Genomic DNA, 288358 nt, shown 5'->3' on the forward strand with positions numbered 1-288358 from the left:
ATCTACCCCTAGGAAGGGAAATTCACTCCTCTAAGAGTTCTCATGGGGAAAAGGGGTTTTCACTGAAGCTTTATCACTAATCCTTGTTTCCACAACAACCCAAAATTTTCAAAATCCAGTTGTCACAGGGACAGAAAGTGAGGTGACATCTTCTGAACAGGAGCACAGACAGCAAAACAAATGGTACATCCAAAAAACATAAAAATAATTTTTGTGGCTGGAGCTAAACTTAAAAAATGTACCTGTTTCGACTTACAAACAAATTCGACTTAAGAACAAACCTACAGACCCTATCTAGTTTGTAACCTGGGGACCGCCTGTATGGCCAAAAAACATTTGACTATACTTCTATTTTAACACCTTCCTGCCTAGCGACGTACTGTTCCATCGCTGGATTGGTAGGTGACATCTCAGACATCACTGCATCAATGATCAAGATATCTTTTTTTTTTAAAGTAAAAGTAATCCTAGTAGCTACAGAGCCGCGGGATTACTTTTACAGATGGTGGAAGCCCCCTCCCGACCCCTCCTGCCTTTACTGGGCTCTGCCATGCAATCAGGGAGCCTGGTAAGGAAGGATTTGACTGGTGGTGGCATCCAGTTCCTGGGACACAGCGAGAGGAACTGGTGTTGTTCCTCCCAGTATATGATGTCAGAAACACGACACTGACAATGATTTTGTCACTTCTGGTTTCAGTCTCATGTAAACTATCTGTTACTGGTTTGAACAAGCATCTGATCAAACTGATCTTGGTTTGATCAGATGGTCTGGAGGGCAGAGGAAAGATCTGGGGTCTAATAGAGATACAGATCTCTCCAAAAAAGAGGACCTGTCATTACCCGTGCTATCACAAGGTGTGTTCTTTATCCCTTTTTATAACAATACGTGCATATGTAAATGGCGATCACACCACACATGTTCTACTGGTTGAATTAGATTGACTTGTGTCGTTTTTCAGCCAGACTAACTATGTAACTATGTAACCTATGTGGTATCAATGTTAACATCAGAGCGAGGGAAATAATTATAGCACCAGACCTCCTCTTTACTTCTAAACTTTTTGGGATCCTTGAGGGAATCTTGATTGGAGGAGTGCAGCCACCCTTATTTATTTGTGGGGCTGCTATATTCATCCTGTTCCCCACAACTTACTAACTTTTGGGGGTTCCTTTCCAAACTCAGAAACGTACAACTCTATAGACATCTATAGATCTGCGAAAGCAGATAACCAGAATTTGGTGCATAACTGAGGTGTCTGAGATGTCTGGACAGGACCAGACGTGTTTTAGTCAGTTTGCCTTTTTCAATAGTCCAACAAGAGAGGCCAGATCTCAGACTGGGAATGTAAAATGCAAAAATCAATACTTGGTAATGATAATATAAGACAGTCATACAAAAGAAAGTATAATGTGTAAGTCACAGAGTATCTGTTTTGCCAAAAGACATGAGGAGTATGAATAAGCAGTATGCTGTGTAAATACATACCAGATGAGAGAGTCCTCTGTGAGACGAAGGAAGAAAGGCCATGTGGGGAATTAAAATCTTAACGAGTTGAAGAACCTCAGGACGTGACGCCGCTTGGCGCCAAATGGCCTATTTAAACTCAGCAATGACAGCCACTAGTTGCTGGATGATCTTCAGCTCCCTGTGTCCCTTGTGCCTTGTTTTTGCCTTTATCTTGGATTTCCTGTTGCCGACCCGGATTGCTTGACCATCGACTCTTCTTGATACCTCTGGCTTCTGACCCTTTGGCTGGTCCTTGGACTTTCCCTGTTTTCTCCAGTGTCTGACCCGGCTTGGCTATTGACTCCGCATTACCAGTCTCCTGTGGGCTATCCAACTTACCTTGTTCCTGCAGCACACCTGCCTGTCTTGTCAAGTGTTCCAGATCCTCCTTGGTCCTATCACCCATTGGCCTCAGCCACCATCTGGCCATCCCAGCCAGCAACCCGTGCTACTTCGGGCACAGCACTCCCTGTCTCACATCCAGGGGTGTTCTGCACCTAGCCGCAAGGGGAGCCCTCTCTACACTCCGGCTTTGGATCAGGTACGTGACACGTATTCCCACTCACCAGAGTAAATGGATCCTCAGCTTTTCATTCTGGGGGTCAAACACGCTTGTATCTGGTATTGTGAGTACCAGGCCTCTTAGCCTCCTTAATGGGGTCTCCAAAATGTTACTCTTGGCCCGGCTAGGATATCCACCAAGCTCAATAAAACAGAATAGTGAAGTACTGTAAAAAAAAATTATTATTTGCGCAATAACACAAATTCACTTAACAAGATTCCAGGTAAAAATGGGCATGAAACAATCATGAGGCTCTTCCAGGTTCGCCGCAGCTCAGAATGCATTCCACAGAGGGTGGAAGTGACGTAGTTGGTTGTGGAAACTGAAATTTTGTCAATGCGTTTCGCCCCTTCTCCAGAGCATCATCAAGGACATAATTTCGGTTTCTCATTGGTCTGATTTATACATGAGGAGAGAAAACTCCCTCTCATGTTAGCCAATAAGATTACATCATTTGTACTGGGTGTACTAGCTTCACTTCCTCCACCCAAATGACATCACTTCCTGAAAGTGATACAATATCGCTTCTCTCATAATCTCTACTATTAATGCCCATTCACACTACCGCGACTTGTCAGGCGACTGGTAAGCCTGACAAGTCGCGGTCCATGCAGTGCTATGGAAACCGTTCTAATAGGAGCGACTCAAGTCACTCCGACTTAGAAAATAGTTCCGGGGCGACATCGGAGTGACTTGCATTGACATTCAATATATGAAGTCCGTTCAAGTCGCGCCGAAGTTGCGGTGCACGCGACTTCACAGGTCGCCCCCCAAGTCGTGCCACGGTAGTGTGAACCGACACTTACAATAACAATCTATAAAAACACTGTATTATGCAAATGGGCTTCAAAATATATAGGCAAACACCACTTCCACATACTATTGCCAGATGTAAGTAGAAAAATAGAAAAAAATATGTGAAAAATATAAAATAAAATAAAAATAAATATAAAAATAATATTCAAATTATAAACAAACAAAATTAGAACCCTATTGAATTTTTGTATATGTTATAGGAATATAAAAAATATGTTTTTAAAATAGAAAAAAGTTCTATATTCAAACCCAATGGGCTCATAATTCCCAGCTGATAAATCCATTGAGGACTATCACTGGTTTTGTCACTGATTTTTCAGTTCTTATATCAGCACACAGTATCATACTGTGTTTTCATTTAGAATTATCGTCATTTTTTGGACTATCACGGGTGGTGTGGTAATTGTACCCTTTTTTTTATGTTGTTAACATGTTCTCTTAACCTTACTTCTAGTCTCCTAGTGGTTCTGCCCACATATTGAAGTCCACAAGTACAATAACTTATAATAAGGCTTGCCTGCAGGTATAGTAAATATCTTCTAAACTTGCGGAGTTTGGGAGACATTTGGGATGTCACCCGCGCATGCGCTTTGAAGGGATAGCGTGTGCGGAAGTGACCTCATCACGTCAGGTGATTGGGGCAGCCAATCATACAGCCAGAACCAGCGAACCCGGAAGGAAGACTGGGTTAAAATGGAAGCTGTGACAGCGCTGCACTTGCGGGCTTTGTTCTAAGATATTTCATAATCCGCTTGCATACCAGTACATTATGCATTGCCTTACAGGGGATTTATTTTTGTTTTTTTTTTTTTAAAGTCCGCAGTTTACTGTCGCTTTAAATGGTAAAAATCAGACTGAAAAAGGTTCCTCTCAAAAGCAAGTTTTTAATAAAGTGACACCCCTCTATATTTCATTTTAATTTTCTGTAGTCACCATAATCTACCAGAAGTCTAACGAGATAAAGCACGGACTACACATTTTAGTCATCCATCCACAGTGCACGCCCACAGCCAGCAACAACCACTGCCTGTCAGGCATGCGCAGTCTGCGTCAATCTCCAGCGCTGACAGACGGAAGTCGCTTGCGTTCCACCTAGAGGAAGTGAGGTCAGATATCATGTTACACCGGAAGTGTGCAGCATGTGGAGTGTGGATACTCGCTTTGTAGGATTGGTGAGTAGAATTGCGTAGTTTAAATGAACCCGAATAACGGAGAAGTAACAGAGCTCTGAATGTTTGCATAATAAGAAGGGAAATGTGAAGAAGTATAATTCTGTCTGTGTATAGGGCTGGGCTCTGTATACATACAGTATTATTACTGCAGTCAGTGTGTGACAGCATTTACTCTCTGGGATTGTTATCTTTATCAGTTATATTTCATAAAATGCAGGTAGATGTGTCCCTCCTCAGTGTACCCCATAATAACAATCAGTCATAAACATCGTAATGTTGCTGAAGTGAGGGGGGGGGGGGGGTCAGAATGTTCTTCCATTATTACACATGTATGGGGGCTATGGTTTATGGCAGGGGTGTCCAGGCTCAATATCATTGTGGGCTGCATCAGCATTTTAGTTACCCTCAAAGGGCGGTTGTGTCTGTAAGACTAAATGTCCAGAGCTCCCCACCCCCTCCTTACATCAGATGTCTAGAGTCCCTACGCCATCAGAAGTCACAAGTCCCCCCACCCGCCCCTACAGTGTACCCCCATTACCTTGTGCTGCTTCCAGGAAAAAGCTGGGATGCATAAAGTGTAGGGTCTGGAGAAGGATCAGAGGAGGGCCGGAGTCTGCAGAATGCTTAGAGGCGGAGAGGGGAGCTTCTGCTGCACAGGATCTGTAGGAGGAGTTCTGTCCTCTCAGCTGCTGAGATGGGAGGGGGGGTTGAAATTAGTCTCTCTTGACAGCTGCACAGAGAAGCGCAAGATCTGGCGGAGGAGTTTTGTCCTCCTCTCTGCTGCCAACTGCTGAGACAAGGTGGGGGCACAGAAAAGGGAGGTGACACAGCTCAGGAGAGGTGTGAGGGCCACATGAAATGGGCTGACGGGCCAGATTCGACCCCCAGGCCTTGTGTTTGACACGTGGTTTATGGTGTCAGGGCTCAAAACTAATATGTGTAAAAATAACATGAAACCGCATAGAAACATAGTGACGTCTTATGTCTGGTATAGTAGAGGTAACTTCTAACTCAGCCTTGTTCAACCAGGGTGCCTTCAGGTTCCTTCAGGGGTGTCTTGGCAAATGATAAAAAAAATTGCTCATAAATTGTATGTAAATCAGCAGGTGGATGAAGCCTGACTTTTAGTTACAAAAAGTCATGGGTTTTCATTGTGCACCACAACCTTTCAGTTGCCGGCTTCCTAACAACCAGTGACATCATTGGTTGATATGGAGGATGTTAGGCACCTGCACAGCATCTTTGTTTGCTAATCCCTTGCCCCTCTCCATCAGCACTGGGGTCACAATGGCTGAGTGAGGGAGAGAAACCTAAAGGAGTTGTAACCCTAAAAAAAAGGATCCTGTTCCTTTAAAGCATGAATAGCAGCACAGTGCTGTGTAATTTGTCCCTTTGTATCATCTAAAATACATTGTTGATGCTACCTAGTGCTGTCCTCCCCTCAGTAAACTGACCACGTTTATCATGGCTTCTGATCCATGATACAGTGGTCAGTTTACGTGACACCATCATCCCGCTGTCTCTCCTTGCTCCCTCCCACTGCTATCATAACTGTGTGTTATTCCTACAATCCCTTGTTTTACATTATGTGCCTTTAAAAAAACATACATCTTTATACCTCATTTCATAGCGCTGCTCACCGCTCACGTGACCACCCGTTGCTTTCCTCCTGGCTGACGTCAGCGGGGGATTCTCATCCCCTCCCACTGTAGTTATCAGATCGGAGAGGAGAGCAGCAGGCGGTCATGTGAGCGCTGAGTGGCACTATGAAATAAGGTATAAAGCGGCATATTTTTTAAAAAGCACGTACACTGGGGCACATAATGTAATGTAACACACAGTGGCTTTACAACCGCTTTAAGGAAAAGGGAAATATTGGACTAGTCTGTACCAGTGTGTATTTGCTTTAGAAGAATAAATCATTTGTAACCTCGGGTGTCCTATGTGTGTGGAGGTTGCTTTGTTGTTTAAAACTATTAGTTCAATTTTTTACACTTTAGAATGGGGTGCCTTGAGATGCGCAGATGTGCAGAATTCTAAAGGGTACCTTGGTTGAAATAAGATTGGGGGGGGGATGTGACTATGAAATTGTCAGGCTCCTGCAGACAAGACCTCCAGCTTTCTGCTAATGCCTCTACAGGCTCTCAGTAAGAAAGCTGAAGGACTTGTGAATGAACTATGAGTGCATTGATTAGCGTGCTCGCAGCCCATTGAGAACTACAGGTCAGTCTGCCACAGATGGGACTTGTAGTTTACTCATTCGCAGATTTCTGCAGAGACCTGCACAGTAACGCCCAAAATATGGGTGTAATATGTTACAAAGGTGGACTTAGCATTAAATAAAATACTGTTTTCACCTTTTATTTCTGTATCCTTCTTTGTCGGATCTCAGTGCTGCTAATCTCATGCACTACAATAGTGACTGCATAGCATTTTTCAGGGCAGGTATCCTGATGGTTACAATAGTGGTCTGTGCCTATGTAATATGTATTGAAATGGGCACTTTTTTTGTTGTTTTTGGAAGGATTACAGCCCCTGTCAGGTATTTACAGCTATATGGCACTCCATTAGAGAGACTTAACCCCACTTCTTGTCCTGCTGACAGGAAGCAAGGGTAAATCTACTACAGCAGTTTTGGCTGGACATATAGTTTAAGGTCCCTTTCATATGGGCCAGTTGGGTCTGTCTTTTTGTTTTTCAGGCAGACCTCCTCTATGGAGTGGAAACTTGTGTCCATTTATACCCGACTACCTCCAATCTGATTCAGCAAAAACAAATGGAAGGGGATCTGTTTCCCTAAATCTGATCAAAGGGCAGTCGGATGTAAACGGACAGCCAGTCCATATACTTCCAACTGCCCATAGAGCACAGTGGATTGTATCCGTGTCTGCTCTGCATTAGCGGAGTGGACATGGATCTGTCCTTCCTGCTCAGCAGGGCATTAGCGGACAGATACCCGGCTGAGAAAAACAAATCCGTGTGAAAGGGGTCTAACTCCTGACATGGCCCATTTGTTCCAGGTTGCAGTGTTTACAATTTTTGGGTATGAATGACTGGAAATAGGATGGTTTCACGCAGGCTTTGTCCATAGTCTGCATCTGGCTGCTCAGCAGGGGATCTCTCCACTTAGCAGATGGATGACAGGTCTGTGTCTGCTCTGCTATACAGAACATACACAAACACAGCCCTGCTGTTCTCTATGGGGCTGTCTGATGGAAATGGACTGCCTGTCCTCCAATCTGATCCGCTGTTTTTGGCTGACAGTATCCGATGCCGACAGGTGCCAGCGGACACACATCTGCTGATATCCACCGCTCAATAGAGAGCTATGGATGATACAATCAGGTCCACTTCAAAAACTGACAGGTGGACCTGATCGGAAAGCCCATGTGAAATCAGTAATTTAGTAGACCTCCTGTCAATTTTTTTTTCTCGTTTGGCTAAAATGGTGAGGAGATAAAATCTGTTGGGCTTTATTGCTGTCTGTATCCTTGCGGGGGAGAATTTTCATTACTTTCTTTTGAAGTGACACATTAGAAAGTAAGGAAATATTCTCAGTGAGACCAGAAATCGCCAACTAAAAACCTGTCCAAGATTTTAACCCTTTTACTGAAAAGCTATTATTGTGTGTCTCCTTTATTTCCTAGTGACACATAAGGGTGTGAAGGGAAAAATTTAACTCTCAAAAAGGATACATTACACTAAGCATTTTTAGAAATGACTGAAAAGTGTTAGATCCTGATTTAGGTTATTACTGTCTGTGTCTTCCTGTCCAGGTGACAGCTGCACTTCTCATTTCTTGTCCTGCAGTCACAGGGACAGGAAGTGAGGTGAAATCTCCCCAATGGAGGTATTCAAAACTAAAAAGAGACGTTTTGGCTGAAGTTATATCTCCTAATGCTTTGCAAATAACAACCCAATACTAATTTTGAGTTCTAATGAACTTATTTTAATAGTTGTGATGATGTTCAGCCCACCTTTGTTTTGTTCCAGACATCCTGAAAGAAGATCAAGATGTTGTCGCGTCCTAAGCCTGGGGAGTCGGAAGATGATCTCTTAAAGTTCCAGAGTCAGTTTCTTGCTGCTGGTTGTTCTGCAGCTGCAAAAGTTGTGAGAAAAGCCGATAAGAGGAAAGGGTCTGAGGAAACAAGCAAAGAAGCTAGTGGGGGAACAGAGGAAAGAGATGTCGTGTCTATGGAAGGTAAAGATGTGTGTCCTGAAAATTCACAGTGCTTCCTGTTATTTTACTTGTTTGTCCACAAACTTGTCATAAGGGAAATATGTCTTTTTTTGCTTGCCTTTTTTTGAAAATGCTAGTCGCCTAGATTTGTCTGGTTTCAGAACTTTGAGTCCCTGACCTGGAACAATTATGCAAATCAGTCTGGTCACAGAAAATTAGGAAATCTTCATTTGCATACTTGTTCTATCAGTGACCACCAGAAGGTCAGCATAACAGCCAGGTAGTTTTGTGAGGAAAAAGGACAGCAATGGCAGGCTACACATTTCTGTCTGGACAGGTGTACCTAAAGCAACCATGTCACTACCCCAAAACTGTAAAGTGTGATGCAGTGACAGTCAGAGCTGTCTAATACCGGAGGGGGGGGGGGCATACGTCCACACGAGAATGAAGACTTATGTCACCGCCCGCTGGAGAAATTTGCTTTATTCATCATGCTTTTTTTTTGGCTGGCGATAGGGTTGCTTGAAAGCAGCCCTTCACCAAAAAACAAGGTCACTGTTTTGTCATGCCTGTCCACGGATGTGGACTAAAAAACAGACATGCAGTATTATTTCTGATGCAGTGTTACCATGTGTTGTGGTGTGGTGCAATTCAAACTGAATTCGAAACGAATGGCACCTCAACTTGCTAACACATGCAACACACGTTACAACACACTGCATTGCAAAAGTGTGTTTTAGCCCTCTGCTTTAGCACCCCCTCCATCTCCTTTTAAAAATTGCTGCATCCCATGAGAACAGGTTGCTGCAGTGTATTTTTGTAAGATTTGAAATACTCAGCATTCCCTGGGATCTAGCCAGAAGGATCATGAAATCACACTACCATGCCATGTGGAAATCAGGGTAAGTATGAATTTTATTAAGTTTTCATAATGTTTTCATATTGCTTTTGAATAAAATCCCTACTAAATTGTTTATTTTTTAAATAGGATTTTTTTTTATAGAATATGGATATTGCCCCTCAAAAAAAAATAGAGGTTCATTATTAACCTAATGTAATCTATTCCCATGATATGGTAACTAAGGCCTTTTTCACCTTTAAATATGGCCTTATATTTTATATGCATTAAAATTTTGTTTTACAAGTGTTGGTTTGCCATATTATGCTATTAAAGTGGAAAAAAGCACAAGTATAACTAGCTTTTGGATTAACCGAGTTACTAAAACGTAAACAATATTCTCTAATATTTGTTTTGTTTCAGAATTCCCCGATTTGCCTCCAATTCTAACACCAGGACCATCTAAAAAGTCAAAAGTTGCTGGAACACGAGTTCGTTTTTCTGAAGAAGATCCAGAAGATATATTTGAAAAACATGACCAGCATATCACTACAGTTATCTCAAAAATCATTGTGAGCTTTTTCGTTTGTTTTCTGTTTGTGTTAGAGTTTATTCTATTGAAATTAGTTTTTCAGATGGTTCCAGACTGAACCACAGGGTACAGTGTGTCTATGGATGGGTGAGTGTAAATGAATGATCATCCATTTACATCCGTCTATTTCTGTGTTTGTTAAGGGCTCTATTTATTCAACCAGAACAAGGCTGCGTTCTTTTCTGTTATGGCCTCATTTATATGGGCGCACTACAGCGTTTACCCATGCGAGGGCCGTGTTAGCTATGCTGGCAGTCTCATTCATGTAAGTTGGGAAGCAGCAGCTGCACAACCACAGCCACTGCTCCCAATTTGACAGCCGTGCGGGTGTCCGTTTCCACACTTAGACAGTGTGCGTTAAGGTCACGCATTTGAAATGGCTGTGCTTAAGCAGCCACTGGGTCCCAATTGTCTTGAATAGGACTGCCTACATGGGGATTCATGGAACACCTGTGCCCTCGCATGGGTGTACGCTGCAGTACACTTGTGCGAATGAGGCCTTGAACATATTTGAATGGATGTAAACGGACGTCTGTTTACGTCTGTTTTGCTTATGTCTATTTTTAGGTGGCTAGCAGACACAGCAAAACGCTAGGAGCTCAGTGCACCCAAAGGTGCAGGAGTTTCTTTGTCGTTTGTAGGTCAGCCCATTTAAATGAATGGCCTGCCCGATGGGTGTCACGCCAAAATGTGTAGTAAAAAAGAAAAAGCCTGAAAAACACGCAATTACGCAACGCTAATATGTGACTGCAGCCTTAAAGGCTAACTCCAGCCATATATTTGTGTGTTGTGTGTTTTTATATATATATATATATATATATATATATATATATATATACATATATATATACATACAGTGCCTTAAAGTATTCTTACCCCTTGAAATTTGTAACCCCTTGTTACAACCAACAATTTATTTTATTGGGATTTTATGTGACAGACCAACACAAAGTGGCACATAATTGTGAAGTGGAAGGAAAATGATAAATGGTTTTCAAAATTTTTTTACAAATATCTGAAAAGCATGGCGTGCATTTTTATTCAGCCCCCTTTACTCTGATACCCCTAACTAAAATCTAGTGGGACCAATTGCCTTCAGAAGTCACCTAATTAGTAAATAGAGTCCACAGCATGGTAAGGTTTTAAAAAATATCCCAACTTTGATCATCTCATGGTGCACCTTTAAATCCATCGTCCGAAAATGGAAAGAGTATAGCACAACTGCAAACCTACCAAGACATGGCCGTCCACTTAAACTGACAGACCGGGCAAGGAGAGCATTAATCAGAGAAGCAGCCAAGAGGCCCATGGTAACTCTGGAGGAGCTTCAGAGATCCACAGCTCAGGTAGGAGAATCTGTCCACAGGACAACTATTAGTCGGCACTCCACAAATCTGGCCTTTTTGAAAGAGTGGCAACAAGAAAGCCATTGTTGGGAGAAAGTCATAAGACGTCCCGTTTGCAGTTTTCAAGAAGCCATGTGGGGGACACAGCAAACGTGGAAGAAGGGGCTCTGGTCAGATGAAACCAAAATTGAACTTTTTGGCCTAAAAGCAAAATGCTATGTGTGTCAGAAAACTAATACTGCACATCACCGTGAACACACCATCCCTACCGTGAAACGTAGTGGCAGCCTCATATTGTGGGGATGCTTTTCTTCAGCAGGGACAGGGAAGCTGGTCAGAGTTGATGAGAAGATGGATGGAGCCAAATACAGGGCAATCTTAGAAGAAAACCTGTTAGAGTCTGCAAAAGACTTGAGACTGGAGTGGAGGTTCACCTTCCAGCAGGACATCGACCCTAAACATACAGCCAGAGCTACAGTGGAATGGTTTCGATCAAAGCATATTCATGTGTTAGAATGGCCCAGTCAAATTCCAGACCTAAATCCAATTAAGAATCTGTGGCAAGACTTGAAATTTGCTGTTCACAGACACTCTCCATCCAATCTGACAGAGCTTGATCTAATTTGCAAAGAAGAATGGGCAAAAACATTACTCTCTAGATGTGCAAAGCTGGTAGAGACCTATCCAAAAAGACTTGCAGCTGTAACTGCAGCAAAAGGTGGATCTACAAAGTATTGGCTTGGGGGCTGAATACAAATACACACCACACTTTTCACATATTTATTTGTAAAAAAATGTTTAAAACCATTTATCATTTTTACACACACACACACACATCCAAAAATGGAAAGTAAAGAGAAGTTCAAATCAATATGTCATTATTTAATATTTTGTTTTCCTTCTTAACGGCATTTATTAATAGCTTCCTGTATTTCTCAGCATTGAGGACACCATTGATCCTGACCAAATCTCCAACTCCATTTGCAGAAATGCATTACTGAGCCACTCTCCAGCCCTTTGAAGAACACACTGGCCCCTGCTACAGCCAGATATTTTAGATTTTGATTCATCCATCCAGATCACCTTCTGCTATTTTTTGCACCCCAGGTCTTGTGTTTTCAAGCATTGGATGTGGAAACAAGGCTAAACAACTATGCATTAAAACATAGGAACTCGGTTGCAGAAAAAAATGCAGCAGGTGCACTGAACTGATGAGTCAAAATCTGAAATATTTGGTTGTAGCAGGAGGCAGTTTGTTCACTGAAGGGCTGGAGAGCAGAACAATATTAAGTGCCTGCAGGCAACGGTGAAGGTGCAAGTTCAATGCAAGTTTGGAGCTGCTTTTCTGCAAATGGAGGTGGAGATTTGTCACGATCAATGTTGTCCTCAGTGGCTAGAAATACAGGCATATACTTATCCATCATGGCATGCCATCAGGGAGGAGTGTGATTGACCTCAAATGTATTCTGCAGCAGGGCAATGACTCCAAACATGCAGCCAATGTCATTAAGAACTATCTTCACATAAAGAACAAGGAGTCCTGGAAGTGATGGTTTGGCCCCCACAGAGCCCTGATCTCAACATCGAGTCTGTCTGAGAATTTGTGAGGAGAAAAAGGATTTGAGGCAACCTACTTTCAAAGTAGAGCTGTGGTTTGTTCTCCAAGATGTTTAGAACAACCTACCTGTTGAGTTTCTTCCACAACTGTGTGCAAGTGTAACAAGAAAAATATATGCCGGTCAAAGGGTGGTCACATCAAATATTGATTTGATTTGGATTTCTCTTCTGTTCATTTGCTTTTCATTTTTGGTAATTGCTAAACTATTTCTGAAAGCATTCTTAATTTACAGCATTTTTCCACTCATAACTAAAACTTTTGCACAGTGTGTGTGTGTGTGTATGTATATGTATATATATATATATATATATAAAATATAATATAAATTTTGGGTACTGTGGAATTTGACTGAGGGTATCCCTCCCCCATTCTACTTCAAAGGTGTTTTATGTTGTTTGTGTCCCTGAAAGAATTTACAACGCATCCAGTCTTAATAACACCTCTCACAGGGACAGAAGTGAATAGAAATTTCTCCAGCAGGGACACAACAATAAAAATCTTTCCTCATCCTATTCAGACAAAAATAGCTTTGTCTGGAGTTGGGCTTTGTTTTTCTGGCTCTTCGGATGTATACCAGTTCAAGGTCAGTGACATCATTTTCAGTAAAAAGGAATGGTCTCAGCTTGGGTCTGCACTAGCATACAGCCTGAGAGGTAAAGAATAGCTGCTTATATCAGTGGCCTCTGTGAGAGGTATTAAGCTTAACTTTACTATTAAACTGAACTCTACGCAGATGTAATATATATAATGCAGATATGCATTTATTATTACATCTAATGTAATTTGTTAAATATATGCAGTGTAAACACCTTAATTTGACTTTGAATAAGACTTTTACAATCCCCTGTACAGCAGAGCTCAGATTGTGGGAGGGAGAAGCAGAACAATGGGCCAGACAGTTGTGCTGCATTGTTCATGTGCTAACGAAACATGCTGATTGGTAGCAGGAGCATAGTGACAGAAGAGATGAGCTCATCAGTCTGCTGCTTTTCTTTTCTCTGTCCAGTCATGGGCTGGGGGAGAGACAAAACCTATAAATGTGCCTTAAAGTGAATGACCTCATCTCCTCATCCAGCGATATAAACTCCTTCACCAGTACTTCCACGTCACTGTTCTTCCAGGCTCTGCTTTATTGACCATCGTGATTGGCCTGGGGTGAAGTAACTCTTCATTTATTGCAGAATAGGCATACATAGTCTTTTCTGCAATACAGCCTTCCTGGTAGCTATTATTTGTTTCATTAAAGTTTCACCTAAATTGCAGCAGAGCAAAATAAGGTTTCTCTATCGCTCATTGACAGACGTAGTCTTCTTGATTCTCAAGAGCTGGGTTATGTTGTCTCCGCAGGAGTAGGACTAGGCAGAATGACAAAACGTTCTGGCTCCACCCTAGGGGGCAGTCCCTGAGGGTATATCCTCCCTCTCTCTGCTACAGGGAATCAGTTTTTTTCTGTCTAGTCAGGAGTAAGGACCTAAGTTCCTTGCTGGGATCTTTTGGTCCTGGCAAGACTTTTTTTCTTAAGAAAAAGACATTTTTTTAGGTAGTTTTCTCCAGTGTTTTTTTCCTGTGAGATCTTCAAGCAAAAATGCCGGACTGGGCGACACTTGTGGTCACCCCAGCCGGCCTACGAGCGCGTGCAGACCAGGCATTGCGCTTGGTCGGCCGCGACATATTCAAGTAAGTATGCGGGGCCGGGCGACGGGCTGGATGTGAGATCCAGTGGTCACCCCGGTTTCTGCCTAAAAGCGCGTGCAGACCAGTGCGCTGAGTCGGCCGCGACGGAGTCCCAGTAAAGGGACTGACTTTGCGAGTTAAAAGCTCGCTTGGACGCCAGGACCAGAGAGTCGAGGCGTCCACAAACCCCCACCTCGGTGGAGAGGGTATTATGAAGAGAGGGTGCCTGTCGGTTCGGTATGGTGAGTAAAACGCTCCCTTTTTTTCCTCATTTATGAGGCAGTATATATTATGGGCCCCTCCATATATGGTCAGTATATATCTGACACTTACAAGTCCCCCTTGTAATACAGCATGTGTTTGTGGGAAGTGGACTTGGTTCAAGAGCTAACACTCTACCCAGCAGACTGTAACATTACAGCAAACATAGGAGGTATAATCCTACCTTATGTGCAGTGTATCTCTGTAGATCCATATGTCACCTCTCAGCAGAGTGCAGGTGGATGTGCTGGGAAGACTATATCGGCGGTCCGCCGCCATTTTGCCGTAGACCGAATGCATGTATGTCCTCAGGTCACGCCGGCCGCCATGTTTTTGGAGTCTTATGTCTCTTCTATGGGGGCGGCCATGTTTTGTGAGCCCAGCTTCCTCGTGGAGGGCTGGGAACGCCGGAAGGCGTACACAGGGGGTGGAGCCACGCCTTCTGCCCGGGAAAAAGCAAACAGCTCCTTCCAGTCTGTGTAAGACAGACGCTGGCTGCAGTTTGTTGGAAACTGCACTGCATCGGTTGGTGAGCCTTGGGGGTCCCTCTCTCTCTCTCTGGGATCGAGAAGCAGGTACTCTGAGGGGCGCTATTGCGCTAGGGCGAGACACACAAAAAAAAAAAAAAAAAAAAAGTTTTTTTGTTTATTGCTGGCAAAAGTGTCCTGTTTTAACATGGACCCTGCCACTCATGTATCTCCTCCGGATCCCCTCGAGGGGTCTGCGGGATCCTCCAGCACCCCATTGACAATTGAATCTTTGTCAGCCATTATGGAAACTTTTGTGTCCCGGGTGGAAGTGGCTTGTCAGGGACAGGGCGCAAGAAAGCGACCCCCGCCTAACCCCTTATTATCTGAAACCTCGGATTCAGACTCTGAGCCTATTTCTGCAGTTGCAGGTACTTCATCTGGTATTGGTGTCTCGGGTCCTGTCTCTTCAGACAGTGAGGAGGATGTTTCGGCATCTGCCATAGCCCGAGAGGAAGCGTTGGTAAACGCACTCATTGTATCTGTTCAAGAGACTTTAAGGTTACAGGGTATTCCATCAGAAATAGCTGAAACTGAGATCCCTTTTGGGACTAAAAAGCGCATCAAAGTGGCAAAGGTTTTTCCATTGCCCAAATGTTTTGGCAATCCAATCGATGAAGAATGGCGTCTGCCAAAACGCACTTTTAATATTTCCAAACGCATTGACAGGCGTTATCCGTTTGAGGAAACCCTTATTAAGAAATGGACAGAACCACCTGTGGTGGATTCACCAATTGCTAGATTGAATAAAGCCACGGTTATTCCTTTAGAAGACGCTCCGTCTTTTAAAGATCCAGTGGATCGCAAGATAGAAGCTATGTCTCGCACCATGTTTTCCTTGATTGGATCAGCTTTCAGGCCAATAATTGCTATTGGTCTGGTTTCGCAGGCTGTAACTGAATGGACCAAGTGGTTACGCCGGGACTTAGAAGAAGTCCCTCAGGCGGTATCAGATTTGTTGGAACAAATGATACAGGGGTTACAGTTTGTATGTGATGCGGCGTTAGACGCCACTCCATTAATGGCGCGAGCATCAGTCTCAGCAGTGGTTCTCAGGCGTACACTGTGGCTAAAAGGTTGGATAGCCGACCAAGGTTCCAAAAAAGCATTGGCTAATATCCCCTTTTCAGGAGAACGTCTATTTGGAGCCAACTTAGATGAGATCATTAAGGATCTCACCGGTGGAAAAAGCACCTTTTTACCGCAAAATTTTAAAGGTAGAGGAACTCGTCAAAGACGAGGGCCTTCTTTTTCTACTCACAAGAGGTTTTTTCGTCCAGCGGGTGAAAAAACTAAGTCCTCCAAGGTTCCTACAGGAGGCGTCAGGGGTCGTTGGTCGGGCAAGCAAAAGCCCGCCCCCTCCAGACCTGAAGATAAACCATCCAAAGCCTGAAGGTGCGCCCCCACCCATAACTGGGGTGGGGGGACGTCTTCGCCGGTTCCCGTATCCATGGCTTTCCAGAATCCCGGACAAATGGGTTTGCGAAGTCATAAAGTCAGGGTACAAGATCGAGTTTCGATCTCTCCCACCGGCGCGATTCTTCCCTTCCAATATCCGACTATCTCCGGATCGTCTAGAAGATCTGCGGAGAGCAGTCACAGATCTACTACAACAAGGAGTGGTAGTCCACGTTCCTTGGACAGAACGGTTTCAAGGGTTTTATTCAAACCTGTTTACAATACCCAGGAAAGAGGGCAAAGTGCGTCCAATTCTGGACTTAAGAGCACTCAATTCTTTCGTCAACATAAGAAGATTCAGAATGGAGTCCATTCGCACGGTAGCAGCCTTCCTACATCCAGGGGATGTCCTAGCGTCCATAGACATCAAGGACGCCTATCTTCACATTCCCATTTTCGCAGGACATCAGCGTTTTCTACGCTTTTCCGTAGAGGAGTACCACTATCAGTTTGTGGCGTTACCTTTCGGTCTCGCCACAGCTCCGCGGGTCTTCACAAAGGTGTTGGCCCCAATGTTGGCACTTCTGCGCCAAAGAGGTATATCGATTCTAGGTTACCTAGACGATCTTCTGCTTCATGCAGAGTCTCCTCAGACCTTGCTACAAAACATAGAAATTACTATGATTTCTTTACAGGAATTCGGGTGGCTGGTGAACCAGCAAAAGTCTTTTCTGGTTCCCACCCAGAGGCTCGAATATCTGGGTCTAATTCTAGACACAGTCAGGACAAGAGTGTTTCTTCTGGTAGGGAAACTTCGAAAGATTCAATCAGCAGTCCAGTTGTTACTGTCCAACAGCTGGTCTTCCCTTCGGACTTGCATGAGGGTTCTGGGGTTGATGGTGGCTTCATTCGAAGCAGTCCCATTTGCCCAGTCCCATACCCGAATTCTTCAGCAAGAGATTCTCCTCAGATGGAATCGGAATCCGGAATCCCTGGACAATCAGATACGATTGAACAAACAGACCAGAGAGTCTCTGGTTTGGTGGCTTCGGTCTCCAATGCTCAGCCAGGGAAAGTAATTTCTGCCAATATATTGGACGATAGTGACCACGGATGCCAGTCTATCCGGATGGGGAGGAATTCTCGGTCAATTATCTGCCCAGGGACTTTGGTCCCCGGAAGAATCCAGATTACCGATAAATGTATTGGAACTGAGAGCGATCAGACTTTGTCTGATTCACTGGACCGAGCAGCTCCAGGGCAGCCCGGTTCGGATCCAGTCGGACAATGCCACGGCCGTGGCTTATGTCAATCACCAGGGGGGCACCAAGAGTGTCCGAGCGGCCAAAGAAGTGGCTTGCATTCTTCGCTGGGCAGAACGATATGTTCCAGCAATCTCTGCGGTGTTCATTCCGGGGGTGGAGAATTGGCAGGCAGATTATCTCAGCCGTCAGACCCTGGATCAGGGGGAATGGTCCCTCCATCCAGACGTTTTCCACCAGTTGTGCCTACGGTGGGGCACCCCGGATGTGGATCTGTTGGCATCACGATTCAACAGGAAAGTTCAGAGATTCGTGGCTCGCTCCCGCGATCCTCTAGCAGAAACCGCAGACGCACTGATCGCCCCGTGGGGGCAATACCAGCTAATGTATGCCTTCCCTCCTCTCGCGTTACTGCCAAGACTTCTTCGCAGGGTAGAGGAGGAAGGAATCCCAGTAATCCTGGTAGCTCCGGACTGGCCTCGTCGAGCTTGGTACGCCGACATGGTCAGACTGGTGGCGGACGTCCCATGGAGACTTCCTCTCAGGGAGGATCTACTGTCTCAGGGACCGATCTTCCATCCTGCTTTACGATCGCTGGCTTTAACGGCCTGGCTATTGAGACCCAGGTGCTGAAGGACAAAGGTTTGTCAACTTCAGTTATTCCTACTCTAGTTGAAGCAAGGAAAGCGACTTCCAGAAAGATTTATCATCGCACATGGAAGTCCTACATTGCATGGTGTGAACCTTTGGGGTTCCGTCCTCGGTCTTATTCGATTAGTCGAATATAGGCTTTTCTGCAACAAGGGGTTGAGCAGAAACTGGCCTTGAGTACTATCAAGGGTCAGGTCTCAGCATTAGCCATCTTCTTTCAGAAGCCTTTGGCTACTCATTCCTTGGTGCGGAATTTCATCCAGGGGCTGCGACATCTGGCTCCGCCAGTGCACGCGCCGTTACCCCCCTGGGATCTTAATTTAGTGTTGTCGGTTCTTCAGAAACCTCCCTTTGAAGATATTAGGGAGATTCCTCTACCCACGTTGTCCCAGAAGGTGGCCTTCTTGGTGGCTATTACTTCTGCACGCAGGGTGTCAGAACTGGCCGCATTATCTTGTCGTTCACCATATCTGGTGGTTCATAGAGATAAGGTGGTTCTTCGTCCGAATCCATCCTTCCTACCAAAAGTGGTTTCAGAATTTCATCTGAATGAAGAAATTGTATTACCTTCCCTGTGTCCTAAGCCCAGTCATCCTCGGGAATTTGCTTTGCACTCCTTGGATGTGGTCCGGGCGATCAGGGTATACTTGAAAACGACAGACTCGTTTCGCAAGACGGATTCACTTTTGTGATCCCAGATGGACCCAAAAAGGGGTTGCCTGCATCTGCCGCGACCATTTCCAGATGGATCAGACAGACGGTAGTACAGGCTTATTCTATTAAGGGTCGGGAGCCCCCGTTCCCTGTTAAGGCGCACTCCACTCGGGCACTTAGTGCGTCATGGGCCTTTCGCCATCAGGCGTCAGTGGTCCAGGTGTGCAAGGCGGCTACCTGGTCGTCGGTGCATACCTTCTCTAAACATTATAAAGTTGATGTAATGGCATCGTCTGATGCCTCATTTGGCCGCAAGGTTTTGCAGGCCGCAATTTGAGGAGACCAGTGGTCTACCTCGAGGGTTTTTTCCGTTGGAAAATTTTTCTTTAGTCTCATTCTTTGTTTATAATGAGCCTTTAAAACTTCTAGTTTGGCACCGGTTGGGCCTACTAGATTGGATTTGATTTTGTCAATCCCACCCCTCATTTGTGGCACTGCTTCTGGATGTCCCAGCTCTTGAGAATCAAGAAGACTACGTCTGTCAATGAGCGATAGAGAAAAATGGATTTTTGTAAGAACTTACCGTAAAATCCTTTTCTCTTAAGCTCATTGACAGACGTAGTACCCGCCCCTCTATCATTGAGTTGGGTTGGGTTAATTTCTCTGTACTGCTTTAAACAGAACTGATTCCCTGTAGCAGAGAGAGGGAGGATATACCCTCAGGGACTGCCCCCTAGGGTGGAGCCAGAATGTTTTGTCATTCTGCCTAGTCCTACTCCTGCGGAGACAACATAACCCAGCTCTTGAGAATCAAGAAGACTACGTCTGTCAATGAGCTTAAGAGAAAAGGATTTTACGGTAAGTTCTTACAAAAATCCATTTTTCCTGTCCTACCAGACAGGAACATGCTGTGTGGCAAAACTGTGAAAATCTCAGTACTGGATGGACAGACAAACAAATTAATGGCCAGGTAAAATTGCTCCAATGTATGTATTCTGTGTATTTAGCTGTTTTCTTGGATTTCTGATTGCTTGTTTTTGAGCTTACACAGCCACACTATATAATTTTTTTCCCCCTGTGTCTGCAGGAACGGGACACAAGTACTGCTATCATCACAGCACCGGTTCCTACAGGAGAGCCCTTTCCCCGGGTCTTTCACAGATCAGAGATACCTAGTGAGGTGAGAGAATGCTGTCTGTATTATTTCTTCCTGGAAAGCTAATCGGTACATCGTATTTGAACTGTATTTGGTATATGTTGATCTGAACGGAAACCTGTAATTGAGATAAAGAATGCCATATTTGAACTGCTTAAAATGCTGCTTGCCTGGCTGATCCTCCCATCTGTATTTTCACTGACCTGGAATACGCATCCAGGTAGTGAAGTTAAGAACTACTGATTTTCTCACTTTTGCCAGGTCATCAAACTAGAAAGTCCTGAAGACAATAGCTAAGCATAAAATGCGAAAAGCATTTTCAGAAGAGACTGACCAGTAGAGACCAACCTCAGTAGATTCCATATCTCTGTTCTCATTGGTTTACAATATAGTATTACTATCTCTTTTTAGGAAGCAAGCTAGCTTGCTGCTTCACACACCTCTTGGGCACAGAGACTTGTCATGCATAATGGACCAATAATTGGTTGTGGGAGGGAGCTGGTTCACCCATTGCTGTGTGCTTGTTAGAGATCCTGATACTCTTAGGAGGACATTGAAAGGTGCGCAAGTAATGGAAGAGTCCTGCTTTTCATTGAATTTGCACCTTTACAAATTATTTTCTATAAAGACTATTACTTTTCAGAGTTTAAGCCCAACTGAGATTTCAGAAAAAACACCTACATAACATTGAACAGTGAGCAGAAAGAGCAGAAAGCTTAAATGTAAGACTAACTGTTTGCCATTGGCTAGCACAATATCTCTGCTGCTCCCTACACTGGAAACAGGGGATGTTGGGTTGTGAAAGAACAACTAACTTAAAAAATATGCATATTGGTACTTTTTGGTACTTTTTATCCGTTTAATACATTTTTATCATTCTTTTGTTCTAACACCTAGTGCACTGCCCTTGGACACCTTTAAAACTTTTTATTAAAATGGCAAAAACATACTCGCAGACATAAAGGGCAAAAATTGCATTGAATGAGTCCACCACATGTGGAAGTGAACATATCCCTGTAATTGGACTTCTGACACGTTTCGGGAGACACGCTCCCTTCCTCAGTCTTTTTCATCTTTTCACACATCTTCAGTTCCATTTCCCTTCACTAATACATATAGTGCATGTTATCCATTAAAACTGATGGCAACTGAGGTTTGGTTCAAACAACTTTTAGCCTTGGTGTTTGCATTTGCTCCACATAGTTGTTTAATTTAGAAGGTAAGTTCACCTTTAGTAACATGTTACACCCTAAATATTGGTTTCTGTGCAACCCCTCCGCCGGGTGGTACAGCAGGTGGGGGTGCTAGTCCCCCACAGCCATTCTCCCATTTTAAAATCATCTTCGCCAACACAGCCAAATCATTCATTCACAGAGATCTGTAAATAGATAAACCACAAGTCTCATCTGCCACTGTGGCAGATGGACTTGTAGTTTCAATGGACTGTAAGCGTGCTGATTAGCATACTTGTAGTCCATTTACTCTTCCTGTAGCTCTGAAATTGACAGCCTGTTCAGAGCTGTAGGGAAGGTTCTGCAAGAGCTTTACATTGCATCTGCGATCTACAGATTCGCGTGTGCAATGTTCTTCTTGAGAAAAAAAATAATGCATTTTTTTTTAACCTCCAAAAACAAGTGCATTTATATATATATATATTTTTTTTTTTTTAAAAGGTCAACTTATCCTTCAATGACCGAATCTAAAATTGCTTATCGCTTGTGGTTCCAGATTGCGATTTGTGGGAAGTCTTCTATCTAATTATATGTTCTCCAGAAGGGATCCAAGCTTGTATTCATAACTTATGGCTCCTTGCAGTGTAAACATAAGATTATATAGGTATATGAAGCAGATCCATTCCTTGTTTTCACCATTTGTCTAGAGCAATGGGGGAACCCTTGAAATATTTTCAGTATATAAACAAACAAGCAAAGCGCCTCTAAGTGCAGTATTGATTTATTTCATGGGAAGCACACAATAATGTACAAACTCACATGGGATAAGAGATCTTAGGCTCAGTCTAATGCCGGTGAGCCGCGGGGATGATGGTGAAATCCAGCGTCCGGGAATGGAATGGTAACTGTAGCCAGTTAGATGAAGACGGAGAGGCCGGCTGTAAGTCTTCCGGGTTCGGCTAGTGTCCGTGTACCAGGCTGGAACGCAGCATATGCCACGTGAAGTCACCCGGATCAGGAGAATGACACGACGTGTTTCAGAGCATGCGCCAAGCTCACAATGGGCATGCATGCTCTTTTTTCAAGTGTAGGTACGGGTGAATCAAAAAGGAGCCTCATTTATATCAACAAGGTAAATAAAATGGGAATGCCCATCAGTATGACAACCAATTAAAAGGACAATGGGAGTGCTAAGAACAAAAGAGCTATGGAAAAAAAGCAACAATACCCTATATAATACAAATAAAATATTTGTACATCTAAAAGAGTAATGAGCAATCAATTAAAATGCATAGTATAACCAAATACAACAAAGGTAGAAAAGTTAGTGAAGTAATTAAAGATATATATATATAATAGAAAATTATATTTAGAAGATAGTGAATAGTAATAATAAATATAACTAAAAATTGAAATAATAATGATAGTGAAAATAAAGGAAAAATAAAAATAAAATAATAAATAAAATAAAAGTAAAAATAACAATAACTAAAAATAAAAATCGTCGGTCCATTCTCATCCGATCCGCTGAACGAATGGAAAATAGGGTTTCCATCCGTCCAGATTTGATGGATCGGATCTGATGTCAGTGGACATGTCTCCGCTGACATCCGATGCCCCACAGAGATGCATGGGGTGACCGTTCAGATCCGCCAAAAAAACTGACAGGCTGATCGGAAAGGTCCGCCTGTGTGAAAGGGGCCTAAAGTATTACTTCACGTTTGTTCCCTGTTAATAGGCAATGTTATATATGCAAAGTTGCTATCAAGTACACTAGTGGAGGTACAGAGAATCAAGAAAATTAAAGGCTTGCGGCCCCCCTTAGACACTCGTTGAAGGCCAGTGGAGCCATCTGTCCCAGATCTTATTGAATTTATTTGAGCAACCCCTATATATATACACAATTCTCTTATATGGCAATGTGTTATAGACCTCTATTATCCAAGTATTGAACTCAGGGGGTGTACTACACATCCATTGTCTAGCGATGCATTTCCTGGCAATATATAATGTTTTGTGGAGAAAATTTTTGGTAAATGTATCCATGTCTGTGTCAGGAAAAATTCCTAAAAGACATGGCTTAGGAAAAAGTGTTAACGGGGATCCCATCTCATCATGTAAGAACTGCATGACCTGTTTCCAGTATCCCTGTATCAGTGGGCATTGCCAAAGGAGGTGATAGAATGTTCCTTGCTCATGGGACATGGGACACATGGTACCTTGATACCTTTTATATCTGACCAATCTAATGGGAGTGAGGTAGGAGAGGTGAAGAATATATTGTTGTGTCAGACGGTCTGACAGCTTGGAGGACACCACCTTGCAGCCGGCAAGTGCCTCCCCCCCCCCCCCCCCCCCCCCCGTTCCTCATCATCCAGGGCACCAACATCCCCCATCCACCTCCCCTGGAGTTCACAGGCCAGCTTGGATTAGGAGGGAAGATGCAGTTCAGTGTAGAATTTTGCAATCAGTATCTGAAGAACATATGGTAAGGCAGTGCATACCTTCAGTTGGTCAAATGGTTTGAGGCATCCATCCACCACTATGAGAGTCAAAAAATATACACCCCCTAGAGCTCCACATATGTGTTATTATATAACATATATGATATTGAGGGAAGCTCAGCATAACCGTCACTATGTCTCAAATACATCTATATTGATAGAGTAGTGAAATTCTATCCCCTAGTATCTCTGCCCCTTCAAGTCCACTCACTATGGTGCATAACGGGTCAATTGAGGAGTGTGACCATGTGGGATATAGAAAGGATAGGAATCTGAATTTGTCCATCTTATCTATGTGAAAGAGATGGGACAACTGGGACGCCATATAGTATGTATCAAGATCCAGAAGTGCTGCACCCCCAAGATCTGTAGGGTTTTTAAATTTCCTCCAAGGCAGTTTGTGTCTGCTAGTGCCCCAGTCAAATGGTTTTAGAAGGGATTCCATTAACTGAAAGTGTTTCAGGGGTAGATATAATGGGGAATGCCATAAGATATATAATATTTTGGGTAGGAGTATCATTTTGATTATGTTTATGCGGCCCATTACCCCCAAGGGTAGTCGTGCCCATATCTGAGTTTTTGCTTTAATTAGGTCACAAAGGGGTTGTATATTGTTGGGGATATAATCTGCTTGCGTATTAGTGATCCGAACACCAAGATATTTGATACAACTTACCCTCTGCAGGGAGAGGTTAGTTTGGTTGTATGCACATAGGAAAGAGTCAATAGGGAGTATTTGGGACTTGCCCCATTTATTTTAAGGCCAGAGAAAGTACGAAATTGTTCTATGAGAGCAAGGGCTGTTGTTAGGGATGCATCGGGATCTGCCAAATATAGCAGTTTATCATCTGCATACATGCTAATTTTCTCTATTATGGAACCAACTCTAAGTCCAGCCACTTCAGGGTGCGATCTTATAGCAATCGCCAGCGGTTCTGCTACCAGTGCGTATAGCAAGGGAGATAGAGGGCATCCTTGCCTGGTCCCCCTAGTAAGCGGGGCTTGATAGAGCAGTTGTACCCACTTTATACATTTCGGCCCAAAAAACATATTTGTCCAAACATCTCCAGAGATAGCACCACTTGACTGAGTCAAACGCCTTAGCTGTGTCCAAGGCGACCACCTCTCTCATGCCTATATTGTCATGTTGTGTTTGTAGATACATAAAGAGCCTTCTCAAATTAAAAGCAGTATTTTTATCCAGCATAAAGCTAACTTCGTCTACATGTATAAGCGAGAGGATCACCTGATTAAGTCTGTTGGATAAGATTTTAGCGAGAATCTTGATGTCTACTTGTAGGAGCGAGATGGGATGGTCCAAATCTTTGCCTGGTTTAGGTAGTAATACTATGAGAGCTTCTCTCATAGAGGGGGTAGGGTAGAGGTTTCAAAGATATGATTAAATAGTGATAGCATTTTTGGTATAAGTAATTGCGAATAGTGGGAGTAAAATTCTATGGGTATGCCATCAAGCCCTGGTGACTTAGATCGGGGAAATTGAGCTAAAGCTTCGGCGATTCATCAGTCGTGAGTGGTGCCGGTATGGTTGTCAGTTATCGTGGATGTATAAAGGTTTTTTATAGAATTCCCTGAATTTACCTGCTACTTGTCTAGGTTCTGTTAAGGGGTCAACCATGGTGGGTGTGCAACGCAATGACTACAGGTGGTCTATCCTAAGTTTGCCAGCCATCTCCCCATGTTCAAACTGCTTTTGTTTGTGAAAAACCAACCCATGCCGTGCCCTCTCGTATTGTAACTGTTCAACAACTCTAGTTAGCTGTTTAAGGCTTGTAGCACGGGAGGCGGGGGGTTCCTCCACAAATGCCTGCTCGGCTGCAGAGAGATCCTATATAGCCTGAGTCAGAGTCTCGGCAGATGCTGATTTTAATTTAGCTATTTGTGAGATTAGGGAGGATCTACTGTGGAGTTTGAAGGTATCCCACACTGCAGATATGGAAGCAGTATCTTCATTGGCAAGGAAAAAATTGTTCCACTCCTTACTGAGGTCATCTCCCTCTGGGAAGAGTGTAAGCCAAAAGGGGTTTAATCACCAGATGACTGGAGGGGGGAGTTTCTGCCATTCTAAGTGTGACCCAATATAGGCTGTGATCAGATAGCGTTCTGGGTGAGAAACCCACCTCAGCCAGTCTGGGGAATCAAGGTATGAGAGAGAAATATATAATCAATCCGAGACATAGAGTGGTGTGAAGAAGAGAAACACAAAAAGGCCTGTGTTGTAGGGAATTCAATTCTCCATTTATCAACAAGTTTGAATTCGGCTATGAGTCTGGTAAATTGGGTCGTATGAGGAATGGACTGGGATAGCTGTGTCACCTGTAGTTTATCGAAGCTGGAATTTAGCAAAGCATTAAAGTCCCCCAACCATATCACTGGCGTTGTAGGGTAGCGTGCCATGTGTTAAATCCCTCAACTATAATTGAGGAGCTGAATGGGGGAGGGATATAGAATGCCAACAACAGTATCGGCTTCCCAAAAATTGTTGCATTAAGGAACCCAAATCTACCAGATGGATCTACAAGAGAGCCCCGGAGCACAAAGTGAACAGATTTAGCTATGAGAATTGACACCCCCCTTGAATGTGTAGTGCAGGTGGAGTGATAAACCCACCCAATCCAAGGATGTTTGAGCGCCATCTGGAGGCGACCCTCCACATGTGTGCCCACAAGTACTAGGATATCTGCATGTTGTTTTTTGAGAAGGGTTAAGACTGCAGATCTTTTAATTTTGTCCCTTAGACCACGGACATTCCACGTAACTAGTTTTAAGGTGGCCATCTTGTAAGTCGGCTGATGTGTTTTTAAAAGTATTGATAGGGCTGAGGGGAATTCGAAATAATCTTAAAGGGACGGGTCGACAATTTTACAGATAACTAGGTATCTTCTAGTCCAGGGGTATCCAAACTTCCTAAGCAAAAGGCCAGTTTATTGTCCTTCAGACTTTAGAGGGCAGGATTGTATCCAGCAGGAGTAGACTTATTCCTGTCATCAGCGGGAGTAAACATCATCACGTTTGGTATCGAGGGGAGGAATAGTGCTCCATTGTTGTTTACATAGGGATAAATAGTGCTCTATTAATAATGGGAGAAATTGTGCCCCATTATTGGTGTCAGTTGGCATGATAGCGCCTCATATTAGTGGCAGTAATAGTGCCCCAAGGGCCGGATAATGGCAAGCAAAGGGCCACATCCGTCCCCCGGGCCACAGTTTGGGAACCACTGTTCTAGTCAAACTTTGTCTCAAACGGATTGATTTGTAAATTGTGTCCCTTATAGCCAAAGCTATTTTTTTTACATGTGTTCTTGCCATTTTGCTAGAGGTGCACTTATTTCAGAGAGCCATGTTGCTGTAGATGTTAATTTGCATTCAGTTATTTGAAGAAAAGTGGTATGTTGTCAGAGATTCTTGGTTTCCCAGATGTCTTATTTCCTCTTAGAAAGAAATGTCATATTACAATTTTACAGTGTGTTCTAGGCTGTAATTTTTCTAGAGCTGCAATTTAGAGATATATTGCCTGCTGTAGATATAAAGGCCATGTTGAAAATGTGAATATGTGAGTCCAAAAACAGGTAGACGTGGGGCACTGGACCTAAATCTTTTTATCCGTAAATCAAGGGGTAATAATTAGGAAAATATTTGGCCCAAGAAGTCTATTTGCTACATTTTTACCTTCATGCGGTCTTATTTCTATTAACAGAAATTGATTATGGGCTCCCAAGATGATTTCTGGTGTTCTTGTTGATTTCATTTTGGAAATGTGGTCACTGTAATCCCCGGGACTCCATACCTTTTTGCCTTTCCAGCATTTTCTGATCTCACAAACCAAACTAAAGGCGGCCATAAATGGTGCGATTTTCTTTCCTGCAATCATGAGTTGCAGGAAAGAAAATTGCTTGATTTTCCTCATCAACACAGTTAATGTTAATGGGGGAATCCCTCTACGAGCTATTGTGTGCACCCCATGGAGGAAGGTGCACAGGGAGCTGTCCCTGCCGGGAGAACGCACAGTGATTATTGCTAGCAGCTATAGTCACTGGCAACAGTCGCATAAAAAATCTGACATGCTGGTTGTACCCAAGTTGATCGATGGATTGACTTGGGTACATTCAGCCTGCTCATACATCATTCAAATCTTGGCGGGTCCCTGCTGGACCAGCTGAGAGTAGGAGTGGTCAGGTGCTCAAGCCTTTACTCCAGTTTGTATTTTCACCTGCAGGGTGTCACTTTTATGTCTATATCACCTCTTAGTTCACAATGGGTTTTCTCCGGCTGCTTTCGGGGACATAGATCAGTAGAGATGGTCTGATAAACTGAGGTAAATCCACTGTGCGTTAAAGTAGCATGACAATAAAACACGACAACTTCCATAAAGATGAATACAATTTCATGGAACTGTGTGTGTGTGTGTGTGTCTATATAATATACTGTATATAATAACTGCACAGTATGTATAGCTTTTAAATCTTTGTTTTACAAATAAACATTTCATGTGGCAAGGGACTTCCAAAGCACTATGGGTTATCTCAACAGCACCACACAAATCTAAGCTTGCAAAGAAGCTTCTGCAAGCTTTTAGGCTAGGTTCACACTGGTCAATACTCTGAAAAGTCATCCATAGTGGATTTCTTTTCAGAGTACGGCTAAGAAGCCATGGTCAGGCATTTGGGAGGCCGTGTTTTTTTTTTTAAATTTATTTGTTGAACAGCATTTTAAAATGGGGCTAATGCCTCATTCCCGAGAGCCAAGCGTTTGGCTCACCGTTGAGGTGCAGCCCCATTTACTTGAATATCCAAGTTTGACAGGCAGTATTGCCTGTTAACTCTGCATGTTGTGCTAAATTTGCATTAAACTGCCTCTTCTGGCTGTTTTTTAGCCTTTGGGTGGGCTGCTGGGGGGCAGTAAAACCATGGCTCATCTTCCTGTTTTTGTCGCCCTAGGCTTTTTCAGTTCTTTTTGGTTTGATTTATTTTGAGACTTGGTCGTAGAAAGCTTTGTGTAGGGCACTGTCTTTGTATTTACTGATGCTGTTTTACCCATCTTAGTCCAGTGCAAGCTGCATAAACTATACACAATGTATTCTTTCCTACTGTCATTGCAATCTGGTCCATCTTTTACATCTCGCCATTGAAAGCCATTTTTAGACATTGGTGACATTGCCTGCGAATACATGATCCAATGACATAGTTTCCTTGGAAACCATAAAACATGATGGATTTCTCTGTGTGCCCAGTGAAGACAGCTCATTAGTGAGGAAAGCATTGGAAGGGAGCCTGCTGCAGACACTTTTAATTTCATCAAATGACACATGGCTTATAAAAAGCATCTTAGCACAGAAGTCACCTGCAGTAACAAATCACCCATCAGGCCTTCCAGGTTTAGATATTTTCTTTCCTTGCCTACAGGGTATATCTGGGTGTTTTTTTTTTTTTTTTTTTTCCATACCTTTTTATATTCTCCCTATATTATATGAATTCTTTTTCAAGGCACTTGCAACAGACCTTTGGTTGTTTGCTTGCTTAGTATATGAGCAGATTACTGAGAATGGGCTTTTGTACTAATGCCATACTAATTACAAGAAAATCATTTTGTTCTGTTCTCAAACAGAAACATTTTTCTCTCCTGTTCCTTTGCAAACTTTCATCTGAACTGTTGTGATCAGATGTTGTAAGCTGTGTATTAGCAATTAGATTATTGAACGAATACTCTTGACGATTATTTTCGTCATGTGTACTAGGCATTAGTGTGATAAAGAGGTCGATTTACCAAAAATGAACAGTGCAAAATCTGGTGCAGCTGTGCATGGTAGCCAATCCGCTTCTAACTTTAGCTTCTTCCATTAACCACTTTAAGACCAGAAGGATTTGCCCTATTTTGCGATTCGGCACTGCGTTTTTTTAACGGACAATTGTGCGGTCGTGCGTTGCTGTACCCATACGAAATGTATGTTTACGGCTGCCTGCTGCAGTACATCTGCATCGGGCGGTCGTCAACTGGTTAAGCTTTGACAAAAAACCTTGAAGCTGATTGGTTTCTGTGCAGAGCTGCACCAAATTGTGCACTCCTGTTTTAGTAAATCAACCCCTGTATGTCATAAAATTAACCACTTTCTGTCCAGCGATGTACCTGTACAATACTGGACTTTTGGTGGTTTTACCAGGATGATGCCTGCAGCTAAAGGCACACCCAGGTATTTTTTTTAGAGCAGGCGGTCGGCTCACTTATAATAGCAATCGGAGCGACACTTTCGCGTCTCTCCTATGCGCGACCAGCTGACACATCCAGTGGCTGGCCAGACAGCCAAGCAAAGCAAGAATCGGCTTTGATCGGCTGTTCGCTATAGCAAACTGGAAGCAATGACATGACATCACTTCCGGTTTACTCAGAAGCCGTCAGCGCCATTTTTTGAAAATTGAAATTCAGAAACAACCATCTTGGTGTTTTGAATGCTTTTAAAGGCACAGGAGGGATTCTGTCGCATGTCTATTGCTGTCACAAGGAGGTTTACATTCCTTTTTAACAGCAATAACAGTGATTTTAAAAAAATTAAAGCAACAGTGTAAAATAAAGAAAAAAAGACTTTACAATAACTTTACTTTATTTTTTTTTTATAAATATGTTTATTATTGTTTTTTTTTTAATAATAAACATGTTATACTTGTGTAATATAAATAGAAGAAAAATTTCCGCGCTAGATGTGACAGAAAACCAAATGATTAAGAACAATAGTGAGCAGCTGGCACAAAATCAACTAACAGTGATTCAAAAAATACAATAAAAACCAAAAAGTGCAGCGCTGAAATCAGTATACAATTATATAGCTGAAAAGCTCATATAAAGAAAACAAAAAAGGAGAGGGGATAATGTCCAAATGAATAGTCCCAATATTAAGTGCAGAGATGTGAATCCACGTGCAAAATAACTTTCTTCCAGTGACACCAGGGAAAAGTGTAGGAAGGGGACACCCTTGTGCTCAGGTATAACAAGCAGCTTACCGAAATTCCGTGGCTGCTCAATTTAATGAGACAGCCTCTCCCAGCTAGTAGTAAACCAGTAGGTCAACCGATATCAAGCTCAGGTGCTTCGAAAGACTCCAAAAGCCGAAAGCCGTTTCCGGTGTGTTGTTAAACCGATCACATTAATATGTGGCACACTTGGAACTTCTCATATACTCCATTGAACGTAAAGCCATATGTAGAAAGAAACAGAGGCCCATAGCGTAATCCCGTAAACCAATAGGTAAATTTATTAAAAAAACTACTTACAATTTAAAAGACAAAAACAGGCATGTAGTATGTGCCGGTCATGGATCTAACCGCGGCGTCCCGCAAGTCTCCAGATCAGCATATGGATAAACAGCCGGCTTCGTTGGGGGGCGTGTGGACGTTTATGTCTGGGATCGCCAACGTTTCGTCATAAGAAAGACTTCTTCTGGGCGTGACCCCAGACGCAACACACACGCCTATGTACCCCCACACCTATGTCACATGACGGTCACCTCTGCCAATGGGTGTTCAATCCCAGGGGGGCGGGAGTAATATGTTAATAACTCGATTCCAATAGGTTAAAAGACCAAAGGAAACCGTCTGGAGATAGGTGGTACAAAACGCTAATAGGAAGTGATGATCCGTCTTCCTTAATGCCCATTCGTTCAAAAGGCAAAGGGGCAGGGAGACGGTCGTCACGTGATGCACATCACATGATGAACAGGAAGTGATGGTCAGTATCCTCCGATGACTCATCGTCATCCGGGCGGAAGTGACACGCTCACGCCCATAGCTGACAGGGTAAGAGGGCGGAGGCGGAGGTGCGGTCGTCACTCCAGACACATCCCTTGTAACAGGAAGTGATGATCCTCACTGTTCAAGAGTGGTGTCAGCAGAGTATGTCAAACCCTTGTAACAGGAAGTGACGATCCTCACTGTTCAAGAATGGTGTCAGCAGAGTATGTCAAACCCTTGAAACAGGAAGTGATGATCCTCACTATTCAAGAGTGGTGTCAGCAGAGTATGTCAAACCCTTGAAACAGGAAGTGATGATCCTCACTATTCAAGAGTGGTGTCAGCAGAGTATGTCAAACCCTTGAAACAGGAAGTGACGATCCTCACTGTTCAAGAATGGTGTCAGCAGAGTGTGTCAAACCCTTGTAACAGGAAGTGATGATCCTCACTGTTCAAGAATGGTGTCAGCAGAGTATGTCAAACCCTTGAAACAGGAAGTGAAGATCCTCACTGTTCAAAAATGGTGTCAGCAGAGTTTGTCAAACAACACCGTCGGTATTCAGGCGCCCCTGTGTACAGAGTGCAACCTCCAACAACATAATATGGTTAAAACCAAAATACATATATACCAAGGTCTATAACGGAATTAAAAATTATTAAGGATGTGGTGGAATGCTAGATAATCGTTGAAACAGGCAAAGGAGTTGATGTCCAATTCCTTCTATGTAATGAAAAATTTCTTTTACATATTTAATAATTGGCCATTGTGATACTTCATTCCATTGATATAAAACGCCATCTAGTGGCCAAATAAGTGTGACACCACTGAAGGAGATAAAAATCAAAAAGGATAAAAATTAATTATGTGAAAAAACACTGTTGGTGAAAACAGTGAAAATGGGAGTGGGTTAAAATAAGTGATATTTAATCGAATAATATAAATTAACATGTGAATGAACACATATCATTTTGTGAAATAATTAACCCTTACTTACTCTCCCTATATCCAAAATTTCCATAAATTTTTTTTTTTTTTTTTTTTTTTTTTTAGTGAGTGAATAAAAATAGTGATAAATATGTATAAAATGAAAAATATGTGAAAAATGCAAAATATTAATAAATGGAATGTGTATCACACATAGCCTCACAATTTAGAACCAGCCTGTATAAATCAAGATATACATCAACTTATGAGAAAGATTAAAAGGATTAAAAAGGTTGAAATCAGCTATTATTAATAAAACAATTTACATCCCATTCCACATTTAACCCATAGGGAATATAGGATTTTAGGCAATAGATCCAGCGAGTTTCCATCCTGGAAATTTCTCGCCTTACGTTGGATCCTCGCCAGTGAGCTTTAAACCTATCTATCCCTATAAAGAGTGTGTTTTTTGGGTTCTTGTGGTGGCATTGGTCATAGTGTTTGGAGACACTATGACCGGGGAAGCCTTTCCTAATGTTGCCCACATGCTCTCCTAGCCTGATCTGTAATTTCCTCGTTGTGCGTCCAATGTATTGTTGACCACATTTACATTGCAACATATAAACGACGTTGGTGGACGAGCAAGTGATGAAAGAATCTATCTTGTATTCTCGTCCAGTCGTGGAGGATACAAATTTTTCGATTTTTCTCCCTTTGAATGAATTGAGGGAGCAGATCTGGCATCTGTGACAGGGGTAGAAGCCTCTAAAATCTCCAAAGAAAGTGGGCTGAATAGGCCTTTCAACAACGTTTTGAGCTATTTTATGTCTCAAAGATGGGACTCCCCTGAAAATAACTTTGGGATGTTCAGATAAAACAGGGCCCAGAACCCGGTCATTTTTAAGGACCGGCCAGTGTTTTTTAATAATATTTTTAATTAAAAAATGCTGGGTAGAATATGAAGTAATAAAAGAATTTTTAAAACTTTGGTTGTTATTACCCTTTAGACTTGGACGTAGCAACGAGGATCTGTCGACAGCCGCTACGTCTCTAATGGTAGTGTCTAATTGGGAAACGTTGTACCCTTTCTCTATAAATTTCATTTTAAGGGTGTTAGCCTGTTGAAAAAAGTCATTTAATTGGGTGCAGTTTCTGCGTAATCGCAGGAACTGTCCCTTTGGGACAGCATTGAGCCATGATTGGTGATGACAACTATCATGTGGAATGAAGCTGTTCCGGTCCGTTTTCTTAAAATGAGTGGTGGTAATGATTTTATCCTCCTGTACCACCAGATTCAGATCAAGAAACGTGATTTGTGTAGAGCTACTAGTGTGATCTAGTTTAATACCTCTATTGTTGATGTTTAAGTTCGAGATAAAGGAGTCAAGTGAGGGGGCATTGCCATCCCATAGGAGGAGGATGTCGTCAATGTAACGCCGCCACAGGATCAACTGCGGCGGTCGATTCGCAAAGACGACATCCTCCTCCCACTTGGCCATAAATAAGTTGGCCAAGCTGGGTGCAAATTTTGCCCCCATCGCGACCCCCCTGTTCTGCAGGTAATGAGTGTTGTTAAACCAGAAGAGGTTATGAGACATCGCAAATTTGATAATGTCTACTATAAACCTCTTCTGTTCGCTGGATAAAGAGCTCCACAGATCTAGATAATACTGTACAGCCTCTAATCCCTGCTCATGGTCAATTATGGTGTACAGGGACGCTACGTCCGCTGTAGCCATAATATACCCTTCTTTCCAGGAAATATCTTGGAGGATATTTAGGACATGGGTCGTGTCTTTGAGGTACGACGGAATTTGTTTAACAAGGGGTTGTAAAAATTCATCAGCATATTTGCCTATCCGGGAGCAAAGGGAATCTATCCCGCTGATTATGGGGCGTCCCGGAGGTTTAACGGGATTCTTGTGGACTTTAGGTAAAAAATAAATAATAGGCAAACGAGGTGCGGAAGGTATTAAAAACAATTTTTCTTTTTTGCTTAAAATCCCCTCTTCATGTGCCTTATCAACTAAGGATTGTAGCTCCTTTTTATACTTAGGAGTAGGATTGGAGGCTAAAACTTTATATGTCTCTCTATCGTTTAAGATACTATTCATTTCAGAAACATAGTCAGTTTTATCCAGAACTACTATGCCGCCCCCCTTGTCAGCGGGGCGGATCACTATGTCCTTATTATCACAGAGTTTTTGAAGCCCTGTATGGAATTTATCCTTAGTAGGAGGTTTTTTGATTCTGATGTTTTCTATGTCTTTCAAGACCAGATCTTTGAAAACCTGGACTGAGGGGGCGATTTTTCCAGGGGGGTTGAACAAGGAAGCGTTAGCCAGGGATGTGTGTACATACCTATGATCGGTATTAGCCAAAGTGCGAGTGGGATTAGAGATAATATATCTCTGAACGTTCAGTTTCCTGACGTACTTTTGCACGTCTATAAAGGCGCTGAATTTATTCAGCGCCTTAGGTGGTGCAAATTTTAATCCACGATCAAGAACGGCTTTTTCATCGTCAGAAAACTGAGCCTTTGACAAATTGAAGATGCCAGGATCTTTTACACTCTTCTTCTTTTCCTTCCTTGTCCGCCTCCCCCCTCTGGTCCCTCTCTGTGTTCTATATAGCGTTTGTTTCCTCCTCCCCTGTGAAAATCCCCTTGTTGATAATTATCTTCACGTGAATACTCGTAGGAAGGATAATTTGAACGGGGGGTATTCCTGGGTGGATAGTATTCATTTTGAGGTCTCCTGGTGGCTGACCATCCATTATTAGAGATATCACCCGGATGACGGGTGATTACTCGGTCTCCAGTGTCCAGGGGGGAATCCCATCCCCCATTTTCTAGGGGGGTGAACCTATTATAAAGGGGAACCTCAGACCGTCTTGGTGTTATAAAATTAGGGTTAGACCCTTGTTGATTGCCATTATTATTTCCCCTATTGTAGGGTGGATTTCTATAAGGCAATAGGGAATTATTTGAGTTGTTATTTCTCAAGGTCTGGGGTCCCTGTTTGTTTGGGGGGGGTTTTCGTCCTTTTCCCCTCCTTCCCACCTGTTGTGGTCTAGGGGGAAGGGGGGGGGGAGGAAGAGGTGTGTAGGACTGTGTCTGGATCTCCATTTCCTCATCACGAGGGTTAGAGGTCGCAGAACCTTCAGAATTCCTTACCATTTGCCATTTAAAAACAGTATCATTCTTATAGTCCTGTAAATCCCTATTGTATTTCCGTTTCTTTTTATTTTTTTGTTCAATTATTTCTTTTTCCAAATGTTTCTTGAGTGTGTCAGATCTCTTTTTGTATTCCTCATCATCTTTAAGATCAGCAAGGGACGTCTTGAGAGTCTCAATTTCCTCATTGATCTTAACCAGTTTACTTTTTTTCCTACTGATAAGGAATTGGATAAACCTGACACCTGCCTCATTAAAGTATTGAAACCAGCCTTCTATATCTGGTTCATCGCTTTGGGGGTTGACTTCCCACCTGAGGCTGCGGGGGACCATTTTATCAACTACGTATTTTTCTAAAAATGCAATATCCCAATTTGTATGGGTTTCAGATGTCATCAAATTTTTAAGGCGTAGAAAACGGCCAGCGATGTCATCTGAAACGACTCCGCTGCCATCAAAAACGTCCCCTACATCTAGAATATAGTTACTTCTATATTCAAAAATGTCTATATTGGTTGCCATGATAGACACAAAGTTATAAGTGATAAGCTGCAGAAATGGTGTTAGTAAAAACCAATGTAATATAAATAGAAGAAAAATTTCCGCGCTAGATGTGACAGAAAACCAAATGATTAAGAACAATAGTGAGCAGCTGGCACAAAATCAACTAACAGTGATTCAAAAAATACAATAAAAACCAAAAAGTGCAGCGCTGAAATCAGTATACAATTATATAGCTGAAAAGCTCATATAAAGAAAACAAAAAAGGAGAGGCGATCCCAGACATAAACGTCCACACGCCCCCCAACGAAGCCGGCTGTTTATCCATATGCTGATCTGGAGACTTGCGGGACGCCGCGGTTAGATCCATGACCGGCACATACTACATGCCTGTTTTTGTCTTTTAAATTGTAAGTAGTTTTTTTAATAAATTTACCTATTGGTTTACGGGATTACGCTATGGGCCTCTGTTTCTTTCTACATATGGCTTTACGTTCAATGGAGTATATGAGAAGTTCCAAGTGTGCCACATATTAATGTGATCGGTTTAACAACACACCGGAAACGGCTTTCGGCTTTTGGAGTCTTTCGAAGCACCTGAGCTTGATATCGGTTGACCTACTGGTTTACTACTAGCTGGGAGAGGCTGTCTCATTAAATTGAGCAGCCACGGAATTTCGGTAAGCTGCTTGTTATACCTGAGCACAAGGGTGTCCCCTTCCTACACTTTTCCCTGGTGTCACTGGAAGAAAGTTATTTTGCACGTGGATTCACATCTCTGCACTTAATATTGGGACTATTCATTTGGACATTATCCCCTCTCCTTTTTTGTTTTCTTTATATGAGCTTTTCAGCTATATAATTGTATACTGATTTCAGCGCTGCACTTTTTGGTTTTTATTGTATTTTTTGAATCACTGTTAGTTGATTTTGTGCCAGCTGCTCACTATTGTTCTTAATCATTTGGTTTTCTGTCACATCTAGCGCGGAAATTTTTCTTCTATTTATATTACATTGGTTTTTACTAACACCATTTCTGCAGCTTATCACTTATAACTTTGTGTCTATCATGGCAACCAATATAGACATTTTTGAATATAGAAGTAACTATATTCTAGATGTAGGGGACGTTTTTGATGGCAGCGGAGTCGTTTCAGATGACATCGCTGGCCGTTTTCTACGCCTTAAAAATTTGATGACATCTGAAACCCATACAAATTGGGATATTGCATTTTTAGAAAAATACGTAGTTGATAAAATGGTCCCCCGCAGCCTCAGGTGGGAAGTCAACCCCCAAAGCGATGAACCAGATATAGAAGGCTGGTTTCAATACTTTAATGAGGCAGGTGTCAGGTTTATCCAATTCCTTATCAGTAGGAAAAAAAGTAAACTGGTTAAGATCAATGAGGAAATTGAGACTCTCAAGACGTCCCTTGCTGATCTTAAAGATGATGAGGAATACAAAAAGAGATCTGACACACTCAAGAAACATTTGGAAAAAGAAATAATTGAACAAAAAAATAAAAAGAAACGGAAATACAATAGGGATTTACAGGACTATAAGAATGATACTGTTTTTAAATGGCAAATGGTAAGGAATTCTGAAGGTTCTGCGACCTCTAACCCTCGTGATGAGGAAATGGAGATCCAGACACAGTCCTACACACCTCTTCCTCCCCCCCCCCTTCCCCCTAGACCACAACAGGTGGGAAGGAGGGGAAAAGGACGAAAACCCCCCCCAAACAAACAGGGACCCCAGACCTTGAGAAATAACAACTCAAATAATTCCCTATTGCCTTATAGAAATCCACCCTACAATAGGGGAAATAATAATGGCAATCAACAAGGGTCTAACCCTAATTTTATAACACCAAGACGGTCTGAGGTTCCCCTTTATAATAGGTTCACCCCCCTAGAAAATGGGGGATGGGATTCCCCCCTGGACACTGGAGACCGAGTAATCACCCGTCATCCGGGTGATATCTCTAATAATGGATGGTCAGCCACCAGGAGACCTCAAAATGAATACTATCCACCCAGGAATACCCCCCGTTCAAATTATCCTTCCTACGAGTATTCACGTGAAGATAATTATCAACAAGGGGATTTTCACAGGGGAGGAGGAAACAAACGCTATATAGAACACAGAGAGGGACCAGAGGGGGGAGGCGGACAAGGAAGGAAAAGAAGAAGAGTGTAAAAGATCCTGGCATCTTCAATTTGTCAAAGGCTCAGTTTTCTGACGATGAAAAAGCCGTTCTTGATCGTGGATTAAAATTTGCACCACCTAAGGCGCTGAATAAATTCAGCGCCTTTATAGACGTGCAAAAGTACGTCAGGAAACTGAACGTTCAGAGATATATTATCTCTAATCCCACTCGCACTTTGGCTAATACCGATCATAGGTATGTACACACATCCCTGGCTAACGCTTCCTTGTTCAACCCCCCTGGAAAAATCGCCCCCTCAGTCCAGGTTTTCAAAGATCTGGTCTTGAAAGACATAGAAAACATCAGAATCAAAAAACCTCCTACTAAGGATAAATTCCATACAGGGCTTCAAAAACTCTGTGATAATAAGGACATAGTGATCCGCCCCGCTGACAAGGGGGGCGGCATAGTAGTTCTGGATAAAACTGACTATGTTTCTGAAATGAATAGTATCTTAAACGATAGAGAGACATATAAAGTTTTAGCCTCCAATCCTACTCCTAAGTATAAAAAGGAGCTACAATCCTTAGTTGATAAGGCACATGAAGAGGGGATTTTAAGCAAAAAAGAAAAATTGTTTTTAATACCTTCCGCACCTCGTTTGCCTATTATTTATTTTTTACCTAAAGTCCACAAGAATCCCGTTAAACCTCCGGGACGCCCCATAATCAGCGGGATAGATTCCCTTTGCTCCCGGATAGGCAAATATGCTGATGAATTTTTACAACCCCTTGTTAAACAAATTCCGTCGTACCTCAAAGACACGACCCATGTCCTAAATATCCTCCAAGATATTTCCTGGAAAGAAGGGTATATTATGGCTACAGCGGACGTAGCGTCCCTGTACACCATAATTGACCATGAGCAGGGATTAGAGGCTGTACAGTATTATCTAGATCTGTGGAGCTCTTTATCCAGCGAACAGAAGAGGTTTATAGTAGACATTATCAAATTTGCGATGTCTCATAACCTCTTCTGGTTTAACAACACTCATTACCTGCAGAACAGGGGGGTCGCGATGGGGGCAAAATTTGCACCCAGCTTGGCCAACTTATTTATGGCCAAGTGGGAGGAGGATGTCGTCTTTGCGAATCGACCGCCGCAGTTGATCCTGTGGCGGCGTTACATTGACGACATCCTCCTCCTATGGGATGGCAATGCCCCCTCACTTGACTCCTTTATCTCGAACTTAAACATCAACAATAGAGGTATTAAACTAGATCACACTAGTAGCTCTACACAAATCACGTTTCTTGATCTGAATCTGGTGGTACAGGAGGATAAAATCATTACCACCACTCATTTTAAGAAAACGGACCGGAACAGCTTCATTCCACATGATAGTTGTCATCACCAATCATGGCTCAATGCTGTCCCAAAGGGACAGTTCCTGCGATTACGCAGAAACTGCACCCAATTAAATGACTTTTTTCAACAGGCTAACACCCTTAAAATGAAATTTATAGAGAAAGGGTACAACGTTTCCCAATTAGACACTACCATTAGAGACGTAGCGGCTGTCGACAGATCCTCGTTGCTACGTCCAAGTCTAAAGGGTAATAACAACCAAAGTTTTAAAAATTCTTTTATTACTTCATATTCTACCCAGCATTTTTTAATTAAAAATATTATTAAAAAACACTGGCCGGTCCTTAAAAATGACCGGGTTCTGGGCCCTGTTTTATCTGAACATCCCAAAGTTATTTTCAGGGGAGTCCCATCTTTGAGACATAAAATAGCTCAAAACGTTGTTGAAAGGCCTATTCAGCCCACTTTCTTTGGAGATTTTAGAGGCTTCTACCCCTGTCACAGATGCCAGATCTGCTCCCTCAATTCATTCAAAGGGAGAAAAATCGAAAAATTTGTATCCTCCACGACTGGACGAGAATACAAGATAGATTCTTTCATCACTTGCTCGTCCACCAACGTCGTTTATATGTTGCAATGTAAATGTGGTCAACAATACATTGGACGCACAACGAGGAAATTACAGATCAGGCTAGGAGAGCATGTGGGCAACATTAGGAAAGGCTTCCCCGGTCATAGTGTCTCCAAACACTATGACCAATGCCACCACAAGAACCCAAAAAACACACTCTTTATAGGGATAGATAGGTTTAAAGCTCACTGGCGAGGATCCAACGTAAGGCGAGAAATTTCCAGGATGGAAACTCGCTGGATCTATTGCCTAAAATCCTATATTCCCTATGGGTTAAATGTGGAATGGGATGTAAATTGTTTTATTAATAATAGCTGATTTCAACCTTTTTAATCCTTTTAATCTTTCTCATAAGTTGATGTATATCTTGATTTATACAGGCTGGTTCTAAATTGTGAGGCTATGTGTGATACACATTCCATTTATTAATATTTTGCATTTTTCACATATTTTTCATTTTATACATATTTATCACTATTTTTATTCACTCACTAAAAAAAAAAAAAAAAAAAAAAAAAAATTTATGGAAATTTTGGATATAGGGAGAGTAAGTAAGGGTTAATTATTTCACAAAATGATATGTGTTCATTCACATGTTAATTTATATTATTCGATTAAATATCACTTATTTTAACCCACTCCCATTTTCACTGTTTTCACCAACAGTGTTTTTTCACATAATTAATTTTTATCCTTTTTGATTTTTATCTCCTTCAGTGGTGTCACACTTATTTGGCCACTAGATGGCGTTTTATATCAATGGAATGAAGTATCACAATGGCCAATTATTAAATATGTAAAAGAAATTTTTCATTACATAGAAGGAATTGGACATCAACTCCTTTGCCTGTTTCAACGATTATCTAGCATTCCACCACATCCTTAATAATTTTTAATTCCGTTATAGACCTTGGTATATATGTATTTTGGTTTTAACCATATTATGTTGTTGGAGGTTGCACTCTGTACACAGGGGCGCCTGAATACCGACGGTGTTGTTTGACAAACTCTGCTGACACCATTTTTGAACAGTGAGGATCTTCACTTCCTGTTTCAAGGGTTTGACATACTCTGCTGACACCATTCTTGAACAGTGAGGATCATCACTTCCTGTTACAAGGGTTTGACACACTCTGCTGACACCATTCTTGAACAGTGAGGATCGTCACTTCCTGTTTCAAGGGTTTGACATACTCTGCTGACACCACTCTTGAATAGTGAGGATCATCACTTCCTGTTTCAAGGGTTTGACATACTCTGCTGACACCACTCTTGAATAGTGAGGATCATCACTTCCTGTTTCAAGGGTTTGACATACTCTGCTGACACCATTCTTGAACAGTGAGGATCGTCACTTCCTGTTACAAGGGTTTGACATACTCTGCTGACACCACTCTTGAACAGTGAGGATCATCACTTCCTGTTACAAGGGATGTGTCTGGAGTGACGACCGCACCTCCGCCTCCGCCCTCTTACCCTGTCAGCTATGGGCGTGAGCGTGTCACTTCCGCCCGGATGACGATGAGTCATCGGAGGATACTGACCATCACTTCCTGTTCATCATGTGATGTGCATCACGTGACGACCGTCTCCCTGCCCCTTTGCCTTTTGAACGAATGGGCATTAAGGAAGACGGATCATCACTTCCTATTAGCGTTTTGTACCACCTATCTCCAGACGGTTTCCTTTGGTCTTTTAACCTATTGGAATCGAGTTATTAACATATTACTCCCGCCCCCCTGGGATTGAACACCCATTGGCAGAGGTGACCGTCATGTGACATAGGTGTGGGGGTACATAGGCGTGTGTGTTGCGTCTGGGGTCACGCCCAGAAGAAGTCTTTCTTATGACGAAACGTTGGCGATCCCAGACATAAACGTCCACACGCCCCCCAACGAAGCCGGCTGTTTATCCATATGCTGATCTGGAGACTTGCGGGACGCCGCGGTTAGATCCATGACCGGCACATACTACATGCCTGTTTTTGTCTTTTAAATTGTAAGTAGTTTTTTTAATAAATTTACCTATTGGTTTACGGGATTACGCTATGGGCCTCTGTTTCTTTCTACATATGGCTTTACGTTCAATGGAGTATATGAGAAGTTCCAAGTGTGCCACATATTAATGTGATCGGTTTAACAACACACCGGAAACGGCTTTCGGCTTTTGGAGTCTTTCGAAGCACCTGAGCTTGATATCGGTTGACCTACTGGTTTACTACTAGCTGGGAGAGGCTGTCTCATTAAATTGAGCAGCCACGGAATTTCGGTAAGCTGCTTGTTATACCTGAGCACAAGGGTGTCCCCTTCCTACACTTTTCCCTGGTGTCACTGGAAGAAAGTTATTTTGCACGTGGATTCACATCTCTGCACTTAATATTGGGACTATTCATTTGGACATTATCCCCTCTCCTTTTTTGTTTTCTTTATATGAGCTTTTCAGCTATATAATTGTATACTGATTTCAGCGCTGCACTTTTTGGTTTTTATTAAACATGTTATACTTACCTGCTCTATGCAGTTGATTTTGCACAGAGCAGCCTGGATCCTCCTCTTCTCTGGTCCCTCTATGGCTCTCCTTGCCCCTCCCTCCCGTTGAGTGCCCCCCACAGCTAACCGCTTGCTATGGGGGCACCTGGACCGAGTTACAGCTCCCTGTGTCCATTCAGAAACAGAGCCATAACCCGACCCTGCCCCTCTCTCTCCTGATTGGCTGAATGATTTTGTTTGACAGCAGCAGGAGCCAATCGCGCTGCACTGCTTTCTCAGCCAATGAGAAGGGGATTCCCAGGCAGCTTAGACACTCCTGCAACATTGCTGGGTAAAGACAGGCTCAGGTAAGTATTAGAGGGGGCTGAAGGGGGCTGCTGCACACAGGTTTTTTTTATCCTAATGCATAGAATGCATTAAGATAAAAAAAAAACCTTCTGCCTTTACAATTCCTTTACTTAAAATAAATAAATTATAGTGCCCCTGTCCTCCCGTTCTTGCACTCAAAGGTGAATGCGCACTTTGGTCTCGCACACACGCAAACTGCGACCGTCCCACACTTGAAGTATCACCGTGAACATCAGATGATGGGCAGTAATTCTAGCACCAGACCTCCTGTGTAAATCTAAAGTGGTAACCTGTAAAGGCTTTTAAGTGTCGCCTATGGATAGTAAAATTTACATCATTTGTTGCCCTTGCATGGGTGTGATATGTTTGGTATCTACTTGGTGTAACTTCATCTTTTATAAAAAAAAAAAAAAAAAAAATGAGTTGCATATTGTGTTTTTTTGCATTACAATTCAAAAAAGTGTATTTTTTCCTAAAAAACTATGTTTGAAAAAACACTGCGCAGATACCGTGTGACATACAAAATTGCAAATCCCATCAATTTATTCTCTAGGGTGTATGCTTTAAAAGTTATATAATGTTTGGAGGTTCTAAGTAATTTTCTAGCAAAAAATACTGATTGTTACATGTGAACAAAAAGTGCCAGAAAAGACCTGGAATGGAAAAAAAAAAAAAGTTCCTTTTGTTGCATTTTTGGGCTATTGATCCCCTGCAGCCCCTTTGTAGTTATTCCTGTCCACATGCACTCCAGCAATGGCAGCATGGCATTTATCAGGATGGGTCTCCTGGTGGTGACAGGATTAGACCACACCTATGCGATGTGTATGATACAGGTCACATGTAGACTCCATTGGAAGCCCGTGTGACAGTGACAATGCTGGAGCACAGTTATGAGACATGGACAAAGCATTGTCACCCTCTAATAGAAAGTGCCTTTTGTCTATTTCATTCGGTTAAACATTGATAATCCAAGTTGTCTTTTCTGTTTATCTGTCAGGGTATACAGACTACACCAGGACCTGGGAAAGTCAGCATCTTCGCTCAGAAAATGGCTGCTAAGAGGGCTGCTGAAGCTGCAAAAAAATCTGAATCTTCTTCAGTCCTCCCCCAGCAAGAACAATTTGTCAGTCCTACAATTGTCCTCCCCAATAAAAGCAAAGTTTCTAGTTTGAAAGGTATGTCATTGGCTTGTGGAAGAGGCCTTATCAATTTGTACAAGACATAAGTCGAAAATGGAAGAAAATTGGCGGGTGCTTGATCGATGTAAAAATGTCATTGCAGTACAATATGGAAGGGTTATTTACCAAGTGCACAAACCCAAATTTGCTCTGTGTGTCCAGAGACCAGAATATTGTTGAAAGTTGTACTTTGGGCTGTTTATTTGCCGATTTAACTTTATTACATACAATGTTTTATGAGACTTTTTTGGCAGAATCGTCTTGCAAAAATAATTTTCCTTTCCCTTTAGACAACAATACATAAATCATTTATTTCCTATTTTGACCAATGAATTTTCCTTTTTAAAATACTAAAAATCGTTCTGGTACAAAGCATTGCAAAGTTATTTGCAAATGGAGAAAACTTTTTTTTTTTTTTTTTTTGAAATTTTGCACATTTTCCTGTTAGGAGACACTGAAATAACTAACAAACAAAATTGCAGAAAAAGGACAGGCGCCAATGTAGTTAGCCAGAAAGGTTTATTGCACAATATACATAATAACTTACACATAGGTAAGCTCCAGTCCGTATGGCAGCGTCTCCAGCGCACGATCCGGCCGTCCACCGGCCCGGAGGTGACGTCACAGGAAGCTGGTCAAAGAACTTGGTTACACCGGAAGCCGCAAGTGGAACGCAGGCTCCCGGAAATGACGCAACGCGTTTCGGAGCATGCGCACTCGGCTCCTTCCTCAAGCGTAAGTGACTGCCACCTGGTGCCAGGTTTAAATACAGCAGTCTACAATCAGTTAACATGGAAATCAATACAAGGGGCGGCGCAATACTCTGCAGGACCAGCTACACCGCCAGCACTTCTGGAGAGTACGCACAATACTTTATGAATAATACAATGGATTTCGTACTGGGGCTTATTCATGTACAACAGCTTTAGACAAACAATATACACTAAAAATATTAAAACTATTGAAAAGTCCTCAACGATAGATATATTGAAACATGACTTACATGCCACAAAACTAGGAGAGAAAATAAAATAATAATATATACACATATATCTCTCTGTACCCAGGTACAGAGGAAAAACGGCTTACCTTATAATAAGGAAAACCGTAGGCTCCGAGGATCATGTACTCCCCAAAGGAATTCATTTTCCATGATCCATAATACATTATAAAAATATATAAATATATAAGCACCTAAATGTGCCGGATAGCTAAAAGACAAAAAACAAAGTTCTAAGAACTATAAAATTACTATAAAAATACTTTAAAATACATGCACACATGTATGCATGTGTGTACACACGCACACATATATACATGTATGTACCCATATGGTACCTACAAAAGGGAATGACTAGGAAAGGAAAAGGTGATAAGGAATGAGAAGGGAGGGAAGGGAAGAAAGGGGAGGGGGGGAAAAAAAGGGGAAAAAGAAGAAGGGAGGGAAGGAGAGTAAAGGGAAGGGGGGGGGGGAGGGAAAGAAAAAGAAAAAAAGGGAAAGGAGGGGGGGAGATGGAGGAAAAAGGAAAAATTAGAGTAATAACAATGCACTGACTCACAAAATAGTATTAATATCCAGCTCCTCGTTCAGTCCCCCGGGAGCTAGAACATTCAGAGCGTATATCCAGTAAGTTTCCCTACTGCACAGACGCCTGAACCTCTCGGCCTCAGAGGTGCCTTTAGGAATCCACTGAAGGATTATATGTCTGGGTAATTGAGGCAATTCCAAAAGGCACCTCTGAGGCCGAGAGGTTCAGGCGTCTGTGCAGTAGGGAAACTTACTGGATATACGCTCTGAATGTTCTAGCTCCCGGGGGACTGAACGAGGAGCTGGATATTAATACTATTTTGTGAGTCAGTGCATTGTTATTACTCTAATTTTTCCTTTTTCCTCCATCTCCCCCCCTCCTTTCCCTTTTTTTCTTTTTCTTTCCCTCCCCCCCCCCCCCTTCCCTTTACTCTCCTTCCCTCCCTTCTTCTTTTTCCCCTTTTTTTCCCCCCCTCCCCTTTCTTCCCTTCCCTCCCTTCTCATTCCTTATCACCTTTTCCTTTCCTAGTCATTCCCTTTTGTAGGTACCATATGGGTACATACATGTATATATGTGTGCGTGTGTACACACATGCATACATGTGTGCATGTATTTTAAAGTATTTTTATAGTAATTTTATAGTTCTTAGAACTTTGTTTTTTGTCTTTTAGCTATCCGGCACATTTAGGTGCTTATATATTTATATATTTTTATAATGTATTATGGATCATGGAAAATGAATTCCTTTTGGGAGTACATGATCCTCGGAGCCTACGGTTTTCCTTATTATAAGGTAAGCCGTTTTTCCTCTGTACCTGGGTACAGAGAGATATATGTGTATATATTATTATTTTATTTTCTCTCCTAGTTTTGTGGCATGTAAGTCATGTTTCAATATATCTATCGTTGAGGACTTTTCAATAGTTTTAATATTTTTAGTGTATATTGTTTGTCTAAAGCTGTTGTACATGAATAAGCCCCAGTACGAAATCCATTGTATTATTCATAAAGTATTGTGCGTACTCTCCAGAAGTGCTGGCGGTGTAGCTGGTCCTGCAGAGTATTGCGCCGCCCCTTGTATTGATTTCCATGTTAACTGATTGTAGACTGCTGTATTTAAACCTGGCACCAGGTGGCAGTCACTTACGCTTGAGGAAGGAGCCGAGTGCGCATGCTCCGAAACGCGTTGCGTCATTTCCGGGAGCCTGCGTTCCACTTGCGGCTTCCGGTGTAACCAAGTTCTTTGACCAGCTTCCTGTGACGTCACCTCCGGGCCGGTGGACGGCCGGATCGTGCGCTGGAGACGCTGCCATACGGACTGGAGCTTACCTATGTGTAAGTTATTATGTATATTGTGCAATAAACCTTTCTGGCTAACTACATTGGCGCCTGTCCTTTTTCTTCACTTCTGCCAGCGGATTCTTCGGAGTTTTCCTGTCAGTGCTGCCTTGTATCCAGCCATTTGGGACAGTCCCGAAATAAGAATCTGGAGCATCCCCCGCGCCCCTCCTACAGTGGTGGACTCCTTTCTTTCTTGCCTGGTAAGAAGCGCCCAACAAACTTTTTTTCTGAACAAACAAAATTGCGGATGTCAGCGGATGACACCGCTGACATCTGATTTTGCTTCCTTTCTGTTTTTTGAACGGAGGAAAAATAGGGTTCTGTTCCGTTCCAAAAAACGGAACAGAACTGAAAGGAAGAAAATCGGATGTCAGCGGATGGTCATCCGCTGACATCCGCAATCCCATTGACTTACATTATGTCCGTAAATCATCCGCAAAAAAATAGGATGATTTGCGGACATACGGAGCGCCCGTGTGAAAGGGCCCTTAAGCTTTACTATTTCATTAAAGTAGTTGTAAAGTCATTCTATGCATTAAGATAAAATAACCACCTTTGTGCAGCAGCCGGCCCCCAGCACCCCCTAGTACTTACCTGAGCCCCATTTCTATCCAGTGATGTCCACCAGTTCCTTGGCCTTCCAGGACTCTCCTCCTGATTAGCTGAGACACAGCAGTGGTGCCATTGGCTCCCACTGCTGTCAAAGTCAGTTAGCCAATCAGGAGAGAGAGTGGGAGTGGCAGAAACGGGGCTCTGTGTCTAAATAGACACAGGGACCTGTGACTCAGCTTGGGTGCCCCCACAGCCAGCTGCTTGCTGTGGGGGTACACGACAGGAGGGAGGGGCCAGGAGAGCTTTTTTTTTTTTTTTACTTTCTTTTTTTTTTATCTAACTGCTTATGCAGATCAGAGGTCACACAAAAACCAACAATACAATGATTCATTGTACTTACAAAGTGGACATAAGGGGTGTGTTCTAAAACGTTGTTGATATTTTCTAGGATATATCTCTTACGTTCAAAATCCTCAGGTGGTTAAAGAGATGCAGATAGTCAAAAGGGATGTTTTCTTGTAAAGCTAAAACTCACACCCACTCATCACCATCTTGGCAACTCTGTTCCTTCCTTGGATCCTGTCCTAACCCTGACTCCAAGGGAGATCCTTTTTCCTTTGTCCTCTTTATGTGACACTGTTTGGGCCTGGTGATTGGCTGTTCAGGCCCGAGCACAGCACTCTGGAAAGTCTTGTGGTCCACCATATCTAGAACCAGCTGGTATTTACAGAGAAGGTGAGTATCAGGGCAAGTGGAGTTTTGTTTTTACCAGAGACTGTCACTTTCCTTTAATGTTGGTATTGAGGGGGATAAACATGGAGATTGGTAATGGTGCACGGGATACATTAGCAAACCTCCCAACTTTTTTAGATTTAGAATTAGCAAAAGTATGCAGGCATAGGACACACCCCCTGCCTCGCCCCCTTACAGGAGAATTATGTAAAAAAAAAATAGTTAAACCCAAAAGTGCTTTTTGTAACCACTATTATTCCTTTATGTTGGCTTTTGACATTTTACAAATGCAGCAATTTAGAAACTGGATGAAAGGTTTAGCACTGGGAAACACTGATAGATAAAAAATGCATTTTTTTATACAACTATACAGATCAGACCAAAATGAGGGACAAATGAGGAGGAAAGATGGACTGAGGGACTTTGTTCCAAATCAGGGACAGTCCCTTGAAATCAGGGACAGTTGGGAGCTATGCATTAGCTGTACAGTCCACACACAGGGAGGAGGAGGTGAAGAGGTTAATGTACATGCCACATACAGTGGGAAGATAGAGATGAAGAGGTTAACATACAGATGTGCAGATAAAGGGTTAATATACAGGTCACGTCAGACAGGATGGAGCTGAGATATAGGAGAGAGGGGGTTTATAATGATCCCACAACCCCTCAACATAAATCTGTGTTGCATCACAAATGTTGGAGAACTAATGTGATGAACACACATCTCTTCCCTTTATTGCTACGCCTGCTTGTGTCTGTCAGATCGAACTACTGCACCCAGTCCACTGCTAGACCTAGAGACCCAGGAATTGTGGGATATGTAGTTTATTCACAGGCTGTGTTCATTCTGAGACTGCAGACACAGGTCATGAGTTAACCTGTGCAGTGCCATGCTGCATGCCTCATGTTTGAACAGAAACAGAAATTGCTGACACCAGGTTGTAAACATTGACTGTACTCTAGGCTGTGTACAGGGCAACAACTGACACCATGAAACGACATGATCAGTGTACATCTTATGAAGGTGAAAAACACAAGGTCAAATAGGAGAGTTTATAATGCCTTTAATTACCTGTTTGTCTGTTACCATCATACTTTTAGGTTGTTGGTTTCGGTACATGCTTTAATGTATGCACATATATGTTTTATGTCATTTTCTTCAGGCAGGGGATGTTTTACTGTTTAATCTGCTGTGTTACAGGTGAAGGAAGTGAAGAAAAGCCCCGTCTGATTACTGGTGAAGGTTTGCGGAGTTCAGAGAGTCATGAAGAGGCACAGAGGATCCATGAGGAGAATGTGAAAAAGCTGAAAGCTCTGTCTGAGGAGGAGATCCAGAGAGAACGCGAGCAGCTACTCTTACAGCTTGGTAAATATACAACTTTATCAGTCAGTGCATATAATCAGCTGGGGAATATGAAACTGATATACAGAAAACAAACTAGAACAGGGGTTTTTATCCCTTTAAGATTACAAATCCCTACTATGTTGCCCAGGATGTACCCATTCCCACTTCAACAGACTGTCCAAATCATCATCATCATCATTATCATCAATCATCATCACTCTGATTGAGTAACAGAATGACAAAAATGCCAACAGGCTTTTTTTTTTAGTTTACATATGGATAGCTGGGAATGGAACAACTGAAATGAAATCTAGTTTTATTACTTTGATCTTAGATTGAATAATGCATAGATCCCTGTGTGTGTGTGTGTGTATATATATATATATATATATATATATATATAATATGTGTGTGCGTATCACACACACACACACCCTGGCCATTTTATTTGGTAACACAAATAGCTAATCCCCCCAATCGCATGGCAGCAACTCAATGTATTTGGACATTTTAGACGTGGTGAAGACAACTTGCTGAAGTTCAAACCGAGCATCAGATTGGGGAAGAAAGGGGATTTAAAGCGGAGTTCCAGCCTCGGATACGTTTTTTCACTAAAAATACCCCTGGGACAGTCAGGGCTAGTACATTCCACAATGGCTAGCCTCTGAACTGTCCCAGGTCGCACTTACCTTTTAGAAGAAATACTTACCTTGAAAATTTCTTCTCCAGCGCTGCCATCTCAGGTGTGGGAAGCTGAAGCCAGCGCGTCCTCTTCTGTGTCCTCTTCAGTCCCACAATGTACTGCACCAGCCCTGCTCATCATTTCCGGGGCAGGCGCGTCATCCCTGCACAACTTCTGGGCATTCTGGGAACAAACGAGCGGGGCCGGTGCAGGCACATTGATTCCTGGGAGCGATGACGTTCAGCTCCCAGGAGTCAACGCAAGCAGGAAGTGATGGCGCAGGCCGCGGCCGCAGAGGGAGGAAGTGGAAGAAAGGTAAGTATATTTTCTTCAATATCAAGGTAAGTAATTAAAAAAAAAAAATCGGGTCTATCCATTTGTTTTTTAGGTGACACTGAGCAAGCGGATGGCCCGAAGTGGATTTTGAGGAACTCCGCTTTAAGTGACTTTGAATGTGGCATGCTTGTTGGTGCCAGACGGGCTGGTCTGAGTATTTTAAAAACTGCTGATCTACTGGGATTTTCACGCACAACCATCTATAGAATGGTCCAAAAAAGAGAAAATATCCAGTGAGTGGCAGTTGTGTGGACGAAAATGTCTTGTTGATGTCAGAGGAGAATGGGCAGACGGTTTGAGATGTGGCAGTTGTGTGGACGAAAATGTCTTGTTGATGTCAGAGGAGAATGGGCAGACGGTTTGAGATGTGGCAGTTGTGTGGACGAAAATGTCTTGTTGATGTCAGAGGAGAATGGACAGATGGTTTGAGATGATAGAAAGGCAACAGTAACTCAAATTTTTACTACAGAAATGTTGGCTTACTGAAAAATATGTCTATGTACAGTATACTATGCACTCAATACTTGGTCCGGGCTTCTTTTGCAGCATGGCATGGAGGCGATCAGCCTGTGGCACTGCTGAGGTGTTATGGAAGTCAAGGATGCTTTGATAGCGGCTTTCAGCTTGTCTGCATTGTGGGGTCTGGTGTGTCTCATATTCCTCTTGACAATACCCCACAGATTCTATGGGGTTTAGATCAGGCGAGTTTGCTGGCCAATCAAGCACAGTGATACCATGATCAATAAATCAGGTATTGGTACTTTTGGTAGTGTGGGCAGGTGCCAAGTCTTACTGGAAAATGAAATCAGCATCTCCATAAAGCTGGTCAGCAGAGGGAAGGAAGCATGAAGGGCTCTAGAATTTCCTGGTAGAGGGCTGCGCTGGCTTTGGACTTGATAAAACACAGTGGACCAACACCAGCAGATGACATGGCTCCCCAAATCATCACTGACTGTGGAAACTTCACACTGAACCTCGTGCAACTTGGATTCTGTGCCTCTCCTCTTTTCCTCCAGACTCTGGGACCTTGATTTCCAAATGAAATGCAAAATTTTCCACAGTCCATGATGATTGTCATCTGCTGGTGTTGGTCCATTGTTTCTAATTTTATGAGATGCACCTGTATATCCTTATGCTTTAAAACAATACGCTTGCTCAGTTGGTGATGATGAAGGCATTCCTCCCTTTGAAGTATTTGTGATTTATGCAATTTATACATTAAACCCAGAAAGGGTTATTTTGCTTGCACCTATTGTAAAACTCTACAAGCTTTTTATACTTTTGTGCGCAGATCATTAAGACTTTATTACAGCCTGTCTGAAGATTCAGGACAGGAATATAAAGCTGCCATTGTTCAAAAGGTGTATGCTCTTGTACTTTTATCTTTGTTACCATTGCTACTTTACATTCTTGTACTACAGACAAGTAGAACATTCTAGATGAATGTCCACTCATGTGGAATTTTAAATGCCCAAGTATAGCCTCTGGATCTAACTTAAAGTGGAGCTCCTGCCCCCCTACCAAAAAATGAAGGCAGCATCTACAAATACCGTAGCTGCTGAGTGTTAATATTAGGATATTTACCTGTCCAGGAATCCCACGTTGTCGGCACCCCAGCCAATTTTTCAATCGGCTCCCTGCTGATGCCACCGCCGTTACTTGTAGGGAAACCGGCAGTGAAGCCTTGCGGTTTCACACCAGGTTCCCTACTGTGCATGTGCAAAGCACACTGCACTTTGTGACTGGCTGGTGGCAGGGGAAGGAGGAGGGGGCCAAACTTCCTGGGGGCAAGGTCACCCTGAAGTGGGGATGGGTACCTGGCAAAAACAGGGAAGAAGCTAATAAAATGGAGCTTGCCCTTTTGGGTGGAGCTCTGCTTTTAAAGTGGTTGTAAACCCCATTCATGAAATTTGAACTAAGCACATGTATCTGTAATGTTTACTTGTCTCTTTCCAAAGCTCTAAGTGTAGTTTCTCTCTGGTGCTTCGTTCCTCTGTTATCAACAGTGTCACTTCTGACAAGTTCTCCGACACAAGATACAATTAGCTCAAAATTTGTGTGGTGGAGGGAGATAAGCAGAGAGCTTGTCTATTCAGAATACAGCTCTGCATGTTCTTTCGTTCCTCTGCCTATGTAGAGGGGGGTTGTGTCCCCACCTACCCCTATGTAATGCTGAAAGATAAAGTTTTTAACACTATCTGCACTTTTCAAAGGGTGTAGAAAGGAGAAGACAGCAGATATACAAGGAAAACTTATGTAGAAGGATTTGTTTAATCTCTGTGTATCATCTGAGGCTGTTTACTTTAAGTGCCGGTTCACACTAGGGCGACCTGTGAGGCGACCTGGTCGCCTCACAGGTCGCCTCCCATAGGGAAGCTGCGGACCCGTTCTAATAGGAGCGACACAAGTCGCTCCGACCTAGAAAAAGGGTCCGGAGCTTCTTTGGGGCGACCCGGAGGCGACCGCCATAGACTTCAATGTTATGAAGTCCGTGGCGGCCGCTCCGAGGTAGCGGCGCGCTGCTCGCACCTCTACCTCGGAGGTCTCGGTGCGAAGTAGCGTCGCTGCAGTGTGAACTGGCGCTAAATGTATTTGTATTTTCTCACACCTATGCTGATAACATCCAGGTTGATAACTTGATGGCACTGCATCTCTGTAGTTTTATCACGAAAGCCACATTCCATACGTTTTATACAAGCAGAATACATACACGAATTTGACCTGGTATCTGCCCCCTAAAGTCCTGGTGTGCTGCAGTGCAAATATCATGCTGATATCTCATCAGAAGGCTATTTTTCCTTTTGCTCGCCAGTCCCAGGGTGAGGATTGGGGAGGAGACTTGTATGTGAAAGTGAAACTACAGCCGAAAAGAAACCGGTCCCCTCCCAGCTTTGTTGCAGAGCTGTGCAAATCCCAGGACTGGATGAGCAGAAATGCAAATCCTTTGGCAGGCAAAACAGCCCATATATTATTATTATTATACAGGATTTATATAGCGCCAACAGTTTGCGCAGCGCTTTAGCGCTATATATACATATATATAGCGCTATATATATATATATATATATATATACTTGCATTAGTAGAAAAAAAACAAGACTTTACAATCACTTTAAGCATATTTGTTAAGCAAATTTACAGACTGAATAATTCATCCTAATGGTCTAATAGCTCATTAGAAAAAAAAAAGCCCACTGTGTGTCTAATAGATTATGGTTGTCAATATATTGGCAAAGTAATGCTTGAAGGCGTTGCATTCATAATTATTTCTTTTTTTTTCCATGTAATTTTCCTTTTAGATCCCAAAATGGTTGCATTCTTGAGATCAAAGAGTAAAGACCCAACCACCAAGGGGGATTCTATTGCCAGTGACACAGCAGGTGGTCCCCAAACTGTTGGCTATGAATCTTCTGGTTCTGCTGAAATGACACAAGAATCGGAGGAGATTCCTGAAGAGGAAGAAGAAAATCAAACTGCTTTGTCAGGTAATCATTCACCATCATGACAGGACCTCTGCAGAGCTGATCAATAGCACTAAGTAGCGGGTATGAATTCAGTATAAGAGGTGAACGCTTGAGTAATAGACTTTGTTTCCGGCATTCCTCTGTGCCCCCACTGTAATGGTCTTAATCCTTATTATACTCATAAAAATTGAACATCTATAATATATTGTTACTGAACTATATCATCATTCATCAATCATTGACAGAGGAGTTATTCCTTACTGCTGGTACATTACTTTGATCACAGAGTGTACAGTATACATTGAATAGATGGTTAGAGGGGTTAGTTTGTGCTCTTGTGTAGGTTTGATAGCAAGTGTTCGACTTCTTTTATAATTTTTTTTTTCCTAATTTTTTTAAATTTGTGTCAGTGTGTTTTAGGTAGGACAAAAAGAGGGGAAAAAAGCAAAATGCACACTAGTGCTTCTGGGCTGTACTACATGTACAAACGGCAAATGACATACACAAATGTGGTATCGCTGTGATTGTCAGGAGCAGGAGACTTTATTTAGGGTTGCTCTTAGCTTAAAGCGGATGTATAGGGATCAATGCTCACCTCTCCAATGGTCCCTCACTGGCACCAGCATCTTCTCCTATGTACAGGTTTTCAGTCATCTTCATTGGCCTCGCGGGATGATGTCACTTCTGTGTATGCGCAGGAGCCATTGTGATTCCGGCACACCGGAATCAGGCCAGCCACTGTAAGCTGAGTTGCACATGCATAGCCCAGATTACGTTCCGGGGATTGCTAGGAGCAGGCAGGTAGATGTAGTTTGTCACAGAATAGACATTGCGTGTCTCTTCTGCAGTAAAAAGCCTGCCTACCCACAGTATGCAACAGCGGAACTTTAGTTCCAATTTAAACAGTAACTCCACCTTTGTTGAGGAAAAAAAACATTCCCCTCCAGGTGATCTATGTACATTGCAGGGATTTTAAACTTTGTTGCAGATTCCAACCTGTTAAACAGGCAAAAAATTTGGGGGAGCATACCCATGTATTTCCAAAGCTGCTGCAGCTATGAACCAAAAGACATGTATATTAAAAAAGAATAGCGCGCAAATGCAAAAGAAATTACTACCAAATCTGAAGAGAGTCCATAAATAAAAATGGGGGTTTGGTCCCACCATATGGCCATATCGTGCTCAAGCCCACTACTGCGTCAAAGTACCCCATTATCAGTGGGTCCTACACTATCCATGAAAAAGAGATGAATCCAGCCCTTCTAACCCTTGGAGACAACACTCCTTGCTGGGAAAAATGTGCAAATGCACTACAGGGGACTCCTCCTATATCCATTTGATGGTGGACACTGATTGAGTACAGGTGTATGTGGGGGGTGGGGAGGGCTGCTCAACCTCGATAGTCTGGTCAGACCGAATACATAATAAACAGGCAAAAAATTTGGGGGAGCATACCCATGTATTTCCAAAGCTGCTGCAGCTATGAACCAAAAGACATGTATATTAAAAAAGAATAGCGCGCAAATGCAAAAGAAATTACTACCAAATCTGAATCTTTGACGCAGTAGTGGGCTTGAGCACGATATGGCCATATGGTGGGACCAAACCCCCATTTTTATTTATGGACTCTCTTCAGATTTGGTAGTAATTTCTTTTGCATTTGCGCGCTATTCTTTTTTAATATAGATTCCAACCTGTTGTTATAAAGAAATAGCTGTCCGTTTCTCTGTGGCTATGTGGAAAGTTAATCTAATGTGAGGAATTTTATAACTATCAATCAGCTGCTGCACCTGCAGGGTTTGTTTGGGGAAAGTGACAGGGTCTGCAGTTCTTTAGGCGTGATTTCATTTTGGGAGTATCCCTCCAAAAATTGCATTTTTTTATTTAGAGGATGCCCAAAATCTGGCTAGTATCTTGATACGGACTTTTGGGAAAATCAGAGAGCCAATCACCCAAGCAAGAAATTACATATGGGGGGAGGGGGGTGTGTTCTGTACACTTCCAGGTAGCCATATTGCATTGCATTTTACAAAAAATTACAGCGCTGCAGATTGAAAAGGAAAGGTAATTTAAAAAAAACATTTAATTCATTATGACTTGAGTAGCTGTTGTATATGCTATATTATTTTTTTTTTTTAATTGCTCATTTTTTAGAGGTTTTTGCATTTTTTATTCCCTTTTTTGGACCTCTGCTACCCGTCCTGGAATAAGTCAGATTTGTTCCTGGTGACACCGGAAGAGCAGTTTTAAGCGGACATATTTTTTTTTACCAGAGTCACTCAAAGGTCCACTGTGAACAAACACTACATGAGTAAAATTAACTTACAAGGCTTGTTTTTTAGATACCATCTATAACAACATCAGTACGAGGAGAAGTTCCCTGTACCAGCTGTCACTTTTTGAAAACAGCGCAGTTGTGCGGGGCTCCACCCACACGTTAACATCATTCAGAGAGTTCTATGAATGAATGGACTACAGGTACTAACAGACTTTGCAGCTGTTGGCTTATAGTTCTCAATGAACTACCACGGTGCTGTTGAGCTCAGACAGCTTACACTGACGGTCTGTAGGAGACCTGCATGCCACCCACAATCTGCTGATCTCTGGTGAAATGCTTTCCAGGCTCCTAAAAGGCATTTATTGTTTCCTTTTTTTGTAAAAAGTGAACTTGTCCTCATTGGTTCCCTTGGGTCACACAGCCTAACCAAATTTCTGCAAAAAGAATATTTATTATTTTTTTAATACTTTATTTACTCTGACCTGATACAGGGTTAATAAATAATACATGTTACGGCAATTGGATAATTAGTCCAGCTCCCCTTTAAGTCAACAGACAATTAGCCCCCGTTCACACTAAGGCGACCTGTGAGGCGAACTGGTCGCCTCACAGGTCGCCGCAGGTCGCCTCCCATAGGGAAGCTGCGGACCCGTTCTAATAGGAGCGACACAAGTCGCTCCGACATAGAAAAAGGGTCCGGAGCTTCTTTGGGGGCGACCAGGAGGCGACCGCCATAGACTTCAATGTTATGAAGTCCGTGGCGGCCGCTCCGAGGTCGCGGCGCGCTGCTCGCACCGCGATCTCGGAGGTCGCCCCGGGAAGTAGCGTCGCTCGTATGTGAACGGGCGCTCACTGTCACCGTAGGTTGAAACAAAAAAAAACATATTTGCAACCACCACAAAAAAGAAGAAAAAAATAAATAAATTATCGGGTATGTAATCATGTATACACTGACTATGGTATTATGGTCTTCGACCCACTGAGGTCAGTTTACCAATAGACCAATAAAGGGTAATCAAATTTGATTGATTTTTTGTTAACAAATTTCAGTTAAAGCGGAGTTCCGGCCTCAAAATCAACACAATCGATTTTGTGCCATCCGCTTGCCGAGTGTCACCTGAAAAACAATTGGATAGTCCGATTTTTTTTTTTTTTTTTATACTTACCTTGTTTCAGAAGAAAATATACTTACCTTCCTTCCACTTCCTCCCTCTGTGGCTGCGGCCCGCGCCGTCGCTTCCTGTCCTGCAATGCGTCCTGGGAGCTCTTACTCATCACTCCCAGGAGGCAATGGGCAGTGACGTAGGCGTCCGGCCGCTCCTCTCCTCGCCTTATTTGCAAACAGGAAATGACGCGATGATAGGCTTCCCTATGGAAACCCTTACTATGCCGATCGCATAGTACTGGGCATGCGTGAGATTTCGCGCTGCATTCATCTTGCACAATGAGCTAGAACCAGGAAGAAGGGAATACATTTACATACTGCGGCTTCGGATAACCACAACAAAGATGGCCGCGCTCAGCAAAAGATTTTAAAAGTAAGAATTTACGATTTAAACTAACTTATAAAACTATGTAAAACAGGATTAGTGGATGTATTAAGGGCGATGGATTACTATTTGGGCAGTATTTTTATTAAAAAAATGACTATGAGGCCGGAACGCTTTAAAGAGGTTAATGCTACTATTATCTTTTTTTTTTTTTTTTTTTTGTCTAAAGTTTAAACAAAAAGGCAGTCTTTGATGCCTAAATATGGTATAGAAAATACCTGATGTTCTAAGCTTTTATCTTAGAAGATATATACTGAAATTTCGTTTTTTTGTATATTTAGTGGTTGAAAGCTTTTTATCATCCCCTTTTGGAGGAAAGCTTTATTGAAAAAAGTACCGCAGTACAATGATTTGGTGGAAGTATTACAGAATAATAGGCCAGGCAGAGTTATAACCGGTGTCTGTACAATACAGAATCAGCCACAAAAATAACGTATAAATGCCTAAAAATAATAAAATTTATGTAAAATGATGTAACTGAGATATGAGTGACAGTATCCAAGATAGTTAAGTGTTTTACTGAGTCTATAGAGCCATTATACCCAAAAGTATTGAATAATGCAGCAGCCAAGGTACAGTTTCTTAACAATAAACTTCAATTTAAAACTAATCAAGCTGCTTTTTGTATGTATTGAAAGTAAAATGATAGGACATAAAATTACAGTGGTAGAGATGCCAAAAGAGGGCCTATCTGATAATTGTAAATGCACATCATGAGATTATCATAGCGGGTTACAGGTAGAGTAGGACAACCATCTGTCCCAGATTTTCTGATATTTATTGGGGTAGCCTTCTTAAAAGCTAGCGCATTTGTAGCCATTGCCATAACATAGGAGGTAAAGTTTGCATCCAAGTTCTAGCAATTCATATTTTGGCTATGTGTAGAGCTTTTGTTAGAAAAATGTATGTACATCTGTCTATGCGAAGATGTTCATTTTTCCTCTGTAGACAGACCTTTGGGTCTAAAGCCGACTGCAGGCACTGATGGTCAACATCTTTCCAGTATGTCCCTGCCACAGAAGTTGATCAAACATTCGACCTCTGTCAAGTACAGTTGGCAATGCAGTGAGCAGAATTGGGTCGGCCCCTACTAAACCAGATAAATGTCTATTATGTATAGCCAGCTTAAGCCCACTGGGGACCGCATAGGATTGTGAAGGAGTACCCTTGGATTTCTGTACAATGACAAAGTGTCAGTGGACATCTAACATTTGAGACAGAATGGGCTATGCTTAGGTTTACACCTCGAGATACCAACTGGAATAAGTTATGCCCTGTGCATGATATATAGCTGTGTAAGTTAGTCCTATGCTCGTATTGAAATCTATGTGTGTTGGCCGTACCTCCACCCACTTTTCATCTAATATGGGGCTGATGGCTTCCTCCCAAAAAGCTGCTACTCTTGACTGAGAGTCTTTTAAGTACTGGTATAACATTGAGATAACCTTGATATAGGCTTGTTCGGGAGCCGTAGCAACGTTATCTGTTGTCTGGTACACTATCAGGTCCCCAAACTGTGCCTATGATTTTCTGTTTTTTAATTTGTAATAATATTTATTAATATTTGGTGTATCAAAACATGGTGGATGCAGGGGGGCTGCTGGAGTATGTTACACATTAAGGCTCGGTTTACACTGGCGGGGCACGACTCTATACTACTTCGGGGGCGACTTGTGCATTCCCATGCACCACGACCTCGGAGCAACTTGCAGGGACTTCTTATAATGGAAGTCTATGCAAGTTGCTCCGAGGTCGCCCCGAAGTAGTACAGGACCCTTTTTCTAAGTCGGATCGACTTGTGTCGCTCCTATTAGAACAGGTCCTGTAGCAGTCAATGGACCGCGAGGGAGCGCGACTTGTCAGGCTGACAAGTCGCGCTGGTGTGAATGGAGCCTTAACCCTACTTATTGGTATAATGTGTAACATGCTCCAAAAGGTAATTTTAGCCTTTAACTTTATTTTGTGTTTTATTTAATTAGGTACATTATGTATACTTACAAAAAATTAATTTTCTTTCGAAAAAAAAAAAAAATATTACACACTGTACATTGCATTTAATGTGAGCCTCAAACCTGTAAACATAGTCACACCTTCATAATATGCTTCATCCGCTTTTTTTTTAAACTACCTCCTCCGGCCAAAACATGCAACATAAGCAGACTAAACAGTGCTGTCACTTATGTGAAAATGTAGCTTTTTTTAAAATTCAGTAGTTAAACCATCTTCTTCATGTTTAGCAACTGCCCCTGGATGGTGACATTTGCATAGAGCAGTGACACATGGCTGTCATAGACTTGGAGCACCAAACCAAAGTTTTAAAATCCAAAGTTCTTTTCCAAAACATATGGTCAACTCAATATCCAATGCATTTTGGGGTGTCTCAGCCTGCCCTCCTCATCGGGGCTTAAGTTGCTTTTGGAGGACTCGAGTTGGAAATGGGATCAGGATAATTGTGTACTAAAAGTCTCAATCTCTTTCAGCAGCTGATGAATGCAGCAAAAAAAAAAAAAAAAATAAAAAGGTTTTTGGTAACCTTTGTTTGGGTTTTAAAATTTTTGGTGTGGCGCTCCAAATTATTGATCCAACCATTATACTGATTGCTCAAGGTTTCCTGCGGAAATCCTTCGGTGTATGGGAGCAGCTACACAATACCCAGATGCCCCATGGGGATAGAAGTAGCAGAGTATTGTGACAATAATAATCATAGGGATGAAGTAGAATCAACTTCAAGGGTCCCAGTGCTATTCAACCCACCATTCCACATGACAGAAAAGGCGGAGATGTATTTGATATATAAACCGTAACATGTTTGGTATCCGTTTACTCGGCGTGACATCATCTTTAACAATACAGTATACAAAAAAGTTGGGCTAACTTTACTGTTTAGTTTTTTTTTTTTTTTAATGCAGTGAAATGTATTTCTTCCAAGAAAATTGAGTTTGAAAGACCGTTGCGCAAATACCGCATGACAAAAAATATGGCAACGGCCGCCATTTTATTCTCAAGAGTCTTTGCAAAAAAAAAAAAAAAAATATATATATATATATATATATAATATAATATAATGTAATATAATATAATGTTTGGCGGTTCTAAGTAATTTTCTAGCAAAAAAATACTGGTTTTAACTTGTAAACAACAAGTGTCAGAAATAGGCTTGGTCCTTAAGTGGTTAAAGGAAAGAAAATTGGTTAATCTATGGCCTACCTAAGTCTTAAGTTATTACTAAAACCAGTAATAAATGCAGCGACATTTATTTGATAAAGAGTACTGTATTTTCTGGCGTATAAGACTACTTTTAAACCTCAAAAAAATCCCCCAAAAATGGGAGGTCGTCTTATACGCCGAGTATAATATCTCCAAGGTAACCTAAGTATAAGTATTACAGGTAGATCATGTAATAGGGGGGTCGTCTTATACGCCCAGTCGTCTTATACGCCGGAAAATACGGTAGTTACATTTAAGTAGTCATACAGATACAGCGGCCCCTTTGAGGGCAACCATAATGCTGATGCAGCCCTTAATGAAATTGAGTTTGACACCCCTACTCTACAGGATAGTTAGTATCGGGCTTAGAATGGGGGTGAGAGCAGGTATAAGCTTAGTTAGTATAACCCAGTTTTCTCTAGCGCTCATCGACAGACGTAGTCCTCGGTGATACACCACCTTCGGGTTATGTTACCTCCGCAGGAGCAGGACTAGACAGGAAATTAAAAAGCTCTGGCCACACCCTAGGGGCAGTCCCAGAGGGTATATCCTCTCTCTCTCTGCCTCAGCAAATCAGTTATTTTCTGTCTAGTTAGGAGTAAGGACCTAGATACCTTGCTGGGATCTTAGGTCCTGGCAAGAATTTTTTTCTAAAAGGATTTTTAGACAGCTTTTTTTCTCCAGTGTTCCTGTGAGATCTTCAAGCAAGAAAGCTGAACTGGGCGACGGGCTGGATGTTGAGATCCGGTGGTCACCCCAGTTCAGCCTACGAGCGCGTGCAGGCCATAGCTCCGCGCTGGGTCGGCCGCGACAAAGTCCCATTAAAAGGACTGAACCCGCGAGTTAAACGTCTCGCTGAAACGCCAAAGACCATGAGTCACGGCGTCCGTATTGGTCGACAGCCCTCCCGCCCCGGTGGAGAGGGGTACTGTCAGGAGTTGGTGCCCGCCTGGTTCCGGTATGGTGAGTAGTATGTTCCCCCTTTTTCCCTGACGGGTTTTGTGGTGAACGCGGGCCCCTCTCTGTATGGTAAGAAAGAGTTCTTTCTATCCTATAAACATGTCACAAATCCTCCTACTTTGAGTGTGATTTTATGTGTGCAAAAAGCCAGGAGGCTTGGTTTGGGAGCTAACAATCTATTGTATACATGTTTTAAAGATGTAATCTGTGGCATTCTGGGAATCTTATGGGTTAAGTATAAGCTACCTACCAGTCAGAAGCCACGGACATGTAGACTGCCTTCCAAATCAGATCTCCAGCTATTAGCAGGCCTCCCGAACGGCCATGCGGTCCGCCAGGGCCGGTACCGCCAACCACGCCATATCCCCATGCAGAGAGAGTGTTGTGTGCCCTGCAGCACACCGCTAGTCAGCACAGGCCGCCGCCATTTTTTTTGCTGGATCGCACGAGCCGCCATTTTGGCGTAGCCTCGTGTCTCCAGCATGGGGGCGGCCATGTTTGAGGTGATCCTACACCTCGTGGAGCTTGGGGGAGGCGCCGGAAGGCGTGCAGAGGGGCGGAGCCGCCTCCCTTCTTCCTGGGCAGCCAGCCAAAAGACTTCCTGTTTGTCAAGACAGCGCTGTAAGCTGTTGCAGTTTAACTCTGAGCATCAAGTGGTGAGCCTGGGGGTCTATCTCTCTCTCTCTCGATCAATAGGGATCCCTAGCAGGTAACACTAAGGGGCTTTTTGTGGCGCTGGGGGTCAGAAAAAAAAAAAAAAAAAAAGGTTTTTTTCTTTTGAATTATATTATCCAGGAAGTAACTGGAGTTATCATGGACCCTGCCATACATATTCCCCCACCTGTTTCCCTCGAGGGGGCCTCGGGACCCGCCGGTGCACAGAGTATAGAATCATTTACAGCAATTTTGGAGTCTATGGTGGCTCGGGTGGAGGCGGCCTGTCAGGGACGGGGGTCAAGGAAGCGACCCCCGCCTACCCCTATACCATCTGACACCTCTGACTCAGATTCAGAGATGGTCACGGCAGTTGCAGGTTCCTCTGCAAGGGCTGTTATCCCAGGTAAAGCCCCCTCAGACAGTGAGGAGGACGCTTCTTCTGCTATAATTCAGGAAGAAGCATTGGTGGACGCACTAGTTGTGGCAGTGCAAGAAACCTTAAAACTTGAGGCTTTACCGGCAGAGGCAACTGAAACAGAGAGGCCTTTCGGTACGAATAAGCCCATCAAGATGGCGAAGGCTTTTCCGGTACCTAAATGTTTTGGTAATCAGATTAAAGGAGAATGGGAGCATTCTAAACGTACCTTTACTATTTCCAAGCGTATTGCTAGACGCTATCCGTTTGAGGAATCCATCATTAAGAAATGGACGGTACCACCAGTCGTGGATCCGCCTATTTCCAGGCTGAATAAAGCCACGGTTATTCCAGTGGAGGACACTTCGTCCTTTAAGGATCCGGTGGATCGAAAGATAGAAGCAGAGTCCCGCACTATCTTTTCTCTGATAGGGTCAGCATTTAGACCAGTAATTGTTATTGGTCTAGTTTCCCAGACACTTACGGAATGGGCGAAAATGGTACGCCAAGATCTTAGGGGAAAAGATATTCCCCAGGAGACATCTGATTTGATGGAACAGATCATACAAGGGCTACGGTTTATCTGTGACGCAGCCTTGGACACAACTCCCTTATTAGGGCATGCATCTATGTTAGCAGTGATCCTCAGACGTGTGCTGTGGTTAAAATGCTGGTCAGCTGACCTAGGTTCCAAAAAGACCTTGACCAATCTCCCTTTTCAGGGGAATCGTCTATTTGGGGCCAACCTAGATGAAATCATTAAGGATGCCACTGGGGGCAAGAGCACTTTCTTGCCACAGGCTGCAAAAGCTAAGGGACCTCGCAACAAGCGAGGACCTTTCTTTACCGCCCATAAAGGGCACCCGGCTGGTACTAGCGGGAAAGGCAAGACTCCTCCAGGAGGATTTAAGAAGGGCTGGTCGGACAAGCAGAGGACCAACCCAGCCAGACCCGAAGCAAAGGAGTACACAGCCTGAAGGTGCGCCCCCCACCCGGTTTCAGGGTGGGGGGACGTTTTCACCGGTATTCAGGACATCAGATCGAGCATCAACCACTACTACCGGTGCGATTCTTCCCTTCCAACATTTAAGTACCACAGGAAGCGGTAGTTACCGTTCCCTGAATAGATCTTTTCCTTTACCCTTTCCTAAGATTAGTCCCGATACCTCACAGGAATCGGATCTGGTTGACCAGATAGGCCAAGTAGCCTCTAGTCGGGTGACTTCGGTCCCTGAGGTTCAACCAGAAAAGATCACCCTTCCTGATAACTATCAGGTATCTGATAAATGTGTGGAAACAGAAAACGACCAGACTTTCTCGGATGGTCGGGGCCAGATAGCTCTAGGGACGCCTGGTTCAGATCCAATCAGCGCCAGTGGTCCTAGAAATTCTAGGCTGGCCTCCTCAAGCCGGCCTGGCCGACTTGGACATGCTAGTCGCAGACGTTCCGTGGGAACTTCGTCTCGGGGAGTGTCTGTGGTCTCTAGGACCAAGTTACCTTCGTGCTTTACAGTCGCTGGTTTTAATGGCCTGGCCATTGAGACCCAAGTACTGAAGGACAGAGGTTTGTCTACTTCTGTCATTCCTACCCTTATTAAAGCAAGGAAAGCGACTTCCAGCAAAGTCTATTATCACACATGGAAGACTTATATTGCGTGGTGCGAATCTTTAGGATTTCCTCCACGTACCTATTCGGTGTCTCGAATATTGGCCTTTTTGCAACAAGGGGTTGAGCAGAAGCTAGCCTTGAGCACCATCAAGGGTCAAGTTTCAGCATTAGCAATCTTCTTTCAGAAGCCGTTAGCTACCAAATCCTTGGTGCGGAATTTCATCCAGGGGGTGCGGCACCTGGCTCCTCCAGTCCGCGCGCCCTTACCGCCCTGGGATCTTAATTTGGTTTTGTCGGTTCTACAGAAACCTCCTTTTGAAAACATCAGGGAGATTCCCTTGCTTACTTTATCCCAGAAGGTGGCCTTCTTGGTGGCTATTACTTCTGCTCGCAGGGTGTCAGAACTGGCTGCATTATCATGCCAGTCCCCATACCTAGTGATTCATAGGGATAAGGTAGTACTTCATCCTAAGCCATCTTTTCTTCCTAAGGTGGTTTCAGATTTTCATCTGAATGAAGATATTGTACTACCTTCCTTGTGTCCTCAGCCCAAGCATCATCGGGAACATGCGTTGCATTCCTTAGATGTGGTTCGGGCAATCAGGGTATACCTGAAAGCTACGGAATCATTCCGTAAGACGGATTCACTTTTTGTGATCACGGATGGCCCCAGAAAGGGTTTGCCTGCATCTGCCGCAACCATTGCCAAATGGATTAGACAGACGGTGGTACAGGCTTATTCTATTAAGGGTCAGAGTCCTCCGTTCCCTGTTAGGGCGCACTCCACTCGAGCGCTCAGTACTTCCTGGGCCTTTCGCCATCAGGCGTCAGTGGTCCAGGTATGTAAGGTGGCCACTTGGTCGTCGGTACATACCTTTACAAAATTCTATAAAATTGATGTGACGGCATCGGCGGATGCCTCATTTGGCCGCAAGGTTTTGCAGGCCGCAATTTGAGGAGACCGGTGGTCTACCTCGAGGGTTTTTTTCTGTTTGAAAATTTTTTTTGTTGAGTCTCATCATTAAGGATGAGCATTGTAAACTTCTAGTTGGCACCGGTTGGGCCTTCTAGATTGGGATTTGATTTCCATTTTCCCACCCCTCTGTTGTGATACTGCTCTGGGACGTCCCGAAGGTGGTGTATCACCGAGGACTACGTCTGTCGATGAGCGCTAGAGAAAAATGGATTTTTGTAAAATCTTACCGTAAAATCCTTTTCTCTTAGCTCATCGACAGACGTAGTCCCCGCCCCTCTGTTTTGGAGTTGGGTTGGGTTAAATTCTCTAAGCACTGCTTTTTCACATAACTGATTTGCTGAGGCAGAGAGAGAGAGGATATACCCTCTGGGACTGCCCCTAGGGTGTGGCCAGAGCTTTTTAATTTCCTGTCTAGTCCTGCTCCTGCGGAGGTAACATAACCCGAAGGTGGTGTATCACCGAGGACTACGTCTGTCGATGAGCTAAGAGAAAAGGATTTTACGGTAAGATTTTACAAAAATCCATTTTTACTTTAAAATGGTACAAAAGTTTAAATGTTTTTTTACCTTTAATGCATTCTCTTGAACATGGACAGCTACCCTAACACTAGCTGTTTTTTGGACCTCTGCAGAGAGACCATTGCTTCCACACAGAGAGAGCAAGGGTCCTTATCTGCAGCATGAAGGCAGGAGCAGACTTTTCTACCCAGAAAGTGAGGACTTTGCGCACCTTTGTTATGAGGCACCTAGAATGTATTTAGCCGATTTATCCAGTTCTGGTCCGCCCCATAGCAGTTTTACTGCTACAGGGAGGCACCTGTGCGCCGGATCACGTATAAATACATGATCTGGCTCTTCTGGGTAGGGCGGTGCATGCACGCTGCCAGCGGCTTGCTCCCGCTGTGATCACACACAATGGGAGCCCAGTGGCAGGTACCGCAAACTCAGTGTCCGCCCCTGGGTGGTAGAGAAGGCAAAGCAGGGACAAGGATCCATGTCCTAATAAAAGCACCTCCCCCACAGTGCACAAACACTGGGAAGGAACACATTTAGCCCTTCGATCGCCCCTGATGTTAACCCCTTCCCAGCCAGTGTCAATAGTACAGTGACAGTGCATATGTTTTATTACTGTTCACTATAATGTCACTGGTCCCCAAAAAGTGTCAGTGTCCAAATTGTCTGCCGCAATATCGCAGTCCTGCTGTAAGTCGCTGATCGCCGCCATTACTGGTAAAATAAATAAGTAAAAATATCCCATAGTTTGTAGACGTTATAACCTTTGCACAAGCCAATCAATATACGCTTATTGGGATTTGGTTTACCAAAAATATGTAGCAGAATACATATTGGCCTAAATGTATTAAGACATTTTTTATTTTTTTCATTTTGTTATTGAATATAGTTTATAGCAAAAAGTAAAAAAATCTTGTGGTTTTTTTTTTTTTTTTTCTTTAATTTTTGGTCTTTTTAAAAAAAAAAAAAACAGATGATCAAGTACCACCAAAAGAAAGCTCTATTTGTGGGGGAAAAAAGGACATACATTTATTTGGGTACAGCATCCCATCACCACGCAATTGTCAGTTAAACTAACGCAAAAAATGACCTGGTCATGAAGGGGGGTAAATAGTCCGGAGGTCAAGTGGTTAAACTGAACATTCAGTTTGTAGTTAAAAATGAGTAGTAAACCAAGCAATTACTAATTAGGGTATACACTAATGAGCCATGGACTTGGCACGCCATGGTATTTTATTCAAATTCAGTATCGCTTTTTAATGGATGACCAACATTCTAAGTAAATCCTATACACTGTTTCTCTTATTACCATGTGCCGTTTATATTTTGCAGGTATTTTTTTTTTTATAGATAGTAAAGTCACATTGATGAGACAGTAAACTCGGCACCTGTGCTTTGAAAGTTAACGGCAAAAACTATGAACTGTTGGTGGGACTTCAGTACAGGTTAGAAAAAACTCTTTATAGCCCCAGTACACATTATTGGTACTGGTGGGCTCAGTGATCCCACCCCACCCTGGAACAGATGCCTCTAAATGGATGTCACTTTGCTGTTACAATCTGGTAGGAATATTTGTAATACTGCTGCTGATCCCTGTGTATAGTCACCTGTAGTCTGGTAGGAACTCGCCTTTGATATTGCAGGAAACCCTCACATACTTTTTTGGCCAATTTGTGAATGTTTGCCCATTCCTGTGTGCCCCTGCCTGAATTCATGCTGGAAGTTTTCTACTTCAAAAAACACATTATTCATTATGGACAGAATAGCACTTTATGTACAGCTATTTGAAGGCCTAAATTTGGTCTTATTTATGTTCGATTTGGCAGTAATACAAAAAAATAAAACAATAACTCTTATCCCATAACAAGAACATCAAGGACATATTTTTTTGCAGAACAGAGAAGACAAGTCAGGATTTACATCCAACTGATTTTGTTCTTAGGTCATCATAAATTGCTCCAAGAGGCTCCAAATGTTGACAACCTGTAGTGGCACAACGGTTTTCAGTTAGGACTAATCTGATAAAAATAAATCTATGTGCATACATCGCAACAAAACGCGTTTTATTGCTATCACACCCTGTAGCACTTCTTTTGTTATTTTGTTTTTAATCATTCAAAAAGGGAACCAGATTTTTCTAAAATCTGTAGCATTTTGAATAAGATTTATTTACATATTCCTTTAATGACTTTATAGTGGAATTAAATGTTCTGCTGTTTAACCACCTTAGCTCCGGATGGTTTTACCCCCTTAATGACCAGGCCATTTTTTGCAGTTCAGCACTGCGTTAATTTAACTAACAATTGCGCGGTCATGCCTCAAACACAATTGATGTCTTTTTTCCCCCCACAAATAGAGCTTTCTTTTGGTGGTATGTGATCACCTCTGCCGTCTTTAGATTTTGCGCCATAAGCAAAAAAAGAGCAACAGTTTTGGAAAAAAAAAAAAAAAAAAAATATTTTTTACTTACTGCTATAAAACATTCCCAATGAATACATTTGAAAAATCTATTTTTTTATCAGTTTAGGCCATTTTGTATTCTGCTACATATTTTTGGTAAAAAAAAAATCTCAAAAAGCGTATTTTAATTGGTTTGCGCAAAAGTTATAGCGTTTACAAACTATAGAATAGATTTTGGAACTTTTAATTTATTTTATTAGTAATGGTGGCGATCAGCGATTTTTTTTTAACGAGACTGCGACATTACGGTGGACAGATTGGACCCCTAACATTTTTTGACACTTTTTGGGGACCAGTGAAATTACTACAGTAATCAATGCTAAAAAAATATGCACTGTTAGTGTATAAATGACACTGGCAGGGAAGGGGTTTACACTGGGGGTTATCAAGAGGTTAAGTGTGCTCCTAAATGTGCTTGCTAACTGTGGGGGGGGGGGAGGACATCGGGTCCGCCGGGCACACGCGCAGGGGGGGGTCCATGACCGCGCGCTCCCTAGACCCTCACAGGCTAGCGACGTAGTACTATGTCGCTTTGCCTGTGAGTGGCTGACCGCCCCAGTAAATAGTCGGCGGCGGTCGGCAAGTGGTTAAAGTAAATCATCCTATTAAAGAATGTGAATGGTTTAAATATATTAGGTGAGGTTTACTAAAACTGGTGCACACAGAATCTGGTGCAGCTGTGCATGGTAACCCATCAGCTTCTAACTTCAACTTGTTCAGTTAAGGTTTCACAAATAAGCCCACGTTCGACATGTCAAATCAGAGGCGATTTACGGCAATGGCACAGTTTGAATCGGTGTGACGCTGACTTTGTGGCACTGCACGGATTCCCAAAAGTAGTTTCTGTACTACTTTTGCCGATTTGAGGGGGGGGGGGTGAATTCCATAGACATCTGTGCTGGAACCTGCACAGATGTCTCTGAGATCGCCCCCCGAAGTTGGACTGAAATGCCAGCTTGAGATCGCGGGAGTTCAAAACAGCCTCTGTGAGAAGCTGGGCTATAACCTGGAAGCTGATTGGTTTCTATACAGACCAGTATTAGTAAATCTCCACCCTTGTGTGTCCTGTGCTTTTTATATATGTGCAACAGGGCAGTAGTATTTTCTCATTACATGTGCAGGCTCTGCTTACTGCTTATGAATTCATGATACTAAAAGTCTACCAAACAGGGCCTGTCTGATTGAAAATAGTCTCTACTTATAAGGAACAGCCACTGTGTTCCTGTGGGTTCTTTCACTCTTCCGGTAATGTTTCCCCTCTACCTCTGGAAAAGTAGTCCGCACTGGATTGCTTTTTAGAGGGTGGTATAGCAGCAGCTGACGGGCGTTTAGGAGTTTCTACTGCTGCCTCCTGATGCCTGTGCTTATATATATATATATATATATATATATATAATTATATTTTTTGTTATTGCCATATGCCAGTGTTACATTGGAGGACCATGGCACAACTCAGAGCCCTACTGTTGTGGTGCAGCCCTATTGATCTCAATGGGTGAATTTGACAGGCGGAGCCACCTGTCAACTGCTGCAGCTGTGAAGCAAAACATCACTACTGTGGCATGTGTACAGCCCTGTCAGGGTGTAATGTTGGGGGATGGGCTGGTTAGCGTTAGAATTGTAGCTGTGCTGCCTGTTTTTACTGCCCCCCCCCCCCCCCCCCCCAGCTACATGCATGTGTGAAAGAGCCTTAACAGTCAGAAACCATGTTATCTACACTGCTTAGGTTTTTTTATCACCTGAAGTAGCTGTAGTGTGTTTTTTTTTTTTTAACTCAAAATGCTTACTTTACATTTTTGTCTGGGGTTGTCCTTCAATTCACTTGATTATTTTGTGTGTTAATTATTTTTTTTTTTTTTTTTACATATAAGCTTTGTATGGATTTTGTGTTATTTCATACATTTCGATTTTTCTTTAAAGTAATATTGATTTGGAATAGAGTGGTTTGCTGGGATCATAGTTATCGGTTTATTGTGCAATAAGTACCACTTTTGAGGTCTCAGGGGTTAGCTCTCATTGTAGTCTTTAAAAATGTGAATATTCATATCATATCCTGTGATACATTTGTACTTAACATATTTCATCTATTTTATTATAGTTGATGATCTTCCAGTAAAGCCTCAAAAGGAATGGGTACACATGGGCACAGTGGAGTTTGAGAAACTGGAGTGGATAAAGAATCTGCCACAATCTCGGCAAAAGAAAACAAAAAAGGTATTGTATGAAGATTTTGCATGTTTCACTCTCACAGCCCAGTCTATTCTCCAAATAAAACCAAAAAACCCCCATGCACTTTAAATACTACTGTATTACCGCAGAATGGAGCTGAGTCTTTTTCAACTTAGTGGACTCTGCTTATTCTTGCTGCAGTAGTAGTATTGTCAGCTTTCTGATCTGTAAAGTGGTTCTAAAGGTAATTTTTTCCCCCAAAAATAAAAAAGAAGTTTCTTTCCTGCTCTGTGCAGTGGTATTGCAAAGCGCGTCCCGTTACCTTCTTTTCTGGGGTCCTCCACCAGCGATCTCTGCTTCTCCGAGTGCCCCCCTAAAAAGCTGTGTTCTGAGGGGACACTAGTGAGGGAGCCCTTTTGAGTTGGGCTGCATGCATCCATAGAAACACACAACGTGGTTCGGCCCCACCCCCTGCTCTCTCCTCTGACTGTGACAGTAGCAGGAGCCAATGGCTCTTTTTGCTGCCTGTGTGTCCCTTGAGAAGAGGAAAAGAGTAGCGCTTCTGCAGACAGGCACAGTGCTGGATTGAGAGAGGACTTAGTATTTAGGGATGTGGAGAAGAACAAGTAGTGGGACATGTTTTACCTTAATGCAAGGAATGCATTAAGGTAAAAAAAAAGGTAGGTTCACAGCTATGCGTGTGGCTCCAGGTGTGATTCCCGCAACCATCTGCATTGAAAATGCGCTGCTGTGGGAGAACTTATTCTGAATGGCACCCACATGCATGTAAAATCGCTGTGTGGGTGCAGGAACCACAGGGGGTTGAATGGTCAAAATTACTTTTTTTGCGGGGAAACGCAGGCACAGCAGCCCATTGAAATGAATAGGCTGCCGAGTCGTTGCAAACGCGGCTCACAGAAACGCATAGATGCGAACCCAGGGTTGGGGAAAATATTGAGGATTTTCAGAAAACACATATTTTGGTTGTTTTTGTAGTTTTTACTTTATAGTAATACAAAGTCATACCCTTAATTTCCATTAATATTCCAATACACACCCTAATGGCCCTGTATTGTTTAATAAATAGTTTCTTACTGTGTTTTTCTGGCTCCTTGTAACATTGCTTTTACCCCTCACTTTTCATTTTTTTTTTGGGATGAGGAGTTGCAGTCATGTGCATTGCTCTATGCAGACTCCAAATCCCGTAGTCCTTAGTCCATCTCAGGAGCAACCAAGAGAAGGGTGACTACGTTCCGACATACAGAGAGACCATAGAGAATGAACATAGCCACCTTTTTAAAAGTCTGATCAAAGCTGCAAAAAAAAAAAATAATAATGGAAAACCTACTTAAATCAAATTCTTCTTTTAACCAGTTTTACCTTAAGTTAGTGTTACTTCAAAGAAACTTTTGTTATGCCTTATACATTTTTTTATTCAATGTAGAGATTTGTGGAATACTTATCGGAAGCATGGCAGATTACCTATTACAAGGATTCTGCCTAATAGTTTTCCAATTGCTAAGATAAAATATCAGCCATACAGGGATCAGTCAACCGACTCGTAGATTTACATTGCATGAAAGAGCCGCAAAACTCAGTTGTCTTGTAGTACTACAAAGCGGAATGCAGAACCTGCATATGTACTCTATAGTTTAAACTTGACTGTCCACATTTTAATAATTTAGTGCTATCTATATATAGAAAACAATGTTGTATAAAACATTAGCAGTCATTGGTAGCACTATACATTAAGTTAATTTCTTTACGGGTATATCTACAAATGATTTAAACGTTACACTGCCTATTAATTGTAGATCTGGAGGCAAAATTTAAATTACCACTGGTTTAGCTAGCGATCAGAACACACTGGAGAAAATGGAATACCCATGGCTTTTTGGAAGTTTAGTTGTGAAATATGATTTAAAATCAATCTACAGTGCTTACATTGTACAGTTCTAGGAGAGCAGGAAGGAAATGCGTTAAGGGCTGCTTCTAAATATTATATGCAGAGTAAGATCCTATATCATCCAGTACAATGACTCTGGTAAGACAGCTCTCAAACACAAAATAACTTTAAAGTGGTTGTAAACCTCAGACATGAAATGTGAACAAAGCATATCTCGCAATAGTGTATACTTGTCTATATTTAGAGCACTAAATTTCACTTTTGTCTGCTGCTTCCTTTGTTATCAGCATGAACCACTTCTGACAATTTTTCCTGACACTAAGGGAAAAACAGTGACAGGGGAGGGACCTTCCACTGATTGACAGCCTTAGCTCTCTTCATGTGTGTTGTGTTGAGAGGGATGTGTCCCTTCCCTCCAATCAGCTGTCCGACCTCTCCTCACTGAGCTCTGCATAGTGTAACCTCAGCTCTCTGCCCTCTTTTTTCTGAACTCTCCGACAAGCTTTAAAATTCTGCACTTTCAAATGGATGTAGAGAAGAAAGCGATGCAGATAAACAGGTACAACTTATACAGGAGGATTTGTTTAATCTCTGGATGTCACCAGAGGCCAGTCACTTCACTGGGTATTTATAAGGGTTTACAACCACTTTAAGGCATTTTGGGGAGAATCCAGAAGGTGTAAGTTAACAGGAGCTTCAATGGTTTTGGATTTTGAAAATATATGTATATTTTTTTAAATCATAATGATGAAAGTAAATTATTTGAAGGGCAGGGCTAACTACAGGTCCCTCTCAAAAAAATAGCATATTGTGATAAAGTTCATTATTTTCTGTAATGTACTGATAAACATTAGACTTTCATATATTTTAGATTCATTACACACAACTGAAGTAGTGCAAGCCTTTTATTGTTTTAATATTGATGATTTTGGCATACAGCTCATGAAAACCCAAAATTCCTATCTCAAAAAATTAGCATATCATGAAAAGGTTCTCTAAACGAGCTATTAACCTAATCATCTGAATCAACTAACTCTAAACACCTGCAAAAGATTCCTGAGGCTTTTAAAAACTCCCAGCCTGGTTCATTACTCAAAACCGCAATCATGGGTAAGACTGCCGACCTGACTGCTGTCCAGAAGGCCATCATTGACACCCTCAAGCAAGAAGGTAAGACAAATAGGCTGTCCCAGAGTGCTGTATCAAGGCACCTCAGTGGGAAGTCTGTGGGAAGGAAAAAGTGTGGCAGAAAACGCTGCACAACGAGAAGAGGTGACCGGACCCTGAGGAAGACTGGGGAGAGGGAAATGCCAAAATGCCTGAAGTCCAGTGTCAAGTACCCACAGTCAGTGATGGTCTGGGGTGCCATGTCAGCTGCTGGTGTTGGTCCACTGTGTTTTATCAAGGGCAGGGTCAATGCAGCTAGCTATCAGGAGATTTTGGAGCACTTCATGCTTCCGTCTGCTGAAAAGCTTTATGGAGATGAAGATTTCATTTTTCAGCACGACCTGGCACCTGCTCACAGTGCCAAAACCACTGGTAAATGGTTTACTGACCATGGTATTACTGTGCTCAATTGGCCTGCCAACTCTCCTGACCTGGACCCCATAGAGAATCTGTGGGATGTTGTGAAGAGAAAGTTGAGAGACACAAGACCCAACACTCTGAATGAGCTCAAGGCCGCTATCGAAGCATCCTGGGCCTCCACAACACCTCAGCAGTGCCACAGGCTGATTGCCTCCATGCCACGCCGCATTGAAGCAGTAATTTCTGCAAAAGGATTCCCGACCAAGTATTGAGTGCATAACTGAACATAATTTTTTGAAGGTTGACTTTTTTTTTGTATTAAAAACACTTTTCTTTTATTGGTCGCATGAAATATGCTAATTTTTTTGAGATAGGAATTTTGGGTTTTCATGAGCTGTATGCCAAAATCATCAATATTAAAACAATAAAAGGCTTGCACTACTTCAGTTGTGTGTAATGAATCTAAAATATATGAAAGTCTAATGTTTATCAGTACATTACAGAAAATAATGAACTTTATCACAATATGGCTGCTTTATTTGTGTGAGAATATTCATTGTATATTGCCTTATACTGAATTTTTTTTTCACTTTTCTCATATAACACTGGCCGGTTTTATTGTTATAGGGTATGCAAGCTCGATTCAGTCTTAAGGGAGATCTGATACCTCCAGATAAAGAGATTCCTACACATATGGGCCTACACCACCATGGGGAAGAGGCAGAGGTGAGCTGAAATTAAGTTGTGCACACTTTTATTACATATTTGACTTTACTAACATTTACTGAGCTATAGCTAGCCTTTGCTGTCACAAAAAAAGAAAATCAAATGGCATTTTTTGAGAAATTAAACATTTATAGACTTAAATTCAGGTCAGATGACCTGCTCCAAAAGCCAAAACTGTTTGGCTGGTTATTTGATGAATGTTGCCTGTAGGGATGGAACATCTTTTTGGGTGCAGCCACCTATTGGCTGAATACTTGTTCCAAGTTAGTGGCTTAGGCCCTGTTCAAACCTGATCGTTTTTCAGCTTGTAAAACACTCCTCTCTGAAGTTCCAAAATGCCCAACAAGCAAAACCTTATTCATTTCAATGGCCCCTGTTCACATATGAGCGTTTTGTCGCCTGAAGCAAAACGCTTGAAGCTCAAAAACGTACCTGAGCTTCTTTTGTGGAAGATCACCAGCGTTTTTCACCAGCGTTTTTGGTCAGATGGCATTTGGATTGGCTCGGCGGCGGGGCAAGGAGGAGGGGGAAATCTTCCAAGGGATGGCGCTGTCTCCTGGAAGTGGGGAAGGGTACCGGTCAAAAACAGGTACCCGTTCCCCCCTCCCCCCTGAAAGGTGCCAAATGTGGCACCGGAGGGGGGAGGAAGCAAATGAGCGGAAGTTCCACTTTTGGGTGGAACTACGCTTTAAAATGTAAGGACTCATTCTTGCTGGTAGTTGTGTGAAATTGTGTGAATGCATCAATGTAATGCATCTTATCCCAGCTTGCAGAGCTTGGATTAATGAGTTTACCAAAATGTAAGTATTGCAGAATATACATGCTGCTAACTAAGCTCCATTTTATGCTGAATAAACTAAATTATTAATGTATCTTAAGTAGAAATCTATCTTTTAGATACATTTTTACTCCAAAAGCAATTTATTAAAATAAATTTGATAAAAAAACAATAAAAAAGCAAAAACAAATTCACATTTTAATTAAAAAAAAAAAAAAAAAAAGATTTTTTTTTAATTTTGTACAAAAAAATAATCAATTTTTATCCACCCACCCTGCTGTAAAATACCAAACATGTTCTACTTACCTGCTCTATGCACTGCCATTGCACAGAGTTGCCCAAACCTCCTCTTCTGGGGTCCCCCGCCAGTGCTCTTGCTCTCTATTCTCCATATACTACCAAAGAAAGTGTAGAAGCATGTGTGGGCTCACTCCTGAGCAGGACTGTGTGCATCCATAGACACACACAGTGAGGCATGGCCCCGCCCCCAATCCTTTGAGTGACAGCAGAAGGTGCCTAGATAGAATCAAACCAACAAGTTCTATGTTTGATTGTATTTAGGAATAATATTTTGTGCCTAGCCTACTATTTTTAGTTTTTATTGTTATAACAGTTACACTAAAAAGCACTGTCCCTAATCAGATAGGTGAATATCAGGTAGGCACCAGAGTGTATAGGAAATGGTGAAAAAGAAAGTAAGCAGGGAAAAAAAACGTGTGTGCTATATGATGTGGAAGAAGGAGACGTGGTGAGGGGAAAGAGAAGGAACGTATAGAGAACTAGGGGAGGGGTAGTAAGAGTAAAATAAAGGAAAACAGAAAAGGGATGAATTGGGATTTGAAGAAAAGGTTAGGGAGGAGGGTGAAAAGGGAGGATATGGAAAAGGGGCATCTGTAGGTTGAGTGAGCCTCAAGTTTATGTTGTTAACCGGGATAGATTGAAGATTGCTGGGAAATCATATGCAATCCAAGGAGCCCAGATTTTGTTGAATTTAGAAAGATGATCATACAGGGTAGCTTGCATTTTGTTCAAATGTCATACATTGGTTGACTCGAGATTTAGGTTCCTTGACTAGAATGGTTGACTCCAGGCTATAGCGATGGTCTGTTCCGACGTGAATCTATGTGTGAAGAAACATAACTCAGTTTTTTTATTAAGCAGTGATTCCAAAGGGTCTTTACAGATAGATCTACCTAGTAACGTAAAGACAAACCGGTATGTTGGGATACAGGAACATCTACTCCTGGGGCAGGCCAACCAAATATGTTTGAAAGTCTCTTCAGTGTTGCATCTTTTAAAGCAAAGAGTTTTTCTTGCTTTTGTCCCTGCTATACCATTTTCACCAAGACAAAAAGTGATGGGAAACCCAAATATTTAGAGTTGTCACCAGAACTGGAAGTAGGGGGAAATTTTCAATGGGAGCATAGGAGGGAACATTGTAGAGATTTTCTCCCACTTTTTGCTGTATCTCTGCAATAGGAGGCACATGAGGGCATGCCCTCCTATTCATTATGAATGAGCTGCCAACACACCATATTGGATAAAAAAAAGTGTTCATGATCCACATTAAATGGTACTGCAACACACACAGCAGGTTGCCATGTGTTGTAGTACTAGACATTCATTCGTGCATTGCCACAAGGCACAAGTGTGAATGCTAATATTACCCACAGCGCATGTCCTGTAATAATTGATATGTGAAGACAAAATAATTAAATGCTATAGGGTAATTAAATTAATAAAATTCACCCCTGTGGGTTGATCGCAGCAGCAGTCCTTTGTTCACATATTTAGTTTTGCATATATATATATTTTTTTTTGGCACGAGTGTTATCTCACTATTCTACAAGTGTGAATGGGCTACAATTTTTTCCCATCAGCATCTTTTTCAGAACCTGTAGAGCAGTGGTCTCCAAACTGCGGCCCGGGGGCTGCATGCGGCATTTTGCTTGTCTTTATCTGGCCCCTGGGGCGCTATTCCTCCCACGGACAATCAATGACTGGCCACAATTCCTCCCACCGACACCAATAATGGGGCATTACCAACAATGAGGCACTATTTCTCCTACAGACACCAACGATGGGGCACTATTCCTCCTACTGATATCAATGATGGGGCACTATTCCTTCTACACTCACCAACGATGGGGCACTATTCCTCCCACTGACACCAGTGATGGGGCACTATTCCTTCTTCACTCGCCAACGATGGGGCACTATTCCTCCCACTGACACCAGTGATGGGGCACTATTCCTCCCACTGACACCAGTGATGGGGCACTGTTTCTTTTACTGACACAGACGACGAGGCACTATTCCTCCTAGTGACACTAAAGATGGGGCACTAGTCTTTCTACTGAAACCAATGATGGGGCACTATTCCTCCCACTGACATCAGTGATGGGGCACTGTTTCTTTTAATGACAGACGACGAGGCACTATTCCTCCTAGTGACACTAAAGATGGGGCACTAGTCCTTCTACTGACACCAATGATGGGGCATTGTTCCTTCTCCTGACTCCAATGATGAGGTACTATTCCTCCACTGACACTAACGAAGGAGCACTGTTCCTTCTGCTGATACCAACAATGGGGCTGTATTCCCCACCCAATAACAAAGATGGGACATTGTTTACTCCCACTGTTACCAGGACATTGTTTTCTACTCCCAAGGGACCACAATCTGGCCCCTCTGAAGTCTGAAGTATATTAAACTGACCCTTTGTTTAGAAAGTTTAGATACCCCTGCTAAAGAGAATGCACACAAGCATTACCCACTAACCTTCCCTTCTATAACAAGTCTGGTTTGTGATTTTTTATTTTTTTTTTTTCTTGAAGAGAGCTGGTTATTCCCTTCAGGAACTCTTCCATCTTTCTCGCAGCCAATTCATTCAGCAAAGGACTTTATCATTGCAAGTTCTGGGCTGTATTGTGAAGAAGGTAAGGGAAAAAGTTTTAATATTTTTATGAACTGACATATTACGATATTTATTATGTGTATAAAGTATATAACCTATAATTATTTCCTGTTGTTATTTTTCTTAGACCTGGGTTCTTCTTTACAAGTTTTACCATTTGATTGTAGTGACTTTTCACACAATAGGGCAAAGATAAAAATTTGATTCCTGCTTTGACTTCACTGGAATGAATAAGAATTGAATATTACTGATCAGTGTGTGTTCTCTGCTGTCTTCTAGGCTAAGCAAGGAGAGTTTGCCTCTGTCCTTAAGGGAAGTGTGCTTCGCCTGCTCCTGGATGCTGGATTCCTCTTCCTGCTGCGTTTCTCTATAGATGATAACATAGACAATGTCATTTCTGCAGCAGTTGGCGCTTTCCATGCTTTATTGGTGTCCCCAGATGATGAGGTAAATTTTTTTTTTTTTTTACATTTTTAGAATCCATTTTTTAACCACTTGCTGACCGCCGCAAGTACATATACTGCGGCGGTCAGCCCCTCACAGGCAAAGTAACGTATCGGTGCGTCACTAGCCTGTGAGGCTCTGGTGAGCGAGCGCGCTCCTGCTCGGTCACGGACCCCTCCGCGTGCGTGTGCCCAGGCGGACCTGATGGTCCGTTACCCCGGGAGAAAGGCAGGCGGCTAATGTAAACAAGCCGCCTGTCATTCTCCCCTGTGTAAGAATAGTGATCATATGGTTCTACTATGTAGGACCGTTGATCACTGTTCTTACACCTCAAGCCACAGCCAATCACAGAATCACGCCCCTAGGGACACACTTAACCCCTCCCTCTCAAAAAAAAAGTTAACCCCTTCACTGCCAGTGTCATTTTACAGTAACAGTGCATATGTATAGCACTGATTACTGCAGTAATGTCACTGGTAACCCCAAAAGTGTCAAAAATGTCAGTCAAGGGTCCAATCTGTCCGCCGCAATGTCGCAGTTCCACAAAAAAAATCGCAGATCGCCGCCATTACGCGTTAAAAAAAACAACAAAAATTACAAAAATCTTTCCCTTAGTAAGTAAACGCGATAACTTTTGCGCAAACCAATCAAAATACGCTTTTTGCGTTTTTTTTTTTTTTTTTTTTTACCAAACATATGTAGCATAAAACAAATTGGCCTAAAATGTTAAACAATTTAGATTTTTACATTTTTTGGGGGGGGGGGGGGAATTTCATATAAAAAAAAATGTGAAAAATATTTTTATTTTTGCAAAATTGACGCTATTTTTTTGTTTATAGCGCATGATCAAAAAATCACACAGGTGATCAAATACCACAAAAAAAAAAAGTTCTGTTTGTGGGAAAATAAGGATGTCAAATTAGTTTAGGTACAGCGTCACACGACTGCGCAATTGTCCGTTAAATTCACGCAGTGCCGAATCGCAAAATAGGCCCTGGTCAGGAAGGGGGTAAAATCTTCCAGGGCTTCAGTGGTTAAATGCATGTTTGCAAAAGCTAAAGAAGGAAACGGTGTAAATGTTTTATACTAAACAACCTAAATAGCGCAGTAATCCTAATACATGTAAGTCACCCTACTTCAAATATTCAAATAATGATATATGTAATCACATCATATAAATACAACAATTGTGCAATATTTGCAATAAATCTGCCGCTAGCCAGCGGTATTAATAAATTAAACTCCAATTAATGTATGTAAAGTGCATAAACTGTAAACAATATCAGTGTAAATTGCATATATTTATAACAAGTGCTCCAGTGCTCTGTGCAAATTGCAAATCAGTCCTTTAACGTTGCCTTGCATCAGTCCATATACATTCCTAGGCATGCAAAGTGATAATGATGGTGGGAACCTCTCAATAGTGGTGGGAGCCCCTTATCACCCAATGGTGGAATTCTCTCATCACCCAATACACCTCGTGGGTAAGGTGGGGGCTTACTGGAATAAGTTAAACTTATTCTTTTTTTCTTTTTTCCTTTATGGTGAAAGTGGAGCAGCTGCGTTCTCCTTCATAGTATTTATACACGGTTTTATTATATAGATTGGCGCAGGTGATTTTCACTTAATATACTTGTAAATGTTTTATGCTTTAATCCCCATTGGCTTTTTGAGGTCATCAAACAGGCATGCATCTGTGTTGGACTGCCAAAGAGTTAGGTCTAACGTATTACATTATACCAATATACATTTACCAGACCTACTTTTATTTTTTCTCTTTTTAATCCTGGCTTATTTGTAGTAGATAAAGACTTGAAAAAAGATAATAAGTGCAACGCTTAAGTATATATAGATTTTGGGTAAAACCTTGAATGGTGATTAAATTATTTTAAAATATTTTTATGGCACACCAAATCAGAAAAATGGCTTTTATAAAATAAAAAGGCAGCTTTTGACACAATACTAACCTTCAATCTGGAGATGTTCCCTGCAGTGCTTTTTCTGCCACTAGATGTCACATATCTTTCGGCTTGAATGATATGCAGCATCTTTTGAAAGAGAGGTATGGACAAAGCTATTTTTGGGCATACTTCTCTCCTGGGTGACAGGAGTGGACTTGTGCTCTCCTGTGACCATAAATCAGCTGTCAGCTGACATCACAAGGCTGCTACAGGCTCTGGAAGGATCCTGATCCTATTGTCAGGATCCACCTAGTTATCTCATTGACGGTTAGCTCTAGTTCTCAGTGCATAGCTGAGAGAAGAAAACAGCTGTGCCCACCCCCTCTACAGCCTGGCGCTCCAGTGAACACTGTGGGGGTGCAGAGTGGACTGTGAACTGAAAGATCAGTGGTCATGTGATCGCTCAGTTCTCAATCTTAGAGCTGGCAAGGAACAGCTGCAACATCACATCAATGCTGAAGCATAGAAATTAATTTTTTTTTTTTTTTTTTTTTACTTCCCATACTTCTCCTTTAATCCACTTTCCCTGAACACATCACTCTGTCACTTTGCCTTCTAAATGCACAAATTGAATGCATATATGGGAGCCGAGTTGCCTGCCAAAGGATTTGCATTTGTATCCATCCATTCATTCAATAGTTAACCTCTTAACACTGACTTAATTTACACCGACTTGTTACATAAAACGATGAGATCATAGTTAACTGCTTGCCGTCCGCCCACAGTACATTTACTGCGGACAGGGGACAACTGCAGGTTAGGCAATGTAACAGAAGGTCACAGCCAAACTTATGCATTTGTAGCGCATGCACACACCCCCAGCTGACCTGTGCTGTGATTGGCCACAGCACAAGTTTGTCAGCAGGTTGCAGCCAATGATTATGGCTGTACATCTGCTGATCAGCTGTGGCCAATCACAGCACCGAGTTCTGTGTTTACAAACACACAGAACTCTGTGCACAGATAATGATCTGCCTGTTCCTTCTCCCTAAAATCAAACCTGAGTTCATGGAGTAGCACATATTACTCTTGTTAGGCACACAGTTAACCCCTTGATTGCCCCTTGATCTTAACCCCTGGCCAGCCAGTGTCATTAGTAGAGTGTACTGTAGTCTCACTGATCACTGTAGTAGTGTTATTAACGACATCTGTGCCAGTGTCTGTTAGCACTAGATTGCCCAACCGCACTAGAACAATCTCACTATAAGTCGCTGATTACCACCACTACTAGTATAGCGTCTAAAACTGTGTGAATTCCAGTATATATACCATAGTTTGTAACTTTTGCACAAACCAATTAACATGTATTTATTGGGATTTTTTTTTCACCAAAAACATTTAGCTGAATACATTTTGCCCTAAACTTATGAAGAAATTTGATTTTATTGAATATGTTTTATAGTAGTAGAAAATATATATATTTTTTATTTTTGCTCTTTTTGGTTTATATAATAAAAACAAAACACCCCAGTGGTGATCAAACACCACAAAAAGAAAGCTCTATTTGTGTGAAGAAAAGTTATATACATTTTATTTGTGTACAGGGTTTAAAGCGGTTGTAAACCCTAAAAAAAAAAAAAAAAAAAAAAAAACCTGGAAGACAAAGGCATAATGAGCTAGTATGCATCGCATACTAGCCCATTATGTGTAACTTACCTTAGAACGAAGCCCCGACACGGACCCCCGGACATCGCTGCGGGCACTGCCATGATCCCTCGCCGTCTCTTCCGGGTTCGGCGGCTCCGTCGCGGTGATTGGCCGGAAGAGATGGCTCCGGCGCGATGATTGGCCGGCGCCGCGATGACGTCGCGCGCATGCGCGCGGGAGTGATTTTCCGGCAAGCTCCCGGCAAACTAATTGAAGGTCCCCCCGGACCTTTAGAGCGCTATTACACTGTAATATTATTTGTACCTACAGGTAAGCCTTATTATATGCTTACCTGTAGGTAAAAGTGTCAAAAAGCGGGATACTACCGCTTTAATGACAGAGCAATTGCTAGACAACATCGCAGTGCTGAATAGCTAAAAATGACCTGGTCATGAAGCGGATAAAACCTTCTGTGGCTAAATGAAAAGTAGTTGCTATGAAGGCAGTATCTTCTATAGGTAGTTATAAACTTTTGCTGTGTTTCTTGTGCAGGAATACTTGGATATTACTTTTTCATGGTACCAGGGAACAAAGTCCTTTCCTTTCTTGCCTAATCAAGAAGAAGAGGAGGAGGAGGAGGATGAAGATATTGATGATATAGTTGGGGACTCTAATAGGATGACTGAAGGAGAAAAGCAAAAAGCTAAAGAGGAAAAGAAGTCCGATTCAGAAGTGGCACGTTATGATGCTATAAAGGTAAGCGCTACAGGAATAAATTGATGGATTATCCCTTATAGAAGTTTGCACTTTAAACATGTAAGCACTACACCTTTTCATCATTTTCACCAGCAGGTGGCATTGTTTCTCTTTTGCATGATATTTCACACTGCCTTTAGAGTTCACACTACAAAAATGCACTCCGGATACATCACATTTTTTATATGTTTTGCTGTGTTCCAGTACAGTTGTGTGCAGAAAAAATGCAGCATGTTCTATTTTTTTTTTTCTGCACCTGGAACAGACTGCACCAGTGTGAACTAGGGCCATTGGAATACATAGAAAACACTGTGCATGCATTTTTCATGCAGAAAAAAAACGCACTGGACTTTATCTGGTTTGAACTAGAACTTAAAGTCTATACCTAAGAACAAAATGTATTGCAGGTTACCATTCCTATATAAGCGATGGCTGCATTCGTTTGTCTTTTTTCAGGCCTTTTTTTTTTCACTTTGAGATCCAACCAGTAACATACTTCCTATCCTTGGGTGGTGATGCTTACTCACTTCTGTATTTATGGAGGATCACTGTTCTCACCCTGTGATGGAACTTCAGAAACCTCACCCTCTCTTTTTCTTCATAAATTATTGACCAGATATAACAAAATGGTTTTAATACATTTGACGGAGCAAATAGGAGACGCTTATTGTTAGGGTTTACATGCGTTTTATTGCACAATGTTGGTGTTAATGGTTTTATTTTTTTCCCATATATTCTCATAATTTACTTTGTTCTAAAAAAAATGAAAAAATATTGTTCTAGTGTTAGTAGCCGCATTCATTTATCATAGTTCACTTGATAAAGGGGTTTAGAATTGTTTTGGGCAAATTTTATGTTTTGTTGAGGTTAAACATAAGCATTCCCCATTTCTGTACAGTTTTAAAAAATGTATCAAGCATAATTACCAATCCTTACCTGCCTCTGTTGTATAGCATTTGATAAAAACCATGCCATGGCATGCAAGTCTTAACCCTTTAGTAAGTGGGGTCCTTTATGTGGCTCAGTGTCTCTTGGTGTTTTATTTCAAACAAGTTTGTTTTTATGTAGGGTCTCCTAAAGACAAAATTTCTTCACCGGCTTAGATATATCTTGGAAGTTGTAAGACCGTCTCCTACTGTTGTTCTGAATATCCTGGAGATTCTTACAAGGGTGGCTCGTCACTCTGTAGCAGCCTGCAGCCAGGTAAGAACTATGGAAAATTAACTCCAAACCACCCCTCCCCCCACCCCAACAACATGTACATTTCATCACTACATTCTGGATCCAAGAGCAAAGAGATGAAGCTCTGGGCAACTGGTGTTATTCAAGCCTTAGGAGACTCTTCCCACCCACATATGACAGCAATACTCTATACCTTGAAGTGGCCGGTATATCTGTTAACACCTAGTGTGGTGGGGAAGAAGGGAGAGAAGGATGCATACTCCTGCAGGGTCCCTACTTGCATCCTCTGACTGTCTGCATGTACCTTCCCATTACCAACCCTTAGATGTTGGCAGGCCATACACTATACAATATTCTTGAACAATTTTCCTTTAGATTTACCAAAACCATATGAAATCTTAACACTTTCCATTTGTATGCAATCAGGCAGGCCCATGCACTACATAGTTGAAGGTAAATCTAGTTAAATAGGTTAAATAAGAAAATTGTATAGTGTATGACCAGCTTTAGAATAAGATGTTGCTCCTGCTGTACAGGCAAGCCATTTTAACTTCATGGGATTCAAGTGTGTAGGTATCTTAGCTTCAGACATCAGAGGAGGGTGAGAGGGGAACCTGCACAGGATTTGGGTACAGTTTACTGTATTGAGGGGGTAATGATAGGGGAGGTTTATTTGTCGGTTTAACCACTTGCCGACCGCCGCAAGTATATATACTGTGGCGGTCAGCCCCGGCCAGGCAAAGTGACGTACCGGTACGTCACTAGCCTGTCACTGGCTTGTAAGCCAATAGCGGACGAGCACGCGCCCACCCCGGCTCGTTCCCTAACAAGTCAGTGCGTGTGACCGGCGGACCCGATGTCTGCCGGTCACTCGCGATCGTTCGCCGGGAAGGGAGAAAGGCAGGCGGCTAATGTAAACAAGCTGCCTGTCATTCTCCCCTGTGTAAAAATGGAGATCAGACGGTTCTACTATGTAGGACCGTTGATCTCTGTTTTTACACTAATAGCCATGTCCCATCACAGTTAGAAACACGCCCCTAGGACACACTTAACCCCTCCCTCTCCAATACAGTTAACCCCTTCCCTGCCAGTGTCATTTTTACAGTAACAGTGCATATGTATAGCACTGATTACTGCAGTAATGTCACTGGTAACCCCAAAAGTGTAAAAAATGTCAGTCAAGGGTCCGATCTGTCCGCCGCAATGTCGCAGTCCCGCAAAAAAAATCGCAGATCGCCGCCATTACTCGTTAAAAAAAAAAAAAAAAGACCAAAAATTACAAAAATCAAACCAATCAAAATACGCTTTTTGCGTTTTTTTTTATTTTTTTTACCAAATATATGTAGCATAAAACAAATTGGCCGAAAATGTTAAAAAATTTTGATTTTTACATTTTTTTTTCTGGAATTTCATATAAAAAAAATTTGAAAAATATTGTTATTTTTGCAAAATCTACGCTCTTTTTTTGTTTATAACGCGTGATCAAAAAATCGCACAGGTGATCAAATGCCATCAAAAGAAAGCTCTGTTTGTGGGAAAAAAAGGACGTCAAATTCGTTTAGATACAGCGTCGCACGACCGTGCAATTGTCCGTTAAAGTCACGCAGTAAAAAAAAATCACAAAATAGGCCCTGGTCAGGAAGGGGGTAAAATCTTCCGGGGCTTAAGTGGTTAAGTGAACCTGTTGTTTTGCCATGTATAGGTAAAGCCTTAAGCCCCGTACACACGTACCGATGGTCGGCATACAAATGTTCCTCTTTTCTCCCCGGGATGTCGGTGTCTGCTGAAAAGTGCAAAGACAGCACAAGGACAGCACAAGAATTTTGTCCGCCGACTGCAGAAGTGATGTCATGTAATGGTTAACTTTCCCTGTGTTTTCTATTTTCTGAGCATGCCCAGTCTTGCAAATCTGCGGTCTGTCGGCCGAATTGTGTACTGACAGGCGAACAATCGTCCGTTCTGGTGTCGGCATACAAATATTTTCATGTTTGCACGAAAGACTTTTGTCCGCGGATTGTGCGCAGACATCTGTCGGAGGCACCATACTAACACGCGTACAATCGGCAGATCCTTCGTCCACCGACGTTTGTATGCCGACGATCGGTACGTGTGTACGGGCCTTTAGGCTCACATTGGGATGACCCCCCCACCATCTTTAAAACATTAGATAAAACTGTAACTTAAAAGGGAATATGTGGTGGTTTTGTACATATTTATCTTCTTTATTTATGGTATGGACTAGAAAAAAATGAAACAAATGTGTGTATTCTTGTTTCTGGCCAGCAAATAACGTTTTAGGCTCCTTTTCATGCTTTTATTATCTTCTGTAAAAAATAAAAAGCCCATTGTTCCATAGTTGTAAATTACACACAAAATGAATGAGTTACAGCAGTGAGTCCCTCGACTCTCTCCCTCGGTGTATTTTTATGGAAAGTTTTTTTTAAAGAAAATCTAATTTAAAACACAAAAAATGCATATACTTCTGCTTACCAAATCCTAAGACAAGGTACCTGTATTTGTTTCCCTTTTTAGTCTTTCCCCCCCTTTAATTTCTCAATGTAGTCCTGTGAGAAGCACATTTCCTTCCCCTGGGCACTGCTCTCACTTTCCCACTGTATCTACTATGACGATAGGAGTCATAGTGGTCACACAGGCTGGACTTAAAAAAAGTCTGCCATTTTTTCATCTCCATTACATGATTGGATGATGTTATTACTTAATTACAGACGCAAAATAGGATTGCTTTTGCTGTATGTTTAGCCCACAGGAACTGACAAGGTCACTGAATTTTTGACACGATTAACAGGTACAACTGCAAGAAAAAATATGTGAACCCTTTGGAATGATATGGATTTCTGCACAAATTGGTCATAAAATGTGATCTGATCATCATCTAAGTCACAATAGACAATCTCAGTCTGCTTAAACTAATAACACACAAAGAATGAAGTTTTGCCATGATTTTATTAATCACACCATGTAAACATTCACAGTGCAGGTGGAAAAAGTATGTGAACCCCTAGACTAATGACATCTCCAAGAGCTAATTGGAGTGAGATGTCAGCCAACTGAAGTCCATTCAGTGAGATGAGATTGGAGGAGTGGATTACAGCTGCCCTGCCCTATAAAAAAACACACACCAGTTCTGGGTTTGCTTTTCACAAGCATTGCCTGATGTGAATGATGCCTCGCACAAAAGAGCTCTCAGAAGACCTACGATTAAGAATTGTTGACTTGCATAAAGCTGGAAAGGGTTATAAAAGTATCTCCAAAAGCCTTGCTGTTCATCAGTCCACAGTAAGACAAATTGTCTATGAATGGAGAAAGTTCAGCACTGCTGCTACTCTCCCTAGGAGGGGCCGTCCTGTAAAGATGGCTGCAAGAGCACAGCGCAGACTGCTCAATGAGGTGAAGAAGAATCCTAGAGTGTCAGCTAAAGACTTACAAAAGTCACTGGCAAATGCTAACATCCCTGTTAGTGAATCTACAATACGTAAAACACTAAACAAGAATGTATTTCATGGGAGGATACCACAGAGGAAGCCACTGCTGTCCAAACACACATTGCTGCACATTTACAGTTCGCACAAGAGCACCTGGATGTTCCACAGCAGTACTGGCAAAATATTCTGTGGTCAGATGAAACCAAAGTTGGGTTGTTTGGAAGAAACACACAACACTATGTGTGGCGAAAAAGAGGCACAGCACACCAACATCAAAACATTGTCCCAACTGTGAAGCATGGTGGTGGGGGCATCATGGTTTGGGGCTGCTTTGCTGCATCAGGGCCTGGACGGATTGCTATCTTCGAAGGAAAAATTAATTCCCAAGTTTATCAAGACATTTTGTAGGAGAACGTAAGGCCATCTATCTACCAGCTGAAGCTCAACAGAAGATGGGTGTTGCAACAGGACAATGACCCAAAGCATAGAAGTAAATCAACAACAGAATGGCTTAAACAGAAGAAAATACGCCTTCTGAAGTGGCCCAGTCAGAGTCCTGACCTCAACCCGATTGAGATGCTGTGGCATGACCTCAAGAAAGCGATTCTCACCAGACATCCCAAGAATATTGCTGAACTGAAACAGTTCTGTAAAGAGGAATGGTCAAGAATTACTCCTGACCGTTGTGCACGTCTGATCTGCAACTACAGGAAACGTTTGATTGAAGTTATTGCTGCCAAAGGAGGTTCAACCAGTTATTAAATCCAAGGGTTCACATACTTTTTCCACCTGCGCTGTAAATGTTAACATGGTGTGTTCAATAAAAACATGGCAACATTTCATTCTTTGTGTGTTATTAGTTTAAGCAGACTGTGATTGTCTATTGTTGTGACTTAGATGATGATCAGATCACATTTTATGACCAATTTGTGCAGAAATCCATATCATTCCAAAGGGTTCACATACTTTTTCTTGCAGCTGTTTTTGTCATGCTTTTAAGAAGATAACTTATGCTGTGCTGTCTCCCTAGAAAACCCATGTGCCCTAGAATTTCTTTGTTGTGTGCATTGCAATAAAAGATGCAGCTGGTTGGAACATAGATCTTGGGTTAGGTTACTAAGTGGTTGTCACTCCTAACTTGTAGTTCTGGGGTCCTGCACTCAGTTGCACCAGGGACACAATCTATGTGGAGACTATGTTCCCCCTGTTTGTGTGTTTTACCCAGGGTGCTCAGGTTTCTTTCCACAGCCTAGAAAAATATTTATTGGTTCACTGGCTTTGGATGGAACTGACTATAGAGTGTTTATATAAATGGAGTAGGGTCATTCATTTCTAAGCTTTTCTCAACCACTGTTATCCGTGTGTTTTTCTATTATTTGTAGAGGTACCGAATATATTAAAGGTATACATCTTTAGTGATGATGATTTGTGTTATTACCTCTTATTTTGTTATATTCAGCTTCTGGATTGTCCACGGTTAATAGAGACAACGGTGCGTGAGTTTCTGCCTTTGCAGTGGAGTGTGCAAATGGAAACCGGAGACACAGCGCCTACCAGTCTTCACGGTGTGCCTTGTTCAGCTGCTATGAAATTTCTCAGAGTGCTGGCATCTTCTAGCCGCCACTCAGCTGCCAGACTAGTAAGTATTCAGAAATTATTAATATGAAAGTGTCTCTCTGATTTCTGTAAGCTAAGGTGGATGTGCTGTTGCAACAGTCACAGGTGGGCTAAGTCCCACTTCAGGGTGTTTGAAGATACAGTATATACCACTATAGCAACAGCACACAAAGCGTACACAGGCCAAATAATAGGCTTAGTTATATTTCTCTTTCAGAGGGGCTTCCGTTGTTTTTATTAGGAGAAAACATGCAGGACATGTGGAGTTAGAGGCTACTACTTATTAACTGTTGGAGAAGATAAGTAAGATTGCTGACAAAGAAATATGAGCTATCTTTTAAGTCTGAAAGAGACATTGGATGGGCAGAATTCTCCCTGAGAATGATGGGTAGGGATATATCCTTCTGTCTATGGACGGGTTGCCTGAGTTGCACAGTACTATGTACATTTTTTTTTGCTTTTTTGTAAAGAAAACCATCAGGTCTGTTTGGAAAAAAGATTACCACAAGGTGGAAAATCCCCTAAGATCTCTTATTAAAAGAGGGGGACATATTATTTGCTTTAGAATGATGATTTCCATAAATCCTAAACCCTGCAAATTTCACCAATTAATCTTAAATGCTTAATTTCTTCTTTCTTTTTCTTAGCTGCACAAATTCAACATGAAAAGCCACCTGAGCAGATTTGCTGTGCAGGAGCCACAAGACCTTCCTCTGCCGAAAGATGAGGCTGAAAAACTAAGTACAGAGACCTTCCGTCTCTGGGCTATTGCTGCCGGCTATGGACAAGCCTGTGATTTATACAGGTTGGTTGTTGTTTTTAAAGTACATAATATTATACTGGTAAATCATTTTAGTAGGTCCATTAGTGCAATACATACATGCATATATAACTTTACATCATCAGACCATGCTCCTGCCAACAATGTAGTAGCTGAGAAACTTTATTTGAAGGTGCAACAAATCCTTTATATCAGATCCCATTTACAGTGTTCTAAAGGATAGTGCAATACTTTATAGCTCCGGAAGCCAAATTATTAACGTGTATGTAATCCCTTTTTCTCTTTTGTTCATTGACGAACACAGCTCTTCATTTTCATGACCGTAGGGTTATGCTGCCCCCTACAGGAGTAGGACACTAGGCAGAGAAAAGCTTGAACACGCCTATGGGGCAGTCCCTGAGGGTATACTCCCGCTTCCTGCTATAGGTATTGAGTTTTTTTCTGCCTATTCAGGAGTAAGGACCTAGTTCTTTGCTAAGATCTCTGGTCCTAGCTATTTTTTTCTTTTAAATGGAATTTTTTCCTTTTATTATTTTGTTCCTGTGAGAACTATAATCAAGTGCCCGGACTGGGCGACAAGCTGGTTAATATAGATTCTTAGGTTCCCCCCAGTCTGGCCAGCGTGCCTGTGCAGACCGCGGCTCTGTGCTAGGCCAGCCACGACATAGCCCCATTGGGCAGGGGCTGGCCTGCAAGTTAAACGTCTTGTGACAGCGTATACGAAGTGGCTTCGGCCTGAGTCGCAGCGTTTCTTCCTGGCCGACAGCACCCACATTACTATGGAGCGGTGTCCTGTCCGGAGCGGTGCCCACCCTGTTCCTGGTGTGCTAAGTAGCTGTCCCCCCCCCTCTACCCCTGGCAGGTTTTGGGGCGGACGTGGGCCCCTCCCTGGGATGGTCGGACCCCGAGTTCCCCTACTTCCCAAGTGCGTCTCCCCTCTCCTAGCTTGGGGGTCTCTGTGGCCCCCATCTGCTCACACCCCCCCCCCCCCGGGGCGGTCATACCTTTCTTAAGCGAATTGGGGTGCGGCGGTGGGGGAGGGAGCGCGCTGCCGGCGCCCAAATTGATTGCTCCTTGAGGGGGATTGGGGCCATTTTTTTCTGGCCGTGGGACCCCCGGAGTCGCGTGGTGCTGCCATTTACTTGTAGACTGGTGTTCGGCCTCTTGTGCTAATAGCCAGACATGCCTTTTACTGATCGCCGCGTGCTTGCATAAGTCTACTGTGAGCTTCTCTGGTGGTGCTGGTGAGTGTCTGGGGCTTCCTCTCCCTCTTGCTGCTATACAGTGGTAGAAGCTGTGCTGGGCCTTGTGGTGCAGACAGCGCGCTGGGGTGTCCCTTACAATGTGTTTTTACACTTGTGGCGCAGATTCCCTCTCCATTCATGGAGTCACTGAAACACGTCTCACCACCTGATCCACTCTCAGTGGATACCGGGCCCTCCGGGGGCCCCACAACTGGCTGCACTGACGGCAGTCCTGGAGTCGTTGGTGTCCAAAGTGGATTTGGTCCTGGGCAAACGGGCTACCAAAAAGTGTGTCCCGCCTTCACCTGCTTCCTCTGTCTGTTCAGATCTAGGGCCTGAATCGGCCGCTGCGAATGCCAGTTACCCTTCATGGTCTGTGTCCACGCACCCCACGTGCTCAGATAGTGGGGATGATTCCTCTATTCCTCCAGCCGCACATGAAAAGGTGCTAGTGGATGCACTGATTGTATACCTCCTGTAGTGGACTCGCCGGTTTCCAGGTTGAATAAAGCCAGGGTAATTCAGGTAGAAGAGTCTCCGGTCTTCTCTGATCCGGCTGATAGGTCGGAGGCCTTGACCCACCATATGTATGCTGTGGCTGGTTCGGCACTTAAGCTGGTTTTTCACCATCACCCTGGTGTCACAAGCTATAATTGAATGGGCAAAAGTTTTACGTCGGGACCTGGAGGAAAAACGGCTCCCTCCTGAGTTTGTGGAGCTGGCGGATCAATTGGTCCAAACAGTTTGTTTGTGATGCCTTTTTGGAATGCCGCTCCCTTGCTTTCTAGACTGTCTGTCTCTGCAGTGGTCCTGCGGCGCATTATCTTGCTGAAATGCTGGTCTGTGGACCAGGCTTCTAAAAAAACCTTGTCCGATTTTCCATTTGTGGGAGATCGCCTGTTAGGAACTTCCTTGGATGACATCATCAAAGGCCTCACAGGGGGAAAGAGTACTCTTCTTCCTCAGGTTTCCAAGGGTAAGGAGGCTCCTTTTTATGCTCACAAGCAGCCTTTTCGTTCCTCAGAATCTCAGGACAAGGGATCAAAACACTTCAGGGCCTCCAATGGGGCTTCCAAGAAGTCTTTGTTGGACAAACCAAGAGCGGGATCTGCCAGGCTTGCGGACAAAAACTCCTCCGCATAAAGGAACGCCCTCGCCCGTATCAGGAGTGGGGGGGACGTTGTCGCTGTTTTCCGGATCGTCAAAGTTGTTCGATCCGGCTACAAGATCGAGTTTCGATCATATCCGCCTGGAAGGTTCTTTCCTTCCAACCTGCACTTATCCCCAGATCGCTTACAGGATCTCTATGGGGCAGTGCAAGACCTGTTGTCTCAAGGAGTGGTTGTCCCGGTTCTAATGTCAGAATGCTTTCAAGTTTTCTATTCAAAGCTGTTTACGGTTCCCAGGAAGGAGGGCAAGGTGCGTCCAATTCTGGACCTCAAGGCACTGAACTGCTTTGTGCGGGTACAGAAGTTTCGAATGGAGTCCATTCGCACGGTGGTAGCATGCCTACATCAGGGGGACTTTCTCGCATCCATCGACATCAAGGACGCTTACCTTCACATCCCCATTTGTATTGCCCATCAGCGTTTCCTCCGCTTTGCCGTGAGCGTGGAGCATTATTAATTTGTGGTCGTTGCCCTTTTGTCTCACCTCCGCTCCTCGGGTCTTCACAAAAGTGTTGGTTCCAGTTTTAGTATTACTGCTTCAGCGGGGGGGATTGAGATACTGGGGTACCGGGGCGATCTGCTTTTGCGAGCAGAGTCTTCGACTGCCCTGTTGGCCAACTTCTAGATCATTCTGCAAAAACGCTGAGGATGTTTAGTTGGATTCTGCATCTCCAGAAGTCTGCTCGTGTCCCGACCACGAGCCTGGAATATTTGGGACTTACTCTGGACTCGGCCAGAGTGTTTCTCCCTGTGGTAAAACTTCAGAAGTTGTAGGAGGCGATTTGGCTTCTGCTGGCCAGCAGACGGTCATCTCTTCTGACTTGCATGCTGGGCCTGATGATGTCTACCTTTGAGGCAGTTCCATTTGCACAGTTCCACATGAGATCTCTGCAAAAGGAGATTCTGGTGAAGCGGAGAACTAGAATCCTGTCTCTGGACAATCTGATCATGTTGAGCCAAAGAACAAGGGGGTCCCTGGTTTGGTGGCTTCGTTCTCCTGCACTTCTTTAGGGAAAATTTTCTTCCCCTTTACTGCATGGTTGTCACCACAGATATCCAGGTGGGGAGGCATTCTGGGCACGGATTGTGCTCAAGGGGTCTGGACTTTGTAGGAGTCCAGGCTACCAATCAATGTACTGAAACTCAGAGTGATCAGGCTTTGCCTGGATCATTGGACAGTTTGTCTCCAGGGATGTCCGGTATTGATTCAATCGGACAATGTCATGGCCGTGGCTTATGTCAATCACCAAGGGGGCACGAGAAGTGTGCTGGCGGCTCAGGAAGTAGCCAACATTCTAAGGTGAGCAGAACGGTTCATTCCAGCCCTCTCTGCTGTACACATTCCAGGGGTAGAAAATTGACAGGCGGACTATCTCAGTCGACAGGCGTTGGACTAAGGAGAATTGTCACTTCATTCGGAGTTGTTCAGTCAGTTGTGTCTCTGGTGGGGGACTCCCGTGGTTGACCTTTTGGCCTCCCTCAACAGGAAAGTTCAGATGTTTGTGGCATGGTCTCTGGACCCTCTAGCCAAAGCCACAGACGCCCTTAGTAGTGGCTTCCTGGAGTCATTATCTTCTAATATACGCCTTTCCTTCTCTCAAACTTCTGCCGCGACTCCTGCGCAGGATCAAGGCAGAAGGGATTCCAGTCATTCTAGTGGCTCCAGACTGGCCTCTGGTATGGCTGGTCGCCGATGTTACTTGGAGACTCCCTCTCCGGGAAGATCTGCTGTCTTAAGGACCAATCTTCCATCCTGCTTTACAGTTGCAGGCTTTGAAGGCCTGGCTGTTGAAAGCCAGGTGCTGAAGGATAGAAGGTTGTCTGATTTAGGGATTCCTACGCTTTTAAAAGCTAGAAAATCTACTTCCAGGAAGATTTACCATCGTACTTGAAAGACGTACATTGCGTAGTGCGAGTCTCTTGGGGTTCACCCTCGCTCCTTTTGGGTAACTCGGATCTTGGCTTTCCTCCAGCAAGGGGTCGAGCAACATTTGGCCATCAAGGGCCAGGTCTCGGCCTTGGCAATTTTCTTTCAATGTCCGTTGGCCTCACACTCCTTGGTGCGTACTTTCCTCCAGGGAGTGAGACACTAGGCTCCCCCGGTGCTGTCTCCAATGCTGCCATGGGACCTCAATTTGGTGTTGACAGTTATTCAGAAACCTCCCTTTGAAAATATTCGGGAGATTCCACTGCTTACATTGTCCCAGAAGGTGGCCTTTTTGCTGGCTATTACTTCGGCGTGCAGGGTGTCTGATCTGTCTTGCCATTCACCTCATCTAGTTGTTCACAGGGATAAGGTGGTTCTTCTACCATGTCCATTGATCCTTCCAATGGTCGTCTCAGATTTTCATATTTTCATCTGAATGAAGACACTGTGTTGCCTGCCCTGTGTCCTAAGCCTACGCATCCTAGGGAAGTTGCCTTGCATTCCCTGGATTTGGTTCGGGCAATCAGGGTGTACCTGGCATCTAAGGAGTAGTTTTGAAAGTCAGACTCACTTTTTGTCCTCACGGATGGACCTCACAAGGGGCTGGCTGCTTCTGCTGTGACCATTTCCAGATGGATCAGACAGACCGTGGTTCAGGTTTATTCTTATCTTATCTTATCTTTCAGGGCGCACTCTACTTGGGCGCTTAGTGCCACCTGGGCCTTCCGTCATCAGGCGTCAGTGGTGCAAGTTTGCAAAACGGCAACCTGGTTGTCTGTGTACACATTCACAAAGTTTTATAAAGTGGATGTGTTGGCATCTGTGGATGCTTCTTTTGGCTGCAAAGTTTTGCAGGCTGCTGTTTAGCAGATTTGTCCTCTTTGAGGATGTCGTTTTCAGGTGAGCTCCAGTTGTTCTCAGTTGAGCTCCATGTTACCTGGTTGGTTATGTTTAGCCTTTGGGAAGTTTGTTTTCTGCTGTTCCCACCCCTCATGTTTGACACTGGTTTGGGACATCCCTACGGTCATGAAGATGAGCTGTGTCTGCCAATGAACGAAAGAGAAAGTGGGATTTTTGACTTACCGTAAAATCCATTTCTCTGATTTTCATTGACAGACACAGCACCCTCCCCTCTTTGGAGTTAGTTTTTTACTTCTGATGCTGCTTGTTTCAAAACAGAATACCTATAGCAGGAAGTGGGAGTATACCCCCAGGGACTGCCCCATAGGCGTGCTCAAGCTTTTCTCTGCCTAGTGTCCTACTCCTGTAGGGGGCATAACCTTAGGGTCATGAAGATGAAGAGCTGTGTCTGTCATTGAACATCAGAGAAATGGATTTTACGGTCAGTCAAAAATCCCATGTTTTCCCCCCCAAAATGTTTGGTTATACTTCAAAGGTTACACTTTTCGTAAGAACGTAATTTTTTCTCAATATGCTGCAAAATTTTTTGCCTGGAATTTCTGCAGATAACAGCACTTCCAGTCGAGACCGACAATGGTTAGCCACTGCTTAACAAATAGCAGCAGCATTGTTGGTCGTCTTCAGAGCCCCTTAACCACTTAAGCCCCAGCCCTATTTCGGACACTTTTTGTTTACAAGTTTAAATCAGTATTTTTTCCTAGAAAACTACTTAGAACCCCCAAACATTATATATATTTTTTTAGCAAAGACTCTGGAGAATAAAATGTCGGTCATTGTAATATTTTTTATCACGCGGTATTTGCGCAGCGGTCTTTAAAGCGCCATTTTTTTGGAAAATTTTTGAAAAATCACATTTCACTAATTTTAAAAAATACTAAACAGTAAAGTTAGCCCATTTTTTTTGTATATTGTGAAAGAACATGTCACGCCGAGTAAATAGATACCCAACATGTTACGGTTTAAAATTGCGCCCCCCCGTGGGATCGCGACAAACTACGGTCAATAGAGATCTCAATCTGCGACGCTTTAAATTTATTTAACGGTTACCAGTTTTGAGTTACAGTGTAGCTCTTTTTTTTAAATTATTGCTCACGCTCTGGCGATCGCGGCGATACCTCACATGTGTGGTTTGAACAGCGATTTCATTTGCGGCTCGACTTCCGTATACGTTTTTTTTTGTGCGCGAGCTAACGGTGACGGGGGCGGCTAAATTTTTTTTTTTCCCATTTATTTTATTTATTTTTTTAACTTTATTAAAGTTTTAAAAAAAAAAAAAAATCTGATAACTTTTATTGCTGTCACAAGCAATGTAAACATCCCTTGTGACACCAATATGTAGTGACAGGTACACTTTATGGAGGGATCGAGGGTCTAAAAGACCCTAGACCCCTCCACTACACTTCACTGTATGCAAAACGCCGAAAACGGCATTTTTGCATACAGCCGTTTTTCAAATTTGCCGCCTTTTGCAGCACAGTAACCCGGAAGTGACGTCATGGACGCCGCCTCCGGGTTACGTCATCGGAGAACCGATCGATGCCGTTTCCGGCATTCATCGGGACTCCATCCAGCCGGCGGACGTGCCGGCTGGGTGCTCGGGGCTCCCGGTGGAACGGGAGCCCCGGGCAAAGCCGCGGGAGGGGGGGGGACGTCCCCTCCCGCCCCCCCGGGTACCGATCGATCGGCTCCCGAGCCGCATCGGTCGGTACCGACGGAAAGCCAACCGTCGGCTCTAAACCACGGTACCGGGATGGTGCCTCTAGCTAGAGGCATCATCCCGGTACACTACCGCAAAGTTTACCGACGTAGACCTACGTTAGTATGCGGTAAGTGGTTAAATTGGCTGTTGGGCTACTTATCAGATCTGTGCTTACAACCTGCTGACCTGAAAGGCAACCCAGTCAGCGACTGAAAGAGTGCACGTGGCAGGCTGACAACGCTGCTGCTAATTGTGAGGCAGTGGCTTAGCGCCGATACCTTAAATTGCATTCTCCTTCAGAAAATTGTCAGTGCCAGGTATATTGTATATTAGGAGTACCAAAAATGTGTTTGCTTGCTCTCTTTCTGCAGAGATGCTCTGGAAATATGAATTTGTTATAAAATATAATGAAATGGTTACTGAATATAATTACTTTTTTGCAAAAATAAAAGTAAAATGTATGTTTTGATGCTCCTTGTCTTTCAGAGAGCTGTACCCAGCTGTGATGAGAATTCTCCAGTCCCTGTCCAGCATAATTGCCTCCTGTAAAGGAAACAGTTCCTCTGCAGCCCTCTCCATTCAGCGGGCAGCTGCTGTAGTTACCCTGCTCAGTCATGTGACTCAGACAGCGGGCTGTACTGCAGAGCTTGAAGCAAAGCTGCACAGGTAAGAAAATGGTAGATTTTATTTTTATGTAGGGAACAATTGATCTTCCCATACAGTACAACCATTTTTTTTTTTTTTTTTTAAGGGGGGATGGAGCCTTTTTCTAACAGGAACTGAAATTTGCTATAGGAAATACCTCCATTTTTTTTTTTTGTATTTTCCCAATCTCTTGTAGAATACCCTTGTATGTCTACTTTTATATTTTAATATAAAGACCACAACCTTTGTCTGAATTCTTGCACATTAACTTATTTTTTTTTTTTTTTTTTTTTTAGTTTTTAAAGAAAACATATACTAAGGTATTATGAAGCCTACTATTGCCCATCTCTCTAAAAATGCTGCACACAACGTTTTGTTACTTTCATGCATATAATGCATGAAATAAAAAAAACCTTCAGCCTTTAAAACCATTTTAAGCCTGTGATCATGACCAACACAAATACTCTTGTAACAAAAACGTCCACTCTCTGACCACCTAAATGAATTATACTTTATATAAAATATATATATGAAGCAACTGCTAGCACATCTTTTTGCAAAAATTGCAATTTAAAGGATGTAAAACTGGTTCAGTGCTACTACATCTAGTGACTATATCACTACATCAACCCATGGCTATATCACTACATCAACCCATGACTATATCACTACATCAACCCATGGCTATATCACTACATCAACCCATGACTATATCACTACATCAACCCATGGCTATATCACTACATCAACCCATGGCTATATCACTACATCAACCCATGGCTATATCACTACATCAACCCATGGCTATATCACTACATCAACCCGTGACTATATCACTACATCAACCCGTGACTATATCACTACATCAACCCGTGACTATATCACTACATCAACCCATGACTATATCACTACATCAACCCATGACTAGATCACTACATCAACCCATGGCTATATCACTACATCAACCCATGACTATATCACTACATCAACCCATGACTATATCACTACATCAACCCATGACTATATCACTACATCAACCCATGACTATATCACTACATCAACCCATGACTAGATCACTACATCAACCCATGACTAGATCACTACATCAACCCATGGCTAGATCACTACATCAACCCATGGCTAGATCACTACATCAACCCATGGCTATATCACTACATCAACCCATGACTATATCACTACATCAACCCATGACTATATCACTACATCAACCCATGACTATATCACTACATCAACCCATGACTATATCACTACATCAACCCATGACTATATCACTACATCAACCCATGACTATATCACTACATCAACCCATGACTATATCACTACATCAACCCATGACTATAATGATATACTATAATTTTGTGTGTTCATAAAGGCAAAGAGTAATACAAATAAATGTGAAAAAACAAACATTCCTCTTGGTAACCTGGGCTTTAAAATCACACAGTCCTCTTTAGAAAACTGTATGCTACCTCCAAGTGCTTTTGTAAATATGTGTAAATGCCAAACTAATTATTTCTGAGTTTTCCCCTTTCCATAATGGCCTAACCCTTACTGCTTTTTATGAACCTGCTGACTTTCTCTTGGTTGAGAGGTCTATAAGTGGGGGTTTTAGCCCAACATGGGTAGAGGGCAGACTTACAAAGAATTGGTTTGGCATTTGCTGCTATTCACATTATATCACATACACCAAAAGGATTCTGTTGCTTCTGTAGGACTATTTTATAGCTCAGGTCGGGTTCACTGCAGGGAAAGATTGTTTTTTTTTTTTTTTTCAGCAACCAGTGATATTCATACTTTCAACTGTCAGGTTCCATTACAGGTTTGAACCTGACCTTAGGCTACATTCACACCTGAGTGTAGCGTTTTCATGCGTTTTTACAGCGATTTTACAGCGATTTTTACCGCGTTTTATAGGCGTTTTTACAGGCGTTTTTTGTGCAGGCGTTTTTAGATTGAATAGAGACCAATGGAAAACGCCTGTAATCTGCCCAAAAAGAAGCTCAAGTACTTTTTTGAGCGTTGGGCGTTTTGCTCACGGCGTCAAAACGCTCAGATGTGAACAGGGGCCATTGAAATGAATAGGATTTGTCTTGTTGGGCGTTTTGAGAGCTGATCCTAGAGCAGAAAAACTCCCCCAAAACGCCCCAAATGCCTACATGTGAACGGAGCCTTAGGAGCAACACAGACAGTCCATCTTACAGACACAGACCACTATAGCTTTTCTGTTTGTTGAGGAAAAGTATTTGCCATACTCTTTGCTACAGTCCACAGACTCCACACTAACACCTCCTACAATTTTTATGAAACTGTCATCTGTAGCCAATGTTGCCCCAAATTAAAACATGTGTAACTTGTGGACTTGCAGCACTCCTGTGGACTCCGAACCTCAGATTCCTCCACCTGGAGTATCATGGGATAATGTCGCTGGATTACGACCCATAGTGGAAGGATATTTGAGTACATGTCTGCAAGAAATTGGAAATGCCAGCACTTGGGACTTGCTTCAGCCACTTACCCTTTCATCCATCAACTTTCTTGCATCATACTATGAGGCTGCTAGCTGGCAGGTGAGAGCTAATAATCGCTTGCATTGATTTGTTTTTGGAAAGAAACTGATAAGACACATATGAACATTTTTTTTTAGTTTGGAAAAAGTGATTTTGAAGAGCATCCTGTTTAAGCATTTAAAATTTGTTAAAAAAAGTCTCTACTATAATATTTTATTCCCTGGAATTCATAAAGATTGATTCAGACAGATTTTGAAAAAGTGTCTCTCGTGCAATCTAAAAGTAGTGCAGAATGCTCAAAATCTGTGTACCTATCTAGAACTTGTACTTGGTACATGCTGCGTCACTTTTTAGAATGCATTGAGACACCTTTCGCAAAATCTGCCTAAGCCAGTTTCTCTCTCTATACTCCAAAAGAGAGTTGGTCCTCATTAGCTACACTTTAGTAAGATACAAAAATACATTAATTGCGCCACAATGTAAAAGTGTCACATCTTAGAACTACCTAAATTTTGTTGCACGAATCGATGGCAAAACCGAAAGTGTTGCATATGCTTCATCAATTTGCTATAGTACATTAACAAGAGCGATTACTGCCAGAAAAGGGGCACAACAGCACTACAGAATGTTTGAGATTTAACCTCCCCTTCTTTCCATGTGACACAGCAGCAGGAGTGTAAGGTAAACCACCATAATGGGGACACAGGAAGTAAGAAAAAAAACCTGGTAAGAGGATCTAACCCTTCAGCCCAACCCTAAACAGCGAGTTTTGGCTGGAGTTGGTCTTCAATAGAAAGTGCCAATATTGTCTATGCCAGAGACATCTTAGATGTTATTATTTTTGTGTAGAAAAAAAAACAAAATGAATGTTTCTTAGAATAATTGACAGTTGATGGGTCACACTGCATGTTCCTAGCTTCTCTACCTGTTCCAGTGGCTGTAAAGAGACAAATACATTTGGCTTGGTTACCATGATGCACATTTATTTCATTTTTTTAAAGCCCAGATATCCCATGTTTTGCAGTGTATAGTGCTACAATTTGCAGTTTTTTTTACAGCTTTTGTACATCAGTATAAATCTGTCCTGACAGTGACCTGTTTTTTCTTTGCAGCCCTCTCTGAATAGTGTTTTGTGCAATGAGGAAATAGAAAAGTTGACAGAAACTGTTCTGCTGCCTTTACTATATCAGCCATCTGTGGAGTCTATGTGGGACTTACTCAGGTAAAGTTTTCCTTAGGGTTTTTTGGATTCAAAGCCTAATGTGTGTGTGTGTGTGTGTGTGTGTGTGTGTGTGTGTATATATATATGTATATATATATATATATATATATATGCACTAGAGTGGGAAGAGTCCCTCAGACAAGGACGGCAAGAACACCTAACAGATTTTCGAAAAAAGTGTTTATACTTCTGTCTATGTCCCTATTTTGAGTCCACTCCCTTTCTATCCCCTCTGCATTGGGGACAAAAACCGTAATAAAATAAGGCAAGTACACATACATTTTAAGCTGGGTCAGACTGGTGTAAAATCAACACAAGAAAAAATATTTCTTGTTGGCAAGGAAATGTTATATATAAACATTTTTCATGTGACTTTAAATGCGGCAAAATATTTTAGTTGATGTGTGAGGTCAGGACTCTTTGCAGGCCAGTCAAGTTCCTCCACCCTAAACTCGCTCATGCACTGGTCCAAATCATATGGTGGAGGGAGGATTATGGTGTGGGGTTGTTTTTCAGGGGTTGGGCTTGGCCCCTTAGTTCCAGTGAAGGGAACTCTTAAGGCGTCAGCAAACCAAGACATTTTGGACAATTTCATGCTCCCAACTTTGTGGAAACAGTTTGGGGATGGCCCCTACCTGTTCCAACATGACTGTGCGTCAGTGCACAAAACAAGGTCCATAAAGGCATGGATGAGCAAGTTTGGGGTGGAGGAAGTTGACTGACCTGGACAGAGTCTTGACTTCAACCCAATAGAACACCTTTGGGATGAATTACAGTGGAGACTGTGAGCCAGGCCTTCTCGTCCACATTAGTGCCTCACCTCACAAATGCGCTTCTGGAAGAATGGTCAAACATTCCCATAGACACACTCCTAATCCTTGTGGACAGCCTTCCAAGAAGAGTTGAAGCTGTTGTAAGCTGCAAAGTTTGGGCAAACTCAATATTGAACCCTATGGGCTAAGAATGGGATGCCATTAAAGTTCATGTGCGTGGAAAGGCAGGCGTCCGAATGCTTTTGCTAATATTGTGTGTGTGATATATATATATATATATGCACTGCTCAAAAAAGTTAAAGGAACACTGGGAAAAATATGCTGGATATCCATACTGATATGGACTGGGTAATGTGTTAAAAAGGAAAGGATGCCACATCGTTTTATGAAAATATAAATAATCACCTTACAGAGGGCTGAATTCAAAGACACCCTGAAAATCAAAGTGCAAAAATGATGTGGCAGGCTAGTCCATTTTGCTGAAGTTTTATTGCAGCAACTCAAAATATTACTTAGTAATCTGTATGGCCCCCACGTGCTTGTATGCATGCCTGACAATGTTGGTGCATGCTCCTAATGAGAAGAGGGATGGTGTCCTGGGGTATTTCCTCCCAGATCTGGACCAGGGCATCACTGAGCTCCTGAACAGACTGAGGGTGCAACCTGGCGGTGTCGGATGGACCGAAACATAATGTCCCAGAGGTGTTCTAATGGATTTAGGCCAGGCGAACGTGGGGGCCATTCAATGGTATCAATTCCTTATTTCTCCAGGAACTGGCTGCATACTCTCGCCACATGAGGCCGAGCATTGTCGTGCACCAAGAGGAACCCAGGACACTGCACCAGTGTAGGGTCTGACAATGGTTCGAAGGATTTCACCCCAATATCTAATAGCAGTCAGGGTGCCATTGTCTAGCCTGTAGAGGTCTGTGCGTCCCTCCATAGATATGCCTCCCCAGACCATCATTGACCCAACACCAAACCAGTACTGCTGAATGATACAGGCAGCATAACATTCTCCACAGCTTCTCCAGACCCGTACATTTTGTACGGCTCTGGCAGTGCTCATCCTGTTCTTCCTTGATCAAAGGAGCAGATATTGGTCCTGCTAATGGGTTAAGGACATTTTATGGCCCTGTCCAGCTCTCCTAGAGTAACTGCCTGTCTCCTAGAATATCATCCATGCTCTTGAGACTGTGCTGGGAGACACAGCAAACCTTCTGGCAATGGCACGTATTGATGTGCCATCCTGGAGGAGTTGGACTGCCTTTGCACCCCCTATAGGGTCCAGGTATCGCCACATGCTACCAGTAGTGACACTGACCCTAGCCAAATGCAAAACAGTCAGAAAAGAAGAGTAGGGAAAAATGTCAGTGGCCTCTACCTGTAAAAGCATTCCTATTTTGGAGGTTGTCTCGTTGTTGCCCATCCAGTGCACCTGTTGTTAATTTCATAAACACCAAAGCAGCTGAAACTGATTAACAACCCCCTCTGCTACTTAACTGACCAGATTAATATCCCAGGAGGTTTATTGATATTTACTGATTACAAACTGTTCCTTTATTTTTATTTTGAGATATATATATATATATATATATATATATATATATTCAAATGATCCTTTATGTTCTTTGCATCACATTACTAGTCATGAAAATGTTCAAATAATTTGTTCCATATCTTGTTTGAATTGTGCCTAATATATATCTTTTTGTCTTTCACTATAAATCTTATGCTATCAGGTCTTGCTCTGCTGTGTGTAACCCTCTTACCTGCTCCCCTCTCCCGGAGTCTGTCAGCAGCATTGTGACCTTAAGTTGTGCTGGAGGGAAACCACCACTTAGCCTGCCTGGGAAAAAGTCCCCGTTCCCTATACTGACTGCTGTGCTGAACCTTGTCTGCAGTATCTGCAATATCCACAAGGGGCTGGTCAACAAGGTGAGCTCATCAGAATAAACCGACATTGGTGGTAAGGTGGATCAGTGAGTCTTGCCTCACACTGATGCGGTGCTGGATTTGTAGTGATTCCTATGCATTTCACCACAGCATAAATGCACTCCATTCATGTGAAACTCTGCGGGTGTCAATCAGCGGGTCCAGCGGCGGCAATGTCCCCAGGGCACCCATAATGGAGACGGAATGGCGGTCTGCCGATGTAAACATGGAAAACCGCTGTTCTGTCAGTAATTAACACAGGGATCCTGTGTTCCTCCTATTTAGGAACACCGGTCTCTGTGTTCATCCAGCAAGCCCATCCACCACACAGAAAGCACCCCCTATAGGCACAATTAACCCTTTGATTACGCCTGGTATTAACCCCTTTCCTGCCAGTGTCATTCATTAGTACAGTAATCGTGCATATTTTTAGCACTGATTTCTGTAGTAATGTCACTGGTTCCCCCTAAAAGTGTCAAAAATGTCAGATAGTGGTCCGGTTTGTCCGCCGTAATTTCGCAGTCCCACTAAAAATCGCTCATCGCCGCTATTAATAGTAAAAAAAAAAAAAATAAATAAATAAAAATTATATAAATCTTTCCCCTAGTTTGTAAACGCGATAACTTTTGCCCATACCCATTAACATACATTTATTGGGATTTGTTTTTACCAAAAATATGTGGCAGAATACATATTGGCCTAAAATGATGAATAAATTTGATTTTTTAATTTTTCCTATTGGGAATATTTTATAGCAGTAAGTAAAAAATGGTTTTTTTTTTTTCAGAATTGTCGCTCTTTTTTTGTTTATAGCGCAAAAAATAAAAATCGCAGAGGTGATCAAGTACCACCAAAAGAAAGCTCTATTTGTGGGGGAAAAAGGGACATCAATTTTATTTGGGTACAGCGTCGCATGACCGCTCAGTTGTCAGTTAAAGTAACGCAGTGCCGTATCGCAAAGAATGGCCTGGTCATTAAGGGGGTAAATCCTTTCAGTCCAGAAGTGGTTAAGTAATAACACCCCAAAAACAGGTTCCTGAATCAGATCACATGGGTGTGAACACATCCCAGTTTGACAAAAAAGATGCCTGAACTTTTTTTGCGCGTGTGCTGTGCGATTTGAGCCATACAAAATAAATGGGCTTTATCGCACTGCAAGAAAAATCGCATGTGATTTTGAAATGGAATGCTTTTCAATTCCTGTCACATGCAGTTTTCCGCACCGCATCGGTGTGAACAAGCACAGAGACTTTTGCAGAGGGAAGGTTTTAAAACCATTCTTCAGGTGTGTTTCACATAAAACAATGAACATTCATGTAAATGCAAAACAGTTACTCTTCACAATAGAATATTTGGACAAAGGTAATATCTTATTGAAGAAATATTTAACATGTATGGTTAATGAGTATGTGAACTATTTACTTAGTTTTGGATAAAATGGGGAAGTTTTAGAACATGTTCGGTATTTTTTATTGCTGTCTTTGTGTTCGCTTCGAGGATTCACTTTCTCGGTTTGTCCTGGTGACAGTTTTCTTTGGTATAGAAAGTTATGGGAAATCCATAATTTTGAGTTGCTGCAGGAAAAAGGTGAGAGGAAATCTTCCAGTGGGAAAACCTAATCTGGAAATCTCCTCTACCTCCTGCTCGGTCACTTGGACAGAAAGTGAAGGGTAATTTCCCCAAAAAGAAATAGAAAAAACTGTGTTCTTAACCATTGCCCACTCAATCTAAAGCTAAAATTGATTTGGCTTTACAATACTTTGTTAGAACATAAAACATTGTATGCTATTATTGTGGGTATGCTGAAATATTGCTCCGTTATATAAACTTGAAGAACACCTGTCATGAAAGAAATAATATGTCTGCAACTGATGACCTTTGGAAAATGCTAGTAGTCGGTCTTTATGCTGACCCCCTGCCTTCAGTTCTTTGTGGTTGGCTGACCCAGAACAAGCATGTCATTCAGGAAAGTCAGATGTCCTTTTCTGGGGTCATCATAACATGCAGATAATTTTTTTTTGAGAGGTCAACACTCACTGTCAGTCTCTATGGTTCTCTTATGACACGTTTTAAAGGGAATTTATCAGAACAGAAATATGTAATTGCTGAGCGGTCCTTGTTATCCTTTCTTGACTGCTTTGTGAGAAGCTGACCTGAAACAAACTTGTAGATATCAAGTGTCCTGACCCCAGATATACACATACTTGTTCAAGGCCAGTGCCTGACCTAGTGGTGAAGGAAGGATGAAGATAACAGCCCTGCCGCTTGTACTATTTAAATGGCAGCTATTCTATATTTTGATCTGACTGCTTTAAGGACCTATTTGTTGTGTTAATGTGCAAGGTACCACAGTGCACCATGCATGCATTAGTGCGTTGCAGTGCCATTCGTTTTCAATGACACTTCTGTGCACAAAGCAACACACAGTAACACTCTAAAACATTGTATATGTCTAATTTTTAGTCAGTTGTGGTGTGTTTACAGCCCACTCAAATGATTAGGCTGCAAAGGCTCTATGCATGAAGGTTAAAAAAAAAAAAAACCTTCTGTGTGCAGAGCCCCCCCCTTAGACTTACCTGAGCCCTATCGCTATCCAGCGATGTGCATGAGAGCTTCGCTCACTGGGGACTCATGAGCCAATGAAGAGAGAGAGGGGATGGAGCAGAGCTGCAGCTCTGTGAATGGACACACAGAGCAGCGGCTCGGGAGCCAGCCTGCTTAGGTGCCCCCAAAGCATGCTGCTTGCTCTAGTGGCACTCGGCAACAGGGAAGGACAGGGAATGTCAACAGGAGGCCCAAGAATAGGAGGATTGGGGCTGCTCTGTGCAAAACCACTTTAAAGTGAATGTAAAGTCTTGTTTTATTTATTTATTTATTTTTAATAAACATGTTATACTTACCTGCCCTGTGCAGTGGTTTTGCACAGAGCGGCCCATATCCTCCTCTTCTAGGGTCCCAGTACTCCTGGCTCCTCTCTCCTGTTGGACGCCCCCACTGCAAGCACTTCACAATGGGGGCACCCAAGCAGGCACGCTCCCGATCAGTGGCTCTGTGTCTATTCACACACGGAGCTTTGGTGCTGCCCTGCCCCCCCCGTCTCCTGATATGCTCACTGGCTGTGATTGACAGCAGTGGGAGCCAATGGCTCTCGCTGCTGCCAAAAGCCAGCCAGGAGTGCGAGTCTTGGGAGAGGCAAGGCTCTCGTGAACATCACTGGATCGATAGGCGGCTCAGGAAAGTATAAGGGGCGCTGACGGGGCTGCTGCACACACAAGGTTTTTTACCTTCATGCATAAAAAAAAAATTAAGTAAAATAATGTGATTCTTTTAAGGTAGTGATGCATTTCTACTTTTTTTTTTCCTGTTGTGTAGTTCTTCTTCATTTTTAAATACAAAAGTCTACAAAATTATTTGCTTAAGACAACTGAATCTTCAACACCAGCAGTGACTTCTTCATCCAACTGGCTCCTGCGTCATGAATATCACTTCCAGTATTGCATGTTATCGCTGCTGTACAAAGCGGTAAATTGTGTGTTTTTTTTTTTTTTAGTTTAGTGTTTTCCAATCACTTGTTTGGTATATGTCTGTTTTACTAATTTCTGGTCTTGTCATAACTGTTTTCAAGTGACAGCTTTATATTTCTAGTGGACCTTGGTCTAAATCCAGTAGAAATTATTAAAACATGCAGTTCCTTGTATGGCTCATGTTGGACTGTTTCTAAATGTGGACTGTGAGGAGACAAAAGAGAGAGTGCACCAGGAGGGAGAGTGGGATGCCTTTTTCTCTTAAATTTTTATGATGACATAAAGTTTTTGTTGTCTCAAAGTCTAACTAAAGGCAAAACAGTTTTTTTCATAGTTACATAGTTAGTGAGGTTGAAAAAAGACAACAGTCCATCCAGTTCAACCTATGATGTGTGTGTGTGTGTTTGCTTTTAACCGTACATTGTATACCCCTGTATGTTGTGGTCTCTTTTCATTTTGGATAGTGTAAGGGAGGGTTTTTACCCCTGTCAGTTTTTTTGCCATCTGTGTCTCCCTTCACTTCCTGTCCCATAGCCAAAACTGTTGAGAGGAGGGAATCCCTGGTTGTCTCCCACTTTGGAAATTCCCCAAATTTTCCAGGGTTACCAGAAAGCATCCCAATTGGAAGATTTCCCCTCTTAAGCTGCCCATGCATTATACAATTTTCTTATTCAATTTCCTTTAGATTTACCCTTAACTGTGTATAGTGCAAGTGCCTGCCTGACTGCAGTCAAATTAAAAGTGTGTAGCACCCTCCTAGTCAGGTGCTAGGTAAGAGAGTGTAGTTTTTGTCTCTCTCTGCTTACCAGAAGAGCAGCAGGTAAAACATATGTGCACTCTGCTTATCAGAGAGCAGGATTGATAGTCAGGTCTGCTCAGTGTGCCCAGTGTGTGATTCACCTGGTCTCAGGGAGTCTCCCCAGCTTATCCAATGGGGAGGCATGTTGGAGGCTGGAGGAAAACCGACCAGTGACACACAGGCTTTTAGTACTGTCCCAGGGGTTGGCACAAATAGTGGTGCATTATGAGACAGGGTATAAAAAGCCAGGGGCACATGAGGTAGAGGTCTTGGGGCGGGAAGCTAGGTCCCAGAAGGAGGTTGGTGGCTGCCTCCTCTTCTGCAGCAGTTGGTGGTGGTCACAGGCAGTTGGCCTAATGTACCAGGGGCGTGAGACTGAACCCAGAGGTCCAGGAGAAGCGAACTACAGGAGTTGGGGCACAGCTGAATCTGGAAAACAGTGTCCATGAGTACAGAGGAACTTGCCCAGGGGTCTGCCCGGGAAAGGGGACCACTCCGGACTCCGGAGTGTAGAGTCAGTGGACGGGTGTCAGCCAACACAGAGAGAAAGGGGGTACTAGGGGAGTGCCCTGAAGAGAAATGTAATGGAAACACTTAGTTTATCTTCATTCAAGTGGCAGGATGAAACAGCGGCCTTGCCGCATTCTCAAGTTCAGAGTCCCCAGCATTGTGAATAGTTGGAGTATCCCACTCATCCCTTCTCTCATCCCAATTACAATAAAACCACAAAACCAACATCCCCTGGACTGATCTTTGACTGAGCCAAGAACTTGGAGCGATAAGTTTCTGAAACCAGTTGCTATGGGTAACCCAGGGGAATACTTAAAGTGTAATCTTCAGCGGCTCCCTAGGGGGCAGTGCTACAAGTGTTTAGGTATGGCCTTATATTATATGGATTTGGTAAATCTAAAGGAAAATTGTACAAGAGAATTGTATAATGTATGGCCAGCCTTACTATTCTGTGTGAACCCAAAATTTGGGATTTGCTTTTACTTTATAGAGTTCTCTACAGCCCTCAGAAAGAAAGTGATTCTGGGAAAGGATGGGAAAGATCGTCAAATGATTTGAAATCAGTCATTCCACTGTACAGAAAATAACCTACATTGGGGTAGATTTTAAACAAATGACTATTAGTCCAGGACTGGCCAACCCAGCACATTCATATTAGGAGCTGACCGTTTGAGACTAAAAAGTGTCAAAAAACCCAAAATGTCATTTTTGGGTGTTCGGGAAACTCTTTCAACAGCTGGGGTCATACATCTTCAATCAGAGAGAGATTCAATTCCCATGATATGTGTGCTAAGAAAAGATCTTTTCAGTACAGAAAGAACATTTGTTCTAGATCATTGAAACAAAGACCAGGCCTTCTAAAACAGTGTGCTGAAGACGGATTAATCAAAGACAGAGTTGTTGGTTGGTCACTATAACATTAGACACTTTTGCCACAGAAAACAGAATTTCTTGTACAAATATTTTATTGAAGTGTAACAGACTATATGTTAATACACGTGTCAAAAAAAAACCCAAAACAAAGAGGCTCTAAGTATATGTCCTCAACAAATGACACAGCAAGAAAGGCGATGTGTCCAGATATGCAGAGCCAAACGTTGTGTGGGAAAAGAGGGCACGCCCCCTAGTGAGGAAAGGTTAGGTTACAAATTAGGATCAGTATAGGGAGTAGCAACAAATCCGGTTAAAAAGACTATTGTATAGAGGTATGACTAGGAGGATCGGAGGGAGGTGGTGGGAGTAGGGTATTAAATGCTACACCAGGGGTCCCCCAAGAAAGCCTATGGGGGAAATTTGAGGGTAGTTGTCAATATCAGTCTGTATACATATTCCCTAAAAAGGTAGGAGGGTGGTTTGTTCTCCCATGATATCAAGGATTGGCATAGGAGAGCAGTCTAGAGGACAGAAAACAGAATTTCAAAAGGAGAATCTCATTACAAATGTAAAGCATGGTGGTGGAAATGTTAGTTTGGGGTTGCTTTGTTGTTTTATGGCCTGGGCAGCTTGCAGTCATCAAATCATCTGTTCATTCTGCTCATATCAAAGTATGTTGAAAAAGTTAATTTCCATGAGGTGTACTTAATTTTTTTTACAAGGCTATATATCTTGACTGTAAAAGTGATCTACATTAGGATGCAGTTCTCCTACCTCCATTTTATTTGTCATTATGGCTGTGGTAGAGATATTCAGTGGTATGTTCTTTTGGTGTGGAGCTAATGTTGTTTCTGTAGATAAAAGGGAAACAACATTTATGGAAAATTGGTTATCTTTTGAGAATGAAAGCTATATTATTCTGTTACATTTATTCAAAATACGTTTCCTTCATAGGCATCTATGTCTCCAGAGCAATCCCATTATGCTTTGATTTTCCACACCGTCTCACTGAACTTGCTGAGTCGACTCTTACCAGGCAGTGAGCACTTGGCTCATAGGATCCTTACTACTTTTGCATTCAATCCTGTTTTTATGCCGTAAGTACTTTCTATCCAATGTGCATTTTATATTTTTTCATTTTGAAAAGGGTAAGCGGGGGTTTTAACCCCTATTCGTTTTTTTTGCCATCTGTGTCCCATTCTGGAGATTTTCTAATCACTTCCTGTCCCATAGCCAAACGGAGTGAGAGTAATGCCCCGTACACACACGTTCAGATAATCGGACGACTTATCCTTCGCATTTTGTTGCATGATGATAACATTGAATTCAACAATGCGTACAAACCGTATGATTTTTGTCGTACGATTCTGGAAAAGCTTCCTGGTTGCTTAGTTACATATCAGATGGTGCAAAACAAAAACAATGGCAGCCAGGCTTTTTCCATGCTATTTTAGTGTTTCTGAGCATGCGCGGTCTTTGTCGATCGATTTTTAGCGGACGCATAGTGTACTGATGAAACGATTGTCGTTCACGAGGCTGTCGTACGACAGAAGTTTTCCTGTTTGTCCCTTCGGATTTTGTTGGATGAACTGTCGTGATCGGCTGTCGAAAGCTGTGTACTAACGATCAGATTATCGTGCGAACAGGTCGAAAGTGAGTTTTGTCGTACGATTATAGGAACGTGTGTACGGGGCATAACACCTCCAAAGTGAGGTACCACCTTGTTGTCACCAGGGTCGCCAGAACTATTTTCCCTGTTGGAACATTTTCCCTCCTTTAAAGTTCTGGGGACAACCTAAAATTTGGCATTTTCTTTCACGTTCAGTGATAACAGTAAACCTGACAAATAGAGAGGATGAATCTCCCTAAAGGGGGGTGCACACTGCAATTAAAAAAGCGGTATTCTAATCCCACTCCACTCTATCCAAAACTAAAAAAAATAGTTTTGTTATACCTTAGTCTAAAATGTGTTCCATGCATCAGATCCCATTGTGTAGGTACACTAAGGCCCCTTTCACACCGCTTCGTTCCTGCTCAGCGGAGGATCGATCCGCCGATGCCCCGCTGAGCAGGCGGATGACAGCTCCGTCTCTGCTCTGTGTGCAGAGACGGAAATGTCTGATCCCCACTCTCCTCTATGGGGGAATCGGATGAGAACGGACCGCCTGTACATTCTCATCCGATCCGCCAGACGGATGGAAAATAGGGTTTCCATCCGTCCGGATTTGACGGACAGGATCGGATGTCAGCGAACATGTCTCCGCTGACATCCGCTGCCCCATAGGGATGCATGGGTCATCTGTTCAGATCCGCCTGAAAAACTGACAGGCAAATCTGAACATTCCGCATGTGTGAAAGGGGCCTAAGCCAGTTCTGCCCGGCTCACAGCGCTTCACTTCTTCCACATTTTGTTATGTTACAGCCTTATTCCAAAATGGATTAAACTCATTATTTTCCTCAAAATACTACAAACAATAGCCCATAATGACAATGTGAAAGACATTTTGTTTGATATCTTTGCAAATTTATTAAAACAAAAAACTAAAAAAAAAAAAAAAAATCACATTTACAGCCTTTGCCATGACACTCAAAATTCAGCACAGGTGCATCTTGTTTCCACTGATCATCCTTCAGATGTTTTATTCAACTTGATTGGAGCCCTCCGGTGGTAAATTCAATTGATTGGACATGATTTGGAAAGGCAAACACCGGTCTATATAAGGTCGCACAGTTAACAGTGCATGTCAGAGCACAAACCAAGCTATGAAGTCCAAGGAATTGTCTGTAGACCTCCAAGACAGGATTGTATTGAGGCACAGATCTTGGAAAGGGTACAGAAAACTTTCTGCAGCATTGAAGGTCCCAAACGAGCCCAGTGGCCTCCATCATCCGTAAATGGAAGAAGTTTGGAACCACCAGGACTCTTTCTGGAGCAGGCCACCCTGCCAAACTGAGCAATCGGAGGAGAATGGCCTTAGTCTGGGAGGTGATCAAGAACCAGATGGTCACTCTGACAGAGCTCAAGCATTTCTCTGTGGAAAGAGGAGAACCTACCAGAAAAATAACCATCTCTGCAGCACTCTACCAATCAGGCCTGTATGGTAGAGTGGCCAGACGGAAGCCACTCCTCAGTAAAACAGCCCGCCTGGAGTTTGCCAAAAGGCTCCTGAAGGACTCTCAGACCATGAGAAACAACATTTTCTGGTCTGATGAAACAAAGATTGAACTCTTTGGCCTGAATGGCAAGCATCATGTCTGGAGGAAACCAGGCACCACTCATCACCTGGCCAATACCATTCCTACATTGAAGCATAAAAGGGAATGTACTCTGCGCTAGGAAAGTGAAGGTAAGGTGAGTAGACTGCGGCCTCCCAAATCTATAGCCCCAAAGCTATGTGTAAATGGTAAAAGGGAAGGGGGATGGCGCTGTCTACTAATAAACTAAAGATGGGTAAGCAAATAATGGTGTAGTGAAAGCTATGATAAAATACCAATATAAATTAATAAATGAATAAAATAGTTGGAAAATATTGTGGGTGGCAATGGATGTATAACAAATGTACGAATAAATGGATGCAGATAAATGTAAGAAAATATACACAATCTAAAAAACCTGAGTGATCACACAGTGATGTAAAAATATTAAATACTATAAAGTGCTAAGTGACAACAAGTATCCTTGAAAAAATATTAAGGTGCTCACATAGGTATCCAAAAATAGTAAGATAGATAAGGTGCAACGTGACAGTAGAGGATTTAAAATGTGCTAAAAATGACAGTAAAACGGTCCTAAGGATGGTGGTAATATACTAAGGTGACACAGTGCACATGTAAGTATCCAATAGATGGTATATATCAATACATATACAACAAAGTGACCGGTGCACAAATGCTAATCAAAAACATTGGCTCGGTGTCAGCAAATGAGAACAGTCCATATATGTGACAACTCTTCATGCAGCAATGGTAAAGGTGACCCCGTGGTGGGTAATGGGGTGAGGTGCTTGGTGGCCCCTATGGTAGGTAGCAAACTCACCAGAGATACCCACCCCACACAGGGGTATAAAGCGGGTATAGAAGTAATTCCAGGGGAGATCCCTCAGGTAGGTCCTATTTCCCTCAGGTATCCTGAAGTAAGGATGTGCTGGGAGATCCCTGTAGGGCTCCGGAGGGGTCAAGGGGTTCCTCTAAAGGATGTCCAGGGGTCTTGTAGGATATAACCTCAGATAATCCAGGGGTATCAGCCAGTAATTATTTATAATATTTTTTCAAGGATACTTGTTGTCACTGAGCACTTTATAGTATTTAATATTTTGTATTTACATCACTGCGTGATCACTCATGATTTTTTAGATTGTGTATATTTTCTTACATTTATCCGCATCCATTTATTCGTACATTTGTTATACATCCATTGCCACCCACAATATTTTCCCACTATTTTATTAATTTATTCATTTATATTGGTATTTTATCATAGCTTTCACTACACCATTATTTGCCTACATTGAAGTATGCCTGGTGGCAGCATCATGCTATGGGGATGTTTTTCAGCGGCAGGAAATGGGAGATTAGTCAGGAATGAGTTAAAGATGAATGCAGCAATGTACAGAGACATCCTTGATAAAAACCTACTCCTGAGCAATTTGGACCTCCAACTGGGGCTAAGGTTCATCTCCCACCAGGACCCTAAGCACACAGCCAAGATTACAAACAAGTGGCTACGGGACAACTCTGAATGTCCTTGAGTGGCCCAGCCAGAGCCCATACTTGGACCCGATTAAACATCTCTGGAAAGATCTGAAAATGACTGTGCACCAATGCTCCCTATCCAATCTGATGGAACTTGAGAGGTCCTGCAAAGAAGAGTGGGAGAAACTGCCCAAAAATAGATGTGCCAAGCTTGTAACATCATACTTACAAAGGCTTGAGGCTGTAATTGGTGCCAAAGGTGCTTCAACAAAGTATTGATCAAAGGCTGTGAATACTTATGTACATGGGATTTTTTTCGTTTTTATTTTTAATGCATTTGCAAAGATTTTCAACAAGCTTCTTTCACATTGTCATTATGGGGGATTGTCTGTAGAATTTTGAGGAAAATAATGAATTTAATCCATTTTGGAATAAGGTTGCTACATAACAAAATGTGGAAAAAGTAAAGTGCTGTGAATACTTTCAGGATGCCCTGTATACCTAGTGAATGGATTGGCCTCTGGTGATACACAGAGATTAAACAAATCCTCTACGTAAGTTGTACCTTTCTTCTCTACACTCGTTAAAAATGCTGATTTTTTTTTCGTTAAAGCTTGCAGAGCTGCCAAAAAAAGGGGGGGGGGGCAAAGCGCTGAAGTTACACTCTGAAGAGCGCAGTGAGGAGAGCTCTGAGAGCTGATTGGAGGGATGGAGGGAAGGGACACTACACACCCCTTCAACACAGCTAACAGGAACAGAGCTTAGGCTGTCTATCATCTGGTGGTCCCTTCCCTGTCACCTTTTTCTCTTGATGTCAGGAAAAATTGTCTGATAGCAGAGGAATGAAGCAGCAGACAAAAATGACACTTGTGGGGTTGATTTACTAAAACTCAAGGGTGCAAAATTTGGTGCAGCTGTGCATGGTAGCCAATCAGCTTCTATGTTCAAGTACACATTATAGAGGGATATGCTTTGTTCATATTTAATGTCTGAGGTTTACAACCACTTTAAGTACAAGAGGCATGTGAAATCTTACTTGAATCTTAGTGTGTTTTGTGTATTTCTTTTTAATATGTGCAGTAATCCAGCATGAAACAGCTCCCTCCCTCCCCTTTGTGTACTAGTTTCCTGTAGTAAAGGCCTGTCACTGCTGCTCTATCTCCCTTTGCAGGGTGACTAGTCTTGTTCCTTAGACACAAAAACGCGCTATTTATATTTTTTGTGACCTGTTGAGGAATATCTTTAGATGTATAATTTTTCAGCCTCGAGTTCAGCTTTTTAACTTTTCTTTATTTAATGTAGAGAGATTTTTAGATGTTTTAACAGTGCCAAATAGACCACTTTTTGGCACAAGTGACATTTGAAAGGTATAGTTCATTTATCTCTTGTTCTTCACAGAGAGGGAAGTACTGGAGGTCCACAAGCAGCTGATTTATCTGATATTTTACATATTACATCTGAAGGCAATCCAACAACCCCTGGATCAGCTGCTGTGGCTTCAGAGTCTCCAAGTCGTGGTGTTCTGCTGGAACAAGCCTTTAAAGACCTCCCTTCCATACAAAGCTGCTACTTGACTCATTTTGCTCACATGGAACAAGCCCTCAATCACTCCAGGGCCATCTATCAGGAAAGGACTTGTTTTGTTCAATCTGCCATGTTACCTGAAGCCAGAGGTCCCATTCTGCCATTTGATTGGCCATTTCTTCCATTGATCAATCTTTACAACAACGTGACTAATGCAGAGGCAAAAGGGAGGATAGTGAATAGTCTCGCTCCTGATCTGGTTAACAGAGTCACAAGGAACTTACAGTGGATCCTTCTTTTGGAAACTTGGCGTCCTGTATGCTTACAGTGTGTTACCCCTGCCGCGAAGCTGGCAAGATTAGCTTGTGTCTTTCTGACAGGTAGTGACCTTTTTTTGGAAGCGCCTGTTCATGCATACATGGCAGCACTTACTGTTCTTTATAGTCAGCCTAAGCACATGGAGTCATTAAAGCTTGACGTGCCTCTGCCTGGGCTTGCTTCATTCTATGATTTCTACATGGACCTCTTGGAGCAGTTTGAAGGCGTTTCATTTGGCGACCCCTTGTTTGGAACGTTTGTGCTTCTTCCACTGCAGAGACGTTTTAATGTCCAACTTAAACAGGCCCTGTTTGGAGAACATGTCAACAGTCTGAGGTCCCTGTATGTACCCCTGAAGGAGGTAAGACCAGCAAGTTGGGGCCATTATCTGAAAATCTGTTTGAAAACCTTGTTAAGCTGACTGTAAATGGTAAAGTTTAATTGTACAATTACTTTTAGATCTACCAACAACTGCTATACAAAGTCCTGGATATACATTAACCACTTAAGCCCCAGCACTATTTCGGACACTTTTTGTTTACAAGTTAAAATCAGTAGTTTTTCCTAGAAAACTACTTGAAACCCCCAAACATTATATATATTTTTTTAGCAAAGACTCTGGAGAATAAAATGTCGGTCATTGCAATATTTTTTGTCACGCTGTATTTGCGCAGCAGTCTTTAAAACGCCATTATTTTGTAAAATTTTTGAAAAATCACATTTCACTGCATTTAAAAAATACTAAACAGTAAAGTTAGCCCATTTTTTTTTTTGTATATTGTGAAAGATAATGTCACGCCGAGTAAATAGATACCCAACATGCTATGGTTTAAAATTGCGCACACCCGTGGGATGGCGACAAACTACGGTCAACAGAGATCTCAATAGGCGACGCTTTAAATTTTTTTAACAGTTACCAGTTTAGAGTTAGAGTGTAGCTCTTTTTTTAAAATTATTACTCATGCTCTGGCGATCACGGCGATACCTCACATGTGTGGTTTGAACAGCGATATCATTCACGGCTCGACTTCCGTATAAGTTTTTTTTTTCGTGCACAAGCGAACGGTGACGGGGGCGGCTAAAATGTTTATTTTTTTTTTCCTATTTATTTTATTTTATTTTTTAACTTTATTACAGGTTTTAAAAAAAAATAAAAATCTGATCACTTTTATTGCTGTCACAAGCAATGTAAACATCCCTTGTGACACCAATATGCAGTGACAGGTACTTTTTATGGGGGGATCGAGGGTCTAAAAGACCCTAGACCCCTCCACTACACTTCCATGTATGCAAAACGCCGAAAACAGCGTTTTTGCATACAGCCGTTTTTTAAATTTGCCGCCTTTTGCAGCAGAGTAACCCGGAAGTAACGTCATGGACGCCGCCTCCGGGTTACATCATCGAAGACCCGATCAAAGCCGTTTCCGGCTTTGATTGGGACTCCATCCAGCCAGGGGACGCGCGGCTGGGTGCTCGGGGCTCCCGGTGGGACGGGAGCCCAGAGCAAAGTCGCGGGAGGGGGGGGGGAACGCCCCCTCCCGTTCACCCGGGTAACGATCAAGCGGCTCCCGAGCCGCATCGGTCGTTACTGACTGAAAGCCGACCTTCGGCTGTAAACCATGGTACCGGGATGGTGCCTCTAGCTAGAGGAATCATCCCGGTATAATACCGCAAAGTCTGCCGACGTAGATCTACGTCAGTTTGCGGTAAGTGGTTAAATAGGTTTTTAGGTAGACCCTCCCAATATACAGTTTTGTTAAATCTAGAGAAAATTGTATTAGCCTTGTATTATGCCTAGCTGAAGATCTCATGATAATCTCACAGGATTAACACCTCCATATATTTCTCTCCGTATTCGTTTTAATCGGTCCTCTGTTTTACCATGTTTACTTCTCCTCCTAGTGTCAGGCCTTTTCTTTTTCAGTACAATCCTATTCCAACATGAACATGACCTTTATAAGGGCAGCTCTGTTGTCTGTTATTTAGTAGGGCTGCACTCTCCCAGTGTTATATCCAGGATTGAACAGTCAAATTCACAGCCCAGGCCTGTAAAGTGCAGCACACAGCCAGGTGATGTGATAGGCACCTACGCCAACTTCACCTTTTTCCCCAGAATAGTGCCTGAGCTAAGTGTCCACATTGGTTTGGTGCAGACCTGCCCTGAACTCTCTCATGCTCTAAAATGCAACTAGGCTCAGATAGTGAACACCACTCAGATCCAAGCACCTACCTGTTCTACTTAAATAAATAGGCCACTAATTTCCAGAGGGCCCTAGTGCAGCCAATATTTGGAATGCAGGGGTTAGAAAATTCATGAGATTAGCACATCTACATGTCTATACGTGTGAAAACTCTAAAAATGTTTATTTTTTTTCCCTACATCTTCTACGAAAAGTTTATGCATTGGTCATACACAAAGGTATGACTGAGTGTTTCTGCAGTTGTGCCTTCATTGGGGGCACTCCAGACGTGGACCTGTTGGCGTTGCATCTACTGTATAGTGCTGTGGTTTGTGGCCTGCTCTCAGGACCCTCTGACGGGTGCAATGGTGGCACCATGGGTTCTGTCATGGGCAAGCACATGCGCTAGGTTCAACTTGAACAATGCCGTGGAGTTTAGCACGGTCACCTGCTCACGGCTGCCGCCGGCATGGTCGTGTGTGCGTGTTTACGGATGGGCCAAGGTCAGTATCAGCTGTGGTCTGCCTTTCCTCCTCCCAAATTGCTGCCAAGAATTTTTTCGCAGGATCGAGGCGGAAGGGATTCCAGTCTTTCTCGTGGCTCCGACGGGCCTCGCCATGCTTGGTACTCCGGCCTCGTCAGGCTGTCCGCAGACGCTCCTTGGAGAATTCCTCTCAGGGAGGAGTTATTGTCTCCAGGGCCCATCTCCCGTCTGCCTTTGCGGTCGCTGACTTTGCCGACTTGTTTGTTGAATGCCAGGTGCTGAAGGACTGGGGTTTGGCTGCTTCAGTGATTCCCACCCTGCTTGAAGCGTGGGAAGTGACTTCTAGGGTGATTTTTGTTCATCATACAAGACAGTCTTATATTGGGTTGGGTACCCCTCGCTCTTACTCGGTGGCCCGGATCTTGGCTTCCTTCAATGGGGAGTTGATCACAAGTTGGCCTTGAGTACTGTCAAGGGTCAGGTTTCGGTTTTGGCAACTTTCTTCCAAAGGCCGTTGGCCGCCTGTGCCCTGGTGCGTGACTTCTTCCAGGGGGTGCAACACTTGGTGCGTCCTTCTTGGTTGCTGTCAGGTGTCGGCGCTGGCGACATTGTCCTGTCGTTCTCCCTATATGTTGGTTCATGGTGCCAAGTGGTTCTTCATCCGGATCCATCCTTCCCTCCGAAGGTGGTTTCGGGTGTTCAGTTGCATGGGGACATTGTATTCCCATCTTGTTTCTTGAGCCCTCACATCCTAAGGAATGTGCTTTGCTTACTCTGTTTTAGAGTGTGGGCACTCAAGGTGTACTTGGCGACTACTGAGTCTTTTCGTGAGTCAGGCTCGCTCTCTGTACTTATGGATGGCCCGTGAATGGGACTGCCTGCGTCTGCTGCGTCTATTCACAGATGGATCGGACAGACGGTGGTGCAGGTTTATTCAATTGAGGGTCAGGTTCTACCTTTCACTGTTTCGGCGCGTTCTGCTCGGGCGCCTAGTGCTTCCTGGGCTTTTCGCCTTGTAGGCATCTGTGCTCCAGATAGCAAGACCTGGTAGTCTGTTCACACCTTTACCACGTTTTTTAAAGGTGAATGTGCTGGCATCTACAGATGCCTCTTTTCGGCCGCAAGGTTTTTTGCTGGCTGCTTTTTGAAGGGCTTTTGGCCTTCCTTGAGAATGTTTACTGTTTGTTTTCAGGTGGGCCTCATCTCTTGTTCTGATGAGTTCTATGTTGCCTGGTCAGCTATGTTTGGCCTTGGAGACTTGTTCTTTTCTGCTGTTCCCACCCCTCATTTTATGGCACTGCTTTGGGACGTCCCTACTGATATGAATAGATAGAGAGAACTGGATTTTTGACTTACCGTAAAATCCTTTTCTTTTAAGTTCATTGACGGACGCAGTACCCGACCCTCAATTTTGAGTTTGGTTGGTGTTACTTTTCTGACACTGCTTTGACACAAAACTGGCATCCTATGCAGGAAGAGAGAGGGTGTACCCTCCGGGACTGCCCATAGGCGTAGCCAGAACCTTTTTCTGCCTAGTGTCCTACTCCTGTAGGGGGAAGTATTACCCTACTGATATGAATCAGAGAGAACTGCGTCTGTCAATGAACTTTAGAGAAAAGGATTTTACAGTAAGTCAAAAACCCAGTTTTTTTCATTACATTAATGCAAGCCTTTATGAGCCAAATCATTCATTTTTTTGCTGACCCTGATCAGAGGTCACAAGCATGCTTCTGTTCCCTCTCCTGCAGATTCTATATCTGATTTCCCTGCAGCTTCCGAGCCATCTGCCACAGAGACTTTGAGGCTTAGTTGCTCCAGTCCTTGACTGATGAGCTTACACCTGAAGAGTCCCAGACTTTTTCTATTACATATAAGGTAAAGGAGACCATTTTGGCTCTAATCGATGCAGTGCACACCACTTGGAAACTAGAGCATCAGCCTCTTGCTTCTACAATGCTTTTTCTAGTCTTGGGTAATTTAAAACTCGTAAAACATTCCCTTGGTCACTACTTTTCCAACTTATTCTCTATGGAGATTGGAAACTTTTTCCTAAACGCTTATTAGCCTTTTATGCATTTGATGAGGATTTTATGCAGAAGTGGTCTACTACCACTGTGGATTGGGTCTGATTGGTCAAAATCTCTGTAAAGACTGATCTTGTGCTTATAGAACATGTGGAGCAGATTGCAGTAGCATCAGTTTCATCTGTGGGAGGTTTGCTGGAAAACTCCCATCTCATCCCTCGCATTTGTGTCATGTCTGGACTGCAGAACCCTTGTGTAAAAAGTGTGTGACCTTTGAGGGACATCATCTCCTTGGGCCAGCTTCTGGAAACCTCATCAGAGATGCTACTGATTGCAAGAACAACTGTCTTCCCCGGCAGTTTATTCCTTGGGTTTCTTATGCAAAGTATTTTCCCTCTTTTTACATTAGGAAACATCTTTTTGCTTTTTGCACACCCTCGACCCCCAAAGCTTCCTTTCCACCCACGAGTCCTGGCACTCAGTTTGCCTAATCCTTAGATAAGCCACCTTCTTGAAGGTGCGCCCCCACTTTCCAGTGGGGGAATGGTTGGTAGCCTGCCGATGCTTGAACATCTTTTCTCAGATGCTTAGGTGCAGGAGGTGTTTTCCAGGGCTACACTGTTTTGTGTCCTGCGCCTTCGTTAAATTTTCACCTCCATTATTTCTAGGGTTTTACTCCAACCTGTTCACTGTTCCCAAAGCCCAGAGGGGACATTCACCCCATTGTGGATCTCAACACTCTAAATATCTTTATTCAGGTACAAAAAGTGTGCATGGAATCTACCAAATCTGTCATCCCCTCCTTTCACCCTTTAGACTTTTAGGCTTCTGTGGACTTTAGTGATTTTTACTTGTCCTGTCTTTCCTGCACATTAGTGATTTCTGCAATATATACATAATACGGAATGGGACTTTGAATAGAGTTACCCAGAACAGCAAACATTTGTATAAAATATATCTCATTATTAAATACAGATGATTGCTGCACTTTGCTATGCTCTACCAGTTTGTGGCCCTATATGATACAAAAAAAAAATCTCACAAGGGCACTCTCAAATTCACCCACACTTCTTTATTTTATCTGCAGCAAAAAAAACAGACCATTTCACTTGCTATCTGCAAGTTTTCTCAAGGCATTCGGATAGCCACGACCTGGATTAGCACTACCTTTTTATTACATGCACACTCCATGCACTGATGTTGGAGAAAAGGTCTGGCTCCCAGTCTGTGCTTTAATTCAACCCAAAGGTGTTCTATTAGTTTGGGGTGTGGACTCTGTTCAGGCCAGTCATGTTCCTCCACCCTAAACTCGCTCATTCATCTCTTTGTGCACTGGTCCAAATCATTTGGTGGAGGGGGGATTATGGTGTGGGATTGTTTTTCATGGGTTGGGCTTGGCCCCTTAGTTACATTGAAGGGAACTCTTAAGGCATCAGCATACCAAGACATTTTAGACAATTTCATGCTCCCAACTTTGTGGGAACAGTTTGGGGATGGCCGCTTCTGTTCAACCATGACTGCGCACCAGTTTACAAAGCAATGTCCATAAAGACATGGATAAGCGAATTTTGGGTAGAGAAACTTGACTGGCCTGCACAGAGTCTTGACCTCGAACCGGATAGAACACCTTTGGGATGAATTAGAGCGGAGACTGCGAGCCAGGCCTTCTCGTTCAACATCCATGCCTGACCTCACAAATGCGCTTCTGGTAGAATTGTCAAACATTCCTATAGACACACTACTAAACTAAGTGGACAGCCTTCCCATAAGAGTTGAAGCTATTATAGCTGCAAAGGGTGGGCCAACTCAATATTGAACCCTGCAGACAAAGACTGGGATACCATTAAAGTCCATGTGCGTGTAAAGGCAGGCGTCCCAATACTTTTGAAAATATAGTGTACATCTCTGTGTCACATCACTGTGCTCATATTATCCTTTATGCAAGGAATGCATTTAAATAATTCTTATCTATTAATCATAATGGACTGGTTGCTTCTCTCCATGAGATAAACATTGCCTCCTTTTGCAACTGGTGACTTCATATACAGCATTGGACATTCTTATTGGAGGGTCATCAGATCCCTGTTCAGTCGGATAACGCCTCGTGGTGACATACATCAAGGTGGAAACCAGAAGTCTCTGTGGCAAGATACACTATATTGTCAAAAGTATTTGGGACACCTGCCTTTACATGCACATGAACTTTAATGGCATCTCAGTCTTAATCCGTGGGTTCAATATTTAGTTGGCCCACCCTTTGCAGCTATAAACGCTTTAACTCTTCTGGGAAGGCTGTCCACAAGGTTTAACAGTGTGTCTAAGGGAATGTTTGACCATTCTTCCAGAAGCGCATTTCTGAGGTCAAAGCACTGATGTTGGAGAAAAGGCCTGGCTCTCAGTCTTTGCTCTAATTCATCCCAAAGGCCAGTCAAGTTCCTCCACCACAAACTCGTTCATCCATGTCTTTATGGATCTATCTTTGTGCACTGATCCAAATCATTTGGGGGAGGGGGGATTATGGTGTGGGGTTTATTTTTCAGGGGTTGACCATGGCCCCTTCATTTCAGTGAAGGGAACTCTTAAGGCATCAGCATACCAAGACACTTTGGACAATTTTATGCTCCCAACTTTGTAGAAACAGTTTGGGGATGGCCCCTCAACCTGGGGAATTCTGGGGACTCCTAACCCCAACTTGATAGAACACCTTTGGATGAATTTGAGCCGGGTCAGTGCCTGACCTCACAAATGTGCTTCTGGAACTATGGTCAAACATTCCCAAAGACACACGCCTAAACATGGTGGACAGCCTTCCCAGAAGAGTTGAAGCTGTGATAGCTGCAAATGGTGGGCCAGCTCAATATTGAACCCTATGGACTAAGACTGGAAAACCATTAAAGTTCATGTGCGTGTAAAGGCAGGCATTCCTATATTCTTGACAATATAGTTTATGTAGATTGGATCCTATTCTGGGCAAAACTTCACATTCCAACCCTGTCAGCCACATACATTACAGGTATAGCCAATAGGCAGGTAGACTTCCTTAGCCAGCAGTGCCTGAACCAGGGGGGTGGACATCTGGAGGTGTGGTCCCTACATCTTGGGGTGCTGCAGGACCTTTGTCACAAGTGGGGGGATGCCAGATTTTGACCTCCGTTGTTACAAACAAATTGGACAGATTTGTCTCCAGGTACATGGATTCTCTAGCAGAAGCAGTAGAAATCTGGTGGCTTAGTTGGATCAGTACACCTGATTTTTGCCTTACCTGCCCTGACATTTCTTCCTTGTCGACTTCACTGGATTGAGGTAGAGGGCGTTCCAGTGATCCCTATTGCTTTGAAACAGCCCATATGGTAGGCTGGCTGGCCTGGTAAGATTACTGGTAAGATTTCTGGCAGATGCTTCTTGGGTTCCATCAGATCATCTTCTGTCCCATGGACCAATTTGCCATCCTGTTGGTGACATGGCTGTTAAAGCCCAGTTTCTGATGAACAGGGGTATCTCTGAGTTCGATTCCTAAAATGCTAAAAGCTAGAAAATCTACTTCTAACAGGGTCTATCATTGGACATTGGATACGCTAGGCACCTGGTCACTGTTCTTTTCTATTATTGGACATACTTCACTTGGTGTCTAAGGTGTCTAAAATGTTTGAGGAATGGTATCAGAAAACAAACAAAACCGCGGATGCAAACAAATTACTTTTATTGGCCTTTAAAATTATTGCCACTCTTCACAACACACTTTTGGCAACGTTCATAAAGCTTCTGGAAACTATCAGCAAAGGCCCCTTTGGTAATCGATCGCAGAACTGCTGTCACACATTCTTGGATTGCCACCGTGTCTGCAAAACGTGTGCCTTTTTGTGACTTTTTGGGTCGTGGAAAGACGGTGAACGCCATTCTATCGATTGCCGCTTGGATCCTGGATCAACCGGGTCTTATTCCCTTTGACGATGGATCCTGGTCACACATGGTAATGACATCCCCAGAGGATTCTATTTGTTTTGCTTTCTGTTCGTCTGTCAGCTTCTGTGGCACAAACCGGGAACAGATTTTCTGCTTACCCAAATCTTTGCATGCGATGGTGCGCACCGTGTCCTTGCTAATGCCCAAATCCTCCGCCATCAATCTTAGTCAGTCACCGATCTCGTGCCCACATTTGTCACACTCGCTCATTATGTCTGGGGTTCTGCTTGTCTACGGCCAACCGAAACGTGACTCATCCTCTGTTGTTGCCTTCCCATCCTGAAAGCATTTGAACCAGTCGTAACCACATTTTCCATGCACGGCTTCCGTCCTGTACACTTGCACCAACATTTCATATGTCTCCATCACGGTTTTCCTCACTTGTTAGCAGAACTTGATGTTCACTCTTAGCTTCATTGCACTGTGACCTTACCTCTTACACTGACTACGTTCGACTGCCTGCAGCGGGGTTTGTTCTGATGGTCATGTGTATTCCATGCCAGGTGGGGCTTCTTGACATGTCTCTGGATAGCCATATGCATGCCCGCGCAGGATGCCTTTTAGTAATTCTGGTTGTGAACCCTGTAAGGGTGCTTGGGCTTCTCGTTCCACCATCTCTTGCTTACTCGGGCAGACTATCATCCAAGCCTATCATCTTAAGGGATAGGGTTCTACCCTTTTCTGTGCACATTCTACTCGATTTCTGAGTGCTTCTTTGGCTTTACTGCATAAGGCAATTGTTTTCCAGATTTGCAAGGCTATTGCCTGGCCTTCTGTACACATATTCTGTAAGTTCTATCAGGTGGACACTGCGGCCTCGTCTAATTTCAGGTGTAAGATCCTACAGTTGGCTCCATTCTCTGTTGTTTTCTTTGACCTTTTAGCATTTCTTTGTTGTCCATCTCTCATTTGGACTGTTTTTGAATGAAGGATTCAGTTTCTTTGAGTCCATTGAGTGACATACAGTATCTCACAAAAGTGAGTACACCCTTCACATTTTTGTAAATATTTTTTTTATATCTTTTCACGTGACAAAACTGAATAAATGACACTTTGCTACAATATAACCTGATGAGTGTACAGCTTGTATACCAGTGTCAATTTGCTGTCCCGTCAAAATAACTCAACACACGGCCATTAATGTCTAAACCACTGGCAGCAAAATTGAGTATACCCCTAAGTAAACATGTCCAAATTGGGTCCAATTAGCCATTTTCCCTCCCCGGTGTCATGTGACTCGTTAGTGTTATAAGGTCTCAGATGTGAATAGGGATCAGGTGTGTTAAATTTGGTGTTATCGCTCTCTCTCATACTGGTCACTGGAAGTTCAACATGGCACCTCATGGCAAATAACTTTGAGGATCTGAAAAAAAAAAGAATTGTTGCTCTACATAAAGATGGCCTAGGCTATAGGAAGATTGCCAGGACCCTACAATTTAGCTGCAGCACGGTGGCCAAGACCATACAGCGGTTTAACAGAACAGGTTCCACTCAGAACAGGCCTCGCCATGGTTGACCAAAGATGTGCACATGCTCAGCGTCCTATGCAGAGGTTGTCTTTGGGAAATAGACGTATGAGTGCTGCCAGCATTTCTAAAGAGGTTGAAGGGGTGAGAGGTCAGTCTGTCAGTGCTCAGACCATACGCTGCACACTGCATCAAATTGGTCTGCATGGCTGTCGTCCCAGAAGGAAGCCTCTTCTAAAGCTGATACACAAGAAAGCATGCAATTTGCTGAAGATAAGCAGACTAAGGACATGGATTACTGGAACCATGTCCTGTGGTTATTTGGTTCAGATGGTGTCAAGCGTGTGGAACAGCAACCAGGTGAGTACATAAATAAGTGTGTCTTGCCTACAGTCAAGCATTTTGGTGGGAGTATCATGGTCTGGGGCTGCATGAGTGCTGCCGGCACTGGGGAGCTACAGTTCGAGGGAACTATGAATGCCAATGTATACTGTAACATACAGAAGCAGAGCATGATCCCCTCCCTTCGGAGACTGGGCCGCAGGGCAGTATTCCAACAGAACGACCCCAAACACACCTTCAAGTCGACCACTGCTTTGCTAAAGAAGCTGAGGGTAAAGGTGATGGACTAGCATGTCTCCAGACCTAAACCCTATTGAGCATCTGTGGGGCATCATAAAAGAGAAGGTGGCGGAGAGCAAGGTCTCTAACATCCACCAGCCCGGTGATGTCTTCATGGAGGAGTGGAAGAGGACTCCAGTGGCAACCTGTGAACCTCTGGTGAACTCCATGCCCAAGAGGGTTAAGGCAGTGCTGGAAAATAATGGTGGCCACAAAAAATATTGACACCTTGGGCCCACTTTTGTTGCCAGCAGGTAATGGCTGTGTTGAGTTATTTTGAGGGGACAGCAAATATACACTGTTATACAAGCTGTGCACTCTTCAGGTTACAAGTGTCTTTTCTTCAGTGTTGTCAATGGAAAAGGTATACTGTAATCACATATTTACAAAAACGTGAGGGGTGTAGTCTTGTGAGATACTGTAGGTTCCACCCCTCCGCGTTTATGATCATGCATTTGGTACTGCATTGCCGAGGCATGCTAGTATTGGGGGGGGGGGGGGGATATGCTACCAGTGTTCAATCCTCCTGTAAACGTCAGTATAAGCAGACTGTACTACCTGTGTCTCTCAATGGACTCCAAGAAAAGCGTTTTATGGTGAGTACAAAATTACTATTATTGTGGCAACATTCTAAATGTTTTAAAATCCCATCATCTATGTTGTGCTTTTCTCAAAAACCTTGGTATTGTTTTTCTTTCAGTTTCCTGTTCCACTTGCTCTGTACACATCTCCTCCTGAAGATAATTTGAATCTACTGCGCCTCTATTTTCGGACTCTGGTAACGCGAGCATTGCGTCAGACTTGGTGCCCCGTGCTTTATGTCGTGGCTTTGGCTCATGTGAACAGCTTCATCTTTACACAAGACCATGTAACTGAGGTAGGAGAAGATTTTTTTTTTATATATATTATAAAAACAAATTTTTAAAGGACAAGTTCACTTTTCTAGAAAAAAATATCTAAATGCACATATTTTTGCAGGAAAAAAATGTGCATTTATTATTTTTTGCTGCAGGAGCCTTGAAAGCATTGCACCTGTGATCAGTGGATCAGGGGTGCAATGGCAGGCTTCTGCAGACAAGTCCTGCAGCTTTCTGCCCGTACTTTCGTACGGCCTATTTTTTTGAAAGCTGCAGGGCTTGTGAATGAGCTACAAAAGCACTCATCAATGCCCTCACAGTTCGTTCATTCATCAACTACAAGTCCTCAGCCACAGTAGATGACAGTACTTGTAGTTCATTCAGTCTAGGAAAAATGAAAATGAATGACATGACTCTGTTGGCAGAGCCCCTCACTGGCCACGCTGTTTCAATAAGTGACAGTAGGTGCAACGAGAGGGGGAAATCCGGTGAACTGGCGGCAGGAGCTGGAAAATGTTACATGTTCCACCCTAAATACGGGGTGGAACATGTCACATGTTCCAAAAGATGTTCCAAAAGATGAACTTAGTCTTTAATGAAAAAATACGATATTCTACATAAATTCTACATAAATTGGATACTTTAATGTAATAAAAGGAAAGTTTCCTCCTTTTAATTCCTCCCTGTAAACAGTGGACATAACAATATACAAATTACTTTAACCTAAAATAAATTCACAGTTGCAAAGGTCCCTTATTGTAGGATTTAGGTTGGATTGTTTTTGAAATGTGTACATCGATCCTGTGGTCTGGGATATCCTCTTTGGTGTCTTCAAGGTTAGACTTTTTGTCTTGCATTGCTGACCTCATTGGTTCAGATATATAGGTAATTTCTGTATGCAGTACTAGGATCTCCTTTGAAGCACCCGGAGTAAACCCATGCAGCTCAAAGTCCTTACACAACCCAGAAACCCACTGTTTATATGGTTAATTGGTGTCTCAGCCTGTTGCCTAAAGTGCGGTGTGTGACCATTGGCACATGTGCACTACAGCACAACTGATTGGCTTCTTTTGCAGTTTATTCATTACTTAGTCCAAATTGAATTCAGCAACTTACGCTGCTTGTGATAAAAAAAAAAAAACAATTATTGATGTATTAATACATCATTAGACATATGCTTTTTATATATCCGCCTCAAATTTAGCCTAAATATTGCGACAATATTAGATGAGGATCTAGGCAGTTTATTTGTTTTGGATATCACGTTAAATGATAAAACATATTAATTATAATGACTCCTTCAGTGCTGTGTATCTGGATTAGAAGCGTTTAACTCTAGGAAGTTTCCTGAAGATTGTTCTATTATTCTTGGAGAATATATAACCTTTTCAGCCTGACTGTGTTGTTTTACAGGAAGTTGATGCTGCAAGGAAGAGCATGCTTCGAAAGACAAATCTGCTGGTGGATGAGGTATGTCACATACAGCTGTGCCCCTTTTTAATGCTTTACTAACTTAGGATACAGACCATAATAGATTGACCGAGGTATGGCCAAAAATGTCCTGTCTCGAACATTTTAAAGCCCCTAGAGTCATTAGTGAATGTATTCATGAAGCCTGTGCCCAGAAATTCGTGGGCTGACATTGCAGAACTTTTCTAATTGCCATACTGAAAAACCAATAACTTCACTGCATTCTGATTCACTGTCTTTTGTAAGCATCAGGAGTTCTGACTTTGCTTGCAGCATACTGCTTCTAGGTTAGTAGCTCAGAATGCATTGCATCTGTAGATGGCCTGGCAATGGCATTTAGCAGTGTGGGAGAAGAGTTTATATCTGTTAATGTATTTTATTACTGTCTCTGCCTTCTTGTCCTGATGACAACCCTCAATTTCTTGTGCAAGTTTTACAAAAAGAGGAAATTGGGGGCAGTCTCCCCAGTGGGGTCACTGACAAAAATAAAACCCTGACAAAAATTTTTATCTCTTTCCTACTCTCTCCAAAACTAATAAAAAATAAAAGACGAGTCAGGATTTAGGGAGTGCTTAGTTTAGAATTATGTCAGAAGGTTTTCCTTCACTGCCATTTAGGAAGTGTTGGCTTTTAAATACAACCAGAATATCAGAAAATAAAATAACTTTTTTCTCTATCATTCATCGACAGATGCAGCTCCTTATCTTCATGACTCATAGGGTTATGTTCCTAAGTATAGGCACTAGGCAGGAAAAAAACGTAACCACGCATAACCCCTCAGACTCTGCTATCATCAAACTGTTTGTTCTGCCTAGTGTTAGGAATAGGACCTAGCTACCTGCTGGCATTTCGGTCTTAGCTGTAACAGAGAAAGTTTGTGATTTTTTTAACTAGTTAGTTCCTGAGGACCAAGACCCAGAGAAACTACAAGCAACAGCCGGTTGCGGTTTCGCACTGGATAATCTAGATCCTTAAGGTCTCCCAGCCTGGTCAACGAGCGTGAGCAGGTTATAGTCCAGAACTAGGCCTCACCACAACAGTGCTCCGATGGATGGGGATGAGCCTGTGAGCGGACAGTCTCGCTGGGACGCATCGACCTGGAACACCCTAAGTCGCAGCTTCCCATTGGCGGTAATAATGCGGCCATTCTGGCGCTTATTTGAGGGAGGTGGATTGTCCCGGGTGGGTCCCTGGCTAGGGACCTTTAGATGCCTATTGTTCTGGGACTCCTTTGGGGGGGGGGTCCTGGAGACCACATGGCACGCCGTGGGGGGCCACCATTTTGCTGTGGTTCATGATCTCTGTGTTCCCATTAGTTTGCATGGGCAGCCATTTTCTATACTCCCCCATTGTGAATTTATGAGCGGCCATTTTCTTGAGGTCCGTGGGATGGACAGGCATTCGGCATGGCTTATAATGATAGAGGCAGAGCTTCTTCCTCTTCCTTTGCAGACAGTTAGTTTTGTTTTTACACTGATCAGGCTGGATGCTTTTTTGTGGTCTGGTAACCTTCCTGGGTCTCCCTGTGGGTTTTTTCCTCTTCTGCTCTGTTATAATTACATAATAATCAGGGATTGTGAATCCGCAGTAATAGCGGTGGGACCGCGTTTTTCACCGTCTTAAAGAGACATTTTTTGTTTTTTATTTAAGCAATGGAGTCCCAGGAGAAACATTCATCTGCAGACCCCATGGAAGTGACTGCGTGACCCTCTGGTTCCTCCAGTTTACAGCCGCAGCAAGAAATTGCTTTTTTTTTTTTTTCTCAAAGCCTGATGTCAAAAGTGGATATGGTCGCCGCAGTCGCAGACCAACTTGAGGGGTCGGGGTCTTCACATTCTGACGGTGAAGAGGACCTGTCCTCAGCCGCCGTGCGGGAACGTGCATTGGTGAAAGCCCTGACAGTTTCTGAGCGGGAAACTCTAAAATTGGCTGATGAACCTACAGCCTCAGATACGCAGGTGTCTTTTTTTTCTCCCGCAAATCCCGTAAATGGGGCAAGGTATTCCCTTATCTAGAATTGTTGCATACTATTGTGGATGAATAATGGCGATGCCTTAAGCACTTAGTGGTGGTGCCTAAGCGTTTTGCGTGCCGTTATCCTTTTGCGGAGGCGGTGTTCAATAGGTGGACTGTACCACCGAAAGTGGATTCTCCGGTGGCCAGTTTGAATAAAGCGACTCTGGTACCAGTGGAAGAGTCTCCATCCTTTCTGGACCCCGTAGATAGATGGGTGGAATATTTGTCCTGCCATTTACATGTGGTAGCAGGTCACATGTTAAAGGCTACCTTTTGTGAATGTTTGTTTTAGTAGCGCAGACTGCTACTGAATGGATGAAGGTCCTGAAAAGTAACTTGGAAACGGCATGGCTTCCCTCTGCGGTACTGGAACTAATAGACCAGTAGACCCAAGCCCTGGTGTTCATGTGTGATACGTCCCTGGACTCCGCTTTGTTGGTGGCCAGGACGTCAGCAGTGGGGATTGCTATAAGGCGCATGGTATGGCTAAAATGCTGGTCGGCTGACCAGGCTTCTAAGAAGGCTGTGACTGATCTTCCTTTTACAGGGGAGAGGCTTTTTGGATCCTCCCTGGACGAGTTGATCAAAGGTATCACAGGGTGTAAGAGCACTAATCTGCCCCAATCCTCTAAGTGCAAGATGCCGAGTACTAGGCAGAGGCCTTCCTTTACCGCTCACAAACGTCTTCTTCGTGCCTCCAGGTCGCAAGAAAAAGGTAATCCTTTTAGGTCTTCTGGGGGATCCAAGAAGCCATGGTCTGTAAAATCTGAGTCCGGCCAACCTGGACCTGCAGACAAGTCCTCGGCTGCATGAAGGGGCGCCCTCACCCGAGTCTGGGGTGGGGGGGACGTCTTCAATTCTTTTAAGAACCCTGGACCTCCTTGATTCAGGACGAATGGGTTCACAAACCGATCCTGATTCGGATACAAGATCGAATTCCGGTCTCGTCCGTCGGACAGGTTCTTTCTGTCCAATCTTCAATTATCCCCAGTCCGGTTAAGGGACTTGCGAGGGGCGGTACACGACTTGCTGTCGCAAGGAGTGATTGTGCCGGTTCCCGATCAGGAACGTTTTCAAGGGTTTTATTCAAACCTATTCACTGTGCCTAGAAAAAGAAGGCAAGGTGCGTCCCATCCTGGATCTCAAGGCCCTGAACCGCTTTGTGCGGGTACAGAGGTTTTCGAATATAGTCCATCCGCACGGTAGTAGCGTGTCTGCATCAGGGAGATTTCTTAGCCTCCATAGATATCAAGGACGCATATCTACACATCCCTATATAATTCGGTTGAGCCACAACACAAAATCTGCTCTATTGTGGTGGATTCAGTCTCCAGCACTGTGCCAGGGCAAGACCTTCCTTCCGTTGTTTTGGACGGTGGTAACGACGTACGCCAGCCTGTCGGGTGGGGCAGGCTGCTGGGAAAGCTCTGTGCCCAGGGTATCTGGACAATGGAAGAGTCAAAAACTTTCGAAACGTGTTTTTGGAGCTCAGAGCGATAAAGCTTTATCTGAGTCATTCGACGACTCGTCTGCAAGGTTGTCTGGTTCGGATTCAATCAGACAACGCCACGGCTGTGGCTTACATCAATCACCAGGGGGGCACCAAGAGTGTCTTGGCGGCCAAGGAGGTGGCTGAGATTCTGGCCTGGGCAGAAAGCTTTCTTCCAGCCCTCTCGGCTGTACACATTCCAGATGTGGAAAACTGGCAGGCGGATTACCTCAGTCATCAGGGTTGGATCAAAGGGAGTGGTCCCTACACCCGGAGATGTTCTGCCTCCTGTGTGTTCGGCGGGGGACTCTCGAGGTCGATCTGTTGGCCTCTCATCTCAACAAGAAGGTGCAGAGATTTGTAGCCAGGTCTCAAGATCCTCTGGCCGACGCCTCAGACACACTGGTGGCTCCTTGGGGTCGGTATTGGCTGATTTAGGCATTTCCCCCATTGAAACTCCTGCCGAGGCTTCTGCGCAGGATAGAGTTGACAAACTTTCCTGGTCATCCTGGTGGCTTTAGACTGGCCTCGCCAGTCTTGGTACGCAGACCTGATGAGGCTGGTCACCGATACCCCTTGGAGACTTCCTCCCCGGTGAAGATCTGCTGTCTCAAGGTTCGATCTTCCATCCTGCTTTAAAGTCGCTGGCTTTAATGGCATGGCTGTTGAAAGTCAGGTGTTGAGAGATAGGGGTCTTTCTGACTCTGTGATTCCTACACTCTTGAAGGCTAGGAAGTCAACTTCCAGGAAGATCTACCATTGTACGTGGAAATTGTACATTTCATGGTGTGAATCTAGACTTTTATCCAGGGAGTGCGCCATATGGCTCCTCCAAGGCGATCCTTGCTACCTCCGTGGGATCTAAATCCGGTGTTATCTGTTCTTCAAAAGCCTCCTTTTGAAAAATTTTTTTGGGATTTTGCAGCTGTCTTTGTCTCAAAAGGTTGTCTTTTTGGTGGCGATCACTTCTGCCCGCCGGGTATCTGAATTGGTGGCATTGTCTTATCTGGTGGTACACAGGGATAGGGTGGTACTTCGACCTAATCAGTCATTCCTTCCTAAAGCGGTTTCTGATTTTCATCTGAACGAAGACATTGTGTTGCCTTCACTTTGCCCTAAACTTCAGCATCCTAAGGAGTATGCCTTGCATTCTTTGGATGTGGTTTGGGCGATCAGGGTTTATATAGAGACCACTGAGTCCTTTATAAAATCAGACTCTCTTTTTGTCCTCTCTGATGGACCTCGTAAGGGATTGGCTGCGTCTGCTGTGACCATTTCCAGATGGATTAGGCAGACAGGCCTATTCACTGAGGGGTTGCGTTCCTCCATTACAAGTGAAGGCTCATTCTTTGAGAAAGCTGAGTGCCTCTTGGGTTTTTCATCATCAGGCATCAGTGCTACAAGTTGCAAGGCGGCAACTCGGTCATCTGCATACGTTCCCGGAATTCTACAAGGTAGATGTGTTGGCATTCGCGGATGCTTCTTTAGGCTGCAAGGTTTTGCAGGCTGCAGTTTAAAAGAGAATGTTTTGTTTCTCTTTGAGGGCTCAATTTTTTCCGGGTGAGTTCTAGTTGTTCCTGGTTGAGCTTCATGTTACCTTGTTGGCTAAGTTTAGCCATTGGGGACTTACTTTTGTTTCTGCGTTGTTTCCCACCCCTCATGTGATTATACTGCTTTGGGACATCCCTATGAGTCATGAAGATAAGGAGCTGCGTCTGTCGATGAATGATAGAGAAAACTGGATTTTTATAAGAACTTACCGTACAATCCTTTTCTCTGAAGTTCACCGACAGACGCAGCACCCGCCCCTCTACTTCTGAGGTATGGGGTTTTTTGTCTTCTAAACACTGCTTTCAACTAAACTGTTTGATAGAGTCTGAGGGGTTATGCTTGCAGGGACAGCCCACATTGGCGTGGTTACGTTTTTTTCCTGCCTAGTGCCTATCCCTAGAAGGAGGATAAGGAGCTGCGTCTGTCGCACTTCGGAGAAAATGATTTTGCAGTAAGTTTTTTTCCCCTCATGCTCTGTTCTATCTGATTTACTACACAAGTCAAGTAGATGACCCTCCAGTCTGCACTGACTTTGTTATTTATTCTTCTTTTTTAAGAGTCTCCGGAAGCATCTCCTGTACTTCATGCAACTATCCAGCGACAGTCCATTAGGCTTCAAGATGTATGATGAACTTCCTCCTATCAGGCAGAAATATCTGAAATTAGTGACAGAGAAGCCACAACAGGCAAAAGACGCAATGTAAAAAACAGTACCTACTATGAAGCTGTTGTCAGGTGTTCTCACACTGCAAAAGATAACAGGGTGGCCATGTTCTGGGAGGGAGCAGGAGGAGTCAAAGTGAATGAAATATCAGAAGCACCTGGTCCGGTATTCTGTGTATTAAAACTGCTGTTAGTAAAACTTTGTGAGATCCCAGCTTTGTTAAAAAGCCCTACAGCCATTCATTGCAAATTGAGTCATTCTCCAGATTTTATAGATGTAAATAGTCCAGATGAAACACACCCACAATTCTTTCTCCCCCGAAGCTGTCACGTTTTGTCTGAAGCACTTATTCCAGAAATATCACCATCTCGAGTACACATTAGTAATGGTGCTGAATGGACTGCTTTCATGTATATTAATCAGGCTCACAGCATGCTTTTCTCTGCTGTAACTAGTTTATTTTAAATGAAACCATTGCTGTGATGTAACTGAATATATTACTGTATAAAGCATAAAAATAAACTTCTAGTTTTGTTATTGTGTAAAGGAAGACTGTGTTAAGAGGAAAATACAAGCTGTCATTGATTGATTGCTGAACATCTTAGTTGCCTAGTTATCATGCTGATCCCACAAAACAAGTCTGCAGATTAGGAGTGCTGACTTGATTTGTGGCATGTTTGTTCCAGATCTGTATGTTGGATGCTATTTTAGTTTAGAGGGAATCGTGAACAGGACACAATTGAAAATATTCTTATATTGTCATAATAAACAAAACCTACACTTTTCTTGACATTTAATAAAAAAAATTATGCTCAGAGAAATATTTAGACCACCATTGGTGACCAGCTTCTGAAAATGATAGTTACTCGGTTGACATCTTCATAAAACGGCTACAGTACTTTATAGCTGGTACATGCATTGTTGATTTTTTATTTATTTTTTGTTCAACCAGCAGATTTATTGCAAAAAAATATTGCATCCAGACAAGCGATGTGGATGCAGGGATCTCAACAACATTCTGACAGCAGGGACTCCTCCACAGTCAATACATTGATAGTGATGCAACGACTGATCAAATGCTAGTTTTCCAGCAGGATCATTCGACAGAGGCTGGTCTAATGATTGGCTTCTGTTGAACATAGGGGGCTACACACCAATTGACATTTGGCTGGTTTCTGCTTAACCAGCTGGATTTCAGTACATGTTTATTCGACCTAAGTCACAGGCCAAGAACAAATATGGAGATCAGGAATTGAAATTGATGTATTAGCTGGACAGTGAGCAGTGACAATATCTCTTTGATGAATTTCCACTTTGAGCCTTATCTCTTAGGGGTTCTAGCTGGGAAATAGCACCAGCATTCCTATTTGTGCATGATGATGTCATGCTCCCATGCTCCCCAGGTGGATTCTCTATAACAGGCTAAAAAGGTAAAAACACACTAAAGACAGCAGTCCTCTAGGGTGTGCAATACACATTTAGACCATATAGTTTCATAGTAGGTAAGGTTGAAAAAAGACGCTAGCCCATCCTGTTCAACCTGTGTATGTGTGTCAATTTTGATAATCATTTCCCATATCCCATGTTGTGTTTACAAAGATGCATATGGAAGCAAAGTCTTTGATAAAAAGTAACCGATGGATGATAGGGTGAAGGGGAAAGGCATAAAACACTCCTGCAGCTTCTGTGGGAGATCTGGGCAGGATCACCTCGAAAGGCAAGAAGAAAGCAAACGGGATGCTGGGGTTAATACCAAATAACAGCTTTAATGGAATTCAGCAGACGTACATATAAAATCATAACAGTAGGGGAGCAGCATTGTTGTGGACATCCAGGGCACAACACACCAGACAGCATGAGATGGAGGTTTTCACTGAACATGCAGGAGCACGGGACGCCGGGGCCCAAGCGGTCATAAAGGTTGAGTTAGCTGGTGGCGTCTCCGGCTGTGCTCGAGTGGTGACAGCTGTCAGACGAACCAGTTGATGTGGAGAGGGGTGAACATAACAGGTTTCAAAGACTCCGCCTTCTTTATTAAATACCATCTCATGCTGTCTGATGTTTTGCACCCTGGATGTCCACAACAATGTTGCTGCCCTACTGTCAAGAGAATTGGTGCTATTTTATATGTACGTCTGCTGCGATGCACTAAAGGTTTTATTATTTTTAATAAACCCCAGCGCCCTGTTTGCTTTCTTCTTGGAATCTCTATAACATACAGTACAAAAAAAAAAGCACACCATTGGGCAATCCAGCTACTAGAAACTGATATTTTTTGGGACAAGGGAAGAGACCCACAATATGATAAAATTTAGGAGAAACCTGTCATGAGAGAAATACGGGGTCAGTGTTGTTCCCATTCTGCAAATACTATTTTTCTGACTGTCCTTTTGGCCCTTTAGGCTTAAAGAAACCTGTAATGCAAGGCACATGGAGGCTGCTTTTCAGACCTTTCCTGCTGAAAATGTTAGTTGCCTGGCTATCATGCTGACCCTGTATTCTTAATGCTTTGAGTCAATGATCCAGAACAACTACACTGATCAGGGCTTCTTACCTTGATGTCCCCAGTTTACATACGTGCTACAGATAACAGACTAATTGTTTAGTGTGGTCCCAGCTTTGATTCTAGAAACACCAGCACCTTCAGTTTTCAGGATTCCACAAATAAACATGTAGGGACACTTATCTTGAAGGCCAGTATGAGCAGATTATGGGCCAAGTTTCCTCGACTTGTGCTCATTTTTGCTTCCAGTCTTTTTCACAAATTTGCCACATAGTTGTAGTATGTCTGATCCTTTACATTGTTGGGGGGTTAGGGGGGGTGGTGGTTGGGCAGTCCCACTGTACCAGATGCCCCCCAGCTCGCATTCTGCTAAGATTCCTGGGGTTTTTGTGGTGCAATTGTCTGCAGCTTGGAATATTAATGAATCGCTCACGTTCTTAACTGATAGGATCCCTCCTGAGGAGTTGCAGTCTACTGCCATCACTCTTACATTAAAGGAGACTGTTCTGGCTCTTATTGATGCAGTGCGCACCAGAAGGTTAGCCTGTTGCCTTAACCAGTGCTGCTTTCAAATTCTCCCTTTGCATCTGCTTTTACAACTATTTCACTATGGAGATTGGAGACCTCCTAATAAGCTGTTTGCCCCCCTAAACTAGCATTTTTCATTCAAGGTTCTGTGGAACCCTGAGGTTTCTTCAGAGGTTGCTAAATGTTCCTATCCTACTGATCGCCATTTTAAAATAAAAGGTTTTCCATTACCCCAGTGTAGAGGGGCACTTTTATATTGACCACCAAGATAAGGGGCATTTTCCTACTGACCACTAATGAAAACAGTCTCTCAATTGACCGCTAATGCAAGGAGGGCATTTTTCCACTCACCACATCTGTTGAGGGATACTACAATTTCCACTGCCTGCACTTCTTTTCTGGCCTTTATTCCTATTTGTTCTGTTTCATGATTGTTTCTGAAAGTAAAGTTGCTTTGTACTAGTGAGTTGGGGAGATTTAAAAAAAAAATGGGGTTATTCCTACTATGGATTCACTTACACTACCGGTTATGACCTTGCATCTTGGGTATTCACCAAGGTGCTGGCCCCTGTTTTAGCCCTGCTGCACTCTTGTGACATCTCCATTATTGGGTACTGCGACAACTCCCTATTGAAAAAAGCAATCACTAATTCATTGAGGGGGGTCCTGGGCATCCTATCATTGCAGTGGACTTGGTTGTCAGATTAGTCCCATCTCCAGATCAACATACTGGACCAATCCGTACCCAGGCAGACAACGAAAGTAGCACACATTATTCATCAGAGGAGAACTAGATGTCTCACTGGCACAAAAGATAAATTGGATGTTGTCCTGGGCAGAACTTCACATGCCTTATCTGCTGCTTACATCCCAGACGTGGTCTTTTGTCATGGATATGTGGCTGGGAGTGCCTGGTGAAACAGTCATCTAAAACCAGCCGTACATGAGTCGAATTCCGAATTCATTTTCTTTAAAAAAAATCTTATCAAATGTTCGTTTGAATTTCGCACCGTTGGTGGGCCGCAGCAAAGGATGATTTTCGTTGCAGCCATTGAACTTCAGTGATCGGACATGTTGGAAATTTATTGAAAAACGAACGATTTTCTAATCAATGATGGGAAAATCGTGCAAGAAATCTAATCGAAAAAGAAATACACATGAGTTCAAGAAAAGAAAATTCCTGCACACGAGTTCAAGAAAAGAAAATTCCTGCACACGAGTTCAAGAAAAGAAAATTCACGGAAAGAAAAGAAGATTCCTGGCCATTCTTTTCTGTAGCAACATGAGGTGAAATTGAAGGCTTGGTTGGTCGAATTTCGGATTTAATGGTTGCACCATTGGATTACAAAATGCAAAAATTTTTAACTTTTTAAAGAAAAGTTGTTTGAAATTCAACCCATGCCTGCATAACTTGAAGGTTTCTTTGGAATTTTCATTTGAACAGAAGTTGTTAGATACAGGCTACACATTTCGGGGAAACTGGACTTACTCTTTTTCAAGGCTTGGGCAATGATGTGTAAATGTATCATAACGAAACCTGATATTTTTTGACTAGAAAAAGATATATCTATTATATATTTTCTGAAAGCAGAGGCCCTGTGCAATAAAATGGTAGTTACAATATTTTATGTTGCATGATATTTCTGCAAATGTTTATCAAATTGATATGGTTAGGAATGTATACATTAAAATGTACGTTAGTGCATACAAACACAATATACCCTATATACTCGAGTATAAGCCGACTTTTTCAGCATGTTTTTTATTGCTGAAAAAGCCCCCCTCGGCTTATACTTGAGTCACGGTCTCACTTACTTGTTCTCTGGTCAGTGCGCATGCGCAGCTGCTGCTCGGGAAAGCCTGTACATGTTCGGCTATTCCTGGGCAGACAGCGCGTGTGCGGTGGCGTGTTGGCGCCGGGCAGCGCCATTTTTAAATGTAAGGCGCCTCACCGAAAGGTAAGTGAGACTCCTCCCCAGCCCCTGCATCTCCTCAGGAGATGCAGTGCTGCGGGCATGGTACAGGACATTCTCCTGTACCATGCCCACAGCACTTCATCTCCTGTATCTGCTGTGCCATGCCTGTACCATCTCCTGTACCATGCCCACAGCCCTGCATCCCCTGTACCATGTCCGCAGGCCCCCGCACCATGCCCCGCAGCCCCTTTTTTGGGTCTCGTGTTGGTCTTGTCAGCTGGGGAGCAGTGCGCGTGACAGGCAGCTCCGATGGGCCAGCCACCAGCGATCTCCCCCCGCTGACGGAGAAGACGTACAGGTGATGTAAACACAGCTGTCTGTTCTCCCTGAAGTGATCACAGAGGCTATGTGATCCTGCTATATAGGATCACATGTCTCTGTGATGATTTCACAAGCCCAACCCCCCCCCCCACAGTTAGAATCACTCCCCCAGGCTTACATTTAACCCCTTGATCACTATAGTATTAACCCCTTCCCTGCCAATGGCATTATTACAGTAACGGTGCATATTTTTAGCACTGATTACTAATGTCACTGGTACCCCCAAAAATGTCAGGGGTCCGATCTGTCCGTCGCAATGTCGCAGTCCCACAAAAAATCGCAGATCGCCGCCATTACTAGTAAAAAAACAAAACAATAAAAATTACATAAATCTTTCCCATAGTTAGTAGACGCAATAACTTTTGCGCAAACAAATCAAAATACGCTTCTTGCGATTTTCTTTTTTTTTTTTTTACCAAAAATATGTAGCAGAAAACAAATTGGCCTAAAATTTTAAAAAAATTTTGATTTTTTTTAATTTTTTTTTTGGTAATGTTATATAGCAGAATGTGTAAAATAGTTTTTTTTTTTTTAAATTGTCGCTCTTTTTTTGTTTATAGCACAAAATATAAAAATCGCACAGCTGATCAAATACCGCCAAAATAAAGCTCTATTTGTTAGGAAAAAGGACATCAATTTTATTTGGGTAAAGCGCCGCACGACCGTGCAATTGTCCGTTAAAGTAACGCGGTGCTGAATCGCAAAATAGGGCCTGGTCATTAAGCAGCAAAATCTTCTGGTCCTTAAGTGGTTTAAGTGCAACTTTGGTCAGAAAATGATGTCCTGCTAGATCACTTCATGCTGGGTCCCTTTTGCAGGTATAGCTATGTAAAACATTAATAACAAGTGCCTATACTGTTTAAAATCTACTAATAACACTGTCACACCCTGCTCTGCAGATGCTCAGTTGCTCCCTATTTTTAGGCACAGTGCTGAATTTGTAGAGGTTGATCTGTTGACAGCCTAAAGATTTACTGCTGTTCAGGGTCTCTTTGCTTCAGAAAATGGTAGTCTGCAGCAAGAAGAAACAGGAGCAATGCTGGAAGCCATTTACAGCACATGCTAATTTTGGCAGCATAATGTGGAATGTATGTTTCTTGCAAAAGAACATTATTTTATATCAAGTTGTTATGGGAAAGTTCCACTTTAACAATTAAAGATGACCCTAGAGTTATTGCTCTTACTCCGACGCTTACGGTGATGTAATGTGTGGAGCAATCACCATTTTTGTAGGTAGATGTGTCTGATGCGTTTTCATCATATGTAGGGGTATAAAAATATTAACCACTTCCCGCCCGCCCTATAGGCAAATGATGGCGGGAATGTGGTTGTATTATCCTGACCGGACGTCATATGACGGCGGCAGGATAATACAGCTCTGCGCGCCCCCCGGTGATCGGTGATGCGAGGAGTCAGTCTGACTCCCTGCACCTCCGATCTCGGTAAAGAGCCTACTTACTTAGGCTCTTTACCATGTGACCAGCCGTGTCCAATCACGGCTGGTCACATAGTAAACAGGAAGAGCCGTTGAACGGCTTTCCTTAGTTCGTGCCTGACAGGCACGAGTAAAGGAGCGCCGATCGGCGGCTCCCCTGACGGGGGGGAGGGTCGGCACTGGTAATCAGATCATTGACCATTTACCAGTGCAGACCCTCAGGGGGGGTGCCACTAGAACCACCAGGGATGCCCACCCATGACCCCAGGGATGCCCACCTATGACCCCAGGGATGCCCACTATGGCCACCAGGGATAGCAATCAGGGCTCAGGGAGCCCCCCATTGCCCTCCCCATCAGTGCTGCCCGCCAGTGCCCTCCCTATCAGTGCTGCCCACCAGTGCCCATCATTGCCATCAATCAGTGTCGCACACCAGTGCCCATTATTGCCCACCAGTGCCGTCTATCAGTGCCCATTAGTGCCCGTCAGTGCCACCTATCAGTGCCCAGCAGTGCCGCCTATCAGTGCTACTTATCAGTGCCACCCCATCAGTGCCTGTCAGTGCAGGAAAAAACTTATTTATTTACAAAATTGTATAACCTAAACAAAAAAACTTTTTTTTTTTTCTCAAACTTTTCTTTTTTTATTTGTTTAGCAAAAAGGAAAAAACCCAGAGGTGATCAAATACCACCAAAAGAAAGCTCTATTTGTGGGGGAAAATGACATAAATTTGGTGTAGGTACAGTGTTGCATGACCGCGCAATTATCATTCAAAATGCAACAGCGCTAAAAGGGGAAAATTGGCCTGGGCAGGAAGGGGGTGAAAGTGCCCTGTATTGAAGTGGTTAAAAGAAAAAATGTGTTCATTATATGTATCACAATTTTTTTTTTTAAACTTTAGCTTTTTTGTTTCTTAAACCCTCAGTTTTTTTTAAATCTTGACATAGCACAATATAACATTTTACAGTAAACTGTTTGTTAAAATTCCTACCCCTGCACTTGCAGTTTACAACTTTTCAAAGCGGCTGGCTCCTGCTCTCTCTTACGGTGGATGCTGCAGTTTCACATCAGTCTGTTTACGTGGAGAAGGGAGGGGGGGTGGAGGGCTGTGTGTTTCTATTAATGTACACAATGTAGGAAGGTGCATCTGTAGCCCCTGAGTGCAAAGGTGGCTCTATAAGACGCTGCAGGAGAAAGGAGCCATCCTGAAACAGGAAAGCAGGGGCATCAGTCATGGCACCAGCTTAAACCGGAACCTAGTCAAGAAGTAAAAAGCTGCATATTCAGTAAGTGATTTAAAAATTGAGCGTTTATTATCACTATAACTTTATTGCTGGCACATAGGGATAGCATAATGGAAGTGGCAGTTCCTCTTTATGGAGGCATCAGGGGTCTATGACACCCCTAATTTCACCAGTGGGCCCCACTAAAGCTGATTAAGCACAGATCATGCTTAGCAATCTTTTCTGGCCACAGCAGCTGGAGGAATGATAGCCTGAAACTGGAACTGGCTTCATTCACCAAAGGTAAGATCAGCAAAAAGATGTTCACTGATCTCCCTCCTATCTACCCGCAGAAACCTTCAAAGCCACATCTGGACCCCCAGGAGGGACAGCAGGCAGGAAGGGGGCAACACCTTTTCAGGCCCATACAAGCAAGTGATCAAGATCTACAGCTTCCCAGAATACTTGTACCTGAAAAAAAATTTACGGTACGTCATATGGTCTTTAAGTAGTTAATTGCTTACTCTGACCACACATTCCTCTGCAGACCCTCTTTCAGGGTCCCCAGGACATTTCCAGAGCACCTGTCCTTTTCCAGAGGCTGAAAGAACCCTAGCAATGTGGTAGTCTACCACATGTGGCTATCATTTACTGTACCCTTCAAGGAGGGTGGGCTTTCTTTACTGTGCATCTGTTTTCAAAGATCCCATGGACAATCCTTCTAAAAGGTCATCTTTCTCTTACGTCCTCCGACAGTCGCCGCCTCTTCATATTCGTCACATATGGGGTATTAGACTTTGCTCCGAAGGAGTAGCTAGGCAACAGAATATGTTAACAATAAAGCTTTTAACATATCCCACCCTCAAGGGGTGGTCCCCTCAGTCAATACCCTCCTACTTCCTGCAACCATATCCCAGTTTTAATGTCTAGCTTGTCAGGAGTGGCTGGCTTTTTCTGTGCTGGGGCTTTCTGCCCCAGACTCTTTCTTCTTTTTAAAATTTTGTTTGAGTTTTCTCTCTACCTTTACTTAGCTGTTATTTTTGTCAGCATTAGTTAGTTCTTCGGACGAAGAGGATCATGCAGACTGGGTCTCGGGCTGATCCCCCTGATCGCAGGTCGTGGGTCAGTGGCTTCCCAGTCTGCCTTTGAGCGTTCAGCCAGGTAACGCTCCTGGCACAGTGAACGACCCATCCCTGTTCGGTGCAGGGATGATTGGTGAGGTGGCTACCTCACTGGACGCTGTGCGGTTTCTTAACCCCCATTTTGTGCGTCTTGAATGCGACTCTCCCTGCCTCATGTGCAGCGGCTTGTTCGCCTGTGCGGGTTCCCCACGCCATGTGAGGTAAGTGTATTTATGTGGGGACCTGTCTGTCTGGGGGGGTGTCAGTCTGGGACTGTGTAACCTGCCTTTAATCACACTGCTTGTCTCCCTATCTCTCGGCTGCATGCTGTGGGCTGCAAGGGGGGGGGGGGAGATGTGTGACACTGTCTGTGTCAGGCTGATCAGTGTGTGAAGCTGTGTGCTGTGGGGCATGTTTTTTGGCATGTTTGGGCACTGTACAGCGATCGCTGCGGCGATCTGACATGTATTCTGATACTGGAATGTAATGTGTGTTTTTTACTGCACTGTGGAGCGGCGGTTTCGGCGCCAAACGGCGCCATTTTGCCTACTCCCGCTCCGGCCGCATGTTTTACATGCATGGCGGCCATTTTCTTGTAGCCTCCATAGGCTTACATAGAGCGCCCTGGCAGCATCACTTCCTCTTTCCTGGAACACCGATCGAGGCAGCAGCAGCGGCGAGGGTCTCCTCAGGTTTTACCCTTCTGTTCTTGCTATCCATTGCCTGTGTTCAGTTTGCATATTCCCTGTGGGGGTCTTATTGTGCTGAGTGTGGTGCGGTGGGCTGCGCTTGCCGCGCTTGCTTAAAAGGGGCAGTTAACCCTTTGTTGTCTGGCATTACAGGGGCAATGGATTCTCAGGAGGGAAAATTTCCTACAGCCTTGGGGGAAAGCCAGGGGACCGCTGTCTCCCCCCCAGGGGGGGATTTGGCCACTATTGTGGCTGGCCTTGCTGCTCAGGTGCAGATGCTGGTGGCTGCTCAATCTACTAAAAGGCCCAGAGTTGCTCTTTCCTCTGATTCTGAGGGTGAGGGTGATAGGGCTGTTATGGCAGGGGCCTCCTTATCGGGGTCCCGCTCCTCTCTTGATCTAATAGGGTCTGAGGTGGAGGCTGAAGTTGAGGGGGTTGATAATTCTCCCCCTGGCTCGCCTGAAGAGCTTGCAATCATGGATGAGTTGATTGCTTCCATAAAGCAAACGCTGCGTTTGCAGGATGAGGTGTGTCCCCCCGCCGCCTTGGCGGCTTATGGGACGCAGAGAAAACGCAGGACGCCGCAGGTTTTTCCCTGCAATGATGATTTTCAGCGCGCTGTTAAGGAACAATGGCGCAATCTACGCAAACCTTTTGCTGTACCAAGTAGATTCAAGCTGCGTTATCCTTTTTCACCTTCCACTGATGAAAGGTGGTGTGTGCCACCCCCAGTGGATCACGCAATTGCGGTTTTAAACAAAGCCACTGCGATTCCTGCAGAGGATTCCCCGGTGTTCCGTGACGCCACGGATAGGAGACTGGAGTCTCTTACCTGTCATACTTATTCTGTTACGGGTTCTATGCTTAAGGCTCTGTTTGCTTCTCTCATGGCGGCCCAGGCGATCTCAAGTTGGACGCAGATGCTTAGGCGCGTCCTAGTGGCCGATTCGGCCTCACCGGCGACCCTGGATATGGTGGATCAAATCCACCAGGGTGTCATGTATCTGTGTGATGCGGACCTGGACCTGGTTCCGTTGGCTGCTCGTGTGCACAGTGTGGCGGTGTTGTCTCGCCGCCTGATTTGGTTAAAATGTTGGTCGGTGGACCAGTCTTCACGTAAGACCTTAGCCAATCTACCTTATGATGGGTCTCGCCTTTTTGGGGAGTCCCTGGATGTGTTGATTAAGGGGATCACCGGGGGTAAGAGCACTCTCTTGCCCCATTTCCCCAAAGCTAAGGGGGCTTCTGGGAAGAAGCATGCTAATTTTCGGCCCCCTCAGGGGTCCTTTCGTGCCTTTCGGCCGCACTACAAGGGCAAGCCGTTCAAAGGTCAAGGCTCTCAGAAGAAGCCCTGGTCTGGTAAACAAAAGTCCGGCCAATCCGGATCTGCAGCCCATAACAGTGCGGCCTGAAGGGGCGCCCTCACCCAGTTTTGGGGTGGGGGGACGCTTGCTCGGTTTTCTTCAGCCCTGGTTGGCCCGTGTGCGGGACAGATGGGTTCAGGAAATCGTTCGATCTGGTTACAAGATCGAGTTTCTCTCTCGGCCGGAGAGCAGATTTTTTCCCTCAAATCTTCAACTGTCTCCAGAGCGTTTGCGGGACCTGCACCTGGCGGTGCGGGACCTGAGGGCTCAGGGAGTGGTGGTTCCGGTGCCTCATCGGGACAGATTTCGGGGGTTTTATTCCAATCTGTTCACCGTGCCCAGGAAGGAGGGCAAGGTTCGTCCAATTCTGGACTTGAAGGCTCTGAACCGCTCTGTGCGGGTTCGCAAGTTCCGCATGGAATCCCTGCGGTCGGTGGTGGCTGCCCTGGTTCCGGGGGAATTCATGGCCTCCATCGATTTGAAGGATGCGTACCTTCACATCCCCATTTTCGAAGGTCACCAGAGGTACCTTCGATTCGCCATTGCGGAGGATCACTACCAGTTCGTGGCGTTACCTTTTGGTCTCGCCTCGGCTCCGCGGGTCTTCACCAAGGTGCTTGCACCGGTTCTGGCATTGTTGAGGGCCCAGGGCATTTCTGTCCTGGGGTATCTAGACGACATCCTGGTTCGGTCTGCGACCAGCCAGGGTCTGGAGGAGGACCTGTCTGTCACGATGCAAACTCTACAGGAGTTTGGTTGGACGATAAATTTTCCAAAGTCGACGCTGAGTCCGTCGGTTCGTCTTCCCTACCTGGGAATGATTCTGGACTCGGTACAAGCGAAGGTCTTCCTGCCGGAAGACAAACTCAGAACTCTTCAGGAGGAAGTCAGGTCCCTCAGGGACGTTCCGCACTCGTCTTTAAGGACGTGCATGAGATGTCTGGGATTGATGGTCTCGGCCTTCGAGGCGATTCCCTTCGCCCAGTTCCACACGCGGGGTCTCCAAGCGGAGATCCTGTCCAAGTGGGATGGGCGACCTCAATCTCTGGATCTTCAGATCTCGTTGAGTCATCGCACCAGAAGAAACCTTCTGTGGTGGCTCCAGTCCCCGATGGTGTCCGGGGGCAAGTCGTTTCGTCCTATCTCATGGACGGTGATCACCACGGATGCCAGCCTGTCGGGCTGGGGTGGTGTTCTGGGCGTTCTGTCTGCCCAGGGAACTTGGTCGGAGGGAGAGTCTTCCCTTCCGATCAACATTCTGGAATTACGTGCGATAAATCTCTGTCTTCATCGCTGGACGGACCGGCTGCAGGGCTGCCCGGTTCGGGTGCAGACGGACAATGCCACGGCGGTGGCCTACATCAACCACCAAGGGGGCACCAGGAGTGCCCGGGCGGCTCGAGAAGTGGCCGACATTCTGTCTTGGGCCGAGACTCATGTCCCGGCGATAACGGCAGTTCACATTCCGGGGGTGGAGAACTGGCAGGCGGACTATCTGAGTCGCCAGACCCTGGATCAGGGGGAATGGTCTCTTCACCCGGCTGTCTTCCAGATGTTGTGCGCGAAGTGGGGTCTTCCAGATGTGGACCTGTTCGCGTCTCGTCTCAACAACAAGGTGAGAAGGTTCGTGGCAAGGACGCGCGACCCTCGGGCAGACGCGTCAGACGCGTTAGTGGCCCCGTGGCATCAGTACAGGCTGATGTACGCGTTCCCACCGATTCAGTTGCTGTCCAGGTTCCTTCGCAGGTTACTCTCGGAACGCAGCACGGTGATTCTTGTGGCACCGGACTGGCCTCGCCGGTCCTGGTACGCAGACCTCGTGAATCTGGCGGTCGACGCCCCTTGGCGTCTACCTCTTCGAGACGATCTACTGTCTCAGGGACCGATTTACCATCCTGCTTTACAGTCGCTGGCTTTGACGGCCTGGCTGTTGAGACAGAGGTCCTGAAGGAGAAGGGTCTCTCTCCAGAGGTCGTTCATACTTTGATCAACGCTAGGAAGTCTTCCTCGGGGAAGGTTTATTACCGTACTTGGAAGGCCTATTTTGCCTGGTGTGAGTCCAGGGGGTTTTCACCCCGCACGTACTCGGTTTCCCGTGTGCTGTCTTTTCTTCAGACGGGTGTTGATCAGCGTTTGGCGCTGGCTACGATAAAGGGTCAGGTGTCTGCGCTGGCCGTTCTGTTTCAACGTCCCGTGGCTTCCAACTCCTTGGTTGGCACTTTTATTCAGGGTGTGAGGCATCTGGTTCCTCCTAGGAGGGATCCTTTGCCCCCTTGGGACTTGAATCTCGTTCTATCTGTGTTACAGCGTGCTCCTTTTGAACAGATCAGGGAGATCTCGTTGTCTATGCTGTCCAAAAAGGTCGCCTTTTTGGTGGCGATCACTTCGGCTCACAGGGTGTCGGAGCTGGCAGCTTTGTCCTGCAAGTCTCCGTACCTGGTTATTCATTTGGATAAGGTGGTCTTGCGACCTAATCCTTCTTTTCTTCCGAAACGAGTTTCGGAATTCCATCTTAATGAGGATATTGTCTTGCCTTCGCTGTGCGCGAAGCCTAAACATCCAAAGGAGGTGAGACTGCATTCTCTGGATGTTGTTCGGGCGATAAGGGTTTACCTTAAATCGACTGAGTCTTTTCGTAAGACTGACTCCTTGTTTGTTCTTCCAGAGGGTCCTCGGAAGGGCATGGCGGCTTCGGCCTCTACCATCGCCAAATGGATCAGGCAGACCATTGAACAGGCCTATGCTTTGCAGGGTAAGGCTCCTCCTGTCCCTGTGAAGGCGCACTCTACTAGATCTTTGAGTACGTCTTGGGCCTGTCGTCATGGGGCTTCTGTAGCCCATGTGTGTAAGGCGGCGACCTGGTCGACCGTGCACACTTTCACAAAATTCTACAAAGTAGATGTTCAGGCATCGGCGGATGCTTCCTTTGGCCGCAAGGTTCTTAGTGCGGCTGTTCCATAGGGTCCCTTGTTGGGGACTCCTGGCTGTTGGGATAGTTTTTTGTATCCCCTGGTTTTTTTGTCTTTTCCTGGGTTGTTGCTCCTGTTGAGCACTTGTTTTTTACTGTTGCCCAGCTGGTTTCCTTCCTTTGGTAAGGTTCCTTTCTTTGATGCGGAGACTGCGTTGCCTTTTCGGCGCGGATGCGTTTCCCACCCCTCATGTTTGCACTGCTTTGGGACGTCCCCATATGTGACGAATATGAAGAGGCGGCGACTGTCGGAGGACGTAAGAGAAAACAGAATTTTTGTAAAATCTTACCTGTAAAATTCCTTTCTCTGAGTCCTCCGACAGTCGCCGCCCCCGCCCCTCTTTTGGGGTTTGGTTGTATACTCTACTGCTATTCCACTAAAACTGAGATATGGTTGCAGGAAGTAGGAGGGTATTGACTGAGGGGACCACCCCTTGAGGGTGGGATATGTTAAAAGCTTTATTGTTAACATATTCTGTTGCCTAGCTACTCCTTCGGAGCAAAGTCTAATACCCTATATGTGACGAATATGAAGAGGCGGCGACTGTCGGAGGACTCAGAGAAAGGAATTTTACAGGTAAGATTTTACAAAAATTCCGTTTTCTTGCAGGCCCTGCTTTGCATCTTGCCACGCTTTGACTTTCCAAACTTTAGCTGATTGGGCTTAGGGTATTCAAAGCCAGGAGCCTCCTGGCTCCTCCTCTCAGTGAATGTGAGGTGCACTCTCTGGTTCGAGTGCTGGGCTGCAGAACCGCCATGTAAAAAGTGCCTGCTTCACATTCTCTTTGAGGGTGAGGGAGGTGGTTTCCAGAGGGTACAGGCTAGAGTTTCATTCTTAGCCCTGTCTTCCAACCTGCTTGTGTCAACCCATAGTTACATAGTTAGTCAGGTTGAAAAAGTCTATCTGGCTCAACCAATAAAAAACTAAAAACCGTAAAGAAATCCCAACCATACAATCCCATATACACAATCCTATACCCGCAGTTGATCTAGAGGAAGGCGAAAAAACCCCAGCAAAGTATGATCCAATTTACTGCAACGGGAAAAAAATTCCTTTCTGATCCCCCGAGAGGCAATCGGATATTCCCTGGATCAACTTTACCTATAAATATTAGTACCCATTTTATGTACACCTAGGAAAGAATCTAGGCCTTTTTTTAAAGCAATCTAGTGAGCTAGCCAGAGCCACCTCTGGAGGGAGTCTATTCCACATTTTCACAGCTCTTACGGTGAAGAAACCTTTCCGTATTTGGAAACTAAATCTGTTTTCCCCTAAACATAGAGTGGGCCCTTGTCCTCTGTGTTGACCTTAACGTGAATAACTCAACACCAAGTTCACTATATGGACCCCTTATGTATTTACAGTATACATGTTGATCATATCCTCCCTTAATCTCCTCTTCTCAAGAGAGAATAAATTTGGTTCCTCTAATCTTTCCTCAGCTGAGCTCCTCCATGCCTCTTATCAGTTTGGTTGCCCTTCTTTGCACTTTCTCCAGTTCCCCGATTTCCTTTTTGAGAACTGGTGCTCAAAACTGAACTGTACATTCCAGATAAGGTCTTACTAATTATTTGTACAGGGCCAAAATTATATCATTCTCTCTGGAGTCCATGCCTCTGTTAATACAAGAAAGGACTTTGCTTGCTTTGGAAACCACAGCTTTGCATTGCATGCTATTATTAAGCTTAAGATCTACCAGAACACCCAGATCCTTCTCCGCTATGGATTTCCCCAGTTCTACTCCCCCTAGTAAGTATGATGCATGCATATGCTTAGCCCCTAAGTGCATAACTTTACATTTATCAACATTAAATCTCATTTGCCACATAGATTGCAGATCTCCATACAGCAAATGTGCATCTTCTGGAGAAAAGAGTTATGTACTTGTAGTGGAACAATTTCCGGTTACTGCTCCAACCTCTTCACATATCCCAAACCATAAGGGGGCGTCCACATCATCGTGGATGTCAAGGTCCTAAATGTCCTTATCTGGACCCAGAAATTCAGATGTCATATCGTCCCTCCATCAGGGAAACTTTCTGACCATTGTGGACATTAAGGATGCGTACTTGTGTGTCCCTATTTTTCCAGTTCATCAGAAGTTCCTATGCTGTGGGTCCACAACACTTCCAGTTTGTGGCCCTGCCATTCAGCCTATCCTCACCTCAGGCCTTCACAAAAGTACCGTCCCTCTGCTCACCTTGCCATCCTGTGGGATGTCTGGATAATCTCCTGTTGAATTTGGATGTCTTTTCCAAGACCTTGGTCACAGGTGGGGGACTCTGGATGTGTATCTTCTGGCCTGCAGATTCAACAACAAACTGATCAGATCTGTCTCCAGGTGCAAACATCCTTTGGAAGCAGTGCTCTGATGACCCCATGGAATTAGTGTAGCCTGACCTATGCCTTTCTGAAATGCCTTCTTTGTCTGCTGGATTGGGATGGTTGGCATTCAGGTGGTCATAACTCTGGACTGGCCCAAATGGATGTGATAAAACTTTCATCCCAGAAAATTCTTCTTGGGCCTAGATTAGCATTTGGCACAGAGTACCATCAATGGACACTTTTTGTGATCTTAATCCAGTGGCTGCTAGCTTTCCACTCTTTAAACAAGCCTTTTGTAGAGGCAGTCCCTCATGTTGCTCTACCTGTGCACTCTCATATGACCCCATGCTTCAGAATTCTGACTCTATCAGAGATATTCCTCTTTCCGCAATCGCAAGGTTGCATTTCTTGTTGCCATTACCCCTGTGAGGCATGTGTCTGAGCTGCTGGCTTTTTCTTGTAAATAATTCTTTATATACCACATTACTGTGAGCTGACCAGGCATTGGGTGACCCCAATTCTTCCTCCCATTTATCACCTTTTTCTTACTATTCCTTCTATTACTTGTAGCCATCAAACTTTATAACAAAGCTACATTCCATAAGTTATGTCTTGATGCTTTTGCAGATATATATAGTGCTTGCAGATTTGACTAATTAAAGGAACAATTTGAAAACACATCAGATCTCAATGGGGAAAAAATATCATGCTGGTTATCGATACTGATATGGACTGGGTAATGTGTTATGAACGAAAGTATGCCACATCGTTTGATGGAAATGAAAACTATCACCCTACAGAGGGCTGAATTCAAAGACACCCCGAAAATCAAAGTGAATAAATGATGTAGCAGGCTAGTTCATTTTGCTGAAATTTTACTGAAAATGGTACTCATACATACATGCCTGACAACATCGGGGCATGCTCCTAATGAGACGGCAGATGGTGTCCTGGGGTATTGCCTCACAGGTCTGGACTAGGGCATCACTGAGCTCCTGAACAGACAAAGGTACAATCTGGCAGCGTCGGATGGACCGAAACAGAATGTCCCAGAGGTGTTCTATTGAATTTAGATCAGACGAGCGTAGGGGCCATTCAATGGTATAAATTCCTTCATCCTCAATGAACTGGCTGCATACTCTCGTCACATGAGGCTGTGGGCATTGTCGTGCAACAGGAGGAACCCAGGACCCACTGCACCAGCATAGGTCTGACAATTGGTCGAGGGATTTCATCCTGATACCTAATAGCAGTCAGGGTGCCATTGTCTAGCCTGTAGAGGTCTGTGCATCCCTCCATGGATATGCCTCCCCTGACCATCACTGACCCACCACCAAACCGGTCATGCTGAATGATGTTACGGGCAGCATAACAATCTTCATGGCTTCTCCAGATCCTTTCATGTCTGTCACATGTGCTCAGAGTGAACCTGTTCTCTTCTGAAAAGCACAGGGCGCCAGTGACAGACCTGACAATTCTGGTGTTCAATGGCAAATGCCAATCAAGCTCCACAGTGCCAGGCCTGTAGTACCTGTAGGTAAAATTATTATCTCCTAAACCTGCAAGGTTTAGGAGATATTCGCCCTGCATGCAGCCGCTGACACCAGTGGGGCATGCGCTCTGAAGGTCCGGCAGACCTTCAGAGCTCTTTGCCGGCTCCTTGCCGGAAAGTGAATTCCCGTGCGCATGCACAGGAGTGACGTCATTGCGGCTCTGGCGCTGAGTGGCCGAACCCGGAAGAGACGCAGAGGGAACATGACAGCTCCCTCAGCAGTGTCCGGGCGACCATGTGGGGGCTTCATTCTAAGGTAAGTATTTCATTAAGAGCTAGTATGCGATGCTGATCACTCTGCCATTCCCTTTTGGATAGTGTCATTTTTTTTTTGTAACTTTTCTTCTAAAAAGATCCACTTCCATCCAAACCCGGCCGTGGTGAAGTACGTCATATCCTCTTTCGCAATGGCTCCCAGTGTAAGCAATCCTAGGAGCCAATGGGCATCCTTCATGGCTAGCATCGCATTACTTCTAAACAAAAAATTACACGATGCTAGGCTCCATTGCTATGGCCGTGATAGTCCCACTGCACATGCGCGAGATCGGGAGGTGCTTGCTGGGTAGCCAGCAGCACCTTATCCCGGAAGAGACTCTTAGTGGGCTTCAGATGCCCACACTCAGGATGGACACTTGCTGGATCAGAAGGCTACAGTGAGTACTAATACTTTTAATGACACAGAAAATGTTGACATATGCAGCATATGCCGATTTCCAATACATAATTGGCGACTATCACAGGGGTGATTTAAAAAAAAAAAAGGCTGGTACTCTGCTTTAAATTTTACCAGGTGAATGTTGAGGCTTCTTCTGATGTCAGCTTCAGGCATAAAGTCCTTCTGGCATTTCTTTAAGCTGCAGCCAGATCTGGGTCCTGATGCTTTCTCTGGCCTGTTAGCATTTTGCTGCTGTTGCCAACCCCTTAGTTGGCCAGCTTTTTGTTGTTCTAACAGTTTCTGCATTCTTGTATTCCAAAAGAACATGAAAGAAAATGGGACACTTGTACTTACTGTAAAATCCTTTTATTTATTTATTTTTTTGAGGGACACAGGTTTGAACCCTCTATGTCTGTTATTATACTCTTGGTGCTGCCTTTCCATCTAAGGCATGCTTAGAGTGGGAGGGGATTTACCAAGATGATTGCTGTTTTTTTTGTATTTGCCAGTGTCCAAATCCTCCTGTTAGAAACAATATAACCCCCAATCCCAAAATGTCCCTCAATAGACTCCAGGAATGGGATTTTATGTTAAAGCAGCATTAAACCAAAAAACAAACTTTTATTTCTCTTTTGTTTGACGGACACAGCTCCTGATCTTCATAACCATTGGGTCATACTGCCCCCTACAGAAGTAGGACACTATACAGAAAAAGAATCTACCTGCTAGGCAGTCACAGGGGGTATACTTCCACTCTTTGCTATAGGTACTCAGTTTTTTTTCCTAGTCAGGAGTAAGTATCTAGTTCCTTTTTGGGATCTCTGGTCCTGGCAATTTTTTTCTTTTTAGATAGAATTGTTTTTCTTCTGTTTTTCTTCTGTTTTTCTTCTGATCTACAATCAAATGCCGGACTGGGCGATGGGATAATCTAGATCCAGTGGTCACCCCGGTCTGGCCAGCGAGCGCGCGCAGACCTCAGCTTCACGCTAGGTCTGCCACGACATAGCCCCACTTGACGGGGGCTGGCCTGCGAGTTAACGCCTCGCAAGGTCGCATACGACCTGGTCTCGGCCCAAGTCTCAGCGTTCCTCCTGGCCAACAGCCCCCCATTTCTATGGCAAAGGGGTTCTGTCTGGAGCGGTGCCCACCTGGTTCCTGGTATGGGGAATAGCTGTCCCTTCTCTGCCCCTGGAGGGTTTTGGGGTGAACGTGGGACCCTCCTCAGGACAGTCGGACCCCGGGTTCCCCTCCTTCCCATCAGGCACGCCCCTTTCATTTGTTCCCCCATGCTTATTGATCTTAAAATATATCTGCATAAAAAAACAAATATATGGTGAATACTTGACAAAGGCACACAGCCGAAACGCGTAGGTTTAGATGCCCTCTGTACATCCAGAATACCGCATGGATGACAGAGAATGACATTCTAAAAGTCACCATTATCACACGTCACACTTTCTTACCTTTATCACCCCACTTTTGGACCTCTAGCCCAATTGTAGCACCACTTTATGTATAAACCACTTGAAAATATTTAAAATAAATTATATTTTATATAAAATCGCATAAATCAGGCCTCGACAAACCCCGGGCGCCAGGTCGCATTTGCGACTAGAATTAGCGACCTGGCGCCTGGGGGGCCCTGCAGGAGGTGTCCTGTCCCTTTTGCGCCCCCACCTTCTTTCCCGAGTGCACGGACTTCCACGCCATCCATAAATTGAGGCCCCGGCTTTTCGGCCTTCTTCTGTTAGATGAGAGGCTAGGGGAACTGGCGCCCTCTTGTGGTGGCCGGGAGTAATGCATGTTCTCAATGCCTTCCTTCTCATCTGCTCTTTGGAAGGAGATGGGAAGTTTTTGCAGGCTTCATCTCTCTGTCCAGTTACCTTTGCTTAAAAGCAGTGGCGTAGCGTGGGGGGTGCAGCCGGTCATCTCGCACCGGGCGCAACATTTAGGGGGGCGCAAAATGATTCCCTTGCCATCCCGAGGGTCTGTGCTGCAGCTTGTTGCCTCCCCAGACCCCTAAACCTCCGGTGAGGCAATAGGGCATTCCTCTCAGTGGCACCCTATTCCAGCTCCCCCTGCCCCAGGGCTCCTTTGGTCCAGTCCACTCTGTCCCTCTGGCGCGGGCTGTGAAACAGCGGAGGGGGAGGGGCAGTGCTCGGAGCAGCTATGGCCATGGGAGAGGTCAGAGGTGCAGTGGCTGCTAGCTGACTTCCCGGTGGCAGGGATACCAACGAGTGGCTGGATGGTGGGGGCTCCTACAATACTGCCCGCCCGCTGCTGGGGAGAGCTGTGATAAAATAGACGATGAGGCAGTAGAGAGGTAAGGAGAATGATGGATCCACCATCTGCATCGTACTGTGTGTGGAGGATGGGAAGGTGAGTAGTGCAGGAAGTAGGTGTGTAAGGTATGTCAGTGTATGGGTCAGGTAGGTTAGTGTATGGGTCAGTGTAGGGGTCAGGTAGGTTAGTGTATGGGTCAGTGTAGGGGTCAGGTAGGTTAGTGTAGGGGTCAGGTAGGTTAGTGTAGGGGTCAGGTAGGTTAGTGTAGGGGTCAGGTAGGTTAGTGTAGGGGTCAGGTAGGTTAGTGTATGGGGCAGGTAGGTTAGTGTATGGGGCAGGTAGGTTAGTGTATGGGGCAGGTAGGTTAGTGTATGGGGCAGGTAGGTTAGTGTATGGGTCAGGTAGGTTAGTGTATGGGTCAGTGTATGGGTCAGGTAGGTTAGTGTATGGGTCAGGTAGGTTAGTGTATGGGTCAGTGTAGGGGTCAGGTAGGTTAGTGTATGGGTCAGGTAGGTTAGTGTATGGGGCAGGTAGGTTAGTGTAGTGGTCATTTTAGGCATCAGGTAGGTTGGTGTAGGGGTCAGGTAGGTCAGTGTAGGTAGGTCAGTGTAGGGGGTCAGGTAGGTTAGTGTAGGAGTCAGTGTAGGTAAGTCAGCGTAGATAGGTAGGTTAGTGTAGGGGTCAGGTAAGTCAGTGTAGGGTTCAGGTAGGTTAGTGTAGGGGTCAGTGTAGGTAGGTTAGTGTAGAGGTCAGGTAGGTCAGTGTAGGTAGGTCAGTGTATGGGTCAGGTAGGTCAGCGCAGGGGTCAGGAATGTCAGTGTAGGAATCAAGTAGGTCAGAACTACTATACTACTGAAAGGGAGTGCTAATCCCCGGGTTAGGGGGCGCAAATGGCTTACCTTGCCCCGGGTGCTGACAACCCACGCTACGCCACTGCTTAAAAGTAAGTGGACAGGGAGTGTTTTTATTATTATTAATTTATTTTTTAAATTAAAAATAAATAAATAATAATACATTTTTTCTTTTTTTTAATTATTAAAAAAAAACAAAAAACATTTTTTTTTTCAATTCATATAAAAAAAAATATGATATATATAATATAAACATTCTTTTTTTTTTTCAATTCTTATTAAAAAAAAAAAAGATATATAATATATATATATATATATATATATATATATATATATATATATATATATATCTTTTTTTTTTTTTTTCCTCATCGCCGTGCCACAGCCGAAGGCCCCTTTCACACGGGCTGTCTGATCGGGTCCGCCTGACAGTTTTTCAGACAGACCTGATCGGACCCCTCATTCTCCTCTATGGAGCGGTAATCGGAGGATCGGATCAGATGGCATCGGATGGAAAAAGAGAGACAGTCTGTTTCCATCCAATTGCGCTATAGAGGAGAGTGGGGTTCTAGTCGTATTTATGTGTAAATTTAGTATCCGTTTTATTAAATGAAGCTTGGTTGTTAGTTTAAAAAAAAACAAAAAACTGGCTCCTAACTTTTTTAGCTGGCTCCTAGATTTCAGGCAAATTTGTCAAGCCCTGGCATAAATCACACTTTTTTTTTTGTATAAATTGTATACAATTGCCTCGAAAGTCCCACTCTTTGTTTGGTTTGAGGAACCAAGAAACCTGTACTGGCCATATCACTAGCTGAAAACAGAGGGATAAAAGCCTAAAAAAAAAAACAAATGCAGCCACCACATTGAATAATTGGTAAGCTGCAATATATTACATTTTTGATTTTGGGTTTATCAGTAAATAACTGTTATAATATCCAGTGATATATGCACTATCACAATACCTACACTAGGTGGAGCTAGAGTCTCATTTGTAAAAAGTGCATGTAAAATTCACTTATTTCACTGAAGTATATTACAATTTTTGGTTTGCTTCTGAAAAGACTAGTCGCTGGCCTGTGTCTGAGTTAAGGTTAACTTTGTGAATAAAATTGACATTTGCAATCAAGGGATCCCAGTAGGTTAAACAACACTGCAGCTTAGAAAAACCAGTTTAGTTTAAAGGCTATTCCTGTATGTCATGAGCGGCACCCCCAAGCCAAGCCAAAAAAAAAACTGTGTAAGCGATCCAGACTGACCTACCTAGAAGCTAGGACAAACTGAGTGCTCACCCCCAACATCACAAGAATGAATGTGATCTTCTAGTCAATGGAAATTCAAACCCTTCCACCCTCGATCCAAATAAAAAACAAAGCATATTTTTTTTGTTATTGGAATTAGGCTTTAAAGCAGCAATACATTTTTAATTTTTTAAAATTTTTATAATGTCACAATGTCAGGGTGGTCTTTAATATTGAATGGACCCTGGGCAAACATTTCTTTGCCCCCCCCCCCCCCGCATGTAATTTTGCTTTCCACCTGCTATGGCACATGTGGTGGTGGTGGTGGGGGGTGGAATGGTATCAGTGGCAGTGGTGGAGGGGGGGGGGGGGATCAGTGGCAGTGCTAGGTGGAGATGGGATCAGTGACACTCATTTTGATAGATTTTTAGCTGGCCATAGATGGATAGAATTTTTAACAAAAATTCGGAAGGAAAGTCTGAGGGAAATTTGTACAAAAATTATTATTTATTTATTTTTTTTCCAACACAAAAATTCTTAGAACATTTGAATTTTGTTCCAAAGATTTTGTTTGCCTTTAACATTTGATTTTTGATTTTAGAATGAATGGACTTCACTGGATGAACACCACATGCACTGTTAGAAATTGGAAAAACATTTTCCATCTTGCTCCTTTGATTATTCTTCTCACTGCAATTAAAAATGAACGTCGCTATGACCCCACCAATGATTGGAAAAATGAACAAACTTTCTTAGATCATTCTTTTCCTGAGAATTTTCATTTGAAAAGTATTGGGACATTCAAATAGTCGTGCTAGTAAGTGAACAAACATTAAAAATCGTGACAAATAATAAACAATCACATAAACATGATGTAAGTGATATAAAAAGTTAATTTAGGAAAAATGGAAATAATTGGTAATTTAAAATAAAGATAATAAAAATCAGAATAAAGTCCACGTAAATATAGACACTGAAGGATTCCTTAAAAGACAGTTGATATAATATTCTGCCACCAGACATTCGAGTGAAGAATCCCTCTGTGGCACCCACTACCTTATTATTAGGGATACTTACCAGATGATGTGGTCCATCTATCACTAGAAAGGTCTAACGAGCGTAACAGTAACTCTCTAAGGGGTAGTGTGGATGGAAGGGTTCTCCTGAGGTTCCAGGTTCCCACTAATGATAGGGGGGTCTTCCTATGTTTCCAAACTCCCGCCAGGCCTCTCCAGGACAACCATAACAACAGCTGTGAGGATTGGTATGAAGGAGAAGAAACTCCAATAGTGTGATACCGTGTGGGTTACTTTATTTAAAAACCAAGGCTGTTATTTTACTTGTGGAATGTAAGTGTATTTTCTATCATCTTTAATAAAGTAGCCATTACGATATCACACTATTGAAGTTTCTTCTCCTTTAAACCAATCCTCACGGCTGTTGTTATGGCTGTCCTGGTAAGGACTGACAGGAGTTTGGAAACATAGGAAGACCCCCCTACCATTAGTTGGCATCTGGAACCACAGGAGAACCCCTCCATTCACACTATCCTTTAGAGCAGACATGTCCAACCTGCGGCCCAGGGGCCACATGCGGCCCAGAACCGCAGGCAATGCGGCCCACTGCCTCCTGACAATTTTTTATTTATTTTTTGCTGGGGAGGAAGGAAGTCGGGAAGGGCGCGGCAGCGTTTTATTACTTATATACCTTAACTATAGTATATATTTTAAATGCGGCCCGAGAAAATTTCTATACACTCAATGTGGCCCAGAGAAGCCAAAAGGTTGGACACCCATGCTTTAGAGGGTTACTGTTAAGCTTGTTAGACCTTTCTTGTGATAGAAGGTCCACATCATCTGGTAAGCTTCCCTATTAATAAAGTAGTGGGTGCCACAGAGGAATTCTTCACTCAAGTGTCTGGTGGCCGAACATTATATGAACTGTCTTTCAGGCTGGGTTCACACTGGGTTGGGGAGTGGTTTGCAGCAGGAGGTCCGGTGCATCCCGTTCACCGTTTCAGGTCTGAATGCGGTCAGAATTTTTGTCTGATTTCACACCTGAAACAGACCAGAAGATGCACACTAATTTCCTGTAAACCACACCGCAGCTGTCCTGGAGCTGTGTGAACCAGCTCCCTTCAGAGCCGGTCACAATCTCCTGACATGCAAATTGGATGTGGGGAACCCCGCTTCCAATTCGCACCAATGTGAACCCAGCCTTAAAGAATCCTTTAGTGTCTATATTCACATGGACATTATTATGATTTTTATTATCTTTATTTTCAATTACCAATTATTTTCATTTTTCCTAAGTTAACTTTTTTTTTATCACTTACTGTACATCATGTTTATGTGATTGTTTGTTTGTCAAGATATTTATTGTTTGTTCACTTATTAGCGTGACTATTTGAATATTCTGATTTGCGCTATGGTTATATCACATGGTTAGTCGCTGCTGTTATTCACGTATTACTGACTTTAGCATGGTTTCTGAATAAAAAGTATTGGGACGCCTGCCTTTACACACACATGAACTTTAATGGAATCCCAGTCTTAGTCCGTAGGGTTCAATATTGAGTTGGCCCACCCTTTGCAGCTATAACCGCTTCAACTCTTCTGGGAAGGCTGTCCACAAAGTTTAGGTGTGTCGATGGGAAAGTTTGACCATTCTTCCAGAAGCGCATTTGTGAGGTCAGGCGCTGATGTTGAATGAGAAGGCCAGGCTCGCAGTCTCTGCTTGAATTCATCCCAAAGGTGTTCTATCGGGTTGTGCAGACCAGTCAAGTTCCTCCCCCACAAACTCACTCATTCATGTCTTTATGCACCTTGCTTTGTGCACTGGTCCAAATCATTTGGTGGAGGGGGGATTATGGTGTGGGGTTGTTTTTCAGGGGTTGGGTTTGGCCCCTTAGTTCCAGTGAAGGGAACTCTTAAGACGGCAGCATCCCAAGACATTTTGGACAATTTCATGCTCCCAACTTTGTGGGAATAGTTTGGGGTTGACCCCTTCCTGTTCCAACATTACTGCGCACCAGTGCACAAAGCAAGGCCCATAAAGACATGGATGACCGAGTTTGGGGTGGAGGAACTTGACTGGCCTGCACAAAGTTCTGACCTCAACCCAATAGAACACCTTTGAGTAGAATTGGAGTGGAGCCTGCGAGTCAGGCCTGCTTGTCCACATCAGTGCCGGACCTCACAAATGCGCTTCTGGAATAATGGTCAAACATTCCTATAGACACACTCCTAAAACTTGTGGACAGCCTTCCCAGAAGAGTTGAAGCTGTTATAGCTGCAAAGGGTGGACCAACTCAATATTGAACCCTACGGACTAAGACTGGGATGCCATTAAAGTTCATATGAGTGTAAACGCAGGCGTCCCAATACTTTTGACAATATAGTGTATGTCCAATTTTAGTAGTGAAGGTACAACAGTCAAGCACAGCTGTTTTCATAAAAAGACAAAGCTGGCGTTAACCTGAGGCCACTGAACGACTTTCTGCTAATGCAACTTGGATTGTGAGGCTGTAAAAGAAATAAAGATCCAACCATCATCTGCTCTTTCAAGCCAAGAGACCCTTTTCCTATAGTAAGGGATATTGTTCTTCCCTTTCTAGGATCTTTGGTCAAAAGTATATACGGTATCATCTTTGACTACAGTCATACACATACTATATACCACCATTATTTAATAATTCAAACAACCCTACTTTCTCCAGAGAATCCTATCATAGTATATAGCTTTTGTGCACTGTTAGAACCTAAAGATCAAATCTTGTTTTACAAATATATACAGAGCCCAGAGGTTTAAGGTTTTTTTTCTGGCCCCCTAAAATAGAGCTACATTCTGAAATTCCTTTAAGCACTTAATATAGCTCAGTTTTTAAGTTGTTAAAATGGAAACCTGGATTCAAAACAATACAGCAATGTTCCTGTTGTAAAGCCCATCAGACTTTGTCATTGTACATCTTACATCAGATGTTGAATATACTGCTGAGTAAGAACTGTTACAGTTGATTCTGTTCTATGTAAGGCATTAAGTTGTCATCATATTTATTCTGCCTGGCTGAGTCTTGTCACTTCAAACTAAAATTCTAGGCAAAGCTATAACTCTTAAAAACGAGCTCAGTATACGCTTTTCATCATCATGTAAAGTAGGTGAACATTTGATAGATTCAGAGATTGCTGTGGTCCAATGTTTGTCTATTGAGCCACTTAAAGCAGACCTTGCAACAAAAAAGCAAGATCCGCCAATCTTTTCCCATAACGAATTGTTGCACAAAAAAAAAAAAACTGCAGGGGGAAAAAAGAGTAAATATACCTACCTTATTACTGGTTTCCACTTACAGCACCTAAGCAAGGTTGATGTCATCATCCTTCCAGCAAGATCCCTGCTAATGCTGAGTACCCCAAAACTTGTGAGATGATCCAGCACTGCACTTGTGTGCCTTCTTTTGAGATTTGGCTTACCTGATATTCCTCAATTTATCTTGGGGTACCTAATATTTCTCAGTGACATCACCACCTGCAGTACTAAAGGTGGGATAAGGGAAGTAAGTGTAGCATCCTCTAGTGTGCTACTGGTGTGAGTACAGGAACATTTATGTCTGACTCATGCTTACACCTGTGTCTTTTTTGGGTCATAGGTTTGCTTTAGGTCAGGGCTGAGAGTGACTCATTCAGATAATGCTCTGGTGCCTTCCCCTGGTTTTGGAAAGTTGAAGATGGTTCTGGAAACTGGAGGGTGGAGGCTAGGAGGGTTGTTCTGCATACTTAGGGCAGATTAGCCTGTCCCCAGGCAGTGGGCCTGGCATGGGGCTAAGCCAACGCTTGGGTGTGTTGTGCTGGTGGGGGAGTTGGGTGAAAGATGGAGATGGAGTGCTGAGGGGACTTTCAGTGGCCCTTGCGGCGAACCCCCTAGTCTGGGGAGGGTGAGTGCTCTGCTGGAGCTCAGGTGCTGGTCTGGAAGGATCCTGCCAATGGTAGCAGTTTGGAGGGAGTTCTCCCGGAGAGGCAGCTGGAGCAAGGAGGACAGTGTGATTACTGCAGCACGGTTCAGGGACCTACAAGGGGAGAGCAGGTCTCTCTGGAAGATAGGGGTATGCTTAAAGTGTTACTAAACCCACAACAGTAAAATCTGTCTGTAGATGCAGAACGGCATGCTTGTTATACTCACTGTGTAACTTAAGTGATTATTCCTCTGCATTGTGTAAAACGGCTGTGTGATCCTGTATGCACAGATTCTCCCCCTCCTGCACTTTCACTCTGGACAAGTCCAGATAAGACACAGTGAGTGTAGTACAGCTGCACAAGCTCAGTTTGGTCTCTATTGCTGGAGCAAAAACTTCCTGGTTTTAGCTGAGCTATTCAGGTCAAATGATATTGACATCACCCATTTGGGCGTGTATACAGATCCTAAATGACAGCCCAGTCCCTCCCTCCTCCTCCATGCCCAGTAACTGAAAAAGAACACAGTGGGTGGGATGTCACACCTTGATTGATGGATGCTCCGCCTCCCATTAAAGCATGAGGACACAGGCTATAGAGGATTTCAAGAGGCAGTGATTCCATAAAGGAGATAACACCACTGTACATATTTTTGCAGTGTTCTTTTTTTATTTTTAAACAGCATCAGTTACAGCCTGCAGACATACATATTGAGGTCATAGATATTTCTAAACTTTTAAAAATAAATTTATTTCCCAATTTCTAAATTCATAAATAATGCAGATCATGCCAAAAATGTGTTATGTTTTCTTTTTTTCATATTTGTGATCCTTCTTTCTCTCTTTCTGTGCCTTTCCTCTTTTTCTTTCTCTCTCTCTCCCCTGTCATCTTCATCACACATGGCACCCAACTGCAACCTTCCTAACACACTACCCCCTGTCATCCTCATCCTCAACACACCTGGAACCCACTGATACCTTGATAACACCCCACCACTGCCATCCTCCTCCTCATCTTCATCACACCTGGCACCCCACTGCAACCTTGCTAACACCCCACCCCCTGTCATCCTCATCCTTATCACACATGGCACCCCACTGATACCCTGCTAACACCCCACCCCCTGTCATCCTCATCTTCATCACACCTGGTACCCCACTGCAACCTTGCTAACACCTCATTCCATGTCATCCTCATCACACCTGGCAACCACTGCAACCTTGCTAACACCCCACCTCATGGCATCCTCATGTTCATCACACCTAGCACCCCACTACAATCTTGCTAAAACCCCACCCCCTGTCATCCTCATCCTCATCACACCTGGCACCCCATTGCAACCTTGCTAGTGCATATAGATGCATGTATACACATTTAGGCATGCTCAGTGTTTCTGCTTTTCAGATTCTCTCCCGAATGTGCCTTTGGTGGGTTTTTTTCCTGCCTGTAAATGCTCATGTGCACATTGCCTTACATAGAGGTGCCTTTACAGGCTGGGAAATGCACCAAACTCCTCCTATATTGAGAATCATATCAATGTGTGTTGTTTCATTTACAGTAACTATATTTCTGTATATCCACTTTAAGACCGGAGGATTTTCCTGCTTAATGACCAGGCCCCTTTTTTCAACTTGGCACTGCACGAATTTAACTGACAATTGCGCGGTCATGCAATGCTGTACCCAAACAAAGTTTTTCCCCACAAACAGAGCTTTCTTTTGGTGGTATTTGATCACCTCTGCACTTTTTATTTTTTGCGATATTAATAAAAAAATGAGTGAACATTTTGCGAAAAATTTACATTTTCTACTTTGACAGTTAAAAAATATCCAATATATTAAATTTTTGTCATATATTTAGGCCAAAATGTATTTAGCTACATGTCTTTGACAACATAATTCTCAATGAGCGTATTTTTAACCACTTTAAGACTGGAAGATTTTACCCCCTTCCTGACCAGTCCATATTTTGCGATTCTGCACTGCGTTACTTTAACGGACAATTGCGCGGTCGTGCGACGCTGTACCCAAATTAAATTTACGTCCTTTTTTTCCCCCACAAATAGAGCTTTCTTTTGGTGGTATTTGATCACCTGTGCAATTTTTAAATTTTGAAAAAAAGAAAAAAACAATATTTTTCACATTCTGATATATAACATTCCCCCAAAAAAATTTACAAATCAAAATTTTTTAACATTTTAGGCCAATTTGTTTTCTGCTACATATTTTTGGTAAAAAAAAAATCACAATAAGCAGATTTTGATTGGTTTGCGCAAAAGTTACTAACTACGGGAAAGATTTGTCATTTTTATTGTTTTTTTTTTTTTTTACTAGTAATGGCGGTGATCTGCGATTTTTTGCGGGACCGCGACATTGTGGCGAACAGATCGGACCCCTAACTGACATTTTTGACACTTTTGGGGGGGACCAGTGACATTTCTACAGTAATCAGTGCTAAAAATATTAACTGTTACTGCAACACCCCACCACTGCCACTGTTACTGTAATAATGACACTGGCAGGGAAGGGGTTAACACTGTTGGTGATCAAGGGGTTAAATGTGTGCCTCATGCTTACTGACGTGTGTGGGGGGAGGGGGTTGTGTGACAGAGACACAGATCGCAGGTTCAGCTATGCTGAATCCTGTGATCTGTCCCTGCCTGTCACAGAGAAGATCCGCCGCTTTGTTTACACAAGCAGGCGGATTTCCTCAGTCTTTCCCCGACGATTGGGGAAGAGTGGTTTTGTCGGCGGTGATCTGAGCGGAAGTAGAGCTCTCCTCTTTCCCCTGCAGCCTTCTAGGACACATCAAAGGTTCCAGAAGACTGCAGGACCATTCACAATGTGCAACGGGGCTCATGCATGCGCAGTGGGAACTAGCTGTGAAGGCTTCACTGCCGGTTTCCCTTACTTAAAGAGGTTGTAAACCCCGCTGTGATGTTTGTACCTATAGATAAGCCTATAATAAGGCTTACCCATAGGTACTGTAAATATCTCCTAAACCTGCACGTTTAGGAGATATTTATTGTATATGCAGCCAATGGTGTCATCGGCAAATGCGCTCTGAAGGAACGGCCACCTGTACTGTTTTTTCAAAGCCCTGTGCTGTGACCGGCGGCTCCGGGGTGCATGCATGGGAGTGACGTCACGAGGCTCCGGCCAGTAGCACAGCCGGAGTCCACAGACCCAGAAGGAAGACGGGCAAAGATGGATGCGGCCTCCAGCGGGGACGACGAGGGCTTCGTTTGGAGGTAAGTGTCACATAATGAGCTAGTATGTGATGCATACTAGCACATTATGCCTTTACTTTTCAGGTAAGGAAAAAAAACAACAGACTTTACTTCCTCTATAAGATGCCCTTGCCTGCACCCGAAGCCAATTGAAGAATCGACTGGGTGAGAATAACGCGCGATCCCTGGACAGGTAAGTTTCCTGTATTAAAAGTCAACAGCTATAGTATTTGTAACTGCTGACTTTTAATTTTTCTTAAGCAGACTGGAGCTCCTTTTTAACATGGTTGTCTGCGGGGAAATTGACACAGCAGCTTTAATTAAGGACCTTGGTGCTTACAAGCACCATTACATCTGACTTTCACAGATTTAGTGAATAAATTATACTGCACAGGGCAAAGGGTTAAGGGTAACCATAGCTGAAAAAGTTGCTGCAGGCAGGGAGGACCTTTAGGGCCCATTCACACTGCTATGGGAGTGTGAGCTAAAACACAGGTTAAGTGCTGTATGTGCGGTGCATTGTGGTGCCATTCATTGTGAAAGGCACCCCAAATTCCAATGCCTTGTACAGTAGAACACAAGGCGATGCATACACTGTGCATTGTCCTGCAGTGCATTTTTCATCTATTGTGGTATGTTAGCTGTGTTCATGCACTGTAATGGATCGCTTTCCTGTGAATGGGCCCTTATATGAACATTGCTTTAAAATGCAATATACTGTAGACATGGCTTGTCCATCCGGATTAGTGTGATACGGATTGGTAAACGCCAGACTGTATGTAACCTTAGTCTTAGCTATATTAAATCAATTCATTTGAAAGAAGAGGATTTTCTCCTTCAACAAGGGCTTCTGCGTAAATCTCAGGACTAGATGGACAGGAATGCAAATCCTTTGGCAGGTAAAACTGCTCCAACACTGTATATGTATTTCTTTTTTGTATTTTGCTGTTTAGCCTCAAGAGTCTATTTAAATCTTTGCATTTCAATAATGTGTATTGTGACAGGCAATAATGTGTTAAGCGTTTAGGTAGCCCATTTATTTGAATGGGCTTAAAGGATAAGTTCACCTTTGGGAACATGTTATATGTTCCACCCATTTTTAGGGTGAAACATGTAACCTGTTCCCACTCCTGCAGCCGCTGCCCGCTCAACTGCATCTAGTGACAGCAAGCGCCCCTGCTCACTGTCACTATTTTTTTTAAAATGCTCCGCCTGCCCGGCTGTGTCATTCATTCAGAGTTCTGTGAATGGTAAACTACAAGTACCAACAGCCTTTGGGGCTGTCGGCTTGTAGTACTCAATGAACTACCATGGCCCTGTTGAGTGCATTGTCTTTTTCTGTCAGTATGAAACTGCATGGCACCCGTGATCTGCTGACCGCAAGTGCAATTCTTTCCAGGCTCCTAATAAAGAAAATATTAAATGCATATTTTATTTTACCTGCAAAAAAGATGTGCATTCATTATTTTTTTTAAAAAGGGGAACTTTTCCTTTAATAATGCACCAGGATACAAAAAGGTGCATGCAATGAACCACAACACAGAAGAGTGTGTAGCTGTGTCTAGGTGTGTGCTGTAACACAGGTGCATTGGGGTGCTATTCAAAATGACTACACAAATGACCTCAACACAACTCGATGAATCTGACCTAAGGTGTCTGGTACTTTTCTTTTCTACAGAAAAAAAGAACTTTACCAATGTCCTCCAACCAAGGACTGTCAGTTGATGGGTTGCTGTACAGTAAATAGGACAATGACAGCCAGTGTCAGGATAAGATCATCCAGTGCCCAGGGCAAAGATGTCAAATTTCGACCCCCCCCCCTTATTAGGTGTAAGCTTATGAGAAGGAGTGAAGAGAGAGCACAGCCTGCACCCCCCCCCCCCCCCCCCAGCTATCCTCTCCTTGCAGCTTCCAGCACTGGGATGACAGAAGTAGTGATGCTGCTATCACCACTCCTGTCAGCCTTATAGTAGAAAGAACCTGTGGTTCCCCCCATCCCTACAATACATGCTATGCCCAGGGCAGCCAGACCTTCCGCCCACCCCTTGTCCCGGCCCTGATGTCAGCAATACAAAATGTTTATTCAATTCTGTGAAAGTGAAAAGAATGTTTCAAATATTCGGCATTCTCCTTTGGCACAAACTGAAACTATAGTTTCTCCAAATATTTTGTCATGTCTACCAGCCTGTCCTATTGTTGAAATCATATTTCACTGACCTAAAAGTAGGTGTCCTCCTTTATTAAATAACTCTGTATAGACAGCGGAGCCAGCATTCTTACTGAAAAAGTGCTGCAAAGAAATGAATTACAAAATAAACCACTGTGTGGGGAAATATAATATTTGATCCCCTGCAGATTTTGTAAGTTTGCCCACTTAAAAAAGAAATGAAGGGTCTATAATTGTTATCATAGGTGTATTATAAATTATAGAAACAGAATATCAACCAAAAATTCAGAAAAAACACATGATACAAATGTTATAAATTGAGTTGCAGTTCAGTGAGTAAAATAAGTATTTGATCTCCTACCAACCAACATGTCTGGCTCCCACAGACTGGCTACAGTAGGAGCTCATGTGTACACAGATTAGTCCTGTCAATCTAATGCCCTGTACACACCATCAGATTATCTGAAGACTTTTGTCTGCAGACTTACCAAAACCATATAATATGAGGTCAAACCTAAACACTTTCAATTTGTATGCAATCCGGCAGGCCCTTGCACTACATAGAAAAGGTAAATCTGAAGACAAAAGTCTTCAGATAATCTGATAGTGTGTACGGGGCATTAGAAGGTGCTCCTAATGAAAACTCGTTATGTGAATAAAAGACATCTGTCCATAGAATCTCTTTCTTCCATTCAAACCTCACTATCATGGGCAAGAACAAATAGCTTTTAAAGGATGTCAGGGACAATATTGTAGATCTGCACAAGGCTGGGATGGGGCTACAAGACCATCAGCAAGAAGCTTGGTGAGAAGGAGACAACTGTTGGAGCGATTATTTGCAAATGGAAGAAATACAAAAAAAACATCAGTCTGACACCATATGCAAAGTCATGTGAAAAGTGAGGGATCAGCCGAGAACTACACAGGAGGAGCTTGTAAATGATCTCAAGGCAGTTGGGACCGCAGTCACCAAACAAACCATTGGTAACACAATACGCCACGCCACCATGGATTGAAATCCTGCAGCGCCCACAAGATCCCCCTTCTCAAGAAGGCACATGTACAGGCCCATCTGAAGTTTTCCAATGAACATCTTAATGATTCAGAGAAGGATTGGGTGAAAGTTCTGTGGTCAGATGAGACCAAAATTAAACTCTTTGACATTAACTCGACTCGTTATGTTTGGAGGAAGAAAAATGCTGACTATGACCCAAGGAACACCGTCCCTACAGTTAAGCAGGGAGGTGGAAACATTATGCTTTGGGGCTGTTTCTCTACTAAAGTTACAGGCCGGCTTTGCCACATTGAAGGGCCAATAGACTGGGCCATGTATTCTAAAATCTTGGATGAGAACCTTCTTCCCTCTGCCAGAACACTAAAGATTGGTCATGGATGGGTCTTCCAGCATTACAATGACCCAAAACATACCGCCAAGGCAACAAATAAGTGGCTCAAAAAAGAAGCACATTAGGGTCATGGAGTGGCCAAGCCAGTCTCTGGACCTTAATCCTATAGAAAATTTATGGAGGGAGCTGAAACTTCGAGTTTCCAGGCGACAGCCAAGAAACCTTAAGAATTTAGGTAAGATCTGTAAAGAATAGTGGACCAAAATCCCTCCTGAGATGTGTGCAAACCTGGTAACCAACTACAAGAAACGTCTTACCTCTGTGCTTTCCAACAAGGGTTTCTCCATCAAGTACTAAGTCATGTTTTGCTTGGGGATCAAATGCTTATTTTACTCACTGAACAACAACCCAATTTATATCATTTTGTATCATGTGTTTTAAAACCATTCCCTGCTGCTGCCATCCAAGTAAACCCGTCCATAACCTCATCTGTCTGACAGCATTGGATGTCCTAAAGTTACTGAAGTCACATTGCGTTCATTTATTGCTGGTCTGTAAGGGATCACAAAGCGTGGACTAGAACACACAATAAAAGTGATTTGTTCCTGCTTGTTAGTTTTCAGAAGCAGCGTACATATTTATGGACAGCCATAATCTATGATGTGCATGACTTAAAGTATATGTGAACCCTTACCATGTAAAATAACCCATTCAGTTTAAAAAAGAAATGAAAGGCATAACATTTGTAACACAGGTTTACGAGCCTTACTCGTAGGCTTACACACCTAAATCCTTTAAAACTCCAAAGCAAGCCAAATCTTAGTTCCCATTGGATTTTTTACAATTTACAATTACCATACGTGACCACATATTCAAGTAACCTCTTCATTCAGATGTCAATCATTGAGCTTACAAATTAAGCAGATGGATAGCTTGCATCACAAATCTCAACGCGTTTTGTCAACAATATTTCACTTCCTTGGGGGTTGATGCTACTGACAGGGTGTATATCAGCTCGGCAAAACCTATCAATAAAAACCATATGGTAACCACTGTAAGATGTCTGTCCTAGGAGGAGACAAAGGACCCGGCGACACAGTGAGATCACAGAGGCAAACAGATAAGCATGGTGTCACCACTACAGGCAGAGGGAATGTACTTACAGGGCATTGAATAGGATAAGTGATCAAATTAAAATCTAAATGCACACTTTTTTTTAGCTGATCTATAGATTAAAGATAAAGGCACTTTTATAGTTTAAGTCCAGCCAAAATAAAAAAAGTAATTTGGATAGAGAGGTGAAGTAATAGAACCTCTGTCATGTTTTTACTGCTATTCATTGCTCTAATAGATTTCCCTAAATGATGACAATTGTATCATTAGGAAGCAAGTGAGGGGAAATCTGCATGTGGGATATAACATGTGGAAGTAACGTGTATGTTCATTAAGGAAGTACCTTAAGTTGATATTGTAGTGGCCTCTTTCACATGGACACTCGGGGAATGCTAAAAGGAAGCAGTTGATCCATGATCCCCCAGGGACACCCACATAAACTGTGCAGTGGCGATCAGAGAGGGTAGTATATACTGCAGTGGCCACGATGCTTTGCTTCACCATGCAGTGAAAACAAAAATTATGCAGAATGTCATTTTTGGGCAGGCAGTACCACCACCAAATGTGGCCCATTCAAGTAAATGGGGCTGTGTCAAGGCTAAACATCATGGATGGAGGAATCTTCGGGGTTATTGTATTCTGGCAACTGCTGCTCCCATGGCTATCAGACTACCCAAACAACGACTACATCTGAATGGCTGCAGTTACTGTTTGGTCAGGAGTTTTCTGCCTGACTCCTTGGGCCTATGCGCTAGAATACATGTGTCTAAGTTCTCAATAATAAAAATAGTTCCTTCTTCCATCGCTAAGCAGTAGTAGCTTTTGAAAAATATAGTTTCAAAGTTGATAAGGTTGAAAAAAGAAACCAGACCACCTAGTTCATTCTGTGTAGGTGTGTATGTTTATGTCTATACCATTTCCCATATCCCTATATATTGGATACGCTAAGATGCCCATCTAAGAATTTTGTGAAATTTCCGACACTTCCAGCTGACACCACTGATTGTGGAAGGTAGTTCCACATCCAACAGTAAAGAACCCCCTATGCAGTTTAAGGGTATTGAGTGGCCACGTGTCTTCTTAAGCTCCCTGATAGTTTCAGTATATGGCGCTGCATAGCCACAAATTGGTCAGTGTGCCCATGCTGACCTGTGTCCAGGGGTGTATTTACCGTGAGGAAAACAAGCTATTTGCCAGGGGCTGCATTTTATTACTGGGCAGTGCCTGCAGCTGAAGGCATCACCCCAGTATTGTTTTTTAGAGCCGGCGGAATCGGAGCGGTTAACTAACTGCTCTATTGCTATTACAAGCGGCTGGAGGGGTCGTCCCCCCTCTAGCCACCTTCCGTGGCTCTCCTGAGCTCTTCTGTCCCACCGAGGGACTTGAGATGTCCGTCAGCTGGCTGAACAGCGAAGCAAAGCCAGCATAGGCTTTGCTCGGCTGTTCGTAACAGTAAACCGGAAGCAATAAAATGACATCACTTCCGGCGTACTTGGGAACCACTGGAGCCAGTTTTGAAAAATCAAAAGCATTCCAAAACAATGTTGGTGTTTTTAAATGCTTTTAACGGCAGTGGAGGGATTTAGGGTCTTATACTGTAGACCCCAGATCTCTCCATAAAGGGTACCTGTCACATGCCTATTGCTGTCACAAGGATGTTTACATTCCTTGTGATAGCTATAAAAGTGAAAAAAAAGCAACAGTGTAAAAAAAAAATATATATATAAAAAAAATGTAAAGTGCCCCTGCCCTTCTATGCTCACGTTCAAAGGCGAACATGGGTGTTGGTCCCGCAGGCACGCAAACAGCGATCATTGCACATGAGGTTTTACTGCGAACGTCAGATCATGGGCAGTAATTCCTGCATCAGACCTTCTCTGAAAATCTAAACTGGTAACCTGTAAAGGTTTTTAAAGTGTCGCCTATGACAGTAAAATTTATGTAATTTTTGTCATTCGGGTTTGCATACATTTATAGAGGCTGGGGTGGGACAAATTTAGATGGGGGGTGCCCATTTTTAGTCTTGCCTAGGGCAGTACATAAACAAAATACACCGCTGCCTGTGTCCACAGCCAAAAGTGCCTACAATGGGCATGTGAGCCCATTGTAGGCACGTAGATGATATGTTCCTTGTTTTTAGTACTTTGCAAGGACCATAAAAATCAATAATAGAGATGGGCTTAAAGTGACGTCAGAAGGGGCGATGCCACTGGGTGACGCAACCGGGTGGCCCCTTGCCTATAAAAGAGCTGTCAAAGCTGAAGCGTGGCATACGGCAGGTAGGCTCAGAAGAGACCGAAGCGTTTTTGAAATCTTTTCTATTTTTCGGGTCAGCGGGCGTCGTGATTGACGATGGATTTACATTGAGGGACACATATGTTTTTCTTATTTTTAATAAAGGACTGTGTTCTGTGGTTTTTCCTTTTTTACACTTTTTTGGTGAATGGGTAGCGGTACGCTGTACCCTATATCCATTCACATAGGGGGAGCCAGGATCTGCAGGCTCACTTGTTAAAGGGGGCTTCTAGATTCCGATAAGCCCCCCATCCGCAGACCCCCACAACCACAGCCCAGGGTTTTCGGGAAGAGGCCCTTGTCCACATCAACATGGGGACAAGTGCTTTTGAAGGCACCCCAAAACATCCTCCCCATGTTGAAGGCAAGCGGCCTGGTATGGTTCAGGACGGAGGGTGCTCGCTCATCCCCTCCCTATCCTGGCCTGCCAGGCTGCATGCTCATATATGGGTCTGGTATGGATTTTGGGGGGGGGGGACCCTACACCAGTTTTTTTAAATGTTTGGCGTGGACTGGGGGGGGGGGCACGCGGTTTTTTTTTTTTTTCATTTTTTTTTATCTGTATTGCCGGGAGCAGACAATACATTACAGCTGCGAGCAAGTTTAAAGCGGAGTTCCGGCCACAAATAAAACATTTCAATGAACATACCCCTGGGACAGTCAGGGCTAGTACATTCCACAATGGCTAGCCTCTGATCTGTCCTGGTTCGCACTTACCTTTTAGAAGAAATACTTACTTTTAAAATTTCTTCTCCAGCACTGCCATCTCAGGTGTGGGCAGCTTGAAGCCAGCGCGATCCTCTTCTGCATCCTCTTCGGTCCTCTTCGGTCCCACGATGCACTGCGCCGGCCCCGCCATCACTTCTGGGTCTGCAGCGTCATCCCTGCACAGCTTCTGGGCATGCCCAGAAGCTGTTTAGCAAGGTATGACTGAGCCTGCTCCGGAACTGACGCCGGGGCCGGTGCAGGCGCATTGATTCAAAGCGGAAGTGACGGCGCGGGCTGTGCGGCCGAGGGAGGAAGTGGAAGAGAGGTGAGTATTTTCTTTCTGCAATTACAAGGTAAGTAAAAAAAAAAAAAAAATCCTAACTACCCATTTCTGTTTCAGGCAACCTATAGCAAGCGGATGGCCCAAAACCGCTTTAAATTACATTTTTTTTCTTTAGAAGATCTATATATCGTACAAATGCGCCACTTTGCATTTTTATTGTTGCACTTTAAGCAATATTAAAATCATTGCTCCTGAAAAACAATTGTTTTAAAAAAAAAAAATTTGCAGTACCCAGGTCCTCATACACTTTTTATGGCAATACCTTGCATATAAGCCTTTAAAAATTAGGATTTTTGATTTTTCATGTCCCATAGACTTTAATAGAGTTTGCGTGTTCGCTAGAACTTTTTCCCTGTGCGAGATGTTCTGGTGTGAACTGAACAGGGGGGTATTCGGCCCATCCCTAGAATAGCAATGCATCATAATTCATTAGAAATACACTTTAAAATGCATGTCAACACGCTCAGAAAATGCACATTGATACCAAATGCTACAAAATATTGTACCAAAGTTCTAAATGGGAATATAAAGTTTCCCTCTCTGTGGCTGCCTTGTTACTTTATAACACGTTCAGATAGAAGTCGACTCACAGTCACAGCACGATTGCCGGTACTCATCACACGTATTCCTGGAATTTATTAAAAGTTTTGTGTACAAATACCTACACCGCTGTGCTCACCGATTCTTCATTTCACTGATGTGGCAGAAGGTTTTGTTGGATTCTGTTAGAAATCTTATGTAAATCTTGTTTGCTGGGGAATTTTAGTGTTTGTGTCTTTGATCGTATTTGCAAGCACACATCTGAGATATTCTTTTATGAGCTTAGGAGAATCCTCATAGAAGAGATGTTTCATTTGTCGTGCAGTTCCTTGGCGGCTGCTCAAACTTTCTTTACCGGCGCATGGAGCCGGCTGGGAATGAGCTCTGAGACGGCAATTGGACATTTCAACGCTATAATCTCAGTATGACGTGTATTAATGAGCTGTAAATAATGGATAACAATGACTCACCTGCAGATGACGCATGTGAGAAGGCAAAGCTTTTTCTTCAATGGAGGAAAGCTCTGGAAGTAGGAGACTGCAGAGCTACAGACTGGGATCACTGATATTTTATTTACTGATTGTAAAATAAGGCACTGCACTTTCTGTCTATTGTAAGGCAGCTATGTACAGCATAGGTTTTATTTATAAGAAATGGCATCATTCTGATTGGATAAGGTCCACTTTTACTATTTAAAAAAAAAAAAAAAAAAAACATATAATGTATTGCAGCTTAGCAGCCCATATATATATATATGTATATATATATGTGTGTGTGTGTATATATATATATATATACAGTATATGTATATATATATATATATATATATATATATATATATATATATGTGTGTGTATATATATATATTGTGTGTATATATATATATATATTGTTATACACACATATATGATTTTTTTTTTTTGGTTTTTGTAAGCTTTTTTTTCACCTAGTGATCCTGAAAATACCACACTTTCTGTCCTAGGGTATTGGTTATTGTATCATTAAATGTATTTTTTTAACCGATTCCCGTATTCTATTTTCATTGTATTGCAGCTTAGCAGCCAATATATATATATATATATATATATATATATATATATATATATATATATATATATATATATATATATATATATATATATATATATATGTGTGTGTGTGTATATGTGTATATATATATATATGTGTGTGTATATATATATATATATATATATATATGTGTGTGTGTATATATATATATATCTATATATATATATGTATATATATATAGATAGATATATATATATATATATATATATATATATATATATACAGGGAGTGCAGAATTATTAGGCAAATGAGTATTTTTGAGGATTAATTTTATTATTGAACAACAACCATGTTCTCAATGAACCCAAAAAACTCATTAATATCAAAGCTGACTATTTTTGGAAGTAGTTTTTAGTTTGTTTTTAGTTTTAGCTATTTTAGGGGGATATCTGTGTGTGCAGGTGACTATTACTGTGCATAATTATTAGGCAACTTAACAAAAATCAAATATACAGTATACCCATTTCAATTATTTATTTTTAACAGTGAAACCAATATAACATCTCAACATTCACAAATATACATTTCTGACATTCAAAAACAAAACAAAAACAAATCAGTGACCAATATAGCCACCTTTCTTTGCAAGGACACTCAAAAGCCTGCCATCCATGGATTCTGTCAGTGTTTTGATCCGTTCACCATCAACATTGCGTGCAGCAGCAACCACAGCCTCCCAGACACTGTTCAGAGAGGTGTACTGTTTTCCCTCCTTGTAAATCTCACATTTGATGATGGACCACTGGTTCTCAATGGGGTTCAGATCAGGTGAACAAGGAGGCCATGTCATTAGCTTTTCTTCTTTTATACCCTTTCTTGCCAGCCACGCTGTGGAGTACTTAGACGTGTGTGATGGAGCATTGTCCTGCATGAAAATCATGTTTTTCTTGAAGGATGCAGACTTCTTCCTGTACCACTGCTTGAAGAAGCTGTCTTCCAAAAACTGGCAGTAGCACTGGGAGTTGAGCTTGACTCCATCCTCAACCCGAAAAGGCCCCACAAGCTCATCTTTGATGATACCAGCCCAAACCAGTACTCCACCTCCACCTTGCTGGCGTCTGAGTCGGACTGGAGCTCTCTGCCCTTTACCAATCCAGCCACGGGCCCATCCATCTGGCCCATCAAGACTCACTCTCATTTCATCAGTCCATAAAACCTTTGAAAAATCAGTCTTGAGATATTTCTTGGCCCAGTCTTGACGTTTCAGCTTGTGTGTCTTGTTCAGTGGTGGTCGTCTTTCAGCCTTTCTTACCTTGGCCATGTCTCTGAGTATTGCACACCTTGTGCTTTTGGGCACTCCAGTGATGTTGCAGCTCTGAAATATGGCCAAACTGGTGGCAAGTGGCATCTTGGCAGCTGCACGCTTGACTTTTCTCAGTTCATGGGCTGTTATTTTGCGCCTTGGTTTTTCCACACGCTTCTTGCGACCCTGTTGACTATTTTGAATGGAATGCTTGATTGTTCGATGATCATGCTTCAGAAGCTTTGCAATTTTAAGAGTGCTGCATCCCTCTGCTCACTATTTTTGACTTTTCTGAGCCTGTCAAGTCCTTCTTTTGACCCATTTTGCCCAAGGAAAGGAAGTTGCCTAATAATTATTCACACCTGATATAGGGTGTTGATGTCATTAGACCACACCCCTTCTCATTACAGAGATTCACATCACCTAATATGCTTAATTGGTAGTAGGCTTTCGAGCCTATACAGCTTGGAGTAAGACAACATGCATAAAGAGGATGATGTGGTCAAAATACTCATTTGCCTAATAATTCTGCACTCCCTGTATATATATTGTTATACACACATATATGATTCTTTTTTTGTTTTTTGTAAGCTTTTTTTTTTCACCTAGTGATCCTGAAAATACCACACTTTCTGTCCTAGTGTATTGGTCATTGTATCATTAAATGTATTTTTTTAACCGATTTCCGACTGCCCGCCGCCTTTTTACTGTGGCAGTGCGGTTCTCCTGTGCGAACTGACGTAAACTTACATCAGTCGTGCGCCTGCAGCTAGGGGGCTAGTGCGCGCCACCGCTGGCACGCTCCCGCCCCCACTCGACAGCGGGGACTCCGATGCACGGGGCAGGCGGCTCCGATTGCCGCCTGACACACGTAATTGTTCCCCCCCGGCCCCCGCTGAGAGAGAAGAATGGTCAGCTATTGTAAATACAGCTGACTGTTCTTCTCTCTGGAATGATCACAGAGCCCCTGTGATCCTGCTATATAGGAACACAGGTCTCTGTTATCATTTAACAAGCCACGCCCCCCCCCCCACAGTTAGAATCACTCCCCTAGGTTCACATTTAATTCCTTGATCACCCACAGTGTTAACCCCTTCCCTGCCAGTGTCATTGTTACAGTAACAGTGCATATTTTTAGCACTGATTAATGTAGTAATGTCACTGGTCCCCCCAAAAGAGTAAAAAATGTCAGTTAGGGGTCCGATCTGTCCACCGCAATGTCGCAGTCCCGCAAAAAATTTCAGATCGCCGCCATTACTAGTAAAAAAAAGAAACAATAAAATGACATAAATCTGTCCCGTAGTTAGTTGACGCAATAACTTTTGCGCAAACCAATTGAAATAAGCTTATTGCGATTTTTTTTCCAAAAATATGTAGCAGGAAACAAATTGGCCTAAAATGTTAAAAAATTTAGATTTATACATTTTTTTTTTTAAGAATGTTATATAGCAGAATGTGAAAAATATTGTTTTTTTTTCAGAATTGTCACTCTTTTTTTGTTTATAGCGCAAAAAAAAAAAATCGCAGAGGTGATCAAATACCACCAAAAGAAAGCTCTATTTGTGGGGAAAAAAAACATCAATTTTATTTGGGTACAGCGTCGCACGACCATGCAATTGTCCGTTAAAGTAACGCAGTGCTGAATCGCAAAATATGGCCTGGTCATTAAGGGGCAAAATCTGCCTGTCCAGAAGTGGTTAAACACAAGCAGTATAATTACTGGAATTTGGAAAACATAGACTTTACAGCAGAGCCCAGACTGGGGGAGAGAGGAGCAGAACAGGGATCCAATTAGTTGTACTCCTGTGGTAATTAGGGCCCTGCTAATTGTCATTTAAAATAATGCAGTGCCGTATTGCAAAAAATGGCATGGTCGTGAAGGGGGGGGGGGGGGTAAACCTTCCAGAGGGCAAGTCACATCGCTAATTGCATAATGTACTTCTTTTTTGCCTAAATACTAACATTTGCACTTAAATCTGTAATTTTTTTAACTTTTGGAAATGCCAGTAAAAACGTGGCCGTGCCAGTAAATTTTGTCTGTCGTGTCAGTAAATTTCAATCTAGTAGATTGGCAACACTGCTCACCATCACTCTGCACTTTCCTCCTAGCAGCGTGCATCTTGTTAGCATGTGAGCACTGAGTGGATCCATGTGCTGCTTCTTCTTTCTTTCTCTCTATGTGAGCTGTGTTATACAGGGGCTGCAGGGAACTGATACCAAGTTAAATTCAAGTAATTACACTGTTTGCATTAAAAATACATTTAGAGCTGTAATAATGGATACAGAATTGTGTTTTTTTTTTTATATCTGTCTGAAGTTCAGCTTTAGGTTATAATATTAGTTCTAGTTTCTACATTTTTTATGTAAAATGGTTACAATGATTGCTCACCGTAGCCGTGTCCTAAATATCAGTCAAAATCCTCTAAATGAGATAATGGGATGATTGGAATATCTGCGTGCCATCAACGAAAGAGGTGAAATTAGAATCAGGAGCTCCATATTTTATGAGAACAAAAGGGCATCTTCTTTAAAATATAGTTAGCGTGCTGGTACAGATGATTAGATTTACGTACTCGTGGTACATTAACCATTTGCATCAACAGATTTATTGTACTGCTTCCAGAGAAGAGTATGGTGAATCCTAAATGAAGAATCTGGACTTTTGTTTATTCCCGTTTTAGAGGAAGTCATCTTCGGTTCATTTGTCCATGTTGTTTCTTTCCTAGGAAGGGGCTAGGCATGGGTTTATAAAACAAGCCTGAATGTTTTATACGAATCACTCTTATTTTTCTTGCCTCATCAGTGCTAGACTGGAAATAGAAAGTAGTTCTGGAATGACTTCAATGGTTCCAGTGCCCATAGGCAAGTGCTGCATATACAATGCCTTGAAAAAGTATTTATACTCCTTGAAACTTTCCACATTTTGTCATGTTACAACCAAAAACGTAAATATATTTTATTGGGATTTTATGTGATAGACCAACACATAGTGGCACATAATTGTGAAGTGGGAGGAAAATGATAAATGGTTTTCAACATATTTTACAAATAAATATCTGAAAAGTGTGGCATGCATTTATATTCAGCCCCCCAAGCTCAATACTTTGTAGAACCACCTTTCTCTGCAATTACAGCTGCAAGTCTTTTGGGTATGTCTCTACCAGTTTTGCACATCTAGAGAGTGAAATATTTGCCCATTCTTCTTTGAAAAATAACTCATGCTCTGTCAGACTGGATGGAGAGTTTCTGTGAACAGCAATTTTCAAGTCTTGCCATAGATTCATAATTGGATTTTTAGGTCTGGACTTTGACTGGGCCATTCTAACACATAAATACGCTTTGATCTAAACCATTCCATTGTAGCTCTGGCTGTATGTTTAGGGCCGTTGTCCTGCTGGAAGGTGAACCTCCGCCCCAGTCTTAAGTCTTTTGCAGACTAACAGGTTTTCTTTTAAGATTGCCCTGTATTTGGCTCCATCCATCTTCCCATCAACTCTGACCAGCTTCCCTGTCCCTGCTAAGGAAAACCATCACCACAACATGATGCTACCACCGCCATGTTTCACAGTAGGGATGGTGTGTTTAAGGTGATGTGCAGTGTTTGTTTTCTGACACACATAGCATTTTGCTTTTAGACCAAAAAGTGCAATTTTGGTCTCATCTGACCAGACCACCTTCTTCCACATTTGCTGTGTCCCCCACATGGCTTCTCGCAAACTGTAAACAGGACTTCTTATGGCTTTTTTTCAACAATGGCTTTCTTCTTGCCACTCTTCCATAAAGACCAGATTTGTGGAGTGCACGACTAAGGCCTCATGCACACAGGGCATTTGAAAAAACGAGCTGCAAAGCTAGTTCTGACACCAGGAAAAAGCAGCTGTAAAAACGTGCTTTTAGAAGAGTTTTGTATTGGAGTTAATGCACATTTTAGCCACGTTTAGCAGCCTTTCTCTGCCCTCTTCTATTTTCCAACCTCGAATCCAACTACTACAGCTTAAAAACGTCTGATGTGGCCTAACGCTGTATGCAGCCTTTACCAGCGCCGGGTATTTTTACAGCTTAAAGCGGAGTTCCGGCCACAAATTTTTTTTTTCAATAAAAATACCCCCGGGACAGTCAGGGCTAGTACATTCCACAATGGATAGCCTCTGTACTGTCCCGGGTCGCACTCACCTTGTAGAAGAAATACTTACCTTTAAAATTTCTTCTCCAGCGTTGCTATCTCAGATGTGGGCAGCTGAAGCCAGCGCATCCCCTTCTGCGTCCTCTTCTGCGTCCTCTTCTCCCAGAAGGCGCCTGCACTGGCCCCACTCGTCTCTTCCGGTGCGGCGCCGCATTCCTCCACAGCTTCTGGGCATGCCCAGAAGCTGTTTAGCAGGGAATGCGGCGCAGCACCGGAAGAGACGAGCGGAGCCGATGCAGGTGCATAGATTCCTGGGAGCAATGACGTTCAGCTCCCAGGAATCAATGCAAAGAGGAAGTGACGGCGCGGGCCGCGGCCGCCGAGGGAGCAAGTGGAAGGAAGGTGAGTATATTTTTTTCAATAACAAGGTAAGTAAACAACAACAAAAAAAAATCGTAACTATCCATTTCTTTTTCAGGTGACAAATAGGAAGCGGATGGCCCAAAATCGATTATGTCAATTTTGTGGCCGGAACTCTGCTTTAACGCTGCTGCTCCAGAACGCACTGGCCCTGGGTTTTTTTTTTACAGCTTAAAAAAGCCTATGCCACTTGCAGATCCTAAAAGCCTGTGTGTGAATGAGGCCTTAGAATAACATAGAGGGGCCTTTTTAAGCTGCAAAAAAAAAAGTTTGACGCTCCTAAAAGCAGCTGTAAAAACGTCGTGTGTGCATAAGGCCTAATAGTTGTCCTGAAGACAGATTCTCCCACCTGAGCTGTGGATCTCTGCAGCTCCTCCAGAGTTACCATGGGCCTCTTGGCTGCTTCTCTGATTAATGCTCTCCTTGCCCGTCCTGTCAGATTAGATGGACAGCCATGTCTTGGTAGGTTTGCAGTTGTGCCATACTCTTTCTATTTTCGGATGATGGATTAAACAGTGCTCAGTGAGATGTTCAAAGCTTGGGATATTTTATTACAACCTAACCCTGCTTTTTACTTCTCCACAACTTTATCTCTGACCTGTCTGGTGTGTTCCTTGGCTTTCATGATGCTGTTCGTTCACTAAGGTTCTCTAACAAACTTCTGAGGGCTTCACAGAACAGCTGTATTTATACTGAAATTAAATTACACACAGGTGGACTATTTACTAATTAGGTGACTTCTGAAGGCAATTGGCTCCACTAGATTTTAGTTAGGGGTATCAGAGTAAAGGGGGCTGAATAAAAAAGCACGCCATGCTTTTCAGATATTTATTTGTAAAACATTTTGAAAGCCATTTATCATTTTCCTTCCACTTCATAATTATGTGCCACTTTGTGTTGGTCTATCACATAAAATCCCAATAAAATACATTTACGTTTTTGGTTGTAACATGACAAAATGTGGAAAATTTCAAGCGGTATGAATACTTTTAACTGTAACTGTATTTTATTAGGTAAACCCGAATTGTATGACATTTAGTTTGCTAAAGCATTGTGTATCATAAACAACTGTCATTTGTTTTTTGTTTTATAAAATACAGTCCCTCCTTGTTCATGCTTTGTTGTGTTGCAGTGCTGCTGGTCTCCCGTATCCATTTATAAGTAAACTTCCCTGAAAACTGCATAGCATTTCTCAGGGTGGGTTTCCTGATAGCAACAAGAGTGGACCATGTCTGTGTAATGTTTATTTAAAGGAGAATTCCAGGTATGGATGTTTTAAACATAGTTGCATTGGTCCAATTTGGACCAATGTATCTATGCAAATGTAGTACCCTCTAGTGTGCTACTGATGTGAGTGTAGGGACTTTTATGCCTGACTCATACTTAAAGCGGAGCTCCACCCAAAAGGGGAAGCCCCGCTTATTTGCCTCCTCCCCCCTCAGCTGCCACATTTGGCATCTTTCGGGGGGAGGGAGCAGGTACCTGGTTTTGACATGTACCACTCCCACTTCCATCTGACTTCGCCACGGCAAACTCATCTGGAAGTTCGGCCCCCCTCCTCCTCCCCCCACCGCCGGGCCATTCACAAAGCACAGCCAGCTTTGCAAATGCAGAGTAGGACCGCAAGGCTTCACTTCCGGGTTCCCTTACCCGAGATGGCAGCGGCAGCACCCGAGAGCTTATTGAAAAATCAGCTTGGGTGAAGACACCGCTGAATTCGTGGACAGGTAAGTGTCCTAATGTTAAAAGTCAGCAGATTCAGTACTTACTGCTGACTTTAAATGTTTTCTGAGGGAGCCTGGAGCTCCACTTTAAACCTGTGGGTCTGTAATTTGGTCAGGATTTATTTGCATTCAGGGCTGGGTGACTCATACAGGCAGCTCTCTGGTGCCTCTCCTTGGTTCTGGAAAGTTGGAGAACATTCTGGAAGCTGGAGGGCGGAGGCTAGAAAGGCTGTTCTGCATTTTTAAGGGGGGCTTAGCAAATGCAGGGACTTGGCAGGGGACTAAGTGAGCCTTTAAATACGAGTGAGTAGTGCCAGCAGGGGAGTTGGGAGATGCTGAGGGGACTGTTGTTGGCTCTTGAGGTCAACCCCCTTGTCTTGGGGGGGGGGGTGCTCTGCATTGGGCTGGGGCTCAGGTGCTGGCCTGGGAGGATCCTGTCAACAGTAGAAGCTTGGAAGAGTCTTCCCTGAGAGCAAGGAGGACAGTGTGAGTGAGTACTACAGCATGGTGCAGGGGCTTTCATTTAGCTGAAAAATAGCCATGTACTTAAATCTTCCCTACCTTGCCCTGGGAGATCTCCAGAGAGTCCGTTGGGTAGACTGTCAGTTGGGTAGACTGTTGAAGAAACAGTCGGGTGGGCTGGTGGAGAAGCAGCCAGGTGGGCCAGCATTTCCTGCAGTGGTAGAGCTGGGATCAGCGTCAAAAAGGGAGTTGAAGGTACTCCAGGATGCAGTTCACAACACTTTTTCCAAATGGAGTTCCTAGCCTGTAAGAGGCTGTTGCTGATCTAACAGTTAGTTATTTAAAGGGGGATCAATCCGAGCTGTACAAACCAAGGAGGAGGAATCAGTTGGAGTTGTACAGAGTAATGAAGAAGAAGCAGGTGGAGCTGTATATAGGGAGGAAGTTGCCTGCAGTTTTGTTCCTTTCAAGTTGGGCATCCCATAATTCCCATCCCCATCCAAGTTTTTACCCCCTAACAAAACATCAAAAACAAGGTTCCTTGTCTCTGGAGAAAGTGTGGAAGTTATGTGTGGTCTGGCTGTGCAGCAGTGGGGAACCCTGTCATCTGCAATCCCTTAGGGGGGTAGTGCTATACATATATATTATACCTGGGGGATCCCTCTAGAACAGCCTTTTTCAACACAGAGGAACCCTTGAAATAAATTTCTGGTCTCTGGGATCCCCTGCTAAAAATTAATAACCTACAACTCATGACACATTAGTGTGACAGTCAGTGGGAAGAATGCTCCTTACTCTTGTCATCATTGGGAAGAATTACCCCACTACAGATAGCTAAAAGGAGCAATGGTGTCATTGGAAACTTTTCTGAGAAGCAGAAATTGTGTTTTGCTCAAGGAACCCCTAGCAACCTCAGGAGGAACCCTAGGGTTCCACGGAACCCTGGTTGAGAAACCCTGATCTAGAAGCTGGAAATCACCATAGTAGACACCACTATTGCAGTGATCTCCACTTGCTTTGCGGCACCATGCCGCTACACTCCGCTTCGAGGCACCATGCCGCTCCACTCTTCTTGAGGCACCATGCCAATCAGCTTACCTGCTGTATTCTGAAAACAGGAAGTCTCTGTTCAGAGAATGCTGAATGAGAATGAATGCAAGATGTTCTCTGATGAGGAGGGGAGCACGATGCCAATGCTTCCCCTTTCCACCTCATCCAATCAGAGGACTCTTTGCATACCTTGCTATCACTATGCTGTTCACAGCCGTGAAATCTCAGCTGGCAGGAAATAGTCCTATACAAGGATGCTTCTGTTCCTGCCCAGCAGGCTGTCACCATCTTCAGGAGGACTACGGTAAGGCCCCGTTCATACCAGAGCAGAGAGCTGTTCAGAATTTTTTATTTAAAATTTTTTTAAGCATAATATGAGCATTTTAGAAGTGTATTACAAGCATTTTACATGTGTATTCAAGCTCCAGGTGTTTTTTTTTTTTTAGCCAATAGAAAGCACTAGGGGGAGGAGAACATGCAACAAATAGCTCATTATATGCGTTTGTTGAGTGTTTTTCAGGTGTTCCAATTGAAGTCTATAGAGCCAGTCTGCCTCTAATCTGCCTAAAAGAAGTTCATGTACTTTTCTGAGTGACAAGCATTTTTCTACAGGTGACAAAACGCTCAGATGTGAACAAGGCCATTGAAATAATTTGGATTTTGTTTGTTGAGCCTATTAGGTTACACTCTTCAAGCAGAAAATGCTCATCCATGTCTTTATGGACCTTGCTTTGTGCAAAGACCATAAAGACATGAATGAGCGAGTTTGGGGTGGAGGAACCTGCACAGAGTCCTGACCTCAACCCAATTGAACACTTTGGGGATGAATGTAGAGCAGAGACTGCGAGCCATGCCTTCTCGTCCAATATCAGTCCCTGACCTCACAAAGGCATTTCTGGAAGAATGGTCAAACATTCCCATAGACACACTCCTAAACCTTGCGGACAGCCTTCCCAGAAGAGTTGAAGCTGTTATAGCTGCAAAGGGTGGGCCAACTCAATATTGAACCCTATGGAGTAAGACTGGGATGCCATTAAAGTTCATGTGCGTGTAAAGGCAAGCGTCCCAATACTTTTGGTATATATAGTGTATATGTAAGGAGGGGGGTGCATTTAATGTGTGTGTGAAGAAGAGGGGTCTGATTATATGTATGTGTGAGGGGGACAGGGGCTGCAGTATATGTGTGGGGGGTCATGAGAGTGAATTGTGTGTGAGGAGGAGGGAGGCAACTGCACTGGGTGCGTGTGTGTGAGGAGGTTGGGAGGGGGCCAGGAGCTGCATTGTATGCACTTGCATGAAGAGGAAGGTGTGCAACTTTCACTATGGCACTCTGCCCCCTAGATTTAGCTCCTCTTCTGTGTTTAATAGCATCCATCTCCACCAATCCACTTCCTGTGAGCCCAGATTGTCATGAATACATCCCCTGGACTGGATTGCACAGTGTAATAATGCAGAGAGCTGCAAACAATGACATCATTAGTTTGGAGACAATCTCTTCAGTATTAAAGTGTTACTAAACCCAGGACCCTGCATTCACTATATCTGGTCTCCCACAGTACACAGAACATGGGAATGCAAATATTATAGTAAATATAAACTGCTAAATACCTTTTCTCATCAGCAGTATAAAGCAGTCTTGTGACTTCTATCAGTGTCTGGTTAAAGCTTGTAGTAGGAGTTTTCATTCTACTCTGACTGTCCAATGAGGCTGGAGGATCCCTGACCATCTGTCTGGAAAGTGCTGATTGGCCCTGTACAGATCATGTGCACCCCAAGAAAAAAAAAAAACCTCTAAAGCAATACACATCAAACTGAGCATGTGCAGAGTGCTCCCAAGACTCTGTTTTATCAGGAGATAGATTGGGGACAGTGGAAGAAGGGGAGGATCAGAGAAGACAGGATCAAACAGCCTTTTTACACAATGCAGAGAATTAACCCCTTAGGTTCCACAGTGAGTATAACAAGCATGCTTTACTGCATATACAGACTGATTTTACTGTTGATAGTTTAGTAACTCTTCCGGACTACCCACCGTGTATTTACGATGCTCCTTTGACGTTAAATACCGGAGTAATGGCAGCTATCTGGCATTTTTTTTACACGGGGGGCGGTCTGCTTTAACATAAAAGCGGTCCAAGCGGCAGATTCGCCACGGGATCACTTATATGGGTGGCGGGAGAGGTGCACACCCCCCTTCCGCAGCTTCCCGGTCATTTTCCCAGCTTACGGGAGCCGCCAGTAGCAGGGAAAACTATCTATTACAAGGGAAGTTTACATTCCTTATAATAGCAATAAAAAGGGATCAAAAAAATTTTTTTTTTTTTTTACAGGGGCAGTGTAAAAATCAAAAGTAAAATAAATAAGAAAAAAAAATTTAAAGCTCCCCGTCTCTCCGAACTCGTATGCAGAAGCGAACGCATACGCAAGTCGCGCCCACATATGTGAACAGTGTTCAAATCACACATGTGAGGTATCACCGCGATCGTTAGAGTGAGAGCAATAATTCTAACACTAGACCTCACCTGTAACTCTAAACTGGCAACCTGTAGAAATTTTAAAGCTTTGCCTATGGAGATTTTTAGGTACCAACTATTCTGGCCATTCCACAAGCGTACGCAATTTTTAAGCATGACATGCTAGGTATCAATTTACTCGGCATAACATTATCTTTCATATTATAGAAACAAATTGGACTAACTTTACTGTTTTCTTATTTTTAAACTTAAAAAAGTGTATTTTTCCCCAAAAAATTATGTTTGTAAGACCGCTGCGCAAATACAGTGCGACATAAAGTATTGCAACGATTTCCATTTTATTCTCCAGGGTCTGTGATTAAAAAAAAATATATATAATGTTTGGGGGTTCTAAGTAATTTTCTAGCAAAAAATGTTGTTTTTAACTTATGAACAACAAGTGTCAGTATTGGCCTGATCCTTAAGTGGTAAAGTACTGCTTCCCATGCAGGAAGGAGAAGACAAGGAACCCTAGGATGTCACATAGCCAGCCAAAGGACATCCCCCAAGAAAATACTTATAGGGACAGTGTTGGTGAGGGATTTTTTTTGTATATTTGTAAATGTGCTTTAAGCCGATTTGATAAAATAGGTTGTAGCACCCTCCTAGGTAGGTGCTAGGAAATAGAATAGTTTGCTGTGCCTGCTTCACAGGGGAGCCTGATCTGTAGTTATGCCTGTTGCATGGGCCCAGTGGGTGATTCATCTCGGCTGAGGGAGTGTCCCCACTGTATCCAATAGGGGAGCCTGTTGGACAGTGGATGAAACACAGCCAGTGGCATACAGGCTTTTGTGGCTGTCCCAGTGGGTTGGCACAAGAGTGGTGCATCCTGGGATACGTCATAAAAGCCAGGGGCACATGTGACAAGATGTCTTTGGGCAGGAAGCCAGGTCCCAGGAGGAGGGTGACAGCTGTCTCTCCTCCTGTCTGTATGGAAGGTGGTCACAGGCAGTCGACCGAGTGAGGCAGAGTGTGGTGCTGAGCCAAGAGGTCCAGGAAGCTGACAAGTGGAGTTGGATGCAGAATGGCCTTGGGAAAAACAGTGTCCGTGAGTACCAGGGAGCCTGCCAGGGGTCTGCCTAGGAAGGGGACCACTCCAGTCGAGTGTCGGCAGACAGAAGGTCAGCGCACACAATCAGTGAGAAAGGGGGTGCCAAGTTAGACCCTGAAGAGTATTCTAAATGAGAGTACAAATTCTTTATCTTCACTTCAGTGGCAAGGTGAAGTAGCGGCCTTGCCGCATTCTACAGTCAGTTGTCCTCAGGAATTGTGCATAGTTCAATTTGGAGTATCCCACTTATCCCTTCTCCCATCCAAGTTCCAATAAAAACACAAAAAAAAAAATCCCCTGGACTGTTCATTGTCTGAGCCGAGTATTTAAAGAGAGAGGTTTCTACAGACTGTTGCTACAGGTAACCCAGGGGAATCCAAGAAGTGTAATTCTCAGCAGCTCCCTAGGGGGCAGTGCTACATGATATTCTGCGTTGCTCAGATAAGCACACTTAATTCTTGGTTTTCTTTTATAAACTGCACTAGAATACTACAGACATTTTTATTTTTCATCATCTCGGGTTTGAGAGGCGAGCAGATTATGTTATCCCTTCCTGTCATAATCTGTTTTTTAATTGTTAATAAGAGAGTAATTGAACGAAATCCCTCATGGAAGACTCATGTGGTCTGATATTTACTGTCTTCTAATTCAGTGATGACCTTTAACAGTTTGCTAAGATCCTTCATTAATTCTGTCTCTAAACATAAAAAATATAACATATGCTTTGTGCTCACACACAATTCATTTTCTTACAATGCTTTGCAAAAATATCCAAAGAACTCTTGCATGTATTTTCTTCTAATATACAATCCAATTTAATTTTATTCTATTAAAAAAAAAGGAAATATGAAGTAAGCTTGTTAAATACATTTAGGCTCCACGCCCACTGGGCTTAAAAAAACTCCAGTTCCCTTGGCAGAAAAGAAGCACTCATATAGAGCATTTTTGTACACAGTTTGGGCGAGTTTAGCGTTTTTTTTCTGGCAGAAAGTTCCAATAAAAAACGCAAACCAGAAGGTTTGAAAACGCTGAGCCTAAATGATGCCTGTAATTGTTCTAAAGTGCATAGACACATAGGATAACATTGAGCTGCTTCTACAGGTAAACACAATATTTTTAAGCCATTTGGCATGAACCCTTACCATAAATCCCAGGTTTTCAAATCCTTAAGGCTGGCCATACACGGTTCAAATTTTAACCGGGTCAGCAGGAACCGGTCAAGATTCGAACCATTAATGGGCAGGCTGAATGTACCAAGTTGATCGATTAATCAGCTTGGGTACAACCAGCCTGCCAGATTCTCTTACAATTATCGCTAGTGGCTGCTATAGCTACTAGCTATATTCACTGTCTTCTCCCGGCGAGGACAGCTTCCCCCGCCTGCCCCCCGCCAGGAGAAGGCAATTACTGATTCCCCTGTCAGCGCTGTCTGTGTTTATGGGGGAATCGTGAGAATTTCTTTCCTGCCACCCGTGGTGGCAGGAAAGAGCTTTACACCGAATATGGCTGGCCTTAGATTACGTAGGTGTGTCGACACTTTATCCAGACATATACAGCATCTCACAAAAGTGAGTACACCCCTCACATTTTTGTAAAAATGTATTATATCTTTTCATGTAACAAGACTGAAGAAACGACACTTTGCCACAATGTAAAGTAGTGAGTGTACAGCTTGTATAACAGTGTAAATTTGCTGTCCCCTCAAAATAACACAACACACAGCCATTAATGTCTAAACCGGTGGCAACAAAAGTGAGTACACCCCTAAGTGGAATGCCCAAATTGGGCCCAAAGTGTCAATATTTTGTGTGGCCACCATTATTTTCTAGCACTGCCTTAACCCTCATGGGCATGAAGTTCTTCCACTCCTCCATGATGACATCACGGAGCTGGTGGATTTTAGAGACCTTGCGCTCCTCCACCTTCCGTTTGAGGATGCCTCAAAGATGCTCAATAGGATTTAGGTCTGGGGACATGCTTGGACAGTCCATCACCTTTACCCTCAGCTTTTTTAGCAAGGCCTGCGGCCCAGTCTCTGGAGGGATCTGGAGGGAGGGGATCATGCTCTGCTTCAGTATGTCCCAGTACATGTTGGCATTCATGGTTCCCTCAATGAACTGTAGCTCTCCAGTGCCGGCAGCACTCATGCAGCCCCAGATTATGATACTCCTACCACCATGTAGTGCTGTATTTTGGCCTAGGCCAACAAGGCCCAGGCCTAGGGCGGCACTTTGCAGGGGGGCAGCAAAAAAGCTGCCCCCCCTCCACCGGAGACTCTATTGGCCTCTTTCTCCCTCACCCTTCTCTCTCTCCCACCCCCTCTCACCCCCCCCCTCTCGTGGGATCTCAGGGGTTCATGCTGGGACTTGTAGTCCTTCAATTTTGGAGGGAGTCACATCTGTTAAAAAAGGAGTGGGGCAAATTTACATAGAAGGGGGGGCGCCCAATTTTAGTCTTGCCTAGGGCAGCATAAAACCTAAATACACCACTGCCACCATGTTTGACTGTAGGCAAGACACACTTGTCTTTGTACTCCTCACCTGGTTGCCGCCACACAAGCTTGACACCATCTGAACCAAATACATTTATCTTGGTCTCATCAGACCACAGGACATGGTTCCAGTAATCCATGTCCTTAGTCTGCTTGTCTTTAGCAAACTGTTTGCGGGCTTTCTTTTGCATCATCTTTAGAAGAGGTTTATTTCTGAGACGATAGCCATGCAGACCGATTTTATGCAGTGTGCGGCGTACGGTCTGAGCATTGGCAGGCTGACCCCCCCACCCCTTCAACCTCTGCAGCAATGCTGGCAGCACTCATACGTCTATTTCCCAAAGACAACCTCTGGATAGGACACTGAGCATGTGTACTCAACTTATTTGGTCAACCATGGCTAGGCCTGTTCTGAGTGGAACCTGTCCTGTTAAACCGCTGTATGGTCTTGGCCACCATGCTGCAGCTCAGTTTCAGGGTCTTGGCAATTTTCTTATAGCCTAGGCCATCTTTATGTAGAGCGACAATTCTTTTTTTCAGATCCTCAGAGTTCTTTGCCATAAGGTGCCATGTTGAACTTCCAGTGACCAGCATGAGAGAGTGAGAGCGATAACGCCAAATTTAACACACCTGCCCCCTATTCACACCTGAGACCTTGTAACACTAACGAGTCACATGACACATGGGAGGGAAAATGGCTAATTGGGCCCAATTTGGACATTTTTAAATTAGTGGTGTACTCACTTTTGTTGCCAGCGGACATTAATGGTTGTGTGTTGAGTTATTTTGAAGGGCAGCAAATTTACACTGTTATACAAGCTGCGAACTCACTACTTTACGTTGTAGCAAAATTTCATTTCTTCAGTGTTGTCACATGAAAAGATATAATAAAATATTTACAAAAATGTGAGGGGTGTACTCACTTTTGTGAGATACTGTAAATGTGATCATTTTAAAGAGTCAGTGTGCCCAAAACTATATTTCAATTTTTAAAGGGACTCTAACACCAAGATCTATCCCAGTTTCTCTAATCTATAGCCATTCTCAGAGGCTCTCATGCTCACTGCTGCAGTACATGCTATGTAAAAGAATGGATACTTGGTTCATGTTCCAAACAGGGGAAATAATCAACATTTGGTTTAGGAATGGGCAGTTCCCTTGTGTGCATGGTGATCATCCAATGCCCTTGCTGTAAAAGACAGCTGCCCGGGCATACTAGCAATGGGCAACCAATCAGCATTTTCTCAGTCACCATTTTCATATTATGGTGGTAGATCTCCATAAACTTCTGCTCTCTGTCTCATTTATTACAGTCATATTGGTGACAAAAGGACATTTTTAGGTTACCTAGAATTAAATACATGTATTATGGAGGTGGAAAACAACTACTTTTCATTTTGAGTGCAGAGACCAGATGAGGCACCTCTATAGAAATAAGGAAAGCCTAATGCGCTGCCAATGAAGTAATGATAAGGATAATGGGTAGAACAATAACAAATAATAATGAAAAAAGCTGCCAATCCTAGTAGTGTCACCACATACTGAATAGATATGAAAATAAAGATGAATCGGCGCTATATTCATAAATTTTAGAGCTGCTGGACCATGATTTAGGCCTGATGGCTGAAACACATTGGCTTTTTGGACTGTTGTTCACCTGTAATAATAAAACAATGTTTTAGCTGACTTTAATGGCACCAGCCTTTCTCCCTTTTTTTCAAGGGTCTATAGAAATGAGTAGAAAAGAGTTTTATTGTCAACACTCAATGTTAGCTGCCCTGAACAACACCCCTCTGTTAGTATCATCTTTTTTATATAGGACATTTACAATACTAGACCTGGTGCTAACAGCTAAGAGCTGTGAAAATGTGGAATAGACTCCCTCCAGAGGTGGCTCTGACCAGCTCACTAGATTGCTTTAAAAAAGTCCTGGATTCTTTCCTAGGTGTACATAAAATGGGTACTAATATTTATAGGTAAAGTTGATCCAGGGAATATCTGATTGCCTCTGGGGGATCAGGAAGGAATATTTTTCCCCTGCTGTAGCAAATTGGATCATGCTTTGCTGGGGGTTTTCGCCTTCCTCTGGATCAACTGCGGGTATAGGATTGTGTATATGGGATTATATGGTTGGGTTTTCATTACTGTGTTTTGTTTTTTTATTGGTTGAGTCCGATGGACTTGTGTCTTTTTTCAACCTGACTAACTATGTAACTTGTCTTAGAATATTTTGAAAATGTGTAAATTAACTTATATGAGATCACCTCCTACTGATAAAAAATTGTACCCATGAATTATACAGGAACAATTACCATTTTGCCTATGGTACCTATAGATAGACACAAGTTTACTGTGCCAAAGGGTAAATTTAGCCCTGGATGAACAATTGTTAACAGTTATGATTTCTTAAATAATTGTTTTATGTTGCTTTACTCTTCATTGCTGTAAAGATTCTTACTTCTTTCTGCTGGGTGTCAGTCTCCCAAGGTGCATCTGAAAGGCAGGGAATTGCCTTGGCTGCTGTTAACAAAAAAAGTAAAGGGGTCCAAGGTTTCCTTCATTTTCCCAGTACAGTATAAGATTTTTCAAACAGTCTGTTGCATTTTTCCCCATGTTGGTGGTCCCTTTGGGATTGTGCGTAATTGCATGTAGACTTTAGATCTGCTTTAATCAAAAGTCTACATTACATTACAGTGTGACCTGCATTTGAAGGTTGTCTTATCTATTGATATCATTACGATTCTTTTGCTTTACAGCAACACGTATTTTTTCATCTGGTCATGTCAACGCTCACTCTGGGATCTATTATCCAAAACCAGCAAAAGAATTCAATGCAATGTGTAGCTTATGGATTCCCAGTATACTTTATTATATACAGTACTGTCTGTCTATGACAACAATCGTGTATAACATCTGCTCGAAATTTGCACTTTCTAGATAACCTTAAAGGTACTATATGCTATAGTTAAAGCTGAAAATGAAGTCCTGAAATACTCACAGGGAGCACAGCTGGCTTTTTTAATACTTACGTTTATCATCTAGACATTGCTGTGGTGCATCAGACCACCCAACTTTTCTTGCTGGTAATTTGAGGACCCTAGAATGCGCCTGCTTGTGATGCTGGAATTTCTCCATGCTGCCTTTCACACATAGAAAGTTTGAAGTTAGAAAAACATCAGGACTTACTGTATAGCCACCAATAAGATTTAAACTTTCCTTAAAATTTGAATGTGATTGTGGAAAGCATAGTGAGACATTAAACTGCGCAGACGTTAGTAATTACTCCCCTACTGCCTTCTCTTGACCCTGTCTGTGTGCTGCATGCTTTATATAAAAGTAAATGAATATTATAATTCTAGTACAGTTGCAGTTTTCTGGATTGCATTATTAGCTCACTGAATGCTTTCACTAGTTGCCTGGAATAGCTCTCAACTTAATACTAAATTGTATTGTTTCAAAATGCTTATTTAATAATAGGGTTGATAATTGACCGTTTATGAGCTGTTGGTTAGCCTTTTTTCTATTCTCTTACATGGTGAACTTCAGTGCAACGAGAACAAAAAGGACAGACTTACAATGGAAGTAAAGGCTACATATAAATCTAGATATAGAAATCTTAGGTATGTGTCCTAAAGTAATAAGTAAGAAAGGGGGTGTGCACCGGCGCCTATGGATACCTCTTAATTTATGAGTAAAATATAATATATAAATATATTAATAAGTGCACCATAAAAAATTTGGGTCCTAAAGTGACAAGTGCATAACTATATATACATGTGTAAATTGCATAAAATTTATATATATATATAATAAATACAAAAAAAGTACACAGTGCTAGATGATAGATGATGCCAATATACACCTACACAGGACTATATGCATGTGATCAAATGATATATACATATAATACATATATCATATATTATAATACATAATACTATATGCATATAAATCTGCCTAAAACCATTGCCCCCCCCCCCCCCCCTCCCTCCCTCTACCTATGCTCTATACTGCTGGTAAAAAAGATGTATGTGAATACCGATTTGCTTATCGGATGCAGAATCTTCGGTTACCCTGTGTTAGGGAGCACTCAACAATGGGGCTGATTTCCTGGGGCTGTGACCTCACCCACCAGGTTCAAAAAAGGTGTTTACACACATCTTTTTTACCAGCAGTATTGGGCATACAGTAGGAGGAGGGGGAAGCAGTGATTTTAAGACAGATATATAGCCTTTACTCCCACTTTAAAAAAGTACTAAATTCTAAATATTAAAAAAATAACTCCCCACTACTAGTCATACCCCCCTTCCTATACTCCTGCCTTGGCTCCAGTGTCACACCCTTAATTTCCTACTTTCACAGGAGAAACTGAGGGCAGCAGAGCAATAGGCTCCTTCTGCTGTCAGTCAAACTCCTGTGGGGAGGGAGCAGGGGCATGGCTTACTTCCCCTATGTGTGTTTATATATGGCCCGACAGGAGCCCATATGCACGAGTGCCTCCTTAGCACACGTCTTGCTACAAAAGGCACTTGATGAACAGGAGGAGCCTACAGTGTGTTGGTGTGGACTGCTAGAAGAGGAGGAAAACATGAAAGGGGGAGGAGCTTACAGTGCTGCCTGGGACTGCTAGAAGAGGAGGAAAACATGAAAGGGGGAGGAGCTTACAGTGCTGCCGGGGACTGCTAGAAGAGGAGGAAACAATGAAAGAGGAGGAGCTTACAGTGCTGCCGGGGACTGCTAGAAGAGGAGGAAAACAGGAAAGGGGGCGGAGCCTAACAGTGCTGGCGGGGACTGCTAGTAGAGAAGGAAAACAACATTTCTATGCATTATCATTGCATTGTTACCTATTTTTGAAACCTTGATTTTAATGCCACTATAGAAAGTCACTAGGCATGATAATAGTCACACAACAATGCGATTGTATCTGCACCTTAGTTACACCAGATCTGATTTCATACTCTGCAATCATAAATATTAAACCAATGTCAGCACTTAACATTGATGGAATCTACAAATCTGTGTCTGCCAAAGTTCTAATTATCGGCACAAATTCTCTTTCTTCACAATACAGTAATGTAGTAGAAAAAAACATCCTTGTTTGCAGTGCTTTCCAGACCAGGGAATCCTCCGAAAAACTGTAAATGTGGTTACGCTATGCATTGGCATTGTGTAAGATCCTCAAAAATCTTTAATTGGTTTAAAAAAATTATTGTACTCACAAAAGTGATGTAAAGATATGCTTCTCACGCAATTTCCGTAAGGAACTTTGACCAAAGAATGCACTCATCCGCCCATTGGTGCTTCATTCAAAGATCAACCTCTGGAACCTCTAGCTAATGTGTTTCGAGGCCGCACTTCTACATCAAAGCCAACTCAACAATACTCTGAGAATCTTTACATACCATTTTCATCTCCTACTCCCTCCATAAATACTTACAGAGACCAATCTCCTTCAATTAAAATAATAAAGTCATGAACTTACAGCATTATAATGTGATAGCAAAGCCTAATACTGTATATAGACTGGCATAATATATCATCTTGCCTGTCCTTATATGTCAACCTTATAACTTATGGAATGCTTATCAGTCAATAGCTGAGATCAACAATTAAATGAATAACCTGTGTTACATTCTTTATATTAAATCCAAACCTTTTATGCAATAGAGAATGTGGGACTCTGCTATGTTAGACATAAGTACTGCATACCCTATTAGCTATAAAATACCTTGCAATAACACGAATTGTGTGATATACGCATATAAAAAATCCCAGTATGAGTTCATTCGTAGGTCGATGAGATGTTCTTTATGGAAATTATTTGAGAAGTGTGTCTTTAGATCAGTGGTCTTCAAACTGCGGCCCTTTGCTAGCCTTGGTTGGCCCTTGGGATACTATTCCTCCTACTGATTTGAAGCACTATTCCTAACACTGACACAAGCAATGGGGAATAACTCCCCCAAAGGACACCAACGATAGGACACTATCCCTCCCACTTATATCAATGATGGGGGCATTATTCCTTCCAATAAAACCAATAGTGGGGCACTATTCCTCCTACTGATAGCATTGATGAGGCACTATTCCTTCCACTGACACCAGTGATGATGATTTTGAAGTGTTACTACATAAAAATCATAGTTAGAAATGTAAACATAGCATTCCAAAACTTTCCAAACTGATTCACAAACACAGGTCAAAAGCAAAATTCCTGAAGCCCCCTAGGGCTTGTGTACATGAGCATTTGTGTTCTGTATATGACATTTAAAGAATGTGGAGTGCACTATATACATTTTTAATCTGATCTTATGGAGCCATGTACATGTGTTTGTTGCCACTTTTGCCTTTAATTAAATTTTTTAGCTGTTATTCCTCCATATGCTGTAGGTCCATTTAAGTGCAACTCAGACTGATATCACATGCAAGACATTTTTGTATTTGACTTGTTTTTAAAGGCCCGTACACACGATCCGAGAATAGTATGGTAATTTTCGTACATCGGCTGATTGTCCGATTATCTGCTCGTTAGTATAGTCCTTTCGACAGTCGATTCAGACTTTTCGGATGAAAAAATCCTGATGTGCAGGTTACATCATTTTTGTCGTACATGAACAGAACGTCTGATTTTTGGGTAGTATGTACAGAATTCGTCTGTCAAAAATGGAAAATACAAACAAACATGATCGAAACCAAAGAACGACCTGGAAGAATTTTGTCACGAAAAATAGCAATCATAATGAAGAAAAAACATTAGTCTTGCGGCAAATGAAATTAGGAAATACAGTGCATATTATCATCTTGTTTAATGTGACAATAATGAAGCTGCTGCTGGTGATGCTGATGTATTTTTAAAAATCTTTTTTTAAAAAGGCATGTGTTCTATTGCGATGTGAATGATTTGGCCATTATGCATGTTGCATGGTGTTTATTTGGAGGTACCACAACACCATTATCCATGAACTAATAATAGAAAAGAGAAAACTATTTTGTTACCCCTTGCTTCTTTTTACCTTTTTATCATACACTTATAACATATATGTAGCTGCCTACTCCAAATATTCCATTAACAAAAAAAAAAAAAAATAGCCAAGTATTGTGGTCACCAATTTTTATTTTTTTTAGAAAAATAAAAAGAACATAAATATACTTAGAGATCCTCTATTTCAGCCGTCAAAATGTATTTGCTGGAACAAAAAGTGCATTCCGTGCTCTAGTATAAAAACCAAAACATAATAATCTGAAACATAAAAAACACATCATACATTTTTGGCTTTTATAAACATGCATAGTGGTAGTCTTGAGACCATACTGGTTGGTGGGGATCAGGTGCATGATATTGCCACTAAGTGCCATGCTGCTGTGGTGGCTGTGGTGGTAGTGGAGGTGGAAGCTGGTAGTCTGAAAGGTGTTAGTGTGTGTGTGCGTGGATTTCGCCTTTAACCCCTTTGTTTAGCACCTTTAGTAGGATTACTTCAGCCATTTGGCATTGCTCCTCTGACATCAGGTGCAATTTGTTGGCTGTTAGAAAGCCAAAAGTATCTGTCTCATCTGGCTTTCTTTGGAGGGCCACAGAGGCATGGCTTAAAAAAGAAGCAGCGGCATCCTCCAGGTTTTTGCTTTTTTTGCAGGAGGTGGTGTGGGTATCAGCTTCTCCGATACAATGGTTCCAGTCGGGTCTTTCACATTGACACTTTCCTGTGTATGAACACATGTGTATTGGACATTATTATAATGTTCTTTTAAATTTGGCATTAATAAAACCAGACTTTTTTTCTTTAGTGTTGCAAAACCTACCTTTACAACTCCTTTAAAGCAGAGTTCCACCCAAAAGTGGAAGTTCCGCTTATCTGCTTCCTCTCCCCTTCTGGTGCCACATTTGGCACCTTTCATGGGGAGGGGGTAACGGGGGAACCTTTCAGGGGGGAGGGGGGTTTTTAACAGGTACCCGTCCCCACTTCCGTCCCCACTTTCGTGAGAGGTCGTCGCGGCAAGAACCCTCTGAAGGTTGACCCTCCTCCTGCTTCCTCTGGCGCCGTGCCAGTTAGAAAGCGCAGTGCGCTTTGTGCATGCACAGTAGGGAACTGGCTGTGAAGCATAAAAGCTTCACTGCCAGTGTACCTTTTTACGAATGGCGATGGCAGCACCTGACAGCCGACCTGAAAATCGGCAGGGGTGCCAATATCACAAGATACATGGACAGGTAAGTGTCAAAATAATTAACCACTTCCATACAGAGCAGTTACACCCCCTTCCTGCCCAGACCAATTTTCAGCTTTCAGCGCTCTCACACTTTGAATGATAATTACTCAGTCATACAACGCTGTACCCAATCAAATTTTTTATCATTTTTTTTACACAAATAGAGCTTTCTTTTGGTAGTATTCACCACTGGGTTTTTTATTTTTTGCCATATAAGTGAAAAAAGAGCAAAAATTTTGAAAAAAAAAAATTTTGTTTTAGTTTTTATTATAAAATTTTGCAAATAAGTAATTTTTTTCATAAATTTGGGCAAAAATTTATACTTCTACATATCTTTGGTAAAAATAACCCAAATTAGTGGTTATTATTTAGTTTGTGTGAAAGTTATAGAGTCTACAAGCTATGGTGCCAATCATTGAAAATTGATCACACCTGATGTACCGACGGCCTCATTTCTTCTTCATCTCATTTCTTGAGGCCCTGAAATGTCAGGACAGTACAAATACCCCCCAAATGACCCCTTTTTGGAGAGTAGACATTCCAGGGTATTTAATAAGATGGTGAATTTTTTGAAGTTGTAATTTTTTCCCACAATTCTTGGGAAATTAAAGAAATAATTTTTTTTTTTACACAAAACTGTCATAATAACAAGTTATTTCTCACACACAGTATATGCAAACTTGCAATTACACCCCAAAATACATTCTGCTACTCCTTCTGAGTATGGCAAATGGCAATACCACATGTGTGAGACTTTTACACAGCCTGGCCACATACAGAGGCCCAACATGCAAGGAGCACTGTCAGGTGTTCTAGTAGCATAAATTACACATATAATTTCCTAACGACCTATCACACTTTTGAAGGCCCTGGAGCACCAGGACAATAGAATTACCCACAAAATGACACCATATTGGAAAGCAAACACCCCAACACATAATCCAAGAGGCATGGGCTGCAGATAGCTACTCAGGTACTCTGATGGGAAATCAAACACCCCAACATATATTCTATGAGGCATAATGAGTCTTTTGAACATGTCATTTTTTTCCACAAGTTTTTGGAAAATGTGGAAAGAAAATGAAAACGCATTTTTTTCACACAAAATTGTCAATTTATAAGATATTTCAAACATAGCATGTACATAGCAAAAATGACACCCCAAAATACATTCTGCTACTCCTCCTGAGTATGGTGATACCACATATGTGGGACTTTGTCACAGCATAGTCACATACAGAGGCCCAACATGCAAGGAGCACCGTCAGGTGCTCTAGGAGCATAAATTAAACATATAATTTAATTACAACCTATCACACTTTTGAAGGCCCTGGAGCACCAAGACAATGGAAACCCCCATAAAATGACCCCATTTTGGAAAGCAAACACCCCAACACATAATCTAGGAGGCATGGGCTGCAGATAGCTACTCAGGTACTCTGATGGGCTGCAGACAGGTACTCAGATACACTGATCGGCTTCAGAAAGGTACTCGGGTACTCTAATGAGCTTCAGAGAGGTACTTGGGTATTCTGATGGGCTAGAGACAGGTACTCAGGTAATCTGATGGGGTGCAGATAGGTACTTGGGCACTCTGGGCTGGAGACAGGTACTCAGGGCTGGAGACAAGTACTTGGGTACATTGGGGTGGAGACAGGTACTCGGGTACTCTGATGGGCTACAGAGAGGTACGTGGTTACTATGATGGGCTGCAGAGAGGTATTCGGGTACTCTAATGGGCTGGAGACAGGTACGCAGATACTTTGATGGGCAGAAGACAACAGGTACTCAGGTACTCTATTGGGCTGCAGATAGGTACTCAGATACCCTGATGGGCTGGAGACAGGTACTCGGGTACTCTGATGGGATACAAAGAGGTACTCGGGTACTCTGATGACAGGTACTCGGATACTCTGATGACAGGTACTCGGGTACTCTGGTGACAGGTACTCAAAGTACCCGAGTACCTGTCATCAGAGTACCCGAATACCTGTCACCAGCCCATCAGAGTACCCGAGTACCTGTCATCAGAGTACCCAAGTACCTGTCATCAGAGTACCCGAGTACCTGTCATCAGAGTACCTGATGGGCTGGTGACAGGTACTCGGGTACTCTGATGGGCTGGGGACAGGTACTTTAATGGGCTAGTGACAGGTACTTTGATGGGCTAGTGACTGGTCCTCTTTTTTGGGGGGGGCAATCAGTGTGTTTTGGGGTGCACTATGATCAGTAACTAGCTGATACCACAATCTCCTCCTCACACAGAAGCAGTGTGTGAGGAGGAGAACACGGTAACAGCTAGCTACCGTGTTCTCTGTTGAAATTCTGTGACCAGCTGTGATTGACAGCCGGTCACGTGGTAAAAAGCCAATTTCATTGGCTCTTTACCTAGATCGGGGATGGGCTCTGTCCAAGGGGCAAGCCTCGTCCCCGATCGCTGCGCTGCGTGCCCCCGGGGGCGCGCATAGCGAAGAGAACGAGCGGCTCGCACTGGAGCCGCTCATGTGATCGCCTGTGATTCGACACAGCCGATTACGTGGTAAACAGCCAATTTCATTGGCTGTTTACCTTGATCGGGGATGGGCTCAGTCCAAGGGACGAGCCTCATCCCTAAACGCCGCGCTGCGTGCCCCCGGGGGTGCGCAGTAGCGGCGAGAGCGGGCAGACGTCATATTACGGCCGCCCGGATCGAGGAGCACTTCCTGCCGGCGTCATTTTACTATGGCCCGGTATGGAAGTGGTTAAAGTCAGCAGTTACAGTATTAATATCTGCTGACTTTTTTTTTTTTTGCATGGGGAGGCGGAACTATGCTTTAATATAATAATAAGGCCTCATGCACACTGGACGTCTTTGCAGCTAAAAAAAAATGCTCTTAAAAGCCACTATTTCTAGGGTTTTTGCCAAAAAATGCAGCTGAGCAAAAACACTGTTAACAGGCTATGTGTGCATGGACACATAGGATAACATGCTGGGGAGGTTACTGGCTGCAGGAAAAACTGCCTGTAGCAAAAAACTGCATCAGGAAAACCTTCCAGTGTGCATGAGGCCAAAGAAGACAATGACAACATACTAAAATAGTCTTAATTATGTGACCCAAAAAATGTTTACACGACAAACACATAGAATGTAAGTTTTCTAAAAAAAAAACCTACCTTGATATACTGTAGTCCTTCTGCAGCACTTAAATAATAGCAGAGCACATTTCCAGGATGATGACTCCCAGAGCTTGGGGGGAGATCCCAGTCGTGAACTTGAGATCCTGAAGGCTTCTCCCCATTTGCAAGATACCGTAATGTTGCTTTTAGCCTTTGCTCCGGAGTTATTGAAGCCCGCATACATGTATCCTGCGTATGGATATAGGGGGACATCAAGGCTAAAAGCCGGATAAAACAGGGATCCATCATCCGGAGATAATTCCTGAAGTCATCAGGGTTATTTTCCTGAAGCTCCCGCAGCAAGGACATGTGGGAAAATTGCTCACGGTTGCGCAACAACTTTTTGAACCAGGAGCTCCTCTTTGGCTTTTTCTTGAAAAGAACTAGGCTTAGAGCAATTTCTTCCAGCCCAACAACAGCAAGAGTAGCATCATCTGTCATCATGGTTGGTCCTTGAACGATATCTCGTCTTTTAGTTAACCTTCGGTCATAAAAAGATTGCTAAATAAATTAGTGGAAGGGGCCCAGAGGGGTCTCGCACACAAAATAACTTCCTCTTTATACTATCGTACTAGTACGTAGCTATGTCGATCGAAAAATTTTGGACTAGTCAATACCATATTCCAACATCATGGACACGTGCTTTGGACAAAATTCGTAGCGTGTGTATGAGGCTTAAGGATGACAAGGATCTTTGGGTGAAAATCATGCCTAATTTGACATCAGTAATTCAAGCCTTTGCCTCTGCCTCAGTGTAGGATCCTCTTTTTGTTTCAAATTTTTTCCAACAAAAATTCATGCTTTAAAGTAGAACTAAAGGCAAAACTTTATTTTTTCACTTTAAAAAGTGGAGGGCTATGCCATTTGTGTCCCATTGGGGATATTTTCTATTTACTTATTTTCTATAGACAAATGAGAAAAATTCTTTGTTGTCACCAGCACCAAAACTAGTGTTCCCATTGTCCCCAAATCCTATTCTGGTGACAACCCAAAAGGTCACCAGGACAGTTATAAGAAACAATGGGAACACTAGTTCTGGTGACAACCCAGAATTTGACATTTTCTTTTACTTTCGGTAATAACAGTCACCAGGACAAATAGAGAGGGTCAGTCTCCCTAATGAGGGCACAGACAGCAAAGAAAGCCTGATGTGTGTTCTAATCTCTCTGCATTCTACACAAAATATAATTTGCGATTCGTGCATATGTAGTAGGAACCTGGCTGTGAAGCCTCAAGTCTTTCCTTAGCCAAGATAACGCCAGCGCGTGAGAGCCGATTCAGGAATCGGTTGGGGTGAAGACCACTGGATGCCCAGACAAGTAAGCCCTCTAATTTGGGGGGGGGGGGTTGTGGCGGAACTGCTCATTAGTAGCCTCCAAAAGCTTCTCTTAGATAATTATTTGAATCTATACATGGATTGAAATTCAGTCGGTTCAGCAGGAATGGGCACTGTGGTTGAACAGAGGTCAATCTACCCGCTAATATCTTACTCTTTAGCATAAGGTTGTTTTTTTTTTTTTATCTCCTATAAAAGACAGAAATAAAATATACTTGCTATCATAGAGGTTCTCTAAGATCCCTTTCACATAGTCGGACCGATAAGGTCCACCTATCAGTTTTTGAGGCAGACCTGATCAGACCATCCATTGCCCTCCATTGAGCAGCGGCAGTACTGGACATCCTCATCTTCATCACACCTGCCCCGCCACCGTGCTAACACCCTGTCTTCCTCATCACACCTGGCATCCCACTAATGCCTTGCTAACACCCTACCTCCTGTCATCCTCATCCTCATATTCATCACACCTGGCTCCCCACTTCCACCTTGCTAACACCCTACCCCCCGTCATCCTCATCTTCATCACACCTGGCAGACCACTGACACCTTGCTAACACCCTACCTCCTGTCATCCTCATCTTCATCCCACCTGGCACCCCACTGCCACTTTGCTAACACCCTACCTTCTGTCATCCTCATCCTTATTTTCATCACACCTGGCACCCCACTGCCACCTTGCTAACACCCTACCTCCTGTCATCCTCATCTTCATCACACCTGGCACCCCACTGCCACTTTGCTAACACCCTACCTCATGTCATCCTCATCTTCATCACACCTGGCACCCCACTTCCACCTTGCTAACACCCTACCCCCTGTCATCCTCATCCTTATCTTCATCACATCTGGTACCCCACTGCCACCTTCCTAACACCTTACCTCCTGCCATCCTCATCTCCATCACACCTGGCACCCCACTTCCGCCTTGCTAAGTCCCTACCCCCTGTCATCCTCGTCTTTATCACACCTGGCACCCCACAACCACCTTGCTAACATCCTACCCCCTTTATCCTCATTATCATCACACCTGGTGACCCACTGCTGCCTTGCTAACACCCTACCTCCTGTCATCCTGATCTTCATCACACCTGGCACCCCACTTCCGCCTTGCTAACACCCTACCCCCTGTCATCCTCATCCTCATCTTCATAACACCTGGCACCTCACTGCCACCTTGCTAACACCCTACCCCCTGTTATCCTCATTATCATCACACCTGGCACCCCACTGCTGCCTTGCTAACACCCTACCTCCTGTCATCCTGATCTTCATCACACCTGGCACCCCACTTCCACCTTGCTAACACCCTACCCCCTGTCATCCTCATCCTTATCTTCATCACACCTGGCACCCCACTGCCACCTTCCTAACACCCTACCTCCTGCCATCCTCATCTCCATCACACCTGGCACCCCACTTCCACCTTGCTAAAACCCTACCCCCTGTCATCCTCGTCTTTATCACACCTGGCACCCCACAACCACCTTGCTAACACCCTACCCCCTTTATCCTCATTATCATCACACCTGGCGACCCACTGCCGCCTAGCTAACACCCTACCCCCTGTCATCCTCATCCTCATCTTCATAACACCTGGCACCTCACTGCCACCTTGCTAACACCCTACCCCCTGTTATCCTCATTATCATCACACCTGGCACCCCACTGCTGCCTTGCTAACACCCTACCCCCTGTCATCTTTATCCTCATCACACCTGGCATCCCACTGCTTATTAAAATATGGAACACTCAGTTAACAATAAAGATGCCACCCCAGGTAAATGATTAAAGTGTTACTAAATCCACAATAGTAAAATCAGTCTGTATATGCAATAAAGCATGCTTGGTATACTCTGTGGAACCTAAGGGGTTAATCATCTGCATGGAGTAAAAAAGATGTTCAATCCTGTCTTCTCTGATCATCTCTTTCTTCCACTGACTCCAAAAAATAACCTGATATTTACAGAGTCTATGGAGTAGGGCTGCACGTGCTTAGTTTTGTGTGTAGTACTAGAGATTTTTTTTTTCTTGGAAGAGTGCATGTAATCAGCACAGGGCCAATCAGCACTGTCCAGACAGAGGGTCAGGGGTCATGTTCATGGATCCTGATAGAACAATCGTGGGAGAAATGAAAACTCCTCCTACAAGATTTCACCAGACACAGATAGAAGTCACAAGAGGGCTCTAACTGCTGATGAGAAAAGGTATTTAACAGTTTATATTTACTAAAACGATTGCATTTCCATGTTCTGTGTACTGTGGGAGACCAGATATAGTGAATGCAGGGTCCTGGCTTTAGTAACACTTTAAGTTTCCTCCTGGTAACAAGTAAAATGTGCAATATGATTGTCCCTCTGGGCAAAATGGTAATCTCCAAAACCTGCAGGCAATGAAGATCAATATGTGTAACTACTGCTTACATTTATAATTGTATAGTTCTGTCTTATTGTACCCACTTTCCCAGTTAGATAGATTTAGCATTTAAGTGATTGTAAAGTCTCATTTTTTTCTATAAAAATAACAAACATGTCATACTTACCTGCTCTGTGCAGTGCCTTTGCACACAGCAGACCAGATTCTCCCCTTCTCAGCAGTGCTGGGACAAGGTCATATGGTGCCCAGGGCGAAGATGGCAAACTGCGCCCCCCCAAACCCCCCACCCCCCCGCAGTTCAGCGTTCTTACAGAGTGCCGAAATATGCCCGGTATACAAGTGGTTAACTGTCCCAGGAACCTCTTATGGCAAATGGACCCACCGTCCAGGAAACAAATACACAGATGGTCCCCAAAATACAAAAGTCTCGCTAGTAGTAGTCTAAAAATCTTTAAAAAATGTATTTAAGGTATAAAATATTGCACTTATAGCTAGAAGAACGTGTCATTTCATTAGGATCAAAACAAGCCAGCTGGCTAATCGCAGCTACCTGTCCTTCCGCAGACATCCCAAGTCTCCCGCAAGTCGCGGGAGACTCCCGCTTTCCGCCCTGAGCTCACGGACACCCGCGAGCTCAGGGCAATATCCCGGCTCTGTCTGTGTGTGAGTCAGATGACTCATCGATGCAGGCAGAAGAGTGTGCCAGCAAGCCTGCACAGAGCCGAAGTAGGACCGGCTCACAGGCGGAGTGATATGAGTCATCCACTCCGTCTGTGGAAGGAGCTGCAGAGAGCAAGCAGAGGCTTTGCTCTCTACTACAGCCACATCGTCTACTCCAGGAGGCATTTTGGCACGCGGGGGGACCAATCATCGTGACACCCCACTCTGTGACAGACACAGTGACCTAACCTGAGAGCAGCACCAGAGAGCCATGCCCTGAGACCAGTACCAGCAAATGACCAGCACCTATGACCAGCGCCAGTACCAGCACCAGTGACCAGCACCAGCACCAGTACCAGCACCAGTGACCAGCACCAGTGACCAGTACCAGCACCAGTGACCAGCACCAGTGACCAGGCCAGTACCAGCACCAGTACCAGCACCAGTGACCAGTACCAGCATCAGTGACCAGTACCAGCACCAGTGACCAGCACCAGGCAGTACCAGCACCAGTGACCAGGCCAGTACCAGCACCAGTGACCAGGCCAGTACCAGCACCAGTGACCAGGCCAGTACCAGCACCAGTACTAGCACCAGTGACCAGGCCAGTACCAGCACCAGTGACCAGGCCAGTACCAGCACCAGTGACCAGGCCAGTACCAGCACCAGTGACCAGGCCAGTACCAGCACCAGTACCAGCACCAGTACCAGCACCAGTACCAGCACCAGTGACCAGCACCAGTGACTAGCACCAGTGACCAGGCCAGTACCAGCACCAGTGACCAGGCAAGTACCAGCACCAGTGACCAGGCCAGTACCAGCACCAGTGACCAGGCCAGTACCAGTGACCAGGCAAGTACCAGCACCAGTGACCAGACCAGCACCAGTGACCAGGCCAGTACCAGCACCAGCACCAGTGACCAGGCCAGTACCAGCACCAGTGACCAGACCAGCACCAGTGACCAGGCCAGTACCAGCACCAGTGACCAGACCAGCACCAGTGACCAGTCCAGTACCAGCACCAGTGACCAGGCCAGTACCAGCACCAGTGACCAGACCAGCACCAGTGACCAGGCCAGTACCAGCACCAGTGACCAGACCAGCACCAGTGACCAGGCCAGTACCAGCACCAGTGACCAGACCAGCACCAGTACAAGTGACCAGGCCAGTGACCAGGCCAGTACCAGCACCAGTGACCAGGCCAGTACCAGCACCAGTGACCAGACCAGCACCAGTGACCAGGCCAGTACCAGCACCAGAGACCAGCACCAGTGACCAGACCAGCACCAGTACCAGCACCAGTGACCAGGCCAGTACCAGCACCAGTGACCAGACCAGCACCAGTGACCAGGCCAGTACCAGCACCAGTGACCAGACCAGCACCAGTGACCAGGCCAGTACCAGCACCAGTGACCAAGCCAGTACCAGCACCAGTGACCAGACCAGCACCAGTGACCAGGCCAGTACCAGCACCAGTGACCAGGCCAGCACCAGTGACCAGGCCAGTACCAGCACCAGTGACCAGACCAGTACCAGCACCAGTGACCAGGCCAGTACCAGCACCAGTGACCAGTACCAGTGACCAGACCAGCACCAGTACCAGCACCAGTGACCAGGCCAGTACCAGCACCAGTGACCAGGCCAGTACCAGCACCAGTGACCAGACCAGTACCAGCACCAGTGACAAGGGCCAGTACCAGCACCAGTGACCAGACCAGCACCAGTGACCAGGCCAGTACCAGCACCAGTGACCAGGCCAGTACCAGCACCAGTGACCAGGCCAGTACCAGCACCAGTGACCAGGCCAGCACCAGTACAAGCACCAGTGACCAGGCCAGTACCAGCACCAGTGACCAGGCCAGTACCAGTGACCAGGCCAGTACCAGCACCAGTCACCAGTACCAGCACCAGTGACCAGACCAGCACCAGTACCAGCACCAGTGACCAGGCCAGTACCAGCACCAGTGACCAGTACCAGCACCAGTGACCAGACCAGTACCAGCACCAGTGACCAGGCCAGTACCAGCACCAGTGACCAGGCCAGTACCAGCACCAGTGACCAGGCCAGTACAAGCACCAGTGACCAGACCAGTACCAGCACCAGTGACCAGACCAGTACCAGCACCAGTGACCAGACCAGCACCAGTGACCAGGCCAGTACCAGTGACCAGGCCAGTACCAGTGACCAGGCCAGTACCAGCACCAGTGACCAGGCCAGTACCAGCACCAGTGACCAGACCAGTACCAGCACCAGTGACAAGGGCCAGTACCAGCACCAGTGACCAGACCAGCACCAGTGACCAGGCCAGTACCAGCACTAGTGACCAGGCCAGCACCAGTACAAGCACCAGTGACCAGGCCAGTACCAGCACCAGTGACCAGGCCAGTACCAGTGACCAGGCCAGTACCAGCACCAGTCACCAGTACCAGCACCAGTGACCAGACCAGCACCAGTACCAGCACCAGTGACCAGGCCAGTACCAGCACCAGTGACCAGTACCAGCACCAGTGACCAGACCAGTACCAGCACCAGTGACCAGGCCAGTACCAGCACCAGTGACCAGGCCAGTACAAGCACCAGTGACCAGACCAGTACCAGCACCAGTGACCAGACCAGTACCAGCACCAGTGACCAGACCAGCACCAGTGACCAGGCCAGCACCAGTGACCAGGCCAGTACCAGTGACCAGGCCAGTACCACCTCCCTGAAATGAGTTTTTGCAGGTTGGGATGTCTGCCTTCCGGGATTCGAGAAGCGCCGTGACGTCAGCTGACGGAGTGATGTGCTGATGTCACCATGGTACCGGTCACATTGGTACTTTGTGTTTATCACTGGTGTTTGACTCAATTTGTATTATGCAACATGAGGGGGTTAATGTATTGCGCTGGTCACTGATACATTAATGACCAGTGGCAGTTAATTAACCCCTTTGTGCTGCATTAGTGGCACCAGTGTCAGTGTTACTGATGTATCAGGGACAATACATTAACCCCCTCATGCTGCATGTTACAGAAATTAAATGATAGAGAGGGGGGAGAGAGAGGGGGAGAGAGGTGGGGGGGAGAGAGAGGAAGGGAGAGAGAGGAAGGGAGAGAGAGAGAGAGAGAGGAAGGGAGAGAGAGAGAGAGAGAGAGGAAGGGAGAGAGAGAGAGAGAGAGAGAGGGAGGGAGAGAGAGAGAGAGAGAGGGGGGGGGGAGAGAGAGAGGGAGGGGGAGAGAGAGAGAAAGAGAGAGGGAGAGAGAGGGAGAGGGAGGGAGAGAGAGGGAGAGGGAGGGAGAGAGAAGGGGAGAGAGAGGGAGGGAGAGAGAAGGGGAGAGAGAGGGAGGGAGAGAGAAGGGGAGAGAGAGGGAGGGAGAGAGAAGGGGAGAGAGAGGGAGGGAGAGAGAAGGGGAGAGAGAGGGAGGGAGAGAGAAGGGGAGAGAGAGGGAGGGAGAGAGAAGGGGAGAGAGAGGGAGGGAGAGAGGGAGAGAGGGGAGGGAGGGAGGGAGAAGGGGAGAGAAAGGGGGAGAGAGGGAGAGAGGGGAGGGAGGGAGAGAGAAGGGGAGGGAGAGATAAAGAGAGAGAGAGAGGGAGGGGGGGAGGGAGAGAGGAAGGGAGGGAGTTACATCAGAGTACTCACTGGGAAGCAGAAGGGAGGGAGTGGATGGATGAATGGATCAGACTGCATCTTTCCTCTTCTGGTGCTTAGTGTTCAATCTTCCCGCCCACACATCTTCTCTGATGCAGTCAGGCAGAAAACTGTCGGGGAGTGTGGGCGGGGCAAGCACAGGAGGGGAGGGCGGGAGGAGGAGCAGCAGCAGAAGGAGCTCTGTCTACTCTCCTGTTTGTGGGGGAGGGAGGGGGGAAGTGTTAGCGCAGCGGCTCTCTGACTGATCTGAAATGAAAGGATGAAAGGCTGGACTGCTCTAAGGCTTGTGCCGAGTGCAGGAGCGCACTCGGCACATCGTTGCAGGAGGTACAGCAATCACACACAGTTGTCCTTTTTAGAAGTGCACTTCACTGCGCCCCCCTCCCTCCAATAAATTGTTCCGCCCAGGGCACCCGCCCCTTTCGCCCCCGCCTTGTACCGGCTCTGCTTCTCAGGTCTCTGGCTGGAGCTCCTGGCCCCTCCCTCCTGTTGAGTGCCCCCACAGCAAGCAGCTTGCTATAGGGTCACCCGAGCCAAGCTGTGACTCTGTGTATCCATTCCGCAGTTCGGCCCTGCCCCCTCTCTCTTTTCTACTTTAAGGGGGCTTGGCAGGGGGTGTATCCTATTGGCTAACTGAGTTTGATTGACAGCAGCGGGAGCCAATGTGATCGCTGCTGTGTCCCAGCCAATCAGGGGGGATAGGCATTCGTGGACATCCCTGGATTAAGAGGGGGCTCAAGTAAGTATTAGGGGGGCTGAGGGAGGCTGCTGTACACAGATAGTTTATTATCTGCATGCATTAAGATAAAAAAAAGTTTGACTTTACAACCACTTTATTATATGATCATTGTAAGTCGTACCGTCTTTCAGATTTCTGAAATATTAAAGCTTAGCACATCATTGAAACACATACATGAGAATCTTAGCTGCCAAAGAATTTGTATTTCTGGCTATCCAATCCAGAGACCTACATAAAACCGCCAGACAACACAACCCTGAAGACCTAACATTTCTCTGCTGCAGTTAAGCAACACAACTAGGTGACTGCCCTACCCCAAGGCTTTGATTGGACAATTATGGAGCAGCGATAAGATGATGGAATCATCTCTCTCCTCTCTTCTCGTGCCAACATGTTTACAAGGCTCCCGATTGGCCCCAGTACTGCTCATGTCTTTCCCTGAGTACTGCTATACCGGGGAATACAAAAGAACATAATCAAGTGTAGTTGAAGTTTAATAGTAATTTTATGTTCAATACATTTATTTTGTTAAAAACATAACTGCATTTATTAGAGTTTTATTTTAATATCTGCCTAAAGTTCAGCTTTGATCAATTACTTATTTAAATTATCTGTTACCATGTACCAACTAGCCCCAAAGATTTAAGAATTTAATGGATGAAACATTAACAACAATGACCCTAGACTGTCAATAACTTGGACCTTGGTGACTGATGAGAAGGAAAGAATTGCCTAAAACATTTTGCTTGCCCTGAGAGAGGAACTAAATGTTGTGCAGCCATTTAATTAGGAGGAGATGTAGTTAATTCTTGCCACAGGGTTTATTAGCGTCTCGTGCCGATTTTTGGTGCATTAATGAACAACAAGCGTATTGAACATCTGTAAGTAAGGTCAACGCAATGTCTTAACTGAGAACATTTGCCTAAGGCACCATGATAAATTTAGGAGCGAAACCAATGTTGTCCCATGAAAGTGGCACACTCTGTGGAATAGAGGCTGGGTCAGACTCATCTTAGCATGCTTTAATGAACTCTACCAGTCAATGATTAAAGACGTTTCCACTAGTGTCTCTGCATAGTAACATAACATTTTTGTGGTGTTGGACACAAGTATCTTTTGACGTTCACTTATTATATGCATGGTTTTTTTGTCAATGTTTCCAAAACAAAAGAATGAGCCAAAACTCCTTTTTTCAATTCATTTTTGGCAGAAAAAAAAAGCAATGAAACAAAAGCGTACCGATTTAAAGGGGAGATAATATTTTTGTTTAACTTTTTTCTTTTAGGTTTAAACATTTCATGAACGTTTTCTGTATTAAATTTCTTTATTTGTGTAAAATCTTTTTTTTTTTTTTTTACAAACAAAAATGTATTACATGATGCAATTATAATTGTTACACAGTGCATTTACAAAGAAATGATGATGTTCCTGCCTCTACCTGGAAACACTGCAGCTCAGCATTTGCTATCAAGTTGTTGCTCCATGTGGAGAGTTCAATATTGGTTCTGATATAGATTTGTGAAGTCAATAGTTCCTCTAAGACTTGTTTGAACCAACAATTACAATTTTCTTGGACTCTTGTATCCAGTTTTGATCAAGCGCTCCTTTCTGTATTTTTTTGGTTTGAGCTACAGTTGGATGCCCATTGAGGGAAGCCTTCCCGTGTGGGAGCTGCGTTGCTACGAGCTATTGAGCTTGTTTGAAGTTTTCCTACACTTATTTTTTTATTTTTTCTGCAAATTTATTTTTATTGAAATGAATTTCAGGCTCACAACCCTACAAGCTGACTCCACCTTCCCTGATGTAAGTCCCCCATAAAGGGTAGGATTAACAGACGTTTTCCTACACTAATTATTCTATAAGATCCCAGCGCCTCTTTAAGTATGTTGTTCTACCAGGAGAGACAGAAAAAAGTGTCCCTGTTCTGTCCCATTAAGGTCTACATTTAGCTGAAAGAAAGAGCTTTCAGAATGCCTATACTGGGTACAAGTCTTTATTTTTAGCACCGAATCACTAAATATAATAAAAAAAAACATTTTATGTTCTCATTAAAGGACCAACTAGCATACAATTGAGATCAGGCCAAAGCAGATGTAGGAGAGGTGCTGCGGGGGTGTACAGTTCCGTTTCTTGCCTATGTATCGCTACGGATGTCTTTTTAAGGGCTCATTTACACTTGCTTTAACTTCATGTAGCACTGTCCCAGCAGGGCCTGCTTAAAGGTGACTTGAAGGGCTCCCCTGATTACCAGCACATGGTTACCTTGAGATATAGTTCATTAACTTGCTCCTGATGGCTTGTCACACAAATAAACAGTCAAGGGGTGTTGGTGTTTTTCGGTGTTTATTTGGAATTGGGATAGGAGAAGGGAAAGGCGGGATACTCCAGCTGAACTATACACATTGGTTGAGGACTTCTATCTTCAGGACTTTTATGTCAATTGGAAACAGCTAGGCTGCTTAATTCACTCTGCCACAAGTATAAAAAGGGTAAAGTCTCTTGCTCTCTTTACTCTCTGACAAGACGACTTGGTGGATGATAACTTATCTTCAGGACACTCTCACTAGCATCCAATTTCAACTGACACCCGTCCACTGACTATCCTAGGAGCAGGGGCGGCCCCCCTCAGGTCAGGCCCCTTGACACACGATTCTGTACTCACTGTACTGCAGAGACAGATCCCCCAGTGTCTCCCCTCCCAGTCAGCTTCTCTGGACCTCTGGGTTCAGTTCCTCACTGCTACTCTCCAGGACCTCAGGATGACTCTCTGAGGCCCCATGGCACCTCTACAGAGGAGGAGGCAGCTGCCCCCCCTCCCTCTGGGACTCAGCTATCCAGAGGAAAGACCTCAAGCACATGTGCTCCTGGCTTTTATACAGTATCCCAACATGCACCGAGGCATTTTTCCTCTGCCAATCATCATGACTGTATCAAAAACCCATGCACCCATTCGTCAGGTTTCCTCCCACTGTCCAACATGCCTCCCTATTGGGCCAGTGTGAAACACTCTCTAGACATAATGAGTTGCATCTTGAGCACGATGAGCAGACCTCACTAACAGATCCTGCTCTCTGGTAGGCAGAGAACAAAATAGATTTACCTGCAAACCCTCTGGTAAACACACAGCTCAAACTATACTTTCTCACTAGCACCTACCTAGGAGGGTGCTACATTCAAAACACATTAAAGTGCCTACCACTTCAACATGCTTTTTGATGTGTTTTTGATGCTTCAGTGATGCTTTGGTGATGCTTCAATGATGCTTTTTTGAAGCATCAATGAAGCTTTGCAAATACCTTGTGTATGTGTAGATTTTCTAATTGTTTTAAAGGGGCACAAAAGAATCCAAGCTCAGTTGTACCCAGAGTCAGCAGATCCCAAGCTCATTAGAACCCCTGTTCAGCAGATCCTCAGCTCATTGATACACTCGTTCAGCAGATCCCCCAGCTTATTAGTAACCTTGTTCAGCAGATCACCTGCTCAGTAGTACTCCCAGCTCTGCTGAGGCCCCTCCCAGTAGTAACTCCTAGCTGTGTTGATCCTCCACTCAGTAGTAACCCCCAGCTCTGCTGAACCTCTGGCTTGCAGTTTCTCCTCTCTCCCTGGTCCCCGCTCACCTCCCAGTATATTGCTCCCACACTGGGCAGCATGTGTGACATTGCTAGTTTCTCCTGCTTCGGTCCCCCAGCTCTGTTGATCCACTGTCCCTCAGTCCTCTCTCTCTCCAGTCCCCGCTCATCTTCTCCTATAGCATTCCCATGTTGCACACCATGTGTGCCTTCTCCTCCCCTCTGGTCTGGACCCTGCTCACCTTCCTGCTGCTCCACACTGCACACAAGATGTGACATCTGTACCAAACACTTCTAGAATATATACACATGAACTGAGCTGATGACGTCTTTCTGAGAGCTGTTGTTCCACAATATCAGAAACACTCTAAAAGCTCATGAAAACCCTAAGTGGCAACATGCCTATGATTTGGAATGGGATGCCTAAAAAGCTCATCTAGGTATTATGGTAAGGTGCCCAAAACCTTTAACCTCTTTACGACCGCCTGCCACAGATGTACTGCGGCAGGCAGCCACTCCCAGGCAAATCGCCGTACATGTACAGCGCTCGCTCTCGGGAGGCTAGGGGGCGAGCGCGTGCCGTAGGTGGTGCGCTCCCTGCCCCCGCTCGTCAGCGGGGATGCTGATGCAGTGGGCAGGCGGCTCGGATTGCCGCCTGACACCCGCGATCGTTCCCCGCTGAGAGAGAAGAACGGTCAGCTGTTGTAAATACAGCTGACCGTTCTTCTCCCAGAAATGATCATAGAGCCCATGTGATCCTTCTATATAGGATCACATGTCTCTATTGTCATTTCAGAAGCCACACCCCCCACAGATAGAATCACTCCCCTAGGCTCACTTTTAACCCCTTGATCACTCATAGCGCCACCTTTTGCTGCGATTACAGCTGTAAGTGGCTTGGGGTATGTCTCTATCAGTTTTGCACATCGAGAGACTGAAATTTTTTCCCATTCCTCCTTGCAAAACAGCTCGAGCTCAGTGAGGTTGGATGGAGAGCGTTTGTGAACAGCAGTTTTCAGTTCTTTCCACAGATTCTCGATTGGATTCAGGTCTGGACTTTGACTTGGCCATTCTAACAACTGGATATGTTTATTTGTGAACCATTCCATTGTATATTTTGCTTTATGTTTTGGATCATTGTCTTGTTGGAAGACTTATCTCCGTCCCAGTCTCAGGTCTTTTGCATACTCCATCAGGTTTTCTTCCAGAATGGTCCTGTATTTGGTTCCATCCATCTTCCCATCAATTTTAACCATCTTTCCTGTCCCTGCTGAAGAAAAGCAGGCCCAAACCATGATGCTGCCACCACCATGTTTGACAGTGGGGATGGTGTGTTCAGGGTGATGAGCTGTGTTGCTTTTACGCCAAACATAACGTTTTGCATTGTTGCCAAAAAGTTAAATTTTGGTTTCATCTGACCAGAGCACCTTCTTCCACATGTTTGGTGTGTCTCCCAGCTGGCTTGTGGCAAACTTTAACTGTCACTTTTTATGGATATCTTTAAGAAATGGCTTTCTTCTTGCCACTCTTCCATAAAGGCCAGATTTGTGCAGTATACGACTGATTGTTGTCCTATGGACAGAGTCTCCCACCTCAGCTGTAGATCAGCTGTAGATCTCTGCAGTTCATCCAGAGTGATCATGGGCCTCTTGGCTGCATCTCTGATCAGTCTTCTCCTTGTATGAGCTGAAAGTTTAGAGGGACGGCCAGGTCTTCTTAGATTTGCAGTGGTCTGATACTCCTTCCATTTCAATATTATCGCTTGCACAGTGCTCCTTGGGATGTTTAAAGCTTGGGAAATCTTTTTGTATCCAAATCCGGCTTTAAACTTCTCCACAACAGTATCTCGGACCTGCCTGGTGTGTTCCTTGTTCTTCATGATGCTCTCTGCGCTTTATCTGAGGCTATCACAGTGCAGGTGCATTTATACGGAGACTTGATTACACACAGGTGGATTCTATTTATCATCATTAGTCATTTAGGTCAACATTGGATCATTCAGAGATCCTCACTGAACTTCTGGAGAGAGTTTGCTGCACTGAAAGTAAAGGGGCTGAATAATTTTGCACGCCCAGTTTTTCAGTTGTTTATTTGTTAAAAAGGTTTGAAATATCCAATACATTTCGTTCCACTTCATGATTGTGTCTCACTTGTTGTTGATTCTTCACAAAAAATTACAGTTTTATATCTTTATGTGTGAAGCCTGAAATGTGGCAAAAGGTCGCAAAGTTCAAGGGGGCCGAATACTTTCGCAAGGCACTGTATATGAGTTAGAAATATGTAACGTTGCTTATGAAAGCAGAAACTGTTATCCAGTGAAAAGGGAGACAAAATACACAGACAGAATAGCCTTTTATATAATATATACAGTATAAATATTGCATTTATTTCCAATATATTATTTTCCTCAGTAGTACACATATTTTGAAATTTAAAGTCCATCAATGGCTCTATTAGCTTTAATTCTGAATAGAAAGTTTCGCTTTTTGGTTTCCCAGTGTTTCCTGGGATATCTCATACCTGCAATATCTCCAAAACAAAGTGAAGCCTAAAAGCCTATCAATAGCTGCATGTGCTTTAACCACTTAAGCCCCGGAGGATTTTCCTGCTCAAAAACCAGGGCCTATTTTGTGATTCGGCACTGCGTGACTTTAAAGGACAATTGCACGGTCGTGCGACGCTGTACCCAAATGAAATTGACGTCCTTTTTTCCCACAAATAGAGCTTTCTTTTGGTGGTATTTGATCACCTGTGCGATTTTTATTTTTTGTGCTATAAACAAAAAAATTGCGTAAATTTTGAAAAAATAACAATATTTTTCAAATTTTTTTATATGAAATTCCCCCCAAAAAAATGTAAAATCAAAATTTTTTAACATTTTAGGCCAATTTGTTTTCTGCTACATATTTTTGGTAAAAATAATCGCAATAAGTGTATTTTGATTGGTTTGCACAAAAGTTATTGCGTTTACTATCTAAGGGAAAGATTTATGTCATTTTTATTGTTTTTTTTAAACTAGTAATGGTGGCGATCTGCGATTTTTTTTGTGGGACTGCGACATTACAGCGGACAGATCGGACCCCTGACTAACATTTTTGACACTTTTGGGGGTACCAGCGACATTACTACAGTAATCAGTGCTATACATATGCATTGTTACTGTAAAAAATGACACTGGCAGGGAAGGGGTTGACTTTAGTGGTGATCAAGGGGTTAAGTGTGTCCTTAGGGGCGTGATTCTAACTGTAAAGGGGCGTGGCTTGTGATGTAACAACAGAGACATACGATCCTACATAGCAGGATCGTGTAGTCTGAAGTTACACCAGGGAGAATGACAGGTGGCTTTGTTTACATCAGCTGTCTGCATTTCTCCCTCTCCAGCGGGAGATTGCGAGTGACCTGCGGACATCGGAGCCGCCGGTCACTCGCGTGGGGATGTGTGGGAACGAGCGGGAGCGGGAGCGTGCCTCCGGCCGCGCGCGCTTGCCCCCTAGAGGCTCCTGGGCGAGCGACATAGCCCTACGTCGGTTTGCCCAGGAGAGCCAGACTGCCGCAGTAAATAGTCGTGCGGCAGTCGGCAAGTAGTTAAGCGAGCTTTGTCATAGACTTCTATGGAGGCTTCGGAGACGCTTTGAAGCACCAAGAAAGTGACATGGGGTATAATTTTTGAAGCAAAGCAAAAGCAGCGTGTAATCAGGACTGTATTTGACAGGGCTTTGCCTGGCATTTAGAGCACTTTAAAAAAGTGTTTTCTAAGTCACATTTTGATGGAAGTGTAAACAAGGCCTTACTGTGAAGAACCAGGCAACATTGACAGCTCAGCCCTGCAGATTACACTGGCTCTCTTGCTGTAATAAGTAGAGCTTCACTGCAGGGGTGTAGCTTTGAATCATGGGGCTCCATACCAAATTGTTAATGGACTCTTCCTTTGAAGCAGCTTAAAGTGTCAACTGTGACAACCCGTGTCATTGATCCTAACATAAAGGATGGTTTAATCAAGGACAAGCAGCAGGAGAGCTGTCAGCATAGTCCATACACTATTGAGGAGTGGACCAGTTCCAGGAGAAAAGTTGTAGTTGCATTAACAATAATAATAATAATAATAACCATAATTATATTAGCTGTCATATAAAGATTTAGCTGTGGAGAACCTCTGGGATTTGTAACTGCATTAAGCATACAGGGGTCATTTCTGTCTGTAGCAGAAATTCAGCGGGCAATAAATCTACACAGATAAGACAGATAAGCAAATATTTTTTTACTTTACAGTTTTGCCATTCCTTACAGCTTCCCTAAGGGGCCCCCCTTGTGCATTGCTATGGCTATTGTCAAGTCACTGCTCAGTGTGTTCTCATGACCAAAGTGTTTAATGTCTCCACAGTTGTTGGTTCCTAAGTAACCTTCAACTATTTTAATGAAGTTCTCCCTTTCAGATGGGCTGAAACAAAGTATTAGGTGCAGTTGTATATTCTAGTGTAGAAAAGCATATATAATGGAATAGTTTATTTATTTTTTTGTAATAAGGATCCTTTGTCCTGAGGTTTATGTGTGTTTGTTAGACTCTCGCCTGTGGCACTATAGTTAAGAAGTATTTTGTGGGTACACGGGTTATGGCATATGTGTGCAGTGTATAGAGTGCATAATCTCAGATTTTTTATTAACCTTGCCTCTTTAAAAGAGAAGTATGGCCACAGTTTATTTAGCCATACTTATTTTCTGAGTCACAGGAGTGCACTTATTTCTGCACTCCTGTGACCCAGGTTCTGCTGACGGCGGCCTAAATCCCGCTGTCAGCTGATGTCACAGAGCCAATCCCAAGCTCTGGAAAGATCCTGACTTTAAGGTCTGGATCCATCCAGATGCCTGACTGGCAGTTGGCTCAGCCTCTCAGCACACCGCTGGGAACCTGAGCCAGCTGCTCCCATCCCCTCCACAGGCTGGCACTTCAGCAAGAACTTGAAGGGCACAGCAGAGAGTGGTGACTGACTGCTCAGTGAAGACTGAGAAATGAGCAATCAGCCATCATGTGATTACTCAGTACTCATTTTTAGAGCCAGTGGGTCACAGCTGCAGCACTGGAATGATGTTGCAGCCATATAGGTGAATATTTATCGTTGTTTTTTTTTTTAGTTCCCTTACTTCTCTTTTAAGCTATGCCCAGTATTCAGCACAATGTAACCATGCCCACATATCACCATGCACACTGCATTACACACCAACATGCACCTGCTTTTGGGTTCTCAAGTTGCACCTGCTTTTGGGTTCTCAAGTCGAGTCCCAGAAGGACGGGTTTTTGTGTGTGTGTGTCAGCAACGAGCGCAATTATAGGCGCTTTATTTACATCCACATTGTAAGTGCAGCTTTATTTTTATTTGTGCAATAAAATTTACGAATTTACACTATGTGGAGCAGGCCCGGATTGGCTAATCGGGAGCACCGGGAGAATTCCCGGTGGGCTGGTTGGTTTTTTTGGCCACTAGGGCCGTTGTCATGGCCAGGGGCGGACTGGCCAAGTTGCCTGGGGGGGCCCCACGCAGGGTGGCAATTTCCCTGATCTGATCCCCCAGGACACCGCAGCAGCACCTTTAGTGTGCACTAGACTGGTTGCTAAGAAGGCCAGCCGCTTGGCATCTAGCAACCAGTGACGTGCAGAGAAGAGGACCCAGAATGCACAGTGGAGGAGGATCTTCCTCGCCTATTGGAATGTGTGGCATGTGGCTCCACCCACCTCCTCCCTGCATCTTCACTGTGAGGCCGACAGGGCAGGGACTGCCGGTGGGAGGAGCGGAGGAGGAGAAGGCGGCACCCAGGGACAGCTGGCAGCTTTTTTTTTTTTTCATGCAGGAATAATGGCTTTTTTTTCAGCCAGGACCCTTGGCGCTGGCTCCTTGCATTGCCGCTTACTACAGTCACTTATAATCACAGAAGCCCAGCTTCTGTGTTTTATAAGTGACAGCGATCCCGGCAGCACGCTCAAAACCCTCCCTGCTCTTCCTGCATATTCAACAGAGGAGGGGGCGTGACAGGATGAGCAGGGGGCGTGGCAGGATGAGAAGGGGGCGGGGCACACAACTCTTGCCTCGAGCCTTCAGCATCACAAGAAGCCTGTGGCATCAGCCTGACCTGTTAGTTACAGTCTATTCTATTCTGTGGGGCAGAGGACAGGGAGGGGAAGAATGTACTGCACTGGGCAGGGAGGAGAGAAGAGATCTGTAATGGGAGGGAGGGGGCAGAAATTTTGGAGAGAGCTTTGTACTGGGGGGGGGGGCTGTGAGATATGCACACCTGCCCTCTGTACATAGCATAAACTGTCCAACACAAACCTGCCAATTTTTCAGAAATAACAAAAAGAACAATGTTATATATTACTTTGCATTGAAGTGACAGTGCTAGCATACATACACATATATATATACTCAAGATCCTAAATAATCTTCCAAAAAAACATGTATAATAGTGAAACAGAAAACATACTATAATCTCCTTAATATGCAAAATCAATCAATATAATGTGTGAGAAATAGAAAGGCCATCTGTAGATCAGCAACTGTGTGTCAGGAAGCCCTTACAAAACACCTCCATGTGCAATGCCTGCTCACCTGAAATTTTAACCCATTACAGGTTATATTGCGCATTTTGTATGTTTGTTTATAGTCAGGTGTGGTTCCACTCAAGATGTATACTCCTCTTCCGCTGAAAAACACTCCGCTGGGGAATGAGTACACAAGATATGAAAGAATAGGCTTTTAGCATAGTTGGTCTTAAAAGTGAGGTATTTTAAAAAGATTAAAAACACTTACAATTGCAGTACTTGCCAAAACACATGTAAAAAAACAGTCCTTTGGGACGGTAAATCTCCTCCTCACCGCGATACTTCTGTGGGCACAGAAGTATCTAGGTGAGGAAGAGATTTATCACCCAAAAGGACTATTTTTTTACATGCGTTTTGGCAAGTACTGCACTCCTGAACCCTGACCTCTGTAGGTAGTGCGATCCTGAACCCTGACCTCTGTCGGTAGTGCGATCCTGAACCCTGACCTCTGTAGGTTAATGCGATCCTGAACCCTGCCCTCTGTAGGTAGTAAGATCCTGAATCCTGACCTCTGTAGGTAGTGCGATCCTGAACCCTGACCTCTGTAGGTAGTGCGATCTTGAATCCTGACCTCTGTAGGTAGTGCGATCCTGAACCCTGACCTCTGTAGGTTAGTGCGATCCTGAAGCCTGCCCTCTGCAGGTAGTGCGATCCTGAACCGTGCACTCTGTAGGTAGTGCAATCCTGAACCATGCACTCTGTAGGTAGTGCGATCCTGAACCCTGTAGGTAGTGCCATCCTGAACCATGCACTCTACACATAGCACACTCCTGAACCCTGCCCCCTGTAGGTAGTGCAATCCTGAATCGTGCATTCTATACGTAGCGCACTCGTGAACCTTACCCTCTGTAGGTAGTGCGATCTTGAACCGTGCACTATGTACAGAGTGCACAGTTCAAGATCGCAGAGTACATAGTGCACTCCTGAACCCTGTAGATAGTGCAGTCCTGCGCCGTGCACTCATCACATAGCACACTCCTGAACCCTGCTCTCTGTAGGTAGTGCGATCTTGAACCCTGCACTCTGTACATAGCGCTCTCCTGAAACCTGTCTTCTGTACGTAGTGCAATCCTGAACCTTGCACTCTGAATGCAATGTACTTCTAAACACTGCACTCTGCACATAGTGCACTCTGTACGGAGCACAATCCTGAACCCTGCACTTTATACATAGCACAATCCTGAACCTTGCACTCTGTATTCAGTGCACTCTGAATGTAACATACTCCTGGGCTCTGCATGTAGCGTACTCCTGAACCCTGCACTCTGTATGTAGCAAAATTCTGACCCCTGCACTCTTTATCTAGCACAATTCTGAACCCTGCACTCTTTATCTAGCACATGTCTGAACCCTGTACTGAAAATTCAATGCACTCCGGAACCCTGAACTCTGTACACTGCACACTATGTACAAAGCACACTCCTGAACTCTGCACTCTGTGCTTAGTGCACTCCTCAACTCTGTACATAGCACACTTACACTCTTCAACTTTGCACTCTGTAGGTAGTGCACTCCTCAACCCTGCAATCTGTACATAGCGCACCGCTGAATTCTGCACTTTGCACGTAGCACATTTCTCAACTCTGCACTGTTCACAGTGCGCTGCTTAAACTTGCACTTTATGTGTAATACATTTCTCAAATCTGCATTCTGTACAAAACGCCCCCCTAAACTCTGCACTTTGTGCATAATAAGCTGCTAAACCCTGTACTCTGTATGTAGTGAACTTCCCTCTTTCTTTCCTCTCTCTCTCTCTCCTTCCCTCTTTCTTTCACCCCTCCTTCTCTCTCTCCCTGAATGAATTACAAGGCTGTAGAGAACAGTGCGCCATTGCAAACTTATATTCTGAGGTTTTAATTACATTATTTTAATATAGTCAGTCGTGAACTAAAGTGGGCCAGTCTAATGCATGAAACTCCAGGGCTGAAAATGAGTCCCACTCCCGCCCTGATGTGGAGCCTTTTATAATTTGGGTAACATCTATAACACCGTGCTGACTGAGGAGAGTGGTGAGTCAAATTTGAAGACCCTTTGAAGTTCTAAAGGTCCTGGCTGGGTATGGAGCCACAAGCGCTCCTGACCTTTTGTAATGAAAGGTCCACGTAATTTGGTAAGGGAGTTTTTCAGCTATTTGGCAGTGGTGTTCACACGCAGGATCACTCTTCAAGGTAGTGGATGATAGTGATACTCACCAAGATTGTGGACTTTTTATGTTTATTAATTTAGTGCAACTTAAAAAAGCTAATTAAAAAAGCTATATTGTATTTGAACTGTGCCAATATCTCACAGATAAGTTGCTGCTTGCACTATTTGTATATTTATTATATATAGCACGGTCTTCCTTTCTGTTTTATGAAGTAAGGTATGGTAAACATCTGAAAATACTTTTCTTACTATTTGTGTCTTTCTGTCTTGGTGAGAACTGTTCAACCTATTTCTTGTCATAGTTCTGCAAGGACTGGAAATAGGGAAAATATATCCCAATTAGGTGAATCTTTGCTTTAGTTATGCAGGGCAAGTAACAGTTTCTCTTTAATTTCCTCCCCAGCAGCAAATACTTACACCATTGAAAAACATCAGATTTCTCATAGATCTCCAAGGTACCCTAGTACAGTAATACATGTAATCGCTCATAATATCTCCAAGGTACCCTAAGTATTACCAGTAGATGTAATCTCAAGACGCTGGCTGTGCGGGAATCCTGTACCGGTATACCGGATGTACCGTAGCTTCGGCTACATACAGTGTACCACGCTGAGCCAATCACAGTGAGCGATGTATTCTATTATTGAATGCAAAGCCTGCTCGTATTGGCAGAGTCAGAGAGGCAGGCTGATGTTACTCCGCCAATCCGAGCAGGCTTTGCATTCAATAATAGAATACATCGCTCTCCCTGATTGGCTCAGTGCGCTACACTGTATGTAGCCGAAGCTACGGTACATATGGTATACCGGTACAGGATTCCCACACAGCCAGCGTCTTGAGAGAATACATCTACCGGTTATACTTATACTTAGGTTACCTTGGAGATATTATACTCGGCGTATAAGATGACCCCCCATTTTTGGGGGATTTTTTTGAGGTTCAAAAGTAGTCTTATACGCCAGAAAATACAGTACCTTCACTCCCTCATCACTCTACTTGGATTAAACAAAATCCCTGTGTAAGCTACAAGTAAACAAGGGAGATGGCAATTGGTCAAGACTGTGTACCTTTCTTAAACAGAATCAGGGAGGATGTACTTCAAGGTAGTTAATACCTGATGGGACAGGTCATGGCAGTACAGACAATGCAAATGGGGTGGCCACTCAGATCAGCTGAGGAGTAAAGGAAAGGTAAGTATATTTTGTTGGGGAGAGGTAATTATACCAAAATTCTTGGTTCAAGTTAAACTTCTTTGTTTAACTTGAACGAGCCAAGCACAGGTTTCCTTTAGGTCATAATGGGAAACAATTTGTCACGCCCCCACCTCAACCTAAAACCTCATTACTTGCATTTTTAGTATTTTTTTGATACTACATCTTAGTGCATCCTGCTTTCCCTCTCTTTTGCTTATGGCACTTTTCCACTGCAAGTACCGGCTCGGCTCTACTCGGCCCTGCTTGGCCCGGTTTGCTTTTCCACTGCTGGTACCGCATGGTACAGTGTTGGAACGGTTCGGTACGGTATGGTTTGCTTTTCCACTAAAGTAGTACTAAAGTTAAGTGGGTGGGATAATAACAGGGTGTGTGGGATTCTCTGACCAATCAGTGGCTAGAAGTGACTGCATGCAAAGGATTGTGGGATATGGTACCAGTTATGGTACCTGTTGGAACCACAATCGAGTAGGTACTGTTTTTTCAGAGCCGTACCGTACCGTTCGGTTCCATGCAGTGGAAAAGCGCAGCCGTACCGAACCGTTCCAACACTATACCATGCGGTACCAGCAGTGGAAAAGCACAAAAGCGTGCCGAACCGTTCAGTTCCATGCAGTGGAAAAGCGCCATTAGATATCATCTCCTGAAGACACTCATGGAACACTGTGTACAATGGCCTGCAAAAAGTGGATGTGTCAGTCACACCTGCCTCTATTTTCTTTGAGATTCACCTCAAGCTTTTTGCCTGGTTATAGGTCTTCTAACTTGGGTTTGTACACTGAACTTTGTCTGATAACCTGGCCAACCGAACTGGCTTGTTTTCAGATTTGTTCTGTCTGCTGCCTTCCTTCTAACTTTTGGCTCACCTGACCATCCATCCTATCTTCTGATTCTGTTAGGGCGTTCTGATATTAACTATAGTTGTCCAGAGTAATGACTTAAGTCTCTTTCACACTGACGGAAGGTTCTTCCGGCTCTGAAAGTGATCTTCCTTTCTCCTGAATGCATTTTTTTTTTTTCTAGTTGAACGGGGGTTTTGTATTCAAACATCATGTTGCACTTGTAAGCCAATTGTTTGGCTCGCAGTTGCTGCACAGCCCTATTGACTTGAGTGGGCAAGTTTGACAGGTAGTTCGGCAAAGCATTACGGCTGTGCAATGTTTACAGCCCCTATCAGCTACATGTTATGTTTTAAGTTGGCAGTTCGGTGGCTGCCTGTTTTACCACCCTCTGTATAAAAAAAGGCTTTAATGTATTCCTGCACTCATTTTTTGCTGCCTCGACAAACTTTTGTCAAGCTTTTACTAATTATGTACCTACATCTTTCTAGCATGTATCAGCAGTCACCATCAGGGCCTATACTAGGGGATTGTTCCTGTATCATTCAGTGGTGCTTTGACCCTACACCTTCAGGTAGGCTAAACAACTCTCCATGGTGGCACAAATTCCCCCGACTGGGTCCCCGATTCGGTGTTATCTTGTGCCATGCTGACTCTGGACCCCGCTGCTTCTTTTTGAATAGTATAATCACCTACCTGTTGTTTGGAAGTTCTCCACCATATTGTGTCACACTTTTCTTGTCCCGAGGCCCGGTTTGAGGCCTAATACTCAGAATAAACAAATGTCCAGTTGCATTTTAAACGCTTTACTGTACAACTTCACTCCAGCACAACTCTTTAGTCACAGTCAGTTTACATTGCAGGTAATAGTTACTCGGCTCATTAGACAGAAGTCTACAATGCAGAACATTTTCTATTCTTCTCATTACTTCTCATACAGTGATCTCTTTCAAGAGCAGTACACGCAAAACTATTTGTGCCAGTTCACACTTCTGCGATGCGTGAACGCTGCGAATATGCAGCGTGTTCCCGCATCGCATCTGCACATCTGGCAGTTCATATGCGATACGCAGGGGGTGTCAATTAAAAGTTAACGACACCCCCAGTTGCGATCGCATATCGCAGTGCGATCTGCAAGTACGCACAGAATCTGATCGCACAAGTGTGAACCACTATGCAATCCGATTCTACTGTGGCTCAAAAAAAGCCTCATGTGCGTGTTTGGTGCGGATACAGTGCGAATTCAGCCATACAAAGTGTATGGCTGAACTCGCATCCGCACATCAGATTGCATGTAATTAGGAGCAGTGCGCTCTGAATTACATGCGAACTCCGCAAACGCGGAAGTGTGAACCGGCACTTACAGCCATCCTCCCAGATGTCATCTCCTATCTCAGATGTTCCTCACGCAGGGTGTACAGGGAGTTTTTCCAACTCAGTGATTCAGTTTTTTATTTTTATTTTTTCTGAAATGTTGGTGTTATATTTTTCACTTGGATGTTATAAGTTGTACTAGTAAATACAGCTGGATGAAACAAAAACTGTGTCTGTCTTTATTTCAGGCTGCAAAGCAACAAAATGTGATTATTTTAAAGGGGAGTGATTCTTTTCTATACCCACTGTATATCTCCATCCCATACATCACACCTGTCAACACAGAGGCTTCACTTCTGTAACACAATCACTTCACTTTTCTGGGTTTACTGTTCATTGCACTGAAAAGTTCTAGTAAAGTTATCCAGTTCCCCAGCCTATAATGAAATATAAAAGTTTTTTATGCCGTTTCATATGTTTCCTACTGTCACTGAGATCCCCTGAGTGTCCATTGTTCATCGATATGTGTTGGTGACTGTGCAAACAGAGTACAGTCTCTTCCTAATGTTCTGCAGTGTAGCAGTATAAAACTGTCATTGATCAAGATGTTATGTCTCACAAACACTAAATCAGTATTGATGGTGTCTTTTATAGCTTTAGAATGGCTTACCAAGGACGCAGCTGGATATCAATAACAAATTGGTGTCAGGTGTGTAATTCATTTTATCTAATTACTGCTTCTTATATACATTGCAAAGGGGTAATATTGGCAATAAAGTAATTGTCAGATCTTAAAAATGCCTGCAAGGGGCATTTGGACCCGAGCAAAGAGTGTATATGGAGTCCTAATGTCTCCTGGAGCTAAGCTCCATCCTTACCATTCAAATGTCCAATGCCAGTGAAGATGTTTGTAAGTCAAAGTTCTGTATACAGCCCTCACATGAGATCCAGGGGCTTCCTGGGTGTGCAGAAACTAATATGAAGAATAACACGGGTACTTGAAATTTAGTAATAGTTGTTAGTTTTGATTATTTTCTAGATCTGACAGATTTGCCTTGATGTTTAAAGCCAAAGTCTTTTTCACATTTTTGGATGCATCAGGCAACGGTTAGAAGTTAAAACCTGTGTTAGACTGCTATCTCTGTCTGTGGCCCCAATGGGAAGATTGACCCTTTATTGTCACCAGGATAGAAAGTGAAAGAAAATATACAGTTGTCACTAGAACACTAATGGGTTAATCCTCTAATAGGGACACCAGTCCTGGTGACAACTGTTCAAGAGGGGACAGATTTCCCCTTGCTGTGGAGAGGTTTACTCTCACTTTCTTTGGTATCTCTTGGACAGGATGAAAAGGGAATTTTTCCCAATGGCACATGGACTACAAAAATGTCTGACAGTGGTTTTAACCCCTACCACCCTTAGAAAAATGTTTTTTCTTTAGATACATTTTAAATATTGGAATTTTATTTATTTATTTATATTCTGGTACAACATTTTTACTGGTAAAAATTAGAAAGAATAACATGGAAGTTCCACGCATGGGTATACAAGCGATAAGGCACATGAAAAAATGCTCTGAAGAAGAGGCGCTGCCTCGAAACGCGTAAGCCTGTACAGCTTCGGGGGACGATTGAATTCCGATCTCGATGCTGAGGATCTTTTTCTTTGTTTGATGTGCTTTTTTCAAGAATTAGTTTGTGAGTATTTTTAATCCATTATTTTAATAAACCTGCTTTAAGGATAATGCACTAGGTCGGTGCACCCTTGTGTTTGTTTCGCAATGGTACTATATAAGGTACAATAAGGGTAAAAGACTATTAGACAACAATGACCTTCCTGTGAGAGCCTGAGGTTGACACTGGGTACCTGAGTCCTGTGATCCAGGGTTTGGGGAGGGGGGCAAAAGGCACGAATAAGCCAGAACAGCGCTTATGAGGGAGAAACAACAAAAAAAAGGGCGGAGAGGGAAGAAGAGAAAGATTCATTTTATTTATTTATTTTAATATTTTATGTCTGTGTTTTTTTTTTTTTTTTTTTTGCTGTCTATGTTCTGTTTGGGAGTTTTTTCTCAACTTACTGCCCGGAAGGCAAAACAGGAAGTCAGAAGAAATCTCTCCACAAGTCAGGGAAACTCCCCTATTAGATAGCAGTCAATAATATGGTGTCCTCATTGGCGAATGTCATCTCATATTCTGGCAACTGTAAAATATACAATTTTTCTACCCTTTGTGCCTCGATGACAATGCTTTCCAGGGCAAATGGGAATCTTGAATTTCCACCAGTAGGGACACAGACAGCAATGAAAACCTCACAGTCATTTCAACCCTTCCTGACGCTACCCAAGATTACAAAGATTTAGCTAAGTTTAGACACACTCTAAAGGACAATTGTACCTTTGTATAGTTGTCAAATAATAAGTCCCCACCCCACCCCCGAGTGTTACCTACTATGACCTTACTAATACTTACCCTTGGCCCAATCCAACAATCTTCACTGTGTGACCCAGCTCAGAGCTGCACAGACTTTCCCCAGAAAGTGACAAAAGCCCTACTCATTCCTATAGTAAAGCTGTACTTTAGGAGGCTTCAAATGGTCCTTTGGAATACTGCTATCCCAAAGGAAAGAACAGGCCTGTGGTGCCTATGCACACTATGGAACCGACAGTTGTGACTGTGCAGTGAAGCTCCAAGCAGGGCCACATAGTGAAGATCACTGGATCTACACTTAGAAAGGCTGCAAAGCTCCAACTGGGGCTATACAAAGTCACAATTGTCCTTAAGGCTGGCCATACACTATACAATTTTCTTATTCAATTTCCTTTAGATTTACCTTAAACTATGTAGTGCAAGGGCCTGCCTGACTGCATACAAATTGAAAGTGTTTAGGTTTGACCTCATATTATATGGTTTTGGTAAATCTAAAGGAAAGTTGAACAAGAAAATTGTATAGTGTATGGCCAGCCTAAGTATTATTAAATAACACCAAGATATAGACTGAACAACCTAGTAATACTGAACACATAAGAGTGTCAAACTTGCTTGTTATTAGCGATATTTGAAAACATTATTTTCCTTTCCATACACCCCCCCCCCCCCCACCACCATTCTTCCACCCCTTCTTAGGTAATGTGAGCCTAATTCCCTATGATTTAAAAAAGTAGAATTCAGAAGTAGAATAGGACCCCATTGGTATGGTCATGGTTGTCATCAGCAAAGCAGTAAAAAAACTGGTGTGGAGGTCTCCCAGCCAGAAGCCCTTGGGAATATTAGAAGCTGAAGAGAGATTCAACCTACATGCATTGTAGCATTAGCTTTGGGTAAACTTTCTATTTAACTTTTAATAAAGTTATCTATTAGGGGCAAAACTCACAAATCACAGAGCCCCATGGCTTCATAACAAGTAAAAGTGGTGAAAAGACACTTGGAGATACAAGCCTGAAGAGTCTACCTCGCAAGGAAAGAAGCTTTTATAGATAGACTGTACTTAAGAAACTGAAACTAACTCAGCTTGACTGCCATGGGAAGACATAAAGACTGTCATTAGGAGAGCTTCTAAGAGTGACTGCCATGGAGATAAAGACCTAGACAGGAAGAAAAACACTATCATGGAGAGATAATGTGTTGGAGATAGCGATTTACTGACCTTCAGAGCTAGACAAGGAAGCATTGGGGTAATTTAAAACTGGAGCAGATGAAGATAAAAGTTGATTAAATGCACAGCTGCTCCAGTTTTGATACCCCCCCCCCCTTCATAGTCCCTCCTTTTGAATCAGGACTAACACCAATATTTCCAAGCACCTATTATGTACCCAGGCTTTGCAGGGTTCTGTCCACAACACCCCCCCCCTCCTTCCCCCCAGTGTTTTTGGGTCCAGAGCACCTGCACAGACTGATATGGATATACACTATATTGTCAAAAGTATTGGGACACCTGCCTGTACATGAACTTTAATGGCATCCCAGTCTTAGTGTCAAGGTCTTACCTTGCCCTCCTGTGGGCAGCCATCTTGGACATGTGCAGACTGCTGCCTTTTATAAACCCTGATTGAATTATCACTTGCCTGCTGCCTGGGTGTTCCACAATGAAGATGCTGCACACCTGACTATATCTATCACCTGGTGGGTTGCAGTCCTTGCCCCTGCGTTTGTGTTCCAAGGTGCATCTCTGCTAGCCGTCTTCTGTTCTCCGTGTTCCTCCATGTATGACCTGGCTTTGCTGACGACTCTCCTGGCTCTCGACCCCGCATCAACAGATGACCTGGCATCGGCAGACGACCCAGCATCGGCAGACTGCCCGCTTCTGGACTTGACCCCGGCTTGGATGACTATCTGCTTCTGAAATTGACCCCGGCTTGTTCCTGCTCTCAGTTCCTCACTCTTGCTATGTGTTTATTGTTGTTTGCTACAATAAACTGCTTTATTTTACCTGAATCCCCGTGTGGTCTGGTTTCCTGGTACCCTGACAGTGCGCAAGGGCCATGAATCCTGACGATGCAGGTACACCTACGCTCCCCATGCTGGTTTCCAGGCTCGTTCAATAAGATCACTTTATGGGTCAGTTCGCCTAGGCATTGCAGATGTTGCTTGCACGCACAGCGCACCTTTCTCTTGGTGCTGCTAGGCCAGTGGTTCCTCCTGTTGTTGCCCCTGCTGCTGCTCTTGCTCCTGCAGCTGCAGCTGGAGTCGCTGTTACCAGAGGTTTGACTGATTCAGCTCCTTATTCGCAGTGCTATGGGGGTGAACTGAGTCAGTGTCATGGCTTCCTAAACTAGGTGGGCATTTATTATGAGATGGTTCCTCAGGCATTTCTTTCTAATACTGTAGGTCCAAGGTGGGCTTCCTAATTTTGTTGATCTCGGACAAGGCCTTGGCTGGGCGAATCCCTTATGGGAGAACGATAATCCTGTGATCTTTGATTACCTGAGTTTTGTTGCCTCCTTTTGTAGTGTAATCGATGTGCCTTCTCACTCTGCCTCTGCTGCAAAGCAGCTCCTGTCCATTCAACAGGGTATATAAACCGTTGCTGAGTATGCCATTGAATTTCGTATCCTGGCAGCAGATGTGGACTGGAATAATGTGGCTCTGGTGGCTGTCTTCTCTCATTGTCTCTCTGAAGCTTCCTGCTCTCAAGTCCTCACTCTTGCTGTGCGTTTATTGTTGTTTGCTCCAATAAACTGCTTTATTTTACCTGAAACCCCCGTGTGGACTGGTTTCCTGGTACCCTGACACTTAGTTAGTAGGGTTCAATATTGAGTGGGCCCACCCTTTAGCTTCAACTCTTCTGGGAGGGCTGTCCACAAGGTTTAGGAGTGTGTCTATGGGAATGTTTGGCCATTCTTCCAGAAGCGCATTTGTGAGGTCAGTCACGAATGTTGGACCAGAAGGCCTGGCTCGCAGTATCCGCTCTTATTCATCCCAACGGTGTTCTATCGGATTGAAGTCAGGACTCTGTGCAGGTCAGTCAAGTTCCTCCACCCCAAAATCACTCATCTATGTCTTTATGGACCTTGCTTTGTTCACTGGCAATCATTTGGTGGAGGGGGGATAGTGTGTGGGGTTTACCCCTTCTTTCCAGTGAAGGGAACACTTAAGACGTCGGCATACCAAGACATTTTGGAAAATGTCATGCTCCCAGCTTAGTGGGAACAGTTTGGGGATGCCCCTTCCGGTTCCAACATGACTGCGCACTATTGCACAAAGCAAGGTTCATAAAGACATGGATGAGTGAGTTTGGGGTGGAGGAACTTGACTGGCCTGCACAGAGTCCTGACCTCAACCCAATAGAACACCTTTGGGATGAATTAGAGCAGATACTATGAGCCCGGCCTTCTGGTCCAACATCAGTGCCTGACCTCACAAATGCGCTTCTGCAAGATTGGTCAAACATTGCAATAGACACACTCCTAAACCTTGTGGACAGCCTTCCCAGAAGAGTTGAAACTGTTATAGCTACAAAGGGTGGGCCAACTCAATATTGATCCCTATGGACTAAGACTGGGATGCCATTAAATTTCATGTGCATGTGAAGGTAGTTGTCCCTATACTTTTGACAATATAGTGTATATAATGCTCTTGCCCCAAGCTATAAAAGTATACTGATCAGGTCATGGAAAAAACATATTTATTCAGCTTTGCCTTATATTACTACAAAGTGCTTAACCAGTGGAGGACTGGGCTGGGGAGCATTTTCCCATGGGTGAGTACTAACAAGATATGTTAAACTGGTGGCCCTGAGTGGACATACTTTGTAAGGCAGACATTTATTAACCACTTCCGCACTGCTCACTAGAGCTGTACTGCGGCAAAGTGGCTCGATAACGTCTGGCGACATAGACCTACGTCACCAGACATTCCCCTCTCTCGGCGGCGCGCGCGCGCTGCCAGAGGCTCGCTCCTGCTGTATTCAGTCACAGCGGGAGTCAGGCCAGGGGAGGAGCGGCGGCGATTGCCGCTGCTCTTCCCCCGATCGTCGGGGGAATCGAGTGTGGAGATCCGCCTGCTTGTGTAAACACAAGCGGGCGGATCTCCTAAGTGACAGGCAGGGTCAGATTGCAGGGTTCAGCATAGCTGAACCTGCGATCTGTCCTTGTGTCACATAGTCCCCTCCCCCCACACACGTCAGTAAGCACCAGGCATACATTAACCCCTTGATCACCAATAAAAATTAACCCCTTCCCTGCCAGTGTCATTTTTACAGTAACAGTGCATATTTATAGCACTGATTACTGTAGTAATGTCACTGGTACCCCCAAAAGTATCAAAAATGTCAGTCAGGGGTCCGATCTGTCCGCCGCAATGCCGCAGTCCCGCAAAAAAAATCGTAGATCGCCGCCATTACTCGTTAAAAAAAAAACACCAAAAATGAGATAAATCTTTCCCTTAGTTAGTAAACGCAATAACTTTTGCGCAAACCAATCAAAATATGCTTATTGCGATTTTTTTTACCAAACATAGGTAGCAGAAAACAAATTGGCCCAAAATTTAAAAAACATTTAATTTTTACATTTTTTGGGGGGAATTTCATATAAAAAAATGTGAAAAATATTGTTATTTTTTCAAAATTTACGCTATTTTTTTGTTTATAGCGCAAAAAGTAAAAATCGCACAGGTGATCAAATACCACCAAAAGAAAGCTCTGTTTGTGGGAAAAAAAGGACGTAAATTTCGTTTGGGTACGGCGTCGCACGACCGCGCAATTGTCAGTTAAAGTTGCACAGTGCTGAATCGCAAAAAGTGGCCTGGACGTAAGACAGCAAAATCCTCCGGTGGTAAAGTGGTTAGAAAAGGACCAACTGTCAGCAACACATCATTGGCATTATATCAAACCCAAATACTGTATACAGGGATACATTATAGACCTGTGTTAATGTATAGGTCTACTAGAACAGAGGCAAGAATTCAAACAAGGCAGATGGTGCATGGCTTATTATCTAATAGTCAATATTTTATATGTTAAATAAAGACATTGAGGGTTGTTTCACAAAAAAAATGCACAACTTGAAGATACCCTCAGTGAAAAGCACATACAAAAACAATCAGCAGATCCAGAGATAAAGGCAGCTGAAATGATATGCTAATGCTGACTTTCTATATACAAGTCAAACTTTGCTCTGCCCCATCCTAAGACCCACTATAGAGGGTCAGGTCCAAACACATGTTTTTACATACAAAGATCTGCTCTTTGTGTATTTTATGCTGTCTACAATCTCTTGATTTTCTTATTATTTAGGGCTATTACTGAAGGTATCCCTTTAAATTGCCCAGTTTAATGATAAATGACACACAGAATAAACTAAAGCTGGCCATACACTGTTTGAACTTGCTTAGTGGGCAGCCCTCTCAATTCTCTCCGACATGACATTCTGTGATTGAAAAATCGATGGAGCGGGATAAAAAATTGTCAGCCAAACAGCGACTGCACCCACTCAGATGCAGCTGCTATTTGGGTATTTTGACAGTTGTTGCTGGCGGCTGTCAGAACACATGAGCCTACCAGGGCAATTCAGCCATTCAATGGTGTATGGACAACTTTAGATCTTTATTGTATGTGATATACAAAACTGTTGTCACAGAAGGTTTCAGACAAGTAGGAATTAAACTTTAATCCAGCCCTGGAGGGCAGAATTCCTGATTTCTTTGAAGATAGCCCCAAAACTGGGACAAAGTTGTAGTTTATTGTGGATAACCTATTTAATGGGTCAAATAAGTGCCCATTCACACTACCGCGACTTGTAAGACGACTGGTCAGCCTGACAAGTCGCGGTCCATGCAGTGCTACGGGATCCGTTCTAATAGGAGTGACTCAAGTCGCTCCGACTTAGAAAATAGTTCCTGTACTACTTCGGGGCGACATCGGAGCGACTTGCATTGACATTCATCATACTAAATGTAGTATTGACAGGCTTAAAATAATATTTATGTACAATGTATATTTGCTAAGGTGTAAATTGTGCAATTATATAGCAGAGCTAAAGACATTTGACTCCCTTTCTGACTTTTTGTCGCTTGACCCTATTGATCAATACCAATCCCAGTTTTCCAACCAGAGAACATGCTAGGATAGGTTTACATGGCAATGCCATGGCAAACTGGCTGGAAAATATTGTTTGGACTGATTCTGCTGTCTTTTTTTGAGATACAGAGCCAGATATATGAAATGTAATTCTAAACTGGGGGGTATGGTGTTCAAATTAGATCCACGGGCCTATGCAACTTCTACCAACCGAAGAAACCAAAACTGACTGTTAGGATTCCAAAAATCCTTTAAAAATTGAATTGTACTAGGTAAGATAAACGTTGAAAGTTCAAAATATAAATCCAATAGATCTCACAAAGTGGGATGTGGAGCCTGTTCCTCAATGCAGCTGCTTTCCCTGGGAGTAGGATCTAAAGGTAACTGGTGATCCATCAACGACCCTTCACATGAGTTTGGGCTCAGCATCAGGCTACCTCTAGGTCAATCAGCATGTACTCACAGGGGCAGAGAGGGTTAAATGCTGGGTAATGAGAAAATGGAAAGTGAGAGAGGCAATTGGTAGCAAGAGTAAAGCCCCGTACACACGCACCGATTGTCGGCCGAACGATCGGCCGTCTTTTGTCCAGTGCTGTCGTGTTGGTTGAAAAGTGCTCAAGACTGCACACAAATTTTGTCGGCCAACAACAACCAACTTCAGAAGTGATGTCATGTGGTGGTTAACTTTCCGTGTGTTTTTTCTTCTCTGAGCATGCCCAGTCTTGCTCATCTGGCTTTTGTCGGCCGAAATCTGTACTGACTGACGAACAATCGGCCGTTCTGGTGTTGGCCAACAAAAATTTTATAGCATGCAGACCAGATTTTGTTCGGCCCGAAAAGTCGCAGTCGGTTGTCGGAAGCATCATACTAACAAGTCAACAATCGGCCGATCGGACGTTGGCCGAATATTTACGGCCGACAATCGGCACGTGTGTACGGGCCTTAAGTCTGGAGGTTGTAGACTGTAGTTGCAGCAAAAAAACAGTAGAAGCTGCAGTCTCGAAACCAACTTTGTATGGAGTTCCTCTTACTCCCCCATCTGGAATAAGAAAGGAATGGAGGCAGAAACTGTTGATACTGCCCCTTAAAGGGTTAATGTCAGAGGCAAAGGCACAACTGAAACCATGTTATTTAACCAAGTTATTTTTATGGGGACCACAGTTGTAGAACTTTTAAATGAATATACTGTTTGGAGGACACGGGTATTGTTGAAAGATTTATCATCATGATGGAGAGTATTTAATTATACGATTAATGTAAGACGGTGGTATCTGAAAGATTCATTTTAATTCTATACAATTTTTTTGAATAAGCACATTAGAGCTGGATGGTATTAAAAAGGTTGATGTGAAAAATAGGATTTATAGTTTAGCAAAGTATCACTGCATTGATTTTATATATGCATTCCACCCCCTGTTCACCCCATTTTCCATCTCCATCTTCATTCTGTAAATCAAATCTGCCAAATGAAATCAACCAGAGCTCTAGTTTACAGAGATGATGTTCATATTGGGGATTATTATACAGATGGTTGCAATTACCTACACATTGTAGTTTTTTCTGTTGCTACTCCCAAAATATTACAAAAAGAATATATACTGAGAATTTGACTTTGCGTAAGCAGTTATTAAGGCTTTCAAAAATTTTAAGGGCTCATGTAGAAGGGTTTTTCTTTTCTGTGTTAGATGAGTGCAGGTCAACATTTAGTTGAAAGGAAGTAATTTACACAACTTTAATATTTGTGTTAAGGTACACTTTAGTGCATTCAGTTGTGGAATCTATCTATCTATCCATCTATCCATCTATCTATCTATCTATCTATCTATCTATCTATCTATCTATCTATCTATCTATCTATCTATCTATCTATCTATCTATCTATCTATCTATCTATCTATCTATCTATCTATCTATCTATCTATCTATCTATCTATCTATCTATCTATCTATCTATCCCCTCAGTGGCAAAATACAGTGCCTCGAAAAAGTATTCATACCCCTTGAAATGTTCCACATTTTGTCATGTATGTGACAACCAATAACATAATGTAATATAACATAAAATACTTTGTAAAAAAAAAAAGTATTGTATTTTTTACAATACTTTTTAGAACCGCCTTTCACTGCAATTACAGCTGCAAGTCTTTTTGTCTCTAGAAGCTTTACAAAATAACTCAAGCTCTGTCAGATTGGATGGAGAGCATCTGTGAACAGCAATTTTCAAGTCTTGCCACAGATTCTCAATTGGATTTGGGTCTAGACTATGACTGGGCCATTCTAACATTTGATCGAAACCATTCCATTGTAGCTCTGGCTGTATGTTTATGGTCATTGTCCTGCTGCAAGGTAAACCCGTTTTATTCCTAGATTGCCTATTATTTGGCTCCATCCATCTTCCCATCAACTCTGACCAGCTTACCTGCCCCTGCTGAAGAAAAGCATCCCTACGACATGATGCTGCCACCACCATATTTCACAGGGAGGGTGTGTTTAGGGTTATGTGCAGTTTTAGTTTTCTGCCACATGTAGCAGTTTGCTTTTAGGCAAAAATGTTCAGTTTGGTCTCATCTGACCAGAGCAACTTCTTCCACATTTTGCTGTGCCCCCCACATGGCTTCTCGCAAACTGCAAATGGCTTTCTTCTTGCCACTCTTCCATAAAGGCCAGATTTGTGGAGTGCATGACTAATAGTTGTCCTGTGGACAGATTCTCCCACCTGAGCTGTGGATCTCTGCTGCTCCCCCAGAGTTACCATGGGCCTCTTGCCTGGTTCTCTGAATAATGCTCTCCTTGCCCAGCCTGTCAGTTTAGGTCATGTCTTGGTAAATTTGCAGTTGTGCCTTATTCTTTCCATTTTCAGATGATGGATTGAACAGTGTTCTGTGAGATGTTTAAAGCTTGGGATATTTCTTTTTCTAACCCTGCTTTAGAAATTTTCACAACTTTATCCCTGACTTGTCTGCTGTGTTTCTTGGCCTTCATTGATGCTGTTTGTTCACTAAGCTTCTCTAACAAACCTCTGAGGGCTTCACAAAACAGCTGTATTTATACTGAGATTAAATTACACACAGATGGACTCTATTTACTAATTAGGTGACTTCTGAAGGCAATTGGTTCCACTAGATTTTAGTTAGGGTTATCTAAGTAAAGCGGGCTGAATATAGCATGCTACACTTTTCAGATATTTATTTGTAAAAAATGTTGAAAACCATTTATCATTTTCCTTCCACTTCACAATTATGTGCCACTTTGTGTTGGTCTATCACATAAAATCCCAATAAAATACATTTCAAGGGGTACTGTATGAATACTTTTTCAAGGCACTGTAGACAGCAATTAAAAACTGACAGAGGTTCTAATCCTTCCCCACTCTCTAAAGGAATTAAACTGGGACCAATAATATCGAAATAATATTGACTGATAGTCCCTCACCATATTTATACCATGGGAAATGTGGGAGTAAATGAATGATGGCCAAAGCGTGGCCCACAGTGTGATGCATCTGTGACAGATCTGCAGTGAATAACTAATCTTGAAAACCCCCTTTGTGTGCATTGGACAGATGTCTACTGGAAATAAAAAATATCCTCCAATTTAGAGCAGACAATTAAAATCACAAGGCTCATACCTTAACTAGACAACTTCTAAAAGAAGAGAGTGTACAGTGGCACTAGAGGGGTGTATAAAAAGCACATATCAATAGAACATCATGGTTTAATAATCATTGCAAAATTAGAATGCCACTATACTACCCTAACCTTCCTAAATGGCACACTAATCGTGGTGCAATTTTTTCTGCCCAATAAATCGCGCTGCAGTCGCAGCAACGCGCAACACTGTCAGCCAAAAAAAGTTCCTGTTCCTTTTTGAGTGACAAGCTTTTCGCGCTATAATTTTGTCGGGGAGGTGCCAGATATAGAATCCGCCCCGGGTGCAAAATGCTCTAGGTACACCCCTGGCAGCAGACATTTTTAATTTAAAAAAGCCTAATGCATTGGAGGGCATTTATCAAGCAAATTAGGAGCACAATCATTTGCAAATCAGGCTGTGCCTTCCTCAGCAAAGTCTCTGTGACAGGTTTACAAAAATCAAAGACAGATTTACCGTATTACTGAGGATAAGACAGATTTAGACTTTAACCACTCCTCGCCCAGCCATCATTTGACAATAGGACATTTGTAGTTTTGGGTGGACATCATATGAAATCCTCCCGGAATGCTCCTCACGCATGCCCCACATGCCACGCTGCAGCATGATCTGACAACAGCTATGTTTGGCTGACACCGGCTGTGTCCGACCCTCTGCCGGTACCATGTGATCGCTGTGGCCAATCACAGCAGATCACATGACAATTGTAAACAATAAATGGCTTTGATATATATCATTCATTTTATACAATTGTGTTGCTAGCTGTTATGGTCACAGTAATCACATAGTACAGACAGGGACACCCTAAGCCTATCTATACCATAAGATTAGCTGTGGCCAATCAAATAATAGGATGAATCAATCACAGGCCAATCACAGCTAATCACAACAATATACACCGAATGAAGTTTAATGTGTTAAAAAATGGTTGCTTATACCAGTGAAATCCACTGGTATAAGCAATGATAATCCTGACCACTTCCGCAGAGAAGTACAATGGTCACAGTGTGTTAAAAAAAAAAAAGAAAAGCGTAAAAAAGTAAAAAAAATGTAATAAAAAAATAGAAAAAAATCTATTAATTTTTTTTTTACATACTCTCACTAGTCAGTGTCCCTGATAACTGCCACACCAGTTATATGATGACACTTATTTTCTTATTTTCCAAAACATTGTAACAAAAAAATTGCAACTTCCAAAAACCTGCCATGCCCCTTACTAAATACCTTGGAGTGTCTACTTTCCGAAAAGGGGTAATTTAGGGGATATTTGTATTGTCCTGGTGTTTTTGGGCCTCGGGAATCGAGATTGGCGATCAGTACATTAGAATTGATTTTCAGATGTATATCATAGGTTTTGGACTCTATAACTTTCCTACAGACTAAATTATAAACACTGATTTGGGTTATTTTCACCAAAGAAATGTAGCAGAATACAATTTGACCTAAATTTATGAAGAAAGATTATTTATTTACAAAATTTTATAACAGAGACAAAGAAAAATGTGTTTTTTTCAAAATGTTGGACTTTTTTTGTTTATTTAGCAAAAAATAAAAAACTCAGCGGTAATTAAATATCACCAAAAGAAAGTTCTATTTGTGTGAAAAAAAAAAGATCAAAATGTTATTTGGGTACAGTGTTAGATGACAGCGCGATTGTCGTTCAAAGTGCGACAGTGCTGAAAGCTGAAAGTGGGCCTGGGTAGAAAGGGGGAGAAAGTGCCCAGTATTTAAGTGGTTAATCAGATGCAAAGTTACGTAGTGGTTAGAGTCAGGTGTCATCCAGGCACAAATGCAACTTCGCAGCAGCCAAAGAAAAAAATTCGGAGGGTGACTCACTTTTAGCTGCATCAACATAAAATAGGTCTAATTTACAAAGATTTAAAGCAAGGACAAAGTTCTCCATTTTAGCCTGCTTACTGTAATTTTCAAATTTCATTGGACTCAGTTAATAATAACTATCACTTTGTGTGTGGAAATCTTGTGATGATAACCCAAGATAAACTATAATAGATACTACACAGGTCAGGGCTAGGCTGCTGCCAAACACCACCGCCCTTTTAGTTAAAAGACTCTTGTACACTTGGATCATAAATTACAGTAGGCCTCTTTTCACAGCTCAGCTAGAATACAACAAATTTCCACACCTGCTGGAAACAAAACACTGCAGGCAAATGGACTATTCAAAATTAAAAACCAACATATCCTTCTCCACAACTTCTGAATCCTCGAGGAGTATAAATGTATAAATAAAAAACCCAAAAATGTTTTGATAGTATAACAGAGTATCAATAAATAAATAAATAAATATATTTCAAATATTAAAATTTGCCCACATTACGTCTGACGTACCGGACAGATTATTTACAGCGCATATCCAGATATCCAATGTCTCTTCCACTGTGCTGTGGATAACCTCTCTCCCTTGCCTTTTCCTATTACCTGCTAGCCCACTTTTACCCATGCAATTTTAAGCCCTCTTCTTACCTGCACCTAGTTTGGTAAACCTTTGTGGGTACATAATGACATCTCCCCACCTCAGGGGTTGCTTGTGCATTGTGGGAGTTCTCTGCAACAAAGACCCCACTCCCGTGTTTCTCGATCCAGGTGGCTATTCTGGTTCCTACATTGATTTTACCTCTGGTTGTTGCTCTTTTTATGTCAACCTTCTATCTGGACCTCTTGCCTGTTATGAGTCTGATTGAACCCCACCCGCTCTGATCTATGTATGTCACCCAATTATTTTTTTTAGCAACAATTTCATTTCACATTTGTTTTATGATTTAGTGATGCATTTCAATTGACTGTCATATTGTTAACTTCAACAGTGGGATGTACTTTAGTTAAGAACCACAACTTCAAATCTTATTTGGAGGGAATGTCCCTCTTTTGCAACTCAATCTCTCGGTCACTCTTTTCTCCTCAGTTGTCCTTCTTTTTGACAGACGTATAGACCTCTATAATAACTGCAACCCTTAACTACCAAATGGCTCCTACTTTCCCTTTTCACAACGTTGTGGGGTATGTTTTATAACCATGTTCAGATCTGTAATCATAGCCTCAGGTTGAGGGAAGTCTTTCAAGAACAACCTTCTTTGCAGATGTCAAGCAATCAAATTCCAGAACTGACAAAAAAGTCTGTTAATGGAAGGTTCAACCAGGGGGTCGAATGAAAAAAAAAAACTTGAAGCTCCAGTTGGAGCTGCTGTATTAACAATCCGATGTTAGTACAGTGATCTTCCCTATTGTATTCTTACAGGTATACGGCCCTATTGGCCGAATGGCTGGCTTCTGTCGGGGTGGCTACCATACACACAGGCTGTTCAACATTTGTCCCGTGTGTACCAGGCTTTACTTTAGGGGGTGCACTTTTATTAGCACTCAGACATCTATCCTACCGTGAAAGGGTTAGTTCAGGGTTTTTCAACCAGGATTCCATGAAACTCTAGGGTTCCTCCAGAGGTTTCTAGAGGTTCCGTGAGCAATAAACAATTCTGCCTCTCAGATCAGTTCCCACTGACATCATTGATCTTTTTAACTTTCTGTAAGGGGTTAGTTCTTCCCAATTACCACAAGTGTAAGGAGCATTCTTCCCACTGACCATCACACTAATGAATCATGAGTTGTCAGTATACTCATTTTTAGCAGGGGTTCAATGTGACCGGAAAGTTATTTCAAGCGTTCATCTGTTTGAAAATGTTAAGAAAGGCTGGGCTAGTTGGTTGTGTTTGTCCCCTCAGACCAAAGGTTTCCATTCCATACATTTTGCTCAGTTAGGGTTCTTCACAACATACCGAATGAAATAATGCATGCAGTTTATGTAGCTGAGAAAGAAGTTGTGAGGTTTTATAAATTTATAACCTGTGGAACCTACAGCTAACTATTTGTACACGCCAGCAAAAGTACAAAGCTTTGCATAGGTCACAGATAACAAAAATATGTTTTTTTTTCCACAAATCTTAGCTGACATGCAGGCTCTTCTTGCTTATACAGCACTGAACCTTTCTGCTTAGTTCATTAAAATTTCCACATCGTTACAAGGACAGGTGTTGGCCACAGCCTATATAAGGTCACATGCATATTTTATCAGATTGTCAGAAAAGCATTCCTGAGTCAGCTGAACAGTGATTACACCTGGGAGAGAGCTCTCTCCATACACGTTCCATTCTGTATCTACATAGCAATCCAAAATAAATGGTTCAGGTACAACTGCATCGTGCTTTAAGCTTCTGTTCTTATGAAATTCCCGAGTACTTTCCTGAGATCCCATTTTTTCAAAGGTTTGATTCATGAAATGTTCTTCTTTATTATCTTTAAATCACAGATTGATGTCTCTGCGGGTGCCAGTTGACGACATTACATAGTTACATAGTTAGTGAGGTTGAAAAAAGACATCAGTCCATCCAGTTCAACCTATGATGTGTGTGTGTGTTTGCTTTTAACCATACATTGTATACCCCTGTATGTTGTGGTCTCTAAGGTGCCCATCTAATAGTTTTTTGAAACTATCAATGCTCTCTGCTGATACGACTGCTTGTGGAAGAGAATTCCACATCCTTACCTCTCTGACAGTGAAGAACCCCTTACGCATTTTAAGGTTAAACCGCCTTTCCTCTAGTTTTAGTGAGTGGCCACGTGTCTTACTGTATCTCCTTTCTCTGAATAGTTTGTTCCTTATGCTAGGGTCGCCAGTACAGTATTTGTACATTGATATCATATCCCCCCTCAATCGTCTCTTCTCCAGAGAGAATAGGTTCAGTGCTTGTAGTCTTTCCTCATAGCTGATGTCCTCCATTCCCCTAATTATTTTTGTTGCCCTTCTCTGGACTCTTTCCAACTCCAGCACATCCTTCCTGAGGACCGGTGCCCAGAACTGGACAGCATACTCCAGATGTGACCGGACCAAAGTCTTGTAGAGCGGGAGAATAATCTCTTTATTTCTGGAGTGAATCCCCTTTTTTATACATCCCAGTATTCTGTTGGCTTTGCCAATCAAGTAACTGCTGACTGGTTGAGTTGGAATTTTCTGCTGATATTTAAAGTTCCCCTAAGAAAGGGTAGGTGGATAAACCTGTATGTTCCGATGATATATGTTTTTACAACAATCCTTGCAAAATATGATAATACCTTGCTGGTCTTTGTTAGTTTGTTAGGAGTCCTGAACCCTCTGATATGCCTCGTGCCAGAGCTTCCATACAGTTCTTGCCTTAGTTACAGCTGGTATCTGATGCTAAGAGGGACAAAGTATAATAAAATACTACCTTGCCTGGTCATGGTGACTTTTCCAACTGCCAACTCTTGTCTAGTCTAATTGTTTTGGACTTCCTTCATATGCTATTTCAACTAATTTCTGTATGCTTTTAACCATTACCAAAGGAACATAGATATACACTCTACACTGTGTTATTTTACCCAATAGGGAAAACGTGACAGTGTCTTTTTAGGGGTCCTGAAACCCCTGATACGCCTCGTGCCAGAGCTTCCAGATAGCTCTTGCCTTAGTTACAGCTGGTATCTGATGGTAAAAGGAACAGTGATGTCACTCCCTTGATCATGTGACAGTGCTCGGACCTAATGAATGGCGTCTAGACTCAAGCACTGTCAGAGGGATGGAGATTGCATGCTCCCTAACACCTTAACCACTTCAGCTCCTCTCCGGAAGGTTTACCCCCCTTTATGACCAGGCCATTTTTTGCGACACGGCACTTTGTTATTTTAGCTGACAATTGCATGGTCGTGTGACATTGTACCCGAATATAATGCATGTCTTTTTTTCCCCACAAATAGAGCTTTCTTTTAGTGGTATTTGATCACCTCTGTAGTTTTTATTTTTTGCACTATAAACAAAAAAAGACCAACAATTTTGAAAAAAAAAACAAAAAAAAAAAAACAAAGTTTTTTACTGTCTGTTATAATACACATCCAATAAAAAAATGTAAAAAATCTAATTTCTTCATCAATTTAAGCCAATATGTATTCTGCTACATTTTTTTGGGAAAAGAATTCTAAAAAGTGTATATTGATTGGTTTGTGCAAAAGAAAGTTGTAGCGTCGACAAACTATGGGATATGTTTATGACATTTTTTAAAATTTATTTTTACGAGTAAATGGCGGCGATCAGTGACTATAACAGGACACTAGTGACACTTTTGATACTTTTTTGGGGACCAGTGACACCAATACAGTGATCAGTAATAAAACATATGCACTGTCACTTTACTAATGACACTGGCAGTGAAGGGGATAACCTTAGGGGTGATCAAAGGGTTAAATGTGTCCCTAGAGAGTGCTTGCTAACTGTGGGGGATGTGCTTTAACTGTGAGAAGACAGAGATCCAGGTTCCTGCTTAGCAGAAACACAGGATCTCTGTCTTCCCTATCAACAGAACATGTACACCACAGACCCGGAGCTGCAGAATCACGTATCTGTATGTGATTCTGCGCACAGGAGCCGCTACAGTAAATGTACGTGGGGCAGTTGGCAGGAAGTTAAACCACAGGGTAATATCGCTAACTGCAAAAGAGGAAGCAGCTGCGAAGTAGCTCTGAGAAAGTGAGTATCAGGAGTGGGGTGGGACTTAATAAAGACATTGTTACTTTGCCCTGAGTGGGGGAGATTTACTAAAACTGGTGCTCTCAGAATCTGGTGCAGCTGAGCATGGTAGCCAATCAGCTTCTAACTTCAGCTTATTCATTTAAGCTTTGACAATAAAACTTGGTAGCTGATTGGTTTCTATGCAGAGCTGCAACAGATTTTGCACTTTACAGTTTTAGTATCCCCCCCCCCCCCCCAGTGTCCTTTTAAACCGTCTTGGGTTGTTTGAAATAAACCTGCCTTTTTATGTACAGTAACAGTAGCTAATCATATTCTTATAGTTTTTTTTTTTTTTTCGTTCAGCCAGCAGGCTAATCTAAAGAAAGCTAATAGATTCGAGCAGGTAAAAGCTAAATAGCATGGGTGGATTAATATCCATTTCAGGCCAGCAGCTTGCAGGATATCCAAACAGTGCTACATCTGATTGGATGCAAGTGCTGTTTTGCACTTAGCTCTTTTTACAAAAGTCGATTGTTCAACCAACTTTTGCTGAGCTGGGTGGTGCTGAAAGGGGCACCCATGGCTTGAATTTCAGATGAATTAGCATTTTGAGTCCTTTAAGAAAGTCCAACATCAGTTCCCGACTTCACAAATGTGCTTCTGGAAGAATGGTCAAACATTCCCATAGACACACTCCTAAACCTTGTGGGCAGTCTTCCCAGAATGGTTATAGCGTTTATAGCTGCAAAAGGTGGGCCAACATAATATTGAACCCTATGGACTAAGACTGGGCTGCCCAATAAAGTTCATATGCGTGTAAAGGCAGGTGTCCCAATACTTTTAGCAATAGTTACATTATAGTGTTTTTTTCAATAAAAATGAGTCACCCTTTCATATTATTCTTTATTAATGATGTTGAGTTTTTAATAGAATGATATTTCTATGGAATAAGGTTCTAACTAGGACTTTTATACTCTGGAAAATTAATTGAATGTAAACATAAATATCCATTTAGCATGTGGCAGTGTACAAGGTAAAGACACGTAAGGAACATTTCTGTACTGTTTGAGATAAGTGGAAGAATTTTCTACAGAAGTATAAAAGTCATCTGATCACCCCTTGGGGAGAGAAAGGATAATTGTAGAACTTGTGAAGCAGCTGTTTGTGCTATTATCAGACAAAAATGTCCCATTGATTTTGAATGAATGAGTTCTGTGAAGTGCACAAATTGAATAGCTGCCCCTGTCCTTGGAATTATGGCAGTTTGGTAATTAATATAACACAGAAAAGAATCCCCTGAGGAAGACATTGGATCAATATTTTTCACGCACAGAAAAATATTGGCGACTTTAGCAGAGAGGTATAATCAGAGCAAATCAAAGTGTGGAAATCTTTTTGTGACGCCATCTAACAGCACTGGGAGTTAAAGCGGAACTCCACCCCAAAGGGGAAGTTCTGCTTTAAGGACTCATCCCCCGTTCCTCTTGCACAATTGGCACACTTGAGGAGCGGGGGGGGGGAGCAGGTACCCGATTTTTGACAGGTAGCTGCTTCCACTTCCGTTGGCAACAGAAGTTCTCCTCCCCCTGCAGTCTTCTGGGACACTGACAGGTCCCAGAAGACTGCATCCACCATTGGCTTCCATGGCTGTCAATCAAAGTCAGTTAGCCAATCAGGAGAGGGGGCAGGGCTGAATGGCAGCTCCACGTCTGAATGGACACCTGTAACTGCAGCTCGGCTCGGGTGCCCCATAGCAAGCTGCTTGCTGTGGGGGCACTCGATTGAAAGGAGGGGCCAGGAGCAGCAACGAGGAACCTGAGAAGAGGAGGATCCAGGTTGCCTTGTGCAAAACCAACTGCACAGAGGAGGTAAGTATAACATATTTGTTATTTTTTTTTAAAAAACGAGACTTTACAATTACTTTAACAACCATGACAGTTACTGGCTGTTAAGGAAGGTTAACAACCAGTACACATTCCTTAAATACCGCATGCCTCAACCACTATTTAATTACCGCATGCATTTAATTATTTATTTCCTTCTGTGAATTGAATTTAATGCCTGTTCATGCGGTATTCACCGAGCATTTTCAGCATTTTGTGGTAAATACTGCAGACCGGTAAAGTGAATTGACAGCTTCCGGATCACATGCCGTATTTAGCAAAAATGTGTCTCGTCACCTACATACTGCATGCCATCTGGTCCTGTGAATGGAGCCCACTATCTTGCAGCTGTGTGTTTAATAAAATATTACCTTTCTTTTAAAATCTTGTACTTACAGGAAGTCAGTGATGCCAATGAAATGTTCCTGCACTCAGTGAGGGGAGCTGTGGAGAACAATTAATGAGTGTTGGAGCCATAGTACAGCTAATGAAGCTATCATTACTGATCCCAATTTCCTGTCTTACATGGAACTCATCACGTACCATTTAGTGCTAAGTAGCCTTTAACCAGGCCATCAATAATGTCATCATGAAAAGATTAGATACGTAGGTATATAAAGTGTAACTAAACCTAAGAACAAAAATTTAATATATTGCAGGTTATTGGTCTTAAAATGAGGTAGCTGCATTCAGTCTGATCAGCCTGATCCTAATTAGAACACACAATCTTTGTACAGTAAGCTAACAATGAACATTTACTACGTTGTTTTAATAAAAAAAAAAAAAAAAAGTAATATTTAGTAACATGATTCTTTTAGTTTTAGAAAGTAATAAAAAGATCTTATTGCAATAACTGGGTTTTTAGTAATAATATTATATGCAACTGTAAGTTCTTCTATGAGTCTTTAGTGAGATGTAAAGTTTAGGTTTCTAAGTTAGACTACCCAACAAATGCAGAGCAAAGCCAGACTAATAAAACTGCATTAGTGGAGGTCATCACCATATGAAAAAGAGATCCATAATAATGCCTATTACATTCTGAAACTTTTTTCCCAGTAATTGGTTACCTCAGCTTATTTTATGATAGTTATAGCAAGATTCAGTCACTTATCAGAAATGGAGTGACTTGAAAATGATTCGTTATCATTGATGGTATGAAAATTGGAAATAGTTATCCAAAATATCCCCTGCATTAGATAGAACAGGAAAACTCATTCTTGGACTGTATCCGGCAGAAGAATGACTCTACAGTATAATCAACAGACAAGTTTGGGGGTTTCCACACCAGCATTTGTTTACTTCAGAACTTCTTTTCTCACATTACAAATCAACAGGGAGGCTGAAGCAGTTCAGAAGGAAATGAGAACCATCTCAATTGCAAGCTGTGATGTTTAAAACATACGTCAACCGCAGGTCAGCAGATTTCTTTTTACTTCTGTTACATAAGATGGGTGACAGTTCTAAGGTTACGTTTGGCCTACTTTGCTTTGTGTTACTCTTCTTTGGACATAGCTGGTCCTAAGTCCTTAAATGCATGCATTTGAAAAGTGATGCGTTTGAATGCAAAAAGCAGTGTTTGATGAAGAGGACCGGCTGCACATTGCTCTAAAGAATGCTGCATTTGCCCATCTACCGTCTTTACAGCAGCTGCTTTGCTAGAATTTAAGTTCCAATAAAGGAGGTCCCTACAAAGAAAAAAGTAAATGTTTACCTTTCCCGCAAAAATTTTCCTGCAACATCTGCCATGAGGACCCGCCCAATGCACACATTTTTCACCAATCCGATTTCCTCGGGGGCAGTAGATTTTTGTCTGTAAGAGTTTGACACATCCTCCAAGATTCGTTTAGGAGTGGAGTCAATGGTGAATTTCTGATTGCCTTTTGGCATTCCTTTTTTGGGGGTCAATAAGGAGGGTTGACACCAGGTAGCGTGATATTATTTGATTTACAGTATTTACTGTGGTAGAAAAAGATAAACAGTGCTTTCGTATATTCACATATATGGAATGAGGTTTTATTCATATGCATTACCCTTCTAGGTAGGTGCTAGAGAGGGAGTATCATTTTGGATCTTTTCTGCTTACCAGAAAGATTGTTACCAGAGAGCAGGATCTGCTAGTGAGGTCTGCTCATGGTGCTCAGGTGGAGCTCAGTTTGTCTGTTTCACACTGGTCCAATAGGGAGGCATATTGGACAATTGGAGGAAACCTGACAAAAGACTGCATAGGCATTTAGTACAGCCCTATTGTAGGCATAGGCAGAGGAAAGTGCCTCGGTGCAGGCTGGGAGACTGTATAAATGCCAAGGGCACATGTGCTAGGGGTCTCTCTGCTGGAAAACAGGGGTCCCGGAGGGAGGGAGCGGCTGCCCCTCCTTTGTAAGGGTGCCATGTGGCCTCAGGTGGTCGACCTGAGGGCCTGAAAGTCAGAGAGGAGCTGAACCCAGGGGTCCTGCAGAGCTGACTGGAAGGGAGACACTGTAAAGGATCTAATTCTGCATATAATGCGTATAGATCTGTGTCATAGGGCCTGTCCTGAGAGAGCCATCCCTTCAGCTAGAAGAGTCAGTGGACAGTGTCAGTCAAGGGGATGCTAGAGAGTGTCCCGAAGATAATGTAGTTGCATCAAGTCTGCTCCTGGAGAGAGCAAGAAGACTTAACCCCTTCTATACAAGTGGCAGTATGGTTAAAGCAGTGTGACTGCTTCCACAAGTAACCTGGTGAGGCCAAGTGAGAGTTGTCCTTATCAACTGTAAATAGTTCAAGTTTGAGTGTCCCATTATTCCCTTTCCCTATCCAAGTTCCACAATAAATACCAAAAACCAAAACCCCTGGACTGTTTATTGAGTAACGAGCCATTGGATGTAAGGATGGATATGTGAACTGTCCCTAAGTGACTGTCTGCAGGTAATCAGAGGAGGCCCAAGAAGTCATCATACAGCAAGCCCTACGGGGACAATACTACACATATTTATGGTGTATTGTATGATTTTGTCCCATTTATTTTTGCATTATCTATTTAATTAATAATGTATATATCAGCCTTTTTTAACCAGGGTGCTGAGGCACCCTGGAGTGCCTTCTGGGTTCTTGGTGCCTTGGCAAAATTCCTCCAAAATTGCCCAAGGATTGTGTACAAGCTAGCGGGTGGATCAAAGCCACAGGTTTCATTGAGCAACATTACAACCTTGGTCACTGTGCGGGCCAGCCACCAACATCCTAACAACAGCAGATATCATCAGTTGATAAGAAGGATGTTGGACACCTGCACAGCATCCTTGCTTGACCACTGCCCTTCTCTCTCAGAACTGGGGTTACATTAGCTGCATGGGGGAGAGAGCATGAGGGAGAAGAAATGCTGGAATGCTAGTAAGTACCAGTGTGCAAAATTGTACTGTGTTTCCCTGAAAATAAACCCTACCCCGAAAATAAGACCTAGCGTTCGTTCCTGTGATGGCTGCAATATAAGCCCTACCCCGAAAATAAGACCTAGCGTGTGTTCCTGGGATGGCTGCAATATAAGCCCTACCCCTAAAATTAGCCCCAGTTAAAGTCTTTGGAAAATCATGTAATCCGTTCTGTAAAAAGATTCTATAATGTACAGTGTGTCTCCTTTTGTAACTTTATTGTGGAAAATACCTTATTTACAGTGCTGCTGGGTACTGATGTGACCCACTGGAGCTCTTCTTTTCTCCTCCAGCTGACATCAGCAGCCCCTGACTCTGCAGAGCTCGCAGCAGGCTGACATCAGCTGGGATCTTGGCCTCTCCCTCTGCAGTATTTGGAATGTGGAAGAAGAGATCCGGCAGGTCACGTAAGTGCCCAGCGACGCTGTAAGTAAGATATTTTCCACAATAAAGTTAAACTATGAGTAAGAGACACACTGCACATTATATAATCTTTTATGGAACAGATTACTTGATTTTACAAGGTCTTTAACTAAGGTTTATTTTTGGGATTACAGAATTTCACAATGCTGACTCCTGAGCTGACAGGGGGAGGAACCTTTTTTTGTACATACCATAAATAAATAAGACATCCCCTGAAAATAAGCCCTAGTGTGTTTTTTGTAGCCAAAATGAATATAAGACCCGATCTTATTTTCTGGGAAACACAGTATTTGCTTTGTAAAAATCAATCACCTGTAATGTTGGGTGTCCTATGTGTGTCGATGTTGCAGTGATATGTTAAACTATTAGTTTAGTTTTTACATTTTAGAACAGGATGCCTTGAGATTGTGCAAAATTTTAAAAGGTGCCTTGGCTGGAAAAAGGTTGAGGAACACTGCAGTATATAAGTTATCATAGATTTAAACCATTATATTATTTATTATCAATTGTTATATGAAGTCACTGATATTTAATATGGTAAAGCACTTCCTTATGTTGGTTATTTATTTGCGTAGTGCAGTCTTTCTTTTATTCAGAAGCTTTGGTGTATGTAGGCATGAGTATTTTGAGGCACAGGGCAATTTGGTATTAATTAAAATTTAATTTACCCTATATTACTTTTTTGGTTAAGTTTGCCTTAAGGCTCTGTTCACACCTATGTGTCATAATAGGCATATTATGTTTATCAAAATGTATGTTACTTTGAATTTCATTGTTTTCAGTAGGTCTTGTTCACATAGCTGTGTTGCATTTCATCATAGACAATAGTTCACAGACATTTTTGCAGCTGCCCAATGTGTGTTGAGGGGCACATGAAAGTCAATGAAAGTGCATGAAAATTCATGATACATGTCCTTTCATGCTCTGGATTTGAATAGTTATAGAGACCTACCCTGAGGAACAGGTCATTTGGTCTTGACCTAGCTACATTTGGCAAATGACAGGCTCTTCTCAAACCTTTCTAAATGCTAAGCATATAATCCAAGAAAATGCACAATGTAAATAAACGCAAGAAAACTTGCGTTGAAAAATGCATGAAAAGTGCATAGGTGTGAAGCCAACCATGATAATGGGATTCAGGAAGGATGACCAAAGCAATTGCACTTTTCTTGATATCGGATTGAGAGGCAATTGGGAGTGAGCTACCATGTTAACTACTGTAGGTGGCACCGTGCTAAAATTTAGCGATGGATATCGTATCATAAAACATATTCTAGCTAAACAAGAAAACATGAAAGTAATCTTATTTTGAAAACTTCATATGCGTGTCACATTCAGTGTGCTTGGGCTGAGTTTCCTGAACAGAAAGAACATTTTCAGTATGTTAACATTGTGAATTGTTACAGAGTAACAAGTGCAAAGTGCATCTACTGAGCAACTGATATTTATGGTAAAGGTGCCATCATATATTCCATAGGTTAAAAATTTCCTTTAGAAAGGGGTTAAACATGGCGTCCATGCAGCATGAGCCTAATTTGCCTTTGGCAGAGGAGCCAGTGAAGCGTGCACATGTTTGCATGCAGACCAATTAGTGGCCATTAGCACCATGGTTTAGTGATTTTAATGAAGAATATGCAGTTCATTAGGGATGGTTCTATAAAGCGCACTGACCTGCTGATGTTGAAGATTCAGCAAAGTGGCAGAAAATAGGGCAGTTTGGAAGTCAATGTTTTGTAACCTTTGCTAAAGAAGGGCATTAGTAAAACCTCATACAGCTTGTTTATTTTCCCCTAACCAATTCAGCCTTGTAGAGAGGGTATTTGTCATTAGAAAATAGAGGGATAATAATTAGTTTACAGATATAATTAATGATGTACTGTGTGCTTTGCCAGATAATTGTGGCAACAATTAGGGAACATACAGGTTTGAACAAAGAGTTACAAAACGTATTTCCATATTAGTTAGACACATTAAAAATAAAGTTTACATCCCTAAATGTTCATATGGACGATTCATATATTTCACAATCTATCAAGTTATCTCATATATTGAGAGGTTTTTGTGTAGAAAAGGAGAGTGACAAAAAAGGGGTATGCCCAACCAAGGTTGGAAGGGCATACCCTTGGAAGAAAACGCCTTGGCTTTCTATTGTATACCTATGCCCAAGAATTTTTGTTCAAATTTCACACCATTAGTGGGCCACAGCAATGGCAGGTTTTTGAGTGATCGGGCATGTTGGAAATTTTTTGAAAAACAAACAAATTTTTATGTCAATGATGGGAGAATCGTGGGAGAAATATAATCGAATAAGAAATGCACATGAGCTGTGACCTGAAAAGAAGATTCCCAGCCATGAAAATTCTTCTCTGTAGCAACATGAGGTGAAATTGAAGGCTTGGTTGGTCGAATGTCAAGGTGGCACCATCGAATTACAAAACGCACAAAAAAGTTTGATTTTCAAAAGAAAATTAATTGGAAATTTGACACATGTATGGCCTGCATCAGTCCCTAATAGACTATAATTAATTAACCACTTGCCGACTGCCTAACGCCGATCTACGTCGGCAGTCAGCCCCTCACAGGCAAAGTGACGTAGGGCTACGTCACTAGCTTGTGAGGGTCTAGGGAGCGAGCGCGCGCCCCCGGAGGAGCGCTCCCGCGTGGTCACGGACCCCCCCGCGTGTGTGACCGGCGGACCCGATGTCCACCGGTCACTCTGCGATCGGCGGGGGAGAGGGAGAAAGTCAGGCGGCTTGTGTAAACAAGCTGCCTGTCATTCTCCCCTGTGTATGAAGGATGATCATACGGTTCTACTATGTAGAACCGTTGATCACTCTTCATACATCTGAAGCCACAGCCAATCACAGTAGAAAGCACGCCCCTAGTGACACACATAGCCCCTCCCTTTCAAAAAAAAGTTAACCCCTTCACTGCCAGTGTATTTTTACAGTAACAGTGCATATGTATAGCACTGATTACTGTAGAAATGTCACTGGTAACCCCAAAAGTGTCAAAAATGTCAGTCAAGGGTCCGATCTGTCCGCCGCAATGTCGCAGTCCCGCAAAAAAAATCGCAGATCGCCGCCATTACGCGTTAAAAAAAAACAACAAAAATGACAAAAATCTTTCCCTTTGTTAGTAAACGCGATAACTTTTGCGCAAACCAATCAAAATACGCTTTTTGCGATTTTTTTTTACCAAACATAGGTAGCATAAAACAAATTGGCCGAAAATGTTAAAAAATTTTGATTTTTACATTTTTTTGGGGGGGAATTTCATATAAAAAAAATGTGAAAAATATTGCTATTTTTGCAAAATTGACGCTCTTTTTTTGTTTATAGCGCATGATCAAAAAATCGCACAGGTGATAAAATACCACCAAAAGAAACCTCTGTTTGTGGGAAAAAAAGGACGCCAAATTCGTTTAGATACAGTGTCGCACGACCGTGCAATTGTCCGTTAAAGTCACACAGTGCCGAATCGCAAAATACCCCCTGGTCAGGAAGGGGATAAAATCTTCCGGGGCTTAAGTGGTTAAAGCTGAACCAGTGATCCTGCATTGTACATGATGATGGGGAGGGCCCACCAACAGCTTGAAGTGTCAGAAGAAAAGAGCACTGGAAGCATGCTACAACAAGAAACAAGGTAAGTAATAAAGCTTTTTCCTCTATCACTAGACTAAATTAAGTCATTAACCCTTGCAGTGTAGGGGGTCCCACTGCAAAAATATTTTTTTACATAAACCCCCCAAACAAAAGTATGAAGTAGATCTATAAGCAAAACTTTTTATTTTCATTTTGGATAAAGTAAGGCAGGATTCTGATCCCTGTCCGCTTTGTTTTTGCCATCTGTGTCCCATTGGGGAGATTTCCCTTCACTTCTTATCCCATAGCCAAACAGGAGTTGAAAGGAAATCCCTGCAACTTGAGGGAATCCTCTGGAAACACCCAGTTCACCAGAACTAGTGAAATTAGAAGATTTCCTTGCTATTACTTTTCTGGGGGAAACCCAAAATATTGGATTCTCTTTTACTTTCACTTTCAATAATAATGGTAAACAGGATAAATAGAGAGGGGGAATCTCCTTAACGGGGGCACAGACAGAAATAAAAGCTGACAAGTGCTCTAATCCATCTTCCCTCCATCTAAAACCTTAAAATGAAGTTCCAGCCAAATTTTTTATTTTTTTGTTAAAAATACCCCTAGTATAGTGAGGGCTTGTGCATTTACATTAAGGTATCCTATAAACTGTCCTCTGTTTTGTGTTTGTGCAGCATGTATAACTTACTTTATTTTGGTCCTGTACAGTGCGGCCATCTGCAGTGTGGGCATCTGAAGCTGCAGTGTCCCTCTTCCGGGATCCAGTGCTCAGACTCAGCCTCTTTGGCTCATGATTGGAGGAGATGCGGCTTCCCATACACACATAAAGTGCTATGCATGGCTAACCCCCCCCCCCCCCTCTCCAAGCACAGACCTAGACCCCTTACCTCTCTCCTTTCCTACAGCTGAACAGAGCAGCCTAGCGGCGTGTCAGTATCGGAGGCGGGGCTGGATCCAGTGCTCCTGGGGGCGTCATGAGGCAGCTGGCACTCCGCTCAGTCAGCAATCGGTTCTAAAAATTTCCTCAACCCATGAAAATCACCTGTGCATGCGTGTTGATGTCACGTCAGCTGTTCTTGATGTAGCCGCCCGGAAGTGACGCGGTCGGCGATGCACATTGACTCCTAGGATTTATGACACTCATCTCCCAGGAACCAGTGCAAAGCCAGAAATGATGTACATTGCCACGGCAACATCAGGAGGAATAGAACAGATATTTCAACATAAAAAAGTAAAGGAACCGACAAAAAAAATGCCAATTTGTTTTTAGCATGCACACAATTGCTGCATATGGGCAAGTCTAAAATGTGGGTGGAACTCAGCTTTAAAGAAATGTTTTGCCTTTAGTTATACTTTAACAATGTATGTAAATTTCACTAAATAAACAGGCTTTGATATGTCATTTCAAATGTAATTTTCAGTATTTTTAAATCTGCAGATTTCATTAAAATTATATCTGGTAATCCCATCATGAAGGTCCATTTTCAGGCACATCCTTTTATTGGATGACAGCACTCTGTCCCTGTCTTCTCTATTGAACTCCTGTGCTGACACCCAGTCACAATAGCTTCCAATGGAGACTACAACTGGCTGTTTTAGTAAACATTTTGCAGGCGTGTTCCACTGTTGTCGCAAATAGAATACATGCATGTTGTAGACAGAAGGTGGATACAGGAGATCAGTAGCACTGATATGCAACAAAGTATGGAAAAAAAGGTAAAACATTGTTAACCACTTAAGCCCCGGAAGATTTTACCCCCTTCCTGACCAGGGGGTATTTTGCGATTCGGCACTGCGTGACTTTAACGGACAATTGCGCGGTCGTGCGACGCTGTACCTAAACGAATTTGGCGTCCTTTTTTTCCCACAAACAGAGCTTTCTTTTGGCGGTATTTGATCACCTGTGCGATTTTTTGATCACGCGCTATAAACAAAAAAAGAGCGTAAATTTTGCAAAAATAGCAATATTTTTCCCTTTTTTTTATATGAAATTCCCCCAAAAATAAATGTAAAAATCAAAATTTTTTAATATTTTCAGCCAATTTGTTTTATGCTACCTATGTTTGGTAAAAAAAATCGCAAAAAGCGTATTTTGATTGGTTTGCGCAAAAGTTATTGCGTTTACTAACAAAGGGAAAGATTTTTGTCATTTTTGTTGTTTTTTTTTTTAACGCGTAATGGCGGCGATCTGCGATTTTTTTTGCGGTACTGCGACAATGCGGCGGACAGATCGGACCCTTGACTGACATTTTTGACACTTTTGGGGTTACCAGTGACATTTCTACAGTAATCAGTGCTATATATATGCACTGTTACTGTAAAAATACACTGGTAGTGAAGGGGTTAACTTTATTTGAGAGGGAGGGGCTGTGTGTGTCCCTAGGGGCGTGATTCTAACTGTGATTGGCTGGGGCTTCAACTGTATGCAGAGTGATCAATGGATCTACATAGTAGATCCATGTGATCATCTCTCATACAGAGAGGAGAATGACAGGCAGCTTGTTTACACAAGCTGCCTGACTTTCTCCCTCTCCCCCGCCGATCGCAGAGTGGCCGGCGGCGATCGGGTCCGCCGGTCACACGCGCGGGGGGGTCCGTGACCACGCGGGAGCGGGAGCGTGCCTCCGGCGGGACGCGCTCGCTCCCTAAACCCTCACAGGCGAGCGACGTAGCCCTACGTCACTTTGCCTGTGAGGGGCTGACCGCCGATGTAGATAGTCGTGCGGCGGTCGGCAAGTGGTTAAAATATGGCAGTTGTTTGTAATTTAACACACAGTGCAACCTAAGTATCATACAGTTGAGGATAACATCTACATTAAATTGGTAAATTTGTGTATTGCTTTGTTAGGCTGTAGCACAGGGTATAGTTAATGGTGTGCGTGCGTGTGTGTGTGATTTTGTAGATCATTGTTATATTTTTTGTACAGCTTCATATATTTTTTTCATAACTTTAACAGAACATTTTTTTTTTTTTTATGAAAAGGCAGCAAAGACATATTTTTAAAATCTATTTACATATTTTGTTTGTGAAAACTCAGTTCCCTAAATAAGTGGTGTAGCAAGACACTACCCTCAGATACAAGCTCCTCCCATATTTCCCAGGTCTGCCCTGCTGCTGCAGAATTTTATTTTTTGTTTTTGTTGTTTTAGTTGCAGGAAATTTTATAGCTTAAATGGAAGCTCCAAATTGAAAATAAATGCTTCCTTGTAACATCTTCATTAGGTGAATGGATCTACAGTAAGCTAGGTGCAAGAATCTCATCAGCAGACACCCTGGGAGGTGCATATTTTTGTCATCAAGTCCAAAAGAAACCGCAAAACTGATCATTGGAAATAAAACAAAACAGTACCACTCGATATACCCCAGTATGTTAGTCTGGCCGGCACAATTCCTACTGATAAGCACTGGTAAGGACAAATAAAGGCTTGCCAAGCTTAATCTCAGGTCTACAACAAAATGGCATATAAACAGAAAAAAATAAAATAAAAGCAGTGCTACCTAAGTGTAATATTGATAAAACATTTTAAAATAAAAAACAATTATTAGGCACTTGTAGAAGGTATTGAAAAGCATATTACCGTATATGCTTGCAAAAAATCAGGGGGTCATCTTATATGCGGAGTATAAAATGTGAGGACTACTTTACATAGTTAGTTTGGGCCAATCTGGCCCAAAATGAATGTACCTAATCTCTCAACCCGCTGAATGTGCTGCAATACTGTATGTACCGTAGCTTCGGCTACATACGGTATACCGCGCTAAGCCAATCACAGTGAGCGATGTATTCTAATAATGAATGCAAAGCCTGCTCGGATTGGCCAAGTCAGAGAGGCGGGCTGATGATGTTACAACCTCTGACTCAGCCAATCCGAGCTGGCTTTGAAATTATTATTAGATTATATCGCTCACCATGATTGCCTCAGCACTATATACTGTATGTAGTCGAAGCTACGCTACATACAGTATTACTGCACATCCATCAGGCTGGGAGATTAGGGACGTTAATTTTGGGCTGACAGATTAGTGGATGTAAACGGCCGAAGGGGGGTAGTTTTATACGGCGAGTATAGCCCAAAACCTATATTGTAACTGGAAAACTAGGGGGTCGTCTTATACGCCCAGTCATCTTATACGCCGGCATATATGGTAATAAGTCTCCAGCAGGTGGTGACCTTCCACCATTTGTGAAGTAAATGGACGTGGTTATGCATTTTGGGGCGTGACCCATTTGTCTTGAAAATGAGTTCATACCTCGAAATGCGTAACCACGCCCATCTGCTGTTTCTGTTGGCTCTTGGGGAGCTTGCTCACCCCTGACTACCAGGAAGGTTGCCACATGCTGGAAACCTATTGCTATGCTTTTCAATACCTTGTACAAGTAAGTGTATAATTATTGTTTTTTATTTTAATATGTTTTAATAAATTTTACACTTAGGTAACGCTGCTTTTCTCTCCTTTTTTCTTTTTTTTTTTGGTCGTTTATACGCCATTTTGTTGTAGACCTGGGATTAAGCTTGACGAGCCTTTACTAAGCCCTATCAGCACTTGTCAGCAGGAATTGTGCCGGCCAGACTAACATACTGGGTTATTTCGAGCGGTACTGTTTTGTTTTCCCATGATCAGTTTTGCATAGTTGGGAGAGGTGGGACCCGCTACAGATCCTTTTGTTTTTTTCATCATTTAAACTTTTATTAGGGATGCAAAAGTGGCATATAAAAGTGTACAAGAAAAGTAGGAACAGGAGATATCAGCAACAGGAGTTCATACTGACATACCGAACAGGTCATGAATTCAATAAATACAGAAATCAAATATGGGTGGTCCTCTTTGTGGGCTGGAGCAGGGAGGCACACCCATTAGGAAGGGAAAGGGGGGGGGGAGTTGAGGGTAAATGTAGGGGGTGGACAGGGGATGGAGCGGGGAGGGTGCCAAAAAAGAAAGAGCGTGTAGGGACTTTTATTATATGAACTTTTCCCAAAGACTAATAATACACTTTATTTTTATGTTATTTATCATTTTATGTTAATTCTCATTTTTGGCAGCTGCACTTGTGCCCCCCTTTTCTTGCGCTTGAGTACCCTTAGGGCATTAATGCACTTTAAAAATGTTTAAGTTAGTACAACAAAATGGCCCCCCTCCACCACACCATCGGTCAGTATGTTAGAATGGCTTCAGCCTAATCTCCACCCATGGGAGCACCCTCTCTGATGCATTTCACCCAATTTGGGACATGTCCATTAAAAGTTATTAAATTCATATTGCTTCTTGACATGGATGTGCTGCTGCAATATACTCAGCTTCAGTTGAAGAAGTCACTTGCTTTCGGCTAGACCAAGAGTTTCTTCCCCCTATTGGAAGATGTAACCACTTGTAGATTTGTGGTCTGTGCAGTCTTCAGCCCAAGTCGCTCTGGCAGGGTGCTGAAACTTTTCTAGAGAGTATGCCCACTGCAGCAGCTATGTCTGGTCTTGTTACAGTGGCAATGTATAGCAGCTTTCTCATGGCTCTGCAGTACATGTCAGTATTGGGTAGCACGATTTCTCCTTTATTGCTCTTTTGGTAGCCTGGTTCCATGAGTGTTTTTACTTCTTTTGCATCTTGCATGTAGAATTGTTCCATGATGTCAGCAATTTTCTGCTTTTGAGAAGATAACTTTCATCTTCTTTCCTCTCTATTTGGATCCCAAGATAGCGACTGATGTTCTCTAACTTTTTATTTACAAAGTTCTGTTTCAGCCTGCAAACTATCTGATTGTAATTCCCTTCTTGTTCAAAACAGTCATCAACATGAATTAAGATGTATACCCATCTGTCTTCTTGATTTCTAGAATATAGACAGGGATCTGCTTTGCTTCTTCAGAATAAATCTCTCGTGAGTACTTCATTTTCTTTCTCATTCCACATCCTTGCAGATTGCTTAAGCCTGTAGATGCTGTTTCGAAGTTTACACACAAGATTGTGTCCTTGCTCAAACCATGGTGGTTGCTCCATATAGAGATCTTCCTTTATGTCAGGGATCCTCAAACTACGGCCCTCCAGCTGTTGCGGAACTACACATTCCATGAGACATTGTAAAACTCTGACATTCACAGGCATGACAAGGCATGATGGGAATTGTAGTTCCTGAACAACTGGAGGGCCATAGTTTGAAGACCCCTGCTTTATGTCTTCAGAAAGGAAAGTGATTTTGATGTCTAGGTGCTTTACTCTCATGCTCTTCCTGTTTACAATATTAGGAAGTGTTCTGGTGGGGTGTTCTACGACAAGAGAGAATGTTTCATTGTGTAATCTTTTCCAAATTTCTGGTAGTATCACTTTAGAAGCTAATCTGATATTATAATTGTGGATATTTCCTTCAGCATTGATCTGCACTTTAAAATCCAATTGCTTCCTAAAGTTTTGCGGTTAGAGGAAGTACTGTGAGTGTCCTGGTTTTGTTTTCCTGAAGTGATTTTATCTCTTCTTCCACTGTCTTTCTCCATTTATTGGCTTTGCTTTTTTGTAATTTTTCTATGTCTTCCCAGGATATCGGTTCAATTACGTTATGATGATGACTGATGCACATGATCGCTAAAGGTTACCTGGCTATTCCCACCAACTTCTTTTTACTATGGACTTTGGTTCCCATCTACTTTTTGAACAGATTAGTGGGCTCCCTGGTGTTTTATCCACTATCTCATTGGATGGTGGTGTCTTGTACACTCTCTTATAAATGGTTGTGTGGAGAGTCATCTGTGACACTTGTATCTCTCCTGTGGCCCACTAATAATTCCTAGGGCAAGGGTTAAATGCACTCTGGATAATTGTGATCCACTTATGCATAGTGATTCAATATGTAGCACTTAAAATATCTCCTGATGAAGCCAGTGTATTAGCGAAACATGTAGAGATCCCGTGACAACGTGAACACAGCATATGGATATCTCCTTCTGGCATATTACCATGTGAAAGAATTTGTAAAAACCCTATTTAATCCATTTTATTGATTAATTTTGAATAAAAATTAGATTTTAAGGATATATGCTTTCATTTGTTGGTCCCTTAAAATCCCAAGGTTTTTTCTTGTCCCACCTGAGCCTATACACCAACCACGTGGTATACTATTCGGAGTCACTTTAAAGGTACCACTCCATGAAGTGCCTGCAATTTCCTTTGTGACTGCTTTAACTCTTTCTCTTGTGGAAGACTTTTACCTTCACTTCCTGTTCATCCTTTGTCATTCTTCTGTGGGTCCATTAGTGGGTCTGTCTGTATTCAGTACTTGCCACAAGTTGTCTTTGTTTTGCAGCATGTCCAGCTTGAACTTTCACAGCTGGCAGTTGGTACTGTTAAGCTTTGTGATTGCATACCTCTCATTTTGCCATTTTTCAGCAGCGTGGATGCAGCACTTGCCAGCTTCTAGTATTATGTTTGGTGCACGGGCCCATAACCTGTTGCTTATGTGACACGATGAGTTACTGATCTTGGGGAATGTAGAATTCAGCTTTACTTGTATAAAGAACAGCACACAGTACACTTGGGGGCACATCATTACAGGAAACAGCAGAGAGAAAAAACTTCCTTAGTGTGCAGAATTTGCAAGCGTATTTAGACAAACGCTAGTATATCGCTACAGTGCCAACTACAGTTTGGAGTGCAGAGTACATGCTGTCCAAAACTCCCAAAGGTTGAGATCAGGCTGAAGCCATTCTAACATAGTTGTGACCCATGGTTTACATTAACAGTAAACGGAAGGGTGCCCTTTTGTTGTGAACTATGCAAAACTGACCTTTTAAAGGGAACCTGCACAGAGGAAATATGCACACTGCTAAAGGTGACCTCTCTTTCTGAAAAAGCTGACTGGCTGTCATGCTCATACAGCAGTTTCAGTATTTTCTGAGTCACAGTCTCAGAGCAAGTATGCAGATCAGTTCAGATTTCACTTTGAGCTCACTGGCTGCATGCCCGTTCTGGGGTATTGACTCAGGAATCCATAAAATGACATAAAGACTTGCAGTTTTAGAAGGTTAACAATTCAAAACTCCATATGTTACTTAGTAAAATTTGTGTCTGTTAAGGCTATGTTTTTTGCACTATGCTAACAAATAAAAAGGAAGATATAAAAAATTCTGTATGGCTGTTCTGGAAGTAAATCGAATGCAGTAAAATTCTCATTAAAGGACTTTTTCGTTTGAAGTCACTAACAATCCATTTTAAGTAATGGTAGAAATCCTCCCCTATAGATTGCTGTCAGGGGTGTCACTTGCTCCAACCATCAATGGGCAAGTGAATCAACAACATGAAAGAGGAACTATTGATTTTCCTGACATTTCTTTAGGTGGGCATTAATAATTAAAAATCAGTGCTATTTTTATGATGTTTGAATCTAGAAAAGTGTCCCAGAGGTCTAACGATGATTAAAGAACAATGGCTTAACACAAAATATTAACTTTTTTAAGGCACCAATTGTACTAATGTATTAAGACACTTTTGGACTTATACAATAAGGTGTGTTATGTATATTATGCAGAGACAAATTGAGTACTGTCCATGATACTTTTTTTATTTGCACTAACATACAATTTTTCAGGACAAACTTTCGGGGTATGTCCCCTTCATCAAGGTCCAAGCAGTACTCAATAATAATATGCAATATGTATAATATGCAGTAACTCAACTTACAGGTGATTGCTGGAGGGTCATTTTTGTACAGAGACTCTCTGTGGCATTTATATTCCACCCACTACCGGAGGAGGAAGAGGCTCCTCTTCACCTTTTTCCCTTAATGTCTTTGGACCCAACTATAGACACCTAAAAACTAAGGTAATTATACAGATTTTTTTGTCATGGGTGCAAAGGTGCCTAAAGCAGGGCTCCAGGCTTCTTCAGAAAAAATAAAAAGTCAGCAGCTACAAATACTGTAGCTGCTGACTTTTAATTATAGGGCACTTACCTGTCAATGAATCCAGCAGTGTCCTCACCCGAGCCAATTTTTCAATCGGCTTTTGGGTGCTGCTGCCGCCATCTTGGTTAAGGTATACTGGCAGTGTGTAATGTTCTGGTACCTATGGTACCCTTATTTCCATTTCTCTCCTAACATTGCGTCCCATCTTGCTATCCAAATGGAATGCATACACCTTTAAGGGCAATGACATCATCGCCGAGCGCCGCTATGAGCGGCTATTTCAATCGCCGGTTTGCTCTCACTCATTGCTCGATCAAACCGCATGTTCACCTTACCTTGTCTTGTGCTGCCGGAGCTTCTAGCTATACCCTTTGCCTGAACTAAACCGGAACCTCGCCGCCGATCCTGTATCTCGCTACCGGATCACTCCTTACTACTGGACCTTGCTACTACTAACTATCTAGTGATAAGTACCCCACAGGGGATTCCTTCCTAACCTATACTTTCACTATCATCTACTGCATATTACAAAGACTATTACTATCTAATCTGTTCCTATCATCTGCATAGATTGTTAGCTCTTGGGACTACCATCATCTATCATTGCACTAGGTTACTCTATCTTGTATACATTCTGCTGTCCCCTACCATCTGTACTATACATGATTGCTAGAACCTATCTGCATACTACCATCACCTACCACTCTCCTGAATACTATTACTGAGTGCTCACCATACTATCGCCTGTCTCTCACCTCTATACTATCATATATTCTATCACTCCAGGAACATCATATTGAGTGTATGTATATTGCATAACAGGCTGTGCACGGTGATGAAGTCCTGAGAGTTGGATATGTTGTTCAACAGAATCTCTACACGACTACTGAGTGCAACAATTCTGCAGCTGCAAATCCATTCATTAACAAAAAACGCATGAGCGTTACAGATTGATCGAGCCCTAAAAAAAAATATGGATTCAGCAGATTTGTCCACTCAAGTAATGCAACTAAAACAACAAGTAGATGCATTGATACTTGCTCTTACAGAGGTAAAAAACGAAAATCAGGCTTTAAGACAGCAGGTTGGCCGTCTTGCGCAGCTCTCTGCTGCCCAGCCCCGTGAACCTAAGGTAAACCCTCCTCTAGTGTTTACTGGTGATCGGAGTAAATTTCGTGAATTTAAAAACGCATGTCGATTGCTTTTCTTGTTGAAACCTCATACCTATCCCACCGACCAAATCAAAGTCTGTACCGCTATTTCCTATTTGACGGGTGACCCCCGGGCCTGGGCAGACTCTCTCTTTGAGAAAGATGACCCACTCCTTAACTCCTATCCTTTATTCCTAGCGCAACTCGCTAGTTTATATGAAGACCCCAATAAGCAGAGTACTGCTGATACCCAATTGAAGGCTTTAAAACAAGGAAGGAGACCTGTTGAGGACTTCGTGGCAGATTTCAAAAGATGGTCCCTTGATTCAGGGTGGAATGACACATCCTTGCGAACGCAGTTCAGACTCGACCTATCAGAAGCCGTTAAAGACGAGCTCGCCCGAGCGGATTTACCTGACACCTTGGATGGCCTGATACAGACCAGTGTCAATATTGACAGACGACTACGAGAAAGAAAGGCTGAGAAGATGGGATTACCATTGTCCAGACCTTCTCAGATGTCGCCTGTTGACCATACTCCTATGGAAGTAGGAATGATACGTCCACCTTTGACCTTTTCCGAACGTGCCAGGAGGAAATCCGAACATCTCTGCATGTACTGCGCATCCCCGGATCATTTGATAAGCGGCTGTCCCCTTGTCCGCAAAAAAGAGGGTGAGTGTTCAAATGCCTTGCTAGGGGGACTAACAACTTCCTTTTCTAATCCTTATCTTTTTATTCATTTGACATTACAGTGGGACCAAACTAGGATCACCACCAAGGCTATGATTGACACAGGATCTTGAGGAAACTACATTGATACTTGTTTTGTTACCTTAAATAAAATACCTATTATTTCAAAACTTAAACCTGTCTCTGTTAGTTTCATTAACGGTATTCCGTTATGCTCTGGTCCCATCACCAATCAGACACAGGCACTCCTCGTCACTGCTGACAAATCCCATGTGGAGACCACCACTTTTGATGTACTGACCTCACCACATTTTCCCATTATTTTGGGACTCCCCTGGTTACACATACATCAACCTATCATCGATTGGAAAACAAGAACTTTAACCTTCTCTTCTCACTACTGTGAAACCACGTGTAACCTCTCATCATATGGAAGGATCCTGTCTGTGGTGTCGGATGAGATTATACCACCATGTTATGATGATTTGGCGGAGGTCTTCCTTGAGAAAAACGCTCAAATATTGCCTCCCCATAGGGACTATGATTGTTGTATCGATCTACTCCCTAATAGCAAATTACCTTTTCGTCACGTTTATCCTCTTTCACAGGATGAACTCTCTCATCTCAAGGAATACTTGGATGAAAATTTGGCGAAAGGATTCATCAGACCTTCTACTTCCTCCACTGCTGCAGGACTCTTCTTTGTCCGCAATAAGGATTCAAGTCTCAGACCTATTATTGATTTCAGACAATTAAATACCATTACAATAAAGGATCGTTATCCTTTACCGCTTATTCCTGAACTTATAGAACAGGTGCGCGGAGCTTCATACTTTTCGAAATTGGACCTAAAAGGGGCATACAATTTAATTTGAATCCGTGACGGGGATGAATGGAAGACAGCATTCAGAACCAGATACGGACTGTTCGAGTACCTCGTGATGCCATTTGGGTTGTGTAATGCTCCCGCAGCTTTCCAACGATTTATAAATGATATATTCAGAGACTTGCTTGACGTTTGTGTTGTAGTATATTTGGACGATATACTTATTTATTCTCATTCCTTACCTGAGCACATAAAACATGTAAGATTCGTGTTGTCAAGACTACTTGCACATAACTTATATGTTAAATCAAAAAAATGTTTATTTCATAAAGAGGAGGTACTATTCCTAGGATACATTATATCCAAAAATGGAATCAAAATGGACAGGAGCAAAATATCCTGTATTCTAGATTGGCCTGTGCCAACAACTCGCAAAGCATTACAAAGATTCCTCGGATTCTCTAACTACTATAGAAAGTTCATTAAGAACTTCTCTGCCATTGTGAGACCTCTCACACAACTCACAAGTACAAAAAAAAACATTCAAATGGTCAGAAGAAGCAAATGGAGCTTTCTGCTTGTTGAAATCAAGCTTTACTTCTGCTCCCATACTACGCCATCCAGACCCATCCCTTCAATACATCTTGGAGGTAGATGCGTCAAATATGGCAGTAGGAGCAGTTCTCTCACAACGACCAACAAACACTTCACCACTTCACCCAGTTGCTTTCTTCTCAAAGTCATTAAGCAGCCCCGAGGTGAATTACCCAGTGGGTGAAAAAGAGTTACTAGCCATAAAACTGGCATTAGAGAATTGGCGACATCTACTTGAGGGTACTCGATTGCCAATCCTTATATATACTGATCACAAAAACCTTCAATACCTTCAGACTAATAGAACTCTTTCCCACCGGCAGGTACGATGGTCGTTATTCTTTTTGAGATTTAATTTTCTAGTGACCTACACGCCTGCAGACAAAAATAAAAAAAGCGGATGCGCTTTCACGATTAACCGAGGATGGCTACGCCTAGGTTCCCTCAGTTCCTATAATACCCTATGAACGTATTATCGGTGTTGTCCGTTCCCTGAAGGAAGAGATTTTGCACAGCATAGGACTGGATTCACCTCCACCACAACTAAATGCTGATGCAGAAGGCTTCCTCTACTACAACGACAAATTATACATACCCCCTACTATGCGAACCAAGATCTTGGAATTGTCGCATGATGTACCTATGGCAGGACATATGGGTATGACTAAAACATTCAATCTACTTACTAGGCAGTTTTGGTGGCCTGACATGAAGACGACCGTACAAAAGTTCGTTTCATCTTGTGACATCTGTGCAAGGTCCAAAATTGACACTACAAAACCATCGGGTCTACTTTGTAGTTTACCAATACCCCAGGTTCCGTGGGAAGTGGTATCCTTAGACTTTATAGTGGAACTACCACCTTCCAAAGGATTCAACACCATTTTAGTGTCAGTGGACCATCTGACCAAGATGGCACATTTCACTCCTATCCGAAGACTACCTTCATCCAAACAAACAGCGGAATTACTTGTGAAACATGTCTTTAAGTTACATGGTATTCCAAAAACACTTCTGTCTGACCGTGGTTCACAGTTCATCTCAAAGTTTTGGCAAGCTCTATGTCAGATACTACGAATAGAGCGAAAACATACCTCTCCTTACCACCCTCAGACCAACGGACAGACAGAGAGAGTTAACAAGTGCATTGAGCAATATCTACGTTGCTATGCTTCATATCTACAGGACGATTGGGTGGACCTCCTCCCGCTGGCGGAATTCGCCTATAACAACGCGACCCACAGCACTACTAAACAAAGTCCATTCTACTTAAACTATGGGTTTCATCCCACACTTCTTCCACCACGTATCTTGCCATCAAGTAATCCAGTGGCTTCTGATTATCTTACCCAAATAAAGGATTCCCTGGGTTTGCTCAACACCACCATCTCACATGCTCATAGCCAACAAAAGAGGTACTACGACCTTCGTAGGAGACCCTCTCCCCAATATGCCATTGGGGATCTTGTCTGGCTTTCTACAAAAAATCTGAGATTAAAGATCCCTAGTAAAAAACTTGGACCGTTATTCCTGGGACCTTTACCAATAGAGAAGCTTATTGGAAAAGCTGCAGTACAACTCACATTACCAACAGACCTCAAGATACACCCCATCTTCCATGTGTCGCTACTAAAGCCCCATGTTCCTAATCAAGGAATAAGGCCTACCATCTCACCTCCACCTCCTGTACAAGTTGAAGGCGGAGAAGAATTTGAGATAAAGGAGATTCTGGATTCTCGTATCCATAGAAGAAGACTCCAATATCTAGTACGATGGAAGAACTATGGGCCCCAAGACGACACCTGGCTGAATATATCCGATATACATGCCCCTAGACTGATTCGCCATTTCCACTCAAAATACCCGGAAAAACCAGTTCTAGAGGCCTTCCGGAGCCGGCCTTAAGGGGGGGTACTGTAATGTTCTGGTACCTATGGTACCCTTATTTCCATTTCTCTCCTAACATTGCGTCCCATCTTGCTATCCAAATGGAACGCATACACCTTTAAGGGCAATGACATCATCGCCGAGCGCCGCTATGAGCGGCTATTTCAATCGCCGGTTTGCTCTCACTCATTGCTCGATCAAACCGCATGTTCACCTTACCTTGTCTTGTGCTGCCGGAGCTTCTAGCTATACCCTTTGCCTGAACTGAACCGGAACCTCGCTGCCGATCCCGTATCTCGCTACCGGATCACTCCTTACTACTGGACCTTGCTACTACTAACTATCTAGGGTTAAGTACCCCACAGGGGATTCCTTCCTAACCTATACTTTCACTATCATCTACTGCATATTACAAAGACTATTACTATCTAATCTGTTCCTATCATCTGCATAGATTGTTAGCTCTTGGGACTACCATCATCTATCATTGCACTAGGTTACTCTATCTTGTATACATTCTGCTGTCCCCTACCATCTGTACTATACATGATTGCTAGAACCTATCTGCATACTACCATCACCTACCACTCTCCTGAATACTATTACTGAGTGCTCACCATACTATCGCCTGTCTCTCACCTCTATACTATCATATATTCTATCACTTCAGGAACATCATATTGAGTGTATGTATATTGCATAACAGGCTGTGCACGGTGATGAAGTCCTGAGAGTTGGATATGTTGTTCAACAGAATCTCTACACGACTACTGAGTGCAACAATTCTGCAGCTGCAAATCCATTCATTAACAAAAAACGCATGAGCGTTACACAGTGAAGCCTTGTGGCTTCACAGCCAGTTTCCTACTGTGCATGCGCCGAGTGCACTGCGCTGTGTGAATGGCCTGGCTGTGGGGGAAGGAGGAGGAGAAGGAGGAGGAAGGCCAAAATTCAGCCGGAAGTGTGGGAGCGGATACCTGTCAAAACCAGGTACCCGCTCCCCCCCCACAAAGGTTCCAAATGTAGCAGCAGAGGGGGGAGGAGTGGTATTTTGGGTGGAGCTCAGCTTTAACAGGGGGGAGGGGGCATAATTAATTTTTAAGAAGCTTTTTACTTTTAAGTCAGGCTTGCATCAGACTGTGTACAATGCAGCCTACTGCCGCACTGCTTATAGGGTTCATTGACCTCTATGGACACTGATCCTTGTGCAGTCTGGCAAGCACAGCACAAAACATCTCAATATGAACATGCCCTCTTTTAAAAGACTGTCTATATGTGCCCTAAGGGTGGTGTCTGCCTGTGCATAAACATCCATGTTTGGCCAAAATGAACAAGCACTTTAATACACCAATTGTTCTTGCCAAAATTTTTTGGTCTAACTGCAACAATGTTGGTAACATTAGCATAGGTGGCCCAGAGATAATACACTAGGTTTCTTTAACACAATGTTGGAAATAACTTTTTCAGATCAACTGTACTGCCCCTTTGCAATCAAAAACATTCAGAGTCGTATTTTCTAGCTGGAATGTTTGAATCTCTTTGCTTGCTATGAGGCAGCAAAAATTGTTTGAAATAGTTCTTCCATTACACACATGGAAATAAGGCCAGCTGTTTGGGGAATTTGCCCAGGTTTACAGAGAGAAAGCCGAATATGCACAATGAGTTGAGATGAATATAAGATTAGCTTAAGGTGTAAATCCTTCCCCATTGGGCACAAGTAGCATTGTGCCAATTAAAAATATGACACATAGCCAAGATAAGTGTGTTTTTGAAGAATAATGGTTTTCAACCTGGAGATTATATCATGGTTTTGGGGTATAGAAGTTGAAGAAAATTTATAAAACTTATTTGATAAAGGCTGTGGTCAAATTTGCATAAAAGAGGTGCCTTGAGGTATTTGTAGCTGTTTTCTTTTACTTAAGTAAAGTATGTTCTATTTATAAAAGGCAAACAATTTTACAGTATTTAGCGCCCCTTAGTGAATAAAAGTATCTCAAGTAATCACCTGGTGTTCCCCATTCCATTCATGTGTATTCCCTAAACATATTATCCAACAAGCTTTATGTATTGAAATAAATAGAAATACTTAAAGTATTTTTAATTACTCAACATTTTTAGGTTTAACGCATTGAGCACGATATCATACACGTAAAAAACTATTTCTTACATTTCATACCCCAGCACTTGCAGCATACAACGTTCAATGCTGCTGGCTCCTGCTCTTTCAGTGCTGCTTCCCTGAACTTCCAGTCTTCACAGGAAAGAGTTAACAGTGGACAGTACAGTGTCTAGCTAGTCTTTTATCTTGGAGCTTGGAGAAGGGGAGTGCCTTACCATCCTAGGCTATGGGTCTGTGAGTTTCTGTTGATGCCCACATAGCGATTGATTTACTCAAGAGGTATATATTTGCTTTGTAAGGAAACTGGGGAGGGCAATTCATTCCAGAGCTTAGTGAATGAGGTAAAGTTTCACTTTGCAACGAATACCCAACCATGTGCAAGGGAAATTATTGCTTTCACATGACTGAAAGGTGGAAGTTAGCAGAGCTTCACCTCATTCACTAACCCGTGGAGCAAATTCCTGTTTGCCCTTACTAAATCAACCACATTGCCAGGAGATACACATCTAGTAGTTTCATGTAAGTGTGGCACCATATGACACTGCAAGGGAAAGGAGACACCCTGAAACAGAAAGCCTGGGGTAGTAGTCATGGCCCCGGCTTACACAGAAACATACGCAGGGATTAAAGGATAAAGAAGCTGCATATTCAGTGTTTAAATCAGCTGATAAAAGTGTTTAAAATGGAGGTTTAGTATCACTTTAATTGTGTTATAAAGAATAGATATTATATGCTAAAACTCTGTATTGTTAACGTAATTTCCTTTTAACAGGTAGACATAGGCAGGGGTTCTCCCTGAAGGGCTTTTCAGCCTATGTATATCACTGTTTGACAAACTGGCGTGAAGCACACAGTACATGAGTCAAGCCTTCCTTAGTACTGAAAATGGGCATACTTTTCTATTCCTACTGTCATGGTTGGGCCTCTGGCTTGGAGATCAATAGCTATTGTAGTAGAGAGGCTCCCACCAACCAGCAGCTTAGGTATACAAGCAGGTCACCCTAGCAGATGACATGTACTCACCAGAAATGCAGAGTCTAAGCACTAACCAGTGTTCCCCAGAGCTGCTAATGGTGGAGATGGGCGTTAGTACCAGGTTGCAGTACTCAGGATTGCCCAACCAGGAAGTGAGCAAGCCAAGGTCCCTGAGCAGATATAGCAGGTAGGGATCAAGCAGAAATGTAGTAAGTAAACAAACCAAAGGTCAGTAACAAGTGATGCAGGTTGGGATCAAGCAGAAACGTAGTCGAGGAACAAGCCAAAGGTCAGGAACGAGCGATAGTGGAGATGCGAAAAGCAGCAGGAGTAACAAGAGCGAGACATTGGCAGAGAGCACAATAATCTGGCAAACAGGAAGTGCAAGGACATGGTTTGAATTAGGAATTTCATGGGAGGAACAAAGGGTTCAGAATTTAAGAGAAATAAGAGAGTTTAAGAGATCATTCAAGTATTTGTCCAAGGACCTGTCTAGCATCCCAGGTAGCTCAGAAAGAAGAGACATACAGTAGCTGGACTCAGCAGAGGTTGCAGGTTTAGACCTAGATCCTCACACCTACAGCTGTCTTTTATCATTCTAGACTAGAGTTGTCCAACTATTCTCACTTTATTTTTTGAGCCATGCTTAGCTGCTGAGTCTTTGTAAACCACAAAAATGATAAACAGCAGAAAAGCGGATACCTGTACCTTCTGTACCTTCTCAAAACACTGCTAAGATATCTTCCCTAACTGACAAAACTGACTAGGCAAGTTGTGCCAGGCCTGCTAATCAGTGTTAGCAATGCCATCAGAAATCAAGGCTATGCTATCTGAATAAAAAACGCACAAGGCAGGTTAGAACAGCAACAGCAGCAGAAATTCTTTACAGCTACTATTACCAAATTTGTGCCCATATACTAGTAAGCCTATTCTTCCCTGTCAAACTCCCAATATTGTTGACTAGATAGCGTGCTCATCTTTGAAGTTGCAAGTTGATGAATTTGACAGTTGCGTCTGGGCAACACTCAACCAAATTTCTCCAACCCTCATGCAATTAAAATCACTATATTTCTAAATACAAGTTTATCTTCATTTCAGTCTCCTCTAGTACCTGCCATGGTGCTTCTGTCGTGAGCGACAGTGGTGCAGTTTTGATGACATCTGAAGTCCATTCTTTAAATCTAGGATAGGATATTCTGTATAAAGAGCACGGTGTTTGCAATATTATGTGGCGTTCTTAGAAATATGGGAGGCGGCCTTGCTGACCTACTAGATGCCTGGCTGTAGTTCTAATCCAATGGCTTCATAGGTTTGTGGACTACTGACCCAGAACAATTATGTGGATCAAGATTTCTGACTTTCTGCAGATTTTTTCAGAGTCAATGACTATAGTATTAAAGTGGAAGTAAAGTTCCATTGATTGTTTGTACTTATACGTAAGCCTATATTAAGGCTTATCTATAGGTACTGTAAATATCTCCTAAACATGTACCTTTAAGGAGATATTTACTGCATATGCTGCCAATGACATCATCGGCACATGCACTCTGAAAGAACGGCCACCCGTGCCGTTTCTTTAGAGCCCCGTGCCATAACCGGGGGCTCCCATGTGCATGCGATGCATACTAGCACATTGTGCCTTTACTTTGCAGGTCATGGGAAAAAAAAAGTCCTCTTTAAGGGCAGAGACAGCTAAGTAACAGAAGGTCAGCAATGATACCTTAATATTTCTCTCAGTAAAGATTTTCTTTAAGCCAGTACCTCAACATAACAGCCACTCAAGTAACTTTTTTTAGAAGGAAGTTAGTAATTATACGTATGTGTCTCGTGACAGATTCACCTAAAGCCCAATTTCAACCAAAAATTCTATTATATTTTGGATAGAGTGAGGAAGGGTAAGAAATTCTGACAATGCTTTTGTTACTGCCTTGTTCTGGTGATAACAGCATTCCCTATTTATTGTATGGGATTAAGGCAAAATCTCCCGAAATAAATCACAGACCGGAATTAAAACTGGATAGACATTTTAATTTTTTTTTTTTTTACTCATTCCAAAACTGAAAAAAAATGTGCTGGAATTAGGCTTTAAAATTTACATGAAGAAATTGCAATTAATAGTCCATATGAGTGAAATTATAAGGTGACTGTAGTGGCAAAGTCCAAAAATTTCCAAGTTTTCCAGTCTTTAATCAAAGTGCAGCTGCTCAGCATTTACAACTTTATCCAAATGCGTCTTTGTGACTATAGGTAACATGGGTTCCTTTTTCCACAGTGATTTAATATAAGGATGGGTGACTTACCAGATGTAATGGGTCTTATGTACCTTACAGCAGTGGTCCTCAACTCCGGTCCTCAGGGCCCACTAACAGGCCAGATTTTAAGTATTACCTTGGGGAGATGCAGACTAGAGTACTGCAATCACTGAGCAGCAAATTATGTCACCTGTGATGTATTTCAGTTATCTTGCAAACCTGGCCTGTTAGTGGGCCCTGAGGACCAGGGTTGAGGACCACTGCCTTACAGCACTAGGACCAATCATGCTTGTAGGCCCATAGGGCCAGGGTAGGTTCCCTTGTGCCGCTCCTGTGTGAGGTGGTAGTGGATTCCTCCTCACATTTTCCTCGCATCCAGAATGGGGCCGGAGTATAAAAAAAGAAATTGCTCCAATAGTGTAATAAAGTTTTAAAAAGGTTTATTTCCCATCCATGGGTTAAAGGATAAAAACAAAGAAGTTTTAAGTATCGGTGACAGTGCTCAGCGTTTACTGCAGAGTGGCGAGCGGAGTGTTCCGGCTTGCATTCCAAAACTGCGTGCTGACGTCACGCCGTGCATTCCAAACTGACGCGTTTCGTCACTTACTGTGATGTTTTCAAAGGTAGGAAGGCACTATGCTAGGAGCATATTTATGTGGGAACCCATGTCACCTATAGTCACAAAGACGCATAGGATAAAGTTTTAAATACTGAGCACCTGAACTTTGATTAAAGACTGGAAAATTCTTCTTTTGCACAAGGAAATTTTTGGACTTTGCAACTACAGTCACCATATAATTTCACTCATATGGACTATTAATTGCACAATTTTTTGGATTTTGATATATTTATTTGCACTATTATATATATTTATTTGTACACATTGGATTATCCACCAGCTAATGCACTTTATGGAATTGTTCTTGTTGGGATAATATTTATTTACTTATTTATTTAGCTGTCTATGTATGATTTATTGGCACATTAATTAATAGTATAGAGATATTTATTGATTTATTGCACTCAGCACCTTATGGTTTAGCAAGCGCTATATATAGTCTCAACCCTTAAGACTGTTTTTTTTTTATTCAAAATTTACATGAATGCTGCAGCTTAAAAGGGAAGTTTAGTGTTTGCAAAAAAAAAAGAAAAAAAAAAGTATACTCACTTAAGTGGATGCCACATCGGTCTGATGTTGCATCTGTCCCCCACTGACACTGCACTGAGAACTGAACGATCAAACACCACTAATCGCTCAGCTCTCCCCTCTGCTCTAATCAGAGAGCTAGGGACTGTCAATTACCGGCCCTCTGCTCTGCCCCTCCAGCCCTTACTGGAGCGCTGGGCTGCGGAGAAAGCAGCCTGTATCAGTCTCCCCGTGGCTCAGCTTAGAGGCTGAGCTAGCTGCTGGTCCAGGCATCTCGAGGATCCTGACTGTAAAGTCGGGAACTTTCCCCAGCCTGGATCTGCTGAGTATTGTCAGCCAACAGCAGGCTTTAACCTATACTTCTCCTTTTAACCAGACATTTTTTGCGAGTTATGGTAATGTTGATTGTGTACCACAGCTTCTGTCATTGTTAGATTTGTCCCTCTCTGGCTAAAGTTTTATTTTTATTTTAGTGCCCTACACCTCTTTGGATACATTCTCTACATTCTCTGTTGCTGTTGTCCTTTGTTTTTCTTTTTTCTTAACTTACAAAAATCCTCTTATTTGCCCCTGTGATATTATCACAGGAGCCACGAAGAGCTTCACTGTGCCAGAATTGGGAGGAGAAATCTAAGAGGATATCCTACATCTGAGAGTGATGCAGGGTCATGGATCCCTTCTCTCATCTCTACAGAATACATGTCTTACATTGATTAGCTCCTTCTTAGTGAGAGGGTCCAACTTTGGATGTCTGCGTCACTTCTTTGTAACCTAGAAACTTACCATTGCCTGTCCATCAAGAGGGTTTTCACAGGTCTTCAAAACTCCAACATCAAGTTGATAGCCATGGAGAAAAGAGTTGAAGCACCAATGTGACAGTGGAGTCAGATAGAAAAAACAGCTTTGGGAGCTTTTTATAGTGAATTAGGTGTGCCTAGAGAACTCCAGTTCTAATATAAAAAACAAAATGTGATACTCTATTAGCAAATTGTGTATTCTGTGCTTAAAGCGGAGCTCCACCCATAAGGGGAAGTTCCGCTTTAAGCACTCCTTCCCCCCAAATATGCCCCATTTCGGAACAGGTACCTCGTTTTGACAGGTACCCGCTTCCACTTTCACTTAGGCTGCCTTGACGGCTCCAGCGGAAGTTCTCCTTTCCCCCTCCCTCCTTGCAATTTTCTGTGACACCTCAATAGTCCCGGGAGATTGCCTGGCCAATAGGGAGGCACTGCATGGCTCTTGCATGCACAGTGCGCACTCGGCTGTGAAGCCGCAAGCTGTCATAGCTTGGTGCCTACACTTGCAATGTTGGTGCCATGGAGAGGAGAGGAAGAGAAGCAAAGCTTCGGGCGGCTGCATCACTGGATTGTGGGACAGGTGAGTGTGTATTTATTAAAAGTCAACAGATACACTTTTTGTAGTTGCTGACTTTTATTAAAACAAAAATGAGTGGAACAACGCTTTAAGTTTACACCTTTTCCACCAACTCAGTATTTAAGGTTAAGGAAATGCTGCAGAGAATAATTGTTTCATTGTTTTTCCTTTGCTGTGTTTTTATGTTCAATTATTTGAATTCACACATAATTTCATTTTGAAGGCTAAACCAGTGTTTCTTAACCTTTTAAAATTTCACACATTCTCGAAGCACCCTATTCTAAAATTTTAAAAACTAAACTAATAGTTTTGCATAATGTAGCAACATCCACATGCATAGGGCGCCCAACATTAGCAGTGATTTATTCTTCCACAGCAAATACATCTTTGCACACTTGTACTGATTAACATTCCAATGTTTCTCTTCTCCTTTGGTTCCTCTTCCTCACTCAGCTAATGTGACCCTGATGCCAAAGGAATGGGTAGGTGCCCGATGTCCTTCTTATCAACCGATGACACCCACTGGCTTGTATACAGTTTTTGGCCAATTTCTAGGTATCTTGCCAAGGCATCCCTGAAGTGACCTGAAGTCACCTGAAGGCACCCAAGGGTGCCTGGGCTAAACAGATCAATTTGTAGATTTTTATTACTTGTTAATAGCTTAGTATTGTAAGATGTATGTACAAAGCCGACAATGTATATACAGTGCGGAGAATATTGTCCTGAAATTACTTCATGGCATACAAGTTTACAATGAGGGAAAAAGGTATTTGATCCCCTGCTGATTTTATACGTTTGCCCACTGACAAAGAAATAATCAGTCTATAATTTTTGAATTATTTTACAAGTCATGTGTCCACAGATAGCAGCCATCTTGGCCATGACGTATCCAATTTAGGGTGTGCCCCTATCCTCAATTGATCAATTACACTTGGAAGGATTGGGAAACAGAGATTTCGGGCACAAGAGTTTTGTTAAAAAGATTTCTTTTATTCAACACAAAACTAAATATTTTAAAATCATAGAAAAATACAGGCAAATAATTGTGTATTAAGGACACAGTGAGACCACACAACAATGGTCTATGTTGTACAATATCTCAGTGCATAGAACTTATAAAAGTCGATTTACATACAGTTCCAAGTACAAGATCATTAGTAGTCATATACTCCTTGGAAACGTATTGCTTGATGTCAGAAGAACCGCCCACGGACACCCAAGCAGTATGGTGCCGGTCAGCGGGGTCGACTGAAAATATAAGTTAACATTCACCATGTAATATATGACCTTTGCTCGACATGTTTCGCTTTCTTAGACAAAAAAGCTTCATCTGGAGCATATCATTTCTTTTGTCTGTGTGAGAAATAACAGTATTTAGATAGATTACATATATATGTCACCTTATTTTCAGTATGTTATAATTACAATTGCATATCATTTATCTTTCCTTTTAATTACATATAATCGTCTTACATATCTCAGATAAGTCCTTCTATTTTTGCAATATCAACACAATATAACATTGGGTCTTAAGTTGCATTCAGACACTAGAGGGGTTTAGGGGAAAGAACGGAGGCTGCCAATAGTGAGTATATGTGGGGATCCATGCTGTAGTTATAGTATAAGCATATATATCCTATTTATATACCTGGTAAATGGACAGAAAAATGTATACATACCTGTACATATAGTAATCAGGCACATATTTCAATTTCCATAGAGAATTCTTTAACGAGGAGGACTGTGCGTTTTGGGAAGCTCAAAAAAGGCAATGTAGAGTGACATAGTAGTGAGGGTAGTCATGCCTTTTTTGAGCTTCCCAAAACGCACAGTCCTCCTCGTTAAAGAATTCTCTATGGAAATTGAAATATGTGCCTGATTACTATATGTACAGGTATGTATACATTTTTCTGTCCATTTACCAGGTATATAAATAGGATATATATGCTTATACTATAACTACAGCATGGATCCCCACATATACTCACTATTGGCAGCCTCCGTTCTTTCCCCTAAACCCCTCTAGTGTCTGAATGCAACTTAAGACCCAATGTTATATTGTGTTGATATTGCAAAAATAGAAGGACTTATCTGAGATATGTAAGACGATTATATGTAATTAAAAGGAAAGATAAATGATATGCAATTGTAATTATAACATACTGAAAATAAGGTGACATATATATGTAATCTATCTAAATACTGTTATTTCTCACACAGACAAAAGAAATGATATGCTCCAGATGAAGCTTTTTTGTCTAAGAAAGCGAAACATGTCGAGCAAAGGTCATATATTACATGGTGAATGTTAACTTATATTTTCAGTCGACCCCGCTGACCGGCACCATACTGCTTGGGTGTCCGTGGGCGGTTCTTCTGACATCAAGCAATACGTTTCCAAGGAGTATATGACTACTAATGATCTTGTACTTGGAACTGTATGTAAATCGACTTTTATAAGTTCTATGCACTGAGATATTGTACAACATAGACCATTGTTGTGTGGTCTCACTGTGTCCTTAATACACAATTATTTGCCTGTATTTTTCTATGATTTTAAAATATTTAGTTTTGTGTTGAATAAAAGAAATCTTTTTAACAAAACTCTTGTGCCCGAAATCTCTGTTTCCCAATCCTTCCCAGTCTATAATTTTAATGGTAGGTTTATTTTAACAGTGAAAGACAGATTAACAACAAAAATATCCAGAAAATGCATTTCAAAAAAGTAATTGATTTGCATTTTATTGAGTGAAATAAGTATTTGATTTCCTATCAATTAGCAAGATTTCTGGCTCCCAGGTTTCTTCTATACAGGTAACAAGCTAGGATTAGGAGTGCTCCTAATCTCAGCTTGTTACCTGTATAAAAGACGCCTGTCCACAGAAGCAATTAATCAATCATATTCCAATCTCTACACCAGTGTTTCTCAACTCCGGTCCTCAGGGCACACTAACAGGCCAGGTTTGCAAGAAAACTAAAATACATCACAGGTGATATCATTTGCTGCTCAGTGATTGCAGTATTCTAGTCTGCATCTCCCCAAGGTAATACTTAAAATCTGGCCTGTTAGTGTGCCCTGAGGACCGGAGTTGAGAAACACTGCTCTACACCACGGCCAAGACCTAATAGCTGTCCAAGGATGTCAGGGACAAGATTGTAGATCTACACAAGGATGGAATGGGCTACAAGACCATCACCAAGAAGCCCGTCTGACGTTTTCTAATGAAAATCTGAATGATTCAGAGGAGAACTGGGTGAAAAGTGTTGTGGTCAGATGAGACCAAAATCAAGATCTTTGGCATCAACTCAACTTGCTGTATTTGGTGGAGGAAGAATGCTGCCTATGACCCCAAGAACACCATCCTTATGGTCAAACATGAAGGTGGAAACATTATGTTTTAGGGGTGTTTTCTGCTAAGGGGACAGGACAACTTTACTGCATCAATGGGACGATGGACGGGGCCATGTACCATCAAATCTTGGGCAAGAACCTCTTTCCCTCAGCCAGGGCATTGGAAATGGGTCGTGGATGGGTATTCCAGCATGACTATGACCTGAAACACACGGCCAAGGCAACAAAATAGTGGCTCAAGAAGAAGCACATTAAGGTCCTGGAGTGGCCTAGCCAGTCTTCAGACCTTTATCCCATAGAAAATATGCGGAGGTAGCTGAAGGTTCAAGTTACCAAACATCAGCCTCAAAACCTTAATGACTTGGAGAGGATCTGCAAAGAGGAGTGGGACAAAATCCCTACTGAGATGTGTGCAAACCTGGTGGCCAACTGCAAGAAAACATTTGACCTCTGTGATTGCCAACAAGTGTTTAGCCACCAAGTACTATGTCATGTTTTGTGAAGGGGTTAAATCATTTTATCACTCATTAAAATGCAAATCAATGTATAACTTTTTTTGAAATGTGTTTTCTGGATTTTTTTGTTGTTGTTCTGTCTCTCACTGTTAAAAAAAAACCTACCATTAAAATTATAGACTGATTATTTCTTTGTTAGTGGGAAAATGTACAAAACCAGCAGGGGATCAAATACTTTTTTCCCCTCACTGTATGCAGGTTGACATTAGAATAGTACCAAATCACTTGTACTTTATGACACTGTAAAACTTTCATATAGTTATATTGATGACATTCACAAAAAAATATTGAATTGTGTACATAAAATGAAGTAACTTGTTACACATGCATTTTTTGTTTGTCTTTAAATAATTTTGTCCCTTATTCACTCCATAGCTAGGAGAGGCTCTATATTGCTAGTCCCGCCTTCTTTTCAGTGTGTCTTTAGTTTCCATTCTGAGCACTTGTAATTGCTGGATTGTGATTTTTTGACCTATCGGGTGTTCATCTGAGAAGATCTGCACACGTTTTAGAATAATGCTTTCTTCAATCTGCAAGGTGTCTTTTGGATCAAGTCACTGTCTTTTGATTCTACCGAGAATTGAAATTGAAGTACCACACCACTGCTAAGAAGTCCAGATACAACTTTTTTAAAGTGAGGGGTACAATCCAAAAAAGTATCCAAAGTGTTTTGGGGGTCCAAGTGCCCCCTTCATCAGGGTTACACTACAAGCCAAGGAGACCGTGGAGATCCTCTGGAGTTTAGAAGCTGAACCAGTGATTTACAGCAACATCGATATCTTAAGATAACAATACCAGCAAAATAACCCTTCAGGTCCAGCGTTATCTTTCCACTTTCCTCAACGACTGATTGTACTGAGAGTTTAAGTTACAGCTATCTTGCCACAACTGGATCAGTTATAGAGATCACAATTGCAGAGCTTATATTGGAAAGTGAGAACACAAAGAACTACTGTACTTTTTTTGTCAGAGGTCCCCTGATGCTGTTGGTGTGTGAGCTGTGCTGTCAGAGTACTTTCCTACATCTGTAGGGCGCTAGCAAGCATAAAGACTGTGCTAATGTCCTGGTAATTAGTTGCTGTCTGATTATTTTTGAAAGGATCAAAATAGACATGGAAGAGGAATTCAATGGATCTAACCAAAAGACCTCCAATTTTGAAGAGAAAAAACACAACTGTGATAAATAAATAATATTAATTGGGGCTTTTCTCCTGAGGGAACGTGCTGGGACAGCATTCTGGCACCTCTACTAATGGACATTGGCAGCAGAAGGAACTATTTTTCAATTGCAAATAATATAATTACAAAAATATAAATATTTTTAATTGGACTGTGAGGACTGCTGCTGCATGGGTTGCAAAATAAGCAGGTGGCCACAATTGCCAACACTGCTTCTGTAGTCACAGAGAGCTCTTGACAACCTATATATACAGACACAGGTAGCCCTTCTAGGGTAGGCTGATGAAAGGGGGGGGGGGGTTTCCCCAGAAACACAAGAAAGTGCAAAGAGGTTGACAAGGCGCTACCTGTGAGTGACGGGGGGCCGGATTTAAAGAAACTGCAGCTTCAAACATCTATGACGTGTTTCAGTTTCGCCGCGTTCAAATCAATTAACTGGCGCTGCGGCGAATTGGCGAGTAAAACAGCAATAATGAATTCCGCCGTCAGCGGGATTCACTTACGATCGCGGCTTCGCCAATTCGCAAACTTATGTCTTCCTGCTTATAGCAGTTTCACATAGCGATGTGGGCTAGTGGATTAGTGCACACATCACATGTCTGTAATTCATCTCCCTCTGCTGTAGGTTCGAGGCTTACCATCTCCACCTACTTTTTTTATTTTCTTTTTTTGTTTATATTGCTAAAATGGAACGGATTACATCATATATATTGCTAAATAATGTTACACTCAGAAGCGCTTGCAAGCTTACACCATTTTAAGTGTTTTTTTGATCTTGTCTGTGTGTCGAATCGATCTTATGAAGGAAAGTACCAAAGGCAAGTGACCAAACCCCTACCCTACTTCAGGGCAAGATGAAACCTCACAATTTTACCATGGTCTTCTTCCCACATTCCATACAATGTTTAGTTCTTTAGCTATATGTGCTTTTTAGCCTTAACACACTCCATTTTTTCCACCATACAGCTTTATTCTGCACAATAGCTAAGTGCTTTGCAACTTCACTGCAGTTAACAACGTCATGGGTTCAAATCACATCACTACACTTGGGATCTCTTTTCACTCTCATTTTTTTAAACAGTTTTTTTAAACTATCTTGAATTTGGGGGGGGAGGGGGGTGTCCTACCCAAATTTCAAGCACATCAATGGAAACAACACAATTTTGATTTTATGAGTGTGGTCCTAGTTTTATCGAGATGCAATTCTTTACATATTTACCATGGTTCTTACAATTTCTTGACCAATAAACATAGGTGTCTGATATTGGACTCTCTCCATATTTCAACAACACAGGCCCTCATAGTCCAACACTACATTTGCCTCACACCTCAACACAACACTGTCACATCCCTACTCTACATTACAACCCCTCACATCACCAGTACAAGCAGCATGCAAAGTGCAAAACTCCGGCCTTGGCAGCTTAATGGGCCATACACTAACAATTTGTCTAGACTTTTTCCTGTAGACTTAACCAAACCATATAATAGAAGCTCAAACCTCAACACTTTCAATTTGGATGCAATCAGGCAGGCCCTTGCACTACATAGAAAATGTCAATCGGAAGGATAAAGTCTTCTCTAAATCTTACAGTGTGGATGGCCCTTTTGTCTGTAGGCACCCACACAAAACAAAAAAACACATGTTCAATTCTAATGTATTTATTTATTTGAGAATGACAGCAGAAGGAGGGATGCAGCAAAAGAATATTGTCACTCTCCAGTCCGTGTGCCTTTACAGCGCCAGACCACGATCTTTGCTCCATGGCTACGGGATTCTGATGTCTTCCACAACTTCCGGCAGAGTTCAGAATCCATTCTGCACCTCTACCAGCTCATAGGGGACAGGCATGGCAAGGTTGCTGGGCAGCTTCCAAGCCACTTTCGAAGTTCCAGGGTGTTCATGTTGGTCATTGGCCATGTGCCTTACCAAATATCCACTGACCACAAAAGAAAATGAGTGGAGTCCATCAAGGTGGGTTTCTACCACCTACACCCGCAAGCAGTACCACTCCTGAAAAAATAAAACAAAGGATAAGACATTTCATTATGAAAATCACATCTTAATGCCTGTTTGCTTCATTCTGAACTTCATTTAATTTCGACATCACGAGTGAAATAACACATTTTATGCCAACTTACACAAACCAGAAATCATTAATGTAAACATTTGAATACACACCTGTGACGCCAGACAGCCCATCACCACAGGCTTCCCATGGTACGTGCCATGATTCCAAGATGTTGATGTTCTGGAAAATTACAACACCATAAGATACCAAGCAGCCGTTCATGTTATCAATAACTACACAGGTGGCATAGACACAAATAAACACCTGCCAGCTCTTCTCAGCCCTTTACACTATTCACAATACCAACATGTTTATGGTTAGAGGTGCATGTTTTTGCTCAAGTAACACAATTTTACCAATGTTGACTACACTTTATCTACAATGGCAAGTGTCATTGGCAGATGATAATCACCCTCTGTCTCCCTGTGAGTGGCACCTCTGCTAACTAGCTAATTAATACACATGCCCTATCTTGACCGGTTACAGTACTTACATGTAAAGTGGCTAGCAACCAGGGTATTCCGGGTGGCCATACCGGCAGCGGTGCTCCGCCGCCTGGGGGCCGCCGGCTGACGGACCTCTGGCTCCCTCTCCTCCGTCAGCTCCCAAGAATCATCCCGGGCAACGCACATGTTGTGCAACACGCAGCACGCCAGGATGATCTTGGAAGCCTTTGTAGGAGAGTACAGGAGTTCACCCCCAGGCCGGGCCAAGCAGAGAAACCGGGACTTGAGAAGACCTATGGTCAACTCAATGATACTCCGGCTTCTCCGCAAGGCCCTGTTGTAATTCCTCTCTGCTGGGCCCTGGGGGTACCTGATTGGAGCCATCAGCCACGTCAGCTGCGGGTAACCAGCATCCCCTGAAAAATAAGAAAAATATACATTAGTTATTCATATCATGTGACTTTAGATGACTCCTCAAAATGGGAGACAATTAGGCATTTTACTAAACAACCTGCTCGTCTGTTTGCAAAAAATCATATGAAACATCTCAACTCTGTCTAACTGCCTAAATCACTAATACAAATGGGAAAAAGGACACACAAAGTGGTGGGTTTCTCTTGCAAGTTACAACTTGGCCCCTATTCTGTTCCTATTACATTAGCCTAGGTCTTACTTCTGGAATATATCTGCAACTAGAGTGAGGAAACCAATATTGACTCACTTATGCAAAGTACTTTGGGGATATGGCAATACCATTGGAATCATTTGTAGGTTTTCTTTGGGTGGCTAGAGGACACCATTTACACATTGGTTAACCACCTTCATTGGACTCAAAGACAACTTTGCAAATCTTTCTTTTGTGAGCTGCTAAGCTGCTGATCTGGTTGTGTGTGAACAGCCTGACAACTAATAACACATCCATTTTAGGTAGGCTTTGCTTAAATCAGGGTGTACACCGATGTAGCTTATTCCTATGTCTATGTAATCTTACAGTTTATGTTGTTAAGACAAAATACTTTACCAATAAGCCACCCTTCGGGCATTTGTCCACTTTCAAACACCTCGTACAGAGTACTTGTTCTTAACATACTGGAATCATGGCACGACCCTGGGTGACCAGTGTTGACACTCATGATGCGCTGTTTGGCGTCACACACTAATTGGACGTTCACAGAGTGGTACTGCTTGCGGTTCCGGTATTCACTTTCGTGGCTCCTTGGGGGCCTAATGGCTATGTGGGTGCCATCGATTGCCCCTAGGATTTGCGGCATGTGTGCCCGCCGGTAGAAACCCAACTTGACTTCATTCCACTCATTTTCATTCTGTGGCCAGTGGATAAAATTGGGCACTATATCCACTATGGCATTAATGACCAACATGAACACCCTTGAAACTGTGGGCTGGCTAATGCCCATGATACTTCCCGAAGTGGCTTGGAAGCTGCCACGCCCTAAAATATACAAAGTGGCCAGCAATCTGGCCATGCCGGGCACCGCATGGCCGCGCTGTGTGTCCGGGTCAATTTTCTCTGCTATGAGCTGGTAGAGGTGTAGAATAGTTCCTCGCTCGAGCCGGAACTTCCTCCTGACATCAGAATCCCGCAGCTTGTCCAAATAGATCCTTGGAGCAAAAATGCGTGGCTGGCGAGGTAAGGGCACACGGACTGGAGGTGCTGCTGCTGAAGGTGCTGCTGCTGCTGCTGCTGCAGCTTCCCCACCTTCTGCTGCCTCCTGTGCCAGGGCCTCCTCAAACAAGGCACCAATAAATGCCAGCATTGCACCATCTAATGCGTCTGGGATATCGTCCTCCATTTTGAACGCGCAAATTCGCGAATGCGCAGATATATATAGAAACGGCCGCTAATTATCACACCTGTGAGCCAGCTATAAAAGGAGCACATGGCCAATATGGCTGCTGGATGTTATAGATCGATGTTTCTTATGTGCTAGCAAGACCCTGTGACCCACAACCTACATTATCTGGAGGTAAGACAATTGTATCTCTCTCTCCCAAAAAAAAGGAAGGAGACAATTTGTACTTATCTTGGGTGTGCTTAAGTTGTCTATGGTGAATCCCCTCCAACCCACAATAGCTTGGGAACCCCTCAAGTGTCTTTTAATCATTGGCAGTTGGCCCCATGTGCATGTGGTTTGGACATGTGTTTTCTCATGTTTGTTAAAGGTGTGCAGTCTAGATTTGGCATCTAAACCTGCCCCCTTACCTTCCCAGCTTCCAAAGACACCATTTTTGCTTTCCTGATAACTGTAATTTATTATGTGCACGTATGTAGGTCATGCGATTTCTCATGTATGTTTAATGTTTGCAGCCTCCTTTTGCCTATAAAGGATTACACCACCACCACCACCACCACCACTGTGTTTGTGACATTAGGTAAGTGTTTGGAGGGCCTCGTGTGATTTGTACCCCTATGCGTTTTCTTATGTGTTTTTTTTTTACATTTCTTTGCAGCCTCTTCTGCTCTTTAACACCACCACCACCACCACCACCACCACCACTGTGTTTGTGCCATTAGGTAAGTGTTTGGAGGGCCTCGTGTGATTTGTACCCCTATGAGTTTTCTTATGTGTATTTTTTGTACATTTCTTTGCAGCCTCTTCTGCTCTTTGCCACCACCACCACCACCACCACCACCACCACTGTGTTTGTGCCATTAGGTAAGTGTTTGGAGGGCCTCGTGTGATTTGTACCCCTATGCGTTTTCTTATGTGTTTTTTTTTTACATTTCTTTGCAGCCTCTTCTGCTCTTTGCCACCACCACCACCACCACCACCACTGTGTTTGTGCCATTAGGTAAGTGTTTGGAGGGCCTCGTGTGATTTGTACCCCTATGCGTTTTCTTATGTGTTTTTTTTTTACATTTCTTTGCAGCCTCTTCTGCTCTTTGCCACCACCACCACCACCACCACCACCACTGTGTTTGTGCCATTAGGTAAGTGTTTGGAGGGCCTCGTGTGATTTGTACCCCTATGAGTTTTCTTATGTGTTTTTTTTTTACATTTCTTTGCAGCCTCTTCTGCTCTTTGCCACCACCACCACCACCACCACCACCACCACTGTGTTTGTGCCATTAGGTAAGTGTTTGGAGGGCCTCGTGTGATTTGTACCCCTATGCGTTTTCTTATGTGTTTATTTTTTACATTTCTTTGCAGCCTCTTCTGCTCTTTGCCACCACCACCACCACCACCACCACTGTGTTTGTGCCATTAGGTAAGTGTTTGGAGGGCCTCGTGTGATTTGTACCCCTATGAGTTTTCTTATGTGTTTTTTTTTTACATTTCTTTGCAGCCTCTTCTGCTCTTTGCCACCACCACCACCACCACCACTGTGTTTGTGCCATTAGGT

The 288358-nt window shown here is 43.1% G+C and overlaps 1 protein-coding gene across 1 annotated transcript; it reads left to right on the top strand.

The window, feature by feature from the left end:
- The first annotated feature begins 7965 nt into the window (after positions 1–7965).
- On the top strand, positions 7966–136397 carry RPAP1 (RNA polymerase II associated protein 1). Its single transcript, XM_082275309.1, has 24 exons — positions 7966–8258; positions 9499–9647; positions 20146–20238; positions 44210–44387; positions 49746–49910; positions 54207–54392; positions 71094–71209; positions 75225–75323; positions 78940–79041; positions 79299–79466; positions 83564–83767; positions 84836–84970; positions 89852–90031; positions 90657–90814; positions 98237–98416; positions 100782–100983; positions 102036–102145; positions 104661–104856; positions 108226–108375; positions 111514–111656; positions 116650–117454; positions 128532–128708; positions 130102–130158; positions 135772–136397. Exons 1-24 carry the CDS (start codon positions 8072–8074, stop codon positions 135916–135918), a joined length of 4287 nt encoding a protein of 1428 aa, XP_082131435.1. The 5' UTR covers positions 7966–8071; the 3' UTR covers positions 135919–136397.
- The last annotated feature ends 151961 nt before the right edge of the window (positions 136398–288358 follow it).

The sequence above is a fragment of the Pelophylax lessonae genome, assembly GCF_965119305.1.
Source record: "Pelophylax lessonae genome assembly, chromosome: 13".
In the NCBI taxonomy this organism is placed as follows: Eukaryota; Metazoa; Chordata; class Amphibia; order Anura; family Ranidae; genus Pelophylax; species Pelophylax lessonae.

Bases quoted from the DNA above. Each gene is read 5' to 3' on its own strand.
- RPAP1 (XM_082275309.1), top strand. From the start codon at position 8,072: ATGTTGTCGCGTCCTAAGCCTGGGGAGTCGGAAGATGATCTCTTAAAG. The intron at 71,210-75,224 runs GTATTGTATGAA...TTATTGTTATAG, and splicing joins GGCAAAAGAAAACAAAAAAG to GGTATGCAAGCTCGATTCAG. The intron at 100,984-102,035 runs GTGAGAGCTAAT...TTTTCTTTGCAG, and splicing joins ATGAGGCTGCTAGCTGGCAG to CCCTCTCTGAATAGTGTTTT.